At 46.3% G+C, this 288,358-nt stretch overlaps 2 protein-coding genes across 4 annotated transcripts; both read right to left on the minus strand.

Moving 5' to 3' along the window:
- Positions 1-934: 934 nt before the first annotated feature.
- On the minus strand, positions 935-100,173 carry LOC137525643 (parvalbumin beta-like). Of its 3 annotated transcripts, none has more exons than XM_068246797.1 (6): positions 99,634-100,173; positions 84,568-84,647; positions 7,060-7,134; positions 5,442-5,574; positions 2,734-2,843; positions 935-1,386 (listed from the first exon to the last, which is right to left on the minus strand). In XM_068246797.1, the coding sequence occupies exons 3-6, from the start codon at positions 7,118-7,120 to the stop codon at positions 1,361-1,363; spliced, it is 330 nt and encodes a 109-aa protein (XP_068102898.1). In that variant the 5' UTR covers positions 7,121-7,134; positions 84,568-84,647; positions 99,634-100,173; the 3' UTR covers positions 935-1,360. The 3 variants fall into 3 exon arrangements, with proteins under 3 accessions (XP_068102898.1, XP_068102897.1, XP_068102896.1); XM_068246796.1 differs by having other exon boundaries at positions 84,561-84,647; XM_068246795.1 differs by lacking the exons at positions 84,568-84,647; positions 99,634-100,173 and adding an exon at positions 8,039-8,118.
- Positions 100,174-165,911: 65,738 nt separating this feature from the next.
- LOC137524564 (parvalbumin beta-like) lies at positions 165,912-170,141 on the minus strand. The gene is made up of 5 exons (XM_068244570.1): positions 170,037-170,141; positions 169,488-169,555; positions 168,409-168,541; positions 167,734-167,843; positions 165,912-166,240 (listed from the first exon to the last, which is right to left on the minus strand). Exons 2-5 carry the CDS (start codon positions 169,546-169,548, stop codon positions 166,215-166,217), a joined length of 330 nt encoding a protein of 109 aa, XP_068100671.1. The 5' UTR covers positions 169,549-169,555; positions 170,037-170,141; the 3' UTR covers positions 165,912-166,214.
- Positions 170,142-288,358: the final 118,217 nt, after the last annotated feature.

Genomic DNA, 288,358 nt, shown 5'->3' on the forward strand with positions numbered 1-288,358 from the left:
TTTACAAAAATGGGATGGGAATGATAATAGCAGGCTATTAAAGGGGCACTACAGCAAAAAACTGTAAAATGTAAAATATGTGTAAACATATACAAATAAGTAGTACATTTTTTTCCAGAGTAAAGTGAGCCAAAAAATTACTTTTCTCCTATAATGCTGTCACTTACAGTAGGCAGTAGAAATCGGACAGAAGTGACAGGCTTTGGACTAGTCCATCTCTTCATAGGGGATTCTCAGCAAGGCTTTTATTCTTTATAAAGATATTCCCGAAAAAGGATTTAAACAATGAGGCTGGCCAGCTTCCCTGATCCCACAGTTTTTTGGCAGTTGGACAGAGCAACTGCCATTCACTAAGTGCTTTTGAAAATAAATATATCTCTGAGAATTCCCTATAAAGAGATGGACTATTCCAAAACCTGTCGCTTCTGTCAGATTTCTACTACATACTGTAAGTGACAGTGACATAGGAGAAAATTAATTTATGGCCCATTTTACTGTGGAAAAAATTTGAATCTTATTTGTATATGTTTGCACATATTTTGAATTTTACAGTTTTTCGCTGTAGTGCCCCTTTAAATAATACAATTGTTAGTTGCTAAAGGACAACAGTCTATCATAGATAAAAATTAAATATTCTATTATACAGATAGACTGATTAAGAAAAATTAGGAACTGTACCAGTGTTCCTGTGTACCATTGCTCAAGTCACAGTTGAAGGCCATAGAATGAAAACTAAAAAAAAATGAATGGCTACTAGACAACAGTGAATACCATCAACACATTTTTCAGTAAACATTAATTACGTATTTGGAAAAGTGTCAGAGAGTTACACTAAAAGGAACCTGTACACCATATGTGGGGCAACCATGTCAATTAGAATGCACCTTGTAGGTCATGTAATTGTTAACGCCACGAAGTGAAACATGACACAGACTGGTTCCAAAACATTGTTTTAATAGATAGCACTGTGTTTACACCATCTTTGCTGCTTTATAGAATTTCTTGAAGACATCAAGAGTAAACATCATGAATGTCGCTTTACAAAAGGTGCGATCATTTAAACAGCCGGCAATGCTATATCTATGTAAAAAACATATAAATAAATAGACTGAGGCAACATTGTAACTCTGAGTTAACAGCTGGTTGTAGGAGCTCAGTATCCAGTTGGTGATGGTTGAACAGATCGTATCACATCTGTCCAACGAGAGGAGATGATCAAGAATTTTGAACGAAGGTGATGGCGCAGAATCTGATCCCCTTCAACGGGGCTAATTTTTATCTCTGTTAACCAGGTTCCTCATACGTATCCATTTAACAAAAAAGGGGATGTAACTTCTTCTGACAATCCAGCAAAACTTGTTTAAGCTTTCACCAAGGCTTGAAATTCTGAAAGAATAGAAAAAAAAACACATAATATACCTCTTATTAGTATAAAGATTATATTGCATACAATTACATCAAATATTATATAAACATATAAATTAAAAATACACTATAAAGACAGAACTAAATAGATGAGAACAACCATAGACAGACTTACATATACCGGTAAAACTCGAAAAACGTGAATATTGTGCAAAAAAATCAATTTATTTAAGTAAATCAACTTAAAAGGTGAAACTAATATATGAAATAGGAACCCTTTGCGGGTGTTTTGGATGAATTAGCTGATTAGAGTCTGGCATTTTTAGTCTAGAATATTGAACCTTTTCACAATATTCTAATGATCTGAGGTTTTGATTTTCGGGGTCTCAGAAGCTATAAACCATAATCATTAAAATTATAACAAATGACGGCTTGAAATATCTCACTTTGTATGTAATGAGTTTATTTCATATATCAGTTTCACCTTTTAAGTTGGATTACTGAAATAAATGGATTTTTGCATGATATTCAAATTTTTCAAGTTTCACCTGTATAGTTAGATTGGTAGAACATGATCACTGAATCAGGAGATCAGTTTGTACTTTACTGATTGGCTGTTTACAACTAGCAGTAAACAAACGTGAGACATGATCACCTGATTGTGACCAGTCAATCGCACAAGCCCAAATGAATCACCTGTTAAACTGATCATGTGCTCCTCCATCACCTCCCCTTGCAGAAGATATAGAGATATAAATGGAGAGACCCAAAGACCTGGTTTCCTAAGGTCCTCCTGGGCTGTAGATTGAGGGAAAACATAAATGATCCTGCAAACCTGGCCTGCACGTATGAAAAAACTTGGTGGGGGTGGAACAGCATTTTCTGCAATCCTTGATACGCTCCAACATGATCCAGGCAAGTACTATAAACCCTTTACCACCTACCAGTAGATAATTAGCAATAAAAATAAATCCAGTCTAGGTCTGCAGGATTACTTATGTCACCCTGCCATCCTCCGCACTGGAGGGACTTAGTAAATCAGGCTGAGAGAGAGTCATTTGAGAGGCTAATGTGTTAATCTGTACGCTCTTGACCTGAGGTCACTCCTAGATTTGAGAAGGCAGCTGGATATGCAGACATGATCTGACCACTCGCAGGCTAAATATTCTGCACCAGGTTTCAAAAATCTGTATGCTCAGCCAGACGTACACATCTATTTCAACATTGCAAGTGGGAGTGCAGGATCTTTTGGGTGCTAGCTCATAGATCTTCGTCAGACCCAGCAGGGAAAGTCTTTGGTTTCCATATGCTGTAATCTGTGCTAGTGTTTTCTCTTGAAGAAGATGAAAGAATTTTTCTCATTCTTACCTTCAACTCCAATTTTGCCGTCACCATCAGAGTCACCAGCTGACAGAAATGCCTTGGTTTCACCATCAGTCAGGTCCCTGGCATCAGGTCTGAAGTTCTTCAGAAACTTTCTGAAAATGAAAGGAAATATACATGGTTAACATTGCTATGGAGGGAGCTATAGAGGATTACTGTCATGTATCAGTTTTTCATGGCAGGCTTCACAACCTCTGAAAAATGTCCCATATATAGTCAAGATTTTAAATTGGACCTGAACTTTTGCACAGGACAGAAGGAAAACAGAGATAAATGCGCCCTGTATGTATTTAGAGAGTTTAGCCTGTTTCATTCCCCCTCATCTGTGACTAATCACCACTGTGATTTGATCTCTCAGGTGGATCAGCTCAGGAAAATCCACTGCCACAGCAGAGCAGCTTATTTGTAAACACAGGATGTTAAAAATGTCATAAAAGCAGAAAGTAGACACACTGCAGATTTTTTCAGGATTTCTATAAGCTGCAACAAAGAAATGTTTTAGTTTAAAGGGGATTATGCTGTTGCTTAGCTTTTAGAGCAGAGAGGAAGTTCTGAGTTCTAGTCTGCTTTAGATAATATTGAAAGGAACCCACACATAAGTTATCACACTGACTATAAAACAAAAGTTGCCCATTAATGATATAATCTTTATTGTACAATCACACTAAATCTTTGTAATATGAAGGACTGCCTAAAATATCAATTCAAAGTATACTCACTTAGTTTACCCTTCTTCTACTACATCGATTTGGTAAGATTGTACAATCAAGATTGTGTCATCATAAAATCCAGTATATACATTTGGGCATATGGGGTTATGTGTTGTGTCCTCTAAGCAGTGCTGCATAACATAATTCTTTTAAAAACTGTCAGCTGGGTAATATCAGATCACAGAGATGATTGCAAAGAAGTGAAATTGTAGTCATGCAACTGTAGCCACATACAGCACCTGCGCTACAAGAATTTTTATGATCCATCCACTACAAAAAGTTTCCTGAGCGGGTGTATACTTTTTACTGAAATTGCTCCATTTCAGTTAATTCTTACTATGATCTAATATGACACAAGTGAGGATAGCAAACTATTGCCACCTAATAATAATAATAATAATAATAATAATAGATACAGTAGACCTTTTAAGAATTCAGATAATTGCTCTAACCTTCAGAAATCATAGTAGCACTGCCTCTTTCTAAGACAATTTAAGGTCTATACTCCCTAACTAGTATGGTGTCTTTGGTATTAATTTCTACTTTGCCACTGTTTGAAGCCAATATGAATTTCAATTACACCTTCTGTGAAATAATCATATAAATATACACTTGGTTTTCCACATGTTTCAGCCTTCCAAGAGGGTGTATTGCTAATGAGAAATCAGCACACTTTACAGTCTTTTAAAAATGCATGTGACTGTATATTTAACAAGAACACAGATTCAAGTGACTTTAGCAAGTGAATCCCCAATGATCAGTAGGCATTATATGAATTTGGTAAACCTGCATCCATGTTCTAACATTGAAGATCTTTCATCAATATATTTATGTCATGTCTTATGTGTGCCTGTGCAGCATCTCATATTTATGACAGGTAAGCAAGAACTGGCTTTTGTGGCTATTAAAAGAGTGTTAGTAATTACTACATATAGCCTTGTGCGCTACAAGCATATGTCCTGTGATGCCCTTGCTGACACATAAGAGACACCGTGATATATTAGGTTGAAGATGGTGAGTACTACTCAGCAAACAGGAAAATAAACACATGGACAAATAGACAATTTGCTGACTAGCTTTTCTCTTTCTTTCCCAAATAGGAGTGTTTATCTACATGTATATTAAGACTTACTTTTTCAATTTTTTTTTCAAAATAAGATTATCACTTTTATAAAAGGCTAATCATAGTTTGGTCACTGGGAATCGATACTTGATTGCCAGTCATGTAAGTCACCTACATTGGTACTTTAGCCTTGCAGTGCTGTGTCCCTGACTCAAATTCCAGCCAGGGGCAGGGCACAATCTGCAAGCAGTTTGTAGGTTCACCGCCTGTCTGTGTGGGTTTTCTCCAGGCACTCTTGTTTCCTCCCAAATCCCAAAAACATACAGATAAGTTAACTGGCTTGCCCCTAATTTGGCCTTAGACTATGATGGACATGTGACTATGGTAGGAATTAGATTGTGACCCACTATGAGGGACAGTTAGTGACAAGACTATATACTCTGTAAAGCACAGCGGAAGATGTCAACACTATATAAATACTAAATAATAATCATTCACTTGAATTAAGGACTTACCTCTCGCTAGAAGAAGTGGGGTATGTGGCTCATTTATATGCATTGCAAAGGGACTCACCCAATTACATTGCTACAATGGAACTGGGGAGCACTATTTGGAAATCTATAAAGTATCTATTGTGTTGATTGCTACCTATAAATATGGCAACTGGCAATTCTTGACAACAATTATCAGCTATAAGGGCAATCATGAGAAACCGGTAACCATATATATATTTATCAATGTGTCAATTATTTAAGCAAATTGCCTGTTGTAACTATAACTACAATTGTTGATTTTCTTGCAGAAATGCAGCTTTGCACATATCTCCTGATCACCTGTTGACCACTATTATAAAAAGACCCTCCCCCCACCTACCCATGTGTCCATTATCACATTTTTGCACATTTTGTGCTGCTCTTTACCTGAGCTCTTCCTCCTCAATGTAGCCACTGCAGTCCTGATCAAGGATAGCAAAGACTTTCTTGAGCTCATCTGCAGACTTTTTGCTCAGGCCAATCTTGGCAAAGAAAGCTTTGTAGTTGAAAGAGTCATTGGCTAAAGAAAAAAAAGGGGGAAAATCAGATGTAAACATAAGAGCACAACTACTTAAAGCAAGTGATTTAAATTCCAAACTCACAAGTTAATTGCAACCATGTCTACAAATGAGGCAGAAAACAATCAGGGTGTTTGGGGGGGAGGGTTGTTCTGAAGAATTGCATTGCTAGTGCTGCTGCTATTCAGATCATTAGTTGTGGTAACATTTACAGACAGAAAAGAAGATTTCGCTTGCACAGGGTCTCATCCTAGCTTCTCAGCTTTGCTTCATTCCTTTCTAGGACTGTCATGTAAATGCCACCTTTTTTTAGTATGACAGAAAGAGCACTTTGGTACATAAGATAGTCATTGCCCAGTCTGGTCATTTATGTACCTCTTGGTAATGATCTTTTGTTTGTCGGAGATGTCCTGACTCTGGATTTTTTTTTTTAGGCAAACTCTAGTAATTTCCTCTGAGATAAAGTAGCGCCATAAATGGGCCATTGCTTGCGGCAGTTCCTTATGACAGAGGAGGTTGCCAGTAGTTCCAGCACACAATAAAGCAAATGTTGTTTTCAGGGGTACGTTATGGTAATTTTGGATTATTGTGGGCATAGTATAACTGCTAGATTAGGTGTAAGGAATAATAATCTAAAGGTAGAGGTTAAGCTTGTCATGAGGGTTCGTTTTTTAGTTGAGGCTGTCTTTTGTAATAAGAGTCCAACGCTGTATTATTTCTTCCACCAAAATCTTTGTACTGAGAGCTATTAGCAGCATTGGACAGCCAGCACCAGTAGCATAGCTCCTGTTCTGAAAAAGGCTAACGCTTCAACTCTACAAATTACTGGGGATCAAGAGCAAACATCATTTCACTCTGCTTGTATGTGAAAAGGTAAAAACATGTATGTTAGATAGGTTTCATAACAGAGAATGTGATCTGTTGGGTACAGGATTGCTACTAGTCAGTGAGTTAGTGTGGAAAAGGAGCAAGAAGCTCCTAATCTTTGCAGTACATTACTCATGTAGGAGGTGCGATGATTCTAGGCAGTCTGTACTCCAAAGTTTAGAAATGTATAGTCAGTTTGGGAATTTATAGCTGGCTGCAAATTGAACAGAACACGTTATTTTTAATAACATAAAACTGCGAAAAAAAAGTCTTATGGGACACTAATATATGCTTGTAGCAATTTTCAGTAAATGCGTAGTGTCACTTTGCATAGTAGTTGCAGAAAAGACTGACAGACTAAAGATGAATCATGCTTTGCAAGTCCACCTTCCATCTAATGTCTGTATCAGCTTTGGCAATAGAAGCAGATATCTAACATTTAAAATGAACTGTTGGTGTTGCAGGTTTGCAGTTTCTGCTTTCTCCACAAGGAGGCACTGTTATTACTATTGGACCATAACCCCCTGACATGATGCACTCCTAAAAGTCACATGACTTTAAAAAAATAAATTAATTAATTAACATAGTGATGTAGTGAAAAGTTGTGAATGGTGCAGTACCTTCTGTGCTCTTCAGGGCAGCAGTGATGTCAGCGTCACTCAGGATACCAGAAAAGGCCATTTTTAGGGTTAGTTCTAGCAAGACATAAACAGAAATGTATAGATTAACCTTTTTGCCTGAGTAAATAAAGAACAGTAAAGTTGTAGCAGAATACATGTTGTCAACTTCCGCAGCCACTTTAAAATATCAAACATCATTTAAAGGCAAGACTTAAGTCTTTCTCAAACAGATGCCAGGGTTTAAGTGTTGTTATAGTGTATACAACATCTAAATAATAAAATGAACACTCTAGTAGCCAAGGTTAATAAAAGATTAACAGTAGTTACTAGATGATAAAACAAAGAACTAAACAATTGCATATTGTAATATAATACGCAGTCAATTGTTCTGTAGCCAGTTTTTAGTTCATATTCAGGTTTATCTAAACAATCAGCATCCAGGGTAACCAATCAGACCTCATTTTCCAGTTGAGTGGAGTCAGTGGAATACAAGACAATTTGTGATTGGTTAGGATGGAATGCTCAGCTACATGCATCATTTTATGGCATCTTAATTTAAAAAAAAAGCATTTTCTGAAGAACAATTATGTTCTCTGCAATACCCACAATTACTGATAACATAACATAACATTTTGACATTTCAGTTGGTTTAGTTTGCAATCAAATGTGTCAAATTAAATTCCTGGATCCTTGTTATGGTAAAAAAAAAAAACGAGGAAAAGATGATAAGTTCAGCTGCTGTCGATGGATGAAAATGAAATAGTAAAATGGAGTCTTTTGAATCATCAGTCCAGAAAAAAATAATTCCTTTTCCAAAGACTGTAGTCCAGATAAAACTGTAGATCTGGATCCAGGCTGGTGTGTTTCCTTTGGTCAGTAGCAAAGAAAAATGTCCTGTTGCTTTAAGTTGTTTCTATCTTCCAAGATGGAGCAAGTTACAATCCCAAAGACAGAGGAGAGCGGAGCGCACATCACTCACCTTAGCACACTTTCCAATGGAGTAAACCTATGAGTTGTGCCTCAGCTCGAAAGGAGACCTTCTTATATACTTTCCAATCACCACCTCCAGACCATATACAGTAGCAAAGGGGACCCTGTCACAGAGCAATTCTTCCTAAGCAGGGCTGTCAAACTTGCTGGCTAATGAGTAGGTTATTTATACTCGACAAGGAATTTAAATGAGGGCTTTGTCAACAATCTTATATCAGAATCACCGAGGCTGCTGGACCACTCTTGCTGCTCAGCGCTAGCTTAATACAGCCTTATATGATCTGTTACATTTTGCAAAATTTGTGTGTGATAAAACTCAGAAATGTGCCTAGCAGCATACTGTAAAGCAGCTGACTGCCTAACCTGTAACATGTCAGGTGAATGTCATGACGTTGTATGATTGTTCACAGCAAGTGGGTTACACCACACAAAAACTGATAGTTTACTTTTAGATAGGTGTTGGAGCTTTGATAAAAAATGCTATGAACACAGGTTAGTGCTATGCAGGTATTTTTTTTAACTTATTGTTATTAAAAAACGATCTTTATAAATTAAAATATAGTCACGTCCAAGTAGAATAAGGTTGAAAAACCGTATGTGGCTTAGAAAACAAGCAAAGGGTAATATGATTCCATTACACAAGTACACAGTGGTGCTTCTAAACTTTTTGCTGCCTGAGACAAACTTGAAAGTGACCCTATAGTCAGAGGAACATGGATGCTTCAGTGATTATTTTCTTTCAGGCTGCTTTCACAGTTAGACGTTACAGGCGCATGTTAGTGTAGCCTGTAAGTGAACGCAGCCCACCGCACATCAATGAAAAATCAATGGGCTGTTCACAGTGCCCACGTTGCGTTACATTGTAACGCAGCACGTTTAAACAAAGTGCTGCATGCTGTGTGTTATACGAGGCTAAGCCACGTTAGACTGTTTGCACAGGCTCAGTAATGTTGGAGGAGGAGGTCTCCCCTCCTCCTCCGCGGCCAGCCACATGGCTAATTAATATTCACTGCACTCAGTGACGTGCAGTGTTTACTTCCTGGAGCGGCCGCTCTGTGCGGCGATTGGTGGCGTGATCCGCATCACGTGGGCTCCGCATCGCATGGCACAAAAAAGGCGCACCAAGAGCTGCATAACGCGCCTCTTGGTAGCATCCTCCTACAACACCACCAGGCGTTGCGTTAGGGGCTTGTTATGCGACCTATAACGTCCCCTAAAATGCAACGTCCTGGTGGGAAAGAAGCCTCGGTCAGTGCCAATAATCTGGTAGCCCTGCTGATCATCTGCCTCCAATTCTTTAACCAACTGATATAGAATACAGATTCGGTGATCTGACTTAAGGTTGCCAAACACCATACAATTAAAAGATCCAATTTTTAACCAATTCGATAAATATGATCAGTTGTCCCAAAAAATGTAAAGCTTTTTTTGTAACGATCGGTGTAATACAGAGAGGGTCTGATTATTGGTGATCTGCAGTATCACCAAAAATACAGATATATACCTGATTATTGATGATCTGCAGTATCACCGATAATCAGATATATTACTAACCTCTGAACACCTGAGTAATATCAGTGTTTGGTGCAACAGTAATACTTTGAGAACAATATCTGGAGGACAGGTACAAAGGCAGTAAGGAATACTGCACTAGAGAATGAGTACCTTTCAGCAGCCTGAGAATCTCCCGCAGGGAGAAGTCAGATTGGGAGAAGAAAGGACCAGAGCGTGAGTGACACCAATAGGAGGATGTCACTGACTGATCTGTGAACTATCTCTAAACTGAGGAGATAGTTCTCAAGGTCGGGCAAGCCAGGTCAGCAACACACGGACATACAAAGTACAAAGACAGGAGGCTGATTCGGTAATCCTAAGGCACGCAGGGTTTGGCAACAGAGTATCAGATATAGCGAAGTACTGAATCAGTGAACAGAAGAGTGGTCAGGAAAGTAGTTAGTCATACCAGATAATAAACAATGCCTAGTCTTGGGTGTGAGCTCCGTGATCATCAACACCCTGGAACTAGTCTGACATATAACAGAATGGTAACACAAGTCCCTAATCTTGGGTGTGAGGTCCTTGATCATCAACACCCTGGAACTAGTCTGAAGTATAACAGAATGGTAACACAAGTCCCTAATCTTGGGTGTGAGGTCCTTGATCATCAACACCCTGGAACTAGTCTGAAGTATAACAGAATGGTAACACAAGTCCCTAATCTTGGGTGTGAGGTCCTTGATCATCAACACCCTGGAACTAGTCTGAAGTATAACAGAATGGTAACACAAGTCCCTAATCTTGGGTGTGAGGTCCTTGATCATCAACACCCTGGAACTAGTCTGAAGTATAACAGAATGGTAACACAAGTCCCTAATCTTGGGTGTGAGGTCCTTGATCATCAACACCCTGGAACTAGTCTGAAGTATAACAGAATGATAACACAAGTCCCTAATCTTGGGTGTGAGGTCCTTGATCATCAACACCCTGGAACTAGTCTGAAGTATAACAGAATGATAACACAGATTCTGACAATAAGGTCTGAGTGCTTCCACGTAGTGATCGCAACAGCAGACAACCAGCGAATGACCAGCACCCGGTATATATAGCACAGCGCTCTCCAGCGCCTCCCCTAAGTGCTGGACCAATGGGAACTGGTTGAATAGTCAGCTGACCGGCTTGGTCAGCTGACTCCCTTCTGGCTGTCATAAAAGTTCTGCCTCTCAGCACGCACGCGTGTCCTTCTGAACCCGTGTGGACTATCAGTCCCAGCCACACCAGACATGTGTTGCGTACCACCCGCCGTGCTGGACGCGGAACCAGCCGCACCGCTATCAGGGCATGCGGCGGTTTCTCCGCGTTCAGCCATACTGGCCGATGTAGGCCTACGCGTGCAAACCGCCGCGTTGGATGCGGAATCAGCCGCCTTGTTCTGAGCACACGCGGCGGCTTTTCCGCGTTTTCTCACAGTACACCCCCCCTGAGGAGTGGACTCCGGACAGCTCCTACCCGGATTCTCAGGATGTAGGGCGTGGAACTCCCTCTTTAATTCATCCGCATGCATGCGGCAATCAGGTACCCATGTTCTTTCCTCAATGCCATAACCCTTCCAGTGAACCAAATACTGTACTGAGTTCTGTACAATACGCGAGTCTAAAATCTTTTCCACTTCATACTCAGGTTGGTCATCCACCATCACAGGGGGAGGAGGAGTGGAATCTACATGCACTGCTGGCTTAAGCAGGGATACACGGAATGATCTCACACCCTGCATACTGGCAGGAAGATCAATGGCATAAGTAACATTGTTGATTTTCCTGGGAAAGGACCCACGAATCTGGGTCCTAGCTTGGGTGAAGGCTGTTTTAGAGCCAAATGACGAGTGGACACCCAGACCAAGTCTCCTGGTCGGAACTTCCACTCTATGGAACGTTTCTTGTCAGCTTGTCCTTTCTGACTCTGAAAAGCCTTCTCTAGATTCTTTTTCACAATTCCCCAAATGTTTTTAAATGACTTTTGCCAAGCCTCCAGAGCTGGAAATGGAGTAGAAGCTACTGGCAATGGGGAGAACCTAGGCAACCTTCCTGTTACCACCTGGAATAGAGAGAATCCAGAAGAAGAGCTTTTCAAATTATTGTGTGCAAATTCTGCAAACGGCAAGAACTTGACCCAATCAGTCTGTGCATCCGCAACATAACACCTTAGAAACTGTTCCAGAGATTGATTAATTCTCTCGGTCTGACCATTGGTCTGTGGGTGGTAGCCCGACGAAAACGAAAGTTCCATGCCCAGCTGATGACAGAATGCTGTCCAAAATTTAGAAACAAATTGGACTCCCCGATCTGACACTATATTTTCCGGAATACCATGTAGCCGGAAGATATGCAGGATGAAGAGATCGGCCAACTCCTGGGCCGAGGGGAGTCCTTTCAGGGGCACGAAATGGGCCATTTTACTGAATCTGTCGACTACCACCCAAATGACCGACATGCCCTCAGACTTCGGGAGTTCGCCCACAAAACCCATGGACAAATTGGTCCATGGTTCACTCGGGGTGGGTAAAGGCTGCAATGTTCCCACAGGTGCCTGATGGGAGGGTTTACTTCTTGCACACACTGCACATTCTCTCACATACTCCTTGCAGTCAGTTGCCAATGAAGGCCACCATGCACACCTAGCAACAAGGTCCTGTGTTCTGGTGGCACCAGGATGTCCAGCATTTTTGTGGGAGTGGAACATCTGCAATATCTGGAGGCAGAATGGCAATGGTACAAACATGATCCCTTCAGGCTTTCCTTCAGGGACATCCTGCTGGAAGGGACTTAAAGTTTCAGTCCAGTTCCTCCAGGTCTCTGTGGCTGCCAACACCACTTTCTGTGGGAGAATAGTCTCTGGGTCTGAGGGCTGTGCTGTCTCTGGCTCAAAACATCTGGATAAAGCGTCTGCTTTAATGTTTTTACTACCCGGGGTATACGTAATTATAAATCTGAATTTCGAGAAAAACAGTGACCACCGAGCCTGTCGGGGACTCAATCTCTTAGCCCCCTCGATGTATTCAAAATTTTTGTGATCAGTGTAAACTGTAATCGTATGTTCTGCTCCCTCTAGCCAATGACGCCATTCTTCAAAGGCCAATTTAATGGCTAGGAGCTCCCTGTTGCCTATATCGTAGTTTTTCTCTGCGGGTGAAAGTCTACGAGAGAAATAGGCACGCGGGTGTAACCTTCCCTGCAACCCAGAACGCTGAGACAGCACAGCCCCTACCCCAACCTCTGAGGCATCTACCTCCACAATAAAGGGATAGGAGATGTCGACGTGTCTTAAAATGGGTGCAGTACAAAACAATTCCTTCAGGGTGGAGAAAGCTGCAAGAGCTTCGGAGGACCAGTGGTTAGTATCTGCCCCTTTCTTTGTGAGGCTGGTGAGGGGTGCGATGACTGTGGAGTACCCCTTTATGAACCTTCTATAGTAGTTAGCGAACCCCAAGAATCTCTGGAGAGCCTTCAGTCCCACCGGCTGAGGCCACTCCAGAACAGCAGAGACCTTGGCAGGGTCCATAGAAAGGCCCGAGGTAGAAATTATGTACCCCAGAAAGGTGACAGATGTTACCTCAAAAATGCATTTCTCCAACTTGGCATATAACATGTTTTGTCTTAGCTTGCGCAACACAAATCTGACATGATCCCTATGCTCTGAGAGGTTGGCTGAGGAGATTAGTATATCATCCAAATATACCAGGTTAAATTTGCCTAAAACCTCTCTGAACACCTCATTGATGAGCTCCTGAAAGACGGCCGGGGCGTTACACAACCCGAAGGGCATCACCAGGTACTCGTAATGCCCATCGGGTGTGTTAAAGGCCGTCTTCCATTCATCGCCCTCTCTGATCCTTACCAGGTTGTATGCACCCCACAAATCCAACTTTGAGAAAATCTTAGCATTGGTGACCTGAGTAAATAAATCGTCTATCAAAGGCAATGGATAGCGATTTTTTACTGTGATTTTATTCAGGCCCCGATAATCAATGCACGGCCGAAGGCCTCCGTCTTTTTTCTTTACAAAAAAGAAACCTGCTCCAGCAGGCGACCGGGAAGGGCGAATGAACCCTTTAACTACGTTTTCACGGATATATTCCTGCATGGCCAACTTTTCGGGCCCAGATAAATTGTAGAGATGACCTCTAGGGGGCATACAACCAGACCGGAGATCAATAGGACAATCGAAAGGGCGGTGTGGAGGAAGTTTATCGGCTGATTTAGGACAAAACATGTCTGCAAACTCAGAATACTGATCTGGCAATCCTTCCACGTGAATCTTGGTCTCACCCAAGGTTACCTTCGCTAAACAATGATGAAAACAATGGGAAGACCAGCTCGTTAGCTGACCAGTGGCCCAGTTAATCTGAGGTGAGTGAAGTTGTAACCAAGGCATGCCAAGAATGATCGTGGAGGTTGTCATTCGTAACACAAAAAAAAACAAATTTTCTCTATGCAACACCCCGATAGTGACTCCCACTTCTGGAGTCTGTGACAGAGGACTGTTACCCTGCAGAGGGGAATCATCTACTGCAGTAACCTGCATCTGTGGTTTTACCGGGGTGCCCGGAATACCCAACTTTTTTGCAAATTCAAAATCCATAAAATTAGCCACTGAGCCCGAGTCAATGAAGGCTTCAGTGACTTCAGACCTATCTTCCCACGAAATAGTACAGGGAAGAAGCAAACGTTTATCATCTAGGGGTAAAAATTGCATGCCTAGGGTATTAACCCCGACTACACCTAGGCAGTAGCGTTTCCTGACTTCTTAGGGCAATTCTGCACTCTATGACCCTCCTCTGCACAATAAAGACAGGGATGCTCTGATATTCTGCGTTTCCGCTCCACTTGAGACAACTTTGACCGACCAATCTGCATTGGCTCCGGTGGAGGTGAAGCGGTTGGAGGTGGAGTCACTGTGGGTGCAGCGTGGGACACCATTCTCACATGGTTTTTACCCCGGGTCTGCCTCTGATAGCGCAGTCGGCGATCTATCCTGATGGCCGATGAAATGGCCTCATCGATGGACTTAGGTTCCGGCTGACTTAACATAAGATCAGAGACCTCGTCTGACAACCCTGATAAAAAACAATCTAAAAGGGCAAATGTGTCCCACCTGGCCGATACTGACCATCTCCTAAATTCAGCAGCATAATCTTCAACCGGACTCTTGCCTTGACGTAAAAGTTTGAGCTTCCGCTCAGAAGTCGAGGCAATGTCCGGATCGTCGTAAATTATAGCCATAGCTTTAAAAAATTCCTCTACAGAGGTTAGGGCCTGGTGACTGATGGGAAGGCTATACGCCCAGGTCTGAGAATCGCCAGATAACAAGGTTTTAATAAAGGTAACCCTTTGGGCCATAGTTCCTGAAAAATTAGGTCTTAACTCAAAGTATGATAACACTCTACTTCTAAAATTTCGGAAGTCAGATCTGTGACCAGAAAATTTTTCAGGTACAGGCATAAGTATGTCTGGAGGGTTTGTATAGATCCAGACAAAGCGTCCATTAACGTCTGGTGGCTGCCCAGCACAATATTGATGTATTTTCCACAGAAGTGGTAAGTGTGCCCAGACGACTGGTGAGTGCGTCCATTTGCATTTGGTCTGCCGTTCTGTAACGATCGGTGTAACACAGAGAGGGTCTGATTATTGGTGATCTGCAGTATCACCAAAAATACAGATATATACCTGATTATTGATGATCTGCAGTATCACCGATAATCAGATATATTACTAACCTCTGGACACCTGAGTAATATCAGTGTTTGGTGCAACAGTAATACTTTGAGAACAATATCTGGAGGACAGGTACAAAGGCAGTAAGGAATACTGCACTAGAGAATGAGTACCTTTCAGCAGCCTGAGAATCCCCCGCAGGGAGAAGTCAGACTGGGAGAAGAAAGGACCAGAGTGTGAGTGACACCAATAGGAGGATGTCACTGACTGATCTGTGAACTATCTCTAAACTGAGGAGATAGTTCTCAAGGTCGGGCAAGCCAGGTCGGCAACACACGGACATACAAAGTACAAACACAGGAGGCTGATTCGGTAATCCTAAGGCACGCAGGGTTTGGCAACAGAGTATAAGATATAGCGAAGTACCGAATCAGTGAAGAGAAGAGTGGTCAGGAAAGCAGTAAGTCATAACAGATAATAAACAATGCCTAGTCTTGGGTGTGAGCTCCGTGATCATCAACACCATGGAACTAGTCTGACATATAACAGAATGGTAACACAAGTCCCTAATCTTGGGTGTGAGGTCCTTGATCATCAACACCCTGGAACTAGTCTGAAGTATAACAGAATGGTAACACAAGTCCCTAATCTTGGGTGTGAGGTCCTTGATCATCAACACCCTGGAACTAGTCTGAAGTATAACAGAATGATAACACAAGTCCCTAATCTTGGGTGTGAGGTCCTTGATCATCAACACCCTGGAACTAGTCTGAAGTATAACAGAATGATAACACAGATTCTGACAATAAGGTCTGAGTGCTTCCACGTAGTGATCGCAACAGCAGACAACCAGCGAATGACCAGCACCCGGTATATATAGCACAGCGCTCTCCAGCGCCTCCCCTAAGTGCTGGACCAATGGGAACTGGTTGAATCGTCAGCTGACCGGCTTGGTCAACTGACTCCCTTCTGGCTGTCATAAAAGTTCTGCCTCTCAGCACGCACGCGCGTCCTTCTGAACCTGTGTGGACTATCAGTCCCAGCCACACCAGACATGTGTTGCGTACCACCCGCCGCGCTGGACGCGGAACCAGCCGCACCGCTTTCAGGGCATGCGGCGGTTTTCTCCGCGTTCAGCCATACTGGCCGATGTAGGCCTACGCGTGCAAACCGCCGTGTTGGATGCAGAATCAGCCGCCTTGTTCTGAGCACACGTGGCGGCTTTTCCGCGTTTTCTCACATTTTCGTTTTCGATTGAGAAATCTGATCGAATTTCCTTTTTTTTCAATTTTTTTGAGATTGGACATTTTGGAAAATTCAGACCAATTTTATCAAAAATTGTATGGTGTGTAATGGATTGTGAAATTGTATTCAACCAGATAAAATTAAATGTAATTATTCACTACATCTTTCTTTTTTTTTGGGGGGGGGGGGGGGGGGGGGTGGGGGGGGGGGAGTTTACAATCTTTTATCCCAAAATTGCAGAAATCTCAAAAATACATGTGTGGTACCTCAAATATTCTGATCAAAACTTCTGATCAATCAGAAAATTGCATAGGAATGCTCGAATCAAATTAAAATAAAAATTTGTATGGTGTGTGGCCACCACAATGCACGCTTGTTTCAGATGTGTGATTCAGACTCTGTTTAAGCCAAAAGATCAGTAGAAGAGCTCCGGAGAGCCCCAATGAGTTCTGGTTCACCAAGAGCTTGCTGGGTAGTCTGTAACTCTGGATGTTTCAAGTCCTACTCCATAGAGCCACATTAATCCATGACATGCACTGATGAGGATCAACCAATCCAAAACAGTCTGTATGCATGTTGGATTAGTGTGGCTCTGTACAATTAACAAGCTGACACATCATTGCATTCCAGCGATTCTGGAGGTGTGTTTAGCTCACAGGGACAACAATGGTTAATTTGCATATATTCAGCTGTGATGCACTGGGAGAAATCTCTGAGATCACTCCAACCTGAATTATCGCAAATACTTTTTATTTTAAGGACAAGTGTAACGAGAGGGATGTAGAGGCTGCCATATTTATTTTCTTTTAAACAATACTAGTTGCCTGGCAGTCTTACTGATCCTTTGCCTTTAATGCTTTTCGGCTTAGACCCTGAACAAGCATGTAGCAGATCAGGGGCTTGATTTACTAAGCGGTGCTAACCTACTTAGCACGTCTAAAGTCTTTAGGCGTGTTAACCAGGGTGCTAAGTAGGTTTGCACCGGTTTTCTCAATCAGATCGCGCGCTAAGTACCACGCGCAAAGTTTTGCGCACGCAAAGTCCTATGCGCGCGCTAAGTCCCATAGGCTTTAGTGGGCACTTCGCGCGGAGCGCCCTGCGCTCTGTGCAGTGCGCACACAAAACTTTGCGCGCTGTACTTTGCGTACGATCACTACTTCTCACATTTCAACTGAGTTTAGACGTGCTAAGGGCCAGTGCTAAAGTTAGCACCGTTTTGTAAATCAAGCCCCAGGTGTTTCTGACATTATTGTCAGACCCGACTGGATTCTCTGCATGCTTGTTACTGGTGTGATTCAGACACTACTTCAGCCAAATAGACCAGCAGAGCTGCCAGGTAACTGGCATTTTTTAAAAGCAAATCAATATGGCAGCCTTCATATTCTTCTTACTTCAGTTGTCCTTTAAGAAAGCCAACTTTTTGGTCCATTTTATCCCCTTACACACTCCAATGAGTTCTGGTTCACCATGAGCTTGCTAGGTAGGAGAGCCCTGCACATAGTATTGTTTAACAGGAAATAGAACATCACCCTTAATCCCCCCCCCCCCCCCCCCCACACACACACACACACACACCAACACACACCATAATGGAATATGGAAACTGTCTCACTCAAAAATTAACATACTGATCGCATTAACTATTAATATTTGAATTAAATAATATGTTGAAATCGATTAATGTGTAAAATTGGATATCTCTGTCACCTAGTATTTGCTCACACTAAACCCAATAAAAGAACAGAGAGCCAGCTGATCTGGCAGATCATAATATTCCAAATTTGTGTACACCGAACATGTGTAAAATGAGACACCCTTATTTAGAACATATCTGAGATTTAAAAAATCTAAGTACGTTTTTTTCAGTAAAAATCACAATTCTGTGCTCAAGTGAAGCTAAAAGAAACTAAAACCGTGAGGCCTGGGACCCACTACCAAGTGCAAAGCGCTATCGCAATTGCTAGCGATTTGTGATTGCGCTTTGCAAGCGATTTTGGGAGCAATTGCCTTGCTTCTTACAATACATCATAATGGAAATGCTCCCAAAATGCTGCATGTCGTGCGATTGTGATTTGCCTAATCGTAATCACTCCAGTGGAATCTGTCCCATCCATTTACATTGGCAGAGCATTTAGGGAAAGCGATCACTAAACGCTCAAAAAAATGCCCTAGTGTGTTCCAGGCCAGCCCTGAATAAGGTATTCCACTTGCAGGTGGGTTTTTCCCTGCGATTCCCAGGTCTGCATCGCAGTGTGATCACATTTGCAATCAAGTTTTCCATCCACGATTTTTTGCGTTCGTTTTTTTGATTTTTCTGATGCATTGCAATTGCGAATGGACGAGTTTTCAGGGAAAACAGTAGAAAGCTGTGTGATTTAAAAACACGTGAAAAAATCCAACCACAAACAAACGATATAACGACATGTGTTCCATGAGTGTGTTGACTTCAATGGCCAGTGCAGCTGTGTGTGTTTTGCCATCCACGGCAAAAGCCTGAGAGTTGTCCTATTTCTTTGGCTGGACTATCAGGGCTCATGTCCACTATGTGTGTTTTTTTTCATTTTCCACATGAAAAAATTAGTTCTGAAAGCCCATTTTAAATCAATGGTAATGCGTTTTTTTCACAAGCAGAAACAACACCCAATAGCGTGTTGCTTATTTTTATACACTATGCACATTTCCTGTATAACTTAAATTGTTCTACTGTGGAAAACCAAATGTGATTTTGTGGGAAAGCACTCAAGGCATCCAGGGGCTGCTGCAGGAGGTGCTACCGTGGTTATCTGAAAGCGATTTTTCTGCTGTCATCAGAGGCGGGACAAGGTCCTTCAGCACCCAAGGCTGAGTCACCAAAGTGCGCCCTCCCATCCCTCCCACCCCAGCCTTCACACACTGATTGCTATTAGACTAATAGGTGCCCCAAGACCCCCAACCTCCCCAACACCTTAATCTCTAGTTATCTGGCTTGCAGTCACTGTCATGTATCCCCTTTTCTTATTTATTTCTGCTTCATACACAATTGGGAATGACAGCTGAATGAATTGTGCGCCCCCTCCTACACTGCGCCCTGAGGCTGGAGCTGGAGCCTCTCCAGCCTATGCCTCTGCCCGGCCCTGGCTGTCATAAGAGCCCAGGATGTGAGTGTTTTTACTGTTTTTATGCCTTATTTTGGAAATAAAAATATCTGATTTTACATTCCACTGAGCATCTGCATTTATCATTTGGTGGCGGTCACCACATATGGGTTGTTGGGCACTGGGTGACTCCAGGAAGACAATTTTGATCGCTTGGAATTTTTCACTAAGGATTTAACTAGAAAGTGATTGATGTAGCAGTGCCAAAGGATGGCAACATTAGTCCTTCACTCCTTCATAATGAACCGCAGCATCTGGAAAATAAAAAAAGATTGTATTATTATTAAAAACTCATACAAACTTTTTTTAAAAAAAAATCCATGTTATAGCCCTTCTCAGTGAAGGGCTAAACAAGTGTAAGCCACCAGGAGCAACGTATGGTGTTTCAGAGCCTTTTCTGCCACACCAGAGAGCTTAACCACTTGCCGACCGCCCAAAGTGGTGCGCAGAATGACCGCAATACGCCCATCGGCGGCGGGTCATTCTGCACTCTGTTGCCGGGGATCGTGCTCTCGTTGCGCGCGCATCCACTGGCAATAGGCTCCGCCCACCCGCGACGTCAACCCACCGGCAGTTCGGAAGCGCCAGCGGGTTGTTAACCCCTGATCTGCCGGATATAAAGCGTATAATACGCTTTGTATTGTATACAAAGCGTATTATACAGGCTGCCTCCTGCCCTGGTGGTCCCAGTGATTAAGGGACCACCAGGGAAGGCTGCAGCCTTCCCTGTGTGCACCCAATCACACTGATCTGCCCCCCCCCTGCCCTGTGATCGCCCACAGCACTCCTCAGACCCCCCCCCCCTGCCCACCCCCCAGACCCATGTTTGCACCCAATCACCCCCCTAATCACCCATCAATCACTCCCTGTCACTATCTGTCAACGCAATTTTTTTAGGTTAGGTCCTAACTGCCCCTGGGCACTCCTGATCACCCCCACACCCTCAGATCCTCCCCAGACCCCCCCCCCCCCCGTGTACTGTATACATCTATTCTTCCCTGTAATCACGCACTGATCACCTGTCAATCACCTGTCAATCACCCATCAATCCCCCCCTGTCACCACCTGTCACTAACACCCATCAGATCAGACCCTAACCTGCCCCTTGCGGGCACCTGACCCGCACCCTCAGATCGCCCGCAGACCGCCCTCAGATCGCCTCCGAAGTGCATTGTTTACATCTGTTCTTCCCTCTAATCACCCACTAAACGTCCATCAATCACCCATCAATCAGCCTGTCACCACCTGTCACTGCTACCCATCAGATTAGGCCCTAATCTGCCCCTGGCGGGCACCCAATCACCCACCCACACCCTCAGAACGCCCTCAGACCCCAGCCCTGATCACCTCGCCAGTGCATTTCTTGCATCTATTCTCCCCTCTAATCACACCCTGATCACCTATCAATCACCCCGTCACCCCCTGTCACCACCTGTCACTGCTACCCATCAGATCAGACGCTAAACTGCCCCTTGCGAGCACCCAAACACCCGCCCACACCCTCAGATCACCCTCAGACCCTGCCTGAACACCTTTCCAGTGCATTATTTACATATGTTCTCCCCTCTAATCACCCATCAATAACCCCCTGTCACTGCTATCCATCATACCCATCAGATCAGACCCTCATCTGCCCCTTTGCGGCCACCCAATCACCGCCCAAACCCTCGGATCGCCATCAGACCCCCCCCCCCCGATCACCTCGCCAGTGCATTGCTTGCATCTATTCCCCCCTCTAATCACACCTTGATACACCCATCAATCACCTCCTGTCACCACCTGTCACCCCCTAGCACACCTACCCATCAGATCAGGCCCTAATTTTCCCCGTGTGGGCTCCTGATCACTCGGCCAAACCCTCAGATCCCCCTCAGACCCCCTTCCGATCACCTCCCCAGTGCATTGATTGCATCTATTCTCCCTCTAATCACCCCCTGAGACACCCATCAATCACCTCCTGTCACCCCCTAGCACTCCTATCCATCAGATCAGGCCCTAATCTGCCCCCTTCTGATCACCCGGCCAAACCCTCAACCGCCCCACCGCAGTGACAGAATTTTTTTTTCTGATCACTGCTGGTATCTACAACTTAATTGTTGCTGAGACCAACCGCCACACAATACGCAACCGCCAATCCACGAAGCTACCATGCCCAGCCTTTTCGGTGGAAACCACTCCAAGTTTCCGAACGTAACATTTTTTGGGGCCTTCTCCTTAACATGGGTCTAGTCAAAAATAATGTATTGTGGTCTTATTGGTCTACGCACCCAATACATCACATGCCCATGTTCTCTGCTGCCATGTCCAGGTCACGATTTGAGAACATCCTGCGCTTCCTGAACGTCAGTGCCAATACAACCTGTCATCTAAGAGGCCACCCTGCTTATGACCGGTTCCACACAATTCGGCCTCTCATACACCACCTGTGATCAAAATTTGCAGATGCTTATACCCCTGAACAGGCATTTAGAGGCATTTGGTTTCCAGACTACTCCTAACGGTTTAGGGCCCCTAAAATGCCAGGGCAGTATAGGAACCCCACAAGTGACCCCATTTTAGAAAGAAGACACCCCAATGTATTCCGTTAGGTGTATGATGAGTTCATAGAAGATTTTATTTTTTTGTCACAAGTTAGTGGAAAATGACACTATGTGGAAAAAAAATAAAAAATAAAAATCAATTTCCGCTAACTTGTGGCAAAAAATAAAATCTTCTATGAACTCACCATACTCTAACGGAATACCTTGGGGTGTCTTCTTTCTAAAATGGGGTCACTTGTGGGGTTCCTATACTGCCCTGGCATTTTAGGGGCCCTAAACCATGAGGAGTAGTCTAGAAACCAAATGCCTCAAAATGACCTGTGAATAGGACGTTGGGCCCCTTAGCGCACCTAGGTAGTGATGGGCCGAACCTCCGATTTTAGGTTCGCGAACCGGGTTCGCGAACTTCCGCGGAAGGTTCGGTTCGCGGAAAAGTTCGCGAACCGCAATAGACTTCAATGGGGAGGCGAACTTTGAAAAATAGAAAAAATTATGCTGACCACAAAAGTGATGGAAAAGATGTTTCAAGGGGTCTAACACCTGGAGGGGGGCATGGCGGAGTGGGATACACGCCAAAAGTCCCGGGGAAAAATCTGGATGTGACGCAAAACAGCGTTTTAAGGGCAGAAATCACATTGAATGCTAAATTGCAGGCCTAACGTGCTTTAAAACATCTTGCATGTGTATACATCAATCAGGTAGTGTAATTAGAGTACTGCTTCACACTGACACACCAAACTAACTGTGTAACGCACCGCAAGTTACCAGCTGTTTGTGTAGTGACGGCCATGCTGAACTACTGCGCAACATGGCGAGATTGCTCTTCCTCACTCAGTGATGTCAGATAATGTGTGACTGCCTTCTCAACTTTCCATGGCATTGTTAAAAAGCTTACGTTTTGTTTTTAAATTACATTTTCTACTTGCTGTGTACTTGTTCAGTACCGCTACAATGAGAATCCTATGGAGGCGGGCAAGTCTGGCATTGTGACCCCGGGTAATGGCCGGGGAAGGAGGGTTTGAATCCGGTGTGGAGCCTGAGCAACGGCTACCACTACACATCCAAGGAGGGCAGCAGGCAGACATGCACGCCCGCCCCGAGGTAGTGACCGAAAATAACAATACAGGAGGACTATCGAGGGCTTGCTGTATTTGAAATGAATGTACTTTAAATCCTTTAATGAGAACCAGTTATGGCAGGCAAAGATGACACCACATTCCTTTCACGAGAATCATATGGAGGCGGGCAAGTCTGCCATTTGTGACCCTTGGTAATGGCTGGGGAAAGAGGGTTTGAATCCGGTGTGGAGCCTGAGCAACGGCTACCACTACACATCCAAGGAGGGCAGCAGGCAGGCATGCACGCCCGCCCCGAGGTAGTGACCAAAAATAACAATACAGGAGGAGGCCTTTCGAGGCCCTGCTGTGTATTTGAAATGAATGTACTTTAAATCCTTTAACGAGAACCAGTTATGGCGGGCAAAGATGACACCACATTCCTTTCACGAGAATCATATGGAGGCGGGCAAGTCTGCCATTTGTGACCCCGGGTAATGGCCGGGGAATGAGGGTTTGAATCCGGTGTGGAGCCTGAGCAACGGCTACCACTACACATCTAAGGAGGGCATCAGGCAGGCATGCACGCCCGCCCTGAGGTAGTGACCAAAAATAACAATACAGGACTCAGGAGGACTTTTGAGGCCCTAATTGTAATGAATCAACTTTAAATCCTTTAACGGGAATCCGTTATGGAGGGCAAGTCTGCCATTGTCACCACGGGTAATGGGCGGGGAATGAAGGTTGGATTCCGGCCCGAAGTGGGAGCCTGCTGGATGAGACCCATGCTGTAGCTGCCCTGACCATGCTTTGCAGACCAGGCATCTGTGATCAGATGGACCCTTGACCCAGCGGAAGACAAACCAAGTCTAAAGCATTTGCCAAGAATGTTTTACGGAGGGCAAGTTTTTTGCCATTTTTTTCAATTGTTTGAAACTGTAGATGGTTGTATTCTTCAATTGTTTGAAACTGTAAATGGTTGTATTTTTCAATTGTTTGAAACTGTGGATGGTTGTATTTTTAAATTGTTTTAAAATGTAGATGGTTGTATTTTTAAATTGTTTGAAACTGTAGATGGTTGTATTGCGTTCCGGAGTTGGAGCCTAAGAAACGGCTACCACCACACATCCAGGCAAGGAGGGCAGCAGGCAGGCATGCACGCTCGCCCCGAGGTAGTGACCAAAAATAACAATACAGGACTCAGGAGGCCTTTTGAGGCCCTAATTGTAATGAATCAACTTTAAATCCTTTAACAGGAATCCGTTATGGAGGGCAAGTCTGCCATCCATTCAAGTGCAAGTTCTGCACTGACTGCCAGGTATAATACAATGTGCAGTCACAGATGCAGTGAAAGGTATGCACTGAATGAAAACAGCCGTTTGTGTAGTGACGGCCGTGCTGGACTGGTGCGCACCATGACGAGAGTGCAGGTGATGGTGGCTTTTCAGCCCATATGGTCGCCCGGCTGATGTAGCTGAATGACAGAACAGTGACTGTCCAGCTGATCAAATTTGGTCTGACCACAATGAAACAATGACCTTATTATCTTTGGTGTGCCACCCCCACCCGAGACACTTATATAGCCGGCGGTCATTGCTTCATTGTGATATGCAAGCCCCTTCACCGCGGCAAGGTAATGATCACGAAGGGGGATGGGCACATGTACATGCATTTTGTTTTTTTGTTGCAGCCGCCTGCAGTTCAGCCAGAAAAATTAGGCAGGCATGTGCACGCCCCAGAAAAATTAGTATAGCGGCCGCTGCTAGCAGCGGCCTTAAAAATTCTGGAATTCGCCTACAGTCCTGGACCCTGGTGGTGGTGGCAGAGAAGGCAGTCAAGCGGCCTGCAGGCAGAGATGCTGTGTGTGGGGACTGACATAGTCTTCGGTCGTGCAATAGCCCTCAGGGATCCATGCCTCATTCATTTTGATAAAGGTCAGGTACTGAACACTGTCATGACTTAGGCGACTTCTGTTCTCAGTGACAATGCCTTTAGCTGCACTGAAGGTCCTTTCTGACAGGACGCTTGCGGCAGGGCTGGAGAGAAGTTGTATGGCAAATTGGGACAGCTCTGGCCACAGGTCAAGCATGCACAACCAGTAGAGCAAAGGTTCATCCTCGCTGCTCGCAGTTGCAGTGTGTACATCCACACTTAAGGCCAGGTAGTCGGCTACCTGCCGGTCCAGGCGTTGGTGGAGGGTGGATCCCAAAGGGCTACTGCGAGGCGTTGGACTAAAGAATGTCCGCATGTCCGACATCACCCCGAGATCGCTGGAGCGTCCTGTCCTTGCCTGCGTGGAATGGTGAGGAGGAGGAGGATTACTGCCAGTGGTACCTTTATTGCATTGTACTGTCACATCACCCTTAAATGCATTGTAAAGCATCATTGACAGCTTGTTCTGCAAGTGCTGCATCCTTTCCGCCTTGTTTTGAGTTGGTAACAGGTCTGCCACTTTGTGCCTGTACCGAGGGTCTAGTAGCGTGGCCACCCAGTACAGGTCATTCCCCTTGAGTTTTTTGATACGGAGGTCCCTCAACAGGCTGGACAACATGAAAGAGGCAATCTGCACAAAGTCGTATCCAGACGTACTCTCCATCTCCTCTTGCTCTTCCACAGTGACGTCACGCAACTCCTCTTCCTCCCCCCAGCCACGAACAATACCACAGGAACGTGGAGCAGCAGAAGCCCCCTGTGATGGCTGCTGCGGTTGTTCTTCTGCCTCTTCCTCCTCCACAGAAACACCTTCCTCATAATCGTCATCCGAGTCTGACTCCTCTCCTTCCCCACACGACTCCTCTTCTTCCTCCTCCTCCCCCCTCTGTGGTGCCGCAGGTGTTGAGGAAACATGTGGTTCGGATGTAAATCGCTCCCACGAATCCTCCTGCCGTAGCTGTTCTTGTTCCCGCTCCTCCACAGCTTCATCCACCACTCTACGCACGGCACGCTCCAGGAAGTAAGCGTAGGGGATGAAGTCGCTGATGGTGACTTCAGCACGACTCCCCAGGTTGGTCACCTCCTCAACGGCCGCATGGTCCTGCATGCATTTCGCATCAGTGTCCAGCTGTTGGGCCACAACATCCCCATCTTCCCAGATTGTGTCCTTCTACTGTAGTTGTACAAGTACTGGGTGATGGCTTTCTCCTGGTCTAGCAGGCGAGAGAACATGAGCAGGGTGGAATTCCAGTGAGTTGGGCTATCGCATATCAAGCATCTCACCAACAAGTTGTTTTTCCGCTGAATGTCGGAAAAGTGTGCCATGGCCGTATAAGACCGCCTGAAATGCCCATACAACTTCCTGGTCTGCTTCAGGACGTCCTCTAAGCCTGGGTACTTTGAGACAAATCTTTGCACGACCAGATTCAGCACATGTGCCATGCAGGGTACATGTGTCAGCTTTCCCAAATTCAAAGCGGAAAGGAGATTGCTGCCGTTGTCACACACCACGTTGCCGATCTCCAGCTGGTGCGGGGTCAGCCATTGCTCCACCTGTTTGTTAAGAGCAGCCAGGAGAGCTGCTCCAGTGTGACTCTCCGCTTTGAGGCAAGACATGTCTAGAATTGCGTGACACCGTCGTACCTGGCATGCAGCGTAGGCTCTGGGGAGATGGGGCTGTGTAGCTGGAGAGGAAGAGGAGATGGCAGCACCGCTAGAGTTCAACTGACACTCAGCCAAGGAGGAGGAGGAGGTTGACAGCGAAGAGGATGTAGCTGGAGGAGAAGGAGAGGAGGTGGCAGGAGGCCATGCAAGCCATGGAGGTGTGACAAGTCGGTTCGCTGCGCAGCCACGTACTCCCTGCTTGCTGCCATCGGTCACCAGGTTGACCCAATGGGCTGTGTACGTAATGTAGCGGCCCTGCCCGTGCTTGGCAGACTAGGCATCCGTGGTCAGGTGGACCCTTGACCCAACGCTCTTCGCAATAGATAACACCACTTGCCTCTGAACTGCACGGTACAGTTTGGGTATGGCCTTTCGTGAAAAATAAGTGCGGCCTGGTATCTTCCACTGCGGTGTCCCAATGGCCACAAATTTACGGAAAGCCTCTGACTCCACCAGCTTGTATGGTAATAGCTGGCGAGCTAATAGTTCCGCCACACAAGCTGTCAGACGCCAGGCAAGAGGGTGAATGGCCAAAATTGGCTTCTTCCGCTCAAAGACTTCCTTCACGGACACCTGGCTACTGCTGTGGGCAGAGGAGCAGTAACCGCTCAAGGGCAGAGGCGGTGTGAAGGAGGGTGGCTGTGAAGGTTCAAGGGAGAAAGCGGATGAAGACGATGCACCTGAAGGAGGAAGAGGAGAAGGAGGGTGGCTTGTCTTTTGAGGGGTGCTGCTTTTCCTCAGGTGTTCTTCCCATAGCTGTTTGTGCCTTTTCTCCAGGTGCCTTCGTAAGGCACTTGTCCCTACGTTAGTGTTGGCCTTTGCACGGCTCAATTTTTGGAGGCAGAGAGAACAGATGGCTTTGCTCCTATCTGAGGCACACACGTTAAAATATTTCCAAACCGCTGAGCCCCCATGGGGTGATGGCACTACGGTGGCATCAACAGCTGACCTTGAAGGGCATGTTGGCTGGCTGGCCATAGCTGGCGATACCTGGCGCCAGACACTGCCCCCAGCTGTTTCTGAGGATGAGCTCCCTCTGCTTGTATCATGGAGTCGTCTCCTCCTACTCCTCTCTGGCTCCCCCTCTGAACTGTCCCCCTGGTCATCTCCTCTATTGGGAACATATGTGACATCCGTATAATCGTCATCATAATCCTCCTGCCCAGCTTCGCTTTCCTCAGACAACTCCACAACTGCACCAACTTCAAGTGGTTCATCATGCCCCTCCTCACACGTTACATCCATACTATCGCCACCTAACTCAGACGTATGAGGTGGTGTACCTGCGCCTTCTTCTTGTTGTTGCAGTAGTGGCTGTGAATCAGTGATTTCACCACCACCACCACCAAATAACTCCTGCGAAGTGTCAAATGCAGCGGATGTGGTGCTTGTTGTAGCTCTGGAGGCTGCAGGAGATGAGGTGTTCTGTGTTGAATACTTAAGCATGTCCTCACAATTTTGGGAAGTGATGGCACATGCCTTCTTCTGAGCACTGTACTTTGGGCCAGGTCCGCACGAAATCACAACAACACCCGCCAGTGCCAGGTGGCCTTCCTCTGGGTCTGCCTCTACCTCTTCCTCTACCTGGTTTGTCCATTTTGTCCATCTCGGGGGAAAGCTAGGTATATACAGTTAGGTGAGTTCACTCAACAGAAAAGGTAGATATGCAGTGAGGTGAGTTCACTCAACCCAAAGGTAGTTATATATGCAGTGAGGTGAGTTCACTGAACACAACAGGTAGTTAGATGCAGTCAGCTGAGTTCACTCAACACAAAGGTAGTTATATGCAGTGAGGTGAGTTCACTCAACAGAAAAGGTAGATATGCAGTGAGGTGAGTTCACTCAACCCAAAGGTAGTTAAATATGCAGTGAGGTGAGTTCACTGAACACAACAGGTAGCTATGTGCAGTGAGGTGAGTTCACTCAACCCAAAGGTAGTTATATATGCAGTGAGGTGAGTTCACTGAACACAACAGGTAGTTAGATGCAGTCAGCTGAGTTCACTCAACACAAAGGTAGTTATATGCAGTGAGGTGAGTTCACTCTACAGAAAAGGTAGATATGCAGTGAGGTGAGTTCACTCAACACAAAAGGTAGTTATGTGCAGCGAGGTGGGTTCACTCAACACAAATGTAGGTGTATGCAGTGATGAGGTGGGTTAACTAAACACAACAGGTACTAGTAGTAGGTGAATGAAGTACTGGGTGGGTAGTACAATGTGTAGCTCCCTGTCACACACACAGGTAGTCACTGAATGTGCTGCTGAATGCTGGTGGGCTGCTGGCAGTGGGACACACACATTATGAATTAGCAATGCTGTCTAAGCAACACAAGTGTCTCACACACACAGGTAGTCACTGAATGTGCTGCTGCTGCTGCTGGCAGTGGGACACACAGTATGAATTAGCAATGCTGTCTAACCAACACAAGTGTCATTTTCAAACACAGAAAAAAAAAAATTGATCACACGAGCAGGATGAGCTCTGAAAAGAGCTGTTCTGGGGCGCTATTATAGCAATAAGATTCAGCTAGGAGCAAGCTAAGAAGGCAAGTGCCTGACTAATCTGTCCCTAGGAGAACAAGTCTGTAGCAGTTGTCCCTAGTCTGTCTCTAGCAGGCACAGCCTGCCTTATATAAGGGGGGGGGGGGCTCCAGGGCTTAGTATAGCCGGATTGGCTACAATGCGCCTGCTGACTGTGATGCAGAGGGTCAAAGTTGACCCTCATAGAGCATTATGGGGCGAATCGAACTTCCGGGAACCGTTCGCCGGCGAACCGTTCGGCCCACCTCTACACCTAGGCTGCAAAAAAGTGTCACACATGTGGTATCGCTGTACTCAGGAGAAGTAGTATAATGTGTTTTGGGGTGTATGTTTACACATACCCATGCTGGGTGGGAGAAATATCTCTTTAAATGACAATGTTTTGATTTTTTTTTTACACACAATTGTCATTTACAGAGATGCATCAGGTGTGCAGCAGGGGTGCGACTGAAGGCAGATCACTGAGGTCGATAGCAGGCAAATGGAGGCACCTGGGAGGAGGGTGAGGGAGGCAACGGTGGTCATGGGGATAAAGGAAGCCCCAGGTAAATGTAAATTATTTTACCCTCCTCATCTTAGGTTTTCTTTAAGCCTCTGGTAGGGGATTTCAGTGGACGATTACACACCCTGTAGGAGTGAGAAGGATTTTCTTTTAATATATCGGGCTGGATATTCCCCAAGGCAGGGGTGTGTCTAGAGTAGAGATGGGCCGAACGGTTCGCTGGCGAACGGTTCCAGGCGAACTTCGGTGGTTCGCGTTCGCCTGGACTAGGCGAACTTTTGCAGAAGTTTGATTCGCCCCATAATGCACTATGAGGGTCAACTTTGACCCTCTGCATCACAGTCAGCAGGCACATTGTAGCCATTCAGGCTACACTAAGCCCTGGAGCCCCACCCCCCCCCCCCCCTTATATAAGGCAGGCTTGCTGACCATTACACTCACTCGTGTGCCTGCTAGAGACAGACTAGGGACAGCTGCTGCAGACTTGTTCTCCTAGGGAAAGATTAGTTAGGCTCTTAGCTTGCTCCTGGCTGATTATTATTGCTAAAATAGCACCCCTCAACAGCTCTTTTGAGAGCTAATGTTTTCCAGATGTGTTTTTTTGTGTGTTGCTCACTGACATTATACAGCCCTATCTGTTGCAGCTGGACCTTAGTAATTGTTATTACTGTGCCAGCCAGGCCCTGCCTAACTATCTATACTGGGACACCTACCTATGCCTACCTAACTACTGGGGCACCTACTTACCTATACGAGGACACCTACCTACCTACCTACATATACTAGGGGACCTACCTATGCCTACCTACCTATACTTGGTCTCCTACCTATGCCTAGCTAACTACTGGGTCTCCTACCTATGTCTAGCTAACTACTGAGGCACCTACCTATGCCTACCTACCTATACTGGGACTTCTACCTATGCCTACCTACCTATACTGGGGCTCCTACCTATGCCTACCTACCTATACTGGGTCTCCTACCTATGCCTAGCTAACTACTGAGGCACCTACCTATGCCTACCTACCTATACTGGGACTCCTACCTATGCCTAGCTAACTACTGAGGCACCTACCTATGCCTACCTACCTATACTGGGACTTCTACCTATGCCTACCTACCTATACTGGGACTCCTACCTATGCCTACCTACCTATACTGGGTCTCCTACCTATGCCTAGCTAACTACTGGGACACCTACCTATGCCTACTTACCTATACTTGGACTCCTACCTATGCCTACCTACCTATACTGGGACTCCTACCTATGCCTACCTACATACAAGATGATAATAAGGTCGTTGCTTCATTGTGGACAGACCAAATTTGATCAGCTGGACAGTCACTGTTGTTCTATCATTGATCTACCACAGCCCGGCGACCATATGGGCTGGAAAACTGCCACGGCCTGCACTCTAGCCATGTTGCGCATCAGTCCAACACGGCCGTCACTACGCAAACAGCTGTTTGCGGTGCGCTACACAGTAAGTTTGGTGTGTCAGTGTGAAGCAGAACTCTAATTACACTCCCTGATTGATGTATACACATGCAAGATGTTTTAAAGCACTTTAGGCCTGCAATTTATCATTCAATGTGATTTCTGCCCTTAAAACGCTGCTTTGCATCACATCCAGATATTTCCCCGGGACTTTGGGCATGTATCCCACTCCGCCATGCCCCCCTACAGGTGTTAGACCCCTTGAAACATATTTTCCATCACTTTTGGGGCCAGCATAATTTTTTCTATTTTTCAAAGTTCGCCTCCCCATTGAAGTCTATTGCGGTTCGCAAACTTTTCCGCGAACCGAACCTTCCGCGAAGGTTCGTGAATGGGTTTCGCTAACCAAAAATCGGTGGTTCGGCCCATCCTTAGTCAAGAGTAGGCTGACGTCCAAAGGCAGCCAAATTTGCCCAGCTCTTGTTCTTTAAGCTTCTTATTACCTGAGCAGAGTGGCATAGGTAATACTTTATTAGGAGTTAGTAATTGCTAGTTGCCATCTACTTTGCTCTACTTCTGTTCCTAGCTAATTCTGTTCACTCTGACTTTCCGCATGTCCACCACTAGATCACAAATGGAAAGGGACTGGTAGCCACATGAAGGTTAGAGGATCGGCTGGTGATGAGCTGATAATAATACCTTATGAAAGCATTCCCTCTGCCACTAGACACATAAAGATGGCTAAAGATATGGGCCCTTATTCAATTCACTTTTTCTCTTAAGTTTTCTGCTATGTGATATTTTAACACCTCATCAATGAAATGTCTTTAAAGGGAAACTTAAAGAGGAACTGTAACCTCCTTCACTACTCACTGGCTGTGATTAAAGGGGAACTGAAGAGAGAGGTATATGGAGGCTGTCATGTTTATTTCCTTTTAGACAATACCAGTTGCCTGGCAGCCCTGCTGATCCTCTGCCTCTAATACTATTAGCCATAGCCCCTGAACAAGCATGCAGCAGATCAGGTGTTTCAGTGGTTCAACTTCAGACTTATAAGTCTGATCTGACAAGACTAGCTGCATGCTTGTTTCTGGTTTTAATCAGATACTACTGCAGAGAAATAGACCAGCAGGGCTGCCAGGCAACTGGTATTGATTAAAAGGAAATAAACAGGACAGCCTCCATATACCTCTCTCTTCAGTTCCCCTTTAAATCATGTCCACTTTATAGGTGAAAACGTAGTATTTCCTCTCATTGAAGTAAGATTTAAGAGTTTTTTTCACTTTAAGGCTGAGGCCCCGCCCACCAGGTCACTCCCATCCGACGATGTATATTAATTAGCCCTACTCTGCAGTGCCTTATGGGTAGTGACGTTCAGAAACGTCTCAAGAAGCTAGTGGTGTTTTGTTTTTTTTGTAACTGACAGCTGTGCAGCCTTGACTGCAGGAGCTGGTCACACACACTGATCCTCTCTGTGAGGCTTTGAACAGGGGCACCGCCAGGTACCCAGCAGGACAAGCTTCTGCTTTGGGCCTCACTTAGAGAAGGGCCTCTGGTCCTCCCTGACCTCACATACTGTCACAGTGACTGGCTGTGGCCTGGGGGAACTGCTGCTTGCTTACACATCAGGGCTGGTGGGGCAGCAGGCAGCATCACTAATCTTTACAGCTGGCTTGGCCCCGGTGTGCTCAAAGTCCCTGCAGGTGGCCGCTGGATCCTCGGCTAAGCCCCGCCCCCAGCAGTGTGCAGTAGCATACTCGTTGTTTCTTCACTAATGCCAGAGTCCCCGGCATTGTGAGAGAGTTCCTGATCCTCCCACCTGCAGGCTGGTCCTGACTGGCTGCTGTTCATCCCTGGAGTTCTCTGAATGGAGTCCTCCACAGCCCTCAGCCCTGGCTGCACTTTCAGAGCCAAGGAAAAGAGGCAGCCAGGCAAGAGGAGGAGAAGTAGTACTGTGAGAGTGTGTGTGAGTGAATCAATGTGTGTCTGCAGTGGATGTATATGTGTGTGTGTGTACTGGCAGGTGCAGAGAGCCCAGTTAGCACCCTCCTAATTTAATCCTAAAAATTGCAGAAAAAGCCCCGCCCACCACCCGCAGGAAGCTCCGCCCATTTCCTGGACCACTTAGGAAGTAGAGAGGTTCCCATCAGGAATTCTAAAGTACCCTGACAAGACAAACCTCCAGACTCAGGGTCACCTGTCCCATGCTCAAATTTGTCCCAGGAGACGTCCTGGCCTCCGGACTACTCGGCTCAATGGTGCCACTTTTGCTGGGATACGTCCTGGATTCGGGGTCCCCGTCCTGGGTTGACTAGCGTCCTGGGTCATTGTCTACGTGCCCCAGCCTCCTCCACCCTGCCCCCGTCTCTTCCACCCTCCGATCAGCCCTCCTCCACCTCCCAATCCACTCTCCAGCTCAGGATACAACACAACATCCCACATACCTGTTTGACAGCCCTCCATGCTGTTTGATTGTGTGTCACGCTGACTAGGTTAGCAGCAGCCAGGCCATGAGGGGACGGAGCCATTGGGATAGAGAAGAAAATGCTGGGGTGCTCTCCCAGCAAGCCAGGCCAAGAAGCGAGACAAAGAGGAAGGTGAGAACCCCATACCCAGTGTCACCCTCCCCACTAAATGTTACTCTCTTGCCACCCAGTGTTACCCTCCCCACTCAGCGTCTTCTTCCCTCTTCACACAATGTCACCCTCCCTACTCGGTGTCACCCTCTTCCCCACCCAGTGTCCCTCTCCCCAGAGTGTCATCCTCCCCACCCAGTGTTACCCAGCTACTCACTTAGTGTCACCCTCCCCCCCACACAGTGTCACCCTCCGTACTCAGTGTTACCCTCTTCCCCACTAAGTGTTACCCTCCTCCCTACCCATTGTCCTCTTCACCCACCCAGTGTTACCTTCTTCACCCACCCAGTGTTCTCCTCCCCCCACCCAGCGTCACCCTCCCCACTCAGTGTCATCCTCCCCCTATTCTGTGTTTACCCTCCTCCTCACCCAGTGTCACCCTGGGGGGAGCATTTAATGCATTTGTCCTAGGTAATATTTTCTGCATTTAAAATATGTGGGGTAATGTACAGTTTTTTGTATTCCACATGTGTCTGAAATACCATTTGCAACATTTCATGTTTGCTGCATTTCAGGTTTGGGAGGCAACATTTACTGCATTTTAACATGTGGGAGGTAATGTTTATCGCCATTCCTGTTGCTACATTTAATGTGCTGGCGGTAACGGTGGTTGTATTTCAAGTGTCAGAGGTAACAGTGGTTGCACTTCAAGTGTTGTAGGTAACGTTGGTTGCATTTCAAGTGTCGGAAGGCAATGGTGGTTGCATTTAAAGTGTCGGAAGGTAATAGTGGTTGCATTTCAAGTGTTGGAAGGTAACAGTGGTTGCATTTCAAGTGTTGAAAGGTAACAATGGTTGCATTTCAAGTGTTGGAAGGTAACGATGGTTGCATTTTAAGTGTCTGATCTAACGGTTGTTAAATTTCAAGTGTCGGAAAGGTAACAGTGGTTGCATTTCAAGTGTTGAAGGTAATGGTTGTTGAATTCAGACCACTCGTGGCGATTATCGTCTTCCTCCCAGGCATCGTCGCATCGGTAATAGCTCCCCCTGTGACTGATGACGTAGCCGCATGTCATCACCGGGGGCACTATTATTAACGCATGCTGCCTTGGAGGAAGAAGATAGTCGCCGCATGTGGGCTGAAGGCAGGCAAGTTGTTACTGACCGCTCTCTCCCACCACTGCAGCTCTACTGGAGACACCTATTCATATACTGGAGGCACCTATACCTATACTAGAGGCACCTACTTGGCTAGCCATTTAGTATTTATATAGTGTCAACATCTTCTGCAGCGCTGTACAGAGTATATTGTCTTGTCACTTAACTGTCCCTCAGAGGGGCTCACAATATAATCCCTACTATAGCCATATCTTTATGCATGTATTGTGTAATTTAGGGGAAGCCAATTAACTATCTGTATGTTTTTGGAATGTGGGAGGAAACTGGATTGCCTGGAGGAGGCCCACGCAGGGGGAGAACATAAAAATGTGTAGATAGTGCCCTAGCTGGGATTCGAACCGGGGACCCAGCGCTGCAAGGCAAGAGAGCTAACTATTACGCAACAATGCTGTCCTAACCTATACTGGGGGCACCTATAGTTGTCTACCTATATTGGGGGGCACCTATAGCTAGCTACCTATACTGGGGGCACCAGTAGCTGGCCAGTTTTGGTGTTGGTCGCCAGATCTCAAAGTGGCCAGATTTAAGTTTCTGGCCGAACTTGAAAAGGACCGTAGAGTTCGGATTTGGCACATTTTCACAGACTGGACAAGAAAAGTGTCCAGTGAAGGCCTTTGAGAACCAACACTGTCCGATCTCACTAGGCTAGTCGCAGCATCCGCGTAGCCCATTTCGCCCGGAACCCGTCGCCACCTTGATGTCATACTTGCTTGTCCTGCCACCCGTCGCCACCGCTCGGTCCCTGCAAAACAGACCGTAGGCCAGGGGATTTCCATTGCACTGCAAAAGACCAATGGGAATGGGAATTCTCAGCAACAGGGAGAATTCTCATTGGTTCAGCCTTCGGGCTGTTGAAGGGACTGAGCAGTGACGGCGAGACAGGTGAGTCGCGATGGGTATGGGCCGACGTGATAGATGCTGCAGACATGGAATGGGCAGCGGTATTTGTTGCATGCGGATGCGCCTCGTGGATGTGCTTACCGTTTCCGTTCTGCTTCCGCTCCAATGTGAACTGAGCCTTACTCCTCTATTCCCTTTCGGGGTCCGTTAAAAATGGCGCCAGTTATCGTAGTTAAAAAACGGCGCCCCATAGAGAACCACTATCGCTAGTTATTTTTCGTTTTTGACAGCTAAAAAATTGTATATTTATCGTTTATATTTCTATTTGTATTGCTCCCAAACGATATTTATCGTTTTAACCCTTGCTTTGCTGCCGTTTGGAAAATATCTGCCCGCCGGCTTTAATGTTTAATAGCAAAGCCCCCTTAAAAGCTAAAAACACCAAATTTGCAGGGAATGTTAAGAAGAAAATTGTGAACAAGAGGAAAACATTTTTTTTCAAAAAGACCTTATAGTTTTTGAGAAAATCGATTTTGAATATTCTTCTTCTGACCGTGGGAAAATTAAACGCCCGCCGACTTTAGCGGTTAATAGCAAAGCCCCTTTAAATGCCAGAAACACCAAATGTGTAGGGAATGTTAAGAAGAATAGTGGGAACACGAAGAAAAAAAAATTGTTCAAAAAGACCTTATAGTTTTTGAGAAAATCGATTTTAAATCTTCAAAGAGGAAATGTATCTATTTAAGTCGCGTACTGACATTTCCGTGGAAACTTTTTCCGCCGACTTTAGCAGTTAATAGCAAAGTCCCCTTAAATCCTAGCAACACCAAATTTGCAGGATATGTTAAAAAGATACTGGGAAACAATAGCTCAGGGTGCGAAGCCCCAGTCGGCCGGGGCTCCGCATTCTGGCTATCCTAGCCTGCATGGGAGACAAGGGGTTACAGAGGCTCGGGAGGGGGGACCCCACGTCGTTTTTTTTTAAATTTATTTCCCACACTCAGAACATTAAAAAAAAAAAAATTGATCGCAAATGTAAAAAAAAAATGAAAAATACTAAGTATATCTAAGAGCAGTGCGGCGGATGCGGCGTGTGTGGCGTCGGGGCGGCGGAGATCTTCAATCAAGATGTAACAGAAGGTCGCAAGATAGAGGATACTGTCGTGGGACCTAATTGCCGTGGGATTTTTTTCTTAAAGGTACAGGTAAGTATTTGTGGTTAATTTAGAACATTAAAGGACTTTTCTCGTTGTTGTGTTTTTATTTCATTTAACCCTTTGTGGAAATGGGTAAGGGGTACAAAGTGGACTTAAAGGGGACTCCCAGATGCCACCATGAACCCCCCCCCCAGGGAGTCGTCGCCCCCACCTCCTCCTGGGGCACCGGAGGTGGGGAAGAGCCCCTTGTCTATGGATTGGACAAGGGCTCCGGGGGGGAGGGGAAGGCTTGGCCGCCTCTCCCCCCCAAAGCCCCCCCCATACCATGGACCATGCGGGCTGGTATAGCTCAGGGTGTGAAGCCCCAGTCGGCCGGGGCTCCGCATTCTGGCTACCCCAGCCTGCATGGGAGACAAGGGGTTACAGAGGCTCGGGAGGGGGACCCCACGTCATTTTTTTCTAAAAATTTCCCACACTCTGAACATAACCCACAAATTTTAATTAAAAATTTTTTTTTTTTTTAAATACTGTTTCCCATTATCTTTTAACATATCCTGCAAATTTGGTGTTGCTAGGATGTAAGGGGACTTTGCTATTAACTGCTAAAGTCGGCGGAAAAATTTCCACGGAAATGTCAGTACGCGATTTAAATAGATACATTTCCTCTTTGAAGATTTAAAATCGATTTTCCCAAAAATATAAGGTCTTTTTGAACAATTTTTTCTCTTCGTGTTCCCACTATTCTTCTTAACATTCCCTATACATTTGGTGTTTCTGGCATTTAAAGGGGCTTTGCTATTAACCGCTAAAGTCGGCGGGCGTTTAATTTTCCCACGGTCAGAAGAAGAATATTCAAAATCGATTTTCTCAAAAACTATAAGGTCTTTTTGAACAATTTTTTCTCTTCGTGTTTCCACTATTCTTCTTAACATTCCCTACACATTTGGTGTTTCTGGCATTTAAAGGGGCTTTGCTATTAACCGCTAAAGTCGGCGGGCGTTTAATTTCCCCACGGTCAGAAGAAGAATATTCAAAATCGATTTTCCCAAAAAACTATAAGGTCTTTTTGCAAAAAAAAAAATTCCTCTTGTTCACAATTTTCTTCTTAACATTCCCTGCAAATTTGGTGTTTTTAGCTTCTAAGGGGGCTTTGCTATTAAACATTAAAGCCGGCGGGCAGATATTTTCCAAACGGCAGCAAAGCAAGGATTATAACGATAAATATCGTTCAGGCAGGACAAAAAAAAAAGTTTTAAAACGATAAATTTCATTCAAAAGGTCTGCACTATTTTAACCTTTAAAACGATAAATATCGTTTTAAACATATATCGGGCAGAAGGGGGCGCCATTTTTTTGCCGGCGCCATTTTTAACTAGGCGCACCCTTTCATCATAATAAAACCTCCATTTTCATTTAAAATGAAATTTTCTCTTACCTGGGGCTCCCTCCAGCCCAGCGTAGGCCGCAAAGTCCCCCGGCGTCCTCCTGGCTCCTCTCCCAGTCCCGACTAGCTGCTCAGTTATTGTACAACTTCTGCCTGAAGTCGTCAGGGTTGCTTCCTGCTTTGCCTATACGCGTCATCACGCCGGCCGGCATTAGAGTCCTGCACATGCACAGTTCTCTTATATTGAACCGCGTATGAAAAGGGACAGGCATAAACTGCCCCTGCATGGTATTGCCGCCCCAGCCCTGGAAGGGTTAAGCGCTGTGCTGGCTGTCTCTTTTGTAATTACAGGTGCTGCGACAGGTGTGCTCCCCGGAGCAGCTGGGTGAAGAAGCCGTGTGGAGCAGCTGATTGGCCAGGGGGCTCGGCGGGCGGTCGCAGCAGCCAACCCCTGACCGAGGAGGAGTATTTAAGCCGGGCTGGAAACTGCGTCACAAGCCCGTGAAACAAAGGAGAAGATTTGCCATGGAGCTCGTAGCGGCGGTATTACGCAGGGCCAGGGCGGAAGATGGCGAAGAATGGATAAAGAGCCTGCTGTCCCCCCCGGATAGCGAGATGGCAGCGGTGGCCTTACCGGGAGTGGAGGGAGAAGCCTTGCTCAGCGCTGCACCGGTGACCGAGGAGGCGGAAGGCAGCATGGACGGCGGAGACTCACCTCGTGGTGTGGCGAGGGGGAGGAGTTCCAGCCGGGAGACTGAGGAAGGCAGTGTCAGGAGGACATGGGCCAATGAGAGGGCGACTGAGGAGGTTACTGGCAACATGGAGGAAGGAGCGGGCGGAGCAGGAGCGGCTAAGGGGCTAGGCAAACGCCCCAGGAAGACCAGAAGGCGTTTCTCCCCGCCTCCTCCTCCTTCTAAGCCTAAGAAAAGACTCCTAAAAGGAAAGAACAGCAGGGGTCAGCGGCGCCTGCCCCAGGCATCCACGGTGCAAGTCCCCCAGGATGATGGTGAACAAGCTGGCCCTAGCTGGCAGGTGTCTCCGGAGGAGCGTGATATCGAAAGAGAACCTGTCAAGTCGGGTGAGTTGTCAGCGGATTTCATTGCTTTAGATGCAAAACTGTCTGCTTTGTCTAGAGTTTAGCTGATGTGGTAGTAGTGAAGGATTTGAATGTGTTAAAAGGAAATGTTAACACGCAAAGTGTAAAAAGTGTAGCGCAGCCAGAGGCATCCCCGGTGGAGGCATGGGTCCCGGATAACAGGGGCTCAGGTGTAGCGGACTCAGTACATCAGCCGGTGGTTAGGGCTGGGATAGCGGAGACGCATTATAAGGAGGTTTTCCCGTGTAAGGTATCTCCGTTGGGTTTTCATCTGTCCGCTGCTCTGAAAGAAAAGATTTGGAATGGCGATTATTTCGACATTCTAACCTTACTGCCAGTTAATAAGGAATCAGGGGTCAGGGAGAAGAAGGAAGGCGAGGAGGATAAAAGACGCCCTGCTAGGTCATTTTCAAATTGGATGCAAGCATTTTGCATTTATGCAGCAGTGTTAGGCGAAAGAAAGCCGGAACTTTGTTCTGGGTTATTTCAACACTTAGACATGGTGGGAGACGCTTATAGGCAGTTTGGTGGTCTGGCGTGGTACCACTATGATGACGCCTTCCGACAGAAATTGGCTATACATCCTTCACTATCATGGGGAGAGAAAGATTTAGGAATTTGGATAAACTTTATGTTGCCGCAGAAGGCTTTATCGGCAAGGGCGAATGCGCCGCCAGCAGCGGGATCTTTTAAAAAAGGTCTCTGTTTTGCGTTTAACGAAAGTCAATGCAGATTTCAGAATAACTGTAAATACAAGCATGAGTGTGACTTTTGTGGCGGTGTGCATTCCTCCTCCCGGTGCTTTAAGAAAGCGGGTTTGACAAGCCAGGGGTCAGCAAAGGAGTTTTTTCGCAAAGGCGGAGACTCCGGTGAAACTGGAAAAAATGCTCCCCTGGTTAAAAGTGTACCCAAAACGTCAGAGCAGTCAGTTAATAACTGAGGGATTTGCAACTGGTTTTAACATCCCTGCATATGTTGGTAAGGGGTGTTTGGTAGTGCCAAATTTGAAGTCAGTGAATCGTTTTTCGTTTGTTGCGGAAAAAAAAATAAAAAAGGAAGTGGAATTGGGAAGGGTTTCGGGTCCTTTTGACGTACCGCCGTTTGAAAACTTTCGCATTTCGCCATTGGGTGTCGTCCCAAAGAAGGCGCCCAACGAATTCCGTTTGATACATCATCTTTCGTTTCCAAAAGATGATTCATTAAACGATAACTTGGATAAAACGTTGGCGTCGGTTTCGTACGTTACGTTTGATCAAACGTTAGAGATTATTCGTAATTACGGCAGCGAAGCTTTCCTTGCAAAAACTGACATTCAGTCGGCATTTAGGTTGCTACCAATTACCCCGGAGGGATTTAATTCACTTGGTTTTTGTTTTAAGGATAAGTTTTATTTTGACAGATGTTTACCTATGGGTTGTTCTCTTTCATGTTTTTATTTCGAGACATTTTCAACATTCCTGGAGTGGGTAGTCTCTCAGAAGGTAAAGTCGGGTGCTTTAGTACACTATTTAGATGACTTTTTGTTTATAGGTCCAAAGAATTCTCAAGTTTGTCAGAATTTGTTGGACACCTTTAAGGACACAATGGAAGAATTTGGTGTCCCCCTGGCCGGGGAGAAAACGGTTTCCCCTACTACGTGCATTGAGTTTTTAGGGATCACAATTGACACTGAAGGAATGCAATTTAGGTTGTCATGGGAAAAAATGTTCAATTTGAAGGACTTGTTGGCAAAGTTGATGAGGAGGGATAAGGCAACAGTAAAGGAGGTTCAATCGTTGCTGGGGCACTTGTCCTTTGCTTCTCGAATTATGCCAATGGGCAGAGTCTTCTCTAGAAGACTAGCGCAACTCATTGCAGGTTTGAAATCTCCTACCTTGCACGTGAGGCTAGTTAAGGAAGTTAAGGATGATATGGCTATTTGGTTAGAGTTCCTGGCTTGCTACAACGGCCGGTCCATGTGGCAGAGAGAGTTTGTCCTAGATAGTGACATGGAATTCTTTACCGATGCGGCGGGTTCGATAGGCTACGGAGCTTATTGGCAAGGCAGGTGGTCAGCGGAAAGGTGGCCTGAGGTTTGGACCAGAGAAGGAGTTAACAAAAATATACTGCTGCTGGAATTATTTCCGGTAGTGGTTGCTCTGTCATTATGGGGCCAGGAGTTTGCGGACAGACGAATTCATTTGCAAACGGATAATAAAGGTGTAATGTTTGCAGTGAACTGTTTGTCAGCAAAATCAGTTGGTGTAGTGAGACTTCTTAGGCGATTAGTACTTTTATGTTTAAAGTTTAACATATGGATTAAGGCCTCATATCTACCAGGCAAATGTAATGTGTTAGCAGATTCCTTGTCTCGCCAACAGTGGGATACATTCAGGGCTTTAGCCCCAAAGGCCAGATTGGAGGGAGAAGGTTGCCCGGAGCATCTTTGGAGCCTTATCTGGGCCTAATTAATGAGATGGTGCGAAGATCGGTCTCAGAAAACACATGGAAGGACTACGAAGCATCATGGAGGAAATGGTGTGAATTTTCAGCAGTTTATAATTTAACCCCATGGGCTGATTCGGGTGATTTATTTTTGGCCTTTATTTGCCAGGAAGTCGAAAAGGGGTCATCTCGCACTAAGATTGCGAAGATGTTGGCAGGAGTTTCATTTTTCAGGCGCTTAGCGAATTCACCTCCCAGTTGTTCCTATCCGGTCATCAAGCAGTTTATGAAAGGGTTGAGCAGACAGACGAATAAACCTGATAATAGGCGACCTATTTCGTTCAAGCTGTTGCAAGATATTGCTATAGCCTTGGACGGGGTGTGTTCGGATTCATATGAATGCTTGTTATTTAAAACCTCCTTTGTTATGGCATTTTTTGGTGCATTTAGAATTTCGGAATTGGTAGCCCCTAATAAGAAATCCGAATCCCCCCTTAAAGCAGAGGACGTTCGGATAATTAATGATAGCTTAGAAATTCTGGTCAGAAAATCAAAAACAGATCAGCTAGCCAAAGGGGCGGTGGTAAAGTTGGGTCCAATTTCTTCCGGGCGCTGCTGCCCGGTTAAGTTGGTGCAGCAGTTTTCAGCTGTCAGGCATCCTTCAGTGTCTTTTTTGGTTCATTCCTCGGGTTCTCCTTTGACAACCTTTCAATTTAGAGCGGTTTTGCGAAAATGCCTGGGCAGTTTGGGCTTGAGCAATTATAAGTTTACTTCCCACTCGTTCCGAATTGGAGCTGCTTCGGAGGCGGCTAGATTTGGTATTAGTGGAGAAGCTCTGCAGCGCATTGGGCGCTGGGAATCCCGCAGATCCCAGTTGTATGTCCGGCCTAACCTATATGTTTATTGAATTTTGTTTCAGGTCAAAAGAAAATTGTGTGGATAATAGGCCATTCATTTGTTTTCTGGGCACAAAAGAGAGCCAGACTCAGGCCGTACACAGAAAATTTATTCTTGAGCTCCGAAGCCTATCAAGTTGTTTGGATAGGTAGGAGGGGCCTCCGTTGGGACGGCCTTTTTTCTTTGATTTTAGAACAATTGAAGAGTTGTCCAGCTCCTGATTTTCTACTGATACATGTTGGTGGAAATGATGTGGGAAAATGGAGGACAATTGATCTCATGATCCGAATGAGGTCCGACATGCAGAGCATAGCGAATCAACTGTCAAGGGCTAAGATCATTTTCTCGGAAATGATATCCAGACGTTTGTGGATGAGACCGGAGTTGAAATTTATGGACAGAATTCGGAAAAGAGTGAATAGATTTATGGTGAGGGTTTTGAAGGAGGTTAATGGTACTACAGTGAGGCACATTGAATTGGAAGAAAGAGAGGTGGGCCTTTTCAGAAGAGATGGAGTTCATTTGTCCTCCATCGGACTCGATATTTTCAATACTAACATGCATGATGGTATAATAAGGGCCGCGGTCTTGGGGGGCCAGCCCAGTTCAGCTGGCCTGGCCGGTTGGTAATGTCACCCGGAGGGCGGACATTGGTTTGGTGATCAGTGAATATTGAGTCATCATTATTATTATGGTTTAATTGGTTTTAAGTGTTCATTAATAAAATTTGATTTGTTTGGTTTACCCCAATAAACGGCCGCGGCCTTTCTCCAGTTGGTGTGTCTAATTATTTAATAGATCTGTTAAGTGGGAATGGGGCGTGCAATACCATGAAAAGGGACAGGCATAAACTGCCCCTGCATGGTATTGCCGCCCCAGCCCTGGAAGGGTTAAGCGCTGTGCTGGCTGTCTCTTTTGTAATTACAGGTGCTGCGACAGGTGTGCTCCCCGGAGCAGCTGGGTGAAGAAGCCGTGTGGAGCAGCTGATTGGCCAGGGGGCTCGGCGGGCGGTCGCAGCAGCCAACCCCTGACCGAGGAGGAGTATTTAAGCCGGGCTGGAAACTGCGTCACAAGCCCGTGAAACAAAGGAGAAGATTTGCCCCCCCCCCCCCCCTTCCCCTTTTGTCGTGGCCAAGTATTGGGGTTAATTTGGGTAATGTCACCCGGAGGGCGGACATTGGTTTGGTGATCAGTGAATATTGAGTCATCATTATTATTATGGTTTAATTGGTTTTAAGTGTTCATTAATAAAATTTGATTTGTTTGGTTTACCCCAATAAACGGCCGCGGCCTTTCTCCAGTTGGTGTGTCTAATTATTTAATAGATCTGTTAAGTGGGAATGGGGCGTGCAATACCATGCGCAGGACTCTCACGCCGGCCAGTGTGGTGACGCCTCGTCGGCCAGCGTCATGACACGTATAGGCAAAGCGGCCCTGACAACTTCAGGCCAAAGTCGTACAATAACAGAGCCAGGACCGGGAAAGGAGCCAGGAGGATGTTGGGGTACCTGGCGGCCTACGGTGGGCTGGAGGAAGCCCCAGGTAAGTCACAATATAATTTATAATGACTGTTCAGGGTCCCTTTAATTTATCCTGCAACCCTTACTGAAATTGTTACACCCACCCATCCATTGCTTTACATATATAAACAATATCAGATTAGCCATCGACATCAATTTCACATGCACTACACTTTTCATACTATCCTATCACTTCTACCTTCTTTCTCCTACTCTATTCAGCTACAACATTTCTATTCACTACTCAGCATCTACAGCTTATCCCTGTTTGCTTTTCTTTACACATGTGCATATTACACTTCCTGGGCTTCTGCAAATGTCAGTTAGAAGGAAAAAAAAAAAAAAAAGGTTGGGAGAGGAGGGTGTAACAACCTTCATTGTGGGTGTGTTTTCAACTGCCGAGGTGAAGAGAAAAAAAACTTGCTAATCTTGCCAGAAGTAAACAGGGATCCTCCCACACTGCCTATGGCATTTTTACAGCACCTGACTGTCAAGGTTTCGGAGATTCATTGGTCACTTCTTCTTATCTATACACCTAGATCACTCTAATATACTGCTTTTAAGGAATCTTTTTTTCTTCTTACAGTTCCTCTTTAGGTCAGTTTAAAGCTATCATTAAGCTAGAAAATACTCAGAATATGTTATTTACATGAGGGGCAAAATGATTGCTGCACATACTGTGTAACGGTTGCACACACATGGGATCATAATGAAGGCAGCACTTATATGAGGGGACAAAACAAACACTGTACTTATTATGATGGTTGCACTTACATAATGGACATAATGATGACAATGTTATTATGGGGCTTATTTTTGCGTTACTCGTAATATTGGGGATATAATCATGGCAGCAATTATATGGGGACATAATAATGACTGCACTTGTTAAGAACTGGTTGAAATAACTGCTGTACTTGGTATAGCGGGGGAATGATAACAGCCCCTATTATGAGGAGACACTTTATGTGGGGATATTATGGCTGCAAGTGTTACAGGGAAGACACAAGATGGCTGCACGTTATACAACTGGCATCTTTGATCCGAATCTATTTTGTGAGTCGAATCATCCGTATCATCAAAATGAGTGATTCGGATCGCAAAAGGGGCGGGGCCAGGAGCGACACGCCCCCTCTCAGCGGGCAGCGGGGTCCTGGAAGCAGAGCTGAGATGGATCGCTCTGTTGGATGGGAGCCAGCCTTGCAGGGAGACAGGTAGATGAGAGAGAGGGGACATGGGTGCCACTGCCAGATATGTGTAGAGCACACATACTGGCTTTAACGTGCTGCTGATTATAGGCTGTCTGTTCCGTAGTTGTGCACAGTGAACACATGGGAAGCTTTTGGCTCAGCACAGCTCAGTAACTTTGCAGGCACTGTGATTGCAGCGCAATATGATCCTCCTAAACAGCTGCACTTTACTTCTGGGAATGCTTTGGGGAATGCTTTCTTTCACTGTGCGACGTTTGCATGCAAAGTACACAGATGAGCATATAGGTGAAATACATGTAAAGCATATGATTGCAGCATGTGGGTATTGTGTGCAAGCAAACATTTCTGCTCTCTGCTCGTCCCTCCTCTGTCCACTCCCTGCCCTCTGTCCATCTTCTCCCCTTCTCTGTGTGTCCACCCCCCTCCCCTTCTCCTGTCCACAGCAGGGAAAGACCTGTCCTGCTATTCATTTCACCCCCGAATGCTTCGGTAGTAAAATGATCCGAGATTCGGATCAAAGATCCGGATCTTTTCAATGATCCGATTTGAATCATCCAGATCATTGAAAAGATCCGAACTTCCCATCTCTAATGTCTGCATTCGTTATATGAAGCACATGTAACAGCTACATCTGTGGAGCACTATATATTGGCTGTAAGTGTAACAACTTTTCTATAGCACTGTTAATTCCCCTTTTTCAAAGTACATTTATTTCAGCATACTACAAATAAAAATAGGGATGGCATATATTTAGATATTATTATAACTTTCTTTGAGGTTTATTATTTATTTCTTTGCAAAATACACACTTATAAAGCAGCATTATCTGCCATTTTCGAGTGACCAATAAAGGCACCCCTTAAAAGGAACCCGAAGTGTGAAAACTATGGATGCTGCCATATTTATTTCCTTTTAAGCAATACCAGTTGCCTGGCTGTCCTGCTGATCTTTCTGGTCGGGTAGGGTTTAGATCACACACCTGAAACAAGCATGCAGCTAATCTTGCCAGATTTGCCATAGACTTCTGATCTAATTGCTTGTTCAGGGTCTATGGCTTAAAGTATTAGAGGCAGAGGATCAGCAGAACAGCCAGGCACAATGTGCATTATTTAAAAGGAAATAAACATGTCAGCCTCCATATTTCTCTGACCTCGAGATCTCGTTGAGGAATATCAACCAAAAACAATGATTAAGTACTCTTTCACACTGGAGCGTTGTGGTGCGGTAAATTTAATTTACCACACCACACCCCGGGCAATGAAAGTCTATGGGGAAATTCACACTCCCCACATTGCGGTACGCTGCACCAGAAGGGCCCTAAGGAGAGCACATACATACGTTACCGTGCAGCTCGTGCTGCTACCTGCGGCAATCTGTGTCAGAACAGAAGTCATGTAAGTCTGATGCCAAACTGCAGTGTAAAGCCAGCCTCAAGGATAAGCAGTGTTGTGTTGCAGACAAAAATGACTGAAATAAAAAAATTGCACCATTCCAAATCTCTATCATAATAAGGAACCTTAATGAAAAGCAAAATTCGTATGAAGATTATCTGCGTTTCAAAATGGGTATTTGAGGTGCCTGCAGTGGTCCACAGCACTGTCACAAACAATAGCTGAAAGTTGCAACCTTCATCCCAGCTTGTAGCGCAAACACTAAAATACAGTTGCAACAGGTTGTCTATTTAATTTTTGTTAATTATGGTAACTAATGAGTTCTCCATTGCCCTGTACTTATGCAATAATATGTAGTAATGTGCGCAGAAAAGGGAGTAGACGATTTGTCTCAGAAGCACACAGGAAGCTGCATTCTCAGGAATGCTGATTGGCCAGAGCTTTTAGCAAATCAGGGGGATGGATTCTCAAATGAATTTCTCTTTAAGATTAGTCTCCTGTAACAGAAATGAGATTGTTCAGCTTTCGTTATGGCTAGGCTGAAATCCAGTAGCCTGTAATAACATTTACGTATTTAAATTAGAACCTGCAATTGTTTGTATTGTGTAGTGTGGTGAAAGACCCCATGGTAGTGCTCTGAAACCAAAATACAGCTTTTGTATCTTCTGGAGAAAGGTGAGGAAAAGATAAAAAAGATACTATAGTCTGAAGGGTAATAATTGCTTTGTACAAGGGTTGTTGCATACAGCATTTGAAGGGACATTGATAGTGTATGGTCATGTAGTAAACTACTCATCATCCTCATTAGTTATATGGTACTACTAGATATTGTATATATGAGAAGCATAATTTCTTACCTTCTTGGAAATTACCGAATGTGAGCGCCAGAAAATCTTTTCAGGCACTCACATTCATGACCAATAGCTCTACAGGCACATATATTGACCTGAAGAAGCGGGCCAAGACCCCGTGAAACGTGTTGTCTACCGTGCATGAATAAACATTAGTTTTTCCATTAAATAATGGTTTATCTTAGAAGGTAAGACATTATGCTTCTTATATATGTATTATCTAGTAGTATCATATCATCAAGAGTGCCTCCACCAATGTTTTTCAGTTATAAAGGCAGTTTGTGTTTTATTTTCTGTCTCACCAAATGTCTGTCTCAGCAAGTTAGTGTTAAGCTGGCCACTAACGGTCCAATTTCTAGCGAAAAATCGTTCGAGCGATCAGAAATTCTGATCGGATTGGTTGTAAATAATCTCCATTGGTGGACACAATCGATTATGAACGAGTGAAAAAAATGTCGCCCGAATGAATTTTCGTCGAACGAAAATTTGGATTTTCTTGGTGGTCGTGATAGATAGGAAGCAATGATTGGTTAGTTGATGGTGTAGTGAACGATTTTTCGTCCGATCAGAATTTCTGATCGCTCGAACGATTTTTCGCTAGAAATTGGACCGTTAGTGGCCAGCTTTAGTAACCCCCAAAAAATTGTACCTACATTTATTATCAGAGACTGGACTACTAGAGGGGTTGGTTAATTATTTTCAGTATCACTTACCAAAAGTAAGTGTTACCATAGGAAAATTAAGGTAAGTACTAATTTTACCATGCATGCATTTCTGAACACACAAGCAAACCCGTTTTAAATGGGGGTTGTCATTTATTCTAGTTACTGTTACTGTAAAGTGGAACTGTAGCCATATGGGGGAAAGATAAATAAATAAATACACTGCAATAAACTTACTGAGATGTTAAAAAACAGAAGATCAAGATCAAAAAATGATTGATATTCGCCATGTCATTTGCTCATATTGTTTGTTCCACAATCAGCCTGCACGTAATCATCTTTACTACTGGCAGACAAGAAAAAAATATCTATAACCATACCCTCTAACAATGCAATAGGCTAAAAGGTTTTTTTTTTTTTATAGATACATATGCACAGAGGGCGATATTGCTTACTTTGTGTGAGAGAACGCGGAAAAGCCAGCGCGTGTGCTGATGAGGAGGTGGCTGAGTCCGCGTCCAATGCGGCGGTTTGCACGCGGAAGCGTGCATCTGGTAACAGGGCAAAATGTGGAAAAGCCGCCACATGTAACAACAGTAAGGCGGCTGGTTCCGTGTCCAGCGCGGCGGTTTGCACGCGGCAGCATGTGTCTGGTGTGGCTGAGTCTGTTAGTGCACACAGGCTTAGGAATACGGGCGCGCTGAGAGGCAGAACTCTTATACTGGGCAAGGAGAGATCAGCTGATCACGCCGATCAGCTGACTCCAGAGCAGGTAACTATTGGTTGATCAATTAGGGGTGGTGCCGGAGAGCACTACTCCATATATAGTTACTGCTGGCCAGTCTCAAGTTGCCTGCCGTTGCGAACACTACGTGGAAGCACTCAGACCTCAGTCAGATCCAACAGTGTGTTTGAACCAGGTGGACCTGGGAATTCACACTGAGCCAGATTACTTATACTGTTATTCTGTTTATGCTTAGGCTAGTTCCATGGTGTAGAGACCACGGACCTCACACTCAGACTAGGGAACTTGTGTTATTTATCTGTTATACTTCAGACTAGTTCCAGGGTGTAGAGACCACGGACCTCACACTCAGACTAGGGAACTTGTGTTATTTATCTGTTATACTTCAGACTAGTTCCAGGGTGTAGAGACCACGGACCTCACACCCAGACTAGGGAACTTGTTTTATCAATCTGTTATACTTCAGACTAGTTCCAGGGTGTAGAGACCACGCACCTCACACCCAGACTAGGGAACTTGTGTTATCAATCTGTTATACTTCAGACTAGTTCCAGGGTTTAGAGACCACGGACCTCACACCCAGACTAGGGAACTTGTGTTATCAATCTGTTATACTTCAGACTAGTTCCAGGGTGTAGAGACCAAGGACCTCACACCCAGACTAGGCATTGTTGATATCTGTTATGACTTACTGCTTTCCTGACTATCCCTCTGATCTCTGATTCGGTACCTCGCATATCTGATATTCAGATGCCAGACCCTGCTTGCCTTGGATACCGAATCAGCTTTCTGTCTTTGTACTTTATCTGTCCGTGTGTTGCCAACCAGGCGTGCCCGACCTCGAGAGCTATCTCCCCTCTTAAGAGATAGTCTCCAGATCAGATAGTGACATCCACCTTCAGGTGTCACTCACTCTCTGGTCCTTCCTATCTCCAGCCTGACTCCACCCCTTGGAGAGTCTCAGGCTGCTGGAAGGTTCCTGTGCCCTCAAGAGCAGTATTCCTTTACTGCCTTTGATCACCTGCTTAGCAGGTGCATTACTCAAAGTACTACTGTCACACCAAACACTCACATACCTATAGGTGTCCAGAGGTTAGCACTGTAACCCGCTGGCCGTTCGGAAGCGCCGGCGGGTTACTAGCACCCAGATCGCCTCTGCCCCTATGTATAATAGGCTTTGTAATGTATACAAAGCCTATTATACAGGCTGCCTCCTGCCCTGGTGATCCCAGTGTCCGAGGGACCACCAGGGTAGGCTGCAGCCACCCTAGTCTGCACCCAAGCACACTGATTTCCCCCCCCCTGCCCCCTGATCGCCCACAGCACCCCTCAGAGCCCCCCTGCCCACCCCCCATACCACTGTTTGCACCCAGTCACCCCCCTAATCACCCATCAATCACTCCCTGTCACTATCTGTCAACGCTATTTTTTTTAACCCTAAACTGCCCCCTGCTCCCTCCTGATCACCCCCCCACCCCTCAGATTCTCCCCAGATCCCCCCCCCCCCCTGTGTACTGTATGCCTCTATTACCCCTGTAATAACCCACTGATCACCTGTCAATCACCCCCTGTCACTGCCACCCATCAATCAGCCCAAAACCTGCCCCTTGCGGGCAATCTGATAACCCACCCACACCAATAGATCGCCTGCAGATCCGACATCAGACCACCTCCCAAGTGCAGTGTTTACATCTGTTCTCTACCCTAAACACCCACTAATTACCCATCAATCACCCATCCATCACCCCCTATCACCACCTGTCACTGTTACCCATCAGATTAGACCCTATTCTGCCCCTTGTGGGCACCCAATCACCCGCCCACACGCTCAGATTGCCCTCAGACCCCCCCCCTTATCAATTCGCCAGTGCATTATTTACATCTGTTCTTCCCTGTAATAACCCACTGATCACCTGTCAATCACCTATCAATCACCCATCAATCATCCCCTGTCACTGCCACCCATCAATCACCCCCTGTCACTGCCACCCATCAATCAGCCCCTAACCTGCCCCTTGCGGGCAATCTGATCACCCACCCACACCAATAGATCGCCCGCAGATCCAACATCAGATCACCTCCCAAGTGCAGTGTTTACATCTGTTCTCTCCTCTAAACACCCACTAATTACCCATCAATCACCCATCAATCACCCCCTATCACCACCTGTCACTGTTACCCATTAGATTAGACCCTAATCTGTCCCGAGGGCACCCAATCACCCGCCCACACCCTCAGAACGCCCTCAGACCCCAGCCCTGATCAGAATGGATGCAAGCAATGCCAGTGCATTGCTTGCATCTATTTCCCCCCTCTAATCACACCTAGAGACACCCATCAATCACCTCCTGTCACCACCTGTCACCCCCTAGCACACCTACCCATCAGATCAGGCCCTAATTTGCCCCGTGTGGGCTCCTGATCACTCGGCCAAACCCTCAGATCCCCCTCAGACCCCCTTCCGATCACCTCCCCAGTGCATTGATTGCATCTATTTTCTCCTCTAACCACCCCCTGAGACACCCATCAATTACCTCCTGTCACCCCCCTAGCACTCCTATCCATCAGATCAGGCCCAATACAACCTGTCATCTAAGAGGCCACCCTGCTTATGACCGGTTCCACAAAATTTGCCCCCTCATAGACCACCTGTCATCAAAATTTGCAGATGCTTATACCCCTGAACAGTCATTTTGATAAATTTGGTTTCCAGACTACTCATGGTTTTGGGCCCGTAAAATGCCAGGGCAGTATAGGAACCCCAAACACTGGTCCACATGACAGCCCAGGGGCCCCAGGTCTCTCTCACTCGCTGGGGCCCCCAAACCACCATGCGATACCTAGAGGGAAGTGTGGGCAAGCCCTGGACCACTCACCTCCAGGGAACTCACCCCACCACCTCTAAACTGAATGACATCTGCAACAAACACAATTGCTAACTTCCAGCTAGAGCATTATCCTGCCTCTATCTGGCCAGCAGACGCCAGTCAGCCAATCAGGTGTACTGTCATACACCCTTTGCCTGCTGTACCAAATCTAGCAGGAATTACATAAATAAGCATTCAGGTAGGAGGCTTCGGTTGAACGCAATCGTGAATTGCATCGTTTACAGGGACGCCCCATGTAGGCACATCTCCCACACAGTCCCCTCCCTAACCACTCACCTGTCAACCGCATCCTAGAAGCTGCAAAAAAAAAATTTAAATCACAAACACTGGTCCACATGACAGTCCGGGGGCCCCAGGTCTCTCTCACTCGCTGGGGCCCCCAAACCACCATGCGATACCTAGAAGGAAGTGTGGGCAAGCCCTGGACCTCTCACCTCCAGGGAACTCACCCCACCACCTCTAAACTGAATGCCAACTGCAACAAACACAATTGCTAACTTCCAGCTAGAGCAATATCCTGCCTCTATCTGGCGAGCAGACGCCAGTCAGCCAATCAGGTGTACTGTCATACACCCTTTGCCTGCTGTACCAAATCTAGCAGGAATTACATAAATAAGCATTCAGGTGGGAGGCTTCGGTTGGACGCAATCGTGAATTGCATCGTTTACAGGGACGCCCCGTGTAGGCACATCTCCCACACGGTCCTCTCCCTAACCACTCACCTGTCAACCGCATCCTAGAAGCTGCAAAAATTTTTTTTTAAATCACAAACACTGGTCCACATGACAGCCCGGGGGCCCCAGGTCTCTCTCACTCGCTGGGGCCCCCAAACCACTATGCGATACCTAGAGGGAAGTGTGGGGAAGCCCTGGACCTCTCACCTCCAGGGAACTCACCCCACCACCTCTAAACTGAATGCCAACTGCAACAAACACAATTGTGTTTGTTGCAGTATAGGAACCCCACAAGTGACCCCATTTTAGAAAAAAAGACACCCCAAGGTATTCTGTTAGGTGTATGATGAGTTCATAGAAGATTTTATTTTTTTGTCAAAAGTTAGCGGAAATTGATTTTTATTTTTTTTTCACAAAGTGTCATTTTTCACTAAATTGTGACAAAAAATAAAATCTTCTATGAACTCACCATACACCTAACAGAATACCTTGGGTGGGGTGTCTTCTTTCTAAAATGGGGTCACTTGTGGGGTTCCTATACTGCCCTGGCATTTTAGGGGCCCTAAACCGTGAGGAGTAGTCTAAAAAACAAATGCCTCAAAATGACCTGGGAATAGGACGTTGGGCCCCTTAGCGCACCTAGGCTGCAAAAAAGTGTCACACATGTGGTATCGCCATACTCAGGAGAAGTAGTATAATGTGTTTTGTGGTGTATTTTTACACATACCCATGCTGGGTGGGAGAAATCTCTCTGTAAATGGACAATTGTGTGTAAAAAAAATCAAAAATGTGTCATTTACAGAGATATTTCTCACACCCAGCATGGTTATATGTAAAAATACACCACAAAACACATTATACTACTTCTCCTGAGTACGGCGATACCACATGTGTGACACTTTTTTGCAGCCTAACTGTGCTAAGGGGCCCAAAGTCCAATGAGTACCTTTAGGAATTCACAGGTCATTTTGAGACATTTGGGTTCAAGACTACTCCTCACGGTTTAGGGCCCCTAAAATGCCAGGGCAGTATAGGAACCCCACAAGTGACCCCATTTTAGAAAGAAGACACCCCAAGGTATTCTGTTAGGTGTATGATGAGTTCATAGAAGATTTTATTTTTTGTCACAAGCCGTAAACCGTGAGGAGTAGTCTAGAATCCAAATGCCTCAAAATGACCTGTGAAAAGGACGTTAGGCCCCTTAGCGCACCTAGGTTGCAAAAAAGTGTCACACATGTGGTATCGCCGTACTCAGAAGAAGTAGTATAATGTGTTTTGGGGTGTATTTTTATACATACCCATGCTGGGTGGGAGAAATCTCTCTGTACATGGACAATTGTGTGTAAACAAAATCAAATAATTGTCATTTACAGAGATATTTCTCCCACCCAGCATCTGTATGTGTAAAAATACACCACAAAACACATTATACTACTTCTCCTGAGTACGGCGGTACCACGTGTGTGGCACTTTTTTGCACCCTAAGTGCGCTAAGGGACCCAAAGTCCAATGAGTTTTTTTAGGATTTCACAGGTCATTTTGCGACATTTGGTTTCAAGACTACTCCTCACGGTTTAGGACCCCTAAAATGCCAGGGCAGTATAGGAACCCCACAAATGACCCGATTTTAGAAAGAAGACACAAAAAGGTATTCCGTTAGGAGTATGGTGAGTTCATAGAAGATTTTATTTTTTTATTTTTGTCACAAGTTAGCGGAAAATGACACTTTGTGAAAAAAAAACAATTAAAATCAATTTCCGCTAACTTGTGACAAAAAAAAAATCTTCTATGAACTCTCCATATACCTTGGGGTGTCTTCTTTCTAAAATGGAGTCATTAGTAGGGTTCCTATACTGCCCTGGCATTTTAGGGGCCCTAAACCAGTGATGCTCATCTGAGCTAGGATATCCGAGTTACTCGGATATCCTAGCTCTTTTTTCACTATTCGAGCTCGAATACCGAGCTCGAATAGTATTAGCTATCCGGGCGCACTCGGATAGCAAGCAGCTATCCGGAGATATCCTAGCTATCCGAGCTCGGATAGCGTCACGAGCTCGGATAGCGTCACGCCAGACGTCACCTCGAGTCCTCACAAGCGAATCAGAGGGCTCCAAGCCCTCTGACTGTAGCCAATCACAGAGGGGGAGCCTGGCCAAGCCCCCCTCTATAAATAGCGGACGCCATCTTGCCTCACTCGTCCTGCTTGCGACTTACTGACTGATTGTACTGAGAGAACTGCTCCAGTGCTTTTTGTCTGTGTGCAAGTGCATTGCTATTGTTCTAAACCTAGCGTTTTTACACTCCAACACTTGATCTTCAACTGTATTGCTTTGTATTGTAGATAGATTGTATTTTAGGCAGTTTAGTTTGGGTGATTACTAGGGGGACTAGGGAGGGAGAGAGACTGTCACTGGTGCTGCTGTAGGCCTGCAGCCAGCAGCTAGGCCCTGTGCCTAGACAAGGCAGCCTGCCCTGCTCTGTGCTCTAGTCTCTAGTTACCTTACCTGTGCTATCACGGGTTTGATTCACAAAGCGGTGCTAACCTACTTAGCACGTCTAAAGTCTTTAGACGCGCTAACCAGGGTGCTAAGTAGGTTAGCACCGTATTTCTTAATCAGATCGCACACTAACTTTGTGCACGCAAAGTTTTACGCGCGCTAAGTCCCATAGGCTTTAGTGGGCACTTCGCGCGGTGCGCCCAGCGCTCTGTGCAGTACGCGCATAAAGTTTTGCGCGCGTAAAGTTTTATGCGCGAAAAGCTTGTTTAGACGTGCTAAGGGGGTTTTCACAGGCGTGCTAACAGTTCGCACCGCTTTGTGAATCAAGCCCCACCTGTCCTACTCTACTCCTGTACTACTACTACTTCTGTGTTAGATAGATTTGTACTATTTTGTACTTAGCAAGGCCCAGCTTTACTGCTATACCTGTCCTGCTGGATCTGCTCTCTGTAATCTAGTCACACCTGTTGTATTATTTAGCTAGATTCTTCTATTGTTTAGTTAGTAGTACTGTAGTGTACTGTACTCTAGTCTGTGTATAGGTACCATCCGTCACCGCGTTACCTAGGGTCTTTGTGTGCGCAGTGCACATCTGCGCTGTCCGCGCCCTCTCGTTAGTGCTACACCCGTCCTATTGTTTATATATTACTTCTATTGTGTATTCGCTGACTTGTACTGTAGTCTGTGTATAGGGACACCGTCAGTCAGCGTCAGCTAGGGTCTTTGTGTGCGCAGTGCACATCTGCGCTGTCCGCCGCACCCTCTCGTTAGTGCTACACCCGTCCTATTTTTTCTATTACTTCTATTGTGTATTTGCTGACTTGTACTGTAGTCTGTGTATAGGGACACCGTCAGTCAGCGTCAGCTAGGGTCAGCTAGGGTCTTTGTGTGCGCAGTGCGCACTCTCTCGTTAGAGTTACACCGATCTCTGCTGTAGAGTACACCTGTCCGTCACCTCACACACCCACCACCACCAGTCCCACCCCATTAAAGTACCCCACTTGTCCCACCCGCCTTTACATACATAAGTTTTTTTTTCATTTGTATAATATTAAAAATATACAATGTCTGGCACTGGCAGCCGCGGTCTGGGCAGGGGCAGCAAGGGCAGCAAGGGCATCGCCAAGAGAGGAGGTCGTGGGCGTGGCAGCCGCGCCACCACCACCATGCGCAGTTCTGTGTTTGCACCAGTGGCTATTCCGCCATTAGCCACTGGCCGTGGACGCTTTGGCCGCCCAACAGCTGGGAGTCACGCTGCAGAGACACAGCAGCAGCAGCAGCGTGTGGCCCAGATGTTCCTCCCACCGCCAGGTCGTAGCCGTCCTATTGAGGAGAAGGATGCAGACGCTGTGGTGGAACTGATGGTGGATGAGCAGGCCACCATTAGCTCTGGAACCGAGTCCTCCACCCCCGCCACCACTCCTGTTCGCAAGAGCAACAGCAGCTGCCCAGCACTGCCTGGGGAGCAGGAGGAGGAGGAGTGCAGTTCTCCAGCCCCAGCGGGCGACATCAGCACCCTGTCACTCAGCACCTTCTTATCCCCAAGCACAGTGGGGTTATGGAATGCTGTTGCGGAAGAATTGGCGGAGGAAGGAATGCTCATGGGCACTTTGGGGGATGATGCTTTGGACAGTCAGACAGTGGTGACTGTCCATCCGCCCATGCATGCAGAAGGGGAGTTTGGGGGATCCCAGCAGGACATGTTTGCGGAGGGGGAGGATGATGATGACACTGTGAAGGACAAAGACTGGTTGCCAGGTCCTGGGAGTGGGGATGTCATCAGCTCTGAGGAGGAGGAGGAGGATGCGTCTGCGGGCCTTGCTAGAAGGATCAGCATCACAGGCATGGGCAGGATCACAAGTGGGCGTGGTATGCAGGCCACACAGCGTGCTGATCAGGAGACGAGTTCTGCCAGTGCCACCACCAGCCGCACCAAGAACCCCCCCCCCCCCCCCAACCACCACAGGGAGACCAGCGGCAGCAGCACCTTCCAGCCGAAGGGGCAACTTCACCCCCCCAATATGGAATTTTTTCACCCTTCCATATTTGGAGTGCAAGTATGCCACCTGCAACCAGTGCCGCAAGCAGCTCAGCAGAGGGAAGGAGCCCTCTGCGTTTGGCACCACCTCGCTGGTCAACCATCTTTCAGGGAAACATTTTCACGAGCATGAGGAGTTCGTGAAGTTGAAGGAAGCTGGCAGTGGCAGTGGCAGACCCGCCACCACTGCGAAGCCGTCGGCAGCAGGAGTGCGTCAGCAACGCACTGCTCCTCCTCCCTCTGCAACTCCTGCCTTCGACACTGAGGCCTGCTCTGGCAGCCAGTCCTCAGTGGCCTCCTCTGCTCCCTCCACTGCTTCCCGTGCCAGCAAAAGGCCTCGCCAGACCCTGCTCAGCGACACCTTCCAGGGGGTGGTCAGGGTTCTGCCTCCCAGCAGCCGTCGCATGCGTCAGCTGAACGGCTTGCTGGCACGGGCCATGTGCTCCCAACTCCTGCCTTATTCCCTTGTGCAGGAGGGGAGCGACATGCGTGCGCTCCAGATGTGTGCAGCCCCCGATTGGCCAATCCCCAGCCGACATTATTTCGCACTCACGGCCATCCCTGCACTTCACCGCTCTGTGATGGCCAATGTCGGGAGAGGGCTGGAGCACGCGGTGGGTCAACGGGTCCACGTCACCATGGACTCGTGGAGCAGCCGGTTTGGGACAGGCCGCTTTCTGTCCTTCACCGCGCATTGGGTCAGCTTGGTGGAAGGGGGTGAGGATGGGGGAGCAGCATCGGGCACTGTCAGAGCAGCAGCAGCACCAACAATGCAGTGGGTGGTGCCACCATGCAGGGTCAGCGGAACAGCAGCAGGTTCCTCTGATCCGCTTCTATCCTCCGGCACACCAGCCCAAACCCCCCGCCTCAGCAGCAGCGTGAAGCCCCGCCACTGCCAAGCGCTACTGGAATTGGTCAGCCTGGGGAAGACCAAACTGATGGCGAACCACGTCCTGGCCAAACTCCGAGAGCAGGAGAGGAATTGGCTGACCCCCAGAGGCCTCAGAGTCGGAGAGGTGGTGTCCGACAATGGGGCAAACCTGGTTTCTGCCATCAGCAGGAGAGACCTGACCCACATCCACTGCCTGGCGCACGTCCTGAACCTGGTAGTCCAAAAGTTCCTGCGGACCTACCAGGGGATGGACCGACTCCTTGAGGCGGCAAGGAAGGTTGTGCGTCACTTCCGGCACTCGCCTGCAGCCGTGGCGAGCCTGGAAGAGGTGCAGAAGGAACTGCACCTGCCACAGCACCGGCTCATGCTCGATGTTCCAACTCGCTGGAACACTACCCTGGCTATGTTGGAGCGTCCGGTTGAACAGAGGCAGGCTGTCAGCCAGTACGTTGCACGAGCAACAGTTGCCTCCCTCACTGCAACTGGGCGTGCCGCCACCAACCTCCCGTCCATCATCTCCACGGAGGACTGGGGGCACATGCAGCAGGTGTGCTCAGTCCTGGCACCCTTCCTGCAGGCCACCAACATGGTGAGCAGGGACCATGCAATGGTGTGCGAGTGGGTGCCCATGGTGTGTGTGCTGGACAGGGCCCTGTATGCACTGCTGGAAGAGGGAGCGTCAGCCTTGGACCAGCAGGAGCTGCAGGCAGCTTCACAGGCCACCTCTGAGGAGGAGGGCTCGGAGTTGGTCGAGGTCCCTGACCTTGCTGCTGATGAGGGGGAGCAGCAGAGCGCAGCTGGACTGGTGCAGGGGTGGAGAGAGGATGAGGTGGAGGGGGCAGAGGAAGAGGAGGACAGCACTCTCGGCTCTGGGGATGCCGATGATGTGCCAACAGACGTGGCCAGACTCTTCCCAATGGCAGCGCACATGCTGAGGTGCCTGCGCAAGGACCCAAGGGTGATCCAGATGAAGCAGAGGGAGGACATCTGGATCTGCATGATGCTGGACCCACGTCTGAAGGGGAAGCTCAGCCAGTTCCTGCCTGCAGGAGGAGACCGTGCGCAACAAATGAGGGATTTGCAGCTGTCCCTTGTTGAGCGCTTGGAGGAAGCCTTCCCTCAGACATCCACCCCCATTGTCCAGCCAGCACAGAGGCAGCAGCAGGTGCCTGCATCCACCAGCAGCAAGTGCACGTGCACCACAGACCTGCTGTCTCTGACCCAAGAGCTCTACATGAGTGTAGAGCTGCCAAGGACTAGAGAGGAGGTGCCTGCAGCAGCATCCTTCACCAGTCACAGGCAGCGCTTGACCCGCATGGTGGCTGACTACATGGGGTCCTTCAGCGGGCTTGACAGCGTGGCCCCTGTTGATCCCATGGAGTATTGGGTCAAGCACCTGCAGATCTGGAGCGAGCTTGCGCAGTACGCCCTGGAAGTGCTCTCCTGCCCCCCTTCCAGCGTACTGTCAGAGTGTTGCTTCAGTGCAGCCGGTGGAGTCGTCACTGAGAAGCAATCTCGTCTGTCTCACAAGTCTGTGGACAGACTGACATTTCTCAAAATGAACCAGGCTTGGGTGGAAGGCGAATTCATGGCCCCTGTTGTCGGCGAGAGGGGGACATGAAGTGACGACTGGCACACACACATACACCTGCTGCTGCTGCTGCTGTTGTATTTTATCCTGCTGTCTGTGTCTCCACTGCCAGGGAACACATTACAAGGTGCTGCTGCCCATGCCCCACCAGCTATTACGCTCAACAATAGCTGCATTAATTTGGAAAAAAAAAAATTGTAATTATTTAAGAGGTGTCCGGGTTGAAAACTGTGCTGTATTGGACACAATGTGGGCTTCACGACCGCTGTCTGGAACCTCATGGTGTGTATTTAAGGCCCTGGAACCACCGCTAGGAACCAGGGCCTATTATGTCTCGCTGCCTGCCCTCCTGCCTGCTGCCAGTCTGCCACACACTCAACCTCCTCACGCTGCCTGCTGCTGTATTTCCTCCTGCTGTCTGTGTCTCCACTGCCAGGGAACACATTACAAGGTGCTGCTGCCCATGGGCCAACAGCTATTACGCTCAAAAATAGCTGCATCCATTTGAAAAAATTTTTTTTAATTAATTTAGAGGTGTCTGGGTTGAAAACTGTGCTGTCCCAATTGTGTATTGGACACAATGTGGGCTTCACGACCGTTGTCTGGAACCTCATGCTGTGTATTTAAGGCCCTGGAACCACCGCTAGGACCCAGGGCCTATTATGTCTCGCTGCCTGCCCTCCTGCCTGCTGCCAGTCTGCCACACACTCAACCTCCTCATGCTGCCTGCTGCTGTATTTCCTCCTGCTGTCTGTGTGTTTCCACTGCCAGGGAACACATTACAAGGTACTGCTGCCCATTCGCCAACAGCTATTACGCTCAAAAATAGCTGCATCCATTTGAAAAAAAAAATTGTAATTAATTTAGAGGTGTCCGGGTTGAAAACTGTGCTGTCCCAATTGTGTATTGGACACAATGTGGGCTTCACGAACGCTGTCTGGAACCTCATGCTGTTTATTTAAGGCCCTGGAACCACCGCTAGGACCCAGGGCCTACTATGTCTCGCTGCCTGCCCTCCTGCCTGCTGCCAAATGCCAGTCTGCCACACACTTATCCTCCTCACGCTGCCTGCTGTTATATTTCCTCCTGCTGTCTGTGTGTTTCCACTGCCAGGGAACACATTACAAGGTGCTGCTGCCCATGCCCCACCAGCTATTACGCTCAACAATAGCTGCAATAATTTAAAAACACACAAAAAAATTGTAATTAATTTAGAGGTGTCCGGGTTGAAAACTGTGCTGTCCCAATTGTGTATTGGACACAATGTGGGCTTCACGAACGCTGTCTGGAACCTCATGCTGTGTATTTAATGCCCTGGAACCACTGCTAGGACCCAGGGTCTACTATGTCTCGCTGCCTGCCCTCCTGCCTGCTGCCAATTGCCAGTCTGCCACACACTTATCCTCCTCACGCTGCCTGCTGTTATATTTCCTCCTGCTGTCTGTGTGTTTCCACTGCCAGGGAACACATTACAAGGTGCTGCTGCCCATGCACCACCAGCTATTACGCTCAACAATAGCTGCAATAATTGAAAAACACCCAATTTTTTTTTTATTTAATTTAGAGGTGTCCGGGTTGAAAACTGTGCTGTCCCAATTGTGTATTGGACACAATGTGGGCTTCACGACCGCTGTCTGGAACCTCATGCTGTGTATTTACGGCCCTGGAACCACCGCTAGGACCCAGGGCCTACTATGTCTCGCTGCCTGCCCTCCTGCCTGCTGCCAAATGCCAGTCTGCCACACACTTATCCTCCTCACGCTGCCTGCTGTTATATTTCCTCCTGCTGTCTGTGTGTTTCCACTGCAAGGGAACACATTACAAGGTGCTGCCGCCCATGCACCACCAGCTATTACGCTCAACAATAGCTGCAATAATTTAAAAAAAAAAAAAAATTGTAATTAATTTAGAGGTGTCCAGGTTGAAAACTGTGCTGTCCCAATTGTGTATTGGACACAATGTGGGCTTCATGACCGCTGTCTGGAACCTCATGATGTTCATTTACGGCCCTGGTGGTACCACCGCTAGGAACCAGGGCCTATTATGTCAGTCACATCACACTGCCTGACACACATTACTCCTCCTCCTGTAGCTGCATTGAGCTTCTGCTGTCTGTGTGCTGCTACCACTGCCAGGGAGAACAGAAGAAGAACTATTTTCTGCTGCCACCTGCCCACCCACTCTCCTACCGAGTAACGACTGACTATTACCACACACTACAAATAGCTGCAAGCCTGCAACTACTTCCTCCTCCTGCTGATGTCTGTGTTTTACCACCGCCAGGGTACACAGAAAAAGGCGCTGTGGCTTGCAATGTTCCACTACCTACCTATTATGCCATCAACACAAATATAACTATGGTGTTATTAAAATAAAATATTTCCACAAATGAAGTAAAAAAAAATATTACAAAAGAAAGGAAAACCAAGACACGTAGTATAATGATAGAGAAGAAGAGGAAGAAATAGAATAAATGAAGAAGAACAAGATATAGAAGAAGAAGATGAAGATATAGAAGAAGAAGATGAAGAAGATGAAGAAGATATAGAAGAAGAAGATATAGAAGAAGAAGAAGATATAGAAGAAGAAGATATAGAAGAAGAAGATATAGAAGAAGATGAAGAAGAAGATATAGAAGAAGATGAAGAAGAAGAAGATATAGAAGAAGATGAAGAAGAAGAAGATATAGAAGGAGATGAAGAAGATATAGAAGAAGAAGATATAGAAGAAGATGAAGAAGAAAATATAGAAGAAGAAGAAGAAGATATAGAAGAAGAGGATATAGAAGAAGAAGAAGAAGAAGATGAAGAAGAAGAAGATATAGAAGAAGAAAAAGAAGAAGAAGATATAGAAGAAGAAGAAGAAGAGGAAGAAGAAGAAGAAGAAGATATAGAAGAAGAAGAAGAAGAAGATATAGGAGAAGAAGATGAAGATGACGTAAACGAAGACTGTTACAACAACCATTTTGGACACACCTTCTCATGCAAACACTTTTCATGAAGTTAATTTACTATTTCTGATACCTTTTTTATAACTACTACATCACCACATAATCACTTGATGTTTTTCTTCATAAAAAAGGTGGTTTCATGCATCATTGACCTCCAATACAAGTTTTACAAGCTATTTAAGGCCAGCTCAAATATTTTACTCGGATACAGACTCAGATAGTGACGTCGGATATCCGAGGTCGAATCGGATATTCAATTACATCGGATATTGAACTTCGAGTGAATTCGGATAGTTTACTATCCGAATTCGACCAAACTCGAATAGGATAATGAGGTATCCGAGCAACACTACCCTAAACCGTGAGGAGTAGTCTTGAAACCAAATGTTGCAAACTGACCTGTGAAATCTTAAAGGTACTCATTGGGCTTTGGGCCCCTTAGCGCAGTTAGGGTGCAAAAAAGTGCCACACATGTGGTATCGCCGTACTCAGGAGAAGTAGTATAATGTGTTTTGGGGTGTATTTTTACACATACCCATGCTGAGTGGGAGAAATATCTCTGTAAATAGACAATGGTGTGTAAAAAAAATAAAAAAAATTGTCATTTACGGAGATATTTCTCCCACCCATCATGGGTATGTGTAAAAATACACCCCAAAACACATTATACTACTTCTTCTGAGTACGGCGATACCACATGTGTGGCACTTTTTTGCAGCCTAACTGCACTAAGGGGCGCAAAGTCCAATGAGCATCTTTAGGATTTACAGGGGTGCTTACAATTTAGCACCCCCCAAAATGTCAGGACAGTGAACACACCCCACAAATGACCCCATTTTGGAAAGTAGACACTTCAAGGTATTCAGAGAGGAGCATAGTGAGTCCGTGGCAGATTTCATTTTTTTTTTTTGTCGCAAGTTAGAAGAAATGAAAACTCTTTTTTTTTTTTGTCACAAAGTATCATTTTCCGCTAACTTGTGACAAAAAATAAAATCTTCTATGAACTCACCATGCCTCTCACTGAATACTTTGGGATGTCTTCTTTCCAAAATTGGGTCATTTCGGGGGTATTTATACTATCCTGGAATTTTAGCACCTCAAGAAACATGACAGGTGGTCAGAAAAGTCAGAGATGCTTCCAAATGGGAAAATTCACTTTTGGCACAATAGTTTGTAAACGCTATAACTTTTACCCAATCCAATAAATATACACTGAATGGTTGTTTTTTTTATCAAAGACATGTAGCAGAATAACTTTCGTGCTCAAATGTATAGGAAATTTTACTTTATTTGAAAAACTTCAGCACAGAATGTTAAAAAAGTCATTTTTTTGACAAAATTCATGTCTTTTTTGATGAATATAATAAAAAATAAAACTCGCAGCAGCAATCAAATAGCACCAAAAGAAAGCTGTATTAGTGACAAGAAAAGGAGGTAAAATTAATTTAGGTGGTAGGTTGTATGACCGAGCAATAAACCGTGAAAGCTGCAGTGGTCTGAATGGGAAAAAAGGCTCTGGTCCTTAAGGGGTGAAAAGACTGTGGTCCTCAAGTGGTTAAAATAGAGGATGGAGAAATTCATTGATCACAGTGGACAAATGGGACGCAGGAGAGGAGAAAGAGATTGAGGAGTAGACTACACAGGAGGTAAGTATGACCTGTGTATGGTTATTTTGACTTATAATTTTCAGTTCAGGTTTTCTTTATAAATGTATGCAAAGGTGACTTATTGTAACAAGTCACTGAAAGTAAGTGACAGATACTTTATAACTTGGTGGACTCTGTATGCACACTTTGATGGGTAAAAGTGTGCATACAGAGTCCACCAAGTTATAAAGTATCTGTCACTTACTTTCAGTGACTTGTCACAATAAGTCACCTTTGCATACATTTATAAAGAAAGCCTAAACTGAAAATAAAAAGGTCAAAAAACCATACACAGGTCATGCTTACCTCCTGTGTAGTCTACTCCTCAATCTCTTTCTCCTCTCCTACATCCCATTTGTCCACTGTGATCAATGAATTTCTCCATCCTCTATTTTAAAGTGGATCCGAGATGAACTTTCACTCATTGGATAATTGTGTTCCTTTCCTATTGTTTATAGGGCATTCCTCAAGCCAAATACTTTTTTGTTTTTGTTTTACTACTATAATTCCCTATAAACTAAGCAAGCCACGCCCACAGGTATTCAGAGAGCCAAGGCACTTTCAGACAGTAGCAAGGGCTCATGGGAGCTCAGTCTGGGCAGGAGGATAGGGAGGTATTACTAGCCATAGATTTCAGAGGCAGATAGGAGGAGGGAGGAGGAAGGGGATTAGTTTTCTTTGCTCAAGATGCAGATAAGCCTGCCTCTGTGTACTGTTTACAAACAACATGGCTGCTGTCATTGTATCACTATCTAAACTTTAGATACGATATACTGTATATACAAGTTACTTGTTATAGTTAGTTTTTCATCTCGGATCCGCTTTAACAATGGCCATTACCCCCTAACAAGCTTCCTGGTCAGCACACTGTTAAACTGTAATATCACCCACTTGAGCCATAGGGAAACATGGACATTACCTTACACATTCAGTTGTAACTGACAGCAACTGGTATATGTCAGTTCTGACAAAATATTGTCAGAATTGGAAGGGATCACTGTAATAAGAAAATGATGAGCTTCTGAGAGGAACTGACGGTGAGGTTAGTATGTAATATTCATTTGCAGTTACGTCATGTGTTTATTTTAAATAATTTCCCTCGCTTCAGGTTCCCTATAACCATTCAGGATATTCATTTGTAACGTGGGATTGTCATTTTTTCCTGTGTCGTTTACAAGTTTCTGCTGCTGTTGGAACAAAAAAAAATGATATTTCTAATACAGTAACCACGTAAGACCTGCAGGACTTTTTCAGGCAGAAGAAATGTAAGGCACAGCAGCAATGAGTGTATGGGTGTTGAGGAAAATATTAAATTGGATCATTAGCTTCAGCACAGCTAAGAGAGTGCCTGATGGAGACCATTCCTTGCAACCATAACAGAACGACAATGTGGTAGATTGGATAATTCATTTATGGATCAACTCAAACCACTTTCTCTTCCTCTTTGTCGCAGGCACAAAGCAGTCAGTTTTTATTCAGTAATGAACATATTTTCTCAGTTTCCTCCCATACCAGATCCCCCAACACTCTGAAGCAGTATACAATGACAAGTCTGAAGAGCTGTATCATCATTCCCTGTTGGGAATGTTGGAGGAAGACTGAATACAACCAGAAGGAGAGGAATAAGACATGCCATGCAGTGAACTCAACCCTTATTTTACTCTGAAGTGGAAAAGGAGGTCAACAGCAGAGTCGGTCAGTGTCTGCGGTGAACAGGCCATGTCTAAAGATGAGGACAACAGGCATACAGTAAGGGTTGTACCATCCACAAGCTGTGAGTCTCAGCAGGAGCAGAAAGAGATGTTAGGTGACAAGATGTGCGACTTAACATAGCGTGGACTAGCAGAGCAACAGGCATGGGGAGGAAAAGACAGACTCGGGAGCAAATTGGGTAATTGCCCAGGGCCCCAGAGACAGCTGACATCCCCCCCTCCGCTCTCCTCCCAAGTTAATAGTGGTCCTCCTGGACCCTTGCAAAGTACTAGCGGTTGAATAGACTCACCTGTCAGAGCCAATGCGCTCCATCCCATGTTCCTTCTGTCCCCATCTCACTTGCACCTCTTCATCGTGACCTGAATGCATGTTCATATTCCAACTCAGGGTGAGGAAGGAAACAATGTGCTCTGCTGTTGCCATTGCTTAAAGGGACACTTAAGTCAAACAAAAAAAAAATGAGTTTTACTCACCTAGGGCTTCCAATAGCCCCCTGCAGCTCTCCGGTGCCCTCGCCATCTCCCTCCGATCCTCCTGGCCCCGCCGGCTGCCACTTCCTGTTTCGGTGACAGGAGCTGACAGGCTGGGGACGCGAGTGATTCTTCGTGTTTCCAGACACATTAGCGCCCTCTATGCTGCTATATGGTATATGATATATGCTATAGCAGCATAGATGGCACTATTGTGGCCAGGAATGCGAAGAATCACTCGCGTCCCTAGCCTGTCAGCTCCTGTCACCGAAACAGGAAGTGGCTGCCGGCGGGGCCAGGAGGATCGGAGGGAGACGGCGAGGGCACCGGACAGCTGCAGGGGGCTATTGGAAGCCCCAGGTGAGTAAAACTCATTTTTTTTGTTTGACTTAAGTGTCCCTTTAAAGATCCAGTGGCCCAAAATAGTTGCCTCATCCGAGTTTAGTCCAGGATGTGTACGAGGCTTTGGATGAAGAGTGCAGACAACACCATATTTGTTTGTGTTTCTGAATAGGTGTGTTTAGGAGGCATGGCAGAGCTTGTCAGACTTCACAGGTAAGTGTCTGGGGACTTAAATACTGTAATGGAACTGGGTCACTCTAATGAGACTTGGTTCCTGTGACATCAAAAACTTTTATAATGGATAAGGAGAACAGATCCAGTGCCTGAAAATCAATCTATGATTTATAACTTACTATGAAAAGTTTTTTTAAGAAAATATTCAACACCCACATCCAAATTATTTTGCAAAGACAAGAGGCTATAGGAAAATACACAAAAGAGTATGCACATTTATAATGTATTACAAAATACATATACTATGTATTACATTACATACTGTATTACAAAAAGTGACATGTACAAAATAATATATATAATAATAATAATAGAAAAAATAATAAAACTGCTGTATATTTCTTTATATAGGAGAGATATTATTAAAGATACTTGCAGAAATTGCAAAAATGTACCTTTGTGTGTAGATATCAATACCTAATTAAGGAAGTATAAAACATAAAAATCACCTCATTACAGGGATGTCAAACTCTGGTCCTTAAGGGCCGAATTCCTTGCACATTTTTGGTACTGCTTAAATAAATTGATGGGCAGGGACAGATTTACCATAAGGCACTGTAGGCACATGCTTAAAGGCATCTGATGATCACGCCACTCCTTGAGTGCCTCCCTGCTTCATGTCCCAAGTGCAGCATAAATGAGAGGTTATTCACCCATCTCTCTGCATTCCAGTGACAAGATCTCCCTTCAGTCAGGGGGCACCTCTAGCTACCTAATACCTGAGGGAACCTATAGCCAGGGGCGTAGCAATAAGCATAGCAACCATAGCGGTTGATATGGGGCCCTGCGGCAGCCCTACGCCACAGGGGCCAGTACATGAAGTGGACTTTTTTTTTTTAATTTCTTTATTTTATTTTTTTTTACTTGATGCCGTCCGCCCCCCCCCCCCGCCCCGCCCGTGATAGTCAGTGGGCCCCCCAGGCCTCCCTCCCAGCCCCCCTCCTCAGATAAGGTGGCTGGTGAGGAGGGGGACGGACTACGTGGCGGGCGGCACATTGATACTCCCTGGCGGCCGGGACCCGATAAGTAATCTATAGTTCCGGCTTCCGGGCCCGGCCAGCCAGGGAGGAGCGACGTGCGTGCGACGAGGGAGCGACCGGCTGCAGACTCTTGCGCGACTGTCTGGACTGGAGCCTGGAGGGGAGCCAAGCGAGCTGAAGGCCGGAGCGGTGAAGAGGAGCTGCCCTGGCTGGAGCTGCCCTCGAGTGGAGCAACCCGACCCCACTTGCTGGCTGCTGTGGACGGAGGTAGGTGGGTGGGGCCCCCCCTGGCTACATATACTGGGCATCCCCCCTGGCTACATATACTGGGCATATATACCTCTGGCTACATAAACTGGGCATATATACCTCTGGCTACATATACTGGGCATATATACCTCTGGCTACATATACTGGGCATATATACCTCTGGCTACATATACTGGGCATATATACCTCTGGCTACATATACTGGGCATATATACCCCTGGCTACATATACTGGGCATATATACCTCTGGCTACATATACTGGGCATATATACCTCTGGCTACATATACTGGGCATATATACCTCTGGCTACATATACTGGGCATATATACCTCTGGCTCCATATACTGGGCACATATACCTCTGGCTCCATATACTGGGCATATATACCTCTGGCTACATATACTGGGCATATATACCTCTGGCTACATATACTGGGCATATATACCTCTGGCTACATATACTGGGCATATATACCTCTGGCTACATATACTGGGCATATATACCCCTGGCTACATATACTGGGCATATATACCTCTGGCTACATATACTGGGCATATATACCTCTGGCTACATATACTGGGCATATATACCTCTGGCTACATATACTGGGCCTATATACCTCTGGCTATATATACTGGGCATATATACCTCTGGCTACATATACTGGGCATGTATACCCCTGGCTACATATACTGGGCATGTATACCCCTGGCTACATATACTGGGTATGTATACCTCTGGCTACATATACTGGGCCTATATACCTCTGGCTACATATACTGGGCATATATACCCCTGGCTACATATACTGGGCATGTATACCTCTGGCTACATATACTGGGCACGTATACCTCTGGCTACATATACTGGGCACGTATACCTCTGGCTACATATACTGGGCACGTATACCTCTGGCTACGTATACTGGGCACGTATACCTCTGGCTACATGTACTGGGCACATATACCTCTGGCTACATGTACTGGGCACATATACCTCTGGCTACATGTACTGGGCACATATACCTCTGGCTACATGTACTGGGCACATATACCGCTGACTACATATACTGGGGACACTGGCTGTTTGTCATTATGTGCATTTACTGGTGAAAAGCTGTCTCTAATTATGTGCATGTACTGGTGAAAAGCTGTCTTTAATTATGTGCATTTACTGGTGAAAAGCTGTCTCTTATTATGTGCATTTACTGGTGAAAATCTCTCTCTTATTATGTGCACTTACTGGTGAAAAGCTGTCTCTAATTATGTGCATTTACTGGTGAAAAGCTGTCTCTTATTATGTGCATTTACTGGTGAAAATCTGTCTCTTATTATGTGCATTTACTGGTGAAAAGCTGTCTCTAATTATGTGCATTTACTGGTGAAAAGCTGTCTCTTATTATGTGCACTTACTGGTGAAAAGCTGTCTTATGTGAATTTAGTGGGGAAACGCTGTCTCTCATTACATGCATTTACTGGGGAAATGCTGTCTGTCATTATGTGCATTTACTTCATATTTTTTTTTTTTATGTAAGTACATTAGCTAGTATAACTTACATTAGTTAGCCCCACCCACATGACATCATGGCCATGCCCATTTTTAAAATTTCCTCGAACATGTTGCCCCCTACCCATTTTTGACTGCCCCCTCATATGTGCCAGTCTAGAACCGGCCCTGTACCCCTGCCTACATATACTGGGAACATATGCCCCTGGCTACCTGTTCTGGGGACATCTCTACCCCTGGCTACCTGTTCTGGGGACATCTCTACCCCTGGCTACCTGTTCTGGGGACATCTCTACCCCTGGTCACTTATTCTGAAGACACCTATAGACCTGGCTACTTATACTGGGTGTGGGAATGTTGGGGTGGAGGGTCGTGGAGGAATGTTTGGGCGGGAGGCTCGAGGTCCGTGGGGTTGGAAGGTCGTGGGGGGGAGAGGGGGGCCCATTAAAATTTTTTGCTATGGGGCCCAGTCATTTCTAGCTACGCCCCTGCCTATAGCTACCTAATATTAGGTAGCTAGAGGTACACTCAGTATTAAGGGACACTCGTGGCTATCTACCCTGGGCAGGGGAAATGAGGGAGAAGCATCAGCAGGGCCAGACAGCACACTTTTGTTGCAGTTCAGCGAGGGTTTGTAGGTTCATGGAGGGCAAAGTGTAGGGTGCCAGAACATCTGCCCTGCTATGTAAATCCTGGCCTGTGATGGGTCTGAAACAGGAAAGGTGTTGTTCATCAAGTAGAACACATTTCTCCATTTCTCGGTCCATTCTAAACACTGATATTGATATAGCCTTCAAAGACTGGAGTCACCTTTGCCCTATTACAGGCTCAGCTCACTACACAAACTAATTCACCCATCCTCTTCCAACCAAATAATACAATGACAACATTTGCTTGCTGTGAAGTTCCAGGCAGTTTCTGCTCTAAATATGTAACCCACTCATGAAAATGGCTTGTTTGTGATTGTTTGTCTGGTGGCAACTACATGTTCCTCAAATGTCAAAGTAGAGTAGGTCTCAACCAGACATAGGAATGTGTCTTCCGTGATCCAAATTATGTTTTCAGTTCTATATACTCTGTGTTATAAGCATTGTCAGCTGAGAGGAGGTAATGAAATGGCTGGACATAGATACAAGTTGGAGCTTTCAGCTGGAGAACGCTGGAGATCACAAGTGATCAAGCATCTCAACTGGATTAAAAACTAAACCGTAATAGTCAAAGCATATGTGGTATGATGCGTATAAATCAGGATACTTGATCCTTAACCACCCTGGCGTTCTGATTATATCGCCAGGGTGGCTGCGGGAGGGTTTTTTTTGAATAAAAAAAAAACTATTTCATGCAGCCAACTGAAAGTTGGCTGCATGAAAGCCCACTAGAGGGCGCTCCGGAGGCGATCTTCCGATCGCCTCCGGCGCCCAGAATAAACAAGGAAGGCCGCAATAAGCGGCCTTCCTTGTTTTGCTTATATCGTCGCCATAGCGACGAGCGGAGTGACGTCATCGACGTCAGCCGACGTCCTGACGTCAGCCGCCTCCGATCCAGCCCTTAGCGCTGGCCGGAACTTTTTGTTCCGGCTACGCTGGGCTCAGGCGGCTGGGGGGACCCTCTTTCGCCGCTGCTCGCGGCGAATCGCCGCAGAGCGGCGGCGATCAGGCAGCACACGCGGCTGGCAAAGTGCCGGCTGCGTGTGCTGCTTTTTATTTGATTAAAATCGGCCCAGCAGGGCCTGAGCGGCGACCTCCGGCGGTGTTGGACGAGCTCAGCTCGTCCAGACCGCTCAGGTGGTTAATGAACTCCTGCTCCTTTATCCTGAGAACTATCTCACGTGAAAACACTGATGCTCCATACCCAAAACAACTAACTGTTCAGGCTTTATAACTCAGTTATCAGCAGGAGCTCTCCTAGGTCCTGAATTGAACAGCTGTGTTTTGACTTGTAAAAACAAATACACTGCTGTGCTCAGATTTAACATTTAAATAAAGTATTAAATCAAAAGGGTTAGGTGTGGTAGAGCGTCACTATCCTCACTATCCAGGCATATGGACTAGTGAAGAGCAGAAGGAGAACCAGAATGTGTGAAGGTATTCTTCTGTTTCCACCATCAGCACACCTTACCCTTCAGGATTATGGGTTGCACTTCAAGGTGGGTTGTAAATACTACCACCCCTCACACAACACTTAACCCAGAGTTAATAAGAAGGGCAGGGGAAGATGAATTTGGTGACTAGAGATTTATGTGCCATCTGTCTGCTCTTGTCACTTTTGCTTGGCATATTAAAGTAGTTGCCTTGAACATTACAGGGGAACTTTAAGCAAGTTGCTGTGATATTTTAGATGCTTGCCTGCAACACCAGGCATCCCTTCTCACCTCAGTGGGTTTTTTTTCTTCAGTTTTGCGTATATATTTGCACCTGCTTCACCACTCCTCTGGAATGCCCTTCCACAACACATCCTTCTCTCTGCAACCTTTGATATCTTTACACGCTCCCTCAAAGCTCATGTTTCCTGACAAGCATACATTCCACCTCAGGCCACTTCCCCTTTGTCCTAAAGCCAAGTTGCACTCCTACTAGATATCCTGAAAACACATTGCCTTTAGGTATGATTATTGTATACTACCCCACCTCTTGTTTCCCCCCATTCCTTGTAAGCTCGCAAGGGCAGGGCTCTCTCACCCTTTTGTGTCTTGGAATTTGTTATACCTTTTATTCAACATGTTACTTTTGTCATTGTAATTGTAGTGTTGGGCCGAACAGTTTGCCTGGCGAACCTCTCTGGGCCTCTTACTACTTCCGGGTCGCAATGATCCGGAGTAGTACGCCTGCGCTGCCCGGCGGAGCGCGTCCTAGATCGCGCTCCCGTTGCCGGGCACTCTCTGCACATGAGCGTCACGCACATGCGCAGAGAGTGCCCGGCAACGGGAGCACGATCTAGGACGCGCTCCGCCGGGCAGCGGCGGCGTACTACTCCGGGTCATTGCGACCCGGAAGTAGTAAGAGGCCCATGGATTTAGAGATGTTCGCCGGCGAATGGTTCGGGAATCGTTCGCCACATATCTATGTAATTGCCAGTTCTGTATTTTGTACCAATTCTGTAGTTTGTATATTGGTGTATATCATTGTCTGTATTATTATGTATTATATTACATACATGTATTATACCCCCTTCCTTATAAACTCCTTCTCTCCCATTCTGGCTGGTATTGCCACAATGGCTGAGACACATAACGTGGCGCCCAAGGACCTGAAGAAAACAAGATCTGCAACCATGCTGGCAATGACAATAAAATTGAATCGTTTACTGAAAATTTGTGGAAATCAGGAGAAAACAACTGACAGAGTTCAGACACGAAATAGTCATAGTTGCTGCAAAGAAACAGAACAGAATTAACAATGAAAGATATATGCAAAATGTTCTACCCTAGGGACCTCCCATATTCCAGATAAAATGTAAGAGGCGGGATGGAAAACCAGGCATGCTGCATTGTGATAAACAAAACGATACCTGTAATAAAACAAACAGCAAGATCCCATCTAGCATTGAACCCATGCAGAAAATAATATAGGCGCTGGAAAGGCCAAAACACCTCATATAAGTTTAAAGTGCAATGTAACCCCTCTCGGGTAGGACAACTAGACCTTTCAATACCTAAGAAAGAGAAAAACGCCATATTCCCTCTATGTAGATGTAATAAAGGTTTAGTAATCTAGAGGTGTCAGAAGACCATAGAAAACCCCTAAAATGTTTCATGGGCCCCACAGTGCAGCTCATATACTGGACACTGGATATGGTGCAGACAATCAATTTAATTACATGTATTGTACATGTATTGCAGTTTATAAACTGGACATGGGAAGAACATTCCCATCCCCCATAGACATAGCTTGCCTACCCATATTGTGCACAGTGGCAGCACAATAGTGGCAGGTAGATTCAAACATTTGAATGATCCCATGGGGGTAACCAGGATCTAATTGAGGAAATGAGGCATAAAGAGGGAGGCCTCCTGGAGGAAAAATCTGCCACCAGTGCTTAAAATACATTGTATTTTGTCATAAGAATGATATGCAGTATTAGAAGATATTTCTTCATAATATTCACAATAATGTTATAATGTTAACAATTTCATTGTATCCCAAGCTGTAGGTAGCAGCAAAAAGTAGGAAGATTACATGGAAGATAACTTACAGCAACCATTTAGTGTCATAAAGAATGTGTATCTCTCGATGTAACAATATGTGTTGCTTTTTCGATTGACCAAATGGGATAGCCTCTTTCTTAAAGGAGTTGTAATGGTCAGTGGTATATCTGATAATCAGAACCAGCTCTATCAGCACAGTAGTCAGTATTTTATTCAGAGTGTGATCACATGTGTTATTAGTGCACAGTAGTATCAGGAGTACTCCTTGAGTGATAGCCCTTGGTGGCTGGGGCTATCACTTTAAACAGAGAGTGGTCGTACAAGCGAGGTCGGGAACAGGTCGGTCAGCAGCAGTACAAAATCGTCAGGCAAATTCATAGTCAATAAACAGGCCAAGGTCGGCAGCAGATCAGATGGGCAAAGGTACAGAAACAGAAGGCTAAATCAGAGTAAGGTCGGGCCGAGGTCGGCAGCAGATCATATTGGCAAAGTACAGAATCAAGAGGCAGAGAGAGTAATCAGAGGTGCAGGCAAAAGGTCATACACAATAACAATAATACAATGATATGTTTTTTTCCTAAGCTAAGTGTGAATGCCCGGGGTCCTGCCGGATCAAGCACACACGGATCTGACTAAGGTCTGAGAGCTTTCATTGCAAAGTTTCAGCAACAGCAGACAATGAGCCACTGTCAGCACAGTGCTTAAATACAGACAGGCAATTCCAAATAATCCGCCCAGCAAACCCCGGCCGGCCAATCAGCGGCGAGAGTTAGACCACCGCTGTCAGCTGACCTGGCAGGTCAGCTGACCCGCCTTCTCAGTGCATAAAGGTCCTGTCTCCTGGTGCGCGCGTGCGCTACTCTGCTCTGATGCAGCCTGGAGAGGCCTGCTCTGCCGGAAGGGGATGACTGAGAGGACGCGGCAAGATCCACGGTGACGTCAGACGCGGGAGCGGCGGCTGCACCGCTCCCCGCTGCAGAGGTAATTATATCACTCCTAACAGGAGTACTGTAGGGGGGTAGAGGGAAAAAGAGTTGAACTTACCTGGGTATTCTAATGGTCCCCCGCAGATGACCTTTGCCCGCGCAGCCACTCACCGATGCTCTGGACCCCGCTGCTGGTTAACTTCTTTAAAGTCGGAAAACCACTGTGCCTGCGCGACTGTGGCCTTGGTCTCGCTGCCGTCACCCGGAGCATACTGCGCAGGCGCAGACCACACTGGGCCTGTACAATACACTCCTGGTGATGTCAGCAGGAGCGAGGGCGCAGTTGTGTAGGCGCAGTGGTTTTCTGACTTTAAAGTCAGAAATTCCAGAAGTGAACCAGCGGCGTGAACCGAAGGTGGGGACCGGAGCATCGGTGAGTGTCTGTGTAAGCACAGGACGTCTGCGGGGGACCATTAGAAGCCCCGGGTAAGTTAAACTCTGTTTCCCCCTACCCCCCTACAGTACTCCTTTAAAGCCTGTTGTTAAGAGTATGAAACTCTCTGCTAAAGGTTCCTCAGTGCAGCAGTTTTACCCAGCCCTAATGTATCCACATTCTGGGACACTATGAATCGTGTGACTAGGGTGACAGCTAGTGGCTCTAAGAATAATTTCCAGCCCAAGGCTTGCTGTGAGTATAACAGTAGATATGGACATCGTTAACAGGATCTGCCAAGGTGATGTCCAAAAAATTGATCTCAGTGAGTGAAAGCTAGACATGAAAACTTAATGATAAAGACAGTCATTCAAGTAAGTTACAAAATTCAACATGGAATGCAGAAAGTCGGATCAAATAATAAGTAAATTATCAATATATGTGCAATACTATACAATGTGACAGGAGAAGACCTTCAGATCTCCAAGAATGTGAATCTCCTAGCAATAACCCACGTACAGATTGGAGAGCAGTGGTGCTCACCGCCAGGTCGTGATCACGCTTACGCGTGGATTCACAACCATTTTGACGCATTCCGCCTCGGACACGCTAAGCCGTGAATAGATTTTCAACCACGAAAATCTACTTCGGCTTCGCGTGAATGCGGACAGAAATCCGCATTCACGCTCGTGAAACCCGGTGCTGAAGTCGTGGTTTGCGGAAATGCGTCAAACTATGCGGAAGTGACACACTGCAGGCCAATCGGAGTGCCCCAGATAGGCCCTAGCAACCAATCACAGGAGGGGAGCTATGCCCTCCCCTCCTGAATATAAAGCGGCGGCCATGATGGAAAAGCTCTGTCCTTGCTAAACTGTGGTGCTGAGAGGATTATCTCCAGGCCATTGTTGTTTGAGCAAGTGCATTTATTGTGTTAAAAACAAAGCGTTTTTTTTGCTAACACTGCTCTTATACTGTACACTGCTGTGCCCACTGCATCCTTCAGTGACCTTGTACTGTGCCCACTGCATCCTTCAGTGACCTAGTTGTATATCCAGTGCCCACTGCTGTGCCCACTGCATCCTTCAGTGACCTCGTACTGTGCCCACTGCATCCTTCAGTGACCTAGTTGTATATCCAGTGCCCACTGCTGTGCCCACTGCATCCTTCAGTGACCTTGTACTGTGCCCACTGCATCCTTCAGTGACCTAGTTGTATATCCAGTGCCCACTGCTGTGCCCACTGCATCCTTCAGTGACCTTGTACTGTGCCCACTGCATCCTTCAGTGCCGTTGTACTGTGCCTGGTGCATCCTTCAGTGACCTTGTACTGTGCCCACTGCATCCAGTGATTCATTACTAGCAACATGTCTGGCAGGGTTTCGCGGGGTGAGAGGAAAGGGAGTTCAATTGCCTCAGCCACTTCTGGGACTGCTCCACGTCCAGGGAGAGGACGCCCAGCTGTACGTGGTCGTGATGCAGCAGAAAGGGGGGCAGCAAAGCCTGGGCCGAGTCAGCGGGCGCCATTGTCCAAATATTTTAAAGTTTCTGGTCCCCGTGTGGTGGTTGAGCAAATGGAACCTGACGTACTCATGGACATCATGACTTCCTCCCAGACCTCTACTGTGAGCACCACTCCAAGCAGCAGCAGCAGCCAACGTCCCACGCTTGTTGTGACATCCACCCCAGCACCCACTGGTCAGCAGCCCTCCCAGGATGACAGCGTTCTGTCCCTCAGTCCGGCTTCTGGGAACCTGCTGATGCAAGAAGCTCAGGACTTACTGGGGACTGATGTGGCAGAGATTGAGATCGCGCCACAATCACAAGCGTTGTTGAGTTCTGGTGATGAAGAAGAGGGGTCTGTGTCTGGGGATGTAGGGACAGAAGAGGAGGCGGGGGAGTCAGAGGAAGAGCTGGATTATGATGATGCTGCTGATGATGACGACGTTGTGGACCCTAACTATGTGCAGCCTGCTGAGTCCGTGGAAGAATGGTCAGAGGCAGAGCAGGATGACGAGTCACCTCGGCCTAGGCAAGGATATCACCATATGTCAGGCAGGGGCAGGGGCATCGGCAGCAGTGGACGTGGAGGAAGTAGACAGGACACTGCTTCAGCCGGCACCACCACCATGCAACCCCCGGCAACTACTACCACACATTGTTCCGCTGCACCCTCTGCTAGTGGGGGCCGCAGTAAATTAAAGTCACCAGTGTGGGATTGCTTTGAGGAATGTACTGATGACAAAAGGTATGCGGTGTGCAGGTTATGCAGCAAAAGATTGAGCCGTGGGAAAAGTCTGAGCAAGATGGGTACCTCATCCCTCCAGGGCCACCTGAGAAGCCGCCACTGCCGCGAGTATGCGGACTTTAAGAGGAAGCAGGCACTGCTGGCAGGGGTTCCTGAGAGCAGAAGGCCCACCAGCGCAGCAGCATCATCCCTTCCTCAGGGTCGTGAATCCCCCACAGCAGCAGCAGTAGTAGCACGCAAGCGCTCTTCCACCTCGGCTACTCAGGACACAGACATTGAGGCTGGCAGCCAGTGTTCGTCTCTCTCCTCTGTCTCCCCTGCATCCCAGCGTCGTCAGACCCTGCTGAGCGACACCTTTCACGGTCTGACCAAGCCTCTGCCTCCAAGCCACAGGCGGATCCGCAAACTAAATGGCTTGCTGGCCCGGGCCATGGCATCACAGCTGCTTCCCTACTCCCTGGTGCAGGAGGGGAGCGCCATGCGGACGCTGCTCCAATTTGGCATCCCCGAGTAGCAAGTCCCCAGTCGCCACTATTTCAGCAGAAGCGTGATCCCAGCATTCCACAAGTTTGCGGTGGAAAACGTGGCCCGTTCCCTGGACTACTCTGTGGGCAAGCGGGTCCACGTGACCATGGACTCGTGGAGTAGCAGATTTGGGACAGGTCGCTACCTGTCCTTTACGGCCCACTGGGTGACACTGATGGAAGGGAGGGAGGACAAGAGCGCATCAGCCCAGCTAGTGGTGCCACCACGCGGGATCAGGGGGGATGCAGAAGGGTCCTGTCACGACACTCCCTCTGCACCCGGAAAGCAAGCCCGCCTCGGCAGCAGCAGCGCCAAGCCTCGGCACTGCCAAGCCCTTTTAAAATTGGTGACCCTGGGGAAGGAGAGGCTTACGGCCACCAACGTCCTGGCCGCCCTCAGGAAGCAGGAGCGGAGGTGGCTGACCACCAGAGGCCTGGAAGTGGGGTATGTGGCAGCCGATAACGGGGCCAACCTGGTGGCAGCAGTGCAGCAGGGAAACCTCCAGCACATCCCCTGCTTGGCCCACGTGCTCAATCTTGTGGTGCAGCGCTTCTTGCGCACCTACCAGGGCATGAGCGAGCTGCTGCAGGATGCCGGGGCGGTGGTACGCTTTTTCCGCCTGTCAGCCACTGCCTCTGCACTCTTGTCCACCTTACAGCAGCAGTATGGAAGGCCACAACACCGGATGATCATCGACATGCCAGTTCGCTGGAATTCGACTCTGGCCATGTTGGAGCGGCTGTGTCAGCACAGGCTGGCTCTTAGGGCCTACATGCTAGACCCAAGTGTCCCCAGCAACCAGCAAGTCCCCATGATTACTGCCACTCAGTGGACACTGATGCAGCAAGTATGCCTGGTGCTGAGTCCCTTCCTGGAGGCAACCAAGATGGTCAGTGAGGAGCGGGCCTCTGTGTGCCAGTGGGTGCCCTTGGTTTGTCTACTGGAGCAGGCAATGGACAATTTAATTGAGCGTGGGGATGAAGCCCTGAGGCAGTTGGAAGAACAGGAGCAGATGGCAGCACAGTCCAGCTCAGAGGAGGGCTCACAGCAGGTAGTGGAAGAGTTGGAGGTCCCTAACCTGAATGAGGAGGAGGAGGAGGAGCAGAGTGCAGCAGGTGTTGTACGTGGATGGCGTTTTGAGGAGGACAACGACATGGCACAGGAAGAGGACAGGCATGCGTTATGGGACAATGGCGAGGACGAGGAAGATCTTGCTGGCAGGGCCCACTTGTTTCCCATGGCTGTGCACATGTAGCGCTGCCTTCGCAGGGACCCCCGGGTGATCCAGATGCGTTCAAGAGAGGACATCTGGATTACCTTGATGCTTGATCCCCGTCTGAAGGGGAAGCTGGGAGACTTAATGACGCCATCCACCACCGAGCAACGCACAAGGGAGTTGAAGGAGGCCCTTGTGCGCAGACTACTGGAAGCATTCCCCCAGCCTTCCACCCCCACTGTAACTGCTCTGCCAAGCCAGCAAGAGGTGCCTGCCATTGCCACTAGCAGCACAACAACAACCACCAGCAGCAGCAGCAGCAACTGGCGCCCCGGAGACCTGAAGAGCCTAAGCAAGAGCCTGTATGCAGTGCAGCAGCCCAGAACAGAGGTGCCCGCCACAGCATCCACCACCAACCAGCACAAGCAACGACTGACCACCATGGTGTCTGACTATATGGGGTCATCCAGCGGGCTCAATGACACCGACAGCCCCGTGGACCCCTTGGAGTACTGGGTCAAGAGACTGGACATCTGGAGCGAGCTTTCCCAGTACGCCCTGGAACTCCTATCCTGCCCTCCTTCCAGTGTCCTCTCAGAGAGATGCTTTAGTGCGGCCGGTGGCGTGGTCACAGAGAAGCGCTCTCGGCTCTCCCACGCCTCTGTGGACAAACTCACCTTCCTGAAAATCAACCAGGCTTGGGTGGAAGGTGAGTTCCTGGCCCCTATTGTTGGACACAGGGGGACATGAAGTGGCTGCTGCATGTGCTGTTGTTAACTATGCCTGCCTTTATAAAGACAGTTACTACCTGCCTAGTGCCTACCTTGGTTAATTTTTTGGTGTTATGGTACTACTACCAGTAAGTTGCCATGGTCCTCCTTCTGAGCTGCTGAACTGACCGCCTGCTTTGTCCTCCTGACTCAGTCGCTACTACACTCTGCTTTCACACTGCCCGGGTCACTGGGTGCATTTAATTTTTTGGCCAGCACTATGACGCTGTGCTACTACTACTACCACCAGTATGTTGCCATGGTCCTTCTGTGCTGCTGAACTGACCGCCCGCATTGTCCTCCTCCTCCTGACTCAGTCGCTTCCACCAATGTACTCTGTCTGCCGTATCACTGCCCGGGTCACCGGGTGCATTTCATTTTTTGGCCAGCACTATGACGCTGTGCTGCTACTACTACCACCAGTATGTTGCCATGGTCCTTCTGTGCTGCTGCTGCTGCTGAACTGAACGCCCGCTTTGTCCTCCTCCTCCTCCTGACTCAGTCGCTACCACGGTACCACCAATGCACTCTGTCTGCGTTATCACGGCCCGGGTCACCGGGTGCATTTAATTTTTTGGCCAGCACTATGACACTGTGCTACTACTACTACCACCAGTATGTTGCCATGGTCCTTCTGTGCTGCTGCTGCTGAACTGACCGCCCGCATTGTCCTCCTCCTCCTGACTCAGTCGCTTCCACCAATGTACTCTGTCTGCGTTCACACTGTATGTTGCCGTGGTCCTTCTGTGCTGCTGAACTGACCGCCCGCATAGTCCTTCTCCTGACTCAGTCGCTACCACCACTGCACTCTGCGTTCACACTGCCCGTGTCCACTGACAACTCTGCTGCGATGTCATTGCTAATTGCTGTAAAAAAAACAAAAAAAAAATTACAAAAACCTCTCTGGGGCCTTTTTGGCATCAGCCACTCATCCTCCTCCAGCGGTACCTTCGCCGCCAAGTGCCATTGGAACTCGCCTTCACCTCTTTGACTGCTTAACGCGTATATCCCTTTTTAAAACCACTTATTACCAATTAATAGCCCCATTTAAAGTGTTGATTTCACTTTAAAATCCATTTTCTCTAGAAAAAAAAATGTTTGGGAATTTTTTATGTTGAAGTTATGTTGCCCCTTATCACCTCGATAATACATGCAATTTGGGGGATTGTAGCATGTATGGGGGCTTTGTTATTAACGTTAAAAGAAAATCCGCCTCCTGGCGGGAATCCACGCGTGATTACGCCATTCACGGCAGAAAATCCGCGTGGTTGCGTGGACGCGGACGAAAATCCGCATGCGGCGGGGCCGAATGCAGATTTTTTTTTGCAACCACGCGGATTGCCGAATTCGTGGATGAGGCACATCCGAGCATCCCTGTTGGAGAGTGATGGTAAAAAATCACCTCCATTATAGCCGTGCAATTTTAGAAGTAGAACCCCTCAATGAAAAGAGAAAAAAAATGTTAAAGTGTATCCAAGGCAATATGTGATGATGAGATATGACATGATGAGATAAACATTCTTTGCAGTACAAAACATATTAATAGTCAGTTTTACTTGTTTTATTTTGCTGACTGAAAGAGTTAATTTCTAGGAATGAAAGTGACAGCTTCTTTCTTGTCGGTACCTTGTCGATAAGCAAATTACAACAATAATGGTTTACCTGATGAATATAACTTCTGAGGGCAGGGAGAGAAAAAAAACATGAGCTATTGAGCTTTTTCTAACTCTGGGACACTTAATAGGCTGCCACTGATTAGAGACAGTAAAACATTCAGCCTACTATGTAGATGTTTAAATATAAAATAAAAACATTAGATATCTTATAAAGTAATTTTTAGGAGTAGGAGGATAAATATAATTGTTTATCTCATAATTTTATTTTCACCTCGGGTTCACATTAAGGGAAATCAGAATTCTACATGAATGAAACTTGTCATAAATAAGATTACACTGATTTATTTATTTATTTATTTATTTATTTATTTATTTTGAGGTGATGGGGTAAAATGCATTTGTATGACTATGGACCTGAAAAGGATTTTGATGTACCATGTTTTCTCAGTTTCAATAGTTTTATTAATGAAAAGTTTTGAAATAAAACAAAATTCAGTGAAATACAACACTTGTGCACAAACAAGCTGTAAAAGACAAGCTTCAAAATAGTAACATAAAACATACAATGGCAATATGATTGCTGGGGGGAAATGAAAACACTAATGGGGACAGATGCCAGGTGGGACCTTGGGTGAGCCACGGGTATTACCCTTCTTGAAATGACCGTGGGTTTAACTGTACCATGTTCTCTAAGGAAGCAAATAAAATAGTTATATGAAGCACAAACTTTACTGATGTCCCTCACAAAATTTCTTTAACTTTTCATACACTGGAGCAGATCCAGATCTCTTTTTCTCCTAAGTTTTCTCCAAGGGGACATTTTCACATTATAAATAAAACATTATAAATAAAATGCATTTTAAGCCACCAGCAAGCAAGAAAATACTTAGAATAATGTTGACAGTAGCTTTTCACCTGCTGTTTGGTACTTTTTCAATTGCAAAAGTGCAAACGTTATTTTAAACAAAAGATGAAAAACGATCTCCTACGAGAAAAATTTGCAAAAAAAAAATAAAAAAGTGATTAATGTATTTCTCCATTAGATTCAAGAAGCCAGTTTACAGTGAGAAAATAATTTTTTAAATATAAACTGAGCAAGGTACCATTTTTTTTACTGTATTATATGGGGCAGATCTGTCAAGACAGGTGCACAATAACCAGGCCAAAAAGCATCTGCTGCCTACGGCAACCAATCGAGAATCAGCTGTTAAAACAAAGAAACCTTTAAATATTGTGCACTGGGTGGCTGCTTCCCTTTGCCTCTAAAGGTTTTTTTTGGTGCCTGCATAAATAAATCCACCTCTGTTGGTTTAGCTTTGCATGTTGCGTAAGAAATGTGATAAAGGAAAAGAGTAATTAAATTACTTTGAGCTGGATACAAACATTTAATTATATGAGATTTTTTTGTGCATGATTGTATGTTGGACACGGACATGAGTTCACATTAAACCACTTAACTTCTCTTTGACTAGTGAATGGCTCTAGGTATTCTACAACGCAATGCAATTCACTTTTTCATCTGTGTTAAATAATACTTTTTCATCTTCTATTTAAAACAATTTTCAGCACTTTGCAGTTGAATAAGTACCAAAAAATAGGTGAAAAGGTACTATCAAATTTATTTTGAGCATTTTTTTTTTTTGCTTGCTGATGGTTTCAAAGACATTCTATTGCAAATTTGAAAATATCACCTAGGAGAAAACTCAGGTGAAAAAGGGAATTGCATATGGGCCATGGTGTAATATGCTGCTGCAATATAAATTGAGAAAATCAATAGATAAAAACATGTATATCACATCAAAACTATTAAAGTGTACCTGAAATGACATTTGACACGATGAGATAGACATGGGTACATAATGTACAAGTAATTACCAATAACTTTCCTAAGGTTCCATTCTGTTTTAATTGCATTAATAAACCAGTGTTTTTATGTATGCACGTAAAGCAGTTCAAAAGAAGTGAAATTGAGCCATGGCTCTCCTGAATAAAGTATTAGCTTAGGAAGCAATGATGATAACAATACAGGACGTAAAAGTTAAACCAGGTATTTTTTTTCGTTTTGCAGCTGAATGAAGCAGATTTTACATCACACTGAAATGGCTGCTGTTTAGAATTCAGTCTTGGAAATTCAGTCCTTAAAGTGAGAATAGGAATTTGAGATTCTAGGAAAGTTCTATTTACCAGTAGTACTACACATACAATTAATTAATATGTTTAATTTCAGTTCGGGTTTGCTTTAAAGGACCACTATTGCATAAAATTGTAAAGTTTAAAATACATACATAGAAATAATTAATTTATCCTGAAGTAAAATGCATTATAAATTACTTTTTTCCCTATGTTACTGCAACTTAAAAGAAAGTAGGTAATATTTATCTGAAAAATCTGACTTTTGGTCTATATCTTTACAGGGAGATTTTTGGGAGTTTCCTTTATTTACAAACTTAGTGAATGGCAGTTTCTGAGTCCTTCTATCAAAATAGTGTGCAATAATTAGTGAGGGACAGTATATTTGTATACCTTATATCCTGTCCAAGGAGAGTTTTTGTAAAGAAAAAAGAAAATACTGAGACTTTTTCCATGAGGAGATGGACTATTTCAAAACCTGCCAGATTTGTCAGATTTTACTACCTACTGTAAGTGGCAGTAAGATAAAAAAAAGAAGTAATTTAGAGTTCGTGTTCAGGTGTGTTTTAAATTTTATGATCGTGCTCCTTCAAATCCACTAAGAATGGCTGTGCATTTACCTATTACCTGTAGGTGGTGGTGTTGGAAAACTTTTCAGTTGGAAGGTGCACTGGACACTGAAACATGGGTGTGAAGAATTCTTTGTTCTGCAAGAAATAAAATCTGTTTTAAAGTCATATATCAATGTATCACTTTTGATTTTCAAAGCCTTTTTTTATTATTTGATATCATTACTGGATTATATATATATATGTGTGTGCGTGTGTATTCATTTATTTAAGACAATTTGGTCCATATGCAATTACATTTTTCCCCTGACTTTTCTCATAGGTGATATTTTCACACCTTGGCCCATATGCAATTAACTTTTTCTCCTGAATTATCGCTTGGGAGATAATCGTATTATTCTCTTGCTCTCTTTTAAGCATTTTACAATTGAAAAAATTGTTGAAAGGGTAGTATCAAAATTATTTTGAGTATTTTCTTGCATGCTGTTGGTTTAAAAGGCATTTTATGATAAGGTTTATAACCTAGGAGAAAATATAACCTAGGAGAAAACTCAGGAGAAAAAATTAATTGCTTATGAGCCCTGGGTCCATATGCAATTCACTTTTTCTCCAAGTTTTCTCCTAGGTGATATTTTTTATCATCTCTTTAAAATAACTTTTCAGCATTTTGCAATTGAGAAAGTAGCAAAAGTAGTAGAAAAAGTACTGTCAAAATTATTTTCTTGCTGGGGTATAAAAGGCATTTTATTGACAAGGGCCCATATGCAATTCACTTTTTCACTTGAGTTTTCTCCCAGATGATATTTTCACAACTTGTAAATAAAATGCCTTTTACACCTTCAGCAAGCAACAAATACTCAAACTAATTCTGGCTGTACATTGTCACCTTATTTTTGGTACTTTTTGCATCGCAAAGTGCTAAAAATGTATTTTAAATCAAAGATAAAAAATGATCTCCTACGAGAAAACTCTCAAGTGAAAAAGTGAATTGCATATGGCCCAAGGTGTGCAAATATCAACTTGGAGAAAGCTAAGGAGAAAAAGTGAACTGCATATGGGCCTCTGCAATTGAAAAAGCACCAAAGAGTAGGTGAGAAAGTACCATCAAAATTATTCTGAGTATTTTTTTGATTGAGGTGGCTTAACCACTTTGTCCTCCTTGACGTATAAAAACGTCAAGGAGGACAGGCGCGCTCCCGCCGCGGAGTCGGTAGCCACGGAATCAATGTATCGGGCTGGGGAGCCCGATCATTGATTCCTCTCCCCCGCTGAAAAAGCGACAGCTTCTCTCGGAAGCTTCGCTCTTTCTGAAGCTGTGTCCCTCTAAGCGTACATTGTACGCTTAGAGTGACGTCATGTAAAAAAAATCGAGATTGCCATCTTGTGGCCAAAATGTAAAACTACATGTAAATGCCCAAAAACATTACAATACACCAATATTTCCCCAAATAAAACACCTTTAAAACCCACCCTCCCAAAAATGCCCACATAAAATGTTTAATAAAAAAAAACAAAAAAAACATTACTATAAAAAAAACAAAAACACATAAATATTTACCTAAGGGTCTAAACTTTTTAAATATCTATGTAAAGATGAAATATTTCTCTCTATTTTTTTTTTATAAGCTTGTAAATAGTGATGTATGCAAAACGGAAAAAATGCTCTTTTATTTCCAAATAAAATATTGTCGCGATACATTGTGATAGGGACATAATTTAAATGGTGAAATAACCGTGACAAATGGGCAATAACAATACGTGGGTTTTAATTATGGAGGCATGTATTATTTTAAAACTATAATGGCCGAAAACTGACAAATAATGATTTTTTTCATTTTTTTTCTTATTCTTCCTGTTAAAATGCATTTACAGTAAAGTGGCTCCTAGCAAAATGTACCCCCCAAAGAAAGCCTAATTGGTGGCGGAAAAAACAAGATATAGATCAGTTCATTGTGATAAGTAGTGATAAAGTTATAGGCTAATGAATGGGAGGTGAACATTGCTCGGATGCATAAGCTGAAAACGACTGAGATGTTAAGTGGTTAAAAGTAGTGTTATTTAAGTTGTAAAAATATTACCTAGGAGAAAACTCAGGTGAAAAATGTAATTGCATATGGGTCATTGTCATAAAACGTTTATGTACATTTTTCTATTGTAAAATGCTTAAAAGTTATTTTAAAGAGAATATGAAAATAATCTCCTGGGAAATAACTCAGGAGAGAAATGTAATTGCATTTGGGCCTTTGGGCCTGATCCAATTCACCTTTTCTCCAAAGTTTTAACCTAGTTGATATTTTACATCTTATCAACATACAGTAAACTACCAGCAATCAAGAGAATACTTGAATACTGAATAATTCTGACAGTACTTTTTCATCTACATTTTTGTACTTATTTAATTGCAAAGAACTGAAAAGTTATTTTAAACTGAAGATAAAAATGATCTCCTAGGAGAAGACCTAAAAGAAAAAGTGTATTGGTTCAGGCCCTTTTTGTGACAATTTATAAAAGACAGAGCTTTATTTGAATTTTTTATATTTGCTTGAATACCTACATTCTTTGTACCCCTGTTAAAGCTATGTGTTAATACTGGTCCTTTTCTAGGTTTCTAACAAGCTGCTATATAATTTAGGGTTCTTAATTTCTATTCTTAAATCCACAAATGAGCAGGAAAATATAAGACATTTAAAGAGAGAACCCGAGGTGGCATACTGAAATCCTAATAGGAGCGAGAGGCATGTCATGTGCAGAAAGTCACTGTATCGCCGATGCCATCAGCCTCCCCCCCACCCCCCCAATGCCGCGCTGCACCCCCTTAAAAGATCGCCTGACTAGCGGCAATCTGCTTGTCGCTAGTCTGCTTTATTTATGTGAGGTTTGTCAATCAGCCTCATAGCACCTCCCCCTCAATAACGCGCTCCTCCCCGCCGCTCTCCACCTCTGTTCGCTTCCTCCTATAGGAAGCCAAGCCACAACCCAGGAAGTTTTTGCTGTTATTGTTTTTGCTCAATGACACATTCATTGAAGTACGCCAGAGCCAAAATCTATGAACTATTGAGCCTTTTTATCTCTTTCCTGCTCTCAGAAGCCATTTTCTGCTAGGAAAGAGTTTTATAGTTGTAATTTCTTATCAGTGATTGTCACATTGTAGTCTGACCCAGTCCTGACTCAGACAGAATCTGCCACTTACATACCTGATGTTTAACTGTAATGATCCGCTCAGCTGGCTGCACAAGCAGCCAGCTGTTTGACCATTCCTTATGTCCGAGAGATGCAGGTCTCTGGAAAAGAGACCTGTCTTCATCTTGCAACTTTCAGAGTTGCTTTGCTGAGGGATTTGCATACATGCAAATTGCTCAGCTGGCTCCTTTGAGGGCTGGCACTATAAAGAGATGCTGCTGACCAGTAGGCTTCGCTGGTCATAAGGGTTTGTCCTGTAAAACACTCCTGGAGTGTCAGCCATGCTTATTGTTTGAAGATTAGCTTAAAGTAATTCCTGAGACTGCGCTAGGCATCCTTGCTAGAGCAGTCAGGATTGTATTATTTGTATTGCCTGTTCTGTCTCTCTTGCTGTACTTGGATCGCACTTGCTCTGGCGGAAAGAGCCGTGGATCCAGCTCGCTCTGTTTCTATACTTGGATCACACTCACTCTGGCGGAAAGAGCAGTGGATCCTGCTAAGCTCTCTTGCTATACTTGGATCGCACTTGCTCTGGCGGAAAGAGCCGTGGATCCAGCTCGCTCTGTTTCTATACTTGGATCACACTCACTCTGGCGGAAAGAGCAGTGGATCCTGCTAAGCTCTGTTGCTATACTTGGATCGCACTTGCTCTGGCGGAAAGAGCAGGGGATCCTGCTGGCTCTGTTGCCTTACTTGGATTGCACTCGCTCTGGCGGAAAGAGCAGTGGATCGTATTTCCCACTTATTCCTGTTTTCGTGTATCTGTCTGGTCTGATACGAACGCTTGCTGGAGGCTCGGTGTGGTAACCGTTAAGCAAGCACTCGCGTCCTCTGTTTCATGATTGCGTTCCTACTTCTTTTCTGCTGTTGTGTGTGCACCGTCGCGTGTTGGCGACTAGATTGGGGCACATACATACATTCTATCCCTGTGGTCATTCTCTTTCACAATCGCTTCTCTTGCGATTGCGTTCTCACTTGGTTTCCTCTGTTATGTGTCCGCCGTCGCAAGTTGGCGGCTAGATTGGTGGACATACATACATTCCTCATCTGTGCTTATTCGGTCTTGTGTGGCTGTTAGCAATCGCCATCTCTGGCGATTGCCTTCTCACCTTATCTTCATGGTTGTGTGTTCATCGTCGCAGGGTGGCGACTAGATTGGTGGACACACATACCCTCTGTCGCTTTGATCTCTCTCTTTCAGGGCTATCTTGCCCTGTGTTTCTTCCCTTTGTGCAATTCCTGTCTGGCGTCTGTGGCAGGGCAGAGGAGCTGTTCCTCTGCACTCCACAGCTCCACCTGCCGACAGGAATTTCCCTCTACAGGTGCATTGCACCTTTTGCTGGGTTCCCTCAAATTATACGCTTGTGGAGGATTTCCGCAGTGTCAGCGCACGTCCTGTGCGCTGATCACGGAGAGAATTCCACAATTGTTACAGTATGACCAGCCAGACCGAAATTCCCAGTGTAGAGGGAATTTCCGATTTGTACGATTTGGTCGAATATGGGTCCTGTGTCTTTAAGAGGTTTAAGATACTGGACTCTGAAACCAGAGATGAGTTCATATCAGAATGTTCCAGATTCTTGGCAAATCCTGAATTTCAGGCCACCAATATTTCCATTTGGAGTGGTCAGATTGCTTACAATCTTTTCCAAAGGGATCTGTTTGTGTGGGCTGATGAGTATGCCAGACACAAGAATCTGAGACATAACCCTCGCAGGTTTCTGGCTCATGTGTTTTCTCGTAAACTTGGAACTTGCATGCCAAGTTATTTCTATGAGTTTTTTCCTGCAGTGCAAGATGCTGATCAGATTAGTTTATGCAACACCTCTCTATCATTACCATATGTTAATGAGTTGGTGCTTGCAGGCCAAGCTGCTGATTCGGCTTTTCAGCCAAGAAATTTGTTGCCCCTAGCAACTACACATAAGGAGGTTATTTCTGTCAAGTCTGAAATGTGCAAAACCATTCAGTATGACAATCAGTTCAATGTTTCTGCTCCAGGTTTTAAGCAGACAACTGTTTTGAAACCTCTCTTGCCTTTAAACAGCAGACATGCAAAGTTGCTGAAAAGGTAAAAACTAAAGCTTTTGTGGATCCTTTAATAGGCAGAATTATTTTCTATATTAAAGGAGTAAGAAAGTCTATACATGTTCCTGACCCCAACCCGTATGAGAGCTACTTAGATACCGGGTTGTTTGAGCCCCCATTTGCTCCCTGGGTTATTGGAGCTTTGGCTGAGGAATTCGAGATGGATTGGAAAGCGTTTTGTGATTTCTATATCGCAGAAAGCGCAGAGACGCTAGACGCTTGTATAAATTCCGTTTACACTTTGATAGATTCTGATGAGTGTGACAGGTGTTTTGTGGATCCCGTGATGTGTGTGTGGCAGACAATTTTGGATGAGTTGCACACACACCAGACAATTGATTCCAATAAAGAGACATCCTTCTCGGATGATTGTTCCTGCCTTTCTGGGGTAAAGCATGTGAGTCTTGACTTTGTGCGATCTGAGATGAATGGGTGTGCCACTGTGGTTGATTCCTGCGCGAGTCCTGAAAGATTCTCTCCTGACTGTGTGCAGTTTGAATCTATGCGATCTGAAGCCTGTTTCTCAGATGTTCCTGCAGATTGTGATCAGCATGAATGTGCCAGTTTGCTCAAGGATGTGTGGGATCCCTTGTCATTTAGAAACAGATCTTTAAGATCTTCCATCTGTGACCCTGCTATGGGGAAAATTTCTAGACTATGCAACGTCAAAAGTAAAATTAATATGTCTAATAAAATTTCTCCTGTTGTTGTCACTATTTCTTCTGTTAATGAGTCTTTGAACCACCCTGTTCACACCTGTAAGGGCCCGTTGCCTAGTGACAGTTGCTCCAGTGTTTCTGTCTTGAACGCCTTACAGTTTGCTCCGCAGATCGCGGAGGTTTGCGCTATGGAAGCGTCAGTTTCACAACCTAAAGCGATTTTGGATTCGCAAGTTTTGCGTTCTGACTCCTCGGATTCGACATTGTTAGCCGAATCTAAGAGTGAGACAGCGCTTCGGTTTTGCGAATCTGATGCTGAAGCTTTTTTTGCCTTGTCCAGAGAAGCTTTCTCTGAGCCTACCCTGTACCATGAATAAAAACATAATTTCCACTCTCGCTGACATTTGTGAGTCCCTTTCTTGTTCTGAGGAAAGTTCTGATTCTGCACCCTGTACTCTGGATGAGTCAATGTGGCCTTGCTTAGAATCCCCTGCAGTGTCCCTAGAGGCTCGTCTAGGTATTGCTACTATACTCACCTGTTTTTCTGCAGTTTTGGAGTTGCAAGCTAGTTTGACTGCTACACAGAATTCTGGGTGCAGTGAGATTGAAGTTAAGGAGTCAGTGTGTGTCCCAGTAAATATTCCTGTACATCCGGTTCATGAAGAGAAAATTCAGTCTCAGCGGATTGCAGAACCATCCCTGGGACATTTGCTCTGTAACCTGGATAGTTCAGAATCCTTCTTAGAAAGCTTGGAAATTGACACTTCTGAGGTCTTGTTAAATGTTTTGGAAGTTTCCAAGTCCTTCCTAAAGGTTGCAGAACTTCTAGGAGATGCCTCCTGCCCCCCAGATCCGTCTGAGGTTTGGCCCACTTCAGTGGGCATTGCTGTTGTGCTGACTACCTTTGCAGCTCTTGTGGAGCTTCACTCATGTGTAGTCAATGATGATATTACAGTCACAGAAATTTCTGAATTTAAGTCTGAGTCTTCTTTCGAAAGACCAGTACCTGTGACCTCTACTCGTGATGGTTTTCTGCCCGGTCCTGGTTTTGGTCTTGTCGTGTCGGACTCTGAGGTTGGCAGTTCCCCGACATGTCCTGAGGTTTCTCCTGTACTGGTGTACCCCATTGTGCTCTGTGACCCAGAAAGCCCAAGTGTGCCTCGGTTACCAGCATGCTCAGATGCTTCCTCGGTGGAGACATGTTCTGATATGGCCTGCCTGCTTGCATGCCCAGAAGTGGTCCCTGATAGTCCTGATCTTGATGGGTGTCCTGCTAGTTCTGAATCCGGAATAATCATAGGTTCCATAGGGGTTCTTGATAGTTCCCCATGTGAGCCTGGTGAGCGTTCGGGGCCTCTTGGGATCTCTGCGGAGCTTCAAAGGGTTCTGGGAGATCCCGGGAGAAATTTTGCTTGATACCCTGGATAGGATCAAAAGTGGCTTTTGTTTTGAAAGAGACACTTCGAACAGGTATTGTGGCAGGTTTGGTGTTTTCGGACGCTCCCTGGAGGGTGGTGGGTATTGTCTGGAGGGGGTCGATGGCTTCTTCTCTGGCATTTACAGTTTTGATGGGTGTTACGCTGAGACTTGTAGTGCTGATGGGCATGTTTCGGTGGCTTCTGCTTCCGATGAGGTCGGTTTCAGGTGGACTGACTCTGGAATTGGGCCTTGTCGGGCTGTCCCGACCTTTATGAGTCTTCAGTTAGAATTTTGTGGAAATACCAGTTTTGAGGGACGTCTGGAATACATCCCTAGAGGGGGGGGGGGGGGTACTGTAATGATCCGCTCAGCTGTTTGACCATTCCTTATGTCTGAGAGATGCAGGTCTCTGGAAAAGAGACCTGGCTTCATCTTGCAACTTTCAGAGTTGCTTTGCTGAGGGATTTGCATACATGCAAATTGCTCAGCTGGCTCCTTTAAGAACTGGCACTATAAAGAGCTGCTGCTGACCAGTAGGCTTCGCTGGTCATAAGGGTTTGTCCTGTGAAACACTCCTGGAGTGTCAGCCATGCTTATTGTTTGAAGATTAGCTTAGAGTAATTCCTGGGACTGCGCTAGGCATCCTTGCTAGAGCAGTCAGGATTGTATTATTTGTATTGCCTGTTGCTGTACTTGGATCGCACTTGCTCTGGCGGAAAGAGCCGTGGATCCAGCTCGCTCTGTTTCTATACTTGGATCACACTCGCTCTTGCGGAAAGAGCAGTGAATCCTGCTAAGCTCTCTTGCTATACTTGGATCGCACTTGCTGTGGCGGAAAGAGCCGTGGATCCAGCTCGCTCTGTTTCTATACTTGGATCGCACTTGCTCTGGCGGAAAGAGCAGGGGATCCTGCTAGCTCTGCTGCCTTACTTGGATCGCACTCGCTCTGGCGGAAAGAGCAGTGGATTGTATCTCTCACTTATTCCTGTTTTCGTGTATCTGTCTGGTCTGATACGAACACTTGCTGGAGGCTCGGTGTGGTAACCGGTAAGCAAGCGCTCGCATCCTCTGTTTCATGTTTGTCTGTCGGTGGTTAGTTAGGCGTGCTTGTCTCTGTTGTGCTTAACATGCGGAGACCGCGCAGTAAACGCGTTTGCTGTTGCGAATGAGTGCGGTGTTCGCGTTTAGTTAGCGTTTGTTATTTTCCTTATCTTCTCATTGTATGATTGCTGTGCCTTTGATACTCTCATGCCCTGTCTTGCTTAAGCCTTGTGTCACCTCTGGCAATCACCTCTCTTGCGATTGCGTTCCTACTTCGTTTCTGCTGTTGTGTGTGCACCGTCGCGTGTTGGCGACTAGATTGGGGCACATACATACATTCTATCCCTGTGCTCATTCTCTTTTGCAATCGCTTCTCTTGTGATTGCGTTCTCACTTGGTTTCCTCTGTTGTGTGTCCGCCGTCGCAGGTTGGCGGCTAGATTGGTGGACATACATACATTCCTCATCTGTGCTTATTCGGTCTTGTGTCGCTGTCAGCAATCGCCATCTCTGGCGATTGCCTTCTTACCTTATCTTCATGGTTGTGTGTTCATCGTCGCAGGTGGCGACTAGATTGGTGGGCACACATACCCTCTGTCGCTTTGATCTCTCTCTTTCAGGGCTATCTTGCCCTGCGTTTCTTCCCTTCGTGCAATTCCTGTCTGGCGTCTGTGGCAGGGCAGAGGAGCTGTTCCTCTGCACTCCACAGCTCCACCTGCCGACAGGAATTTCCCTCTACAGGTGCATTGCACCTTTTGCTGGGTTCCCTCAAATTATACGCTTGTGGAGGATTTCCGCAGTGTCAGCGCACGTCCTGTGCGCTGATCACGGAGAGATTTCCACAATCGTTACATTAACTCTTTCAGGCAGAGAAAGAAAAAAAGGAACACAGCATAGTTATTTGTGTGCTAAGCACTGTACATACACATGTTTATCTCATCATGTCACATGTCACCTCGTGTATCCTTTAAAGGACAACTGAAGTGAGAAGAAGATGGAGGCTGCCATTTTTCTTTCCTGTTAAACAATACCAGTTGCCTGGCTGCCCTGCTGATCTGTTTGACTGCAGGAGTGTCTGAGTTACACCAGAAACAAGCATGCAGCTAATCTCGTCAGATCTGACAATAAGGACAGAAGGAAAAAATGCACTCTGTATGTATTTAGAGAGTTTAGCCTCTCTAATTTCCCTCCATGTGTGACTAGGAAACAGAGGGAGGTTTAGTTCCCGAGGAGGGATTATCCCTCCAAAATGGTGTGGTGAGAGCTATGACTGATGACTGAGGTGTGCCAGGTCCAGCCTAACATCAGCAATGCTGCGTAACAGCCATATCATGCCTGGGATTACATGCTAGGAAAACGTAGTTGAACAGATAGCTAGATGTAACGATTGTGGAATTATTTCCGTGGTCAGCGCACAAGATGCGTGCCAACACTGTGGAAATCCTCCACAAAGGTCTGAATAACAGAACCCAGCTGCGGTGCAATGCACCTGTAGAGGGGAATTCCTGCCGGCAGATGGAGCAGAGGAGCAACCCCTCTGTACTGCCACAGATGCTAGATAGGAATTGTACGAGGGGAAGCAATACAGGGCAAGATAGGCCCTAGTGAAAGAGAGCGAGCACAGAGACAGAATGTATGTATGTCCACCAATCTAGTCACCACCTGGCGATGGTGAACAAACAACAGTGAAGACCAAGTGAGAAAGCAATCGCAAGAGATGGCGATTGCTAACAGCAACACAAGACTGAATAAGCACAGAGATAGAATTTATGTATGTCCACCAATCTAGTCGCCACCTGGCGACGGTGAACACACAACTGCGGAAACCAAGTGGGAACGCAATCGCAAGAGTGGCGATTGCCAACAGTGACACAAGACCGAGTAAGACAGAGCACAAGTGTAACAAGAAAGACACAGCAAACAACAACGATCAGAACACCAAGGAAAATAACAAACGCACTAGCTAAGTGCGGACGCCGCACGAAAAGCGCAACAGCGACAAAGCACGCTAATGGCGCGGTCTCCGCACCAAAAGCGCAACAGAGACAAAACACGCCAACCCTAACTAACCAATGAACCACGAAGACGAATAGAGAACACGAACGCTTGCTAAACGGTTACCTCACCGAGCCTACAGCAAGCATTCGTTCCAGACAAGACAGATAGAAGGAGTAACCAGTAGCAACCGCGGCTCTGGCCTACACTCCCAGACTGAGTACAGAAGGAACCACCGCCACTACCGCCAGGGCAGATGCGATCCAGACAGACAGACAGATGGAGCAACCAGTAGCAACCGCTGCTCTGGCTTGCACCCCTAAGACAGAGTACAGAAGGAACCACCGCCACTACCGCTAGGGCGAATGCGATCCAGACAGACAGACAGATGGAGCAACCAGTAGCAACCGCTGCTCTGGCTTGCACCCCTAAGACAGAGTACAGAAGGAACCACCGCCACTACCGCTAGGGCGAATGCGATCCAGACAGACAGACAGATGGAGCAACCAGTAGGAACCGCTGCTCTGGCTTGCACCCCTAAGACAGAGTACAGAAGGAATCACCACCACTACCGCTAGGGCGAATGCGATCCTAACAGACAGAACGATTTCCTGTCGACCGCCGCTGGCGACAAGACAATCGCAACAGATAGACAATACAAGGCGATACAGATAATACAACCTAACTACGCTAGAAGGAATGCTAGTGCAGTCCCAAGGAATTACTCTAAAATAATCTTAGCAAACAATAGCAAAGGCTGAGACTCCAGGTAAGTTAGCAGGAACAAACCATCATGACCAGCAGGAAATTTTGTGAAGAAATGGTATTTATACTGCAAGCCATTAAAGGAAGCAGCTAAGCAATTTGCATGACAAGTGGATGCAAATTCCTCACCAGCAGAGCAACTGTGAAACTTATGCTGCATACACATTTGAGATAAAAGTTTCTGGAAAAGGCAAGATCACAGACCAATTTTACCCCATTCCATGTAGTATGAGAGCCATACTCCACACAGTCTATTCTATGGAGCTGCACTCCCCATCAGATAAAATCTTTGCAAGATGCTGCACACAAAGATGCCCGTACACATTCAAAAGATCATTATCTGCAAAAGATCTCTTCCTGCAATAGATCCATTCCTGCAAAATGCATTCATAGTCTATGAGATCTGCAGATCCTCATACACACCTTGTTTAATAGACTTCATCTGCATATCTGGCAATCATCTGCAGATCTGAAAATCCATCCTGGTGGATCTGATCTGCAGATGATTGCCTGTTAAACAAGGTGTGTATGATGATCTGCAGATCTCATAGACTATGAATGCATTTTGCAGGAATGGATCTATTGCAGGAAGAGATCTTTTGCAGATAATGATCTTTTGAATGTGTACGGGCATCTTTGTGTGCAGCATCTTGCAAAGATTTTATCTGATGGGGAGTGCAGCTCCATAGAATAGACTGTGTAGAGTATGGCTCTCATACTACATGGAAGGGGGTAAAATTGGTCTGTGATCTTGCCTTTTCCAGAGACTTTTATCTCAAGTGTGTATGCAGCATTACAGAGTGAAGACAGGTCTCTTTTCCAGAGCCCTTCAGCACTCAGACCTAAAAAATGGTCAAACAGCTGTCTGCCTGTGCAGACAGCAGCGCAGATCATTACACTAGACCTATTTCTGCATCTTTCTTGATGAATTATGTCTTCTGTCTAGAGTTCTCTTTTAAGACACATTTGCAAATGGTTGGATTCTAAATGCAGGACTGGGACTTTCTGAGTGCCATGTACATTTATAGTGAAGGCATGTGTGATCTTTTCATAAAACCAGCACATTCAGCACTATAAAGAGTTAAGGGGTGCTAGATGAGTCATTTGTGGCTAATTCACTTTTAAGCTTACATAGGATATCTGATTTGCCGCACAAGCACAGTCTAGGGTTGTCCTCTTCTCAGTAACAAGAGTTTTTTTTCTACTTTTGGCATTTCATCACAGCTGACCTGACATCTGCTGAGGGATTTCCTTGAAGAAGCACTTGGTATAAATACCCTTTGCTTGCCAACATGTTTCACACCACCTTTTACAGCTTGTTCCAGCCTTATAAATATCACGCAAGTCTTTTGTCATTCAGTGGCCTCCAGGATGGCATTGTGTGCATAGGTGGGTTCACCTGGCCCATTCGTGCAAATGATTTGTGTATGTTTATCAGATTGTCTAATCTCAGCACTGAAAACTAGAGGTGCCCATAGGTGAGACGAAGTATGGGCAGATCGACCAAGAGACAGATCTCTATCTGATCGAATCTGATCTGAGAGAGATTCATTGCCTTCCCATACACCACAGGCCGATTCCCGTTCGATTGCAGCATGAAATATCTCAGAAATCGGCCTTGTGATGCTGCATCCGCTGTTCCCCCTAATGAAAATGCCCCCCCCCCCCCCCTCACCCTTCCCCCAGTGTCCAGTGCAGTATACTTTACCTGTCCGTGTCCGACGCTGGCGCTGAGCTCCGTCCGCATACACATCTGGTTGCCGTTGTATATATTGGCGCGTGTGTGACATCACTCACCCGCCCACGTTATGCCAGCTAGGGCAGTTTCTAGGCTAAATTGCCCCCAGGGAGAGGATGTTAAAATTGTGCCAACAACCCCCCCCCCCCCCCCCCACCCCCCCACCCCCCATGGATGCTGATTAGCAGGAGAGTGTATACGTGGCAATGCAGAGGAGAGCACTGGCGAGTTAACGGCGATTGGAGCCGGACGGAGGTGAGTTGTTCAATACGAGGCTTCCCTGCGCTTACTCTGTAGCGGAGGGGGAAGCACGGAGGGCGGCCCCGGGCAGAGGGAGTGAGAAGTTGGGGCCACCCTCCCCATGAGGCCGCAGCTGCCCTCTCAATCACGGGGGCCTTCTCCCTCACAGCTCTCAGGGTAGTCGAACACCTGGCACGCCCCTAGAAACAGGGCTGACTTAGGCAACCACATGAAGTACATGTATTAAGACAGAGCCAGCGGTAGGACAGGTAAAGTATACTGCACCAGGCACAGGGGGAATATTTTACATTAGGGGAGTCAGCTCTGGGGGTTCTGTTGTGTTTGTCGTTCATCCCTATATCGCATGCCGTTACCGCCATGCACCCGTTTGAGCAAGTCGGCCATACATCTTGCAGCATGTCTGGTTGATACATGCAACCAATTTTGGCCCACAATTGGTCACATCGTCAATCGGGCATGCTCTTGGCAGCATCGATTTTATCCAATTTGATAATTATTGAATTGGATGGTCAATCAGCTGCCAAGTTGGCTGATGTATGGCCACCTTAAAGGTTCCCATACATTGCTCAATTTTCTTGTTTAATTGACTGTTCCCCTGGATCATTTTATCAGATCGGCGCAGAATCAATTATGTTTATTCTGCTTGATTGAAGAAAATTAGCGGATATCTGCCCGAATCGACAAATTTAATTGATCGCGCAGGATAGAAAATATTGGTCGATCCTGAAGGAATTGACTAATGTTCAAGTCAATTTTATCGACACAGAATCAGTTTTTGTTTTCAGAGCACGGCAGCACAACATCGTTCAGATAGATTAGTGAGGAAGAATTGCCAGGATCTCGATTGCAGTGTGTGGGCCACTAGTCGATTTACTCTCAATCAACCACACTGTTTTCGAAAATAAAATACTTTGCTTAATCTGTCAATGGAAAATTGAGTAATGTATGGGATCCTTAATTCTTGGTTTTTGTACTGATGTCAAAGTTGTGAGGTTCACAAAGTGAATATTTCTCCTAACATGCGCATTTCCCATCAGATAGATGGGTAAAATCGATTATTTATGACAGGTCCAATCTGATTTGCAATAGTTTTTCTGATCAAATTTGTATTGAAGTGATTAGAAAATAAATCAGAGAAACTATCAGAAATCAGATCGGACCTGTCAGAAAGGAAACTGCTGGCAGTTGGTTAATTAGTACCTAAAGGTTTTGATTGGCTGAATTTATTTCAATCCCTGCTGCAGTAGAGATTGTCATCATGTAGGGAGAATGTTATCTCACTACTAGTTTCCAACTCTCTAGCAGGGCTGGTGTGCAAGTAAATTTTGACATTGTGGACATGGCAGATTTGCCAGACAAACGGTCAAGAAGATCAGCAGGTTCATACACAAGGCAACCGAGGCAGATGCCTGGGGCCTAGTGAGTGTCAATGGGCCTAACTGCCAGCTTCTCTGATCAGGCCCCCATCTCAGTTTACTAAAAGCACAACATAGGGCAGCGTCCACCCAGAGGTACTATGATGCTGAGTTGGGTCATTTACAAAGGAGAATACCTAAGACAACAGATTGTCACTATAAGTCATCATTCTGGGCAACAGGCATGAAACATTTGTGTAAGGCTTATGGGGGCTCCCGATGGCTATGTACACACTAACCAATGTGCAGAAAACTTTTTCTGATAAAGAAATTGATGTTTGATCAAATGCCACATACATGTTGCAACATGTGCAGGACTGGTCAATATTTACCAGCATTTCCATGACTTAACAGTGAAGTTTTGTCCTATTACTGCATGTGCTGTATATATAGAGCGTAGTAACAACACTAGAAACCAATAGATAAGACAATATGAATTTCTCTCTGGACAGACTGAAACCAAGCACTTTATTCTGATTATTAGAAATAGTTTTCATTATATCTTGAAACTTTCATCTGCAAATTACTTTACTATATGAGTGTCCTCTTTCTAGAAATGACTACCTCGCATTGGTTCATTCAAACTGATCTGTTCGGTCTGTTCTGCCACATGGAACACAAGTTTGGATCTGCAGAGATTTTTCCGTATTGATGGATGCATCACATTCAGGGGCGTATCTACAGGGGTGCACATAGGACACCTGCCATGGGCGCCCCTCCCCCTCACCTGGGGGGGGGCGCATCCCCATTAATCATTACATCACCCCTTTAAGTATGTTTCTTGCGCCGAGTGCTGCTGGCATGATGGATGTGGTCATGCGCCCTCCCAAATAGCTGGGCTGGCTCACCGCCAGCGCTGTTTTGTATATTGTGCCGCCCGCCCGGCGCCCACAGAAGGAGAGAGGCGAGCGAGCGGGACTGTTTCAGTGTGGGCTTTCCTTTACTTCCGCCGGTCTGATCCTCCCCGCTGCGCTGCCGGCCCGCCCCCAGCATCTGGTTGCCATAGTAATGTCGGCACCTGGGCACCACATGGAGTCTACTTGCTGCGGCTGCCAGAGTCCAGACAGTGCCAGTCGCAATCCTCCTCCTCCATGCGCTGTGGCTGCAAAGCTGCTCAAGCCTCCAGACCAGATCCTCTGTCCCTGCTGGCTGCCTGCTGCTCTTCTTCCCAGCGTGATGGTCGCCATAGCAACAGCGGCCAGGCTAGTGCCAATGACTTGCTGCATCTGTCTGTCATCCCCTGCGAGTGCGATCCCCCTCCTGATTGGCTGCCATACCGCTGGGGCTGATGGGGTGGCTGGGAGAGGAGGAGGAGAGACAGACAGTGCGTGTATGTAGCACTGCAGTGCAGCAGGCGGTCAGGTGACGCAGACAGCGAGTGCACATAGTGCACACCACTGACTGTCTGTGTGTGTGTGTGTGTGTGTGTGTGTGTGTGTGTGTGAAGAGCAGCTAGGTGGCCAGCCCAGCCCAGCCCAGCCCAGCCCATCACTACAGAGAGCGATCTGGCTGCACAGTGAAAATAAGTTATATAAGGTAACATTACATATATTAAGTGATTAATCAATCATTCACCCACTACTGTCCAACTAGTAAAGTTCCCTTAAAGGAAGATAGTTTTTTAGATACCATTTGCAGAAGGTTAAATAGGCAGGCATATGTTGTGGGTAGTGTGAGGTTAGATAAGTTAATACCACTTTCCGTTCCCCTCTGTCACTCGCTGTTCTCATGCAGTAATTGATGTTCTTTTGGCTGACCCAAGTGACTCGCATAATAACCTGCAAGGACCCAGACATATTGCGCTGTGTATGCGCAGTACGTCCTTTCTTCTCCCCATACCCACGCTAAATGATGGGGGGGGGGGGGCGCAATTTCAGTGTTTGCCATGGGCGCAATTTTGCCTAGATACGCCACTGATCACATTGACTGTGCACAAATGGAATGGAGGGTTCCTTAAACGGATCCGTTCCACAAATCAGTTTATACATGGATCAGCTTTCCAGCCGTGCCATTGTGAACCAGCCCTTATTCTGGTACCTTGGGGCACACAGCTACTTAAGTCTTATATTTGGGTAACACATTGGCTTAATTTTGGTATCTGGGCTCACACAGCTGTCTCTGATAAGACGGCCTCTGTGGCAATAAAATGTACTGCACTCATTACCCACTGGTCCGCACTCACCCATCACCCACTGGTCTGAGATTTTCCAACATGCTTGAGCACCCTTTCAACCAATAAACTTAAAAGGCAAGTGGGGGGGGGGGGGGGGGGTCGGGCGGTTGCATATTCACTGCTCTGCCAGGGGCCCTGTACGGTTATCGTCCTACATGAAGTTTCTGATTAGCTAAGTCTTGGTGATATCTTGAATTTGTGGGTTTGAGCAACACAGTAAATGTTATTATACTATAACCAGTGACCTTAGCCCATTTAAAAACGGGCTAGGTGTGTCATTGCGCATGCGCCCACCACACACGCACATTTCTGCAGCGCGCGCACATGCCGCACCCGCCCGCGTGCAATACGCGCCCCCCCACCCGCGCACACTCACCAGCCCGTCCGCCCAATCATCGCTCTCACTCTCCCTCAATGTCTCTGCGTCCCTGCACATGCGCAGAGCGCATGTGGGACACACACAGGGACACGGGATGCAGAGACATTAGGGTTTTATTATAGTGGATAAGAAAACATCTTCAAACCTAGCTTCTCCATTGCCTGCTGGTGAATAATGTAATATGAGAAATACTTGAACAATGATCTGTTGCTTTTTCTCCACAACTCCAAGTCCACCTGCCTCAGTCCAGCTGACACTGTTTAACTTTCAGCATCTTAATATTGGCTTGGCTGTTGTGGTCATGGCTGGTTTTACATCACAGATTCCATTACATGAATATTTGGCACCAGTAGTACAAATTAGTGTGTTTGCTTTCATCACCGATGGATATGTGTGCGCTAACAACCATAGTACATGTGATATCTCAGCAACACACCCCAAAAATATCTCATGTATCAGAGCTGTAACACTAATATCAAGTAAGTTATTTATATTTAACCTACTACACCTGACCCATAACCCTAAACCTAAGAGCAAACCCTAAACATAAAGTTTAACCTCAGCCTTATCCCTAACACTTAAATCAATATAACCCTAAACAACAAACATATCCTCAACCTAACCACAAAAACAAACCTTTAACCTCTAAATTTAAATCTAAACAAACTATTAACATATGCTAACCTAATCCCTAAATCTAGGCTTTGCCTTAGCCTAGTCCCTAGCACTTCATCTTAACATGTGAACCTAACCACATCTAATCTTTACACCACACCACATAACTTAGTAAGAAATCAGAGATGACCCCCTTTACCTACTTACCTAACTAAGGAGGGGTAGATATTTGATTTTCCCATGTTCAGGTGGTGAACAGACAGCAACATAAGCTCCATCATTTTATTACCTCCCCTCACCCATCCTTTTAAAGCCCATGCACACGCCTGACTAAGGCGGCTCAAAAAGACTGCCTATGTGTACAGCGGCTGCTGACCCCCGACCCCAACCTGTGAACGTTGCATCAAATCACCCCGCGATGGCCAATCTCATTGTCTGCGCTGCTCCCCCACCTGCCATGTGGCGTCACGCACGTGCCATTCCATCATCCCTCTGCCCCCTGCATAGCAACAGAACGCATCATCAGCTACATAACTGACACATGTCTGTACAAGCCAGCCCTAACTAAGGGATAGGATCCCAGTCCCCGACAGGCAACATAAAGTCACATGGTGTGTATGTATCTTCAGGGGCACACAAATACAGAGGAAAGTTCTTTGCCACCCCGCAGTGGGACATGGGGCTTTACAGGGGAAATGGAGAGATGTGCCCACTTTTACCGGCCAACCAATACCAGGAATATCACCTGTAGGGATCAGGACTCGATCACCCAAGCAACAGTTCAAGCCTCAGTGCTGTACAGATCTATTGCTAGAAAGACTATCCGCCAGGCTGATTGCTCACCGATGCATCAAACAGGATTCAGGACCGCTGTACACACACAAGATTGTCAGCAGAGGCAACCCCAACCATGTAAAAAGTTTAACCTGCATAGTTGATTAATAGAGAGATGGCCCGAATGGTTCGCCGGTGAACTTTCAGTTTGATTCGGCCCCATAGTGCATCATTGGGGTCAACTTTAACCCTCTACATCACAGTCAGCAGGCACATTGTAGCCAATCAGGCAACACTCCCTCCTGGAGCCCCCCCCCCCCTTATAAAAGGCAGGCAGCATCAGGCTTTTCACTCACTCGTGTGCCTGCAGCAATTAGAGAAGGGAGAGCTGCTGCAGACTCTTATAGGGAAAGCTTAGTTAGGCTCATGTAGGCTTGTTAGCTTGCTCCTTGCTGATCCTTATTGCTGAAAAAAGCACCCTTCAGCAGCTCTTTTGAGAGCTAATCTTGTACTTGTGATCTATTTTTTTTTTCTGTGTGGCCCACTTGCATCATATACAGCCCTGTCAGTCAGTCGCAGCTGGCCTTTGGCCCCTTGGTGGTATAATTACTACTGTGCCAGGTGCAGATTTGTAATACCCATCACTGCATATACCTACCTGTTGTTCACTTCAGTGCACCCACCTACCTACGTGAGCGCACGCAGTGTGATATTTAATACCACCAGTCACTGTATCTGTTCACTGCACGTGTGTGTGACAGGTGCACATTGTAATACCCATGACTGCATATAACTACCTGTTGTTCACAGTGCACCCACATACCTACGTGAGTGCACGCATTGTCAATGTGCCTGTCCGGTACCGGTCTGTGTGTGACATGTGCACATTGTAATACCCATCACTGCATATACCTACCTGTTGTTGACTTCAGTGCACCCACCTACCTACGTGAGTGCTCGCAGTGTCACTGTGCCTGTCTGGTACCTGTCTGTGTGTGACAGGTGCACATTGTAATACCCATCACTGCAGCATATACCTACCTGTTGTTCACTTCAGTGCACCCAAGCAAAATAGATTACCTTATTACTTCAACCCAGATGAATACTTCAGACCAGGGAGTCGACCAGTCACACCCGTATCCACAGCAGTCCAAGTAAAATACACGACTGGGTCTCGACCTGGATTTTAGGCCTAATTGGCCAATTTTATTGTATGTACCACAGTGCAAAATAGCACAACGTTTCGACCAGAGGGTCTTTATCAAGTGCTTCAACACTTGATAAAGACCCTCTGGTCGAAACGTTGTGCTATTTTGCACTGTGGTACATACAATAAAATTGGCCAATTAGGCCTAAAATCCAGGTCGAGACCCAGTCGTGTATTTTACTTGGACCACTTCAGTGCACCCACCTATCCACGTGAGCGCACACAGTGTGATATTTAATACCACCAGTCACTGTATCTGTTCACTGCACGTGTGTGTGACAGGTGCACATTTGTAATACCCATCACTGCATATACCTACCTGTTGTGTTCAGTGCACCCACCTACCTACGTGAGTGCACGCAGTGTGATATACCACTCTGTGAATACCTGTTAACTGCACCTGTGTGACTGTACATTTGTAATGGATTGCGGAGATGCCGCCGCGTGGTCTGGCAGTGGGGCGGCTGTCTCCGCGTTCAGACCGGCGGTTTCCGCACAGCAGCATGCGTCTGGTTTGCCTGGGCCTTCTAGTGCATACAGATGGAGAGCTACGCGCGCGTGCTAGAAGGCAAGCCCTTTATGCCAGTAGGAGAGCGATCAGCTGATCATGTCGATCAGCTGATCCCAGCGCGCTTACTGATTGGCTGAGTGGCGCAGGGCGACGCAGAGGAGCGCTGCAGTATATATGGATCTTGCTGGTCAGTCTCTGGTTGTCTGCCGTTGCGAATACTTACGTGTGAGCACTCAGACCTCAGTCAGATCCCACAGTGTGTTAGAACCAGGTGGACCTGGGAATTCACACTTAGCCAGATTGCTGCTGTGTTATACTTTAGAGCAGTTCCGCGGTGTTGAGACCAAGGACATCACACCCAAGCTTAGGATCACTGTGTCATTGCTGTGTTATACTTTAGACCAGTTCCGGGGTGTTGAGACCAAGGACCTCACACCCAAGCTTAGGATTACTGTGTCATTGCTGTGTTATACTTTAGACCAGTTCCGGGGTGTTGAGACCAAGGACCTCACACCCAAGCTTAGGATCACTGTGTCATTACTGTGTTATACTTTAGACCAGTTCCGGGGTGTTGAGACCAAGGACCTCACACCCAAGCTTAGGATTACTTTGTCATTGCTGAGTTATTCTCTAGACCATTTCCTGGGTGTCGAGACCAAGGACCTCACACCTCAGACTAGAACTGTGCTTTATATCTGTTATGACTATTTGCTCTGTCAACCTCTCTCTTGCTTTCTGATTCGGTACCTCTGCATATCTTCCTATCCAGGCACGTGCAGAGGAGGGTGCTCTGGGTGCCCAGGCACCCCCCCCCCCCTTTAAAATCTTCAAAAAAGGCCCATCTTGCCGCGCAAAATAAGCTCCGCCCCCGACCACGATAAGCCCCGCCCACCCACGGGAAGCTCCGCCCCCGCCTGGGACACTTTCAAGTGAAGAGGCCCAGACAGGAATCCAAGTGTGGCATACTGACCTCTCCCTCCACCTAGGACCCATACTGACCTCTACCTCCCCCAGCACCCATAGCAACCTCTCCCTCCACCTAGTACCCACAGTGACCACTCCCTCCCCTAGCACCCACAGTGACCTCTCAATCCACCTAGCACCCACAGTGACCTCTCCCTCCCCTAGCACCCACAGTGACCTCTCCATCCACCTAGCACCCACAGTGACCTCTCCCTCCCTTAGCACCCACAGTGACCTCTCTCTCCACCTAGTACCCACAGTGACCACTCCCTCCCCTAGCACCCACAGTGACCTTTCCATCCACCTAGCACCCACAGTGACCTCTCCCTCCCCTAGCACCCACAGTGACCTCTCCCTTTACCTAGCACCCACAGTGACCTCTCTCTCCCCAGCTCTAGCAGTGATCCTGCCTACCCCAGCACCCACACTAACCTACCCCTCCCACAGTGACCACTCCCATCACCTAGCACCCACAGTGACCTCTCCCTCCACCTAGCACCCACAGTGACCTCTCCCTCCATCTAGCACCCACAGTGACCTCTCCCTCCACCTAGGACCCATACTGATCTCTCCCCCCCCCCCAGTACCCACAGTGATATCTCCCATCACCTAGCACCCACAGTGACCTTTCCCTCCCCCAGTGGCTACCCTCCTGTTCCCTGCAGCACCCACAGGGACCTCCCATCCCAAAAGCAGCACCTACAGTGATCTCTCCCATTGCCAGTGCCCACAATGGCCTCTCCCAACACCCAGCATCCACTCCCTCCTCCAGTAACTACACTGACTATCCCAGCACCCATAGTCACCTCCTCTTCCTCCAGCACCCATACTGATCTCTTCCTTCCACAGCGCCTACAGTGAATTACCCTTCCCCCAGCACCCACCTTAGCAGCAACTATGCCATTCACAGCAGCACCCATAGTGACCTCCCCTTCCTCCAGCACCCACAATGACCTCTACCTCCCCCAAGACCCACAGTGACTTCCCCCAAAGGACCCACAGTGACCTCCCTTTCCTCCAGCACTCATACTGACCTCTACCTTCCACAGCACCCGCAGTTACTCCCCCCAGCACCCACAGTGACCTACCTTTCCCCCAGCACCCACACTGAGCTCTACCTCCCCCAGAAACCACATTAACCTCTACCTCCCCTAGCATTAACTATGCCATTCATAGCAGTACCCACAGTGATCTCCCACCCCCTGCACCCACAACAATCCCACCAATATTCAGCACCCAATTCAGCACAGTACATGCACCCAGATCTTACATGGCACTAAGTACTTGCAATCAACACCCGCATGACACTCGATACCCAACCATAGCCAGCACCCACATGACACTCTGTACTCACACCCAGAACCCACATGGCATCCAGCATCTGCATTCAGCACCCACATGACCACCAATACCCCCCTAGCCAGAAACAAGGAGGGGGGGCATGTGGGGGAAGACGTTGCCAGGCCCCTTTTTGAAATTTGAGCACCCCCCACTTAAGGACCCTTTGCACGGCCCTGTTCCTATCTGTTGCCAAACCCTGCCTGTACCCGGTTACCGAATCAGCCTTCTGTCTCTGTACCTTATCTGCTCGTGTGTTGCCGACCTGGCCTGCCCAACCCTCCAGGCTGTCACTCATTCCGTGAGTGCTCAGTCTATCTGTACTAGCTGTGACACTATTCCACCAAGTGTCAGTTAGCTGTTAGGGCTCCTGTTCCTCAGAGAGTCCGGCCTGCTAGCAGCCAGTGGCCTCTACTCCTCTGGAGTCCCCAGGCTGCAGTACAGTCTATATCTGATCACCAAGTATCACTGGTTGCCAGGTTCTCTCTATTCCCTCTCTCAAGGAGATAGTCCCTGTACAGCCGAGGGCCACCTGCCTCTCAGGTGGTTCCTGGCTGAGCTGCCTGTGTCTCCCGCCTCACGTGAGATAGCCTTCAGTTACACCAAACACTTACACTTCATTAGGTGTCCAGAGGTTAATCATACTTGTATTATTGGTGATTCTGCAGATCATCCATAATCAAGTATACATCTGTATTGCTGATGATTCTGCAGATCATCAAAAATCAGATTCTCTCTGTGTGCTGACACCAATCGTTACAGAACAACAAAATGGACGCACTCAACAGCCATCTTGATGGACTAACCACCTCGGTGGAGAATTTCATCAGGGTGTTGGATGGCCAACAGACCCTGATACTGCTTTGTCTGGGTCCATACAAGTCCTTCAATCGGCTGTAAATGCAGTGTGATCTTCTCCAGTTACAGACTTGCGTGTGTTTGTACCCAAAAGGTTTTCTGGTCATAGATCTGACTTTCAGAACTTTAGAAATCGAGTATTGTCTTATTTTGGGGTGAGACCCAATTTATTGGGAACTGAGGCACAGAGAATTACGTTTATTAAGACCCTTTTGTCAGGGGACTCAAAAAAAATGGGCATATAGCGTCCAGGCAGGGCATGATGCTTTGTCATCAGTTGAGGAATTTTTTAAGGCTATGGCCATAATTTACGAGGATCCGGACATCGCTTCTACCGCTGAGCGGAAGCTTAAGACTTTACTTCAGGGTAAGGATCCGGTAGAAGTCTATGCAGCTGAGTTCAGGAAGTGGGCTGTGTCAGCTAGGTGGGGAACATTTGCTTTGTTAGACTGCTTCCTATCAGGGTTATCAGACGCAGTCTCTGATTTGATGCTGGGACACCCTGAACCAAAATCGATTGATGAGGCAATTTCTTTAGCAGTACAGGTTGATCGCCGTTTGCTCTATCGAATACAAACCCGGGGAAGGAATACTGTAAGATATGTCTCCTACGCCTCTCCTCCACCCGTTTCACCTCCGTCAGAGCCAATGCAAATTGGACAATCTAAATTGACACGGGTGGAAAAGAATCGCAGGAAAACAGAATAACTCTGTTTATACTGTGCAGAGGAGGGTCATAAGGTACAGAATTGTCCCAAAAAGTCGGGAACCGCTGCCGCCTAGGTGTAGTCAGAGGTAATACCCTAGGCGCACAGTTATTACCTCTAAACAATAATCGTCTGCTCCTTCCCTGTTCTGTCACATGGGAGGGTCAGACCCACTGAAGCTTTTCTAGACTCTGGTTCAGCGGCTAACTTTATAGATTACAGGTTTGCAAAGAATTTGGGGATTCCCCTACTCCCGTTAGACCAACAACTTTTGGTCACTGCGGTAGATGACTCTCCTCTGCAAAGTAGACACCCCCTTTCTCGGACCCCTGAGTTGATGTTCAGTGTTGGGGTGCTACACAAAGAGAGTCTGCAGTTTCTGGTCCTGCATATGGCCACCTCCACCATTATTCTTGGCATGCCATGGTTACAACTTCACTCCCCTCAGATAGACTGGGCTTCAGGTCAGCTAATGAGCTGGTCTATTCATTGTCATCATCACTGTTTAGCGAAAGTAACCGTAGGAAACACCAAGGTTCAGGTTAAAGGTGTGCCAACTCAGTACGCAGAGTTTGCTGATGTATTCTATCCCAAATCAGCAGATAAACTTCCCCCTCATCGTACCTTCGACTGTCCCATCGATCTAAGATCTGGTTGTATGCCTCCTAGGGGTCACCTCTATAATCTATCTGGCCCTGAGAAACTGGCAATGCAGGAATATATCAAAGAGAACTTGGCCAAGGGTTTCATCCGTCCCTCTCGTTCACCAGCAGGGGCGGGATTCTTTTTTGTAAAAAAGAAAGATGGAGGCCTTCGTCCCTGCATTGATTATCGAAGGCTTGAACAAGATTACAGTGAAAAATCGTTACCCACTATCCTTAAATTGATGATTTATTCACTCAGGTTACCAACGCCAAGATTTTCTCTAAAATGGATTTGAGAGGTGCATACAACCTAGTTCGAATTAGGGATGGTGACGAATGGAAGACGGCATTTAACACACCCGACGGGCACTACGAGTACCTGGTGATTCCCTTCGGGTTGTGTAACGCCCCGGGCGTCTTCCAGGAGTTGATTAATGAGGTATTCAGGGAGGTGTTGGGGAAGTTCGTCTTAGTATATCTGGACGATATACTGATCTTCTCGTCCAATCTCTTGGAACATCCAAAACATGTTAAGTTTGTCCTAGGGAAGTTAAGACAGAATTTGCTTTATGCTAAATTAGAGAAATGTCTTTTCGAAGTAACCTCTGTTGCCTTCTTGGGGTACATTATCTCTACGTCTGGCCTCTCCATGGGTCCTGGAAAGGTTTCTGCTGTCTTGGAGTGGCCTCAGCCTGTAGGACTAAAAGCGCTCCAAAGATTTTTGGGCTTTGCCAACTAATACAGGAGGTTTATAAAGGGGTACTCTTCAGTGGTCTCGCCTCTCACCAGTCTCACCAAGAAGGGGGTTGATACTTACCACTGGTCAGCAGAGGCACATTCTGCCTTCTCTACACTGAAAAAGCTGTTCTGTTCTGCACCCATATTAAGACATGTGGATGTCACCTTCCCCTTTATCGTGGAGGTTGATGCCTCAGAGGTGGGAGTGGGGACTGTATTGTCTCAGCGGTCGGGTTTGCAGGGCAAACTCTACCCATGCGCCTACTTCTCTCGTAGGTTTTCACCCACAGAGAAAAACTACGATATAGGCAACCGGGAGCTTTTAGCTATCAAGTTAGCTTTTGAGGAACGGCGACATTGGCTAGAAGGTGCAGAACATACTATCACAGTTTATACAGATCATAAAAATCTGGAGTACATAGAGGGCGCCAAGAGACTTAGCCCTCGTCAGGCCCGGTGGTCTTTGTTCTTTTCAAGATTCAGATTTGCAATTACGTATACCCCTGGTAGTAAAGACATCAAGGCCGACGCCTTGTCCAGGTGTTTCGAGCCCGGACAGTACAGCCCTCAGCCCCTGAGACCATTCTACCTCAGAAGGTAGTTTTGGCAGCCACTGAGACCTGGAAGGATTGGACAGTCACTCTGAGTCCCTACCAACATCCTGTTCCAGAGGGGAAGCCCGATGGGGTTATGTTTGTACCACTGCCTTTTCGTCTGCAACTCCTACATCTGTTTCATTCCCACAAAAATGCTGGTCATCCCGGGGCCACTAGAACTCAGGATTTACTGGCCAGATGTGCTTGGTGGCCTACGTTGGCAACAGATTGTAAGGAGTTTGTAAGAGAATGTGCAGTGTGTGCTAGGAGTAAACCTTCTCGCCAGGCTCCTGCTGGTATTTTACAATCCCTACCAGTGTCAAGTGAACCATGGACTCATTTGTCCATGGATTTTGTAGTAAAACTCCCCAGGTCTGAGGGCAAGATGGTCATTTGGGTGGTAGTAGACAGATTCAGTAAGATGGCTCATTTTGTTCCATTGAAAGGACTCCCCTCGGCTCAGGAATTGGCTGATCTCTTCATCCAGCACGTTTTCCGGCTGCATGGCATTCCGGAAAATGTAGTGTCAGATCGGGGAGTCCAATTTGTATCTAAGTTTTGGAAAGCTTTTTGCCATCAGCTGGATATGGACCTTGCATTCTCATCAGGCTACCACCCACAGACCAATGGCCAGACCGAGAGAGTTAACCAGTCTCTAGAACAATTTCTCAGATGTTATGTTGCAGATGCTCAGTCCAATTGGGTAAAATTTTTGCCGTTTGCGGAATTTGCGCACAACAACCTGAAAAGTTCCTCCTCAGGATTTTCCCCATTCCAGGTAGTGTCAGGAAGATCACCCACGTTTGCCCCGTTGCCTGTGGCGTCTACACCATTCCCAGCCTTGGAGGATTGGCAGAGGGCTTTGAAGCAGATTTGGGGAATGGTTAAGAGGAACCTGGGGAAAGCTTTCCAGACCCAGAAAAAACAGGCAGACAAGAGGCGGTCCGTAGAGTAGAGTTGGGCCGAACCTCCGATTTTAGGTTCGCGAACCGGGTTCGCGAACTTTCGCGGAAGGTTCGGTTCGCGTTAAAGTTCGCGAACCGCAATAGACTTCAATGGGGATGCGAACTTTGAAAAAAAAAAAAAATTATGCTGGCCACAAAAGTGATGGAAAAGATGTTTCAAGGGGTCTAACACCTGGAGGGGGGCATGGCGGAGTGGGATACACGCCAAAAGTCACCGGGAAAAATCTGGATTTGACGCAAAGCAGCGTTTTAAGGGCAGAAATCACATTGAATGCTAAATGACAGGCCTAAAGTGCTTTAAAACATCTTGCATGTGTATACATCAATCAGGGAGTGTAATTAAGGTACTGCTTCACACTGACACACCAAACTCCACTGAACAGAACAGGTATGCAGTGGCGGGTTCACTGAACAGAACAGGTATGCAGTGGCGGGTCCACTGAACAGGTATACAGTGGCGGGTCCACTGAACAGAACAGGTATGCAGTGGCGGGTTCACTAAACAGGTATACAGTGGCGGGTCCACTGAACAGAACAGGTATGCAGTGGTGGGTTCACAGAACAGGTATGCAGTGGCAGGATCAATGAACAGGTATGCAGTGGCAGGATCACTGAACAGGTATGCAGTGGCAGGATCAATGAACAGGTATGCAGTGGCAGGATCAATGAACAGGTATGCAGTGGCAGGATCAATGAACAGGTATGCAGTGGCAGGATCAATGAACAGGTATGCAGTGGCAGGATCAATGAACAGGTATGCAGTGGCAGGATCAATGAACAGGTATGCAGTGGCAGGATCACTGAACAGGTATGCAGTGGCAGGATCAATGAACAGGTATGCAGTGGCAGGATCAATGAACAGGTATGCAGTGGCAGGATCAATGAACAGGTATGCAGTGGCAGGATCAATGAACAGGTATGCAGCCAGGGACAAGCTAAGGCTAACTAATCTTTCCCTATGAGAGACTGCAGTAGCTCGCCCTACTCTAACTAATGCAGGCACACGAGTGGCCACGGCCGCCGCTGCCTGCCTATATAAGGGGGGATGGGGCTCCAGGGGCTAGTGTAGCCTAATTGGCTACACTGGGCCTGCTGACTGTGATGTAGAGGGTCAAAGTTGACCCTCAGTGCATTATGGGGCGAACCGCAATGGGGCGAACTTTTCCGCAATAAAGTTCGCGTGCGGTACCCGCACGCGAACCACCTAGGTTCGCGCGAACCAGGTTCGCCGGCGAACCGTTCGGCCCAACTCTACCGTAGAGTGGAAATTTTCTCCAGGAGACTTGGTGTGGGTGTCCACTCGGCATTTGGCCCTGAAGCAACTGTCACCCAAACTGGGTGCTAGATTCATTGGACCATTCCCAGTGACCAGAAAAATTAATAATGTCACTTATGCAATTGCTCTCCCTGCCAGCATGCGAGGTGTGAGATCATTCCATGTGTCTCTGTTGAAGCCGGCAGTACAAGTACTGTAATGGATTGCGGAGATGCCGCCGCGTGGTCTGGCAGTGGGGCGGCTGTCTCCGCGTTCAGACTGGCGGTTTCCGCACAGCAGCATGCGTCTGGTTTGCCTGGGCCTTCTAGTGCACACAGATGGAGAGCTACGCGCGCGCGCTAGAAGGCAAGCCCTTTATGCCAGTAGGAGAGCGATCAGCTGATCCCAGCGCGCTTACTGATTGGCTCAGTGGCGCAGGGCGGCGCGGAGGAGCGCTGCAGTATATATAGATCTTGCTGGTCAGTCTCTGGTTGTCTGCTGTTGCGAATACTTACGTGTGAGCACTCAGACCTCAGTCAGATCCCACAGTGTGTTAGAACCAGGTGGACCTGGGAATTCACACTTAGCCAGATTACTGCTGTGTTATACTTTAGACCAGTTCCGTGGTGTTGAGACCAAGGACCTCACACCCAAGCTTAGGATCACTGTGTCATTGCTGTGTTATACTTTAGACCAGTTCCGGGGTGTTGAGACCAAGGACCTCACACCCAAGCTTAGGATCACTGTGTCATTGCTGTGTTATACTTTAGACCAGTTCCGGGGTGTTGAGACCAAGGACCTCACACCCAAGCTTAGGATTACTGTGTCATTGCTGAGTTATTCTCTAGACTAGTTCCTGGGTGTCGAGACCAAGGACCTCACACCTCAGACTAGGACTGTGCTTTATATCTGTTATGACTATTTGCTCTGTCGACCTCTCACTTGCTTTCTGATTCGGTACCTCTGCATATCTGCCTATCTGTTGCCAAACCCTGCCTGTAGCCGGTTACCGAATCAGCCTTCTGTCTCTGTACCTTATCTGCTCGTGTGTTGCCGACCTGGCCTGCCCGACTCTCCAGGCTGTCACTCATTCCTTGAGTGCTCAGTCTATCTGTACTAGCTGTGACACTATTCCACCAAGTGTCAGTTAGCTGTTAGGACTCCTGCTCCTCAGAGAGTCCGGCCTGCTAGCAGCCAGTGGCCTCTACTCCTCTGGAGTCCCCTGGCTGCAGTACAGTCTATATCTGATCACCAAGTATCACTGGTTGCCAGGTTCTCTCTATTCCCTCTCTCAAGGAGATAGTCCCTGCACAGCCGAGGGCCACCTGCCCCTCAGGTAGTTCCTGGCCGAGCTGCCTGTGTCTCCCGCCTCACGGGAGATAGCCTAAAGTTACACCAAACACTTACACTTCATTAGGTGTCCAGAGGTTAGTCATACTTGTATTATTGGTGATTCTGCAGATCATCCATAATCAAGTATACATCTGTATTGTTGATGATTCTGCAGATCATCAATAATCAGATTCTCTCTGTGTGCTGACACCAATCGTTACAACATTGTATTAGTCAAGTCAGTGCATACCTTTCACTTCAGCCCCCCGATATGGACAAAACGGACAAAACAAGTAGAGGCAGAGGTAGAGGCAGACCCAGAGGAAGGCCACCCAGCAGGTCTGTGCGAGGTCATGCTGATGTGATTTTGTGTGGCCCTGGACCAAAGTACAGCGCTCAGAAGAAGGCACGTCCCATCAACTCCCAAGATTGTCAGGACATGGTTGACTATTTAACACAGAACATCTCATCTTCCGCAGCCACCAGCGCTACTACAAGCACCACATCCGCTGCATTTGACACTTCGCAGGAGTTATTTGGTGGGGAAATCACTGATGCACAGCCATTATTGTTACAGCAAGATGAAGGCGCTAAGCAAGTTACTAGAGTTGGGCCGAACGGTTCGCCTGCGAACGGTTCCATGCGAACTTCAGTGGTTCGCATTCGCGCCCCGCGGGCGAACTTTTGCGGAAGTTCGGTTCGCCCCATAATGCACCATGAGGGTCAACTTTGACCCTCTGCATCACAGTCAGCAGGCCCAGTGTAGCCAATTAGGCTACACTAGCCCCTGGAGCCACTCCCCCTCTAATAAAAGGCAGGCAGCGGCGGCCATTACGCTCACTCGTGTGCCTGCGTTAGTGAGAGTAGGGCGAGCTGCTGCAGACTGTCTCTCATAGGGAAAGATTAGTTAGGCTTAGCTTGTTCCTGATTGCATAACTGTTCTGTTCAGTGAGCCCACCATACCTGTTCTGTTCAGTGAGCCCACTGGATACCTGCATACCTGTTCAGTGAACCTGCCACTGCATACCTGTTCTGTGAACCCACCACTGCATACCTGTACTGTGAACCCACCACTGCATACCTGTTCAGTGAACCCACCACTGCATACCTGTTCAGTGAACCTGCCACTGCATACCTGTACTGTGAACCCACCACTGCATACCTGTTCAGTGAACCCACCACTGCATACCTGTTCAGTGAACCCACCACTGCATACCTGTTCAGTGAACCCACCACTGCATACCTGTACTGTGAACCCACCACTGCATACCTGTTCAGTGAACCTGCCACTGCATACCTGTTCTGTGAACCCACCACTGCATACCTGTTCTGTGAATCCACAACTGCATACCTGTTCAGTGAACCCACCACTGCATACCTGTTCAGTGAACCTACCACTGCATACCTGTACTGTGAACCCACCACTGCATACCTGTTCAGTGAACCTGCCACTGCATACCTGTTCTGTGAACCCACCACTGCATACCTGTTCTGTTGAACCCACAACTGCATACCTGTTCAGTGAACCCACCACTGCATACCTGTTCAGCGAACCTGCCACTGCATACCTGTTCTGTTCAGTGAACCCGCCACTGCATACCTGTTCTGTTCAGTGAACCCGCCACTATATACCTGTTCTGTTCAGTGAAACCGCCACTGTATACCTGTTCTGTTCAGTGAACCCGCCACTGTATACCTGTTCTGTTCAGTGAACCCGCCACTGTATACCTGTTCTGTTCAGTGAACCCGCCACTGTATACCTGTTCAGTGAACCTGCCACTGCATACCTGTTCTGTTCAGTGAACCCGCCACTGTATACCTTTTCTGTTCAGTGAACCCGCCACTGTATACCTGTTCTGTTCAGTGAACCCGCCACTGTATACCTGTTCAGTGAACCTGCCACTGCATACCTGTTCTGTGAACCCGCCACTGTATACCTGTTCTGTTCAGTGAACCCGCCACTGTATTCCTGTTCAGTGAACCCGCCACTGCATACCTGTTGTGTTCAGTGAACCCGCCGTGGTGAAGGGGCTTGTGTATCACAATGAAGCAATGACCGGCACCTAGATGAGTGTCTCGGGGGGCACACCCACGATAATAAGGTCGTTGCCTCATTGTGGTCAGACCAAATTTGATCAGCTGGACAGTCACTGTTCTGTCATTCAGCTACATCAGCCAGGCGACCATATGGGCTGTAAAGCCACCAAAACCTGCACTCTCGCCATGGTGCGCACCAGTCCAGCACGGCCGTCACTACACAAACAGCTGTTTGCGGTGCGTTACACGGTGAGTTTGGTGTGTCAGTGTGAAGCAGTACCTTAATTACACTACCTGATTGATGTATACACATGCAAGATGTTTTAAAGCACTTTAGGCCTGTCATTTAGCATTCAATGGGATTTCTGCCCTTAAAACGCTGCTTTGCGTCAAATCCAGATTTTTCCCGGGGACTTTTGGCATGTATCCCACTCCTCCACCTGGGGGTCCAGGTGTTAGACCCCTTGAAACATCTTTTCCATCACTTTTGTGGCCAGCATAATTTTTTTTTTTCAAAGTTCGCATCCCCATTGAAGTCTATTGCGGTTCGCAAACTTTTACGTGAACCGAACCTTACGCGGAAGTTCGCGAACCCGGTTCGCGAACCTAAAATCGGAGGTTCGGCCCCACTCTACAAGTTACACCACCTCATATGTCTTAGTTAGGCAACACTACGGACGTGCAAGGAGAAGGAGGATGAAGTACCTGCTGTTGGTGCAGTTTTGGAGGTGTCTGAGGCAAGTGAAGCTGGGCAGGATGATTATGATGATGACGATGATACGGATGCCACATGGGATCCTAAGAGACAAGATGACCAAGGGGACAGTTCAGAGGGGGAGTCAGAGAGGAATAGGAGGAGACGAGTTCCTGAAAGAAGCAGGGGGAGCTCATCGTCAGAAACAGCTGGTGGCAGTGTCCGGCGTCATGTATCGCCACCTATGGACAGCCAGCCAACATGCCCTTCAACGTCAGCTGCTGATGCCACCATAGTGCCATCACCCCAGGGGGTTCAGCGGTTTGGAAATGTTTTAATGTGTCTGCCTCAGATCAGAGCAATGCCATCTGTTCTCTCTGCCTCCAAAACTGCTTACGAAGGCACATGCAGAAAAGGCACAAACTGCAATGGGAAGAGCACCAGCACCACAGCAGCCAGGTGTCTGTGAAGGAAATCTTTGAGCGGAAGAAGCCAATTTCTGCCAGTCACCACTTGCCCGGTGTCTGACAGCTGGCTTGGCGGAACTGTTAGCTTGCCAGCTGGTACCATACCAGCTGGTGGACTCTGAAGCCTTCCGTAAATTTGTGGCCATTGGGACACCGCAGTGGAAGATACCAGGCCGCAATGATTTCTCTAAAAAGGCGATACCTAGGTGTGTGAGCATTTCAGGCGGTCTTACAGGGCCATGGCACACTTTGCCGATATTCAGCAGAGAAACAAGTTGCCGGTGAAATGCCTGATTTGCGATAGCCCGACTCGCTGGAATTCGACCCTCCTTATGTTCTCTCGCCTGCTAGAACAGCAGAAAGCCGTCACCCAGTATCTCTACAACTACAGTAGAAGGACACGCTCTGGGGAGATGGGGATGTTCTGGCCCAACAACTGGACACTCATGCAAAAAGCATGCAGGCTCATGCAGCCATTTGAGGAGGTGACCAACCTGGTGAGTCGCAGTGAAGGCACCATCAGAGACTTGATCCCGTACGCTTACTTCCTGGAGCGTGCCGTGCGTAGAGTGGTGGATCAAGCTGTGGAGGAGCGTGAACAGGAACAGTTACAGGAGGAAGCGTTGTTGGATAAATTATCATCAGAACCAGATGTTCCCTCAACACCTGCGGCAGCACAGAGGGGGAGAAGGAGGAAGAGTCGTGTGGGGAAGAGGAGTCAGACTCAGATGATGAGGAAGGTGTTTCTATGGAGGAGGAGGCGACAGAAGAAAAACCACAGCAGGTGTCGCAGGGGGCTTTTGCTGCTCAATGTTCCCGTGGTATTGTTCATGGCTAGGGGGAGGACTTACATGACATCACTGAGGAAGAGCAAGAGGAGATGGATAGTACGTCTGGATCCAACTTTGTGCAGATGGCGTCTTTCATGCTGTCCAGCCTGTTAAGGGACCCGTATAAAAAATCTCAAGGGGAATGAGCTGTACTGGGTGGCCACGCTACTAGACCCTCGGTATAGGCACAAAGTGGTGGAGATGTTTCCAAATCACCCGAAGGCAGAAAGGATGCAGCACTTACAGAACAAGCTGGCAACTATGCTTTACAATGCGTTTAAGGGTGATGTCACAGCACAACGCAATAAAGGTACCACTGCCAGTAATCCTTCTCCCATGTCCACACAGGCAAGGACAGGACACTCCAGCGATATCATGGTGATGTCGGACATGCGGACATTCTTTAGTCCATGCCTTGCCTTAGCCCTTCACTAACGCCTGGACCGGCAGGTAGCCGACTACCTGGCCTTAAGTGTGGATGTAGACACTGTGAGCAGCGATGAACCCTTGGACTACTGGGTGCGCAGGCTTAACCTGTGTCCAGAGCTGTCCCAATTTGCCATCCAACTTCTGTCTTGCCCTGCCTCAAGCGTCCTGTCAGAAAGGACCTTAAGCGCAGCTGGAGGCATTGCCACTGAGAAGAGAAGTCGCCTAAGTCACAAAGGTGTTCAGTACCTCACCTTTATCAAAATGAATGAGGCATGGATCTGGGAGGGCTACTGCCCCCCCGAAGACTAAGTCAGTCCCCACACACAGCATCTATGCCTGCACGCCGTGTGACTGCCTTCTCCGCCACCACCAACACCCTGATTCCTGAATTTTTAAGGCCGCTGCTAGCAGCGTCCGCTATACTACTTTTCTGGTGCGTGTACATGCCTGCCTAATTTTTCTGGCTGCACTGCAGCTGCAGCAACAAAACAAAAGGCATGTACATGTGCCAATTCCCCTTTGTGATCATTACCTTGCTGCAGTGAAGGGGCTTGCGTATCACAATGAAGCAATGACCAATGGTGATATGAGTGTCTGGAGGGGGCACACCCAAGATAATAAGGTTGTTGCTTCATTGTGGACAAACCAAAATTGATCAGCTGGACAGGCACTGTTGTTCTATCATTGAGCTACCACAGCCCGGTGACCATATGGGCTTGAAAACCGCCACGGCCTGCACTCTGGCCATGGTGCGCACCAGTCCAGCACTGCCGTCACTACACAAGCAGCTGTTTGCGGTGCGTTACACTGTGAGTTTGGTGTGTCAGTGTGAAGCAGTACTCTAATTGCACTCCCTGAGTGATGTATACACATGCAAGATGTTTTAAAGCACTTTAGGCTTCCAATTTAGCATGCAATGTGATTTTCTGCCCTAAAAACGCTGCTTTGGGTTAAATCCAGATTTTTCCCTGGGACTTTTGGCGTGGGATCCCACTCATCCATGCAAAAACTCAGATGTTAGACCCCTTAAAACATCTTTTCCATCACTTTTGTGGCCAGCATAAGTGTTTCTAGTTTTCAAAGTTCGCCTCCCCATTGAAGTCTATTGCGGTTCGCAAAAGTGCGCGCGAACCAAACTTTTGCGGAAGTTCGCTTTCGTGGTTTGCAAACCGAAAATCGGAGGTTCGGGCAATCTCTATTGATTAAGGTGTCAAGTCTTTTGAGCATGAGCTACACTGTTTTTATGCTTTACATCTTTACACGCTGTGCATGCACACCTGCACAATTCTGCAAATTTTAAAAAAGTGTTTGCCAGGCCTTTCCGTGTGTGGCTGTCGCATATCTACAGTATTGCATGAATAGTTTGGGCTGTCTGCAGCTGAGGCAGTGCAATGCCTGATGATGAATGAGGAAACTTGCACTCATACACTTAACCTATTCAGTGAAACAAATGGAAGCTATTGTGTCTCCTGATTATGGTTGCATCAATTTACTAAGCCAATAGATAGCAATTTGCAGTCCTTCTGTTTACTAATTTCAGACCCTATGTACTAGTACCGCTCAGGGCCAGATTTCTGCAGAGGCCACCCAGACCAGGGCCTTGGGCGACTGCAGCCCAATCGGCACATGCTCATGAAAAAGATGTTGTTATATATGAAGGAGGAGGTTGCAAATGTTTGTCAAATGGGAGCCACGGCAGAAGGCTGGCCAAGACAGCTATTTCATTGTGCTTGGGCTTTTCATGAAATTTTGCAAGCAGTGCAAAATGGCCCTCTTGACCAGCCTTCTGCCGTGGTTCCCACTAGAAATCATGGGGCCTCATGGCAAGATCTTGATGGAGCCTGCAAACCTATAAACTCCCCATGGATATAAGTGAACTTGAAATGTAAACTACAATTTACAGTGCATTCAGGGCATGGGCACAAAAGGTGTAATATTTAGAGATGGCCCGAACCTCCGATTTTAGGTTTGCAAACCTCCGCAAACGTTCGCGAACTTGCGAACTTTCGCGAACCGCAATAGACTATAATGGGGAGGCAAACTTTGAAAACTAGTAACATTTATGCTGGCCACAAAAGTGATGGAAAAGATGTTTCAAGGGGTCTAACATCTGACTTTTTGCATGGATGAGTGGGATACATGCCAAAAGTCCCGGGGAAAAATCTGGATTTGACACAAAGCAGCATTTTAAGGGAAGAGATCACATTGATTTCACAGTGCTTTAAAACATCCTGCATGTATCACTCAGTGAGTGTAATTAGAGTACTGCTTCACACTGACACACCAAACTCACTGTGTAACGCACCGCAAAAAGCTGTTTGTGTTGTGATGGCCGTGCTGGACTGGTGCGCACCATGGCGAGAGTGCAGGCGATAGCGGTTTTCAAGCCCATATGGTCGCCAGGCTGAGGTAGCTCAATGACAGAACAACAGTGATTGTCCAGCTGATCAAATTTGGTCTGTCCACAATGAAGCAACGACCTTATTATCTTTGGTGTGCCAACCCCGGAGACACTCATATAGCCGGCGGTCATTGCTTCATTGTGATACGCAAGCCCCTTCACCGCGGCAAGGTAACGATCACGAAGGGGAATTGATACATGTACATGCCTTTTGTTTTGTTGTTGCAGCCACAGTGCAGCCAGAAAAATTAGGCAGGCATGTACACGCACCAGAAAAATTATTATAGCGGCTGCTGCTATCCACCTGGAGTCCTGGACCCTGTTGGTGGTGGCGGAGAAGGCAGTCAAGTGGCCTGCAGGCAGAGATGCTGTGTGGGGACTGACTTAGTCATGGGGCAGGCAGTCACACGGCATGCAGGCAGAGATGCTGTGTGCGGGGACTGACTTAGTCTTCGGGCGGGCAGTAGCCCTCATGGATCCATGCCTCATTCATTTTGATAAAGGTGAGGTACTGAACACTTTTGTGACTTAGGCGACTTCTCTTCTCAGTGACAAGTGAGGCAGGGCAAGACAGAAGTTGGAAGGCAAATTGGGACAGCTCTGGCCACAGGTTAAGCCTGCGCACCCAGTAGTCCAAGGGTTCATCGCTGCTCACAGTGTCTACATCCACACTTAAAGAGAATCTGTACTCTAATATTCTTACACTAAAAAGCATACCATTCTATTCCTTATTTTCTCCTGTTCCCCTCTGTGCTGTTTCAGCCACTCTCTGCTGCAATCCTGGCTTGTAATTGCCAGTTTTAGGCAGTGTTTACAAACAAACTAACCAGCTTGTTATAGGCTCACATAAACAGAGTGTGTGAGTCATACAGAGTGTGCAGGGGGCCTGCAGAGGGTGTGTATCGCTTCTATCCAATCACAAGCAGCCCTGCACATTCCACACATTCAAGCCTTAGCCCGACAGACACGACAGAGGAAAGGAGATAAGATTTATTACAGAGGCAGTGAAATTAGGAAAGGCTGCAGTAAGCCAGAACACATTAGAACAGGCATAGGAACTTATAGGATAGAAGAACTAAGGCTGAAACATTTGTTACAGAGTCTCTTTAAGGCCAGGTAGTCGGCTACCTGGCGGTCGAGGCTTTGGTGGAGGGTGGATCCGGAAGCGCTAAGGCGAGGCGTTGGACTAAAGAATGTCCACATGTCCGACATCACCATGAGATCGCTAGAGCATCCTGTCCTTGCTTGCATGGACATGGGAGAAGGATTACTGGCAGTGGTACCTTTATTGCATTGTGCTGTGACATCACCCTTAAATGCATTGTAAAGCATAGTTCCCAACTTGTTCTGCAAGTGCTGCATCCTTTCTGCCTTCTGGTGATTTGGAAACATCTCCACCACTTTGTGCCTATACCGAGGGTCTAGTAGCGTGGTCACCCAGTACAGCTCATTCCCCTTGAGTTTTTTTATACAGAGGTCCCTCAACAGGCTGGACAGCTTGAAAGACGCCATCTGCACAAAGTTGGATACAGATGTACTATCCATTTCCTCTTGCTCTTCCTCAGTGATGTCAGCTAAGTTCTCCTCTTCCCCCAGCCACAAACAATTCCACGGGAAAATTGAGCAGCACAAGCCCCCTGCGACACCTGCTGCGGTGGTTCTTCCACCTCATCTTCCTCCTCCAAAACAACACCTTCCTCATCATCTGACTCCTCTTCCCCAAACGACTCTTCCTCCTCCTCCTCCTCCCCCCTCTGTGTTGCCGCTGGTGTTGAGGAATCATCTGCATCTGCTTAGAATTGATCCCACAATGCTATCATATAGCCATGCTGCTATTTTTGATGTCTTGAAATGATATGATATGATTGTATATATTTGCACCTTAGCACGTTTTGCACTCAGCACTTATGTATATGTCCCTTGAAAAAGCTTCCCTCGGGAAGTGAAACATGTCGGGTTTTTGGTGGGGGTAGTGTTTTATGTACTGTCAGTTTTGCTAGGAGGACCTGAGATTTCCAAATCAGATTTCTCTGTAATAATTTATCTTCACAACAGTTCCCTCCAGCATTTCCTACTTCAGACATCGTTTTATCCTTGTAGCATTTACGTTTTAATGGATTAATAAAAGTTAAATTTTAGTCCCAGTCAGGGATATCTTATGTTTATAATTGATCCCACAACTCTTCCTCCCGTTCCTGTTCCTGTTCATGCTCTTCCACAGCTTGATTCATCACTGTACGCACGGCACGCTCCAGGAAGAACACATATGGGATCAAGTCGCTGATGGAGCTGTCACTGCGACTCACCAGGTTTGTCTCCTTCTCAAATGGCCGCATGAGCCTGCAGGCATTTCGCATCAGTGTCCAGTACTTCGGCCAGAACATCCCCATCTCCCCAGACTGTCCTTTGACTGTAGTTGTAGAGATACTGTTTGACGGCTTTCTCCTGTTGTAGCAGGAGCGTCGAATTTGAGCGAGTGGGCTATTGCAAATCAAGCATCTCACCGGCAAGTTGTTTCTCCGCTGAATATTGGCAAAGCGTGCCATGGCCGTGTAAGACTGCCTAAAATGCCCACACACCTTCCTGGACTGCTTTAGGATGTCCTGTAAGCCTGGGTACTTAGACACAAATCTCTGAATTACGAGATTGAGCACATGTGCCATGCAGGGTACATGTGTCAACTTTCCCAAATACAAAGCGGAAATGAGATTGCTGCCATTGTCACACACCATGTTGCCGATCTCCAGTTGGTGCGGGGTCAGCCACTGATCCACCTGTTTGTTAAGAGCAGCCAGGAGAGCTGCTCCAGTGTGACTCTCTACTTTGATGCAAGACATGTCTAAGATGGCGTGACACCGTCGTACCTGGCATGTAGCATAGGCCCTGGGGAGCTGGGGCTGTGTAGCTGGAGGGGAGATTGCAGCACCAGTAGAGTTGCACTGCCACTCAGCCAAGGAGGAGGAGGACGATGACAGCGAAGAGGATGGAGGTGGCAGCAGGCCTGCCTGCAAGCCGTGGAGGTGTCATCACAAGTAGGTCGGCTGCACAGCCACGTACTCCCTGCTTGTCAGCGGTCACCAGGTTGACCCAATGGGCTAGGCAAGTAATGTAGTGGTCCTGACCGTGCTTGGCAGACCAGGTATCCGTGGTCAGATGGACCCTTGACCCAACGCTGTGTGCCAGAGATGACACCACTTGCCTCTCAACTTCATGGTACAGTTTGGGTATCGCCATTTTAGAGAAATAATTGCGGCCTGGTATCTTCCACTGCGGTGTCCCAATAGCCACAAATTTACGGAAGGCCTCAGAGTCCACCAGCTGGCATGGTAACAGCTGGCGAGCTAACAGTTCCGCCAAGCCAGCTGTCAGACACCGGGCAAGGGGTGACTGGCAGAAATTGACACCTGGCTGCTGTGGTGTTGGTGCTCTTCCCATTGCAGTTTGTGCCTTTTCTGCATGTGCCTTCGTAAGGCAGTTTTGGAGGCAGAGAGAACAGATGGCATTGCTCTGATCTGAGGCAGACACATTAAAAAATTTCCAAACCGCTGAACCCCCTGGGGTGATGGCACTATGGTGGCATCAGCAGCTGACGTTGAAGGGCATGTTGGCTGGCTGTCCATAGGTGGCGATACATGACGCCGGACACTGCCACCAGCTGTTTCTGATGAGCTGTCAGACGCCGGGCAAGGGGGTGACTGGCAGAAATTAGCTTCTTCCGCTTAAAGATTTCCCTCACGGACACCTGACTGCTGCTGTGGGCAGAGGAGCAGGAACCGCTCAAGGTGAGAGGCGGAGTGGAGGAGGGTGGCTGTGATTGTGAAGGTGCAAGGGAGAAAGCGGCTGAAGATGCTGCACCTAAAGGAGGAAGAGGAGAAGGAGGGTGTCTTTTCTTTTGTGTGCTGCTTTTCCTCTGGTGCTCTTCCCATTGCAGTTTGTCCCTTTTCTGCAAGGCAGTTCCTTCGTAAGGCAGTTGTCCCTAAGTGGGTGTTGGCCTTACCACGGCTAAATTTTTGGAGGCAGAGAGAACAGATGGCATTGCTCTGATCTAAGGCAGACACACTAAAAAATGTCTAAACCGCTGAGCCCCCCTGGGGTGATGGCACTATTGTGGCATCAGCAGCTGGCTGGCCATAGGTGGCGATACATGGCGCTGGACACTGCCACCAGCTGTTTCTGACGATGAGCTCCCTCTGCTTCTTTCAGGAACTTGTCTCCTCCTACTCCTCTCTGACTCCTCCTCTGAACTGTCCTCTTGGTCATTTTGTCTCTTAGGATCCCATGTGACATCCATATCATCGTCATAATCATCCTGCCCAACTTCGCTTGCCTCAGACACCTCATAAACTGCACCAACAGCAGGTACTTCATCATCCTCTTCCTCACACCTTACGTCCATAGTGTCGCCTAACTCAGACATATGAGGTGGTGTAACTTGCTTAGCGCCTTCATCTTGTTTTAACAGTAGTTGCTGTGAATCCGTTATTTCCCCACCAAATAACTTCTGCGAAGTGTCAAATGGAACGGATGTGGTGCCAGTAGTAGTGCTGGTGGCTGCGGAAGATGAGGTGTTCTGTGTTAAATACTCAACCACGTCCTGACAATCTTGGGAGTTGATGGGACATGCCTTCTTCTGAGCACTGTACTTTGGTCCAGGGCCGCACAAAATCACATCAGCACGACCTCGAATAGACCTGCTGGGTGGCCTTCCTCTGGGTCTTCCTTAGCCTCTGCCTCTACCTGTTTTGTCCATATCGGAGGGATGAAGTGAAAGGTATGCACTGACTTGACTAATACAATGTGCAGTCACACGGGGCAGTTAACAGGTATGCACGGAGTGGTATATCACACTGCGTGCGCTCATGTAGGTAGGTGGGTGCACTGAACAACAGGTAGGTATATGCAGTGATGGGTATTACAAATGTGCACCTGTCACACACGTACCGTGAACAGGTACAGTGACTGGTGGTATTAAATAGCACACTACGTGCGCTTACGTAGGTAGGTGGGTGCACTGAACAACAAGTAGGTATATGTAGTTCTGCTGGGTATAACAAATGTGCACCTGTCACACACACGTACCGTGAACAGGTACACAGTGACTGGTGGTATTAAATATCACACTGCGTGTGCACACGTGGGTAGGTGGGTGCACTGAACAACAGGTAGGTAGGTATATGCAGTGCTGCTGGGTATTACAAATGTGCACCTGTCACACACACACACACACACACACACACACACACACACACACACACACACACACACACACACACACACACACACACACATACCATGAACAGGTGCAATGACAGGTGGTATTAACAATGCATGCACTCACGTAGGTAGGTAGGTAGGTGGACTAAACAGTGAACAGGTGCAGTGATTGGGATTACAAATGTGCAGCTGCCTGTCACACACACAGGTAGTCACTGAATTTGCTGGGCCTGGCAATGGCACAGTAGGAATTAAGGGGCCAAAGGCCAGCTGTGACTGACTGACGGGGCTGTATATAAATATAATGCAAGTGGGCCACACACACACAAAAAAATAGATCACAAGAACAAGATTAGCTCTCAAAAGAGCTGTTGAGGGGTGCTTTTTTAGCAATAAGAATCAGCAAGGAGCAAGCTAACAAGCCTACAAGAGCCTAACTAAGCTTTCCCTATGAGAGTCTGCAGCAGCTCTCCCTTCTCTAATTACTGCAGGCACATGAGTGAGTCCAATGCCTGATGCTGCCTGCATTTTATAAGGGGGGAGGGCCTCCAGGAGGGAGTGTAGCCTGATTGGCTACAATGTGCCTGCTGACTGTGATGTAGAGGGTCAAAGTTGACCCCAATGATGTATTATGGGGAGAATCAAAATTCCGGAAAAATTTGCGGTTCTCCACGGTCGCGAACCCCAGAAGTTCGCCGGGAACCCTTCGCCGGCGAATCGTTCGGGCCATCTCTAGTAATATTCCCTTACAGGCTTGGAACCTGTGAGTACACACTGCCTAAAACATACATTAAAAACATCCCTTCCCCATTTTTTATCATTTAATTTGAATACAAGAGGGTGGGGGTTTACAGGGGGATACTATAGAACAATGAAAATAGTGGTGAACAGATCTTGGCCCTTCTTGCTTCTGGGCCCCATAGTAGCTGCTATGGCTACTGATATGAGCCTGAATATGTTTAAAAAATAGTAAATTATGCAATTCAATTACAGATTTGGGGCTTTTCCAGTTTGTCTGGAAAGAGATTTTCTTTACTTTTCACCTTATCTTCAAAAAATCCTTTATTACTTTATTTTTTAGTACTTTTTGATTATTGAGGTGTTTTTTTTATAGATGAGATGAGTATGGATTTTATTTACAAAATATCTCATTAACCAATTTAGCCTTCAGGACGTAGCTCCTACATCCAGATATGCATGCTGAACGTAGGAGCTACGTCCATGATAAAACGGAGCCACCGGGTTCGCAGCACCTATCCTGGTGGCAACTAAATGGGCTACCCTATACTATATAAGCCGCTGTGAGCTACAGGAAGGTTAGAAGACTGTGCTGGAGGCTCGGTGAGTATTTTACACCCCCCCCCCCCAAACAAAAACAAAGCACATTTCCCGTTATCCGCTCAGGCATGCTGGGTAGTTGAGATTACCGGTTTTGCCTGATTTCTGGATAACGGGGACTTTGTTGTATCTAGTTTTTTCACCTTAGAGTTGCCTCGAGTGTACTTTAACACATCATTTATTTATCATCTCTTTATCTATTTATTATGAACTAACTCTCCTTATAGATAAGGTGAAAAATAAGTGAGGCAAGATCATTGTAGAAAAAAGCCTTGTGGATCCCCAATTTGGAATAGCTGTTTTGGATACTCCTAAGTAGTTACAGACTACCCAGCAAGCTCATGGCAAACCAGAATTCATAGGAGTGTGTAAAGGTCTACAAAGGACCAAAAAGCCCTCTTACTAAAATGAAAACAAAAGTTTGCCTTGTTAAAACAGAAGGTATTTGAGATTATTCAGGTTGGAGTGAGCATATGATGTCTCCCACGATGCATCACTACTAAATATGCAAATCATCCTTTGTTGTCCCTGTAAGCTAACCACACCTCCAGGACCGCTGGAATGCAATGATGTGTCAGCTTGTTAATTGTACAGAGCGAAAATAATCCAACATGCATGCAGACTGTTTCGGAGTGGTTGATCCTCATCAGTGCATGGCATGGATTAATGTTGCTCTATGGGGTAGGACTTGAAATACCCAGAGTTACAGAGTACCAAGCAAGCTCATGGTGAACCAGAACTCCTAGGAGTGTGTAAGGGGCTACAAAGGACCAAAAAGCCCTCTTATTAAAACGCTATGCAAAACAAAAGTAGGGAAGTTGAAATAACCTTTGCCTGGCAAAGCTGAAATGGAGGGACTCAGGGCTGGTGCACACCAAGGGCTTGATTCACTAAACAGTGATAACTCAAATTTCACACCTTATCAAAGCTATCACACCTTATCAAAGATATCACACCTTATCAAAGATATCACACCTTATCAAAGTGAACACGTCTTATCAGAGTAGCATAGCGAGCGCTACAAACTTATGCCTGCTATTTGGAAATGGCACCCGTCCTGCCCCGAGCCCCTGCGGGTTCGTAGCACTCACTGTGCTACTCTGATAAGGCGGGATAACTTTGATAAGGTGTGATATCTTTGATAAGGTGTGATATTTGAGTTATCACAGTTTAGTGAATCAAGCCCCAAGAGCGCTTCTGAACGCTTTTAAAAACGCTAGCGCTTTGAAAAGCAACTGGCTAATGTATTTGAATGGGATGGATCACACCAGAGCGATGTGATTTTCTCCCAAACGCAAACGCGGGTCCTGCAGCATTTCTGCTGATTTCTGAGGCGATTCAGCCTCAATGTCTAGCTCAAAGCGGTAAATCAGAGCGATTTTCCAAGTGTTTTTGTTACAAAAGCTGTTCAGTTCCAGCTCTACTGTAACAAAAAATAAAAAGCGATACACCAAAAACGCTCCAAACATCACTAGGCACATGCCTATAATCGCTCTGAAAAATCACTTCAAAAAGCGATGAGCGCTTTACGTTTACGCTAGCTCTTTTTGGTGTGCAGTGGCCTTCACTTCCCAACAAGACTGCAGTTTTGCTTGAACTCATTTGCAAGCTTACTTTATAAGCAGGGTTTTTAATCTATAATGACTCCAGCAGGGGGCGTGTGACACCGTTTCTATTGAAATTATTTCTGACCATGGCTGGGGGAGAGAGGAGGAGGTTCATTTGTGCAAACATATTTTTTTTTACATGAAGTTAAACAGAAGCTACAGAGAAATACTACTAATAAAATTTGCCTAGTAATAATTACACAGCATCTGTTGCCATTTGGAAATCACAGTATTTTATGCTCCAGCAAGTCTTCTTGCAGCCATTTCCTTTGATTAGCCCCAGAATTACGCGCTTCTTCTGTCAACAACTTGATTGATGACATTCCTAACAATTTGTCTATGAACAGCTGAATATTACAGCCGTGCAAGATTTACTACAGCTCCGTGCCAGCGCGCATTCCGCTAATGAGAAAATAGCCATTTCTCATGGTGTAATTTTCAGATTTTATGCTACTGTACTGTGAAAAGCGGCCGGCTGACACATTTTCTGGGCTTGCACTACAAGGGTCTGAGCATTATGCAAATGGTACTAAAATAATTTTACAGTCATAAGAAGGAGTCACAGAAATGAAGTACTGTGCTGTATATTTTTGTGTTAAACCTGAGATGTGTAAAACAGAAGCATTTATACTTACGTAACGTTCCTCCAGCCCCATGCAGGCCGTGGGCTCCATCATGGTCCTCCCCAGCTGCTCTGATGTCCCGTGATCAGCTCCAGTAAATTGGCCAGGTGCGCTCCACTGCGAAAGTGCAGCTAAGCCGCGTGCGGGCCCCTGTGAGCTCCCGAGGCCAGGAGCGTTCTGCATCTGCACAGTAGTACTCGTTGCCATGGGCGTGTGATATGAATGAGCATGCGGGTGGGCCAAGCATGCATGACTGAGCACAAACTGGAAAATTTATCGGAGCTGACCTTGGGACAAAAAAGCAGCCCAGGAGAATGATGAAGGAGCCCGTGGCCTGGAAAAATATTTATTCAAAAAATTGACAATGCGTTTAGTGGGTCATGACCTGCTTCCTGTGGTCAATACAAAAAAATGCCTTAGCAGCATAAGGAATAGAGTGTAGGTGCCATTTATAGAGGCACCTACACTCTACACATTATGTTTTAAACTTTTAAAGTTTTAACACACACATATTTTGGGCACCACCACCCCACCCTTCTATGTTTACAGTGTGAAAGGGGACTAATATTTTAAATTAAAGGAGCACACAGGGGGACAAACGGAGGACTCAGGGGTACACAAAAGAGCATAGAGGAGAACACAAGGAAAACATATGTGGACACATGGACACAGGAAGACAAAAGGGGGACAGATGAGGACACAGCGAGACATAAGAGGTACAAAGGGGGCATAATCCACCAGCCTGTCAGGCTTGTCTGGTCAATGACTATAGGTCAGGCTGTATGCCCATATGACTGACCTATAGCCCAGCCCTTAAAACCTGCACAAACTCCTACCTAGTACAAAACTATAATAACCCTGCAGGTATATGTCGCATACAGAATGACAGACAGTATCCACCAAACAGAACCAATAGCAATAATACAAAGCACAGTATCACAATGATATAGTCACATGAGGCCCGACGGATGAGGGAATCCAGATGAGAGTCAGATGACTGCTAGCAGGAGTAAAGGGGCCCATACACTCAGCCGATTTTCTGGCCGACCGATCGATCCCGATCAATCGATCGATTGATCGTTTGCAAATCGATTGGCCAATCGACCGATCGATGGCCGATTTCGATCGATTTCAATGGATTTCCATCGAACTGGCAGGGTGGAAAATTTGGGTCGATCTGATGTAATTGCTTATCAGTTTGCATTGGCCTTAATGGAAATCTGATGGCAAAAAAAATGCCATCAGATCGAATTTCAATACATTTCAAACTGAAATCTATTGGAATTCTATCCTGCTAAAAAATGTTCTAAAAACGCATCAGATAGATCATCAGATGCATTTCTTATCTATCTGCTGCCAATCTGACGACTGTATGGGCACCTTAATGGTATGCGGATCAGGTGCTTAGAGATAGCGTGGTCAGTACTAGCCAGATGTCAGGACAGGCAGCGTTCATGCAAGTCCTTATCCAGTAAGAGGTTGATCCAGGCAGCAATCAAACAGAGTCCAGGTACAATAGCAGAGTCGGTAACAGGTGATCCAATAGAGCATGGTCAGGAAACAAGCAGAGTCGGCAATGGGTAATCCATTCTAAAGTAGGCGTGGTCAAGATACAAGGCAAAATCGGCAACAGGAGTCAAAAGGTTTTTGTGAGCTGCAGAGGGAGTACACAATGGCTCCATATCTGGAGAGGCTAAACTACCACAAAGACTGTCTGTGTGACCCTCAGCCTGTATCGTCTGAGTGCCCACAGCCTGGAGATAGAGACAGGGTGGCACAGACAGACATGGAAGTCCCGGGAGGAGAGCAGAAAATGTGACCAGGGGGTCTTGGAGGATGAGGCCCACTTCCTGCTACACTGCAGCAAATACGTGCCGATCGCGGCTAGCAGGCTGAAATCCCCTTTGTTTACATGCGTACAGCGCTGCAGTCTCCGGCAGCACTGTACGAGATCGGCGATCCCCGGCCTTTGATTGGCCTCTGATTGGCTGATGTCTATGAGAGGCGGAACAGGACGGATCGCTGTCCAGTTAAAATTCAGTGAACGGAGGGGAGGAGGGAAGGTGAGGGAGCAGGGACGGAGGGTGAAACAGCCCATACAGGTTGAAAAAAAAAACACTGCTGCCACAGCGATCGGATACCTCCGGCGGCACGTCCCCTAAGAGACAAAAAAAGGAGGGGAGTCCGATCGCTGGGCTCCATAGCTGGGCTGTGCAGGAGGCTGAAAAGCCTGCACAGCCCAGCACAACAAAACATTTTGCTATGGGGCCCCAATGGTTTCCCCTCCACCAAACTTCACACTTAGCACAATGCAGTCAGGCAAGTACTATTCTTCTGGCATCCATCTAACCCAAACTTAAGTAAACTTATTCTAAATGCCCTTTGTTTTCCCATATTACTACTACAATGGTCCCCAGTATCTATTCTCTTCCTGTCTGACTGCATACAGAAGAACCAGAGGCTTACAGCTTGCATTAGATGGCACACTTTATTCACAGACTAGCTGATGGTCCCCTCAGCAGTTCCATCTGCAGCAAAAGAGGTATTGAGTAGCCCATTCATGTGACCATTCTGTGCACTGCCACCTAGGAGTCAAAACACAGCAGAAAAGTTTGTTAACAGAACCCACAGTAGTGTCCGGGACTTGGAGGAGTAGGGCTGTAGCCTAAAGTGTTAGTAATGGAAGAGATGCTCACCTTTTGCCAGATGATCCGGACCAGTGCCGCCAAGGACTAGAGATGGGCCAAACCTCTAATTTTTGGTTCGTGAACCGGGTTTGCAAGCATCCGTGGAAGGTTCGGTTCGCGCAATAGACTTCAATGGGGAGGCAAACTTTGAAAATTAGAAACACTTATGCTGGCCACAAAAGTGATGGAAAAGATGTTTCAAGGGGTCTAACATCTGGAGGGGGGCATGGCGGAGTGGGATACATGCCAAAAGTCCCGGGGAAAAATCTGGATTTGACGCAAAGCAGCGTTTTAAGGGCAGAAATCACATTGAATGCTAAATTGCAGGCCTAAAGTGCTTTAAAACATCTTGCAAGTGTATACATCAATCAGGGGGTGTAATTAGTGTACTGCTTCACACTGTCAGACCAAACTTACTGTGTAACACACCGCAAACAGCTGATTGTGCAGTGACGGCCGTGCAGGACTGGTGCGTAACATGGCGAGATTGCTCTTCCTCAGTGAAATCAGGTAATGTCTGACTGCCTTATCAACTTTCGATAGTTCTTTTTCTACCATTGCTAAACCTTAGCTTACATCTATTTTTACATCTATTTTTTTTTTAAATTACATTTTCTACTTGCTGTTCAGTACCTGAAACGAGAAACTGTTATGGAGGGCAAGTCTGCCATTGTCACCACGGGTGATGGCCGGGGAATCAAGGTTCGATTCCGGTCCGAAGTGGGAGCCTGAGACCCATGCTGTACCTGCCCTGACCGTGCTTTGAAGACCAGGCATCCGTGGTCAGGTGGACCCTTGACCCAACGCTGTTCGCCAGAGATGACACCACTTGCCTCTGAACTTCATGGTACAGTTTGGGTATGGCCTTTGTAGAAAAATAAGTGCGGCCTGGTATCTTCCACTGCGGTGTCCCAATAGCCACAAATTTACGGAAAGCCTCAGAGTCCACCAGCTTGTATGGTAATAGCTGGCGAGCTAATAGTTTCGCCACGCCAGCTGTCGGACAGCGGGCAAGGGGGTGACTGGCAGAAATTGTCTTCTTCCGCTCAAACATTTCCTTCACGGACACCTGGCTGCTGTGGGCAGAGGAGCAGGAAGCGCTCAAGGGCAGAGGCGGAGTGGAGGAGGGTGGCTGTGAAGGTGCAAGGAGAAAGCGACTGAAGATGCTGCACCTGAAGGAGGAAGAGGAGAAGGAGGGTGGCTTTTCTTTTGTGTGGTTTTGCTCAGGTTTTCTTCCCATTGCTGTTTGTGCCTTTTCTCCAGGTGCCTTCGTAAGGCAGTTGTCCCTACGTGAGTGTTGGCCTTTCCATGGCTCAATTTTTGGAGACAGAGAGAACAGATGGCTTTACTCCCATCTAAGGCAGACACATCAAAAAATTTCCACACCGCTGAGCCACCCTGGGGTGATGGCACTATGATGGCCTCAGAGTCAGCAGCTGACGTTGAAGGGCATGTTGGCTGGCTGTCCACAGCTGGCGATACATGGCGCCAGACAATGCCACCAGCTGTTTCTGAGGACGAGCTCCCCCTGCTTCTTTCAGGAAGTCGTCTCCTCCTACTCCTCTCTGACTCCCCCTCCGAACTGTCCCCCTGTTCATCTCTTCTATTGGGAACATATGTGGCATCTGTATAATCGTCATCATAATCATCCTGCCCAGCTTCGCTTTCCTCAGACACCTCATAAACTGCACCAACAGCAGGTACTTCATCATCATCATTCTCCTCCATTACGTCCATATTGTCGCCTAACTCAAACATATGAGGTGGTGTAACTTGCTTAGCGCCTTCATAATGTTGTAGCAGTAGTGGGTGTGAATCAGTGATTTCACCACCAAATAACTCCTGCGAAGTGTCAAATGCAGCAGATGTGGTGCTTGTAGTAGCACTGGTGGCTGTGGGAGATGAGGTGTTCTGTGTTAAATAGTCAACCACGTCGTGACAATTTTGGGAATTGATGGAGGGTGTCTTCTTCTGAGCACTGTACTTTGGGCCAGGGCCGCACGAAATCACATCAACGCGACCACGCACACACCTGCCAGGTGGCCTTCCTCTGGGTCTGCCGCTACCTCTTCCGCGACCTGGTTTGTCCGTTTTGTCCATATTGGGGGGGGGGGGGGTGATGAAGTGAAAGGTATGCACTGATTTGATTAATACAATGTGCAGTCACACAGGTGCAGCAGTTAACAGGTATGCACGGAGTGGTATATCACACTGCGTGCACTCACGTAGGTAGGTGGGTTCACTGAACCCAACTGCTAGGTTGGTATATGCAGTAATGGGTATTACAATGTGCAGCTGCCTATCACACACACAGGTACAGTAGTCACTGAATGTGCTGGGCCTGGGCTGACAGTGGCACTGCACACAGTATGAATTACAAAAGCTGTCACCGCAACACAAGTGCAGTAATGGGTATTACACAATGTGCAGCTGACTGACACAGGTAGTCACTGGCTGTCTGAATGTGCTGGGCCTGGCTGGCAGTGGCACTGCACACAGTATGAATTACAAAAGCTGTCGCCGCAACACAAGTGCAGTAATAATGGGTATTACACAATGTGCAGCTGATACAGTTAGTCACTGAATGTGGTGGGCCTGGCTGGCAGTGGCACTGCACACAGTATGAATTACAAAAGCTGTCGCTGCAACACAAGTGCAGTAATAATGGGTTTTACACAATGTGCAGCTGATACAGTTAGTCACTGAATGTGGTGGGCCTGGCTGCCTGGCAGTGACACTGCCAGAGCCGTCTCTGTCATTAGGCAACTCTAAATTTTGGTCTAGAGCGCCGTGGGTGGAAGTGGGCGCTTTTTCGCCGCAGTGTGTGTGTGTTTATTTTATTTTTTTTCACTATCAGGTCGGCGCCGGCTGTGACAGGCAGCTCAGCCTGTGCCTGGTGCCGTCTACTGGTCCTCCCCCTTCCTCTCCCTTCAGAGCGAGCAGCCGGCTGTGACAAGCAGCTCAGCCTGTGCCTGGTGCCGCCTTCTGGTCCGCCCCCTCTCCCTCTCTGTGCAGAGCGAACGGCCGCACGCCAGTTCGTCTATACGTGTGGCATCGCCCCTAACTCCGCCCTCCGCCTGTCACGCGTGCTTGAAGGCACCGTGTGATGCACCAGGGACCAGTGCCACTGCGCCGGCTGGCTACAGGAGTCTTCTGCAGGTGAGTAAATGCTGCCCACATTAGCATAATTTTCTGGTGACCGCTGGCCACAATACGATTATTTCCTGGTGAACGCTGGCCGCATTACGATTATTTCCTGGTGAACGCTGGCCGCATTACGATTATTTCCTGGTGAACGCTGGCCGCATTACGAAAATTTACTGGTGAATTGCTGGCCGCATTACGATTATCTCCTGGTGAACGCTGGCCGCATTACGATTATTTCCTGGTGAACGCTGGCCGAATTACGATTATTTCCTGGTGAACGCTGGCCGCATTACGATTATTTCCTGGTGAACGCTGGCTGCATTACGATTATCTCCTAGTGAACGCTGGCCGCATTACGATTATTTCCTGGTGAACACTGGCCGCATTACGATTATTTCCTGGTGAACGCTGGCCGCATTACGATTATTTCCTGGTGAACGCTGGCCGCATTACGATTATTTCCTGGTGAACGCTGGCTGCACTACGATTATTTTCTGGTGAACGCTGGCCGCATTACGATTGGCCGCATTACGATTATTTTCTGGTGAACGCTGGCCACATTACAATAATTTTCTGGTGAACGCTGGCCACATTACGATTATTTTCTGGTGAACGCTGGACACATTACAATTATTTTCTAGTGAACGCTGGCCACATTACAATTATTTTCTGGTGAACGCTGGCCACATTACGGTTATTTTCTGGTGAACGCTGGACACATTACGATTATTTTCTAGTGAACGCTGGCCACATTACAATTATTTTCTGGTGAACGCTAGCCACATTACGGTTATTTTCTGGTGAACGTTGTCCACATTACGATCATTTTCTGGGGAACGTTGGCCACATTACGATCATTTCCTGGGAAACGTTGGCCACATTATGATTATTTCCTGGGGAACGCTGGCCACATTACGATTATTTTCTGGGGAACGCTGGCCACATTACGATTATTTCCTGGGGAACGCTGGCCACATTACGATTATTTCCTGGGGAACGTTGGCCACATTACGATTATTTCCTGGGGAACGCTGGCCACATTACGATTATTTCCTGGGGAACGCTGTCCACATTGCAATCATTTCCTGGTGAACGCTGGCCACATTGCGATTATTTTATGGTGAATCATTGTTGCATTACAATTTTATGGTAAATCATTGCTGCGTTATGGTTATTTTCTGGGGAAAGATTGCCGCAAATACTTTTAACTTATGGTGAAACTTTGCTTCGTTTGCGATTATTTTCAGCAGGGGGGCACCACACGGGGGGGGGGGGGGGGGCACAGGCTTTCTCGCCTGGAGTGACAAAATGGCTAGAGACGCCCCTGGACACTGCACACAATATGAATTACAAAAGCTGTGCAGTAATAATGGGTATTACACAATGTGCAGCTGATACAGTTAGTCACTGAATGTAGTGGGCCTGGCTGCCTGGCAGTGACACTGCACACAGTATGAATTACAAAAGCTGTCGCCGCAACACAAGTGCAGTAATAATGGGTATTACACAATGTGCAGCTGACTGACACAGTTAGTCAGTGTCACTAGTCACTGACTCACTGTCTGGTTGTGCTGGGCCTGGGCTGGCACAAACACAGTATGAATTATTAAGGCTGTCTATAATGCAACACAAGTGTCAGTGGCACACAGAAAAAAAAAAATCACAAAAACAGGATTAGCTCTCAAAAGAGCTGTTGTGGGGTGCTATTATAGCAATAAGAATCAGCCAGGAGCAAGCTAACAAGCCAAGAGCCTAACTAATCTTTCCCTAGGAGAAACAGTCTGCAGCACCTCGCCCTACTCTCACTATAGCAGGCACACGAGTGAGTGTAATGGCCGGCGGAGCCTGCCTTATATACAGGGGGGAGTGGCTCCAGGACTGAGTGTAGCCTGATTGGCTACTACAATGTGCCTGCTGACTGTGATGTAGAGGGTCAAAGTTGACCCTAATGGAGAATTATGGGGCGAATCGAACTTCCGGGAAAGTTCGCCCCCCCTCTCCTCCCCCAGAACTTGTCAGCAACTCTTACATGGCACTCAGAACTTTTCACTAACAGCTATTTGGCACCAGGTACTTGTTACCTACTGTTACTTGGTGCCCAGTACTTACCAGCCAGTTCTACGTGTCACCGACTACTACCTATCAGCCATTATTTGTCATTCCCAACTATCTGATAACTACTACTTGTATGTCACTCAATGTTTGTTACCTACTAAACATAACTTGTTACCCACTACTTATTCTAGAAGCAGGGGGAACTACAGGGGAGCTAGAAGCAGGGGGAACTACAGGGGAGCTAGAAGCAGGGGGAACTACAGAGGAGTTAGAAGCAGGGGGCATTATAGGGGAGCTAGAAGCAGGGGGAATTACAGGGGAGCTAGAAGCAGGGACACTACAGAGGAGTTAGAAGCAGGGGGCATTACAGGGGAGCTAGATGCAGGGGAACTACAGGGGAGCTAGAAGCAGGGGGAACTACAGGGGAGCTAGAAGCAGGGACAAAACAGGGGAGCTAGAAGCAGGGGGCATTACAGGAGAGCTAGAAGCAGGGAGCATTACAGGGGAGCTAGAAGCAGGGACACTACAGAGGAGTTAGAAGCAGGGGGCATTACAGGGAAGCTAGAAGCAGGGGAACTACAAGGGAGCTAGATGCAGGGGAACTACAGGGTAGCTTCTAGCAGGGGGAACTACAGGGGAGCTAGAAGCAGGGGGAAAACAGGGGAGCTAGAAGCAGGGGGCATTACAGGGGAACTACAGGGGAGCTAGAAGCAGGGGGAACTACAGGAGAGCTAGAAGAAGGGGGCAATACAGGGGAGCGAGAAGCAGGGGGGACTACACAGAGAGCTAGAAGCAGGGGACACTACAGGAGAACTAGAAGCAGGGGGCACTACAGGAGAGCTAGATGCAGGGGCACTACAGGGGAGCTAGAAGCAGGGGGCATTATAGTCTAGGGGAGCAGGGGGAACTACAGGGGAGCTAGAAGCAGGGGGCATTATAGTCTAGGGGAGCAGGGGGAACTACAGGGGAGCTAGAAGCAGGGGGCATTACAGGAGAGCTAGAAGCAGAGGGAACTACAGGGGAGCTAGAAGCAGGGGGCATTATAGTCGAGCTAGAAGCAGGGGGTATTACAGGGGAGCTAGAAGCAGGGGGCATTACAGAGGAGATAGAAGCAGAGGCACTACAGAGGAGCTAGAAGCAGAGGGAACTACACGGGAGCTAGAAGCAGGGGGAATTACAGGAGAGCTAGAAGCAGGAGGAATTACAGGGGAGCTAGAAGCAGAGGGCATTACAGAGGAGCTAGAAGCAGGGGCACTACAGAGGAGCTAGAAGCAGGGGGAACTACACAGGAGCTAGAAGCAGGGGGCATTACAGGGTAGCTAGAAGCAGAGGTCGTTACAGGGGAGCTAGAAGCAGGAACACTACAGGAGAGCTAGAAGCAGGGGGCACTACAGGAGAGATAGAAGCAGGGGGCACTACAGGGGAGCTAGAAGCAGGGGGAACTACAGGGGAGCTAGAAGCAGGGGGCATGATAGTCGAGCTAGAAGCAGGGGGCATTATAGTCGAGCTAGAAGCAGGGGGTATTACAGGGGAGCTAGAAGCAGGGGGCATTACAGAGGAGCTAGAAGCAGGGCGAACTACACGGGAGCTAGAAGCAGGGGGAATTACAGGGGAGCTAGAAGCAGGGGGAATTACAGGGGAGCTAGAAGCAGGGGGCATTACAGGAGAGCTAGAAGCAGGGGGCACTACAGAGGAGCTAGAAGCAGGGGGAACTGCATGGGAGCTAGAAGCAGGGGGCATTATCGGGGAGCTAGAAGCAGGGGGAACTTCACGGGAGCTAGAAGCAGGGGGAACTACACGGGAGCTAGAAGCAGGGGGAATTACAGGGGAGCTAGAAGCAGGGGGAATTACAGGGGAGCTAGAAGCAGGGGTCATTACAGGGGAGTAAGAAGCAGGAGGCATTATTATCAAGGCCGGACTTATACTTTTTGTGCCCCTAGGCCAAGTGAGGGCCGGTGCACACCTAGAAGCACTAGTGTAATTGCTTGTAAACGCTCAGCGCTTTTAGAAGGGATTTTTCAAGGCGATGCTAGGCACGTGCCTAGCAATTTTCTATTTATACCTAGTGATTTTTGGAGCGTTTTTGTGTCGTTTTTTGTTTTTTTTTTTCTTTAGATACAGTACAGCTGCTAGTGTACTGGTTACCTAACAAAAACACTTGGAAAATCGCTCTGATCTAGCAGTTTTTAGAGCGATTTTCCACTTTTACTATACTTAATATTGAGACTGAATCGCCTGAGAAATGCTGCAGGACCCGCGTTTGCATTTTGGGAAAAATCTCATCGCTCTGGTGTGATCCATCCCATAGAGAAACATTAGCCAAGCGCTTTTGAAAGTGCTCAGAAGTGCTCTAGGTGTGCACCAGCCCTATGTTATGGCTCTGCTCCCTTGGGCATCTGTTTCCCTTTTTTATGTGTTGCTCCCCATTTCAGCTTCCTCTATCATATTTAGCAGTCCTGCTTTCATTGTCAGGTGCCCCCTTGGGCTGCAGCCACCCAAGGCCTAGACCTTGGTGGCTTTTCCAGAAATCTGGCCCTGACTATTATAATGAATTTAGGAAGCACTGACATCTTCTGCAGCATTTTGCAGAGTACATCTCACAACCTAATCCCTGCCATAGTCATATCATAATGTCCTACCATATTATTATGTATTTATCTTCTGCAGCACGGAATACATAGTTATGTCACTAACTGTTCTCAGAGGAGCTCACAATCTAATCCATACCATAGTCGTAATCAAAGGCCGCCATGTCACCAGCATTTGTTCCGTAACATGCAAACAACCATTAACCCTCTGCACTCACAACAAGCTGGAAATTGCTTGCTGATTGGTCAAAGTTGACCCTAATCAAGAATTATGGTGGCGAATCGAACTTCCGGGAAAGTTCGCCTTCGCTTGCGGAGGCGAACCACCCAAAGTTCAACTGGAACCGTTCGCCGGCGAACCGTTCGGCCCATCTCTACCAAGGACAAGAGCCTGCCTGACTTTCACCCTTTGCTACTTGCTATGCAGTATTTGTCACACACTGTACTTAGCACACAGTCCTTGTTATCCACTGTTACTTTGCACCTAATACATTTTGAGCAGTGGATTGCTGGCCGCATTACGATTATCTCCTGGTGAACGCTGGCCGCATTACGATTATTTCCTGGTGAACGCCGGCCGAATTACGATTGTTTCCTGGTGAACGCTGGCCGCATTACGATTATCTCCTGGTTAACGCTGGCCGCATTACGATTATTTCCTGGTGAACACTGGCCGCATTACGATTATTTCCTGGTGAACGCTGGCCGCATTACGATTATTTCCTGGTGAACGCTGGCCGCATTACGATTATTTCCTGGTGAACGCTGGCTGCACTACTATTATTTTCTGGTGAACGCTGGCCGCATTACGATTATTTTCTGGTGAACGCTGGCCACATTACAATTATTTTCTGGTGAACGCTGGCCACATTACAATAATTTTCTGGTAAACGCTGGCCACATTACCATTATTTTCTGGTGAACGCTGGACACATTACGATTATTTTCTAGTGAACGCTGGCCACATTACAATTATTTTCTGGTGAACGCTGGCCACATTACGGTTATTTTCTGGTGAACGTTGTCCACATTACGATTATTTCCTGGGGAACGTTGGCCACATTATGATTATTTCCTGGGGAACGCTGGCCACATTACGATTATTTTCTGGGGAGCGCTGGCCGCATTACGATTATTTCCTGGGGAACGTTGGCCACAATACGATTATTTCCTGTGGAACGCTGGCCACATTGCAATCATTTCCTGGTGAACGCTGGCCACATTGCGATTATTTTATGGTGAATCATTGTTGCATTACAATTTTATGGTAAATCATTGCTGCGTTATGGTTATTTTCTGGGGAAAGATTGCCGCAAATACTTTTAACTTATGGTGAAACTTTGCTTCGTTACGATTATTTTCAGCAGGGGGGCACCACACGGGGGGGGGGGCACAGGCTTTCTCGCCTGGAGTGACAAAATGGCTAGAGACGACCCTGGACACTGCACACAATATGAATTACAAAAGCTGTGCAGTAATAATGGGTATTACACAATGTGCAGCTGATACAGTTAGTCACTGAATGTAGTGGGCCTGGCTGCCTGGCAGTGACACTGCACACAGTATGAATTACAAAAGCTGTCGCCGCAACACAAGTGCAGTAATAATGGGTATTACACAATGTGCAGCTGACTGACACAGTTAGTCAGTGTCACTAGTCACTGACTCACTGTCTGGTTGTGCTAGGCCTGGGCTGGCACAAAGACAGTATGAATTATTAAGGCTGTCTATAATGCAACACAAGTGTCAGTGGCACACAGAAAAAAAAAATCACAAAAACAGGATTAGCTCTCAAAAGAGCTGTTGTGGGGTGCTATTATAGCAATAAGAATCAGCCAGGAGCAAGCTAACAAGCCAAGAGCCTAACTAATCTTTCCCTAGGAGAAACAGTCTGCAGCACCTCGCCCTACTCTCACTATAGCAGGCACACGAGTGAGTGTAATGGCCGGCGGAGCCTGCCTTATATACAGGGGGGAGTGGCTCCAGGCCTGATTGGCTACTACAATGTGCCTGCTGACTGTGATGTAGATGGTCAAAGTTGACCCTAATGGAGAATTATGGGGCGAATCGAACTTCCGGGAAAGTTCGCCCCCCCCCCCTCTCCTCCCCCAGAACTTGTCAGCAACTCTTACATGGCACTCAGAACTTTTCACTAACAGCTATTTGGCACCAGGTACTTGTTACCTACTGTTACTTGGTGCCCAGTACTTACCAGCCAGTTCTACGTGTCACCGACTACTACCTATCAGCCATTATTTGTCATTCCCAACTATCTGATAACTACTACTTGTATGTCACTCAATGTTTGTTACCTACTAAACATAACTTGTTACCCACTACTTATTCTAGAAGCAGTGGACACTACAGGGGAGCTAGAAGCAGGGGGAACTACAGAGGAGCTAGAAGCAGGGGGAACTACAGAGGAGCTAGAAGCAGGGGGCATTATAGGGGAGCTAGAAGCAGGGGGCATTACAGGGGAGCTAGAAGCAGTGGACACTACAGGGGAGCTAGAAGCAGGGGGAACTACAGGGGAGCTAGAAGCAGGGGGAACTACAGAGGAGCTAGAAGCAGGGGGCATTATAGGGGAGCTAGAAGCAGGGGGCATTACAGGGGAGCTAGAAGCAGGGACACTACAGAGGAGTTAGAAGCAGGGGGCATTACAGGGGAGCTAGAAGCAGGGGAACTACAGGGGAGCTAGATGCAGGGGAACTACAGGGGAGCTAGAAGCAGGGGTAACTACAGGGGAGCTAGAAGCAGGGACAAAACAGGGGAGCTAGAAGCAGGGGGCATTACAGGAGAGCTAGAAGCAGGGAGCATTACAGGGGAGCTAGAAGCAGGGACACTACAGAGGAGTTAGAAGCAGGGGGCATTACAGGGAAGCTAGAAGCAGGGGAACTACAAGGGAGCTAGACGCAGGGGAACTACAGGGGAGCTTCTAGCACAGGGAACTACAGGGAAGCTAGAAGCAGGGGGAAAACAGGGGAGCTAGAAGCAGGGGGCATTACGGGGGAACTACAGGGGAGCTAGAGGCAGGGGGAACTACAGGAGAGCTAGAAGAAGGGAGCAATACAGGGGAGCTAGAAGCAGGGGACACTACAAGAGAGCTAGAAGCAGGGGACACTACAGGAGAACTAGAAGCAGGGGGCACTACAGGAGAGCTAGACGCAGGGGGCACTACAGGGGAGCTAGAAGCAGGGGGCATTATAGTCTAGGGGAGCAGGGGGAACTACAGGGGAGCTAGAAGCAGGGGGCATTATAGTCTAGGGGAGCAGGGGGGACTACAGGGGAGCTAGAAGCAGGGGGCATTACAGGAGAGCTAGAAGCAGGGGGAACTACAGGGGAGCTAGAAGCAGGGGGCATTATAGTCGAGCTAGAAGCAGGGGGTATTACAGGGGAGCTAGAAGCAGGGGGCATTACAGAGGAGATAGAAGCAGGGGCACTACAGAGGAGCTAGAAGCAGGGGGAACTACACGGGAGCTAGAAGCAGGGGGAATTACAGGGGAGCTAGAAGCAGGAGGAATTACATGGGAGCTAGAAGCAGGGGGCATTACAGAGGAGCTAGAAGCAGGGGCACTACAGAGGAGCTAGAAGCAGGGGGAACTACACAGGAGCTAGAAGCAGGGGGCATTACAGGGGAGCTAGAAGCAGGGGTCATTACAGGGGAGCTAGAAGCAGGGACACTACAGGAGAGCTAGAAGCAGGGGGCACTACAGGAGAGATAGAAGTAGGGGGCACTACAGGGGAGCTAGAAGCAGGGGGAACTACAGGAGAGCTAGAAGCAGGGCGCATTACAGGGGAGCTAGAAGCAGGGACACTACAGAGGAGTTAGAAGCAGGGGGCATTACAGGGAAGCTAGAAGCAGGGGAACTACAAGGGAGCTAGACGCAGGGGAACTACAGGGGAGCTTCTAGCACAGGGAACTACAGGGAAGCTAGAAGCAGGGGGAAAACAGGGGAGCTAGAAGCAGGGGGCATTACGGGGGAACTACAGGGGAGCTAGAGGCAGGGGGAACTACAGGAGAGCTAGAAGAAGGGAGCAATACAGGGGAGCTAGAAGCAGGGGACACTACAAGAGAGCTAGAAGCAGGGGACACTACAGGAGAACTAGAAGCAGGGGGCACTACAGGAGAGCTAGACGCAGGGGGCACTACAGGGGAGCTAGAAGCAGGGGGCATTATAGTCTAGGGGAGCAGGGGGAACTACAGGGGAGCTAGAAGCAGGGGGCATTATAGTCTAGGGGAGCAGGGGGGACTACAGGGGAGCTAGAAGCAGGGGGCATTACAGGAGAGCTAGAAGCAGGGGGAACTACAGGGGAGCTAGAAGCAGGGGGCATTATAGTCGAGCTAGAAGCAGGGGGTATTACAGGGGAGCTAGAAGCAGGGGGCATTACAGAGGAGATAGAAGCAGGGGCACTACAGAGGAGCTAGAAGCAGGGGGAACTACACGGGAGCTAGAAGCAGGGGGAATTACAGGGGAGCTAGAAGCAGGAGGAATTACATGGGAGCTAGAAGCAGGGGGCATTACAGAGGAGCTAGAAGCAGGGGCACTACAGAGGAGCTAGAAGCAGGGGGAACTACACAGGAGCTAGAAGCAGGGGGCATTACAGGGGAGCTAGAAGCAGGGGTCATTACAGGGGAGCTAGAAGCAGGGACACTACAGGAGAGCTAGAAGCAGGGGGCACTACAGGAGAGATAGAAGTAGGGGGCACTACAGGGGAGCTAGAAGCAGGGGGAACTACAGGAGAGCTAGAAGCAGGGCGCATGATAGTCGAGCTAGAAGCAGGGGGCATTATAGTCGAGCTAGAAGCAGGGGGCATTACAGGGGAGCTAGAAGCAGGGGGCATTACAGAGGAGCTAGAAGCAGGGCGAACTACACGGGAGCTAGAAGCAGGGGGAATTACAGGGGAGCTAGAAGTAGTGTTGGGCGAACAGTGTTCGCCACTGTTCGGGTTCTGCAGAACATCACCCTGTTCGGGTGATGTTCGAGTTCGGCCGAACACCTGATGGTGTTCGGCCAAACCGTTCGACCACATGGCCGAACTAAGGGCGCATGGCCGAACGTTCCCCGAACGTTCGGCTAGCGCTGTGATTGGCCGAACGGGTCACGTGGTTTTGACCTGAACGCGCTCTGATTGGCCGAACTGTCACGTGGTTCGGGTAAATAAATACCCGAACCACGTCATATTTCCGCCATTTGTCTGTGGGTTTAGCTTTGGGTAGGCAGGCAGGGTAGTTCGCGCTCCAGCCACGCTAGCCAGGGTCTCCCCAGTCATTGTGTCGCTGCTGGGAATAGTAGTACACCGCTCGCTCAGCATTCTGTTTACTGCCACTCTGTGTACCTCGCTCAGCCACACTATATAGCATTCTGTTTACTGTTTTGTGTCTGCTGGGAATAGTAGTACACCGCTCGCTCAGCCACACTATATAGCATTCTGTTTACTGCCACTCTGTGTACCTCGCTCAGCCACACTATATAGCATTCTGTTTACTGTTCTGTGTCTGCTGGGAATAGTAGTACACCGCTCGCTCAGCCACACTATATAGCATTCTGTTTACTGCCACCCTGTGTACCTCGCTCAGCCACACTATATAGCATTCTGTTTACTGCCACTCTGTGTCTGCTGGGAATAGTAGTACACCGCTCACCCGCCACTGTATAGCATTGTGCTCTGTGTCGCTGCTGGGAATAGTGGTACACCGCTCACCCACCACTGTATAGCATTGTGCTCTGTGTCGCTGCTGGGAATAGTGGTACACCGCTCACCCGCCACTGTATAGCATTGTGCTCTGTGTCGCTGCTGGGAATAGTGGTACACCACTCACCCGCCACTGTATAGCATTGTGCTCTGTGTCGCTGCTGGGAATAGTGGTACACCGCTCACCCGCCACTGTATAGCATTGTGCTCTGTGTCACTGCTGGGAATAGTGGTACACCGCTCAGCCACACTATATAGCATTCTGTTTACTGTTCTGTGTCTGCTGGGAATAGTAGTACACCGCTCGCTCAGCCACACTATATAGCATTCTGTTTACTGCCACTCTGTGTACCTCGCTCAGCCACACTATATAGCATTCTGTTTACTGCCACTCTGTGTCTGCTGGGAATAGTAGTACACCGCTCACCCGCCACTGTATAGCATTGTGCTCTGTGTCGCTGCTGGGAATAGTGGTACACCGCTCACCCGCCACTGTATAGCATTGTGCTCTGTGTCGCTGCTGGGAATAGTGGTACACCGCTCACCCGCCACTGTATAGCATTTCTGTACTGCCACTGTACTGCTGCCAGTCAGCGTGTACTTTAAGGATAAGTGAAATGAGGAAGAAATCCGGTGAAAGAAGGAGGGGCAAGGGAAGAGGTGTTTTCCCTGACGGTTCACGTACAGGCCACAGGGGAGCACCCAAGAAAACCCACTCAATACCGCCCATGTTGTCCAGGACAACAACCCTCACAAATCCAAAAGAACAGGACCAGATAATTACTTGGATGACCTCTCAAGCGTCCAGCAGTGGGTTAAGCAGCACCAGCACATCACGCACGAGGTCCGAGTCCTCAGCCAGTTACAAGGAGCCAGTGGGCACAAAGCTGACACAACCGGCAGCGACACCACGCACACAACTACCAGATAACCAGTCCGATGAATTACCTCAGGACACAATGGGGTATTCGCAGGAGCTATTCCCAGCCCAACAAACTTCCACCTTTCAAAGGTCAATGGAGGAACAGCCAGAAATGTTGTGCCCGGATTCACAACCATTAACTGTGGGAAATGCACCGCGCACTGAAATACAAGGCGAGTCCGAGGAGGACTCGGAAACCCAAATCCCAGAGCAAGTTGGGCAGGAGGGGTTGCAATTGCAGGAGGTCGGCCGACAAGATCTGGAAGACGACGTTGGAGTGAGCTGCGCAGAGGTTGTTCTGGGGAGCTCTACTCCACGGCGGCGGCCCCCCACAATGACATATGACGAGTTTCAGGAGATGGAAGAGGAGGGTATGGACAATGTGGACAGAGACCCAGATTTTGTTTGTGAACGAGAACATCGCCGTCGTAGCAGCAGCACAGATGAGTCTGTTGAAGAACCCACTGCTGCACGAGTTCGCCTTGTGCCACAAGGTAGGCGGCGCGCAATTTCAGGCTCCACAAGCGTGGAAGTTCAAGTGAGAGGCAAAAGAGGAGCAAACAGAAATCGCCAGCAAGGCAGGTGCTCCAAAGTCTGGGCTTTCTTTGAAGACTGCACTGAGGATGTTACCATGGTGATTTGCAAGGTGTGCAAGACCCGCCTGAGCAGGGGGAAAAGTATTAACAACCTCTCCACCACCAGCATGAGCCGCCACATGCTATCCAAACATCCCACTCTGTGGGCAAACGCGGCAGGACAGGGTACCAGCAACACTGCCTCCCTTGGGTTCACCAGACTCACTACCAGACCCGCCTCAGCAGCAGCAGTAGCCCAGCCATTGCGTGGTTCACAACATTCACAAACATCAGACGACGCTGACACTGTCACTTTCCGGAGTAGTGCTCTTGAGGTCTCCCAGTGTTCATCAAACACAACAACCAACAGCCCTTCCGTGTGCAGCGCTACGCTTCAGTTGTCTGTGTTGGAGATGTTTGAGCGCAAGAGGAAATTGCCAGCAAATGACCCCCGGGCCGTGGCAGTAACAGCCAGCATAGCCAAGCTTCTGGCCTGCGAAATGCTGCCATATCGAGTGGTGGAGACAAACAGCTTCAAGGGCATGATGTCAGTGGCCATCCAACGTTACGTGGTTCCCAGCCGCTACCACTTTGCGCGCTCTGCAGTGCCTGAGTTGCATGAGCACGTGGTCAGCAAAATAACCCGAAGCTTGAAGAATGCTGTTGCCTGCAAGGTTCACCTCACCACTGACACCTGGACGAGTGCGTTCGGCCAGGGTCGATACATCTCCCTTACCGCGCACTGGGTGAACCTTGTGGAGCCTGGCAGCGATTCCTCACCTGCTACGGCGCGGGTGTTGCCCACGCCGCAAACAGCTGCACCGCCGTCCCTCCCACTGGATAACAACAGCAGCACCTACCTCTCTGACTCCTTCTCCTCCAACGCATCTCAAAGCTGTACCTCATCCGGAAACGCTAACCCAACAGCAGTAGGATCGTGGAAGCAGTGCAGCACAGCTGTTGGCATGCGTCAGCAAGCGTTGCTGAAGCTGATCTGCCTTGGGGATAAGCAGCACACAGGGGAGGAAATTTGGAGGGGAATAAAGGAACAGACGGATTTGTGGCTGGCACCGCTGGACCTGAAACCGGGCATGGTTGTGTGTGATAATGGGAGTAATCTCATTCGCGCTTTAATGTTGGCTAAGCTGACACACATCCCTTGCCTGGCGCACGTGATGAACCTAGTAGTTCAGCGGTTCCTGAGGACATACCCAGGCGTGGCCGATCTTCTGTTGAAGGTGCGACGAGTGGCCAAACATTGCAGAAATTCCAGTACTGCTTCGGGGGCACTCGCCAAGATGCAGGAGCGCTTCAATCTCCCCCACCATCGCTTGCTGTGTGATGTCCCTACGCGCTGGAATTCTACGCTGCACATGCTAGCCCGCTTTTGCGAGCAGAAGAGTGCAGTGGTCCAGTACATGATGGCGCAGTACCGAGGCGCATCCGGACAGCTGCCAAGCTTCTGTGGATCCGATTGGGCCAACATGTTGGACCTCTGCCAAGTCCTCCAAAATTTTGAGCAATCCACGTTGCTTGTGAGCAGTGACAACTCTTCAGTCAGCATTACCATACCACTGCTGTGTTTACTGAAGAGGTCGATGTTGAAAATCAAGGAAACAGCTGTCATGATGCAACTGGGGGAATCTGAGGGAGAAAACGATCAGCGTGATGGTACCAACATCAGGCCATCCGCCTCAGGAAACGCTGGCCCCAGAAGCTATGACGAAGAAGAGGAGGAGGAACAGCTGGAGTTGGAGCAGGAATTTCCTGCCACCACTGACGAGGGCCAGAGCGGTGCACGTTGGACTTCCACAATTCAGCGCGAATGGTCAGCAGAAGCAGACCAGGAAGAAGGTGACGACTATGATGCATCACAACAACTATCACAACGCTCACAAGAGGATGATGAGGATTCTGGCAGGACTCTGGCACACATGGCTCAATTCATGCTAGACTGCATTGAACGCGACCAACGCATTGTGCGCATTCTGGACAACACCAATTACTGGGTTTATACCCTTCTGGATCCACGGTACAAACACAATGTTCCAAAACTGCTTGAAGAAAGAGTCAGACAGGTCAAAATGGAAAACTACCAGCAGGCCCTTGTGGAGACTTTAGAGAGGAGATTGACATCCTCCCCCTCCTCTAGCCAGTTGTACGCCGACAGACTGACTTCCGCAAACCCAGGACGACCAGGAGGGCAGCAAACAACACAAGCCGCAGCTAGTGCCCAAAAGGGAATGGTATCGGCAGTGTCCTTGGAGTGGGAAAATTTTATGACACCCATGCAGCAGCAGCCCACAGAACAGCAAGCGTGCAGATCCACCTCCAACACCGATCGCCTGGAGAAGATGGTCAAGGACTACATGTCAGATGGCGTAGCTGTGTTGAACAATCCATCTGCACCCTTCAACTATTGGGTATCGAAGCTAGACACCTGGCACGAACTGGCAATGTACGCAATAGAGGTGCTGGCTTGCCCGGCAGCCAGCGTTATGTCGGAACGCTGTTTCAGTGCTGCCGGAGGCATCGTCACAGATCGGCGTATCCGCCTCTCCACAGAAAATGCAGACCGTCTGACTCAAATTAAAATGAATCAATCCTGGATTGGAAACGACTACGCAACACTCCTGGACCCCTGTTTATTGAACCTCTCATCTTTATTACATTTATGACTGCATGGCGGCAAAATGCATTGCTATATCCGCACGCTATTTGTCCTCATGCAAGGCCTGGGATGTTGTGTCTCAAAAAGCGTGGCCTTCTCCTCCTGCGGCCCCTCCTGTTCCCTCACGTGTGCTGCTGCTGCTGCTGGGTTCGCGTTTCCGGTCCCTGTTTATTGAACCTCTCATCTTTATTACATTTATGACTGCATGGCGGCAAAAAGCATTGCTATATCCGCACGCTATTTGTCCTCATGCAAGGCCTGGGATGTTGTGTCTCAAAAAGCGTGGCCTTCTCCTCCTGCGGCTCCTCCTGTTTACTCACGTGTGCTGCTGCTGCTGCTGGGTTAGCGTTTCCGGTCCCTTTTCCTGGAACCTCTTCTCTGTATTACATTTATGACTGCATGGCGACAAAAAGCATGTTACCTGTGCAAAGAAACATGACATTTTCCACATTTAAAAGACAGTTTTTCCTTTGAAACTTTACAATCAATTTTCTCAAAAACTATAAGCTCTTTTTCAAATATTTTTTTCCTCTTGTACCCACTCCCAAGGTGAACATACCCTGCAAATTTGGGGTATGTAGCATGTAAGGAAGCTTTAAAAAGCACGAAAGTTCGGGTCCCCGTTGACTTCCATTATGTTCGGAGTTCGGCGCGAACACCCGAACATCGCGGCGATGTTCGGCGAACGTTCGCGAACCCGAAAATCTAGGTGTTCGCCCAACACTAGCTAGAAGCAGGGGGAATTACAGGGGAGCTAGAAGCAGGGGGCATTACAGGAGAGCTAGAAGCAGGGGGCACTACAGAGGAGCTAGAAGCAGGGGGAACTGCATGGGAGCTAGAAGCAGGGGGCATTATAGGGGAGCTCGAAGCAGGGGGAATTACAGGGGAGCTAGAAGCAGGGGGAATTACAGGGGATCTAGAAGCAGGGGGAACTTCACGGGAGCTAGAAGCAGGGGGAACTACACGGGAGCTAGAAGCAGAGGGAATTACAGGGGAGCTAGAAGCAGGGGGAATTACAGGGGAGCTAGAAGCAGGGGTCATTACAGGGGAGCTAGAAGCAGGGGTCATTACAGGGGAGTAAGAAGCAGGAGGCATTATTATCAAGGCCGGACTTATACTTTTTGTGCCCTAGGCCAAGTGAGGGCCGGTGCACACCTAGAAGCACTAGTGTAATGGCTTGTAAATGCTCAGCGCTTTTAGAAGGGATTTTTCAAGGCGATGCTAGGCACGTGCCTAGCAATTTTCTATTTATACCTAGTGATTTTTGGAGCGTTTTTGTGTCGTTTTTTTTTTTTTTTGTAGATACAGTAGAGCTGCTAGTGTACTGGTTACGTAACAAAAACACTTGGAAAATCGCTCTGATCTAGCGGTTTTTAGAGCGATTTTCCACTTTTACTATACTTAATATTGAGACTGAATCGCCTGAGAAATGCTGCAGGACCCGCGTTTGCATTTTGGGAAAAATCTCATCGCTCTGGTGTGATCCATCCCATAGAGAAACATTAGCCAAGCACTTTTGAAAGTGCTCAGAAGCGCTCTAGGTGTGCACCAGCCCTATGTTATGGCTCTGCTTCCTTGGGCATCTGTTTCCCTTTTTTATGTGTTGCTCCCCATTTCAGCTTCCTCTATCATATTTAGCAGTCCTGCTTTCATTGTCAGGTGCCCCCTTGGGCTGCAGCCACCCAAGGCCTAGACCTTGGTGGCCTTTCCAGAAATCCGGCCCTGACTATTATAATGTATTTAGGAAGCACTGACATCTTCTGCAACATTTTGCAGAGTACATCTCACAACCTAATCCCTGCCATAGTCATATCATAATGTCCTACCATATTATTATGTATTTATCTTCTGCAGCACGGAATACATAGTTATGTCAATTTCCTGGTGAATTGCTGGCCGCATTACGATTATCTCCTGGTGAACGCTGGCCGCATTACGATTATTTCCTGGTGAACGCTGGCCGAATTACGATTATTTCCTGGTGAACGCTGGCCGCATTACGATTATTTCCTGGTGAACGCTGGCCGCATTACGATTATCTCCTGGTGAACGCTGGCCGCATTACGATTATTTCCTGGTGAACACTGGCCGCATTACGATTATTTCCTGGTGAACGCTGGCCGCATTACGATTATTTCCTGGTGAACGCTGGCCGCATTACGATTATTTCCTGGTGAACGCTGGCTGCACTACGATTATTTTCTGGTGAACGCTGGCCGCATTACGATTGGCCGCATTACGATTATTTTCTGGTGAACGCTGGCCACATTACAATTATTTTCTGGTGAACGCTGGCAACATTACAATAATTTGCTGGTGAACGCTGGCCACATTACGATTATTTTCTGGTGAACGCTGGACACATTACGATTATTTTCTAGTGAACGCTGGCCACATTACAATTATTTTCTGGTGAACGCTGGCCACATTACGGTTATTTTCTGGTGAACGTTGTCCACATTACGATCATTTTCTGGGGAACGTTGGCCACATTACGATCATTTCCTGGGGAACGTTGGCCACATTATGATTATTTCCTGGGGAACGCTGGCCACATTACGATTATTTTCTGGGGAGCGCTGGCCGCATTACGATTATTTTCTGGGGAACGCTGGCCACATTACGATTATTTCCTGGGGAACGCTGGCCACATTACAATTATTTCCTGGGGAACGCTGGCCACATTGCAATCATTTCCTGGTGAACGCTGGCCACATTGCGATTATTTTCTGGGGAGCGCTGGCCGCATTACGATTATTTTCTGGGGAACGCTGGCCACATTACGATTATTTCCTGGGGAACGTTGACCACAATACGATTATTTCCTGGGGAACGCTGGCCACATTGCAATCATTTCCTGGTGAACGCTGGCCACATTGCGATTATTTTCTGGGGAGCGCTGGCTGCATTACGATTATTTTCTGGGGAGCACTGGCCGCATTACGATTATTTCCTGGGGAACGCTGGCCACATTACGATTATTTCCTGGGGAACGTTGGCCACATTATGATTATTTCCTGGGGAACGCTGGCCGCATTACGATTATTTTCTGGGGAACGCTGGCCACATTACGATTATTTCCTGGGGAACGTTGGCCACAATACGATTATTTCCTGGGGAACGCTGGCCACATTGCAATCATTTCCTGGTGAACGCTGGCCACATTGCGATTATTTTATGGTGAATCATTGTTGCATTACAATTTTATGGTAAATCATTGCTGCGTTATGGTTATTTTCTGGGGAAAGATTGCTGCAAATACTTTTAACTTATGGTGAAACTTTGCTTCGTTACGATTATTTTCAGCAGGGGGGCACCACACGGGGGGGGGGGGGGGGGCACAGGCTTTCTCGCCTGGAGTGACAAAATGGCTAGAGACTGGACACTGCACACAATATGAATTACAAAAGCTGTGCAGTAATAATGGGTATTACACAATGTGCAGCTGATACAGTTAGTCACTGAATGTAGTGGGCCTGGCTGCCTGGCAGTGACACTCAGGGCCGGGCCGAGGCAAAGGCTGGAGAGGCTCCAGCCTCAGGGCGCAGTGTAGGAGGGGGGCGCAGAATTCATTCAGCTGTCATTCCTAATTGTGTTTGAAGCAGAGAGAAATAAGAAAAAGGGATACATGGCAGTGACTGCAAGCCAGATAACTAGATATTAAGGTGTTGGGGAGGTTGTGGGCCCTGTGGCGCCTCTTAGTCTAATAGCAATCAGTGTGTGACAGCTGGGGTGGGGGGGATGGGGGGCGCACTTTGGTGTCTCAGCCTTGGGTGCTGGAGGACCTTGTCCCGGCTCTGGTGACACTGCACACAGTATGAATTACAAAAGCTGTCGCCGCAACACAAGTGCAGTATTAATGGGTATTACACAATGTGCAGCTGACTGACACAGGTAGTCAGTGTCACTAGTCACTGACTCACTGTCTGGTTGTGCTGGGCCTGGGCTGGCACAAACACAGTATGAATTATTAAGGCTGTCTATAATGCAACACAAGTGTCAGTGGCACACAGAAAAAAAACATCACAAAAACAGGATTAGCTCTCAAAAGAGCTGTTGTGGGGTGCTATTATAGCAATAAGAATCAGCCAGGAGCAAGCTAACAAGCCAAGAGCCTAACTAATCTTTCCCTAGGAGAAACAGTCTGCAGCACCTCGCCCTACTCTCACTATAGCAGGCACACGAGTGAGTGTAATGGCCGGCGGAGCCTGCCTTATATACAGGGGGGAGTGGCTCCAGGACTGAGTGTAGCCTGATTGGCTACTACAATGTGCCTGCTGACTGTGATGTAGATGGTCAAAGTTGACCCTAATGGAGAATTATGGGGCGAATCGAACTTCCGGGAAACTTCGCCCCCCCTCTCCTCCCCCAGAACTTGTCAGCAACTCTTACATGGCACTCAGAACTTTTCACTAACAGCTATTTGGCACCAGGTACTTGTTACCTACTGTTACTTGGTGCCCAGTACTTACCAGCCAGTTCTACGTGTCACCGACTACTACCTATCAGCCATTATTTGTTATTCCCAACTATCTGATAACTACTACTTGTATGTCACTCAATGTTTGTTACCTACTAAACATAACTTGTTACCCACTACTTATTCTAGAAGCAGGGGGAACTACAGGGGAGCTAGAAGCAGGGGGAACTACAGGGGAGCTAGAAGCAGGGGGAACTACAGAGGAGCTAGAAGCAGGGGGCATTATAGGGGAGCTAGAAGCAGGGGGAATTACAGGGGAGCTAGAAGCAGGGACACTACAGAGGAGTTAGAAGTAGGGGGCATTACAGGGGAGCTAGATGCAGGGGAACTACAGGGGAGCTAGAAGCAGGGGGAACTACAGAGGAGCTAGAAGCAGGGGGCATTATAGGGGAGCAGGGGCGTCTCACCCACCAGGCAAGTATAGGCGGTTGCCTGGGGCGCCATGAGGTGGTGAGCCGCCATGAGGTGGTGAGGCGCATTCCCCCGCCTCTGCTACCGTGACCATGTTTTTTTTTTTTTTTTTATATTATATTACCTCCCGACTCAGTCCCCGGTGCTCGGCATGCTACCATGTGCTCAGCAGTGTCTCCACCTCCACTTCTCCCCAGCCAATAGAGCAATCAATACTGCTCTTCTCTGCCAGGCTCCTTCTTTAAAGCCGTGCCCCTTCTTCTCAGTAGCCACACAGGTAAAGTGTTTACCTCGTGTGGCCCAGCCTTTAACTCCGCCCCACGCCAGTCAAACCAGGAGCCAGCGGCCAGCCAGCTTATGCCCCCGACAGTCTGACCCCCCACCTGTGTCACTGGCTGCACACAGACACTGGAGCGAGACAGCCATGGGATATATGCAGTCACAGAGAGAAGAATGTGATGTGTCCGTGTTGGAGCCCCGCCCCCGCACAAGACAGCAACACAGCCCGGGAGAAGGGAAGTTTCTGCTCCAGAGTAGTGATGGGAATTCCAGCTCTTTTCAGAGAATCGGCTCTTCTGAATCGGCTCCCATTAAAGAGCCGGCTCTTACGGCTCTGAATTGGCTCTTCATTAAATATCACTAAACACCACTCAGAATCGGAGTAAAAGCCCCGCCCCCGTCTCCATGACAATTCCAGACTGCTTCTCTGACTGGGGCAATCAATCCTTCTACTGCTCTGCTCCGCCCCATACACTCCTACAAGCTGCAAGAGGAGGACTACATCTCCCAAAATGCCTCAGCGCCCTTTATTGCAGAGCAAAGCCGAGCTCTGTGGGGCGGCTGAGGCATCGGCTCTTTCAAAACTGAGAACCGGCTCTTGTCGTTCGCAGCAAAGAGCCGGCTCTTAGAGCCGGCTCGTTCGCGAACGACCCATCACTACTTCAGAGATGATAAGCTGCATGCACAGGCAAAAGAGAAGGTATGCAGGCAGGCTGCTAAGAACACTTCCTGTCCTGTGTGCAGACTCCCAGTACTGTTATAACTGCTAAAATGTGCCCTGCTCTTTTGATACTAGAGTTTTCTTTGAAAGCTGGTTAGGCTGTAGGCTGGTAAAGCTGTAAACCTGTGCTTTAGTGCTGTGCTGTCTCTCCCTCTCCCCTCTCTGTTCCTCTGCCCCTTCTTCCATCTTATGCTGTCTCTACCCCTCTCTGTTCCTCTGCACTCTCTTCCATCTTATGCTGTCTCTCCCTCTCCCCTCTGTTTCTCTGCACCCTCTTCCATCTTATGCTGTCTATCCCTCCCCCTCTCTGTTCCTCTACCCCCCTCTTACATCTTATGCTGCCTCTCCCTCTCTACTCTTTCCGTCTGCTCGGATTACGTGTATTTTCTGGTGAAACGCTGCCCCATTACGATTATTTTCTGGTGAAAAGCTGCTACCCTATGATTAATTTCTGGTGAAATGCTGCTGCAATAAGTGTATTTTCTGGTGAAACGCTGCCACCTTACGAATATTTTCCGGTGAACTACTGCTGCTGCAATAAGTGTATTTTCTGGTGAAACACTGCCACATTACGATTATTTTCTGGTGAATTACGATTCTGAATTACGATAATTACTATTATTTTCTGATGAAACACTGCCGCATTATGATTATTTTCTGGTGAAACGATGCTGCATTACGATTATTTTCCTGGGGGGAGGGGCTTGGGGGGGGGGGGGGCGCCACAGATTTTCTCGCCTGGAGTGACAAAATGACTAGAGGCACCCCTGTAGGGGAGCTAGAAGAAGGGGGAATTACAGGGGAGCTAGAAGCAGGGACACTACAGAGGAGTTAGAAGCAGGGGGCATTACAGGGGAGCTAGATGCAGGGGAACTACAGGGGAGCTAGAAGCAGGGGGAACTACAGGGGAGCTAGAAGCAGGGACAAAACAGGGGAGCTAGAAGCAGGGACACTACAGGGGCAGGCATGGTCGGAATAGCCGATTTCCGTTTCCGGCACAATTCCGCATTCCGTCATATAGAAATTCCGTTACTGTTCCATTCCGACGGTATACCGGGGCAGTTCCTCGGAATTCCGACTTATACGGAATTCCGTCAGAAAAATCTCTCTCTCTTCCTCCTCCTCCTCCTCCATCCATATCATGCAGTAGGGAATTGCAGATTTTCAAAACAGCTTATATACCATAGCTGGGATTTGAACCCAGGACCTAGTGTGTAGTAGGTACCTGTCTTAACCTCTAGACCATGACCCACACTACATGCTAAAGCTGGCGGTAGCATAAACCATACTTCCATTATGATCAATTCGATAGAAAAAGTAGCATGATTAAGGATTTGTACTTTTTGAAAAGCATGCTTATATACCATAGCTGGGATTTGAACCCAGGACCTAGTGTGTAGTAGGTATCTGTCTTACCCTCTAGACCATGAACCACACTGCATGGTAGTAGGTATCTGTCTTACCCACTAGTAAGGCTGAGGCTGGAGAGGCTGCAGCCTCAGGGCACAGTGTAGGAGGGGGTGCACAATTCATTCAGCTGTCATTCCCAATTGTGTTTGAAGCAGAAAGAAATAAGAAAAGGTGATACATGGCAGCGACTGCAAGCCAGATAAGTAGAGATTAAGGTGTTGGGGGTGGGGTGGGGGGGGTGGGGGCCCTGGGGCACCTCTTAGTGTAATAGCAATCAGTGTGTGACAGCTGGGGTGGGAGGGATGGGGGGGCGCACTTTGCTGTCTCAGCCTTGGGTGCTGAAGGACCTTGTCCCACCTCTGACCACACTACATGCTAAAGCCTGGCCCTGAGTGTGGTTGGTGGTCTAGAACAGTGGTCCTGAAACTAAGGCCCGCGGGCCGAATGTGGCCCCCTAAGGCTTTCTTACCGGCCCCCCACACAGAAAATGTATTGCTTATAAATGCAGTCAGCTACATCTTTAAATATTGGTGGTCCACATATGGAATAGCAGTGCAGCACCCCCCATCCACATGGAAGCCAGAAAGCAGAAATTTTGCTGGTTTCCAATCAAATTCCACATCAGGTGACACTGCTGTCCAATTGGCTTGCAGATTGTCACCTGGGTATGCTTCACTGTCTGGTCCGCAAAGACTTCTACATTATTTTATGTTTACTCCGGCCCACCAGCGGTCTGAAGTATGTTGACCCGGCCCCCAACCCAAAACGTTTGGGGACCCCTGGTCTAGAGGGTAAGACAGATACCTACTACACACTAGGTCATGGGTTCAAATCCCAGCTATGGTATATAAGCATGCTTTTCAAAAAGTACAAATCCTTAATCATGCTACTTTTTCTATCGAATTGATCATAATGGAACTATGGTTTATGCTACCGCCAGCCTTAGCATGTAGTGTGGGTCATGGTCTAGAGGTTAAGACAGATACCTACTACACGCTAGGTCCTGGGTTCAAATCCCAGCTATGGTATATAAGCATGCTTTTCAAAAAGTACAAATCCTTAATCATGCTACTTTTTCTATCGAATTGATCATAATAGAAGTATGGTTTATGCTACCGCCAGCTTTAGCATGTAGTGTGGGTCATGGTCTAGAGGGTAAGACAGATACCTACTACACACTAGGTCCTGGGTTCAAATCCCAGCTATGGTATATAAGCATGCTTTTCAAAAAGTACAAATCCTTAACCATGCTACTTTTTCTATCGAATTGATCATAATGGAAGTATGGTTTATGCTACCGCCAGCTTTAGCATGCAGTGTGGGTCATGGTCTAGAGGGTAAGACAGATACCTACTACACACTAGGTCCTGGGTTCAAATCCCAGCTATGGTATATAAGCATGCTTTTCAAAAAGTACAAATCCTTAATCATGCTACTTTTTCTATCGAATTGATCATAATGGAAGTATGGTTTATGCTACCGCCAGCTTTAGCATGTAGTGTGGGTCATGGTCTAGAGGTTAAGACAGATACCTACTACACACTAGGTTCTGGGTTCAAATCCCAGCTATGGTATATAAGCATGCTTTTCAAAAAGTACAAATCCTTAATCATGCTACTTTTTCTATCGAATTGATCATAATAGAAGTATGGTTTATGCTACCGCCAGCTTTAGCATGTAGTGTGGGTCATGGTCTAGAGGGTAAGACAGATACCTACTACACACTAGGTCCTGGGTTCAAATCCCAGCTATGGTATATAAGCATGCTTTTCAAAAAGTACAAATCCTTAATCATGCTACTTTTTCTATCGAATTGATCATAATAGAAGTATGGTTTATGCTACCGCCAGCTTTAGCATGTAGTGTGGGTCATGGTCTAGAGGGTAAGACAGATACCTACTACACACTAGGTCCTGGGTTCAAATCCCAGCTATGGTATATAAGCATGCTTTTCAAAAAGTACAAATCCTCAACCATGCTACTTTTTCTATCGAATTGATCATAATGGAAGTATGGTTTATGCTACCGCCAGCTTTAGCATGCAGTGTGGGTCATGGTCTAGAGGGTAAGACAGATACCTACTACACACTAGGTCCTGGGTTCAAATCCCAGCTATGGTATATAAGCATGCTTTTCAAAAAGTTCAAATCCTTAATCATGCTACTTTTTCTATCGAATTGATCATAATGGAAGTATGGTTTATGCTACCGCCAGCTTTAGCATGTAGTGTGGGTCATGGTCTAGAGGTTAAGACAGATACCTACTACACACTAGGTTCTGGGTTCAAATCCCAGCTATGGTATATAAGCATGCTTTTCAAAAAGTACAAATCCTTAATCATGCTACTTTTTCTATCGAATTGATCATAATAGAAGTATGGTTTATGCTACCGCCAGCTTTAGCATGTAGTGTGGGTCATGGTCTAGAGGGTAAGACAGATACCTACTACACACTAGGTCCTGGGTTCAAATCCCAGCTATGGTATATAAGCATGCTTTTCAAAAAGTACAAATCCTTAACCATGCTACATTTTCTATCGAATTGATCATAATGGAAGTATGGTTTATGCTACCGCCAGCTTTAGCATGCAGTGTGGGTCATGGTCTAGAGGTTAAGACAGATACCTACTACACACTAGGTCCTGGGTTCAAATCCCAGCTATGGTATATAAGCATGCTTTTCAAAAAGTACAAATCCTTAATCATGCTACTTTTTCTATCGAATTGATCATAATAGAAGTATGGTTTATGCTACCGCCAGCTTTAGCATGTAGTGTGGGTCATGGTCTAGAGGGTAAGACAGATACCTACTACACGCTAGGTCCTGGGTTCAAATCCCAGCTATGGTATATAAGCATGCTTTTCAAAAAGTACAAATCCTTAACCATGCTACTTTTTCTATCGAATTGATCATAATGGAAGTATGGTTTATGCTACCGCCAGCTTTAGCATGCAGTGTGGGTCATGGTCTAGAGGGTAAGACAGATACCTACTACACACTAGGTCCTGGGTTCAAATCCCAGCTATGGTATATAAGCATGCTTTTCAAAAAGTACAAATCCTTAATCATGCTACTTTTTCTATCGAATTGATCATAATGGAAGTATGGTTTATGCTACCGCCAGCTTTAGCATGTAGTGTGGGTCATGGTCTAGAGGTTAAGACAGATACCTACTACACACTAGGTTCTGGGTTCAAATCCCAGCTATGGTATATAAGCATGCTTTTCAAAAAGTACAAATCCTTAATCATGCTACTTTTTCTATCGAATTGATCATAATAGAAGTATGGTTTATGCTACCGCCAGCTTTAGCATGTAGTGTGGGTCATGGTCTAGAGGGTAAGACAGATACCTACTACACACTAGGTCCTGGGTTCAAATCCCAGCTATGGTATATAAGCATGCTTTTCAAAAAGTACAAATCCTTAATCATGCTACTTTTTCTATCGAATTGATCATAATGGAAGTATGGTTTATGCTACCGCCAGCTTTAGCATGCAGTGTGGGTCATGGTCTAGAGGGTAAGACAGATACCTACTACACACTAGGTCCTGGGTTCAAATCCCAGCTATGGTATATAAGCATGCTTTTCAAAAAGTTCAAATCCTTAATCATGCTACTTTTTCTATCGAATTGATCATAATGGAAGTATGGTTTATGCTACCGCCAGCTTTAGCATGTAGTGTGGGTCATGGTCTAGAGGTTAAGACAGATACCTACTACACACTAGGTTCTGGGTTCAAATCCCAGCTATGGTATATAAGCATGCTTTTCAAAAAGTACAAATCCTTAATCATGCTACTTTTTCTATCGAATTGATCATAATGGAAGTATGGTTTATGCTACCGCCAGCTTTAGCATGCAGTATGGGTCATGGTCTAGAGGGTAAGACAGATACCTACTACACACTAGGTCCTGGGTTCAAATCCCAGCTATGGTATATAAGCTGTTTTGAAAATCTGCAATTCCCTACTGCATTGGATGGATGGAGGAGGAGGATTTTATATATGCATTATGGTGATACACATCACCTTTTAATACTGTGTTGTGTATACCTTTAAGTACAAGGCCCACACCTCTAGGGGTGTGGCCTAATGCACTATATAACCTGTGAACACATTTATGTTAACATGCTATGATTAAGGAGCCATTCTATGCTCCGATACGCGTGAGCTAATTTATTGCAACACTGATGATGGATTAGAGTATCAATAAAGGATTTTTCTACTTTCACCCGACCAACTGGTGCAGCGGGATTTTTTCTGATTATATGTGGATCTTGGCAATCGATTTCCATGCTCCCCTTTGGTCATACACGTGAGTGCAGCGGTCTCTCCTCTTCTCCTTCTTTACAATGACAGCAGCCATGTTGTTTGTAAACATTACACAGAGACAGGCTTATCTGCATTTTCAGCACTCAGCCTGTGAAAAAAACCGAATCCCCCCTCCTCCTCCCCCCTCCCCTCTGCCTCTGAAATCTCTGGCTAGTAATACCTCCCCCTCCTCCTGCCCATACTGAGCTCCCATGAGCCCTTGCTACTGCCAAGGCTCTCTGAAAAACTGTGGGCGAGGCTTGTTTAATTTATAGGGAATTAGAGTATTAAAACAAAAACAAAAAAATATTTGGCTTGAGGAATGCCCTATAAACAATAGGAAAGGTACACAATTATGCAATGAGTAAAAGTTCATCTCGGATCCACTTTAAGTTCTTTTATATAGTCCATTGTATGCTGCACAATGGAGGCTCCATTTAGATTTGGGAATGGTAGTTTTTGTATGTAAAAAATGATGCATTCAAACTGCAGAATAGGGCCATGGCTCTGCTGTATGTGTTTTATAAGGACAACTGATGAAGTAGGGGCTTAGTAGTGTGCAAGCTTCTTATCACCTAACATTGCTCAGGATGTATGCCAGTTTCACCTAAGTGATGTCTGAGCAAGGGCAGTCTTGCTCAGGCAAATAATAGCCATTCACCTGAGCATTGCTCGTAACTGCAGGGGATAGGAAGACAGGTTTTGTGCTGTGGTGCTGATATTCAGTACCAGGGCACTGCTACCTCACTCCTGCAAGATCAGCTGCACCGGTCGCACTCGCCGCTACCTTGCCGCCGGGCACCCAGCACACTCCTGATGTCCATTGGTCCACTAAGCTGTCCAATGAGAATCCTAATAATCCAGGAATTAGGCAATGGTCCCGTCTCCTAATTTTATAACTTGCCAAGTTGCCAGAAATTGCATGGGCTGCAAAAGCATTCATTTAGCAAATACGTAATATTTTCTCACACCATGGGGATGATTTTGTTAGGCAAGTACAAAAAATAGAGCAATAATGGAACACCTGTAGTTCTCCACAGGAACCAGTAGAAAAATGTTCTGCTTCTCACACAGTAATTGAAATCTACACCATTTGTGACCTGTTATCCCTGCCAGGGCATAGATTTCAATTACCACACCACATGCTACCGCCAGTCACGCCTCCCTCCCGTCGCTGCAGCCTGCTCGCTCTGCTGTCTGTATGACAGCAGAGTTCTGTGAGCTGGTCAGGAGCCGATTTCATTGGCTCCTGATCCTGTGATCGCTGTGATTGGCTCACAGTGCTCACAGGGTCAGGAGCCAATGAAATTGTCTCCAAACTGGCTTACGGAGCTAGGCTGTCGTACCGACAGAAGAGCGAGTGGGCTGCAGCGATGGGAGAGCAGCACAAACGGCGAGAGACAGGTTTGACCGACACGACGTCAGAGAGACCCATTTTTTTAAACCTAGAAGTCTCTGGGCCAGAGACTTCTGGTACACAAGTGGTTAATTGGTAAGTGCGTGCAGGCAACTATTTCACTTTTGCTCCAGTTTTCTGTGCACCTGTCTTGATGAATCAGCCCCTGGAGGGAACTGGGAGCACAGTGTATGAACTTAGCTTTACCTTATGTTCCCACTAGATATGCAAGCGACAAATCAGCGCTGTCTGAAATTGCCTTGGATTTATTCTATTACTCCTTGCATTTTCCTTAAGCATTAAACAGGAGTTTTGACCCGACATCCCTGCATGCTAACTCTCTGGTATGTCAGCCTGGCACAGCGTAATATTTCATCCAGATTTCTAACATTGCAGTCCCAGGCTCCATATGCCAAACAAGTCAGCAGCATGCCAGGACTGTAACTGAAACATAACCTACAACTTAACATAGGCTCAGAGTTCACAGAGCACTGAGCAATGCAAGATTCAGCAGCCTTCTTCTTCACTGCAACCAGAGCCCTGGAATAAGCCCTGCTCATTATTTTATGTAGCTCTCTAAAAACGTTACACAAGCCTATGTCATTTTGTACATTATAAACATACTCTGCTACGCGAGATTAAATAAGCCCCATTTCCAATATAATGATGCATGCACTGAATGTTTAAAGCTAAATTATTAATTTGTAGAAGTAAAAAATAACTAATGACCATACACAGTTCAAGTTTAACTCCCTTTTTTAATGCCCATACCCACTAAGCGATTTTTTTGTGATCAATTTTGCGCAACAAACATCTTTTGGGGGAGACATTGCGCAATATAGTCTAAAGAAAATTTGTTAAACGATATTTAAGGATGCACACCACAGTAGCGTTCAATCATTTGTCAATGACCGATATGTCCATTTAAGTCGTTGAGGATCATCACGATCCTCATTGACTTGCACAAGTTTTGCTGCACTCATGTAAATGATCGTTTACACAATTGTTTGTTTCTGACTACGCTAGCAGATGCAAACAAGTGGATCAGGGAACGATTGTTCATTGGAGGAGATCCCTGATCCATCTGACCCTGGTCTGCCTGTGGGTACTCAGATTAAGATGGCTTCACAGGCTACTTGAGATATGGGTCTTGTACTTTAACCAGATTCAAGTACATAAATTCATTACTACAATTAAAAAAAGACTAGTGTAAAGGGAAGGGCAGTTCTCCAGTATCTTGACCCAAACCTCGATCCGTATGTGAAATAACTAGTATGGCTGCAGCCATTATATTGAATTTCATCTCAGAGCCAGCGTTCAATAGTCAAAGGAGCTGAACAAAATGTGAAGATTGCTGCTGGCTTTCTATGCTGTGTTCATGTTATGTGATAGCTTGTAGTAACTAAAGGCAGTGTTAGATCATGAGGTCAGTTCTATTTCAGACAGGCCTCTTAAGGGGTAGCCGGGTTTACATGCATATTTTAATGAAGAACACCATTAAAAATTAAAAATATAAAATGCATTTGATAGATGTACATTCATGGGCTTGATTTATAAACAGCCTGTCTTTGCCGCAGAGAGAGGCTTGCCAATGTCATTGGAATATGTGGGACCTATAAACAGATCCAAGCATCAGGAACTTCATAGGGTGGGGCTCTCCTTGTGCGTGACTTGGGCCAACAGGGCACTTGAGAGTTGTGAGTTATAACAGCCAGTGGAGAATGAACTACATTGCACTGCTGGCTGTAGGAACCATGGGTAATCAAGCAAGAAACCTTTTCTGTTACAGGTAATTGCATTAGTGCAGTTGATTAGGGAATATAAGCTGTGAATGGTGGAGAAATGCAAAAAGCATTGCCTTGTTGAATGCATCCCACTGCAATGGTGTGATATTACACCTTATGAACTCAAGTCCAGCATCCATCCATCCATCCCTCCATAAATCCCCCTCCCTTCCTCCCTCCTTCCATCCCTCCCTTCATCCCCCTATCCATTCATCCATCCATCCCTCCATAAATCCCCCACCCCTTCCTCCCTCCTTCCATCCCTCCCTCCATCCCCCTATCCATCCATCCATCCATCCATCCATCCATAAATCCCCCACTCCCTTCCTCCCTCTTTCCATCCCTCCCTCCCTCCCTCAATCCCTCTATCCATCCCTCCCTCCCTCCCTCAATCCCTCTATCCATCCATCCATCCATCCATTATGGGTAGGAAGTTGTAGAAACTTAAGTACTAATATTGATGTGGTTGGACTTATTACCAGGATAGAGCATTGACTCTTGTGAGTTTTTTTTATAGGGGTGGAAGTTCTTTCAGCTCTCCACTGATCAGTGGTTTCCATTTTTCTGACCAATGAGGCTATTGTCATTTTTCAGATATAACCTTTTAGCTATTTATTAGTTATATGTAGTAGTTGTTATTTCATAGCAGTTGTAGTAGTAGCTGTAATAGTGGTACTGGCATGGTAGATTGTGTTTGTAGATAGTGACTGTAGAACTATTAGTAGTAACTTGTGATTAACACTCAGTAATAAATTAGGCATGATTAAATGTACCATAAAGAGTGAAACTTTATTGAAAGAATATTAGTAGTCATAATAGTAGTAAGAATAGTTGCAGTAGCAGCAGATAGATAAAGATGAGACTATGTACGTCACCACCACTCTTGTAGCTAAAACTAATAAACACCTTTTGTATAAATTATGAAATGTAACTCATTTAAACCTCGCCCCCGTAAACAAATGAGTACCAGTGAGTATTTTTGTAAATAAAAACATGAAAGAAATATCCAGCCAATTATTTTATTTAAAGAGTCTTTATTTTTGTTTTTCCATCTTCCAGCCACAACTTCAACATTGTGATTGGTCAAGATCACTAAGCGCCATCCAAAAACACTTAAGACGTAACATCGAGTGAGCAGAATACCTGTACATTCGTAGATAGTTCAATAGTCCCAAAAAGAGTTAACATACAGGCATTTTACCAATGCCATGAGACAGTATAAAAATGCACAAATAAGTGCTAGCCATGGATGAGGTGAGGTGTCTGTTGGGTGAAAACTGAGGGTTCAGTCCGGGAAGTCTTTTGGTCTTGGCCAGTTTATGCCTTTACCAGAGCCTGGAATTCTGGAAACGAAACAAAAATAGTAATTAATAAATAATTAATAACAATAATTTAAGTTGTTATCATATGACAATCTCAAATCCCAACTAAAGCCTGGTACAATCTTCAATTTTAATTGAACAATGATTGGCCAATTTTACCACCTCCATGTAGTACGAGAGTCAACAGATTATGAATACTATGAGCAGATTGTGTAGGTTACAGCTATGCTCTTTTACTGCATATAGGTGGTAAAATTGGTCAGTGATTGGCCAATCATAAATGAAAGAGTGTACCAGGCTTAACACTATATATTTTTTTATTTAAATAATTGTTTGTTACATTTAAATTCATAAACTTTTTTCTTTGAACATTTGGGAGAAATTCTTCATTAGCCCAGCTGTGCTGTTTTTTCCTAAATCCCCAATCTAAATGGAAATCTGATTTTGTAAAATGAAAAGTATTAAAACTCAGTGTAAACATTTTATAACTGTTTTCATACATTTTTAAAAATCTCAACTAACATAAATATGGAGGATGACATTGCTGATTGCCCTTATTTCAGAGTCACTGGCCCAGTTGCCCAAGAGGTGTTCTGACATCATTGGGACGTCAATGGGTACATGCTGATTCAGTAACTAAAAATACTAAAGCCAAAAGTGTAGGTTGATGCATAGGCAGGTAACATTCTTAAACATGTAGTAGTAATAATACCCATATCCAAATTTCTCCCCCCAAAAAAGGGCTTTTAAGATTCTTTTTGGTTGTTAATCGCTCTTCTTTAATGTTAATCCACGTTTTTAACAGTTTGATTTAAAATAGAATTCTACAAAATAAACTAAAACCATTAGTCTATTCCAAGTAGTAATTAAACTAAAGAGAAAGAAAGGTCTAAAAACTTTCTGTTAGGCACCAACATGAGAAGCATCAACAAGTAATCTAGATGTTTTAATAATGTTTGTGGGTTAATTAGCTTTAATTGTGTGTGCAACTCTTCCTTATCCAGCTAAAGGTTACAGGATGCTTCTCAACATCTTCAACAACTAATACTTATTAAAGCCATGCTTGGTAGTCACCCAGGCCTGCCCTTATGATAACCATATTTGGCAAAGAAGTCCCACCCCTCTCAAGATTGCCTTGCTAAAATAAGGACGACTCAGAGACAGATGTAAAAGCTCTATGCCAGAGCTTTTCATGACAGTGACGACAAGTACTCAGGCAGCATTCACAAGCCCCAGGCATGGTCTATGTCAATGTATGCTGTATATATGCTGCAATATCAACCTCAAAGCTAAAGCACAGTGGACAGACTATAAATTATGCTTACTTTTATTACGGCTTTAATAAAAAAAAAAGTTCAGCAATGTTGATATTTTTTTCTAATGTTCTTGAACATTGCATTGTTCTAGGGTTCTAGTAGGTTGGACATTTTAGCAATAACCTCCAGTATTATATCAGCCCTTTTTATAATGAAATTATTTCATCATGTAAAAGGAAGAGTTGGAAAAATGCTTACCTTCTAATCCAATCATGCCATCTCCATCAGAGTCACCAGCCTTCAGGAAAGCTGAGGTCTCAGCAGCATTCAGAGCTCTGGCTGAAGAGGAGAAGTTCTGCAGGAAAAGGCTGACATTGGACATAAGAGAGAGAGATTAGCTGTCATGTTTCGTAACAAGATCTATAGGAGTAAACATTTGCTACTTCAGTACCTGAACTCACCAAAATTCTTAGGCCTATCAAAGGTAATTTTTATATCTTGATATCTATATGTAGGGTGACCCACCCCCCAGCTTCCCGTTTTCCCAAATAACCCAAGGTCTCCACTCTAAATATGATGTACACCGGTAATGGGTATTTAGTAGGCTTTTATTTTAGGTTAAATAATTATTCTTATCCATTATATGGGGGTGAAGTTGTAGTGGCATGATTAAGACTCTGTGAAAAATGACTAAGTCTCTGTGGAAAAGGGTGTATTTGGGAGCTGCAAGAGAAGGATCCCACCTCTGGACTCCCCAAGTAATATAAGATGCTGTGGATAGGGTTGTCCCTACAACTGAAATTATTTTGTGTGCTTTCTTGGCCTTTAAGACTATGTGGTCTATTTCCTCTAATGTTATTCATTTCAAGGTGACCATCTATATCCCTAGCAATGTCTGTTTTCCATAAATAAAGAGTTAAAATGTGGCCTTACGAAAGTTCTTCCTCCTCAATGAATCCACTCCTGTCTCTGTCAAGGATTTCAAAGACCTTCTTGGCATCACCTGCGCTCTTGCCGGCTAAACCAACCTTCTGGAAGAAGCTTTTGTGGTCAAATGATCCTGCAGCTGTACAAAAGAAACAGAAAGAAATATAAACAGAGTGTCTCTATCTCTAAAAGGTAGTTCAAAATGGAGCTTGCCAAACCTAAAATTATAGAATATTTAGCCCTACTTTATCTGTATTCTCCTCCTCAAATTTGTGAAAACACTGCCCATTTGAAGCCAGAGCTTGCCAAAATTCCCCAGGTGCTAATCTCCTTATCTTTAGTATGCTTTGGGGTGGGGGTATTTATTACTAAACCCCAAAGTTGTTCCTGTTGTTTTTTATTTTTTTTTTACAATCAAAATATGACTGCAGGTCTTTTTATATTATGTGTTATCTGCTAGAATAATAATTAATGTGACATATTTCATCTAACAAGTATCTATAGCCCTAGAACCTTCAAGAAGCACCCTGGTTATATGCATTTCCTCAGCAGATTCTTTATAGATGCACTTTATCAGGTCAGAAAAAAATAATAACTAGTAGACTATATATATTAACTATCCAAATTTTGGTTTAAATAATAGTTTGGGGCTTGTTAAACTGTATTAGTAGGTGTTGCGTTTTTTGTTGCATGCCTGTTCAGTGAGCCATGCTTTAAAGTCATCCGTCACAAATTACTAAGGTATATATGTGCAAGTGTGATTTTGTAATAGATCCTGTACTGATATGTGTCAAGCTATGCTATGCATATTCTACTTATAGCCATTGTAGGCTATATATGGATTTTTATGGGCTTCTTCAGTAATGAATTGCAAAGAGCACCGATGACCTGCAAAGGTCAGTAACCTGTAGCAACCACTCAGGTTTCAGCTATCCTGTGCTTAGCTCAGGTTGCTATGGTGAGTACTTTTACTCTGTCTATTTGAGCAGACATTTGCTGCAGCTGCAATAGCCTGTAAACTCTTAGCAATAAAGCTTTGAGGGTTTGATTTTGTGGGTGCTTTAGATGAGTAAATGGTAACTTACCCTTTACACTTTCCAGTGCGGCATCAATGTTCTTCTGGGACAGAATGTCAGTGATAGACATGTTTGTTCTGCAAATAAAAAAAATGAAAGACTTGATTTAAAGTGACCACTAAGAAAAGACAGCTGCCTAAATCTCCCTCCACATTTTGTGTCTTGTCAGCAGTGCAGATTGCATTAATAGACCACGATCTACAGCCATTACCATTTAAAGTCTAGATTATTTTTTACTCCACTCCAATTAAAATATAAAGCAAACAAAATATTGTTTTAAGAGTGAAGACATTTTTTTTAAATTATATTTGAAGTGAATTATATTTATATTTTACTTTCTCAAATAAGTTAAGTCATAAGTATTTAAATGATGTTGTAGATCAACTAGTATTTAGAAAGTGTCTTCTTCTTCCTTGTATTCTTGCAATGCCTTTGCTCCTGTATATTGCTCTTCTCAGTTTAATATCCCTTAATTCCTGTGACCATGTCTTCCTTCTCTTGTGCTGCTGTAGTTCCTTGGTCTGCTATGTCCAATGTGCCTGCTTCTTAGCAGCTTACCTTGTGGTGTGGGCTGGGCAGAGAGGAGACTTGCTTGGCAATGGAGTGCTCGCTGAGTGTCTCACTGCGGGCTAACCCCATTTATATATACTTTAAGTTGCATACCATATACAGATCTTGGGTCCCAGCGTCACGGATAGGGAATGGTGTCAAGTGAACTTGCCTAACTAATCATCTAGCACTATTTTTATCTCGAGAGAATACATATGATATTTGCAAACGCAACAAGATAAGTGTCTAGATATATTAAAAAAAAATGCCTTGTGAGTGTAAGATTTCTGCATGCAGAAGAGAGGAACATTGCTGTTTACCATCAAGAAAAAATACATTTGAGAAAACTTTCCCAGAGCAATTAAGGGGTGATGGAATTTTAAGAGGTTTACAGTTTAACGACTTGAGCACAACATCAAGGCTTATTTAATAAGAGAGTGCAAAGAGCAGGCATGTGCAGTCACCAGCAGCAAACAGATTTTAGCTTTTATTAGTGAGAAATAAAGAAATGTATTTTCTGGTTAATAGTTAGCAGTGCAATTTGACCTGTGTTAAATGGGATAATTTTGTAGGGTAGCACAAAAGCCACTGAAAATGTTCGTAGTGCAGTAACCAATAGCAACAGTTAAGTTACTTGAAAAAAAAATGAGCCAAACATGCACTTTAGTGTCAACAATGATTGGATGCAGTTTAATGTGGAACCTGAGAAAAACTCCATTTTAACCATTTCAGCCCGCAAGGATTTTCACCTCCCATTCATTCGCTAATAACTTCATCACTACTTATCACAATTTATTGATCTACATCTTGTTTTTTCCGCCACTATTTAGGCTTTCTTTGGGTGGTAAATTTTGCTAAGAATTATTTTTTATAAATGCATTTTAACAGGATTAATAAGAAATTTTTTTTTTATTATTTCTCAGTTTTCGGCCATTATAGCTTTAAAATAATCCACGCTACCATAATTAAAACCTATGTATTTTATTTGCCCGTTTGTCTCAGTTATCATACCATTTAAATTTTGTCCCTATCACAATGTATGGCGCCAATATTTTTTTGGGAAATAAAGGTGCATTGTTTCCGTTTTGCGTCCATCACTATTTACAAGCTTATAATTTAAAAAATGTTTGTAGTATACCTCCTTCAAATGCATATTTAAAAAGTTCAGACCCTTAGGTAACTATTTATGTCTTTTTTTTTTTAATTGTAATTTTTTTTTCTATTAAAATTGTATTTGGGTAATATTTTGGTGTGGGACATAAACAGTTAATTTTTAATGTTGTTATATGTGTAAATTGTAATGTAAAAAATATGTAGATGTAGTTTTACTATTTGGCCACAAGATGGCCACCTTCATTTTTGTTTTCCCTCCTTGTGCTTCTCGCTAAGCGGACGTACAAGGGGGATGCGGAAATTTTTCTGGGCAGAAAAACTGAAGCCACTTGTGAGAGCGCTTTGGTTTTTCTGCGGGGGACACGGATCGGTGATCGGGAACCATTCACTGATCCCAGGGCTGCCGGGGGACACCACGGGGGCATGCCCGCGAACACTCGCAGGAGCGCGCCACAGCGCGGCACAGCAGCAGAGCAGCCGCCCGGACGTGAGCTTCCCGTCCGGGGGGCAGAAACGGTTAAAGTGGATCCGAGATGAACTTTTACTCATTGTATAATTGTGTTCCTTTCCTATTGTTTATAGGGCATTCCTCAAGCCAAATACTTTTTTGTTTTTGTTTTAATACTCTAATTCCCTATAAACTAAGCAAGCCACGCCCACAGGTTTTCAGAGAGCCAAGGCACTTTCAGACAGTAGCAAGGGCTCATGGGAGCTCAGTCTGGGCAGGAGGAGGGGGAGGTATTACTAGCCAGAGATTTCAGAGGCAGAGGGGAGGAGGAGGGGGGGGATTAGGTTTCTTTGCTCAAGATACAGATAAGCCTGCCTCTGTGTAATGATTACAAACAAATCTGCAACATGTTGTTTGTAATCATTACACAGAGGCAGGCTTATCTGTATCTTGAGCAAATGCTGTCATTGTATCACAGGAAGAAATAATCATATTCTATTAAAGCTGTTTGAAGCTAGATTTGCTGTGTAAACTATCTAACCTTATCTAAACTTTAGATAAGATATATAGACAAGTTACTTGTTATAGTTAGTTTTTCATCTCGGATCCGCTTTTAAGTGGACTTGAACCCTTGAACAGGACAGAGGAAAAACAGAGAGAAATGAAAAGACAAAGACAAATACTTATATAGCGCTTTTCTCCTGGCGGACTCAAAGCGCCAGAGCTGCAGCCACTAGGGCGTGCTCTATAGGCAGTAGCAGTGTTAGGATACTTGCCTAAGGTCTCCTGCTGAATAGGTGCTGGCTTACTGAACAGGCAGAGCCGAGATTTGAACCCTGGTATCCCATGTCAGAGGCAGAGCCCTTAACCATTACACTATCCAGCCACTAATAGTAAATAGTGTGGCACCCTTCCTTCGCTTCCAAATGGATGTGTCTCGGTCAATCATCCGCCAGCACTGCAGATGTATCCGACTTGAATGAAGATGACCGGCACCATCCGTAGTTAGAATGCTCTTTTTATTGATCAAGATATCATGTAGCCATCAAACAGCGACGTTTCGGAGTTTACCTCCTTTATCAAGCAAGGCTAAACATGCACTGACATATCTATTCAATGTAACACATTTATATACATTCATGGATAGTAGACAGCCAATCCTGGACCAAAATACAAACTGTCCAATCAGACAGATCTATCTTGTATACCGACCTGATGGGGAACTGATCTGCTGTCTAGCTATTGGTCGCTGATCTCTCTCACCTCCTCTCCCCCTCACGTCACAGTGCTCACGGCCTCCCCACCGCCTGGACCTGCGCATAGACAAACTCCCGCAGCGTCACCAGGCCCCGCCCTCGGCGGACCTGATGGGAAACTGCGGCGAGTGACGTGGAGTGCGGGCGACGTCACCGCCGCCCGCACATCCACACGCTATGCGACTGTGGGAGAGAGGCGGAATTCCGGGCGCCGCCCTAACTCAAAACCAAACTCAAGAACATGACCTCAGCAGAGACATATGCACAGTTTGAAGATGAGCTGGTGACCTATCTGGATGTACATCAGAGGAATGTGGAGGCAATCAAACGTGATAAGTACCAGCGTGATGAGCTTGACTATACATCTGGTTATGTATACACCTGGCAAAGACCGGGTGGCAGACCACGAATACCTCGTAAACCTAGAGGAGGAAAAAATCCCATTGTAGGGCAAGATGACTCACAACCCGAGTCTACAGATTTTTTGACCAGTTCCTCACAGGAAGGTCTGTCAGACATACCAGGAAACGCAGGGGAGGGCGCAGGAGGAGGCACCATCAAGTTCAGACTAAGGCCTCGGCAACCATGCCCCTACCAGAGGAGAATGTAGTGGTCAATATATCATCTGTTGAGCTGACATCAACACAACAGGCTGCTTTGAATTATGGTCTATCTTTTTCACCAACCAACTGGCCTGATCCCCTCGAAGTAGACATAGAGCTCCAACGTTTTTTCAGGAACATTAAGTTGAAATACTATTTTTCTACACCTAGAGATCATGTGATGACAGCACCCACACAGAAAGAGGAGGAGTCACTCACCTTAAAAGATACGGGACTTAGATCAAAATCCACATTTCAACCCCCCTCCTGTCAGATTATAGATTTATTTATAAAAAAAAGTACAGGGAGAGATAGATACAATGTTACGCAGAACAGATAGGATAGGCATGTTAGCCTCCAATAATCTTAAGGGAGATGCAAAGAAGGCTTTACAGGAGTTGATAGATAACCCACTATTGACTATAAAACCAGCAGATAAAGGGGGTGTTGTCGTCATTATGGACACTGTGTCTTATAAAAATGAGATCAGAAGACAGCTTGCAGATTTGGGGACTTATCGACAGTTGTGTGGTGATCCTCTCATAGAAATAAAACAGAAAATTCAAGTCCTGATATCAGATGCTTTGCAAAGCCAAGTGATTGATCTGAAACTTGCCGATTATTTGATCCAAAGAGAACCAATTACTCCAGTTCTATATACGTGTCCAAAAATCCATAAGACATTAGTTAACCCACCAGGCCGCCCAATAGTGGCCGGGGTGGATTCGGTTTTTTCCCCGATTGCCAAAAGTTTAGACAAAATATTAAGACCATATGTGGCAGGACAGAAGTCATACCTAAGGGACACTCAGATGTTTCTGAATATGATTAGGAATTTGGAGCCCTTGGACAGGGACTATTTGTTAGTAACCATGGATGTTGAGAGCCTCTACACCTCCATCTCACATGATGGGGGTGTAGAGGCTGTCCGGTTTATGCTGGAGACGGCTTCTGATTTCAATTTGGCACAAGTAACGTTTTTATGTGAAATGTTAGATTTGGTTCTGAGGAACAATTATTTTCGATTTGAGGATGATTTTTTCTTACAGGTGAAAGGCACGGCGATAGGGTTGAACGTGGCCCCCACCTATGCAAATATATATATGGGTGTATACGAAGATATGTATATATATACTAATTCCCTGTTTCAGAAGCACGGCCTACAGTGGTTTAGATATATTGATGATGTATTTTGCATGTGGGCGGGGCCACGTTCGACCCTAGATGCCTTTGTGGCTGAGCTTGGGTCCTGCAATAGAGATATCAGGTTTACTATTCATAGTTCTGAGAGGCAGATACCTTTTTTGGATATAATGATAGTCAAGGAAGGAGATGTGTTAAGAACCGACCTCTATACTAAGCCGACGGATGTGAACTCCCTGCTCCATTTTGGGAGTTTTCATCCGCCGGCGACTAAGAGGTTGATTCCATTAAGCCAATTTAAAAGAGTACACTCTATTGTGTCTGATCAGCAACAGAGAGCTGTTAGGATGGGAGAAATGAGAAATAAGTTCTTACAGAGAGGTTATCCAGATAAAATTGTAGAAGGGGCGATGGCCAGAATGGAAGATGTCACTGGGCACAGACATCGCAAAAATCTCTACGACAGATTGCCCTTTGTGTCTAAATTTAATAAAGCTAGTGATAATATAGCAAAAACCATAAAACGACACTGGCATTTACTCTCTGAGAGCTTTCCACACATTAATGAATTTCAGAATATCCCTATGTTCTCGTATAAAAAAGCACCGTCCCTGAGGGACAGATTGGTACATGCAGACATTAGCAAAGGTTAGACGGGCCGGCGTGGACTGACCCGCAGGGGCACTTTCCCATGTCTCAACTGCGTGCATTGCAGTTCTGTTATGAAAGTTGATGTTATCACACACCCCCATAGGGGCATTAATTTAAAATCAAAGGTTGTCACACTTGTGACTCGATGTTTGTGGTTTATGCGTTGAAGTGCTTAGTCTACGTCGGTCAGACTACGCAAAAGATGAAGGTTAGACTTTCGTCTCACAAACATGCAATTAGGGAAAAACTTATTGAGCAAGCAGTACCATTTCATTTTAACCAGGCATCTCATACAGTTAGCCAACTAAAATATATGATTTTGGAACAAGTGCGCCACCCCCCTAGAAGAGGGGGAGACAGGGTTAAAAAATTATTATATAGAGAGGCATACTGGATAAAAAAATTGGACTCCATGGAGCCTAGAGGCTTAAATAGGGAATTGGATCTGACCCCGTTTATGTAATCGATGTGTCTGTGCCTATTGACATCTTGGTTTATTTTATTTTAATTTTATTTTTTAGTTTACACATCATATTTTCAGTAAGAGAATCCTCCTGAGTCCTCCCACAGAGTATGCAGTAAGGTAGGAGACTTAACCTGCATATGATAAGATGGGTTGACTGTGATAGTGGGGGTTTCCACAGTGCGCGCGGCGCCTTGTTGTCTGTTACCATAGCAACAACCTGTGGGAGGGGACGGACCTGCGCGCGGCCTTAGGGTGGCGCCCGGAATTCCGCCTCTCTCCCACAGTTGCATAGCGTGTGGATGTGCGGGCGGCGGTGATGTCGCCCGCACTCCACGTAACTCGCCGCAGTTTTCCATCAGGTCCGCCGAGGGCAGGGCCTGGTGACGCTGCGGGAGTTTGTCTATGCGCAGGTCCAGGCGGTGGGGAGGCCGTGAGCACTGTGACGTGAGGGGGAGAGGAGGTGAGAGAGATCAGTGACCAATAGCTAGACAGCAGATCAGTTCCCCATCAGGTCGGTATATAAGATAGACTTGTCTGATTGGACATTTTGTATTTTGGTCCAGGATTGGCTGTCTACTATCCATGAATGTATATAAATGTGTTACATTGAATAGATATGTCAGTGCATGTTTAGCCTTGCTTGATAAAGGAGGTAAACTCCGAAACGTCGCTGTTTGATGGCTACATGATATCTTGATCAATAAAAGAGCATTATAACTACGGATGGTGCCGGTCATCTTCATTCAACTATCCAGCCACTACAAATATTTAGAGACTATAGCCTCTCTAATTCCCCCGATCTGTGACTAATCATAAGTTGTAATTTGATCTTGCAGCTGTGTCAGCTGGCTGCCACGGCAGAGCAGCTAATTGGTAAACACAGGATGTTAACAATTTGTCTGCTTCCATAAAAGCAAGAAGTAGACAAGCTACTGCAGGTGACTGCGCAACTCTGACAGGTCATAGATTTCACCTTCTCCACCGCGTGCTCCCGCTGATCTGTAATTCACTCTTCCTGTGATCTATAAGATGGTAGAGCTCTTTGAGCAGGTCAGGAGCCGCTTTCATTGGCTCCTGACCACGTGATCACTGTGAGCCAATCACATTGGCTTACATTCATAGACAGCGTCAGGAACCAACGAAAGTGTCTCCTGATCATCTGACAGCACTCTGCCGTCATAGAGACGGCAGAGAGAAGGGCCTGTGCTGATGGGAGAGCATCGTGACTGGGTAAAGTGGTGGGTATGGGCGGCGATTCATCGGGAAGCGCCTTTTTCTGGTGCTAGTGGTCTCTGGTCCTTAGGTGGCCAGAGACTGCTGGTAAACAAAGAGTTAAAGTTTAGTATGTTGTTGCGTATCTTTTAGAGCAGAGAAGAAGTTCTAAGTTCAGGTCCACTTTCAGTTTTAGACAGGGTAAGGGCCCGTTCACACTTAAAACCGCAGAACGCCGGCGATTACCGCCGGCGTTCTGTGGGAGTGATTTTCCCGCGATTAGCGCGGAAAAATCACTGGACACTGCGGCGGGTTTGGAGCGATCGCGATTAGCGTGCTATGCACACTAATCACAATCGCAAATCGCAGAACGCTCGTCGCCGGCAAACCGCTGCATGCAGCGCGGTTGCGGTTATCGCTAACCGCAACCGCGGCAGTGAGAACACTGCCACTCGCTACATTGTGTAGCGGTTCTTGCAGAACCGCTAGCGGTTTGCCGTGAGCGGGAATCGTGCGATTCCCGCTCAGGTGTGAATGGGCCCTAAGGAAGAGTTATAACCTTTACAAAGTTTTATTCCTGTGTGAGTGCACAGTGGAAGAATTTACATGTATATTCCCTAAAAAGGAGGTAATTTCATCCTCCCATGCAGGAAGTAAGGCAAACAGTCCTCCACAGGGATACAGACGGGGATAAAAACCTTATAAAATTATATTCCCTTTACAATCTTACTACAAAGCATGTTTTTTTGTACTGTCTGTGTGCCCACTAAAAAGACTGTCATAGCACAACCTCAGTCATCAGCAGCATAGTAAGACATTAAAAACTGCTTAGCAGGGGCAAAGACAGATGTAATAAACCTAACATTATAAATTAGGATTGTTCCACATCACCTGTGCTGGTATGTTACATAACAGCAACACAGGAAAGAAAAGGGGGGAAAGAAAGGCCCATGACAATCATTGCTCAACATTGATTCTAGCCTGTAGGTTAGGGAATAGGGATTCGATTACTGTACTACTGCTTACTATTACTAGTGTTATTGTGTAGTTAGTTGTTAGGGGATCAGTGAGTGAATAATGGCGCACAGTGCCTATGCATAGAAATGGCGCCGCATTAAAAAGATACGCTTATCGCTATTTATCGTTAGTACTGCATAATAATGGCGCACAGGGAAAAAAAAGAAGAAAAACGGCACACAGTAACGTTATTTATCAATAGTGGCACACACTAACGTTATTTATCAATAGTGGCACACACTAACGTTATTTATCAATAGTGGCACACACTAACGTTATTTATCAATAGCGCCCTACATAAGCCAAACTGCAGAAGTTATTTAACTGCAAAACGATGAATGGATTTAATGTAACACTGTCAAGGTTAGGGTTAGGCACCACCAGGGGGGTGGTTAGGGTTAGGCACCACCAGGGGGGTGGTTAGGGTTAGGCACCACCAGGGGGGTGGTTAGGGTTAGGCACCACCAGGGGGGTGGTTAGGGTTAGGCACCACCAGGGGGGTGGTTAGGGTTAGGCACCACCAGGGGGTTGGTTAGGGTTAGGCACCACCAGGGGGTGATTAGGGTTAGGCACCATCAGGGGGGTGGTTAGGGTTAGGCACCACCAGGGGGGGTCTTAGGGTTAGGCACCACCAGGGGGTGGTTAGGGTTAGGCACCACCAGGGGGGTCTTAGGGTTAGGCACCACCAGGGGGGTCTTAGGGTTAGGCACCACCAGGGGGGTGGTTAGGGTTAGGCACCACCAGGGGGGTGGTTAGGGTTAGGCACCACTGGGGGGTCTTAGGGTTAGGCACCACCGGGGGGTCTTAGGGTTAGGCACCACCAGGGGGTCTTAGGGTTAGGCACCACCAGGGGGGTGGTTAGGGTTAGGCACCACCAGGGGGGTGGTTAGGGTTAGGCACCACCAGGGGGGTGGTTAGGGTTAGGCACCACCGGGGGGTTTAGGGGTTAGGGATAGGTACAGAGAGGGTTCTGTGTGTTAACGCTAAATAACAATAAGGCTTTAACGCTAAATAACAATAAGGCTCTTTAACGTTAAATAGCGATAAGCGGCAAACGGATTAGCGGCAACACTGTGCGCCATTATTCACAGGCGCCATTTTCAGATGGAAGCAGTTGTTAGAGTACTACTACTGTGTTAGCTTGATTTATTACAGATAGTTACTGCAGTGCTGCTGTTAGACAGAGAGACAGACAGTAAGTGTGTCAGTGACTGTCTGCTACTCTGTCTGCTGTCACTCCATTACTTGAAAAAGTACTATTACTATCTACTACTACTACTACTACTACTACTACTACTTACATAATTATTTGAATAACGTACAAATACCCCACTTCACTTGTCCCCCCTTTACATAATTTTAGTTTGTTTCAAATTTCAATAAAGCTGTACTGTCTGCTGACACTGTCAGCCGGGGGAGGGGCAACATGAAAAGCAAGGGCAAGAAGCGAGGGAGGAGTATTCCCGCCACTGTCAACAGGTCTCCGTCAGTGTCGATTCTGCCGCTAGCCACTAGCCGCATGGGGCGTCCAGCTCTTAGGGGGAGTCACGCTGCAAAGGCGCAGCAGCATGTAGTGGCCATTTTTCATCAGGGTCGTCGGCGCACATTGGAGGAGAAAGACGCTGAACCTGTGATGGTGCTGATGGTGGATGAGCAGGCCACCACCAGCTCTACAAGAGAGACCTCCACCCCCACCAGCACTCCTGTTCACAGAAGCAGCAGCAGCCGCCCAGCAGTGCCTGGGGAGGTCATGTCGACCCCAGCAGGCAGCCTGCCCTCAGTGAGCTCACTATTCAGCCCAAACACAGTGGGCGCCATCAGGTCTGTTACGGGTAATTTTGAAGAGGATATTTTGAGAATGGGCAAATTGGGAGATGAGGAGGAGGAGGAGTTAGAGGTGGAGACGGTGATTGTTGGGGATTTGGAGGATGTGGGAGTAGAAGAGGATTTTGGGGGTCATCATCCCAGCAGTTGTTTGAGGAGTGGGAGGACGATGATGAAGAGATGAAGGACCGTGACTCTACGATCCATAGGATGGGGATGTCAACTCTGAGGAGGAGGATGCATAGGTGGGTCTGGCATGGAGGATCAGCATTGCAGACATTGGCAGGAGCAGCAGTGGGCATGTAATGCGGGACCCACAGCCTGCTGCTTCATCTTCTGCCACTACCACCAGCCGCACTACTCAACCACCAACCACCACAGGGAGAAAACCAGCAGCAGCAGCAGCATCCCATTCAGGCCGTAGGGGAATGTTCACATCCGCAATCTGGCAGTTCTTCACTCTGCCCACAGTGGACAGCAAGTTTGCCATCTGCAATGTGTGCAAACTGTGGCTGTGCAGAGGTTGTGACCCCTCCAAGTTTGGCACCTCCAGTTTCCTCAACCATTTGGCAAAAAAACATGTGCACCAGCATGAGGAGTTTAAGAGGCTGAAGGAAGGTGGCGCTGGCAGTGCTCATCATCTGCAGAGCAGCACCATAACCCCCTCTGCCACTCCTGCCGACACTGAGGCCTGTTCAGGCAGCCAGTCCTCAGTGGCCTCCTCTGCTCCCTCCTCCGCTTCCTGTGCAAGCAAAAGACGCAACCAGACCTTGCTGAGCGAGTCCTTCCTCGTCAGGGCTCAGCCTCCTGGCAGCCATCGCATCCGCCAGCTGAACGGCTTGCTTGCACGGGCCATGTCCTCCCAGCTCCTGCCGTACTCCTTTGTGCAGGAGGGGAGCGACATGCGTGCGCTCCTGCAGTGTGCAGCATCGGATTGGCCAATCCCCAGCCACCACTATTTTTCAGGCACAGCCACCCCAGCACTGCACCAGTTTGTGATGGCCAAAGTGGGACGTGGGCTGGATCATGCGGTGGGTGAGTGGGTCCATGTGACCATGTACTCATGGAGAAGCCGGTTCGGGACAGGCCGCTACCTGTCCTTCGCGGCTCATTGGGTCAGTTTGGTGGAAGGGGGTGAGGAGGAGACAGCAGCATCGGGCACAGCAGCAGCAGCACCAACAACCCAGTGGGTGGTGCCACCCTGCAGCAGGGTCAGGGAAGTGCAGCAGGTTCCTCTGATCTGGTTCCATCCTCCGGCACACCCGCCATCAAACACCCCCACCTCAGCAGCAGCGTGAAGTGCCACCACTGCCAAGCGCTGCTGGAGATGGTCAGCCTGGGGAAGGCCAAGCTGATGGCAGCCCATGTCCTGGCCACACTCTGAGAGCAGGAGAGGAGTTGGCTGACCCCCAGAGGCCTCAGAGTCGGAGAGGTAATGTCCAACAATGGGGCCAACCTGGTTGCCGCCATCGGCAGGGGAAACCTCACCCACATCGCCTGTCTGGCCCACCTCCTGAACCTGGTGGCGGCAAGGCGAACCGTGGGTCATTTCCGCCGCTCGGCGGAATTAATAGAGGAGGGGAACTTACAATTGACCCCCTTAAATACTCTTTCTCATAATTTGATTCACCTGTGTATGTAGGTCAGGGGTCACTGAGCTTACCAAGCCAATTTGAGTTCAAATAATTCGTTCTAAAGGTTTTGTAATCAATAAAATGATAACGGTGCCCAAATGTATGCACCTGCCTAATTTTATTTAAACAATCATTGGGCACTTTCTGTAAATCCAATAAACTTAATTTCACTTCTCAAATATCACTGTGTGTGTCTTCTATATGATATATTTAACTGACATTTTTTATCCTAACAACCAACGATTTATATAGGAAAATCATGATGATTAACAAGGTTGCCCAAACTTTTGCATCCCACTGTATGTATGTACCTAATAATTTGGGATCTCTAGTCTATGACTATGCCTGTATCTATACGCACCTAGGTGTTGAGAGGCACATTGCTGGCAAAACACGAGCTCAGGGGAAAACCAAAGATGCTTACCCCAAAGGCCTGCAAAGGCCTAATGTGTATTGTGGTAGTTTACCACTTCATCAGAGGCCATGTGATCTGGGATGTTTCGACGTACTTTGTTCTCTCTGTGAAAGCTGATGATCCTCTCCCAAGCACATAGTAACACGTGCAAACAAACCATTGCGGGTTGAATATGCTGACTTTCTGTGTTAAGCTATATTGTCTGGATAGGTGTGGGATAGCATTTTAGTGTCTGCCCTTCCCAATAAATCATCATAATACAATACGGAAATTTTGGATTTTTGTTTTTGAAATCGCATGTGAAACAAAATGATGTTGTTTTACATTTGGCTGGCTCCCTAAAGGACAGGGACGTAATTACAGGGGTCCTAGAGCTGTAAGGGGGCACCAATTACTATTTCACTCCCTCCGGTAGAGGGGTTGTTCCTTCATATCTGGTGTTTTTGTGGCTACTCTTGCTATGGGTGTGAAGATTATGAAGTTTACACTTGTTTTATGACCCTTGCAAGATGGGCCCCCAGGTTGTGATAGTCACCATGGTTAGTCAAGGGAAAAGATGTAAATATTGGGGGGCCTTCAAAGTTTTGCTGGGGCCCCCCAATATGTGCAGTTATGCCCCTGCTAGAGGATGTTGAATTACTGTGAGCACAGTTGGGTGCTGGAACATGGGAGAAGTGTACCCCCTTGGATCTTGGTGGTGGATCCCACTTACTTTGAAGCATACATGTGGCTGAGGTACAACCCTTTGAATTGGACTACATTGAGCATGTTCTGATCATTCTATAACCTAGTGTTTGAAATTAGCAGTGTGAACCCCAGAGAGGAACTGTAGACCAGTCGGATAGAAATGTTGAAGTGAACCCTGTGCATGCACTCATTTTGTTTGCTGAGACTAGGTTGAACAGTATCATGCTAAATGAATGATATGATAATAACCCTGATTCAAAACTTCCTGTCTGTAAAATACAAGCTCTCGTCTCACGCAATGCTTAGCTACTAAGATAAGGAATTACACACACAGTGTTTCTCTCCCTCCAGCCTCTTCCCCCTCCCCTTGCTTGTAAAGTTGTAAGACACAGGCTGGGGGCTTGAATGATTTGTCTGTGATCTGTCTACAAAGGAGCAGCTTGCTAGACACAGGAAGGATTAAAGCATGCCACTAAACTGGCCAACTACATCTGTAGGTAACTTTTCTTTAATAATAGACCCATCATTTGGACAATCTACTCTGCTCAAAAGTTCTATTTGTGATGTTTACCTTTGGTTTCTATCATTGCTGAATTAATTAACCATAATTGTATCACTTGAGTTAGGCAAGGAATATCTAAAGCTTGCTTTACAAACATCGATCTTGATCCCCCAAATGGGCCCCACCAGCCAGCCATCCTGTCCCGTCTGTGTCCCCCCCCAAAAAAAATTTGAAGCTGGAGCCAACACTGGATATGGGTCCAACTGAACCCCTTTGGGATGAATGGGAAAGTTGACTGTGAGTCTTGCCTCATCATCCAGAATGAGCACCAGACCTCCTTTATGCTCCTTAGTCTGAATAGGAGTGCATGCAAAGCATTCCCAAACCAGTGTGGGTAGCACCATAAGGGGTCTTTCTCCATATTCATAGCCATAGTCTTGTAACTAAATTCAGTAAGTACATATGAGTGTGATGTTTGTGCATCCTCTTTCATTTTACAAGCAGTACCAGCACATTGCACGAGCACCAGCTTTTTTTGATAGCAGATGTCTACTCTACATACTGCTAGCTAATGGGGTACAGTTTTTATGTGTGTGTATGTGTATCTGTGTATCAATAAGATTCTAATTATTAGGGCCTGATTCACAAAGCGGTGCTAACAGTTAGCACGCTAGTGAAAAGCCCTTTATCACGCCTAAACTCTGTTTAGGCATGATAAGTTTAGGTGTGATAAGTTTAGGCATGATAAGTTTAGGTGTGATACGTTTTTAGGCGTGATAAGTTTAAGCACCAACTGGGTTAGCACCGCAGTGCACAGCTGATCAAAAGTTTTGCGCTAGCAAAGTCTGGTACACTTCGCATAGAGTTTAATGGCGCTGCTTTGCATGCGGGACTTTGCGCGCGATATAAACTTATCTAAACTTATCATGCCTAAACTTATCATGCCTAAACTGAGTTTAGGCATGATAAAAATGGTTATCACGCCTAAAGTCTCTAACTGGGTTAGCACCACTTTGTGAATCGAGCCCTTAGAGTTTATGGCAGATAATATTATATACAAATGCATCGCTAGCCTGTTGCTATTTAGGGAGGTGGAGATATGATGGGCTCGATTCACAAAGCGGTGCTAACCCAGTTAGCATGCCTAAAAGACTTTAGGCATGATAACCATTGCACCATGCTGGTGAAAAGCCAGTTTAGGCGTGATAAGTTTAGGTGTGATAAGTTTAGGTGTGATAAGTTTAGGCATGCTAAGTTTAGATAAGTTTAGATCGCTTGCAAAGTCCCGCACGCAAAGCAGCGCCATTAAACTTTATACAAAGTGCACCAGTCTTTGCTAGCGTAAAACTTTTGATCAGCTGTGCACTGCGGTGCTAACGCAGTTGGCGCTTAAACTTAGCATGCCTAAACTTATCACACCTAAACTTATCATGCCTAAACTTATCACACCTAAACTTATCACACCTAAACTTATCATGCCTAAACTGAGTTTAGGCATGATAAAGGGCTTTTCACCAGCGTGCTAACTGTTAGCACCGCTTTGTGAATCAGGCCCGATGAGTCGTACATGACGGTTTTGTTTCTAACAGCCGGAGGGAGTGGTGAGAACAATGCAATTCGGTGCTGATTGGGAGTAGCAAGTTTCTATGGTTCTAGCATGGGGTGAAGGGGACAGCTGAACACTAAGGGAAGCCTCAGTAGGATCCTGAGGCTTCCCTCTCTTTAGGTAAATATCTCTTTTTGTATCCAAGCTTAGGCTCAGGTACACTTTAACACTCCATGATGCGCATTCTGTCTGTTGGGAACGCATGCAAAAAATCACGTTTGTACATGCATTATGTTGTGTGAATGAGCCCTTATACTTCTTGTACACTCTCATATGGTAGCTCTCTCTCTCTCTATTCTGGGGTGCTCTCTTACTACTATGGGGGGCTTGCTGGCTACCTATACTATATGGGGGGGGGCTTATTTAACTATACTGGTGTCACTCCCTGGCAACCTATACTGGGAGGAGGGACTACCTATCCTGGGGCTACACTGGCTACCTATACTGAGGGCGGAGGGGGGGTGTTTACTTATCCTAAGGGCTAGCTATGCTGAGAGAAGGGGGGGGGCTAAATATGTAAGGGGCTACATTGGCTACATATACTGAGTAGAGGGGGCTACCTATCCACTGGGCTACATTGGCTACCTATACTGAGGGGAGAAGGGGGCAATTTCAGTGTTTGCCATAGGCGCTCTTATACAAGATATCACCATCCAATGCAGCCCTCATTCATTACATTTGATGCTAAATATCTCACCAACCATGACACCTTCAAACCCCTAATTTAGAGGGTAGGGAAAGGAATTTCGGACTTCAAGAGCTGTTTGTTCCAGAAACACAAACCTGTCACAGGAATCAGCATGGCTAGAAGTCTGAAATTTAGTGTTGGGGAGGAGGGGGGCTTCTCCTTGCCCTCTAAATTTTGAGTCTGTAAGAGCCATGGTTGCAAATATCTGGTGCAGGGACAAGCAGAGGCTCCTCAGGGAGGCAGTGCTAAATTTAAAAAAGGGTCCTTTAAAGTGATTGGACCCTCAGGAGCTCAGGGCAGGACGAGTGTAGCTCTCGTCATAGTCAATTAGCAAGCATAAGTTTGTAGCACTCAGTGTGCTACTCTGCTAAGGTGGGTTAACTCTGATAAGGCATGTCAACTTTGATAAGGCACGCTATTTGTTATAGCGAATCAACCCCAATGGGTTTCACACTGACATATGACACGTGTCACAATTTTGCGAGCGCCAATGAAAATGCACACAAAATATGACCTGGAGTACCCCTTTAAATCCATTAGCCTGTGTTGAGAAGACAGTGTTCCTTGCAAACACCAGAACCTGCATGTGTTCTGTGCTAAGCATTTTTCCCATACATGCTTGATTGAACATTGTGGAGTTCCTCTCCTGCAGGAAATTATATCAATGGTCTGTAGGGTTATCAGTATTTCAAAAATCTGTTTGGGGTACACACCATTTATTACAGCGTTTCTTCGGGTTCCACATTTGTGCATATGCAGAGGGGTGTAACTAATTATACATTTCTGGGTCCAAACATTTGGGCTGATCCAATTCAGTTTTCTCCTAGGTGATATTCAATAAAATGTCTTTTAAGCCACCAAAAAGCAAGACAATACTTGACAGTACTTTTTCACTTACTTTTTGGTACAAGTTATTTTAAACAGGATGAAAAATTATCTCCTAGGAGAAAATTTAGTTGAAAAAGTGAATTGGATGGGGCCCTCTGAATCTTGTACTTGACTGTAAGCTGTTAGGTGCACTCATATTCATGGTTTAGGGCAGGGCTGTCCAACTCCAGTCCTTAAGGGCTAAGGTCATAAGCAAGAATGACCCCCCCCCCCACGAACCAAGGCCAGTGCCGTGTCTGGGGACAGGCACAAGTTAAGACACCGGAATGTCTGCAGGTATTCTGCAGCTCACATCACTGCCCCCTTTCTTTCCAGGCTACAGTTGACTTTGGATGTAGCAGCAGCGTGAGTACAGAGCATGGAGCAGCAGTGTGAGTACAGAGCATGGAGCAGCATGGTGTGTACAGAGTATGGAGCAGCAGTGTGTGTACAGAGCATGGAGCAGCTCTGGGGAACTTAAAGAGACTCTGAAGCGAGAATAAATCTCGCTTCAGACCTCATAGTTAGCAGCTAAAACGCTGCTATCCCGCGGCTAAACGGGGGTCCCTTACCCCCCGAAATCCCCTCCGTGCAGCTGGGGATCTCTTCCTGGTTGAGGCAGGGCTAACCACCGCAGCCCTGCCCCACGCGCGTCTGTCAGCGCGTATCTCCGCCTCTCCCCCGCCCCTCTCAGTCTTCCTTCACTGAGAGGGGCGGGGGAGAGGCGGCGATGCGCCGCTGATAGACAGCGCTGAGAGGCAGGGCTGAAGCCGTTAGCCCTGCCTGAAGAGCAGCAAAATCTACGACCAATTTGGTCGTTGATTTTGCGGGGGGGGTTTGGGGGTGAAGGGACCCCCGTTTAGCCGCGGGATATCGTCGTTTTAGCAGGGGCTAACTATGAGCTCTGAAGCGAGAATTATTCTCGCTTCAGTGTCTCTTTAACAGTGTCAGCTATGAGCACAGCCCTGTGCCCCTGCTGGGTGAATGATTCACTTTCCCCTTCATTAGCAATGTCGGCTGTCCTCATGATTATCTGTATCCAAACTGCTCCTGATCGATCCCATTGTCGATCGGGAGTAGATCGGACATTTAGGAACTAATTCTCATAATTCTCAGATCCTGACGGTCGGACGGGAAATTGCATTATGTGCACCCAGCATGATGGCCTACCATATTATTATACTGTATTGTGTGTGGCTGAGGGAGACCTTTTTGCCCCTGAAGTTCTTCTCTTCACACATTTTTGGAACTGCTCAATTTAGTTGTTGGGACTGAATCAGGAAAGACGTAGTTCATCAATCTCTCAGCCCATCTTAAACATTGGCATGAATATAAGAAACTGAGGGGAAAAAAACAAAGACAACGGGAACCCAAATGGTGCAGTATGTCTCAAATGAATGTATATGTGAGAAGGTGTTTAACAAGTGAATACTCACAAAGGTGGGTTGCACAAAGGGGGCAACCGACCACTTCAGGCAAATGGAGTGTATTTAACTTGACTCCACTCAGGTATGCCAGCAGTCCTGGAGGCGGTCGCTCTCTAGAAAAATCTCCACACTCTACCTATGCGAGGTGACTCAAATCCACCTCAGGTTAGCTGTGTGACACTAAAAAGCGGGGGGAGTAACGGCAGCACGGAGGGTGAAGAGGCTCCCAGTGGATATAAAACACTTTAAAAACACTACAAATAAAAAGGACGAGGTGGCTTACCTCACAGACGACAATCACTTACGATATACATTTATTAGAGATAATAAGCACAGGCAACGCGTTTCGTGGGATCTAGCCCACTTCCTCAGGCCAAGTAAAGTGCCGCTGTATATAACAAGTCGCATGTGGGGCGCCTCTGTGAGGTAAGCCACCTCATCCTTTTTATTTTTAGTGTTTTTAAAGTGTTTTATATCCACTGGGCGCCTCTTCACCCTCAGAACTGGCATGAATATGGCCCTCAAGGAATGGAGTTGATCAGCCCTGGTTTAGGGAAAAGGTGGACTGCTCCAGGGTTAAAGGCCCCATGCAAATGTTTTGCTATGACGCTGCATGGCTTGTAATTAAACCTCTGACACACTTATTGCAATAGTTCTTCTCAAGTTGTTTATGCAGTGTCTAAATTATATTTCTCAAATGCACTGCAACTAATAGGTATTAGAGATTTACAGCAATGTTTGAAAGTCTGTGAATCCTTTGCCCATTACCTTCTGCTTTACAGTAGACTGGTGGAGTTCCAATTCTTTAGAAAATCACTTAGTAACCTTCAGCCTGGTGATGAGCTTCAATAATTGTTTTTGGAGTTCCTCTGAAATCTTTCCTAATGCCACAACTCATACAAACCTGTGCTGTGAAGACCAAACTTATATAGTGAAGGCAGGGTCCTGTTCTTAAAGGGGAACTGAAGTAAGAGGTATATGGAGGCTGCCATATTTAGTTCATTTTAATCAATGCCAGTTGCCTGGCAGCCCTGCTGGTCTATTTCTCTGCAGTAGTATCTGAATAACACCAGAAACAAGCATGCAGCAAGTCTTGTCAGCTCTGACTTTAAAGTCTGAAACACCTGATCTGCTGCATGCTTGTTCAGGGGCTATGGCTAATAGTATTGGAGGCAGTGGATCAGCAGGGCTGCCAGGCAACTGGTATTGCTTAAAAGGAAATAAACATGGCAGCCTCCATATACCTCTCTCTTCAGTTTCCCCTTAAGCCCCTTATGACTGAGAATATTTCATACTTTGGTAAGAAAATCACAATTTGTCATTTTGTAGTTTTTACATACAACTGAAAATCACCAACCATTTTGTGCTTGGGGGCAGACAAGACTTTATTTCAGTAAAGGAGCCCATCAGTGGCGTAGCTAAAGAGCTGTGGGCCCCAATGCAAGTTTTACATGGGGCCCCTCCAAGCACTCTATACATAACAATTGATACGGCGCACCAAAACCTGCCAAGGACAACCCCAGTGTCAGAGGTGCAAGAAGGGGATGGGGAACAGTGTGTTAAGGATTACTAGTTTACTACTATTCAAAGTAAGAAGTGATTATTACCAGCACAGGACCAATAGAGAGCTAATACTGTGATAGAGGGTGGACCCTTCGGGGCCCCTCTGGCCCAAGGGCCCCGATGCGGTCGCTACCTCTGCACCCCCTATTGCTACGCCCCTGGTGCCCATTAACGGTACAATTTCTTCACCAAATGCATTCTTTCGATGCAATTTGAATGATCGAATAGTATAGAAATTTTGCCGCTCATGAAGGCAATCGATAAGAAACAATTATTTGGTTGATTGCTTAAAGAGACTCTGAAGTGAGTTTAAATTCCTGTTTTTATCTTTTATTTATGTTCGGCATTATAGTGAGTGCTAAAACGCCCCATCCCTGTGGCAGAACGAGGGTTTTTTTACCCCCCAAATACCAGGGCAAAAATCTAAGACTTTCAAAGTCGTGGATTTTGCTGCCCGGGGAGGCAGAGCTTTGAGCAGCAGCTCTGCCTCCATTCGCGTAAATCCTCAAGGATCTTCACGTCTCCCCTGCCTCTCTCTGTGAAAGGAGACTGAAAGGGGCGGGGAGAGGTGGCGATCAGCAGGGATTGACGCTAGTAAAGGCAGAGCTACAGCACAAAGTTCTGCCTCTATGAGGAAGAGCTCCCCGATTTTAGTCCTGGGGATTTGGGGGGTATAAAACCCTCATTCTGCCAGAAGGATGCAGCATTTCAGCACTCACTATCAGGGTTGCTCATCCGGATTCCGGATACTCGAATTACCTGGATATCCGAAAGTTTTTTTCTGGTATCTGACTTCGGATACGGATTCCGGATAGCTGGCTAAATCTGGAATGCACTATCCAAACGAAATTGGATACGCATTACGGAACCCGGAAATCCGACCAAATACCTAGTTCGAGTACTCGATCCGGATAGCATAACCACTGAGATGACGTCCATGCAGGGCCGGTCCGCCCATGAGGTGGGGTGAAACTTTTGCCTCAGGCGGCACTTCGGGGGGACGGCACCCGCCCGTTCGTGGGTGTGGGGGGCCGCCCAAGCTGGAGGGGATAGTGGGCAGGACGGGGGTATTGGGCCTAGCGGCGGGGAGGGAGGTCCCCCCTCCCTCACCTGGGTCCCCCGTTCTCCGCTCCCCTCCAGCTTTAAAAAGTTAAGTTGCCGCAGCTATTGTAAGAGGAACGGTCGGGGATCACTCACCTCTTCCGCGTTCCAGCGTGCGCTCCACTGACGTCACTTCCTGCTACGCCGCCCACTGTATTGTAAGTGGACGACGTTACAGGAAGTGACGTCAGTGGAGCGCACGTTGGAACGCGGAAAAGGTTAGTGATCCCCGCCCGTGCCTCTTACAATAGCTGCAGCAACTTAACTTTTTAAAGCTGGAGGGGAGCGGAGGACGGGGGACCCAGGCGAGGGGGGGGGGTCCGACCCCCTCCCTGCCGCTAGGCCCAATACCCCCTTCCTGCCCGCTATCCCCTCCAGCTCGGCGGCCCCTTACACCCACAGCTTGGGGGGGGGGGGCAGCGATTTCTTTAAAGTTTGCCTCAGGCGGCAAAAAGTCTAGGGCCGGGCCTGCGTCCATGACGTCATTGAGCTAATCAGAAGGCTCCCAGATGAAGCCCTAGCAACCAATCACAGAGGAGAACCCTGGCCAGTCCCTCCTGTATATAAGGCAGGCGCCATGATGACAATCTCGTCCTTGCTTGTGACTGCTCACTGAAAGACATCTCCAGTGGTGTTGGCTAAGCAAGTGCTGTATTACTGTAATAAACCTAGCGTTTTTGCATATAAACACCTGTACCACACCAGTATTTTATTGCTTTTTACTTAGCTAGCTTGTATTTTGATTTTAGTTAGTGTGACAGTGCTGCAAAAAACAGAAAACAAAAGGAGCGCTTCTCTGGTGTGACACCTTCTTTAATCCACTTCAGTATTGAAATTAAATTGCATTTACTAGATCGCCAATGGAACTCCAAAGGAAAACGAAGAGCGGCATCTGTGAAGGGATGAGACCGGTCACTGCGGGCGCCTATTGCGTGATGACGCAGTAGGCGCACACAGTGACCGGTCTCATCCCTTCACAGACGCCACCGCTCTTTTTCCCCCTGTCCCGTGCTACTGGCCATAGTGCGGAGGAGGCGGAGGCAGATTGAACTGATGGAGAGTGGCGATCTTAACCTAGCACTTGGTAGTGCGATATAACTTACATACATTTGGATCTAGTAAGTGCAATTTTATTTCAATAGTGAAGTGGATTAAAGAAGGTGTCACACCAGAGAAGCGCTCCTTTTGTTTTCTGTTTTTTAGTGCTATTCACTTGGTTCCCACAAGTGCTTTGGAGCAGCACAATCTGATAACACCATGGAAATTCAAGGGGGGTCAATCTGATAGAGCGCTGTCTGAATTTGAGACTAAAGGTTCGTATACACGTCCGATAAAGATCGTTCGTTACGAACGATTCGTGACGTTTACACGATATTCAAATTAGACCGAAAAGATCGTTCTTAATGAACGATTGTGTACACACATGAACGATATAAGTATAAAGTACTGAACGACGAACGATAAAAAAATGCGTGCGCAAACGGAAGTGACGTTATGACAGGCAATAAGAACATGCGTACTACTCCACAGATAATCATTATCAGACGATCTTTGTACACACTGCAACGATTGAACGATTATCTTTAGAAAAAATCCGCCGGGTTGGATCGGTCGGATTGAACGATAACGGTCGTTATCGTCCAAAAAAACGATCGTTGGAAAATTTGGAACGCACGATTATCGGTCCGATTGTCGTTATCGTTCGTTTTCGAACGATCGTTATCGTACGTGTGTACTCAGCTTAAGTGCTGCAGCTGCTAAGCTAGGTTAGAGCCTGCTGTGTGCACAGGCTAGCCTGTAGGTTAGGGAATAGGGATTAGATAACTGTGTTATTGTGTAGTTAGTACTACTAGTTAGTTGTTAGAGTACTACTGTGTTAGCTTTATTATTTACTAATTATTACTGCATTGCTGCTGTGCTGAGTCAGTGTGAAAGATAGACAGTTAAGCTACGTACACACATGCGACAACGATCGTTCGTTGTGACCGACTAACACATTTTTAATTGACGAAAGAACGACTCAAGTAAAGTTAGTTTTAAAAGGTGTGTAACGATCAGATTGTTAGAACGAACGTTACATCACTTAAAGCAACTATTGCGCATGCGCATAAAAATGAAAAGTTCCATGGAGAAATAGTGAAATGCGCATGTCAAGCCTAGTATGAACGACCGTTTCCAATGATGTACTACTTTTGCAAACGATCGTCGTTGGAAAAAATCCGTCAAGCTAGATCGTTAGTTTTTAACGATCTAGCTCGTCCGTCCTTAGACTTAATGGTCGTTGGCTGCTTTTTTTTAAACGATCCTCGTTTGAAACGATCGGGGAACGATCGTTTCAAACGACTATAGTCGCATGTATGTAAGCACCTTTAGTGTGCAGTGTCTGCTATTCTGCTGTCTCTCCGTTAGGTCAAGTTCTACTACTGCTACTATCTACTACTGATTTTGAATAAAGTACAAGTACTCCACTTCATCTGTTCACATATAAAAGTTGTACTATGTCTGGCACTGGCAGCCGGGGGAAGGGCAGCATGAAAAGCAAGGGCAACAGGAAAGGGAGCAGCATTGCCTCCACTGTCGGCAGTTCTGCCGCGTCAGTGTCCATTCTGCCACTAGGCTAGCCACTGCCCGTGGACGCACTGGGCGCCCAGCTGTTATGGGGAGTCACGCTACAGAGGCGAAGCAGCATGTAGCGTCCATTCTCCAGCAGGGTCGTCGGTGCAAATTGGAGGAGAAAGACGCCGAGCCTGTGATGCAGCTGATGGTGGATGAGCAGGCCACTACCAGCTCTACAAAAGAGACCTCCATCCCCACCAGCACTCCAGGAGCAGCCGTCCAGCAGTGCCTGGGGACTCGGTCATCATGTCCCCCCCCCCACCCCCCCCCCCCCCCCCCCCGCTGGCAGCCTCAGTGAGCGCGCTTTTCACTCCAGGCACTGCGAGAGCAATCTACCTGCATCTACCTCCTCCTCCTCCTCCTGCTGCTGTCTGTGTCACCCACTGCCAGGGTCCACACACACAACTATATCTTCTGCTGACAGTCTGCCACCAGCTATTACACCACTACAATAGCTGCATCTACCACCTCCTCCTACTGCTGTTTGTGTTTCTCACTGCCAGGGTCCACACACACACAACTATATCTTCTGCTGTTTTTTGTTGAAAAATGTCCCAGTTGCGTATTGGACACAATGTGGGCTTCACGACCGCTGTCTTGAACCTCCTGATGTTAATTAACAGCCATTTCTTTTTTTTTATTATACCTCCCCACATAAACATTTGCTGTTTTTCTTTAAAAAAAAAACATGATGCTTCATGCATCATTCACTATAAAAGACGTTTTGGAAGCAATTTAAAGGCCAGTTCCGGATTTCAGTTCGGATTCCCGGATAATGGGTTTGGATATCCGGATCGACTCGGATTTCCGAGCGGTTCGAATTTGAATATTCGGATTTATCCTGATTTTTTGCTATCCGGATCCGGACCAACCCGGATTTCAAAAAGAGGTATCTGAGCAACCCTGCTCACTATAATGCTGAACATAAATAAAAGATAAAAACAGGAATTTAACCTATTTTGGTTCCTGGACGTAGAAACTACGTCCAGGAACCATGCGCGCTCCCGCGCGCTCCCGCGGCCGATCGCGCGCGTGCATGCGCGCTCCCGGCCCGCGGTTCGTTAGCCAGGCAATCAGTGAATCGGGCTACGGTGCCCGATCACTGATTCCTCTCCCCCGCTGAAAAAGCGACAGCTTCTCTCGGAAGCTGTGCCTTTTCTGGCTGTTCCCTCCCCGATGCGTCACTCTAAGCGTGTTTTACGCTTAGAGTGACGTCATGTAAACAAACCCATGGCCGCCATCTTGTGGCCAAAAAGTAAAACTACAACAAAAAGTAAAAAACATTTAAATCAACACACAATTACAATAAAAAAAATATGGTTTACATCCCACCCTCCCAAAAATACCCAAATAAAAAAAAAACAAAAAAACATTACAATAAAAAAAAAAACATGTAAATATTTACCTAAGGGTCTAAACTTTTTAAATATCAATGTAAAGATGAAATATTTTTATATTTTTTTTATTTTAAAGTTGTAAGTAGTGATAGATGCAAAACGGAAAAAATGCACCTTTATTTCCAAATAAAATATTGTCGCCATACATTGTGATAGGGACATAATTTTAACGGTGTAATATCCGGGACATATGGGCAAATACAAAACGTGAGTTTTAATTATGGAGGCATGTATTATTTTAAAACTATAATGGCTGAAAACTGAGAAATAATGATTTTTTTCAGTTTTTTCTTATTCTTCCTGTTAAAATGCATTTACAGTAAAGTGGCTCTTAGCAAAATGTACCCTCCAAAGAAAGCCTAATTGGTGGCGGAAAAAACAAGATATAGATCAGTTCATTGTGATAAGTAGTGATAAAGTTATAGGCTAATGAATGGGAGGTGGACATTGCTCAAGTGAAAACGACGGAACGCGAATGGGTTAAACTCGCTTCAGACTCTCTTTAATAGGGAAAATCGATCTGAGAATTGGATTTTATTTTGGAATTTGCAGAAAAGAATCATTCAGTAAATGTGAACAATCAATAATTACCTTCAGATTAGTTTCGATCATTCAGATCACATTGAAAGATCACATTTAGTGAAAATTCTACCGTTAACAGGCACCTGTTAACCTCCTTGCCGGTTATCCCGAGCTCAGCTCGGGATAACCTGCCGCGGAGGATTCCTTAGGCCCTGCTGGGCCGATTTGCATAATTTTTTTTTTATACACGCAGCTAGCACTTTGCTAGCTGCGTGTCACTTACGATCGCCGCTGCTCCGCGCCGATTCGCCGCTACCCGTCGCATCAGAGGGTGCCCCCCCCCCCCGAGACCCGTGCGCTGCCTGGCCAATCAGTGCCAGGCAGCGCTGAGGGGTGGATCGGGACTCCCTCTGACGTCATGACATCGGTGACGTCATTCCGCCCGTCGCCATGGCGACGGGGGAAGCCCTCATGGAAATCCCGTTCAGAACAGGATTTCCGGATGGGCATATGCGCCGGCGGCGACCAGCGCATACGGGGGACACCGCAGGGAGGGGGGAAGCATGTAGCTAGCGCTAGGCTAGCTACATGCTAAAAAAAAAAAAAAAAAAACACCCTCCCTGCCATGCGCAGCAAATATTTAGAACGGCAGGGAGGTTAATGGGCACCTTAATAGCTTTTAGAAATTACTGTTCTAATTTACACTAAAGTCAATTCATAAAAATATTCATAATGAAAATTCAGGAAGAACATTATGGGAACCTGGGAGGCCATTAATCTAATACATGGCATCACAAATGGATAAAAACGGCAGGACCTACCATAGTGACACCTGATTATTATATCATTATTTGAGACACCGGACTCCCCTTCAACTGAACTGATGATACTTGTGGTTCATATTTTTTTTTTCTAAACACTGATAAGTGACTTTGGATCATTTTCTTCAACTAATAAATGAACAAGGATAATGTATGGGACTCATTTGTTTACTTAAATAGGTACTTTAGTCACATATAGTAGAATGCAGTCAATTATTCAGTATACCCACTTCTACAATAATTTTGGTGGTATCAGTAGATCGCTGTATATTGGTATGCTGCCACGCCCTTCCAGAGATATGTTTAGTCTAGGCTACTTGGTTATGTGGAATTCTCCTCCCAGAGCATTCTGGGAAACCAGGAATATTTTGTACTGGCTTTGGAACACTAAGTTAACAAACATTCTGCAGATATTACCTGAAAGAACTGAAGATGTCACCATCTGTGATACATTTCAGAATGTAAATCAGGGTAAGGAAAGATTTATTATAGGCAAACCACTGACTACATATTTTAAAAATGAATATTGTAAAAAAAAAAAAAGCTATTCTATTCATTGTTATTTTTAACTACAGTTCCCCTTTAAGTCCTTTTCATCCAACTCGAGGGCTTGGGTGAAAAATAGATCACCTTTAGGTTGTTTTATGATTAAATAATGATTTGACGCAAATATACTTTCCATTGGCTGTATGCACTTTTATATGCTGTGTAGTGTACTGGTTATAAGTGTTGCTTTTGATGCAGGGTTTGAGCCTTTGACCAGGGTTCAAATCCTAACTCAAGCAAGTACGTAAAACAGTAAGGGGTCTTTGGGCAAAGCTTCCTAATGCTCCTGGTAACCCGTGGAGAACGCCCAAAGTGTCTGCAATTTTGAAGTGCTTTGAGACCGCTAGGAGAAAAGTGTGATATAAATATTATGCATCTAGTCATGTCTACATAAAGTATGCAGCCCTTTGATGGGACTTCTGTGTTATTATTAAAAAAAAAACCATATCCTATTTAAAACCTATACCTTTCTTGGTTGGTAGGAACCTCATAAATCTCTCTTGCATTGAACACTTTTCACACATAGTCCAGTATACACTCCAGAACTGCATATATTAATTTAAAAGTGAGTCTTGTGAAGAAAGGCTAAGGAATCATGTATGTTACATTTTAATTGGCCTTTTTGGATGTATTATTTTGTTGAAGCTAATTTAGTAATACCTTCAGATGTTGCATCAGTTTGAAAGCCTTGAACTGCTTGAGCCTACAGAAGGGTGAAAGGGGTTAAGGAGTTCCTGACAGGGACAGAAGGATGGATGCCAAGCAACTGAATGTGCTGTCTTCAGCCTCCACTCAGAAATCTTGTGTTACATGGACTCAGTCATTCCCTTTCACAAGCTACAGGATATATCCAGACTAGTGCAAAGCAGCTTGTTTCCCCAGAAGAAACAGATCCAAACTGCACATTCTACCCAATATCCACCACTTTTTTTCATGCTGGACTGTTGCCTTTATAAATGAGACATTTCCTTTACTTTTGTATTATTATTTATTACTTAGTCTTCAGCTAAGCTTACAGTGAATCCAGACTGGCATAAATACTGTGGTGACGTCTACAGCAGACCCACATTTACAATGTTGATCCTCATTAACCACTTCACCCCCAAGGGCTCCTGCTATTTATTCGCCAATAACGATATTACTACTTATTACAACAAAATTATCTATATCTTTTTTTCCAACAATAATTAGGCTTTCTTTTAGTGGTACATTTTTGCTAAGAATTATTTTATTCTAAATGCATTTTAACGGAAACAATACAATTTTATTTTTTAAATAATACATGCTACCCTAACTAAAGCCCACATATTTTATTTGCCTATTTGTTCTGGTTATTACACAGTTTAAAGTATGTCCCTGTCACAATGCATGGCTACAATATTTTATTTGGAAATATAGGTATAATTTTTCTTTTTTTTGTTTTTTTAGTGTGTCTGGCCCATAATTACAAGCCCTTACATAGTTAAATAACAGTAATATACCCTTATGACATACATATAAAAAAAAGAGTCCTTAAGGCAACGATTTATGTATTTTTTGTAACCTTTTTTTTCACAAGTGTTGGGGAGGGGAGGGATTAATTATATTAATTTTTAATGATAAATGTATGGTGTGTGTGTGTGTGTGTATTTTTACTTTGTCGCCACTAGATGGCGCTGCAAACACTATCCTGGTTTACCAGGAAGTGTTCACTTTTTTTCTTACATTTAACAGGCATTTACTACTTCCAATATAAGAATGGACATGGCCCCTGATCAGGGTTATGTCTATTCATTCCATGCATTGCGATTGGTAAGAGGAACACCTTCCTCACTTATGGATCTCCATGTCCTGATGGGTACAAGCTCAGGCAGGTGTGAGGGTGTGCATGGCGGTGGGGTCGAGCGATGCATTCAAACATCCTGGAGCCGTTAAGAGGCTCCAGAAGGAAGTTTTAATGAGGCGGCTTGCCGCTAAGTGTTTAAACAGTAAGGGGGCCAATAAGAAGAAGTGTTAAAAATCTGCATAAAAGTATCTGTCTGAGGTAGTTAGATGTCAATAAGCTAAATTACTTTAGAATTAAAGGCAGTGGTATAGTAACAGGGGTTGCAGAGGTTGTGACCACAGTTAGGCCACTAGACCAGAGGGGTCCACTTGGGGCCTTTGTTCAACCACTGTATAATCTCTCTCCATTGGTGCTATTATGGTAATGATCACCTCTATATGTGCTTTGAATGACAAGCAGATATTATAAACAATAGGAGCATTCCAATCAATACCAATGACAGGCAGATGACAAATAATCCATGTTTACTCAACTCAATAGTATCAGGCAGATACTTACCTCAGTGGCAGGATTATTCCACACACTGTCTCCCTCAGTGTCAGGCAGTTTTTCTACTCGTATTCTCTTCAGTGTAAGGTGTATTTCCCTTTACCTCCATTGTGCAGTAAAAGCCCCATTCCGGTCCCATGGTCTGTGTGGTCAACGCCCTTTGACCTGGACATACTGTGGTGCAAATGCGCAGTATGCCAGGTTGGCAGACTTGTGACCACGCTCCATGCGGGATCGCAAACACACATAAAAGGAGACGAGCGGGGAGTCTGGTCACAAAGCTGTCAACTTCACATACTGTGCATAAGGCCTCTTGCACACTACATGCGTTTCCGATTCCAATTTGCGACTTTGACCCGATTTTACATGTGATTCTGATTTTTAATCGATTCTGATTTTTAATCTGTCCAGCATGCTGCGTTTTCTCTGCGTTTTTCTTCTTGTGTTGATAGCATCCAGGGAAAATCTGGATCGCAAATCGGAACCGCAAATGATTTGCAGTGTGCAAGAGGCCTAATATGTCCGGGTAAAAGGGTGCCAACCACGCCAACCACAGTATTAAAAAGGTCCTTTTGCTGTTTAAAAAAGAGGTGGACATTGGCACATAGGAGATGCGTAAACGCTTCTGCACACATATAAAAAAAGACAGGAATGTGTAGGATGCAATGTGCTAAAAGGAAATTCAAATGCAGAAAAATGTATATTATATGAAAATATCACACAAACATATATTCCCATGCACCATGCCAACAACCTGAAAATGAGTAAAAATAGCAACAAAATTGGCTCTTAGGTGCATGAGAATACCGAACTTTAAGTAATTTTCCATAAATATTAGTATAATAACATTCAAAAGACAATGCGAATCACAACACAGAGTTAAAACGCTGTGTTACTATACAACCACATAAGCAACTGGGGCTGCAGTCTCCGTATCTAACTGGCAAGTTCAGGCCCTGCTAAAGAGTCTCGGTAGAAAACAAAGCACCTCATAGGCAGTATGGAAGGTCATAGAATCCTCATTGATCCTGGATTGATGCTGGATTGATCGTAGGATTATAGTTATTACGCCAGTAAGTGAATGAATTCCCGGGACTATAACGCCATCACTGATCCCATTTTTTTTACTCATTCTTAAGTATCTGTACACCTCCCCACACACACATAAAGTCCATTTTTCTGTAACCGTTTAGGGTATCCTTTTACAAAATGACTAACTTATACAAAAAGAGATCTGTGGTGCTGAAGACAGCTCCCCTCCCAGCATCTCCTCCTTTAAAAGCTGTCTAGTATCTAGGAAACTCCAGGTTAACTAAAAAATAAAATATAAATCATACAATGAGAAATTACTTATTTAGTTTACCTATCCTGTTGTTTTAGTGTTCACTATGATATTTAGGAGAAATGTTATATGAAAAAAGAAAATAATAATTCTGCTGGTTTCCATCTTTTTTGTTTTTCTGTGATGTCAAAAATGGCATCACTTCTGCTGTTTGTTTTTTTTGTTGTTGTTTTTTTGTTCAACCCAGCTCAGTGTTACTTCTCCCTTCTTAAAGGGATCCGAGATGAAAAACTAACTAGAACAAGTAACTTCTATATATTTTATCTAAAGTTTAGATTGTTTACCCAGCAAATCTAGCTGCGAACAGCTTTAATAGAATATGATTATTTCTTCCTGTGATGCAATGACAGTAGCCATGTTGTTTGTCAACATTACACAGAGGCAGGCTTATCTGCATCTTGAGCAAAAAAACCTAATCCCCCCTCCTCTTCCCTCCTCCCCACTGCCTCTGAAATATCTGGCTAGTAATACTTCCCCCTCCTCCTGCCCAGACTGAGCTCCCATGAGCCCTTGCTACTGTCTGAAAGTGCCTTGGCTCTCTGAAAACCTGTTGGCGTGGCTTAGTTTACTTTATAGGGAATTAGAGTATTAAAACAAAAACAAAAAAATATTTTTGGCTTGAGGAATGCCCTATAAACAATAGGAAAGGAACACAATTATGCAATGAGTAAAAGTTCATCTCGGATCGACTTTAACTCCCTAAAGACCACCCCACGCCAATGGGCATGGACGCGGTGGCTCCCCAGGACCGCCTAACGCCAATTGGCGTCAGGTCCTGGAGCCGGCTACTGAAGGAGATCGCGAGCAGGCTGCGTGCGCATCTCCTTCTCGGGGGCGGAGCTCCGCCTCGCCTTCAGTCTCCGAGCGGCAAGGAGAGACTGTTAGACGGCGCAATCGCCGTCTATTTACATGTACAGCGCTGCGATCGTCAGCAGCTGTACTGGGGACAGCCATGTGACACAGCTGTCCCCTCCATAGGCTGGACAGTGATTGGCTGTTATAGGCTGAAGCCTATGACAGCTGATCACCCTGATTGGCTGGGGGGGAAGGGAGGGAGGGAGCAGGGGGATACAAATAAAAAAAATGCTATTTTTATAAAAAAAACAATAGAAATAAATATTTATATTAAAAAAATAAACAACTTTGGAGCGATCAGACCCCACCAACAGAGAGCTCTGTTGGTGGGGAGAAAAGGGGGGGTCACTCGTGTGCTGTGTTTTGCAGCCCTGCAGCTTGGCCTTAAAGCTGCAGTGGCCAATTAGGGAAAAAACAGGCTGGTCTTTAGGGGGGTTTAACACTGCGGTCCTCAAGTGGTTAAGGCGCGTACACATGCCAGACTTTTTCAAACTATGGGTCATCAGACCCGCCCGTGGGGCGGTCATTCTGACGACAGTTGCACGTGAGTACAAGCTGTCGTCAGAATGATAAGATTGGTTTTGATTGATCCGTCAAAACCAGTCTTATCAGTCTGATGACAGCTTGTACTCACGTGCAACTGTCGTCAGAGCCATAGTTTGAAAAAGTCTGGCGTGTGTATGCGCCTTTACTGCCACAGCTTACTGTCCTCCTCTCTTAGCAAACATCACCTAGATAACAGGCTTATGTCATTGTGTAAACTCTTCAAAGGGTTAGAGGGGATTCAATTATCTTCTTCTGGCCATAGTGTCCATATCTGATATGTAGAAAGCTTTCTGTTATTTGCATGGTTAGATAAGTGTGATACTGTAGCTAAGAAAGAAAACGCCCCACAATTCCACTGTACAGTTCCTCAAATTTAGACAAAAGCACTCAGACCAGGTAAAAAGAAAAAAATATATTTTTTGACATTTTTTTTTATTTTTGGATGTTACTAAGGCTGAATTTACCATAAGGCACTGTAGGCACATGCCTACAAGCACCTGATGATGGAAAGGCGTCTCACTCCCATCCCCGAGTGCCTCTCCCCCTCCTTCCCTATTCAGAGTCCTGAGCAGAGCATAAATGAGAGGTTACTCACCCTGCTTTCGGAATTACAATGATGAGATCCTCCCTTCAGTTTGGAGCATCTCTAGCTACTTAATACTGAGGTTTTTCTGGCTACCTAATGCTGAGAGACACCTGTAGCTACCTATGACAGGCAAGGGAAGTAAGGGAGCAGTCACGGCTGGGCCAGCCATCACATTTGCAGTGCAGTTTGGTGGGTTTGTAGGTTTATGGAGGGCACAGTCTACGGTGCCAAGACTTCTGTGCCTATAGGCTCCTGTGATGTAAATCTGGGAGTGGACATTACAACTCCCTTTAAAGTCCCCCTGAAATGCTTGAGACAATTAGTTCAACATGGCATGCAAAGTTAGCCTTGCACACGCATTGGGAGTGTTAAATTAAAAACTGTATTCCATGCTAACTTGTGTGCTCTGCTGGGGAGATAAAAAACTTGGGTGCAATGATATTAGTGGATGAAGGCCTCAAAAATAATAAAATAATTAAAAACAGTTTAAAAAGGATAGGTCATAGATATAGTTGGCTTACTTCTGAAGATCTAAAAAAAAAAAAAAAAGCCATTAAGACTTTGCATTCTTTCAAAAGTTCCAAGGAAATGGGAAACACCTGCGACATGAGTTGTCATCTCACCTAACTGTGTGCAGTAAACTTTTGAAAGAATACAGTCATATTGGCTGTTTGTAAGATCTTTACGAGAGGTAAGCCAGCTATACCTCTCCTCTATAAACTTAATTATTTTATTATTTTGGGCGCCTCCACCCACCAATATCTTTGCTTAAACCACTGTAAAGAAGGTTGTATTGTTTTTAGATTACAGTAGTTCTTTTTTATGTCTGGACCTACCTAATTACCAGGAGTGCGACCTTCTGAGGATCTTTGTAAACCTGTACAGGGACAGGAAATCCTCTGCAAGCCCTATTGGTGGTTGCATAATTGCTGCAACCTAAAATTTGTAAGTTCATCTCTTATTTCTTACATATTGTGGTGTTTTGACTTATTGCACTATTAACTCCTGGTTTGTATCTCCCTTGTGTTTTCTCAGTCCACAGCTTCTCTGATTCCTTGGCTCACCCTCGTCCAGTATTGGGTGCAGTGAGGCTTTTATCTCCTGGAATTATATCAGGTCTCTGATCTAAATTTTTACTCAGGGTAAGAGCATTATATCAGGTCTCTGATCTAAATTTATACTCAGGGTAAGAGCATTAAGCATTAGGGTGAAAGGATCACCACCACAACTAGGCAATTGGTATCTTTCTTCTTAAGTTGGCCATATATCCGGTGACTTGGCGGCCAATGTGGCTGCGGAAGATGAGGTGTTCTGTGTTAAATAGTCGACCACGTCTTGAGAATCTTGGGAGTTGATGGGACGTGCCTTCTTCTGAGCACTACACTTTGGTCCAGGGCCCCACAAAATCACGTCAGCACGACTTCGAACAGACCTGCCGGGTGGCCTGCCTCTAGGTCTGCCTCTGCCTGTTGTTTTGTCCATATCGGGGGAGATGAAGTGAAAGGTATGCACTGACTTGACTAATACAATGTGCAGTCACACAGGTGCAGTGAAAGGTATGCAGTGACTGGTATTACAATACAATGTGCAGCTGTCACACAGGTGCAGTTAACAGGTATGCACGGACTGGTATATTAAACAGCGTGCAGTCACACAGGTACTGTGAACAATTATACAATGACTAGTATTACAAATGTGCAGCTGTCACACACACAGGTACCATGAACAGGTGCAATGACTGGTATATAATATAACACTGCGTGCGCTCACATAGGCAGGTGCACTGAACAGGTAGGTATGCAGTGATTGGTATTACAAATGTTCAGCTGTCAAACACACAGGTAGTAACTGAATGTGCTTGGCCTGGCAGTGGCACAGTAGGAATTACCAAGGGGCCAAGGGCCAGTTGCGACTGACTGACAGGGCTGTATATGCAACACAAGTGTCTGTGGGACACACTCACACACACACACAAAAATAGATCACAAGAACAACATTAGCTCTCAAAAGAGCTGTTGAGGGGTACTTTTTAGCAATAAGTATCAGCAAGCTAACAAGCCTATCAAGAGCCTAACTAAGCTTTCCCTATGTCTACAGCAGGTTCTCTCCCTTCTCTAATTACTGCAGCCACACGAATGAGTGAAAAGGCTGACGCTGCCTGCCTTTTATAAGGGGGGGGGGGCTCCAGGAGGGAGCGTAGCCTGATTGGCTACCCTGTGTCTGCTGACTGTGATGTAGAGGGTCAAAGTTGACCCTAATGATGTAGTATAGGGGGCGGGTCAAACTCGCATATAGTTTGCAGTTCACCGCGAACGCGAACCACTGAAGTTAACTCAGCCTGCCAGCTCCGATCGCAGCTGGCAGGCTGATCACGGATTCCTCTGTTGTTGTGCAGGGAACGCGCAAGCGCACATTCTTTGCTAATCCCGCTCACCGCACTTTGATGCCAATCAGCGTTAGGCGGTCCCCAGACAGCCAAGCTCACACCACCCATTGGTGTAAGGCAGTTGGGAGGTAGTTAACCATTCAATGGGTTGTCTTCTCATATAAAGTTATAACTACCTGCCATGTGTTTTTTGTTTCTGAATCACTCCTCGTGTCCAGCGTCTTTGGGTGCGTAGGCCCGCCCCTTTGCAGAAAAGGGCCATGACACTTCCCTATGTGTAGATAGATAAAGCACAATGGCTACGTGCTGGAAGGCTATGGACACAGGGTTCCAGGAGTGATTCAGTAGAAAAGGAATTGGGGGAAGGAGGGGATTATAATTTTGTATGAGAAGACAATCCATTGAATGTTTAATTTACACTGAGGAGCCATTTTTTAATATTGTACTGCTATAACTGGGGATGTGATAGCGCACTATTTTTTGTGATAAATTAGCTACACCAAAGCCAACTGTCTGTGCCATTTTTATCTCAACTAAAACGAATGTACCGATTAATTACTTACTTCCTCTCTCAGCAGGCTGTTACCTAAGTCACTGCATTGCTGTGTTCTATAAGTAGAAAGGGCTTCAAGTGGCTCTGGGAGAAAAGTGCTATGTGGCGGAAGCTATATCGGTATCACAAGATGCTGAGGCACAGTGAGCACTAGATTGCTAATATTCACACTGGGAATATTGTGCTACAAGTCTACATGTTATGTGATAGCATTGTGCAGCGTGGCATGGATGGCTGTGTGGCATGTTTCATTATAATAAGGGATTATCTCATTCAGTTAATGACCCTGTGTGTTCATTCAAAACATCTCTGCATTCTGCAATAATGATCTACTTCAAAGTAACTGGAATGTTAAAATATATACTGTGAAATATAAGTATATTAGAAGTTTAAACAAGAGTGCAAATCAGCTCTAGCCATATTTGCTGGGCACAAGGCCGGATTTATAATTTTTCCACCCCTAGGCCAACTTTCTTGCAGCTCCCTTCCATGTGCTGCAACCCCCTCCTATTCCTTGTGCAGCCCCCTCTTCCATGCCTAACATTCATGTACAGCAGCCTCTATACAGGTCCAGCAGCTCCCTATTTCCATGCATTGTTAATTTGTATCTTGTATATTCCATTTGCAGCCTTTTTTTCCATATGCAGCAAACCCTCTTCCATATGCAGCAAACCCTCTTGGCCAGCATGTGGTCTTATGATTGTTTTATATCTTGCTTCAAGGTCATTTAAATTGCTCTAAAATGGCATTTTCCATCTGGATGCATACTGTATATATATGGAATTACTTGGTCAGAAATCATCTCCACCCCTTCCTTCCTCACTAAGCTGCTCCCATTGGCCAGCTGTCATCACCTTCAGTCAGATGTTATAGCTGATAGGATGTGGGCACTGGTCATTATTTAACCCTTTCCAACACAATTTAGCGATCATCCACTCACTTATTTCTGCTGTGCGTGGGGAAAGCTTTATTCTACGTAGTGGGACGCTGTGCCAGACTAAATCTGACAATGGCGCCCCTAGTGACAGCGCTCATTGCACGCTGGTGGAGAATGAGGTCAGCAACAATCAAAGCGTTGGACTTTAGTCCAAAACCTTAATCTAAAGGGGATAATGATTTGTTGGATTTTATCCGGCAGCTGCTCCCCTAGCGGAAGCCATATTTTCCTGTGTCAGACTATGTCTGAAATTGCTATAAAAGGCCAATATGGTAGTCCGACACAGAATTGGAAAGTGTTAACCTAGTACAGCTTTTCCAGTAAGGCTGGATTCCCACTGTGTGCTTTGCATAAGACATGTGTTATAATGTGTGGGAACTACAACAGACACTGCCTTCTTTATACCATACATGTTAATCCAAAGCCTGCATGCAGGGAGTTCGAATAACGTCATCAATTACAACACAAAAGTGTAAACAGACCATAGTATTGTATGGGCAGTGAGTTGACATGCAGAATTATTCTGCATTGCAACAGATACAGCAAGAAAGGAGCCAAATAGAGCTAATCCTAGAGCTCAGAGCCTCAAGTGTGGCAAGTGTTTTGTTTGTGTTCCATAGAAACCAATCATATTTCTTCTTTCAGTTGCAAATCAGCTACACTGCGCAAATGTGGCAGTTGGAAGTAGGGCAAATATTACAGTGGAATCAACAAACTATCTCAAGTAGTCTGTTTAACCACTTTACCCCCCGCGGTACGAATTTCTCCGTCCCTTTTTTCTCCCCTAGGGACGGAGAAATCCGTACCTTCCGCGCTACCGCCACTGTCCGTGCTCCCGCCGCTCGTGCACGCCGCCACCCGCTCGTCCGGAGATCAATGAACGGGAAAATCCATTCCTGTTCGTTGATCTAAGCCCCCGCAATGATCTGCTGCTTCATTGAAAAACAGCGAGATCATTGTGATCTTCCCAGCCTCGTAGTGCTTCCTGTAACCGTGCCTAGGCACGGAAGTGAGAGAGTGACCATACCTTGGCAGGTGTGGGCATACGGAATGGCGTCCTGACCGGGCAGACGTGACCGCAGCGCGCACGGACACAACTCTTAGCACGGCAGGGGATACACGACGGCAGCCGGGGCCCAGCATAACGGGGGAGAGCCCGTCCCAAAAACTCTATGCTACTAGTTTCGCCTTCAGATTGTAAGTGCAACTGATTTTTATACTTTTAATAAACTGTACGATTTTACACTATGTGGAGTCTTTTCCTTTGAGGAACTCTATTGCTATGCATGGTGGCAAGCTCAAGGCTACTGATTTGTGAGCAAGTGGGCTACCCAGAGGCGGTGAGGGACGGCCCTAAGTGTCCCAATGTGCAACTTGGCCTAGCATAGGCCCTACCATCTGGTGAGTCCGGAACCTTGCGGTGTGGTGGTGGTGATACTTTATTGACAAGATTATCAAATATCTACATGTTTTGAAACCCATATCCACTATACTGAACTGTACCTTCTGCATTGCTTCACAACCATTGCATGGACGTTTTTTAGTTGTGCAGACGCTACCTTCTAGTGAGAGATTGTTTTGTATATAGAAGGAGCTGCTCCAACAATCATTTTTAGCTTTTAGGGTGCTATTTATGCATATGAACTCAACTTAGGGGCTTTGGTGTAGCGCTATCTCTAAAGATATTTTATTTTTAAACATTATCGTGCCCTGAAGTGAGGGTGACTATAAAAGATGATCGATGCTATGCAAATACTTCCAAGTTGATGCAAATTCATGCACTTTTGTATGCAAATATGTGCAGCTTGAAATTGGTCCAATCAATTGAAACCTGGGTATTTTGAAGAAGTTTACCCCCAAAAAGAACGTGAGTTTCAGCTCTCCTGACAACTCAGGGTCTCAGTCTGACGCTTCAGATACATCAGACATGCATCGCCAAAATTTGCAATCTGTTTTTCCTAACTCCACTAATCTACCTGGGGCCCCTCCGGTGCTTCAAACCTCTGGGGTCCCCATTCCCCAAATTTCATATTACAGGAAAGAAAATTCCCCAAAATGAAAAAACGGAAAAACAAAAGAAACGCACAAGACGAGAGGGGCGGATACATCGCAAATCATCAAAACAGCCGGTAGCTGGGTCGGCTTCTCCACCCCAAAACATCTTTAATCTCTCAGATTGTCCTCTTTCTACAGATCAGATCAACTTATTGTCTAGGGGCTTATCCTTTGCTCCCTCTAGCCATTTTGATCTTTTTCGTACCATCTTGGATCTTAACAAGTTTGTGAGAAACCTGGTGGTCAAAAAACATTTTTTTGAGGATGATACTGAACCCTCTGATTCCTGTACTCTACGTCCATTGTCCTTGAAGTCCATAGAGAATGTTCCCTCTTTTCAGGACATTAGGGCGATTCAGACATTGCAGATTTTGGCGGATGTGGAACCTTTAAAAGTGACTTTAGAACAAGTTGTCCCTGTTTCAATTTCTAATCCCTCTTTTTATCCAGTTAACTTCTTGCCGACCGCGTCACGCCAGTAGGCGTGGCCGCGGCGGCAGCCCCAGGACCGCCTAACGCCAATTGGCGTAAAGTCCTGGGGCTCTGTTTTGCAGGAGATCGCGCGCAGGCTGCGCGCGCATCTCCTGCTTGGGGGGCGGAGCTCCGCCCCGCCTTCAGTCTCCGATCGGCTATTGCCGCTCGGGAGACCGGTAGACGGCGTGATCGCCGTCTATTTACTTTGTGCAGCGCTGCGATCAGCAGCAGCGCTGCACTGGGGACAGCCGTGTCATGGGGGACAAGAGAGCGATCGGCTCTCATAGGCAGAAGCCTATGACAGCCGATCGCCATATTTGGCCGGCTGTGGGGAGGGAGGGAGGGAGGGAGGGAGGGAAGGGAGTTAAAGAAACAGGGTTTTTTTAAAAAAAAAAAAAAAACAATAATATTTATTAAAAAAAAAATAAACATGGGGGGAGCGATCAGACCCCACCAACAGAGAGCTCTGTTGGTGGGGAGAAAAGGGGGGGGGAATCACTTGTGTGCTGAGTTATGCGGCCCTGCAGCTTGGCCTTAAAGCTGCAGTGGCCATTTTAGCTAAAAAATGCCTGGTCACTAGGGGGGTTTAGCCCTGCAGTCCTCAAGAGGTTAATGCTAGGTCCCCTGAGTTAGACACTTTCCAGGATCTTGTAGAGAGGGATTTGACAGAGCTGTCTCGTATGGCTAGGGCACCGTCTGACCTCTCTGCCTCCGAGCGACAAGCTTTGATTTCTTTACAGACTAACACTAATATTGTCATACGCTCGGCAGACAAGGGGGGTTCGGTCGTTGTCCTCAATGCGTCCGATTATCGGGCTGAGGCTCTTAGACAGTTGGGGGATGTGGATGTGTATCGGCCCCTCCTTCGAGATCCCACTCAGACTTTTTTGTGTGATCTTCGGGGGCTTTTGGAATTCGGGCACAGATCTGGAGTCCTTACCAAACGGTTATCTGAATTTTTGTGTCCATTACATCCTATTGTGCCCGTTTTCCATCATCTTCCCAAGATCCACAAACCGGACGCTCCCCCCCGGGGCCGGCCAATTGTGGCCGGGATTGGCTCCGTGGGTGAGCGTCTGGGTGAGTGGGTCGATGCGCATCTCCATCCCCTGGTCGCTAGACTCCCGGGCTATCTGCAGGACACACGACATGTTCTATCCAGTTTTGTCAGTTTTGTGTGGAAGCCAGAGTATTTATGGATTACTATGGATGTTACATCCTTGTACTCGTCCATTCCACATACTCTGGCCCTAGAGGCTCTAGATTTTCATCTCAGTAAATATTCTTCGTTCGACGTTCCCCTGCGGGTTATCCTTGGGAGAGCTGTTGAGTACCTCCTCACACACAACTATTTTATGTTTGATTCGGGGTTTTATCTCCAGAGATGCGGAGCTTCTATGGGGGCCAAATTTTCCCCCTCCCTAGCGAACCTATACATGGGTTGGTGGGAGTTGCTCCGCATCTTTGGAGATGATAACCCCTATGCCTGCCATATCATTTGGTATGGCAGATTTATTGACGTCTTGCTTTTGGTGTGGAGGGGTCTTCCGGCCCTACTGGGGGACTTTCTGACATATGCCAATGAAAATGATCTAAATTTGAGATTTACTATGAACTCTGATTTCCTTAAAATTGATTATTTGGATCTGACTTTAACTGCAGATTCTATTTCCCATAGGGTCTCAACACGAACGTATCGTAAACCGACAGCAGGTAACTCCATTTTACTTGCAAATTCATGTCACCCCAGGCATACTATCAATGCCATTCCCACCGGAGAATTTACAAGGGCAGTCAGAAATTGCTCAAACATAGATGAGCTTAACCAGGAATGTTTATTAGTTGAGGAAAGGCTAAGGTGTAGGGGGTACAATAAACGACAACTGGCTGTGGGACGCTCTAGGGGTACTAGAAGACCACGCTCTGATTTGCTAAAATGCGCCAATCGGAATAATGTTGGAGTGGGTAAACCGACTTTTGTCACCGCCTATAGCCTTGAGTTTGACAAGATTACGAAAATTGTAAAACAATATATCCCTGTACTATATTCAGATTCCAGGCTTAGAGAGATCGTCAACGATGGTTGTCGTTTTTCTGCCAGAAAGGCCCGTACTTTAGGATCAATCCTTTCCCCCAGCCGTTTTCGATCCCCCTCGTCCATGCGAACACCTACCTGGCTTACCACGGTGGGCTCATATCCCTGTGGGTTTTCGACCTGCCATTATTACCATTGTCATAGGCAAGGCACCACGATTTTTTCATTTTCAGGTAATAAAGATTTTCCAATTAAGCAATATGTAAATTGTAATACTAAATACACTGTTTATGTGATCTCATGTGTTGCGTGTCGCATTCAATATGTAGGCTGTACTACCCATAGAGCCCGAATAGCGGAACACTATTGCGGAACAAACTGGAATACTTTTCGGAAATCTTCTGTTTCGAAACATTTCGAAACAGTCCACAAGGGCGATCTTTCGTCCTTTAGTTTCCAAGGGGTGGAGCGTGTTGTTGGTCCGACCAGAGGAGGGGATATCTATGGTTTACTTCTTAGGAGAGAAGCTTATTGGATCCATCGAATGGGCACTCGTGTGCCAGATGGTTTAAATAAGCGTTGGGATCTGAGTCTAGTGTACACGCATTAATATCTGTATGTAACTTTTTGTACTTATACATTTTTGCTATGATCTTATTTCCCATGCTGATGGTGGCTTTCCCTCCTTCCCCTTTATGTAGTATATATAATTTATATAGTATATATTATTATATGCATTTTTTCATATATTGTATTTACATACATGTAGTGGTAACTTTTTTACATTTTCTTAAACTTTATACTATTGTTATTAAGTATGCTCGTAACATGTTTTTTGTACATATGGATGTATTGCACCTTTAAGATCTGGGCTCTTTGGTGGGTGGGTGGGGACTCTCTTTCCCCCCACCTGCATATAAGCCCTGTTCTAGGCAGATGTACCTTAGCTATGATTAAGGGCAGATTGTAGGCCCGATACGCGTTAGCTTATTCTGTCTCTCTTTTATTGCACTGTTTGTGGAATTTTTCAAATAAAATTTGTCAGCTTTTTTCATCTACCTGGTCTGGCCTGCAGATCCTTCTTTGCTTGAAACCTGGGTAGACATGATTGGTCCATTTTTAAAGGGTACCGGAACTGAGTAAAATGACTTTGGTCGTAAAATACATAATAGCATCAATTCAGCGTTACATATTGTTAGGACTCCAGTCTTTCCTCTGATGAGCTGTGGCCAGCGACGTGGTGGAAAAGTGGAGTACATCAGACCTGATGAAGACATAGTGATGCCAAAACACGTAACGATGCTGACAGCATGTTCCCAATAGATTTGTGATCCTGTAAGGAAACTTCACAGAGTGGAGCACTTCATTTTTCCACCATGCTGTTGGCCATGGCTCAACGTAGGAAACACCGGAGGCGGAACCTCAAGAAAGATTTAGGTTACATGCCTTTGTCTTTTAGACATCTTGTAAGTGTAACTTAATTTGTGCAGCTACTTACTCATGTGGGAAGGGGAATATAAACTGGGCTGTCCATACTGAAAACCATTTATCAGAGGGAGTAAAGAAGTCGTTTGGGCTCCCTTACAGCTCTGGGCACCCCAGCAACTGCATGTACTGCTCCCCTTTTGTTATGCCCTCACCTTGAGTATGCCCTCACCTTGAGAATATACAGTAGACTAGCCCAAAATCTGTCACATTTTTCAGTTCTTTCCTACCTACTGTAGGTAAAAGCAACAAATAATTTATAGCGCAAATTACTCTGGGGCAAATTTACATCTTCTATGTATGCATTTTAAATGTCACCACTTTTCACGATAGTGGTCCTTTAAGGCTAGGCCTTAATACTGAAGTGTTATGTAAGCTGTGGTATCACCCAGCACTGTCAGACGTGGACGTCTTTACCCGATGCGTGCCCTTTGAGTCCTTTGTTATGGATTAGCACTGTCAGTTATCATCTCTCATTCCCTATTGCGTGATAAAACAGTGAAAGGCAATAACACCGGTACAAAAATACTACAAGCGTTTCATCAATGAAAGCTTCTGTCTGGACAAGACACATTATATCTGTCAGTACATTTTTCAAAGAACACCATTACATTTATAATACTAAGTGATATGTCAACACGAGCAGGCCAGCTCAGCAATGTCCTCTCCTCTGATAAGTGTTTTGTGCGTTATGAAGCATACAGATTTATATTGTATGCTACACTGATTCCTCCCCACAATCCAATTATATTCTGCTATTTTTAAACTGAAATTGAAGGACTTTTAACAATGATTTGACATGAAAAAGAGCCCAGATGTTTCCCCTGCTCCTTCTGCCCAAAACAAAGCCAGATTTTTTGGACATTTTAAGGTTAGGCGTTTGGGAAGAGGGGGGTGGTCAGGGTTATAATTTGGGGGGGGGGGGGTGTTTAGGGTTAGCCATCGGGAGCAGGGGTTGTTAGGATTAGGCATCAGAGGTGGAGTGGTTATGGTTAGGCATAGGTAGAGGGAGGGCTCGGTGTGAGAATAGGGTTAGCTTTAGCTGTAGAAAATATCGAAATTGGCACTGCACAATAGTAGAATATCAGTACATTTTCAATAGTCTACTTTTTTCCGGTGCCCACATTTCTAGGCACCTTCTTTGCATGTACAGGACATGTACAAGACATTTTACAGTAAAAAATTCTAATCATATTCCATATTTGTTGAATACATAGAGTGGCCTCAATGTTTGACAAGTGTACCTATAGGAAGGTGAAAGTCTCAATACTCAATGCCAAGACTTAAGATCATTATGTGCTGACATTCAACGCTTCCTCCAATCCCAGCTCTCTCTAATGTTAGTTCTGCCTATACCACCTGTCTATACAATCACCGATGATCATCATTACCTCTAATATCATTCAGCCCTACCGTCACTTACCAGTGCTGCCTCCTGTCCTATTCCCTACTTTTTTGCTGATCACGTCCTGCACCTGTATCATGCACCATCCCTGCACCTGCAAATATTTCCCTCCATGCAAAGTGACCAACCCTGCTCTCTTACTGTCATACTCACCGGCCTGGATCTCTCCAGCGTCTTCGCGGCCCGTCCTTACACGCGCGCGCGCACGCTGTGATTTGTGGTCCCTGTAGACTGTCATGGCGCGCACAGTGCCGCACGATGCGCGCGCAGATCTGTGCGCTTGCGCTGTGCGCGCATCGGGTTGCGCGCATGCGCGTGCAGGGTCGTGCTCACGCGCACTCCATGCTGCGTGCTGCGCGCATGCGTTAATTTTGGCGCCCATTGCTCTATTTAAACAGGCCTGCCCTTCAGTCCAGTGCTGTTTGTTCATACAGTGTGCGCCCAGTGAACCTGTTATAGTCTTGATTGTTTTTCTGGTATTGACCCTTGGCTTGTGACCCCGACTTCTCCTGTCTGCTGCCCATCTCGACCCCTGGCTTGTATCTCCGCTATTGACCGTCTGCTGCCTGACTCGATCTCCGGCCTGTCCTCGACCATTCTGATCTCCGCCTGCCCTGACCTTGGCTTGTCCTCAACCTCGAGTACGCCTGTACCTGGCTCCAGAGCAGGGACAAGGTCCTCCAGCACCCAAGGCTGAGACACCAAAGTGCGCCCCCCCATCCCTGCCACCCCAGCTGTCACACACTGATCGCTATTAGACTAAGAGGCTCTACAGGGCCCACAGCCTCCCCAACACCTTAATATCTAGTTATCTGGCTTGCAGTCACTGCTATGTATCCCCTTTTCTTATTTCTTTCTGCTTCATACACAATTAGGAATGACAGCTGAATGAATTGTGCGCCCCCTCCTACACTGCGCCCTGAGGCTGGAGCCTCTCCAGCCTATGCCTCGGCCCGGCCCTGCCTGGCTCTCCACACTGAGACGTCACCTGTTCTCCAACCCACTGTGGGATTATCTTAAGCGCAACTTGGTGGGCACTAGGCAGCGAAGTTCCACTTCCCCCTCCTGGGGTTGTGGTCCTGCTTCCCCTTCAAGGGGTCGTGGGTGAAGACCCGTGGTCACTTAGATTTTGCGCTTGGGTGGTCCGTATCATAGTGGGGCGGTCAACAGCTCTTCCCGCAACCTTAAAGAGACTCCGTAACAAAAATTGCATCCTGTTTTTTATCATCCTACAAGTTCCAAAAGCTATTCTAATGTGTTCTGGCTTACTGCAGCACTTTGTACTATCACAGTCTCTGTAATAAATCAATGTATCTTTCCCTTGTCAGACTTGTCAGCCTGTGTCTGGAAGGCTGCCAAGTTCTTCAGTGTTGTGGTTCTGCTATGCACTCCCCCCTCAGGGGGGAAAGAAACACACAAATGATCTCTTGAGATTCAAAAGGAATGCTGTATACAGCCTGCATACAGCCTGCTTGTGTATGGATGTATTTTCTATGTGTGGACATACTGTACATCAACCTACTTCCTGTTTTGGTGGCCATTTTGTTTGTTTATAAACAAACTTTTTAAAACTGTTTTTAACCACTTTTAATGCGGCGGGGAGCGGCGAAATTGTGACAGAGGGTAATAGGAGATGTCCCCTAACGCACTGGTATGTTTACTTTTGTGCGATTTTAACAATACAGATTCTCTTTAACACTTACTTATCCTATTTCCCCTTCACTAATCCACACTGTTCTCTGACCTACCCCATTACACTTTCACTGATCCACACTTCCCTCTGACAAAGTCCCCTCAACTTTTACAGATTAAATGGTTTGTGATTTTCACCACAGTTCATCTGACAGCAAAGTGCATCTGAAACAGTGACCAGGACTATCTATCAATAGATATCAATGTTAATAAATTTAAAGAACATCACAGAAAGTTAGGGACAAGGATTATTTATTGGAGTTTAATTTTTTCTAGGATGCTCCATGATTTTTCGCCTCTTGCATTGACCTATCATGTATGGCTTGATTGGAGTTGGAGTTAATGGATTTCCCACTTGTATAAAGGATCAAAATAACTTACGGTATTATATCTAAGTGTAGTCTACAGCTGCAACATAGAGCTGCAACAGAGACTTTTGCTATGCCACATGAGACAATGTCATAATCCTAAGGACTACCATCTTACAGAAAACATTCATTACAGCTAAAAGTTATTTTCTCAAATACGTTTATGGTATAAAACATTGCCTCTGAGGTCGCCATGGTCATACAATGGTCATAGAAACTGCTATGTTTCCAAAAGAGGTTGTCATATTGACAGAGAATGATGTTCTAGATTCTTGAAGACACAATATATCGCTCATTGTAAATTAATCTAAATTACCCTTTTTTGGTAACCAACATGTAGAACCACTTATTTCCAGTTCAGAATACATTCTGCATGCCTTCCCCAGCTTCTGGTTGGCTGCTGTCATCTGCCATTCAGTTGGAAATGCGGATGGGCTGCTGGAAGGTGAAACGTGTGACTCATTCCATACATTTAATCTTGGATCTACAAGCTCAGTCTCAGCAATGAAAGCAGTCCTAACTTAGAACTGTTTCCATTATAGCCTTCAAGTTATCTCCCACCCAACTGAGAAAAGGCCCGTTTCTAGGGCCATTCAGCCGTGCGGCCGCTGTGTCCAAGGGGAGAGCATAGAGGGCTACCTGGGGAGAGGAATGGAGGTCGGGCTGCCCTCCCCACAGCTGCTGCTCCCCTTTCCATTATGGGGGGCACCTAGACACCTTACCTATACTGGGGGACAGCTACCTATCTAACCTATACTGGGGGGCAGCTACCTATCTAACCTATACTGGGGGGCAGCTACCTATCTAGCCTATACTGGGGGGGGGGGGCAGCTACCTAATGTAACCTATGCTGGGGGGCACCTACCAAATCTAACCTATACTGGGGGGAAGCTACCTATTTAACCTATACTGGGGGGCAGCTACCAATCTAACCTGTACTGGGGGGCAGCTACCTATCTAACCTATACTAGGGGCACTTACTTATCTAACCTGTATTGTGGGCACCTACCTACCTAGCTAGCCTATACAGGTTTCAACTATACTGGCTACCTATATAGGAGGCACCTACCTAACTAACCTATACTGGGGGCACCTACATATCTATCCTATGCTGTGGGCAACTATTCTGGCTACCTATATTAGAGGCACCCACCTAGCTAACCTGTACTGGGGCACCAACCTATCTAACTTATACCGGGGGCGCCTGCCTATCTAACCTATACTAGGGCCAACTATACTGGCTACCTATACTGGAGGCACCTACCTGGCTAAACTATACTGGGGGCAACTATACTGGCTCACCTATGCCTGGCTACCTATACTGGGGGGTCCTATAGCTGCCTACCTATAATGGGGTACCTATTCCTGGCTACCTATACTGGGGGACCTATACTGAGTGCAACTAGACCTGGCTAACCTATACTGTGGGCACCTATACCTGGCTCCGCGGGGGGGGGGGGGGCAATTTTTACACCCTCGCCCTGGTTGCATTTTAGCCTAGAAACTGCACTGACTGAGAAAATGTATTCCTCTCCACAGCTATCTTCCAATGTTTCTTGGTAGTTAAGAGACAAAGTGCCCCCTGCATACTACAGAAAAATCCCAAGGTCCACCCCACCCTATGCCCATGGATCAAGGACTTCCTCGCTAACAAGTCCTAAGTCATCAAGCTGGGTGCTATCTCCTCACAACCAAGGGCTTTCAACACGAGTGTCCCACACGGCTGCATCCTGCCACCAATCCTGTTCTCCCTCTGTATTATACGACTGCAGATCCATGGCAAACTCTGCCAAGGGCACCAGATTTGTTGATGACACCACAGTTGTTGGGTTTGTTACCAAGAATGACAAGCAGGCCTACCCTCAGCAGGTTGACAGAACTGTTACTATTCTAGCTTTCAAGGCATCCCCCACCCAACTGAGAAAATAAATCATTGTGTTGTTATGTAACCTGTACATATGACTTTTGTGACTTTTCAACAGCTTTGGGTCTTTCAGTTACCCCTCTCCACAGCTATCTTCTAATGTTTCCCGGTAGTTAAGAGACAAAGCGTAACCAGCCTCCAAGGATGTATAACTTCTAATCAAAGAACAGCTGAGCGGAGATGGTTTAATTTTAAAGTTGTAAAATGCAATACGATATCTCAACTTCACGGTTATTTGTCTATAAATATCAAGAATGTGTAATTGATGGATATAAAGAGAATTTACCATGGTGCATAAGGAGTGGATTGATGACATCCCTCTTAGAAAACCTTTTCCTGTCTTTCTCAAAACAAAATACATTGCTGTGTATAATTAAAACAATATTATAAGTCCGGCATGTTCTTATGCCAGGGAAAAACAGATGTTTATGTAATGTATTATATGGTTTAATTTCCAATTAACATAATTCTTTGAAATAGATTATTGTAAGCCTATGGTCCTCAACTGGTTAAAATGGAACTGAACACAAAGATCGCTAGGTAATGCAACATAAGGTGAAAACGGCTAATTTCACTTAACATACAGACATGACACAGAACATTTATATTTCATTTTTCTCCTGGTGGACACAAAGTGCCAGAGCTGCAGCCAGCCACCAGTAGTCAGTAGCAGTGTTAGGGAGTCTTGCCCAAGGTCTCCTTTACTGAATAGGTGCTGGCTCACTGAACAGGAAGAGCTGAGATTTGCACCCTGCATTCACTATGCATGACTGTCGTATCCAAATACTGAAACTTGAAGAAGCAGAAAACAGCTGTAAGGCCAGGAAAGCCCATCCCTTTCCTCTGGCTTCAGCACTATAGGAGGGGGTAAGTGGCAGTTATGACCATGCACTTGTGTCACGCTTGGAGGTGTATTCTCCACGGTCAGCACGCGATGCATAAGCTGACGTGAAGGGGGTACACACACCAGCACAAGGAATCAGGATATCCCCAGTTTAGTGGAGGAGAGGACTGACTCCAATAGGAGATTGTGGCGCACAGAGCCGGTGCAGATCCGAACAGCCACAAACAATACTTTCGTGATAACGTCTCAGCGCAAAGTAGCGCTGAGCGCATAAACCAGAACTGAGGAGATCAGGACAGGTAGACAGAATGAACGCTTGCTTAACTAGCCACTACTTAGTGACAGCAAGCGTCCACAACATGACAGACTGGAATGAGGCAGCCAATGCGTTAGCAGCGATGGCGTGCCTCACAAAGACAGGACAGGATAGTCAGGAAATAGCAGGATCAAGATAGATGAACGTAACACAGACAAATATACAATAAGTATGTTTTCCTAGCATATTACAATTACAGCTATCAATGAAACTATTTGTAACGTCTGACTAACATATGTATATATCGGCAATGAACCGATATATGACATAAGCAGGAACACTGACTAGCACTGGAGCAAAACAGGGAACAGGACTCAGAAGGATTCGCTATCTCTTCGCAGAGATGAACGCAATCCACAAACGGTAACAGGACAGGATTCAGAAGGATTTGTTTTTTCCTCGCAGAGATGAACGCAATCCACAAACAGGACCAGGAGCAGGATACTAACTCAGCACGGGTGATCACGATACGCCCAAACTACCAAAACGTGCTGGAAAACTGACTAACTGAACACAGGATATAAACAGTTCGTGTACGCATATATCAGCGTCACTGATGTATCAACGTAACACGAATACAAGGAAAATAATAAACGTGCTGGTATGCATATATATTGGCAATGAACCAATATATGATGCAAGACCAGCAAAGTATCTTTAGAACAAGAAACACGGTCTGGGGCTGAGCAACAGCAAGACTAGCTTACACTGAAACTATGATAGCCCAAGGAAACCCTGCAGGAAGCAGATCTTTATACTGAGGTCATCCAATGGGAGCAGACATGCAGATTCCCACACAGGTGAATGATAATCAGTCACAAGCTGACAGCAGGGAAAGGCAGACAAAGCTATGCAGCTTGCATGGAAAGAGATCAGAACTGCCTGAGCAGCAGCACTACTACTGCCAGCAATCCCTGCTGCAGCAGCGATCATAATAGTACCCCCCCTTAAAAGTGGATTCCAGACGCTTTTCAAAACTGAAATTCCCAACAAAACAGTCTGACTGATAATTCATGATGACCGGGACAGCCTGGCAAGACCAAATTCCAGAATCATTCCCCACAAGACTGGACCCATCAGACCCAGAACCTACAGAACCATGCCCATCAGTACTACAAGCCCCAGTGTGACACCCATCAGAACCATGATTTCCAGAAGAAAGCCCTCCGAAACTCCCTGAGCGATACCCACCGCCTTCCAGGAACCGTTCAAAAACGCCAAAGCCTTTGCAATGCCCATCGGAACTGTCCTTACAAACACAAAACCCACTGTTGAACCAGTCCAAGGCACCAGGACAAGTTTCCTCAGAGATCTCCCAGAACACCTTGAAGCTCCAAAGAGATCCCCATAGGTCAGAACGCCCCTTAGGCTCACATGGAGAACTATCCAGAACCCCTATGGAACCCAGGGCAACTCCCAAGTCAGGGCCACAAGGACAAACATCAAGATCAGGGCTTTCAGGGACCAGAACCATCTCTGGGCATGCAGGCAGACTGGCAACATCAGAACATGTTCCCACTAAGGAAGCATCAGAGCACGCCATCACCTTAGACACACTTGGGCATTCTGGCACACAAAGAACATCTGGGCACACCGGCACAAGAGAAACCTCTGGGCATGTCAAGGAACTGTGAGCCTCAGGGTCAGCCAAGACAGGACCAAAACCAGGACTGGCCAAAAAAAAATCATCATGACTAGACTTCGCAACTACTGGACTTTCACACAAAAATGCAGGATCAGACTTAGATATCGCTGATTCCAGCAAAGTCAGTAACAAATCAGGTTCAGGGGCACTAACAAGACAGGACAAATCTTCTGATGTATGCACTGAACCAGATAGGGATTCCACCACTACCTCTGGACTGGACAGAGACTCATCTAATACACTGGATTGGAGCTCATGAGAGGCTGCAGAACAAGTCAGTATAGCAGCAGCCCCCACTGGACTAGGCAAAACTGAGGAATTCCCTGGACAGGAAGGGGACTCTGAAACCTCTGCCACAGCGGCCAGAGAACCAGAATCTTTCAGGATACAGGGCTGGGTTTCAGGAACACTCATCAGACCGGACTGAAATTCTGAGATTTCTATTATTTTGACCAGAGAATCAGAATTATCCATGTTACAGGGCAAGACTTCTGAAACATTCAGAGGACAGGGCTGGAGTTCCTCGGCTGTTACAACACTGGAGAGGGACTCAACAACATTGGTTAAATCAGACTGTGTACAGGGCAAGGTATCTAACACACTTGCTGACGAGGACAATATTTCAATGGCTTCTGCTTCACTGGGCAGAAATTCATCAAGTTTTATTAGAGCAGACTGTAATTCCAAAACAGCTGCTAAACAAGTGAATATTACTGCAACACCAACTGAGGTAAGCAGTGCCTCAGACTCCTCTGCTAGAGGGTTTGAAGTATCCAAAGTACTGGGTGAAGCATAAGACTCTGCGACCACAGCTTCACTGGACAGGATCACTGAACAGTCCATATTGCAGGGCAAAACCATGGAAGCACCTGCTGGACAGCATAATGATTCTGTGACCTGAGTTTCATTGGAGAGATCTACTGCACAATTCATGGTACAGGGCAAATTTACTGGAACATTTTCTGAACACGGTAATAATTCTGCGATTTCGGATTCACATAGCAGACGCTCTGAGTTATTCACGAAACTAGAGTGAGGTGTAGAAACAGGAAGATCAAAACACAATGTTTGCGCATCTGAATCACCATTCAATTGGAAAATTGGAAAATTCAGATGCTGGGGTTCTGAGGTTTCTGGACAGGATTGCTGGGACTCGGAAACTGATGTAGTGCATCTATTGGCATCTGCTGGATCAGACAGGAGTTGAACGTTATCAACACAGGTAATTTCTGCAGAAGTGTTTGCAGAGACAGGCAAGATTTTTCTGGTGTCTGTTTCACTGAACAAAGACTCATGAGTACTGGCTAGGCTGGACTCAGAAGTCAACAGGACCTCTGGATTCTCTGCTGAGAAATTTGTGCAGGGCAAAGTTAAGAAAGTATCAGTGGCTTCTGTTTTACTGGGAAGTAACACTGAGTTATCCATGGTACAGGGTGGAGTTACAGGAACATTCACAAGACATGGCAGGGACTCAGTAACTGGAGAAGTGGGACAGTCTCCAATTGACAGTGTGTCTTCCCTGGTATCAACTGATTGAATCGCATAAAAATCGTCCAAAATCATTTTCCACACATCGATCAATGGAGCCACAAGGTCATACCCACACACACCAGTTTTTATTAGGTTATAGGCAGACTTAATGCATGCATTCAATACTAATTCACTTTTAGCACTGTAAAATTGACAAAATGAACTTGAATCATTCTTCCATTCATAGACCAGGGCTTCCATTTCTCCCTTCTCAAATGGAGGATCCCATGCATACTTAACAGGCTGATCACAGTTTGCAGATATGATTGTGGCAGGGACATGTATTGGGTTATTTAGCAGGCGATTGGCAGATTTCTTATTCCTAAGAATCTCCAATACCTGTAGCAAGTGTTGGACTGTAGTGTATGCAAATTTTCCTTGCTGCACGAATAGATTGATTTGTTCAATACTCTGTAATATATCCTCAAAATCATACTCAGATAATTCTTTTAAACAAAAATCTTTATTTTCCCTAGCCAGTGATGAAAGTTCATTAGTAGTTTCGTAAGTCCATTTAACTCCCCTGAAAGACAATTGCATTTCATTATCTGTTAATGGCAGAATCTCATTGCAGGTCTGATGCGCAGTCGCTAAAGATAACGACTCTGCAGATTGGACACGTTTCTTAGAACGTTTGCGTTTTGCCTTAGACCCTGCTGTTTTTGGTGATTTATTCAAAGCTGCAGGAAAATTATCAGTAACACTCTCTGCTTGCTGATCATTTTTGCAAGCAATTGAAGGAGCAGCTGATTGGCCTGCTGCCAGGAGTTCATTGAGAGGAAAAGGCAATGGATCTATGCGCAACCAATTGTGAATTACAAAAGCTATAAATTGCAAAGGACTTTGTCTAAACTGAGTGTGATCTAAGACATCGATTGCCCAATCAAAAAGTTTGCCCTTAAAAAGAGCACAAACGATCCAATCAGACCAGGTAGAAATTGCAGAAGCCCGAAAGTCGGGATTGGCCAGAACTTAAACCAATTCTGATATAAATTTGTCTGTAACTTCAGGACCAAGCTTTTCAAATTTTTTAAAGGAGCAGGACCCCTGACAAACAGTGTCATAATTTCTGGAAATCCCCCCCACAATGGGGATTGGTAATGGGGCTATCATAATGTCACGCTTGAAGGTGTATTCTCCACGGTCAGCACGCGATGCATAAGCTGACGTGAAGGGGGTACACACACCAGCACAAGGAATCAGGATATCCCCAGTTTAGTGGAGGAGAGGACTGACTCCAATAGGAGATTGTGGCGCACAGAGCCGGTGCAGATCCGAACAGCCACAAACAATACTTTCGTGATAACGTCTCAGCGCAAAGTAGCGCTGAGCGCATAAACCAGAACTGAGGAGATCAGGACAGGTAGACAGAATGAACGCTTGCTTAACTAGCCACTACTTAGTGACAGCAAGCGTCCACAACAAGACAGACTGGAATGAGGCAGCCAATGCGTTTGCAGCGATGGCGTGCCTCACAAAGACAGGACAGGATAGTCAGGAAATAGCAGGATCAAGATAGATGAACGTAACACAGACAAATATACAATAAGTATGTTTTCCTAGCGTATTACAATTACAGCTATCAATGAAACTATTTGTAACGTCTGACTAACATATGTATATATCGGCAATGAACCGATATATGACATAAGCAGGAACACTGACTAGCACTGGAGCAATACAGGGAACAGGACTCAGAAGGATTCGCTATCTCTTCGCAGAGATGAACGCAATCCACAAACGGTAACAGGACAGGATTCAGAAGGATTCGTTATCTCCTCGCAGAGATGAACGCAATCCACAAACAGGACCAGGAGCAGGATACTAACTCAGCACGAGTGATCACGATACGCGCAAACTACCAAAACGTGCTGGAAAACTGACTAACTGAACACAGGATATAAACAGTTCGTGTACGTATATATCAGCGTCACTGATGTATCAACGTAACACGAATACAAGGAAAATAATAGACGTGCTGGTATGCATATATATTGGCAATGAACCAATATATGATGCAAGACCAGCAAAGTATCTTTAGAACAAGAAACACGGTCTGGGGCTGAGCAACAGTAAGACTAGCTTACATTGAAACTATGATAGCCCAAGGAAACCCTGCAGGAAGCAGATCTTTATACTGAGGTCATCCAATGGGAGCAGACATGCAGATTCCCACACAGGTGAATGATAATCAGTCACAAGCTGACAGCAGGGAAAGGCAGACAAAGCTATGCAGCTTGCATGGAAAGAGATCAGAACTGCCTGAGCAGCAGCACTACTACTGCCAGCAATCCCTGCTGCAGCAGCGATCATAACAACTTGCCTAAGACCAAAGCAGGCATCTGCATTAATGATCTGAGATGCAGATCCCTGCTTCCAGATGGTAGAGTGTAGGAATAGTCTTCCAGACATCATGATACCATTAAGTGAAGACAGCAACTACTATTATGCATCCTAGCAATGGGATGTTGAGGTGTTGATGATGTCAGGACAGTGTAATAGGTTAGTGGGCAACATAGCATTTGAGGGACATTATTACCATATAGAAGGCCCAACTTGAAAGCTAAAGCTAAAATCATCTGCAACATGCATAGTACTCCCATGCTAGAAGGGTAAGTGCCCTTACAGCCAAGGATCTGAAAGTCTCTACAAAAAAAGTCTCTACAGGAGGGCAAAGTCCACGCCTGCTTCAAGAGGTCCACCGCCATCCCTGTCCCTAAAAAGCATTGTGTCTCTGACCTCAACAACTTTAGGTCAGTGGACTTAGCATCCGTCATCATGAAGACCTTTGAAAGAGTGGTTCTGTCTCTCCTTAAGTTCTCTACTTTGGCCCTACTGGACCCGTTCCAGTTTGAGTATAGAACAAACTGGTCCACCAATGATACCATCAATATTTGCCTGGAGCTCATCTGCAATCACTTGGATAGACCGGACTTGTATGCCAGGTTTCTCCTTCTGGACATTAGCTCGGCTTTTAATACCATCTACCCCACATACTACAGACAAATCTTGCAGAACTCGAGTTCCATCCCACCCTACATCTATGGATATCAGACTCCATCACCAACAGGTCCCAAGTCTTCAAGCTGGGTGCTATTTCCTCACAACCGAGCGCTACTAACACGGATGACCCACAAGGCTGTCACCAATCCTGTTCTCCCTCTATCCGAATAACTGGCAGATCCATGGCACACTCTGTCAAAGGCATCAAACTTGCTGATAACACCACTATTATTGGCCTGGTTACAAAAACTGAGGAGCAGGCCTACTGTCAGCAGGTTGATAGAGTATGCCACTGGTGTAGGGGGAACAGGCTAGTCCTCAACATAGCCAGAACCGTTGAAATGATCATCGACTTCAGAAAGCATGCCCCCACCTCAAATGTACATTGACGGCAATGAGAGAGTACCCTGCCTGCGCACAACAATCTCCAGTGACCTGAGCTGGAAGGCAGACCCTCGCCTCTACTCATAGGAAAGTCCAGCAAAGACTATTCTTACCTCACCAACTGAAGAAGTTCAATATGGCCCATGAGCTTCTGACAAGCTTCTACTCCTCCACTAATGAGTCCATCCTCTATTCTTTCATCCTGGTCTGGTACACTGGGTCCTCCGCCAGCAACAGAAACAAACTCTAGATAGTTATCAGATCAACAGAAATGATCATTGGGGAACCCCTCCCCCCACATGATCTCCTCTACAACTCCAGACTGTGCTCCAGAGCATTGAGGATTGCAAATGGCAATCTTACCATTGCTACCACCGACAACATAGTGCACTTTGCCTTAATAGCATAACCTGCATTTCCTAATCTCCATGCTAATTAGGCAACCCTGTCGACGGTAGTAACAGTACAATTGCCGTGTGCTGCCAGGGCACGGCAATCTTACCGTAGGTTATTGAATCAGGACCATTATCTGTTTATGTCATTATTAATCTCTCCTGATATGTTCATCCTATGCATATGCTCTTCTTATAGTTGAGGTAAAAAATAAACAAGATGAAATAATTCAAGAGAAACGGTTTGAAAATCAACCCAGGAGAGAGAAAGTACAAAGTGTTACAGAGAGCTCAGGCCCGTAAAGGGAGAGAGTGTAACACAAGTGGCCAAAGTGGGTAAGTGTTCATAAAGAGAAAGAGAAACAGTATAAGTAGAGAGTAATATAGGTGACATATAGACAGAGGAAAGAGAAAATTAGAGTGGTGCTGTGGATGTGCATCATAGTAAATCCGTACCTTCCTTAGTGATGACTGATGATTTACTGAAGTTGGAGAAAAGAGTGTTCAAGCTAACCTGGAATAGATTTTTTTAACCTCTTCCTGCAAAATGGACGTGCACCCGAGAGAGGAGGGCACACGTTCACGCCTATGGGTGGTTGAGAAGTGGATAAAAAAGCATGTGCTGAGAAAATGTTCAATCCTCACTTGGCTTTTATCTGAATTTAGAGATGGTCGAGGAGATGCAAATAATTATGAGTTGATGCAGAATTATGGAAAATTTGTATGCAAATATTGCAGCTTGAAAATACACCAATCGCAATGCAGCCCACCTTATCTTAATTTGATAGGTATATTTTCAAGGTGCATATATTTGCATAACAATGTACATAGTTTTGCATTAACTCGGAATTATTTGTACTCATTGGGCTCGATTCACAAAGCGGTGCTAACCCAGTTAGAGACTTTAGGCGTGATAACCATTGCACCACGCTGGTGAAAAGACAGTTTAGGTGTGATAAGTTTAGGCATGATAAGTTTAGGCGTGATAAGTTTAGGCATGCTAAGTTTAGATACGTTTAGATCGCGCACAAAGGGCTCGATTCACCAAGCGGTGCTAACCCAGTTATCACGCCTAAAGGACTTTAGGCGTGATGACCTCTTCACCACTGAGTTAGCACCGTTTTTGCCTGCACTTCGCGCGAAGTTATCGCGCGTAAAGTTTTGCGCGCGCACCCGCACAGGCGCGCGCGCAAAGTCCCATAGGGTTTAATGGGCGCATCGCGCGAAGTGCGGGGCGCTTCGCGCGCACGCACGCGGGAGCGTGCGCAAAACTTTACGCGCGGAAACTTCGCGCGAAGCCCTTCTTATCATGCCTAAAGTGACTTTAGGCGTGAAGAGGGCCTTTTCACCACGGTGCTAACACTTTGCACCGCTTAGTAAATCGAGCCCCAAGTCCCGCACGCAACGCAGTGCCATTAAACTCTATGCGAAGTGCATCAGACTTTGCTAGCGCAAAACTTTTGATCAGCTGTGCACTGCGGTGCTAACGCAGTTGGTGCTTAAACTTATCACGCCTAAACTTATCACACCTAAACTTATCATGCCTAAACTTATCACACCTAAACTTATCACACCTAAACTTATCATGCCTAAACTGAGTTTATGCATGATAAAGGGCTTTTCACCAGCGTGCTAACTGTTAGCACCGCTTTGTGAATCAGGCCCATTGACTATCCTTATCAGTATAGTGTGAGAATTGCTGAAAGTTTAGTGGGTTTTTGTTTGCCTTATTGCAGTCATTTGTATTTACCTCATGCAGGAACTTCTTATTAATACATTTAGAACAGTCAGGCAAGGACATAACTACTTCTCAAGGCCCCCCCCCCCCCCTGCATAACTTTTATGGGGCCCCATTCCTACATTCAGTTCAAAACATTTCCCCTGGTGTGGAGGAGGGGCCATGACTTCTTCCTCCTCCACCAAGGCCTCCCGCCTTTGCTCTTCCGGCTGTGTCATGCCCACACATCAGTGAAGTAGTGAAAGGGCTTGCCTCTTCCACTGTTGGGTCTATCCTGTGTTCTCATTGCAGCCATTAGGTGGTGTCTGGTCTCTGCTTTCCTCTCGGTCTCAGTTCCACTGTTTGCCGCATGCAACACTCTGATGAATGACAGGAAGGCAGAAACCAGTGGCCACCTAATGGTTGCAGTGGGAGCACTGGGGGGACCCAACGGTGGAAGAGAAAGCCCTGCCATGCCACCACACTCATCTGTTGGTCTGACACAGCCAGGGGAGCACAGGGGGGGGGGGGGGGGAGGGGGGGCTAGTGGAGGAGGAGGAAGGAAGATGCCCTGTCGGGCCCTCCTGCGGCGGCAGGGTCTGCTAAACTGTAGTTATGCCACTGTCATAGCCAGCCTGTGACCTGAGCGACCGGAGCGGTCGCTGAGCGGGCCGGCTTCCAAGGGGGCACCTATAGCTGGCTAATTATACTGAGGGCACCTACACCTGACTTCCTGTACTTGGGGCACCTATAGCTGGCTACGTATACTGAGGGCACCTACACCTGACTTCCTATACTGGGGGCACCTATAGCTGGCTACCTATACTGAGGGAGGGCACCTACTCCTGGCTACCTATACTGGAGGCACCTACACCTGGCTTCCTATGGGGGAGACCTACAACTGACTTCCTATACTGGGGGCACCTATAGCTGGCTACCTTTACTGAGGGAGGGCACCTACTCCTGGCTACCTATGTGGGAGACCTACAACTGACTTCCTATACTGGGGGCACCTATGCTTGGCTACATATATTGAGGGCACCTACACATGAGATCCTATACTGGGGGCACTTATACCTGGCTACCTACCTATACTGAGTCTGAGGGCATTTTTTGGGGGGGGTGGGGGAGCCGCAAAATGGCTATAACGCGTGGTGAAAATTGTCGGTGCTATGCTATCATTCCAAATTGGGGTGGGGCCTAACTGTCCCACTGATTGTTTTGATTAATATTCCTGAGAGGTTCTAGCCTTCATTCTTAAGTTTATTCAGGCTAATGCACTCTTTTCATCCATTTTGTGGTTATTAATAGTATTTTTCTATTATACATATTTGATGTGTCATGGAGATCTGAGCATTTGGCATGATGTGCCACGATTCCTAAAAGGTTGAAAACCAGTGTCTTATGAGGTAACTCAGGAAAAAAGGTGAATTCTTTATGGGTGTGGTGTGTGTGTGTTTTGTGCACGAAGAGGGTGAAAGGGTGGGGGCACAAATAACAGGTTTCGTTCAGGGCGCTGTGAAACCTAAGGCTGGCCCTGGCCACTGTAGTCAGGATTGATTTGAAAAATTGAGAGGTACAGACTAACCAGCAAGCTCATGGTGAACCAGAACTCTTCGGAGTGTGTGAGGGGCTACAATGGTCCTAAAAGCCCCCTTACTAAAATGCTAAGATAAACAAAAGTTTGCTTTCTTAAAACAGAAAGAATTTGCAATAATTCAGATTGGAGTGAGCTTGAGATGTCTCCCAGTGCATCACTGCTGAATATAAGCAAATTAACCATTGTTGCCCTTAGAAGCTAAACACACCTCCAAAACTGCTGGAATGCAATGATGTGCCAGCTTGTTAATTTGTACAGAGCCATAATAATCCAACATGCATACAGACTGTTTCGGATTGTTTGATCCTCATCAGTGCATGGCATGGATAGAGCCAAATTAATCCACGCCATGCACTGATGAGGATCAAACAATCCGAAACAGTCTGTATGCATGTTGGATTATTATGGCTCTGTTGAAATTAGCAAGAGGACACATCATTGCATTCCAGCAGTTCTGGAGGTGTGTTTAGCTTCTAAGGGTAACAATGGTAAATTTGCATATATTCAGCAGTGATGCACTGGGAGACATCTCAAAACTCACTCCAACCTGAATTATCACAAATTCTTTCTGTTTTAAGAAAGCAAACTTTTGTTTTTGAAAAATTGCAGTCTCATCATAGCCATTAAGTTGCTAACCTTATTGCATCCCCATTATGTGTTGATATAATCTAGGAGATCATCTAAAAAAAATCCACCTCAGATTTGCTGAGCAAATTTTGTTCTCCAACGTTTTTCCAACCCCAGTACATCAGCTCCCTTCCTGAGCTTTCCTAATTGTTCTTACATGTGTGTAAGAAATTAGAACCTTACAGTATACAGCAGAGGCCTGCACAAGCACCCTCGCCTGCAGGAACACAGAAACTTAATACCAGCCAGCTGTAAGAGGGCCGCAGCCATTACAGTACTACATGTACTCTCTGGAAAAGTCTTCAACTTACACTATGCAGACCAGGCTTATGTAAAATACTTCTGAAAACATTTGTAATGAACAAGAAAGCTCTTTAACACTCCAAAGTCAAAAAAGAAGGTGGTTGTGTGGAGTAGGGATTCTTGTGCGGAGGGATTAAGCCCAGAAAGGTCAAGTGTGAAGTAGCCCCCTCTCTGTGAGGTGATTTGTTTTTCTCCTGTCACTGTGAGCCACGTTACACTAGCCCGGCATGGTGCTTGGGCAGATTACACTGCTGCGCTAGCTTTCCTCACAGGGCTATACATAGGATGGATCTTTAAGCTGTACTGAACGATCTGTGACAATACTTTGCAATCTGATTTACAACTCATCTGCGAGGCTGGATTTCATGGCACACTAACAAAACATATAAGAGCTACATGTCATGACTGAGCCTTATCTTATTTCAAAATAGTTGTAAAATCATTGTCACTGGAAGTCCGGTCCTTATTTCATGACACAGAACAGGAGTGTGGGAACAGGCTTTAGCCACTGGATTCAATGACTAGATTCACACTTCTGCTTCTGTTTTCAGGGGAGATTCCATTATGGTTTCAAAGATGACTTTATGATAACTTTTGAAACGAAGAGATGAAAAGCAAATAGGTTTTACATAGGAACTCCACAGTACAGGTCTTGTTTTACACATGTTTAAATTATACAAATTTTAAAAACGATGATGTCTGACAGGACTGGGCCAGGGGGATGGGAGGCATTTTCCATCTGGGCCACTCTCTTTCCACTATAAAAGGCTATTTGGTCTGCATATGCTATTAGGGCCATACTAATCCAAGCAATGCTCCTGTGTGGCTTGCTCCCTGCTAAAAAGTAGGGATGGTCAATAAGATGCAAATAATACTGAGTTGATGCAATTTGTTTTACTGTACTAAAAAGCTAAGGACATACTATGAGGTAAACTAGAAATTTGAAACAGATTTTTATTTGCAATTAAATACTTCTCAGGATAGTAAAATTAAGTACATAAAAATGTAAATCTAATTCTGGTAATCAATATGTTCATAAGTACACATTAAATAACAATACTAATAATTAGAGTATTGTTTAAAGTATTGTGGTATAAAACCTGAGGTGACAGTGAAAGTTACTGTATTTTTAGGCGATTCATACAATCAGTGGCGTAGCTATGGAGCTATTGGCCCCGGTGCAAGTTTTACATTGCCCCCCCCCCCCCCCCCCCCCTCCCCAGCACTCTATACATAACACTTGATACGGCACAACAAAACCACAGTATTAGAGTTGCAAGAATGGGATGTAAAACAGTTTGTTAATGATTCCTACTATTCAAAGCATCTATAGACGTGATTATTACCATAACAGAACCAATAAATAGCTAATACTTTGGTTGAGGAAGGTACTGAAAGGTGAAGAGAAATGATAAGACAAAAGGTGGGGAAAAAAGTATTATATCTTAAAGTATTGTTTACCATATGAATTCAATGCTGGGCTGTATTTAAAAAAACGTTCAGAGATATGGTTCTCTACTGTGCACAAGTTTTTAAAATGTTTATTTAACCACTTCGCACTCACCACTTGTATGGCACATTATTTCTCAGTTTTACCAAATCTGGCTTAAAAATAAAAAGCACTACTGTAAAAAGAAACACACACATTTTGTTTGGCTATTTCTACCGTTTATCACAAAACTTAGATTATGTTCCTGTCACAATTTATGGTGGAAGATATTTGATTCTGAAAAAATGCTACAGTGTGTGTTTTTCACTATGAACTGAGAAAATAAAAGTATTTTAATAGTAAAAATCAATCATATTGGTTCAGGGAATATATATTCCCTTTCCCCAATTAGTGCTGCAGATAGCAGCACAGATAGTGTTGGAGGTGTGCACAGGAACAAGCCCAATCCTGCACAGCTGTGCTTCAGCTACAAGATGTATATGTACGTCCTCGTGGCTTAGATGAAGTCGCAGAGTACGTAGATATACTGTAGTGGGGAAAAAGTGGTAAAACCAAGCAAACACTATGAGGCATTTTAATGAAGATCTGTTAAAACTAGGACATTTCTGATCAATATTTCAATAATATTTGATTTATCCTGCGGTCAGATGTGTCACGCAAAGCAGAAGTATAAAGATTGAAGAGGGCATCTGGTTTGCGTCATGCCTGGTGAGTTTGAAATATATGCAATTAATTGAGAAGAATCCTAACCTGGCTTTCCTAGGCCTTACCTTCTGTGCAGTATGTAGGTGATCAAGAACTTTTTGGTGCTTGCACATTCGAAAGGCACCTTCTAATAGGTAATTTTACTCCTCTAGTGCAGCTTTAATGTAAGTGATGACAAAGGTCCTCAGCTTCAAATCCCTACCATCGAATCAGAGGCGTCTAATCTAATGTGGGAGTGTAAAATCTGGGTAGTGGGTACATTAACTTGGAGGCTTAAAAGGGCTTATTTTTTAAGAAATTCAAGAGCATATGGAGAAGCTTCAGGATAGCAGTACTTGACATAATTTTAGTGAGTGATATGGTTGGTTTAATCTTGGTTCTTGGAAAGTGTTTAATACATTTTCAGTAAAATTTTGAAGATCCTGCAGTTTACAGTATTTCTTTCTCCCTGGAAGGTGTAGACCAGTTAAGGATTGCTAAAACTTCACTGAAGTCCAGTAGGCTACAGCCAGACCATCGGTGGAAATGTTTAGTTCCAAAAATTGGACAGAGTGCACTTTGAAAATAATTTTGGCATACAATTCATGGTCGGTGATCTTCATATTCAGTAGCGTAGCAATAGGGGTTGCAGAGGTACGACCGCTTCAGGGCCCTTGGGCCAGAGGGGCCCCATGGGGCTCTTCCTCAACCAAAGTATTAGCTATTTATTGGTTTTGTTCTGGTAATAATCACTTCTATAGATGCTTTGAATTGAAGGAATCATTAACAAACTGTTCCCCATCCCCTTCTTGCACCTCTGACACTGTGTTGTCCTTGGCAGGTTTTGTTGCGCCATCTCAAGTGTTACATATAGAGTGCTTGGGGGGCCCCATGTAAAACTCGCACTGGGGCCCATAGCTCCATAGCTACGCGACTGTTCATATGTGCCTGAAGAAAATGAAGGGCACAGGAATACTAGAATGTCATTCAGACACACAATGACAAACTCATCCAGAAAGTTGTGATAACATCATTGACAAAATATTGAATTGTCTAGAGAGAAAAAGTTAATTGCATATGGGCTAATGGTCTTCTTATAGGTGATACTTTTACACCTTATCAATAAAATGCATTTAATGTGTACCAGAGCTGAGTTTAACTAAAAGTTTTATATATAACTGGGGCTTACTCCAGCCCCATGAGCACAGATCGCTCCCACGGCGTCATCCTCAGTCTTCTTCCTATTCGGTACTGCCGGGGTCCTGTAACTTCAGCCAGTTGCAGGAAGTCTTCACAAAAGAAGTGCACCCTCTTTTTGTTACTTGTTTAATAGTAAAATGCTGAAAACTTTAAACGGAAGATGAAAAGTTATCTTACCTCCAAGGAGAAAACTCAGGAGAAAAAGTTAATTGCATATGGGTCAATGCCATGGAGACTCTGCAAAGCTTCAGACACTATTCAATATTTTGATTATCCATTTGTCTCCTTTTCTGATGCAGTCCAAGTTAGGAGAAACTCTGAGATCAAGTTTGGACAACAAATTAGTTCAATGGAGTCTTTAAAACCATTCTAAAATAAGAGGAATAGTATCAATGTGTAATCAAGATCAGGGACGTTACCACAGGGGAGTAGCCCCTGCAATCCCAATGGGGTCCCCGAGCTATTGGAGGCCCCAACTACTAACCTCCTATTCCTCCCATATAGGAACTATACTTTAGATCAGGTGTTTTTGTGGCTACCCGTGTCATGGGTGTGAAAGTCATGATGGCCACACTTGTTTTATGACCCTTGTGAGATGGGCCCCAAGGCTGTGAAGGTCATCAAGGGAAGGGGTGTAAAAATGGAGGGGGCCCCATCAAAGTTTCCCTGGGGGGCCCAATGAATTGTAGTTATGCCACTGATCAGGGACCCCCTCCCCCATCAACTTGCAAATCAATGTTGTTTATCTCAACTCCCCCATCAACCTATCTGCTGCATCACTCAACCTCAGCAACACTGTCCCTGTTAGTTACCCTGTTCTGGCAAATTTGAAACCCCAGTGCAGATCCAAAGTGCAAGTCAACATAATATAATCTATTATGATAATATAATATATTAAGTGCAAGTAAACAGTATATAATAATTGCTGTTTATGCTCTTATATTGCCATACTGTGTAACCAGACTTTTCATAGCACAGATCCATCTTTAGAATTACGGGGCCACTGATTGTAGCTTGCATTGCAACTGTTTTGGGCCTTCCGGCCGTCATCAGTGCAAGGCATGTAACTGAATGATTATGTGCATTAAGGCCTGGGGGAGAAATGACATGGAAAATTCTGAGGGTATGAAAAATGTTGTGATGGACAAAAAGGAATCAACGAGATCTTTATTGAAACTGCTATGTGTTCACACATTTGTGAGCAATGTCTATTCTAAGAACTTTACTTCAGCAGAGCCTGTACTGGGGAACGAAGGGACTGGGGAGGGTTCCCAGAAGTTTTGTAGAACAAATTCTGGGATACGATCCTTTATATTGTGGAGGATCAAAGAACACAGTCCTTTTTGGGGCAATCCACCTTGCCCTCAGATACTCGTTTATACCTTTAAAAAGGACTAAATCTACTGAAATGCAATCTCAAACAGACAAAAAAGTCTCTGAAAAAACTTTATTAACACACGTACAAAAAATAGAAAAAATGGTTCTTCAGTATCACAATAGTGGGTCTTAAAAACACATTGGTTGGTTTGAAGCAACAATTGGTTGTAGCTTTGTGGGCATTTGAACTTCAAGGCAACGACACATGTTCGTTTCGGGCTTTTGTATAAAATTATATGTGCCCTTCGTCAGGCCGTAATACCCAATTCTGCGTAGCTCAACCAGAGAAAAGGGTCTTTTCTCTGGTTGAGCTACGCAGAATTGGGTATTACGGCCTGACGAAGGGCACATATAATTTTATACAAAAGCCCGAAACGAACATGTGTCGTTGCCTTGAAGTTCAAATGCCCACAAAGCTACAACCAATTGTTGCTTCAAACCAACCAATGTGTTTTTAAGACCCACTATTGTGATACTGAAGAACCATTTTTTCTATTTTTTGTACGTGTGTTAATAAAGTTTTTTCAGAGACTTTTTTGCCTGTTTGAGATTGCATTTCAGTAGATTTAGTCCTTTTTAAAGGTATAAACGAGGGTTCCCAGAAGGGCAGGAGTTAACTGGAGGCAAGCTGGGAAGGGGATAGAAACCAATGGGAAGTCGGGAAGAGGGCTGGATCAAACTGGGGGGTTATATAGGAGGCGGAGCACCACTTTCCCTCAGGATCTTTCGAGAAGGAAGTTCCCTCCCTCCCTTACGTTATGGTTTTTTGTTGTCTGTTTTCTTTTCTTGTCATTGCAGCCGGAGGGGAAGGGTGTCTGGTGGCCAGAAAATGTGAGAGGAGGTTTTCTCCTCGGTGTGAATATCCCCTTTGAAGGTCAGCATCTTCAATGAGTGCTTTGCTGTTGGCATGCAGCTGTCCCTCAGCCGGTGGTTGCAGCTGGGGGCCGTTCCGTTAGCTGTTTGCCTATTACATAAGTGGACCTCCGGATCCTTCTCTTTAAAGTATTTTTTGCACTATTGTTAAAGTGTTTAATTAATAAAGGAAAAAGGCTGCTTTAGCCTTTTTTACACCAACGTAAATTGTTATCCAGTGTCTTTTTCAAGGGGTGGTGGGTTGATGGTTCAAATGGCAGAATGGTTTTGGTTGGATGGCTGGTGAGGTCTATGGGAAGCTAATAGGCTTTGCCCTTTTCATGTACTTTGTAGGGTTTTAGGTAGAGTTTTGTGGTCCCTTTTTGTCCACAGAAGAAAAATCCTGATGTTTCTCTATAGTCTAACTTGGTACCTTGTGTTGCAACTGAAGAAGATGAAATATAATTTGAATATACAGTATTTTAGAAAGATCCCCATCTAAAATAATTTGGTAAGATCGCCCAAAGTTTGAAACCTTTCTGTTGCAACACCAATAAGAAAGCAATTGTTCCTCAACAATTCACCTGTAAACCTGTAGGCTGACCATACACATGGCAAGCTAACTGAGAATTCGTAGGGCAATCTTACATAAGAATGTGCAGCATAAGTAAATCCAGGGGTGCTGGTTGGCCCAGGCTAACCAAGAAGCCACTTGGGGCCTCACCCACAGAAAGGGCCATGCTGCCAGGGCCCCCCAGTCACTCACAAACCGATCTCAGCTCAGCAGCAATGTGGACAGAAAAAAAGTGCAGCGCAGTGATCACAGAGTACACTTCAGATGGGGAAGTGAGGTAATTGGTCACTTCCTGCATTCTAAGTGTGCTACACAGTTAATGTGTGCTGCTCTCATCTCTTCGGGTTGCTGCTGATCTGCATGCTTGTGAAGGCTGGGAAGGCTGCAGGAAGCTACATACCCCCACTGACACCAATTCTCCATATGAGGAGGGGGGGGGGAACCTTTGGCTACCTATACGGAGGATAGCTATCCTCTTCTGGTGTGGAAGAGGAGGGAGAACCTTTGGCTACCTGTTATTATGGGAGAAGAGGCCTGTGACTGGAGGGCCACAAATGATGTGCTGCTTGGGGCAACAAAAACCTTAGCAGCACCGTTGAGTAAACAGATTATCTATGTAATGATAAAGACAAAAGAAATACCGAGATATAGTGTAGTATGCAAAACAAGGAGTTGGAAATGAGTACACTGTAAAGACAGATACAGATAGCGTGTCCTTAGACCAATGTATAGGTGTGCTGATGATTTTTGGTGTATAGTTCCGTTAACGTGAATAATGGGCACACAATGCTGTATTTAGAGGTATATTGGGAGAGGGGGTGAGGGGCTGTGCGGGGATTTTTATAAGAGTAAAAATCGTAGTAAAAAAGGGGGGGGAAGGGGGGAGGGGGACTGTTAGGTGGGTTTAGGGAGAAAATAAGGGTGGAAAAACACAAAGCAATCAAATGTAGTAAAATGCAGTAAAAACAGACTCACCAGTATAGTCTCAAGGCCACGAATAGCGCCTCTGTACCGGTGAGTCTGGAGATCAAGGTTTATACACCTAAGAGTATATGGGTGGACCAATTGTTTGGTTCGTAAGGGGTGGGGGCTGTGTGATGGGCAGGTAATGTGTTTCTATGGGTGGGGAGGAGGCAAGCTGGGGGGGCATGTTTGTGGGCCAATAGGAGCAAGGGACAGGTTATGTAACCTATGTTGGGCCAATAGCAAGAGGGGATGTGGTTGCATAACTTCGGAGAACAGAAAGTAGACAAATGTGTACAAAAGTGTATCTATTCAGTGGCTGAATTGAGTACTGGTCAAGGGCACCACCTTTGACATGGGAGACCAGGGTTCGAATCCTGACTAGGGTCAGTACCTATTCAGTAAGGAGTTCAAGGCAAGACTCCCTAACACTGCAGTGTGGCCTCCTGAGCGCGGTTATTTTTTAGACTGCTTGGGAAAAGAAAGTATACATAACAAATATCATTCATTCTAACAGACATAAAGTGCATATTGGTGCATCTTTGCACCCTAAAAGACTGTAGGCATAAAGGACATAATTAATCGTTGACATACAAAGATATAATAAAAGTCTATTTATAAAAAAATATAAATAGTATAGTATAATATAGGACATATGAAATCGTTGTAAAAGTATGTACAAGTATATAAAGAAAATTATATATAAAAAAATGTATAAGATGAAGTTTAATTTAAAAGAGAGGACCATTAAAAGAAGCTAGTATTGGATGAGTATTAATTAATTTTTTCCAGTTGTTCGTTGAGACCTTCTGGAGCTAGGGTTCTCAACATCTGTATCCAGGAACATTTCATGTTTTTTTAGCAGGTCAAAGGAATTCAAACAGTTTTGTGGTATGGTTTCAGTGAGGGTTATCCGGAATAGGTCTGGATTGCTATTGTGTATCGTGGGGAAGTGTCGTGATACGCTGTGCAGTGGGTATTTATTGAGGATGTTGCATTTATGTTGACCGATTCTGCATCTTGCCAATTGGGTGGTTCTGCCCACATACTGAAGTTGGCAGGGGCAGGAGATGATGTAAATGACATTTTCGATTCACAGGTGATGGTGTTCTTTATTGGATAGGTTAATTCCGTAATTTTAGATCGAAAAGTGTTGATAGGGGTAATAAACTTGCAGGCTTGGCTATGTAAGCCCTCACACTAAAATGTTGGTAAGATTTGTGTCGCTTAATTATATTGTGTGTAACCAGTTTATCTTCACCCATTATTGTTTATTTATAGTTATTTGTATAGCCCTTGTATTATTCAGCAGCATTTTACCTACAGAGCATTGAATCATTTATATCACTGCTTGTGTTTCCTTGTTGTTTACATTCAGTGGTCCTTTTAATACCCGGTAGGAAAAGAGCAGCGAGAACGTGTCCAGTCCAGTGAATGTGGTAATTCAATATTCCAAACCTAGAGCCAAAAAACACTGGATCATGGAATAATAAAACTGAATCATATTTTAATTTATATGCTTCCGAGACTGACGCTTAGTCTAAGTCAGCATATTGCCAACTTTGTGACCTGCTGGGACCGGTAACAATCCAGTAGCTTATGTGAAACATTTGATGAAATGAAAGACTAACAGCACAGGAGGAGAGTGTCTTGGCCAGAGATGTTTGGATGTCCCAGTGAGGGTTTCCCCGGAGGCTATTCTGGACCACGCTGGCTGTTAAAGCTGCAAGAGCACCAGCAAGATTTTTTTTAAGAATTTATGTTTAATCAAACTATATGTACACTGACTGTCATTTGTATTATACCAAAAAAACAGACTTATCCTACAATATCTGCTACAATATAGGGGCGTAAAAATTGACCCTGCAAGGGATGCAGCTGCAGGGGGGCCCAGAAGCCACAGGGGGCCCCATGGAGAGAGAAGTTTTTCCTGTCCTTAAAGACTGACAACTAAGGGCAACTAAGGGCATGGAGAGAAAAAAATCTTTCTATTCTCTGCACAATTGTTCAAATGACTGCATCTGCTCAGCCACTGATAACAAATCATATATAGTTTTGTAGACAAAGATTTGTAGAAAGTCCCTATTCAGTGTGCAGCAGGGTCTTGTGTACAAAACCCAGTCCCCCAAATCTCTGTCCCTCCCCAAGTGCTGTGTACTGTAGAGAGGTGGAGAAGGCTGCAAGGCCAGTTCTGCTCCATCAGAGATGGACAGAGTGAGTGTAATGAGCTGAGGCTGGGAGCACACTCGTCGGCTGGATTTCTGTATGTGTTTTCTGCACACCATGGCCTTGATTCACTAAACCGTGATAACTCAAATATCACACCTTATCAAAGCTAACATGCCTTGTCAGAGTAGCATAGCGAGCGCTACGAAATTATGCCTGCTAATTGGCAATGGCACTCATCCTGCCCTGAGCCCCTGCAGGTTCGCAGCGCTCGCTATGCTACTCTTATAAGGCCTGTTAACTTTGATAAGGTGTGATATCTTTGATAAGGTGTGATATTTGAGTTATCACGGTTTCAGTGGATCAAGCCCATAGTGTGTCTGTAGGTGTAAAAACATGCACGCATCACAGAAGCTAATGTAATTGATAGAGAAAATGCATGCAGTGTTTCCCTGCTGTCTGTTTATATCTGCATGGGGAAAACACATTCAAGTGTGCACTAGCCAGTTGAATAACATTGGTTCTCAAACTATCTGTGCAGAAAGTGTGTTTGTGTTTGTGTGTGTGGGGGGGGGGGGGGGGGCATCCAAAGTCATTTGAGTAAAGGTTACCAGAACTGAAAGGCTCTGGTAAAAATAGTAGATGCAGTGGGTAGGGGTAAAAAGTACATACTGGCCGCTCCTCCTGGTTGGAGATGGCCCGAACGGTTCCCGGGGATCGCCGGGCGATCGCAGAGAACCGCGAAATTTTCCGGAAGTTCAATTCGGCCCCATAGTGCATCATGGGGCTCTACCCCACAGTCAGCAGGCACATTGTAGCCAGTCAGGCTACACTCCCTCCTGGAGCCCCCCCCCCCCCCCCCTTATAAAAGGCAGGCAGCGTCAGGCTTTTTACTCACTCGTGTGCCTGCAGTAATTAGAGAAGGGAAAGCTGCTGCAGACACTCATAGGGAAAGATTAGTTAGGCTCTTGTAGGCTTCTTAGCTTGCTCCTTGCTGATTCTTATTGCTAAAAAAGCACCCCTCAACAGCTCTTTTGAGAGCTAATCTTGTTCTTGTGATCTATTTTTTCTTTGTGTGTGTGTGTCCCACTGTTGCATAGACAACCTTGGTAATTTCTACTGTGTGTGCCACTGCCAGGCCCAGCACATTCAGTGACTACCTGTGTGTGTGTGACAGGTGCATATTGTAATACCCACTGCATATACCTACCTACCTGTTGTTCACAGTGCACCCACCCACCTACGTGAGCGCACGCAGTGTCACTGTGCCTGTCCGGTACCTGTCTGTGTGTGACAGGTGCACATTGTAATACCCACTGCATATACCTACCTGTTGTTCACTGTACACCCACCCACCTATGTGAGCGCACACAGTGTCACTGTGCCTGTCTGGTACCTGTCTGTGTGTGACAGGTGCACATTGTAATACCCACTGCATATACATACCTGTTGTTCACAGTGCACCCACCCACCTGCGTGAGCGCATGCAGTGTCACTGTGCCTGTCTGGTACCTGTCTGTGCGTGACAGGTGCACATTGTAATACCCACTGCATATACCTACTTGTTGTTCACTGTGCACCCACCCACCTATGTGAGCGCACACAGTGTGATACACCACTCTGTGCATACCTGTTAACTGCACCTGTGTGACTGCACATTGTATTAGTCAAGTCAGTGCATATCTTTGGCTTCATCCCCTCCAATATGGACTCAACGGATAAAACAGGTAGAGGCAGAGGTAGAGGCAGACCCAGAGGAAGGCCATTCGGCAGGTCTGTGCCACCTCCACGGCAGTGGTGCTCAACAGAGCTCGAATATTCGAGTAGCTCGAATATTCGAGCTCTTTTTCAGCTATTCGAGCTCGGTATTCGAGCTCCGAATAGCTGGAGATATTCGAATGGGCTATTCGAGTAAACTCGAATAGCACATTCACTATTCGCGCTATTCGAGCTAACAGTGCTATTCGAGCTCGAATACCGAGCTCGAATAGCGTCATAGCCCAGATTGATATCCTCAGAGCTAATCAGAGGGCTCCCAGGCCCTCTGACGGCAGCCAATCACAGAGGGGGACCCTGGCCAGCCCCTACCCTATAAATAGCGGCCGCCATGTTAGGTTTTTCCGTCCTTGCCTGACTTTGTACAGAGAGAGATCTGCTCCTTTGTGCTTTGGCTTAGCAAGAGCTTTATTGTGGTCATTCACCTAGCGTTTTTGCTCACATACACCTCCTATATACACCTATATTGTTGTTAGTTAGATAGACATTGCATTTTAGTTAGTAGCTTGTGTGTTACTAGAGAGCCAGCTGCTGCAGGCAAGCTTACACAACTTTAGGCCTCAGGGCCTGCCTGTGTGGGCAGCTCAGCTGTTTTCTCCTGTCCTCTGTTAGTTTATTTCTCATCTATACCAGTATTTCTGCTGTCCTTTACTAGTACTGAGTGATTGTATTTTGTATTGTAGTTATATAACTGTACTAGGACACTCACTGTCACTGTTTGTTCATAGCTCCTGCGTGTGACCGTGTGTGTGTGTGTGCACTGTCTGTAGTGTACACACACTCTATTTCCTTCTGATTACTGATTATTGTAATTTCTAGTTGTACTTACTGTTACTACTTACTGTACTAGGGAGGGACACTCAGTCACTGTTCATAGGCTAGCTCCTGCGTGTGTGTGCGTGTGCACTGTCTGTAGTGTACACACACTCTATTTCCTTGTGATTACTACTGAATCTGATTATTGTAATTTCTAGTTGTACTTCCTGACTGTTACTACTTACTTACTGTACTAGGGTAGGGACACTCACTCAGTCACTGTTCATAGGCTAGCTCCTGCGCGTGTGTGCGCGTGCGTGCACTCACTGTCTGTAGTGTACACACACTCTATTTCCTTGTGATTACTACTGATTATTGTAATTTCTTTTTTTCGTTTCACTAATTTTTATTTTAGTATAAATCAAACAGATTCTTATACATGCAAGTATGAATGTAAAGACGAACAGTATGTAATTTGACAATTTTCATAAATAGGTGGTTTCATAGTATCGAAATTATATCATCTGGGCTTAGTCCTTTAGATGTGCTTATGATGCTCGAAATCATTCTTAAGTGGATATAGAGGGGTTGTAGGATATCAGTCCATAAAGTCCAGATTATACAATCATAAAGATATAGAAAATAGGTGGTAGTAGGCATATCATGGTCCTGTTGACTGAGCTGTTTTTTTTTTTTTTTTTAAAGCATGCAGAAGACATTCTAGTAATTGAATAGTGTTAGCAGTAAAATAGAGTAAAATGAAATTAATCAATTAAACATAGAGGTCATTGTATAGGGGGGGGGGGGGGGTCACAATGGTTCTGGCCAGATTAATTCAAAAATCTTCATATGGTTGAGAATAGGTGCAAGGGCTTATCCCTTCTCCTGACCATTTTTACATAAAATTGAGTTATTTGGAGTTGTTGAAAGGATACTTTACAGGTATTTACTTTTCATGGGGGGTTATAATCTGTAGTGGTATAGACCCATGAGTCCCAGACCCTATGGAAGTTGGTTTCTGTGTCTCTGAGCGAGGCAGTCATCCGCTCCATGGTTTTAGTCCATGATATTTTATTTTTAATTTCAGAGATAGTAGGTGGAGCTACGTTCTTCCATGCTGTGGCTATTGCTAGCCTTGTGGCTGTTAAAACATGGGTAATAAGCCTGGAAGTGTATCTGTTAACGTTTAGAGGGGGTTTACCTAGTAACATTAATAAGGGGTCTATAGGGATTAAGGTGCCTGTGGTAGATAGGATTAAGTCTTGGACTTGCTGCCATAGGGGTGAGACCAATGGGCAATACCAGAAAATGTGTTCTAGAGTTCCTTTCTCACCACACCCTCTCCAGCATAAGTCAGAGGTGCCCGGGTAGATTTTTGCGAGCCTAGAGGGAGTCAGGTACCATCTGTAGAGGATCTTATAAATATTTTCTTTAATTTGTAGACACATTGAGGATCGTTTCGCGTTCTCCCAGATGTCTTCCCAATCTTCTAGGGGGATAGATATGGATAAAGCTTTTTCCCATTTTTGCATATAGGGGTGGGAGGGAATTGCTGTACCTGATTTATTGTGAAGCGTATTATATATTTGTGATATAAGATTTTTTTGGTGTCCTCTATATAGACAGATAGTCTCAAAGGAAGTTTGTGAATAGTTACGCGTGTGTTTACAGTCCCTGGTCTGTTGCTGGAGATAGTGCGTGATCTGGTTGAATTCCAACAAGGTTTGAGCGTTAAATTGTATCTTATCCTCTAGTGCGGATCTAGTTAGTAGTTTATTAGTCTTCGGGTCTGTCCAATCCAAAAGATTGAAGTGGCCTAGGTTAAACCATTTTGTCATAAAGGTTTTTGAAGTACCTGGAGGGAAGGATGGATTTCCCAAGGTTGGGAGAAGTGGGGATGGGGTGGATTTTAAATGGGCTGTATGGGCAATGGACTTCCAGATGTGTATTGTGAAGGTAATGGTAGGTAAGAGTTCGGATTGGGTCAATTTAGGGGGGGCATCTGACCATATAAGGGAGGCCAGTGATAGGGGGAGTAAACTAGTAGCTTCTAGAAGGCCCCATTTAGTGAACACTTTAAAGTTGGTCCACTCCTTTATTTGTCTGAGGTGTGCAGCTAAATAATAGTATTTTATGTGTGGGAGACTAAGCCCACCCATCTCTCTTGGAGAGAGTAGAACTGATTTGAGAACCCTGGGACGTTGATGATTCCAAATAAATTTGAGGAATTCTGTTTGTAGCCTTTTTAATTGTGCCGAAGGTACCTGGACAGGTAAAGTTTCAAAGAGGTATAAAAGGTGTGGTAAGATATTCATTTTTAGTGAATATAGCCGGCCTAACCATGAAATCTTATATGCGGTCCACTTGTGGAGGTCTTGGAGAATTCTTTGAAAGAGGGAAGGAAAATTTTGCTTGTATAGTGTAGAGTATGAGGGGGTGATGTGTACACCTAGGTACTTGAGAGCTTGCGTTTTCCATTTGTAGGGATATGATGCTTTTAGAGCGGCCAATAGGTTCGGGGGGAACTTGATTGGTAAGGCTTCCGTCTTGTCACGGTTTAGTTTAAAGTTTGAGAGGGATTCAAATTCAGATATGGTGGCGTGTATGGCTGGGAGCGATGTTATGGGTTGCGTGATAGATAGAAGGATGTCATCTGCAAATAAGGAGATTTTATGTTCAAATTTATTTTGTTTAACTCCTTGGATGTTTGGGTTTAATCTAATTGCTGAGGCTAATGGTTCGATGCTGATAGCGAAGAGAAGGGGGGAGAGAGGGCAGCCCTGCCTTGTGCCATTATTTATAGGAAAAGGTGACGGGGAAGCAAAGGGGAGTTTAATTGTGGAGGTGGGGTAAGAATAAAGGAATCGAATTAGAGAAATAAATGGGCCTGTGTAAGCTTGGAAGTCCAATAATTTGAAAAGGAAGGGCCAGGAGAGTCTGTCGAAAGCCTTCTCTGCATCCAAACTTAGGAGCAGAGAGGGCTTTCCAGATTTATTCATTAGTGAGACGAGGTTTATGGCCTTCCTTGTGTTGTCACCCGCTTGGCGGCCTAAAATGAAGCCGACTTGGTCATTGTTAATGTGGGTGGTTAATATATGGTTGAGGCGATTAGCCATTGTTTTAGTAATGATTTTTAGATCTGAGTTTAACAGAGAGATTGGGCGGTAGCTCTGAGGTAATTGAGGATCCTTTCCCTCTTTGGGGATCATTGTAATAAGGGATGAAAGGATGGAAGTTGGGGGTCTCTCGCCTTGCATAATTTTATTTGCCAATGTAGTTAGGTAGGGTATGAGTGTCTCTTTACATTTCTTATAGTAGGAGTAAGGTAAGCCGTCAGGGCCTGGGCTTTTCATTGATGGGAGAGATTTTATTACCTCTTCTATCTCGGAGGATGAAAAATGGGCGTTAAGTTGAGAGCGTTGTTCCTCAGAGAGTTTAGGTAGATTAAGGGGAGTGAGAAAAGATTCTAATTTAAATAGAAATGAAGGATCAGAGTATTGGTCAGGTAAGTTATATAATTGTTTATAATATTCTGAGAATATCTGAGAAATTTTTTGGGGATCATAATGGATAGTTCCTTCGGAATCTTTCATAGAGTATATTGCTTGTTGAGATAATTTAGGATTTAATTTACGCGCCAATATTGTGTGAGGCTTATTGCCTCTTTCAAAGAAGAGTTGCCTAGACCATCTCAAGCTTTTCTCCAGTTGGGCTGTTTGGAGGGAACGAATCTCTTGTTTGAGGTGTTGGATATGGGAGAAGTGAGCTTGTGTGGATGAGGTTTTATATGTCAATTGTGCTTTGGCCAAGGAGGTTTGGAGTGTTAGGAGTTTTTGGGAGGCCCTCTGTTTCCGTCTGGTACCCTCGGCTATAAAAAGACCACGTATAAATGCTTTGTGTGATTCCCAAACCATTCCGTATGAGGTTATTGAGTTGATATTGGTGTTGAAGTATGATTGCAATTCTGTGGTAAGTTTAGAGATCAGGGATTTGTCTTGGAGCAGGGATTCATTTAGTCTCCAATGCATTGGTTTGTGCGGTCTATGTAGCCAATTAATATTTATCATGACACTTTGATGGTCTGACCACGCCATAGGTGAAATTTCTGAGGAGTCCAAAAGAGGTAGTAATGGGGTCTTAGCAAAAAAGTAGTCTAAGCGAGAGTGGGAGGCATGGGGGGGGGGGGGGGGGAACGTATATTCAATTGATCTAGGATTCGCTATTCTCCATAAATCTAGGAGGTTATATTTTCTCATCAGTGATCTGAATTTGCGGGAGTTACGATCATGTGTGGATTGTGATGAGCGGGATGTGGGATTGCTTCTATCTTTGATAGATGAAAATGCGAGATTAAAATCTCCTCCCAGTATGAGGGTGCCATGAGTGTTTTTGTGGAGTTTGGTTAGGAAAGAAGTGAGGAAAGGAATTTGTTGATTATTGGGAACATAAATATTAGCTAAAGTGATAGGTTTTCCGGTTAAGATGCCGTTTAATATGATGAAATGGCCTTTGGGGTCTTGGATTGTTTTGGAGATCTGTAAGGGTAGGTTAGTTTTATGGATAATTGCCACTCCAGCTCGCTTGGACAAACCCGAAGCAAGATATACCCCAGAATAGTGTCTGCCTCCTAGGCGTATGGTATCCTGTTGTCTGAGATGTGTCTCCTGAAGCATAGCTATATCAATATCCATGCGTCGGAGGTCTCTGAGGAGAGAGAATCTTTTCTGAGGGATATTGAGGCCCTTGGTATTAAGTGTTAAGAGTTTAACCATATTCAAAATTGTAAAGAGATTTGGGATGGGACTGGTTTAGCCATTGTGACAAGATGGTATGCAGGGAAGGGGAGATGAGTGACCTATTCTCAGGGGGTCCAGTAAACAGTGATAACATCAATGTTGAAACAAAACAACAAAGATAACAACACGAGCAAAAACAAAAACAGAGAGAAATGTCTGAACAGACAAACAGATTCAAAAACTGCGGTCTTATAGCTGAGTAATATAGTAAGCCACTGTGGGTATTGTGGCCACAAGGAGGGACAACTAAACCGTGTTGTCCTAGAGAAAGTGTTTCGGACGTGCCTGGTCCCCGAGGGGGCCAGGTAGATCCGAGAACCAAACTCCTGAGGGGCATGTGGTATCACCAAGAAGGGTAAGGCCCATGATCCAGAGGATCCAGCATCAAAAGTAATTTGTAACCGAGGCATATTTAAGCATATATGCGTAAATGGCAGCATAACATTTTAAGGTTTTAATATAGATTATGGGGAAGATCTCGGAGGTAATCATATAACAGAGTTATCAAGTGGATGGTAGTCATGGTAGAGACATATTCAGGTTGGGAGAGCTTCCATGTCTTCTGATTCGTGCATGTAAGTAAGGGCTCGGACTGGGTTCCTTGTTCCGTTTGAAACATGGCGGAACTTCCTGGGTGGTGAGGAGGTCGTGGGAGACCTCACATTTTGGAGTGAGATGGGAGGTGGTGGTCTGATTCCCATTTGTTTCAGGAACATAGGGGCATTGTCAATGTCCGTAAGTGTGAATAAAGCTCCTTGTCTCCTTAGCAGAAAGGGAATCCCCAGTTATAAGGAATGTTCGCATCCTTCAGAAGTTGGGTGATAGGTTTGAAGGCTCTGCGCTTAGCAAGTGTTATGAGGGAGAGGTCATTGTAAATGTGTAACTCGTCTCCTTTAAAAGTTATGGATGGCATTTTGCGGGTTGCTTGCAACAGGGCTTCTTTGGCCTCATAGTAATGTAACCTGATGATAACATCTTTGGGCTTTTGGGAGGCTGCTCTCTCCCCTAGTGATCTATGGGCTCTGTCCATTCGCCATAGTTCCTCTGCAACATCAGGTGCAAGTGATTGAAACAGTTCTAACAAGTGGGGTCTGATCTGGTCAGGTGTAATAGACATGGAAATTCCTTTTATCCGTAGGTTTTGCCTCCTTTCCCTATTTTCAAGGTCTTCATGTGAAACACGGAGGAATTTTATATCAGAGTGGAAAAGTTGGTGATCTTCCTCTATCTCAGCCTGTTTCTGCGTTATGGCTGTCATTTTGTCCTCTAAGCAGTGGTGCTCAAATACCCCTTTTTAAAATTCGAGTTTGGTCGAATTCGAATAGTAAATTATTCGAGGTCAGTCGAATATTCGAGTCGAATAATTTTTACTATTCGATTCGACCTCGGACTTCGAGCTGACTATTCGAGTCGGTATTCGAGCTCATTATTCGAGCTGACTATTCGAATTGGCCTTAAATAGCTTCCAACACTTGTTTTGAGGGTGAATGATGCAAGAAACATCTTTTTTTCCAAGTAACAACAGCAAGTGATTATGTGGGGATGTTCCTTTAAAAAAAAAAAAAGGTGGAAAGAGAAGTTGTGTCCAGAATTTTGTTCAGTACTGTATATACTTCTTCTTCTTTTTCTTCTTCTTCATCTTCTTCTTCTTCATCTTCTAATCTTCATCTTCTTCTTCTTCATCATCTTCTTCATCTTCTTCTTCTTCATCATCTTCTTCATCTTCATCTTCTTCTTCTTCTTCATCTTCTTCTTCTTCTTCATCTTCTTCTTCATCTTCTTCTTCTTCTTCTTCTTCATCTTCATCTTCTTCATCTTCTTCTTCTTCATCTTCTTCTTCTTCTTCCTCTTCTTCATCTTCTTCTTCTTCATCTTCTTCTTCTTCTTCCTCTTCTTCTTCTTCTTCATCTTCTTCATCTTCTTCATCTTCTTCATCTTCTTTATCTTCTTCTTCTTCTTCATCTTCTTCTTCTTCATCATCATCATCTTCTTCTTCATCTTCTTCTTCATCTTCTTCATCTTCTTCATCTTCTTCTTCTTCTTCTTCCTCTTCTTCTTCTTCTCCTTCTTTTTCTATATCGTCTTCTTCTTCTTCACTTATTTCTCTTTCCATTTTTTTTTTAAAGAAATGCAGCTATTTTTGAGCGTAACAAATAGCTGGTGGGCGAACGCATGTTGGAAGCGCCATTGTATGTGCTCCCTGGCAGTGGAAACACACAGACAGCAGGAGGTAAATTCAGCAGCAGGAGAAGGAGGATGAGTGTGTGGCAGCAGGCAGTCAATGAGGCAGGCAGCGTGACATAATAGCCCTGGTACCTAGCGTTGATACCAGGGCTGTAAATAAACACAACAGGAGGTCCCAGACAGCGGTCGTGCAGCCCACATCGTGTCCAATACACAACTGGGACAACACAGTTTTCAACCCGGGCACCTCAGAAAAATTAAACCTTTTTTTTTGTAATGGTTTTTTGGTTTTGGTTTTACAACCAATTACACAGATATAGCTATTTTTTGACGTAATAGCTGGTGGCAGAGTGGCAGCAGAAGGTAAATCTGTGTACCCTGGCAGTGGGAAACACAGACAGACAGCAGAAGGGCAGTACACAGCAGCCCACTGTAGGTGTAAAATGTGTGGCTGCAGGCGACGTAATAGTCAAAGTGAACCAGGCTGGCTTAGTGAGCAGGAGCCAGGAGGTGGTAAAGGGTGGTAAGGCACATTAACGATGGTTCTTAGCCAGTTCATGTCCCCCTCTCGCCGACAACAGGGGCCAGGAACTCGCCTTCCACCCACGCCTGGTTCATCTTCAGAAACGTCAGTCTGTCCACAGACTTGTGAGACAGACGTGAGCGTTTCTCGGTGACCACGCCACCAGCTGCACTGAAGCAGCGCTCGGACAGCACGCTGGAAGGGGGGCAGGACAGCACTTCCAGGGCGTACTGCGCCAGCTCGCTCCAGATCTCCAGGCGCTTGACCCAATACTCCATGGGATCAACAGGGGCATCGCTGTCAAGCCCGCTGTAGGACCCCATGTAGTCAGCCACCATGTGGGTCAGGCGCTGGCTGTGACCGGAGGAGGATGCTGCTGCATGCACCTCCTCTCTAGTCACTGCTGCCGGAGCCTCTACAGTCCTGTAGAGCTCGTGGCTGAGAGACAGCAGGTCTGTGGGGCGCTTGCTGCTGGATGCAGGCACCTGCTGCTGCCTCTGTGCTGGCTGCTGGACAGTGGGGGTGGAAGCCTGGGGGAAGGCTTCCTCCAAGTGCTCAACAAGGGCCTGCTGCAAGCTCCTTATTTGTTGCGCTGGGTCTCCTCCTGCAGGCGGCAGGAACTGGCTCAACTTCCCCTTGAGGCGTGGGTCCAACATCATGCTGATCCAGATGTCCTCCCTCTGCTTCATCTGGATCACCCTGGGGTCTCTGCGCAGGCACGTCAGCATGTGCGCTGCCATTGGGAAGAGGCGGGCCACGTCTGCTGGCACATCGACGGCAGTGCTGCTGTCCTCATCCTGCTCCTCTGCCTCGTCAGCCTCATCCTCTCTCCACCCCCGCACCAACTCAGCTGCACTGTGCTGCTCCCCCTCATCAGCAGCAAGGTCAGGGACCTCCACCAAGTCCTCCTCCTCCTCCCCCTCAGAGGTGGACTGTGCAGCTGCTTGCCACTCCTGCTGGTCCAAGGCTGCCGCTCCCTGTTCCAGCAAAGCATCGAGGGCCCTGTTCAGCAGACAAACCAGGGGCACCCACTCGCAGACCATAGCATGGTCCCTGCTCACCATGTTAGTGGCCTGCAGAAAGGAAACCAGCACTAAGCACACCTGCTGCATGTGCCTCCAGTCATCATCGGGGACGATGGACGGGATGTTGCTGGTCTTGTCCCTTCTCTGAGCGGCGGAAACAGTGGCCAGGGCAAGGTACTGTTTGACAGCGCGCTTCTGTTCAACCAGACGCTCCAACATCGCCAGGGTGGAGTTCCAGCGAGTCGGAACGTCAAGGATCAGCCGATGGCGTGGCAGATCCAGCTCCTTTTGCACGTCTTCCAGGCTCGCACAGGCTGCAGCCGAGCGCCGTTTCCTTGCCGTTTCCAGCAGTTCGCCCATCCCCTGGTAGGTGCGCAAGAACTTCTGCACCACCAGGTTCAGCACGTGGGCAAGACAGGGGATGTGGGTCAGGTTTCCCCTGTCTATTGCGGCAACCAGATTGGCCCCATTGTCGGCCACCACCTCTCCGACTCTGAGGCCTCTGGGGGTCAGCCAAATCCTCTCCTGCTCCTGGAGTTTGGCCAACACATGGGTTGCCGTCAGCTTGGTCTTCCCAAGGCTGACCAAGTGCAGCAGCGCTTGGCAGTGGCGGGCCTTCACGCTGCTGCTGAGGCGGGGGGTTTGGCCAGGTGTGCCGGAGGATGGCAGAGGATCGGAGGAACCTGCTGCAGTTCCCCTGACCCTGCGGGGTGGCACCACCCACTGTGTTGCTGCTGCTGCTGTGCCCGCTGCTGCTCTCCCATCCTCACCCCCTTCCACCAAGCTGACCCAGTGGACAGTGAAGGACAGGTAGCGGCCTGTCCCGAAGTGGCTGCTCCAGGAGTCCATGGTGACGTGGACCCTTTCACCAACCGCGTGCTCCAGCCCTCGCTCCACATTGGCCATCACAAAGCGGTGCAGTGCAGGAATGGCCTTGCGGGAGAAAAAGTGTCTGCTGGGGAGCTGCCAGTCTGGGGCTGCGCAAGCAAGCAGCGCACGAATGTCGCTCCCCTCCTGCACGAGCGTGTACGGCAGGAGTTGGGAGCACATGGCCCGTGCCAGCAAGCCGTTCAGCTGCCGCACGCGACGGCTGCTGGGAGGCAGAGCCCTAACCATCCCCTGGAAGGACTCGCTCAAAAGCTCTGGCGTGGCCTTTTGCTGGCACGGGAATCAGCAGACACAGCGGAGGAGGCCACTGAGGACTGGCTGCCAGAACAGGCCTCAGTGTCGGCGGCAGGAGTTGCAGAGGGGGGAGGAGCAGTGCGTTTCCGCACTCCTGCTGGTGCTGCTGGAGGAGCAGGAGGGCGGGTGGCTGCTGTTGCTGCTGCTGCTGCTGCTGAAGGCTGTGCAGTGATGGGTGTGGTGCCACTGCCAGCACCAGATGCCTTCAGCCTCTGGAACTCCTCATGCTGGTGGAAATGTTTCGCAGCAAGGTGGTTGATGAGTGAGCTGGTGCTGAACTTTAAGGGGTCTGCACCTCTGCTCAACTTCCGCTGACAGTGGTTGCAAGTGGCGTACTTGCTGTACGCAGTGGGCATGGTGAAATATCGCCAGATTGGTGACAGAAACATCCCCCTACGGCATGGAAGCGCTGCTGCCTGTCTCCCTGTGGTGGTTGGGGGGGGGCTTGGGTGCGGCTGGTGGTGGTACTGGCAGATGCTGCTGCTGCTGCTGCTGAGCCTGAGACACCAGCAGGCTGTGGGACCTGCCTACTGCTGCCAATGCTTGCAATGATGCGCCTCCTTGCAAGGCCCACAAGCGCATCCTCCTCCTCCTCCTCAGAGCTGCTGAGGACGACATCCCCTGGAGGTGGTGGCGCCCAGTCTCTGTCTGTCACCGGGTCATCATCATCCTCCCCCTCCTGAAACATGTCCTGCTGGGATGATGACCCCCCAAACTCCTCTCCTGATGCATGGATGGGCTGCTTGACTGTCGCCACAGTCTTGCTGTCCAATCCCTCATCCCCCAAAGTGCATATCAGCATCTCCTCCTCAAGATCGCCAACAACAGCAGACAATTTACTCATGATGCCTGGGGTCAAAAGACTGCTGAATGACAGGTCGGCGAGGGACGGTGAACTGGCCTCCTCCCCAGACCCTGCTGGGCGGCTGCTGCGAACAGGGGTGGTGGTGGTGGTGGTGAGGGTGGAGGCCTCGGATGCAGAGCTGATGGCGGGCTGCTCATCCTCCGTCATGAGTTGCACCACAGTGTCTGCATGCTTTTCCTCAATGGGACGTTTCCGACCCGGCTGGAGGAAAATCGGAGCAGGTGCTACACGCTGCTGCTGCTGTGTCTCTGCAGCGTGAGTTGCAGATGCTCCTGCTGGGCGGCGCCCAAGGCGTCCACGGCCAGTGGCTATGGGAGGAATGTTAGCCACTGACGCTGCTGCTGCTGCTGCGGAACTGTGCATGGTGGCTCCCTCTCCTCCTGATTCCCTTGCTGCCCTTCCCCTTGCCCAAACCGCGCTGGCTGCCACTTCCAGACATCTTCGATGTTTTGGGCGTATAGACAAAAGTTTTTTAAAAGGGCGGGTGAAAAGTGGGGTACTTTAATGGAGTGGGTTGGTGGGTGAGGTGACTGAGTGTCCCTAGTACAGTAAGTAAGTAGTAACAGTCAGGAAGTACAACTAGCAGTTACAATAATCAGTAGTAATCACAAGTAAATTTAGTGTGTGTACACTACAGACAGTGAGTGCACGCACGCGCAAACACGCGCAGGAGCTAGCCTATGAACAGTGACTGAGTGAGTGTCCCTAGTACAGTAAGTAAGTAAGTAGTAACAGTCAGTAAGTACAACTAACTAATTACAATAATCAATCAGTTATCAGAAGGAAATAGAGTGTGTGTAGTGTGTGTACACAGACAGTGAGTGCACACACGCAGGAGCTAGTAGCCTATGAACAGTGACTGAGTGTCCTAGACTCCTAGTACAGTAAGAGTAAGTAGTAACAGTAAGTACAACTAACTAATTACAATAATCAATCAGTTATCAGAAGGAAATAGAGTGTGTGACTGTGTGTAGTGTGTGTACACAGACAGTGAGTGCACACACGCAGGAGCTAGTAGCCTATGAACAGTGACTGAGTGTCCTAGACTCCTAGTACAGTAAGAGTAAGTAGTAACAGTAAGTACAAACAACTAACTAATTACAATAATCAATCAGTTATCAGAAGGAAATAGAGTGTGTGTAGTGTGTGTACACAGACAGTGAGTGCACACACGCAGGAGCTAGTAGCCTATGAACAGTGACTGAGTGTCCTAGACTCCTAGTACAGTAAGAGTAAGTAGTAACAGTAAATACAACTAACTAATTACAATAAGCAATCAGTAATCAGAAGGAAATAGAGTGTGTGTAGTGTGTGTACACAGACAGTGAGTGCACACACGCAGGAGCTAGTAGCCTATGAACAGTGACTGAGTGTCCTAGACTCCTAGTACAGTAAGAGTAAGTAGTAACAGTAAGTACAACTAACTAATTACAATAAGCAATCAGTTATCAGAAGTAAATAGAGTGTGTGTAGTGTGTGTACACAGACAGTGAGTGCACACACGCAGGAGCTAGTAGACTATGAACAGTGACTGAGTGTCCTAGACTCCTAGTACAGTAAGAGTAAGTAGTAACAGTAAGTACAACTAACTAATTACAATAAGCAATCAGTTATCAGAAGGAAATAGAGTGTGTGTAGTGTGTGTACACAGACAGTGAGTGCACACACGCAGGAGCTAGTAGCCTATGAACAGTGACTGAGTGTCCTAGACTCCTAGTACAGTAAGAGTAAGTAGTAACAGTAAGTACAAACAACTAACTAATTACAATAATCAATCAGTTATCAGAAGGAAATAGAGTGTGTGTAGTGTGTGTACACAGACAGTGAGTGCACACACGCAGGAGCTAGTAGCCTATGAACAGTGACTGAGTGTCCTAGACTCCTAGTACAGTAAGTAGTAACAGTAAGTACAACTAACTAATTACAATAATCAATCAGTTATCAGAAGGAAATAGAGTGTGTGTAGTGTGTACACAGACAGTGAGTGCACACACGCAGGAGCTAGTAGCCTATGAACAGTGACTGAGTGTCCTAGACTCCTAGTACAGTAAGTAGTAACAGTAAGTACAACTAACTAATTACAATAATCAATTACAATAATCAATCAGTTATCAGAAGGAAATAGAGTGTGTGTAGTGTGTACACAGAAAGTAAGTGCACACACGCAGGAGCAGCTAGTAGCCTATGAACAGTGACAGTGAGTGTCCTAGTACAGTTACAGTATATAACTACAATACTAATACAATCAGTAGTAAAGGACAGCAGAAATACTGGTATAGAATAGAGAGAAATAAACAGAGGACAGGAGGACAGCTGCCCACACAGGCAAGGCCCTGAGGCCTAAAGCTGTAAGCCTGCAGCAGCTGGCCTGTCTCTATGTAACACAAAAGCTACTAACTAAAATACAATGTCTAACTAACTAACAACAATATAGGTGTGTATAGGAGGTGTATGTGAGCAAAAACGCTAGGTAAATGACCACAATAGAGCTCTTGCTAAGCCAAAGCACAAAGGAGCAACTCTCTCTCTGTACAAGTCTCAGGCAAGCACGGAGAAACCTAACATGGCGGCCGCTATTTATAGGGTAGGGGCTGGCCAGGGTCCCCCTCTGTGATTGGCTGCCGTCAGAGGGCCTGGGAGCCCTCTGATTGGCTCTAAGGACATCAATCTGGGCTATGACGCTATTCGAGCTCGGTACCGAGCTCGAATAGCGCCGTTTTGCTCGAATAGCTCGAATAGTGAATGGGCTATTCGAGTGTACTCGAATAGCCCATTCGAATAGCTACAGCTATTCGGAGCTCGAATACCGAGCTCGAATAGCTGGAAAAGAGCTCGAATATTCGAGCTACTCGAATATTCGAGCTCTGCTGAGCACCACTGCCTCTAAGGCACATGTGCGTTCCCACAGCCCTGTAATTTCAGTTTTTAGCTCCCTCACTGCTGAAGTCAGAAGCTGCTGGAACAAGCTATTCATAGCTTGGAGCTGTCTTTCTAAGGACATCTCTAGAATGGCTGCAGTGATGGGGGGGAGTCAGAGGTAATACAAGCCTGTGGAGGTGGAAGCTCTGCTTGCTCCGGGTGTTCGGCGCCATCTTGGTTTTCGGCAGGGCGGAGGAAGCGATCGATTGTGCCCGTCTGCTGCGTCATCTTTGTGGCTCCTCTCTTGGACATCGGCTGCCAGGGGTTCTTGGGGAGCTGTCTCGGCAGAAACCGCGCGGTGAAGCTGCGTCTGGGAGCTTTAGGCGGCTCTGATAGCGGAGGGTAGGGCTGGAGCTCCGGGTCTAAGCCGCCATCTTGGTGACGTCGCGCATGCGCCCTGATTATTGTAATTTCTAGTTGTACTTCCTGACTGTTACTACTTACTTACTGTACTAGGGACTCTCACTCAGTCACTGTTCATAGGCTAGCTCCTGCGCGTGTGTGCGCGTGCGTGCACTCACTGTCTGTAGTGTACACACACTCTATTTCCTTGTGATTACTACTGATTATTGTAATTTCTAGTTGTACTTCCTGACTGTTACTACTTACTTACTGTACTAGGGACACTCACTCAGTCACTGTTCATAGGCTAGCTCCTGCGCGTGTGTGCGCGTGCGTGCGTGCACTCACTGTCTGTAGTGTACACACACTCTATTTCCTTCTACTGAATCTGAGTGATTACTACTGATTATTGTATTTTCTAGTTAGTGTACTAGGGGACACACTCACTGTTCACTGTTCACTGTTCACACTTACTGATTACCGATTATTGTATTTTGTATTTGTACTGTACTAATCAGTTAGCGATCTAATCACTTAGTGATTAGTGTCACCTCACCCACTCCATTAAAGTACCCCACTTTTCACCCGCCCTTTTTAAAAACTTTTGTGTTTACGCCCAAAACATCTAAGATGTCTGGAAGTGGCAGCCAGCGCGGTTTGGGCAAGGGGAAGGGCAGCAAGGGAATCAGGAGGAGAGGGAGCAGCATTGTGGCAAGCCGCGGCCGCGCCACCATGCACAGTTCCGCAGCAGCGTCAGTGGCTAACATTCCTCCTATAGCCACTGGCCGTGGACGCCTTGGGCGCCGCCCAGCAGGAGCATCTGCAACTCACGCTGCAGAGACACAGCAGCAGCAGCGTGTAGCACCTGCTCCGATTTTCCTCCAGCCGGGTCGGAAACATCCCATTGAGGAAAAGGATGCAGCCCCTGTGGTGCAACTGATGACGGAGGATGAGCAGCCCGCCATCAGCTCTGCATCCGAGGCCTCCACCCTCACCACCACCACCACCCCTGTTCGCAGCAGCCGCCCAGCAGGGCCTGGGGAGGAGGCCAGTTCACCGTCAGTCGCCGACCTGTCACTCAGCAGTCTTTTGACCCCAGGCACCATCAGGGTATTGTCTGCTGTTGTTGGCGATTTTGAGGAGGAGATGCTGATGGGCACTTTGGGGGAGGAGGGATTGGACAGCAAGACTGTGGCGACAGTCAAGCAGCCCATCCATGCATCAGGAGAGGAGTTTGGGGGGTCATCATCCCAGCAGGACATGTTTCAGGAGGGGGAGGATGATGATGACACGGTGACAGACAAAGACTGGGTGCCACCAGCTCCAGGGGATGTCGTCATCAGCAGCTCTGAGGAGGAGGAGGATGCGCTTGTGGGCCTTGCAAGGAGGTGCATCAATGCAAGCATTGGCAGTAGTAGGCAGGTCCTACAGCCTGCTGGTGTCTCAGGCTCAGCAGCAGCAGCAGCAGCAGCATCTGCCAGTACCACCACCAGCTGCACCCAAGCCCCCGCCCCAACCACCACAGGGAGACAGGCAGCAGCGGCTCCAGGCCGTAGGGGGTTGTTTTTGTCACCAATCTGGCGATTTTTCACCATGCCCACAGTGTACAGCAAGTACGCCACTTGCAACCACTGTCAGCGGAAGTTGAGCAGAGGTGCAGACCCCTTAAAGTTCAGCACCAGCTCGCTCATCAACCACCTTGCTGCGAAACATTTCCACCAGCATGAGGAGTTCCAGAGGCTGAAGGCATCTGGTGCTGGCAGTGGCACCACACCCATCACTGCACAGCCTTCAGCAGCAGCAGCAGCAGCAGCAACAGCAGCCACCCGCCCTCCTGCTCCTCCAGCAGCACCAGCAGGAGTGCGGAAACGCACTGCTCCTCCCCCCTCTGCAACTCCTGCCGCCGACACTGAGGCCTGTTCTGGCAGCCAGTCCTCAGTGGCCTCCTCTAGTGTTGGGCGAACACCTGGATGTTCGGGTTTGGGCCGAACAGGCCGAACATGGGCCAGATGTTCGGCATGTTCGGCCCGAACGCCGAACTCAATGGAAGTCAATGGGACCCCCGAACATGCCCATTTTTGGGGCCCTATGGGGTCGCAGGCATAAGGGGGGAGCATGCCCCGATAGCGGGGGGGTCGGAAATTCCCCCCACCCCCTCCGCTAGCGCTCCCCCCTCTGCCCGCTTCCCCATAAAAAAAGTTTAAGGCAAGTTAAATAGTACTTGGTGGCTGGCCTGGCACTGGCAGTGGAGTGAGGAGGAGTCCGAGTAGCAGAGTGACGCGTTGAGGCCGGGCAGCGGGCGGTTCAGCGGTAGTACCCTTGTGGTACTTCCGCCCTTTCTCTGACCTCACGTCCTCTGCATACGAGGGTACGCGTCACGCGTACCCTCGTATGCGTCATCACGTAGAGGACGTGAGGTCAGAGAAAGGGCGGAAGTACCACAAGGGTACTACCGCTGAACCGCCCGCTGCCCGGCCTCAACGCGTCACTCTGCTACTCGGACTCCTCCTCCTCACTCCACTGCCAGTGCCAGGCCAGCCACCAAGTACTATTTAACTTGCCTTAAACTTTTTTTATGGGGAAGCGGGCAGAGGGGGGAGCGCTAGCGGAGGGGGTGGGGGGAATTTCCGACCCCCCCCCCGCGATCGGGGCATGCTCCCCCCTTATGCCTGCGACCCCATAGGGGGGCCATATTGCGGCATGTTCGGGCGAACAGGGCCCTGTTCGGCCGAACAGGGGCCCTGTTTGGCCCTGTTCGGCGGCCATTCAGTAGTTCGGGGCGAACCCGAACTTAAAAGGCCGAACACCATCAGGTGTTCGGCCGAACTCGAACATCACCCGAACAGGGTGATGTTCTGCAGAACCCGAACAGTGGCGAATACTGTTCGCCCAACACTAGCCTCCTCTGCTGTGTCTGCTGATTCCCGTGCAAGCAAAAGGCCACGCCATAGCCTTTTGAGCGAGTCCTTCCAGGGGGTGGTTAGGGCTCTGCCTCCCAGCAGCCGTCGCGTGCGGCAGCTGAACGGCTTGCTGGCACGGGCCATGTGCTCCCAACTCCTGCCGTACACGCTCGTGCAGGAGGGGAGCGACATGCGTGCGCTGCTTGCTTGTGCAGCCCCAGACTGGCAGCTCCCCAGCAGACACTTCTTCGCCCGCAAGGCCAGTCCTGCACTGCACCGCTTTGTGATGGCCAATGTGGAGCGAGGGCTGGAGCACGCGGTTGGTGAAAGGGTCCACGTCACCATGGACTCCTGGAGCAGCCGCTTCGGGACAGACCGCTACCTGTCCTTCACTGTACACTGGGTCAGCTTGGTAGAAGGGGGTGAGGATGGGAGAGCAGCAGGCACAGCAGCAGCAGCAACACAGTGGGTGGTGCCACCCCGCAGGGTCAGGGGAACTGCAGCAGGTTCCTCCGATCCTCTGCCATCCTCCGGCACACCTGGCCAAACCCCCCGCCTCAGCAGCAGTGTGAAGGCCCGCCACTGCCAAGCGCTGCTGCACTTGGTCAGCCTTGGGAAGACCAAACTGACGGCAACCCATGTGTTGGCCAAACTCCAGGAGCAGGAGAGGATTTGGCTGACCCCCAGAGGCCTCAGAGTCGGAGAGGTGGTGGCCGACAATGGGGCCAATCTGGTTGCCGCAATAGACAGGGGAAACCTGACCCACATCCCCTGTCTTGCCCACGTGCTGAACCTGGTGGTGCAGAAGTTCTTGCGCACCTACCAGGGGATGGGCGAACTGCTGGAAACGGCAAGGAACGTTGTGCGTCACTTCCGGCGCTCGGCTGCAGCCTGTGCGAGCCTGGAAGACGTGCAAAAGGAGCTGGAGCTGCCACGCCATCGGCTGATCCTTGACTTTCCGACTCGCTGGAACTCCACCCTGGCGATGTTGGAGCGTCTGGTTGAACAGAAGTAGATGGTGGGGAGAGGCACACCTTTCCGTAGTATTCGGGTGCATAACCACGGATGTCAAGCCACATCCAATAAACAGTCCATTAGTAGAAAAGATCTTGGTTAGCACTCCAGCTTCTCAGTGAGCAAAAAGATTTTTTATTTTCCAGTTACATGTCAACACTTAAGTTAACAATTGTTTCGGGGCCATCAGGGGTCCCCTTCTTCAGAACAGTGCAGACAAGACTTTGTCTGCACTGTTCTGAAGAAGGGGACCCCTGATGGCCCCGAAACAATTGTTAACTTAAGTGTTGACATGTAACTGGAAAATAAAAAATCTTTTTGCTCACTGAGAAGCTGGAGTGCTAACCAAGATCTTTTCTACTAATGGTTGAACTGAAGCACGCTGTCAACCAGTACCTTGCCCTGGCCACTGTGTCCGCCGCTCAGAGAAGGGACAGGACCAGCAACATCCCGTCCATCGTCCCCGATGATGACTGGAGGCACATGCAGCAGGTGTGCTTAGTGCTGGCTCCCTTTCTGCAGGCCACTAACATGGTGAGCAGGGACCATGCTATGGTCTGCGAGTGGGTGCCCCTGGTTTGTCTGCTGAACAGGGCCCTCAATGCTTTGCTGGAACAGGGAGCGGCAGCCTTGGACCAGCAGGAGCGTCATGCAGCTGCACAGTCCACCTCTGAGGGGGAGGAGGAGGAGGACTTGGTGGAGGTCCCTGACCTTGCTGCTGATGAGGGGGATTAGCACAGCGCAGCTGAGTTGGTGCGGGGGTGGAGTGAGGATGAGGCTGAGGAGGCAGAGGAGGAGGATGAGGACAGCACTGCCGTCGATGTGCCAGCACACGTGGCCCGCCTCTTTCCAATGGCAGCGCACATGCTGAAGTGCCTGCGCAAGGACCCCAGGGTGATCCAGATGAAGCAGAGGGAGGACATCTGGATCAGCATGATGTTGGACCCACGCCTCAAGGGGAAGTTGAGCCAGTTCCTGCCGCCTGCAGGAGGAGACCCAGCGCAACAAATAAGGAGCTTGCAGCAGGCCCTTGTTGAGCGCTTGGAGGAAGCCTTCCCCCAGCCTTCCACCCCCACTGTCCAGCCAGCACAGAGGCAGCAGCAGGTGCCTGCATCCAGCAGCAAGTGCCCCACAGACCTGCTGTCTCTCAGCAACGAGCTCTACAGGACTGTAGAGGCTCCGGCAGCAGTGACTAGAGAGGAGGTGCATGCAGCAGCATCCTCCTCCGGTCACAGCCAGCGCCTGACCCGAATGGTGGCTGACTACATGGGGTCCTACAGCGGGCTTGACAGCGATGCCCCTGTTGATCCCACGGAGTATTGGGTCAAGCGCCTGGAGATCTGGAGCGAGCTGGCGCAGTACGCCCTGGAAGTGCTGTCCTGTCTCCCTTCCAGCGTGCTGTCCGAGCGCTGCTTCAGTGCAGCTGGTGGCGTGGTCACCGAGAAACGCTCACGTCTGTCTCACAAGTCTGTGGACAGACTGACGTTTCTCAAGATGAACCAGGCGTGGGTGGAAGGCGAGTTCCTGGCCCCTGTTGTCGGCGAGAGGGGGACATGAACTGGCTACCGGAAGAACCATCGTTAATGTGCCTTACCACCCTTTACCACCTCCTGGCTCCTGCTCACTAAGCTAGCCTGGTTCACTTTGACTATTACGTCGCCTGCAGCCACACATTTTACACCTACAGTGGGCTGCTGTGTACTGCCCTTCTGCTGGCTGTCTGTGTTTCCCACTGCCAGGGTACACAGATTTACCTTCTGCTGCCACTCTGCCACCAGCTGTTACGTCAAACAATAGCTATATCTGTCTGTGTAATTTTCTGTAAAAAAACAAAACAAATAAACCATAAAAAAAAAAAAGGTTTAATTTTTCTGAGGTGCCCGGGTTGAAAACTGTGTTGTCCCAGTTGTGTATTGGACACGATGTGGGCTGCACGACCGCTGTCTGGGACCTCCTGTTGTGTTTATTTACAGCCCTGGTATCACCGCTAGGTACCAGGGCTATTATGTCACGCTGCCTGCCTGGCCTGCTGCCACACTCACACTACTCCTCCATTCCTCCTGCTGCTGCTGCTGTATGTCTGTGTTTCCCACTGCCAGGGTACACAGAATTTCCTTCTGCTGCCACTCTGCCACCAGCTATTACGTCAAACAATAGTTGCTCACATTACTCCTCCATTCCTCCTGCTGCTGCTGCTGTCTGTCTGTGTTTCCCACTGCCAGGGTACACAGAATTACCTTCTGCTGCCACTCTGCCACCAGCTATTACGTCAAACAATAGCTATATCTGTCTGTGTAATTTGTTGTAAAAACAAAACAAATAAACCATAAAAAAAAAAAAAGGTTTAATTTTTCTGAGGTGCCCGGGTTGAAAACTGTGTTGTCCCAGTTGTGTATTGGACACGATGTGGGCTGCACGACCGCTGTCTGGGACCTCCTGCTGTGTTTATTTACAGCCCTGGTATCACCGCTAGGTACCAGGGCTATTATGTCACGCTGCCTGCCTGGCCTGCTGCCACACTCACACTACTCCTCCATTCCTCCTGCTGCTGCTGCTGTCTGTCTGTGTTTCCCACTGCCAGGGTACACAGAATTTCCTTCTGCTGCCACTCTGCCACCAGCTATTACGTCAAACAATAGTTGCTCACATTACTCCTCCATTCCTCCTGCTGCTGTCTGTCTGTGTTTCCCACTGCCAGGGTACACAGAATTTCCTTCTGCTGCCACTCTGCCACCAGCTATTACGTCAAACAATAGCTATATCTGTCTGTGTAATTTGTTGTAAAAACAAAACAAATAAACCATAAAAAAAAAATTAAAAGTTTAATTTTTCTGAGGTGCCCGGGTTGAAAACTGTGTTGTCCCAGTTGTGTATTGGACACGATTTGGGCTGCACGACCGCTGTCTGGGACCTCCTGCTGTGTTTATTTACAGCCCTGGTATCACCGCAAGGTACCAGGGCTATTATGTCACGCTGCCTGCCTGGCCTGCTGCCACACTTACACTACTCCTCCATTCCTCCTGCTGCTGCTGCTGTCTGTATGTGTTTCCCACTGCCAGGGTACACAGAATTTCCTTCTGCTGCCACTCTGCCACCAGCTATTACGTCAAACAATAGTTGCTCACATTACTCCTCCATTCCTCCTGCTGCTGTCTGTCTGTGTTTCCCACTGCCAGGGTACACAGAATTTCCTTCTGCTGCCACTCTGCCACCAGCTATTACGTCAAACAATAGTTGCTCACATTACTCCTCCATTCCTCCTGCTGCTGCTGCTGTCTGTCTGTGTTTCCCACTGCCAGGGTACACAGAATTACCTTCTGCTGCCACTCTGCCACCAGCTATTACGTCAAACAATAGCTATATCTGTCTGTGTAATTTGTTGTAAAAACAAAACAAATAAACCATAAAAAAAAAAAAAGGTTTAATTTTTCTGAGGTGCCCGGGTTGAAAACTGTGTTGTCCCAGTTGTGTATTGGACACGATGTGGGCTGCACGACCGCTGTCTGGGACCTCCTGCTGTGTTTATTTACAGCCCTGGTATCACCGCTAGGTACCAGGGCTATTATGTCACGCTGCCTGCCTGGCCTGCTGCCACACTCACACTACTCCTCCATTCCTCCTGCTGCTGCTGCTGTCTGTCTGTGTTTCCCACTGCCAGGGTACACAGAATTTCCTTCTGCTGCCACTCTGCCACCAGCTATTACGTCAAACAATAGTTGCTCACATTACTCCTCCATTCCTCCTGCTGCTGTCTGTCTGTGTTTCCCACTGCCAGGGTACACAGAATTTCCTTCTGCTGCCACTCTGCCACCAGCTATTACGTCAAACAATAGCTATATCTGTCTGTGTAATTTGTTGTAAAAACAAAACAAATAAACCATAAAAAAAAAATTAAAAGTTTAATTTTTCTGAGGTGCCCGGGTTGAAAACTGTGTTGTCCCAGTTGTGTATTGGACACGATTTGGGCTGCACGACCGCTGTCTGGGACCTCCTGCTGTGTTTATTTACAGCCCTGGTATCACCGCAAGGTACCAGGGCTATTATGTCACGCTGCCTGCCTGGCCTGCTGCCACACTTACACTACTCCTCCATTCCTCCTGCTGCTGCTGCTGTCTGTATGTGTTTCCCACTGCCAGGGTACACAGAATTTCCTTCTGCTGCCACTCTGCCACCAGCTATTACGTCAAACAATAGTTGCTCACATTACTCCTCCATTCCTCCTGCTGCTGTCTGTCTGTGTTTCCCACTGCCAGGGTACACAGAATTTCCTTCTGCTGCCACTCTGCCACCAGCTATTACGTCAAACAATAGCTATATCTGTCTGTGTAATTTGTTGTAAAAACAAAACAAATAAACCATAAAAAAAAAATTAAAAGTTTAATTTTTCTGAGGTGCCCGGGTTGAAAACTGTGTTGTCCCAGTTGTGTATTGGACACGATTTGGGCTGCACGACCGCTGTCTGGGACCTCCTGCTGTGTTTATTTACAGCCCTGGTATCACCGCAAGGTACCAGGGCTATTATGTCACGCTGCCTGCCTGGCCTGCTGCCACACTTACACTACTCCTCCATTCCTCCTGCTGCTGCTGCTGTCTGTCTGTGTTTCCCACTGCCAGGGTACACAGAATTTCCTTCTGCTGCCACTCTGCCACCAGCTATTACGTCAAACAATAGTTGCTCACATTACTCCTCCATTCCTCCTGCTGCTGCTGCTGTCTGTCTGTGTTTCCCACTGCCAGGGTACACAGAATTTCCTTCTGCTGCCACTCTGCCACCAGCTATTACGTCAAACAATAGCTATATCTGTCTGTGTAATTTGTTGTAAAAACAAAACAAATAAACCATAAAAAGAAATTAAAGGTTTAATTTTTCTGAGGTGCCCGGGTTGAAAACTTTGTTGTCCCAGTTGTGTATTGGACACAATGTGGGCTGCACGACCGCTGTCTGGGACCTCCTGCTGTGTTTATTTACAGCCCTGGTATCACCGCTAGGTACCAGGGCTATTATGTCACGCTGCCTGCCTCATTGACTGCCTGCTGCCACACACTCATCCTCCTCCTCCTGCTGCTGAATTTACCTCCTGCTGTCTGTGTGTTTCCACTGCCAGGGAGCACATACAATGGCGCTTCCAACATGCGTGCGCCACCAGCTATTTGTTACGCTCAAAAATAGCTGCATTTCTTTAAAAAAACCAAAAAATTATATATACTTTTTATTAATACTGTGTGATATTATTTTTAGAGGTGTCCGGGTTGAAAACTGTGTTGTCCCAGTTGTGTATTGGACATGATGTGGGCTTCACGACCGCTGTCTGGAACCTCATGCTGTGTATTTACGGCCTGGTACCACCGCTAGGTACCACAGCCTATTATGTCTCATCTCGCTGCCTGCCTCATTGACTGCCTGCTGCCACACAATCATCCTCCTCCTCCTGCTGTTGAATTTACCTCCTGCTGTCTGTGTGTTTCCACTGCCAGGGAGCACATACAATGGCGCTTCCAACATGCGTGCGCCACCAGCTATTTATTACGCTCAAAAATAGCTGCATTTCTTTAAAAAAAAAATATAAAAGAGAAATAAGTGAAGAAGAAGAAGACGATATAGAAAAAGAAGGAGAAGAAGAATAAGAAGAAGAAGGAGAAGAAGAAGGAGAAGAAGAAGAAGAAGATGAAGAAGAAGAAGATGAAGAAGATGAAGAAGATGAAGAAGAAGAAGATGAAGAAGAAGAAGATGAAGAAGATGAAGAAGAAGAAGATGAAGAAGATGAAGAAGATGAAGAAGATGAAGAAGAAGATGAAGAAGATGAAGAAGATGAAGAAGAAGAAGATGATGAAGAAGAAGAAGAAGATGAAGAAGAAGAAGATGAAGAAGATGAAGAAGAAGAAGATGAAGAAGATGAAGAAGAAGAAGATGATGAAGAAGAAGAAGAAGAAGAAGATGAAGAAGAAGATGATGATGAAGAAGATGAAGAAGAAGAAGAAGACGATATAGAAGAAGAAGAAGAAGATATAGAAGAAGAAGATATAGAAGAAGAAGAAGAAGATATAGAAGATAAAGAAGAAAAAGAAGTATATACAGTACCGAACAAAATTTTGGACACAACTTCTCTTTCCACCTTTTTTTTTTTAAAGGAACATCCCCACATAATCACTTGCTGTTGTTACTTGGAAAAAAATATGTTTTTTGCATCATTCACCCTCAAAACAAGTGTTGGAAGCTATTTAAGGCCAATTCGAATAGTCAGCTCGAATAATGAGCTCGAATACCGACTCGAATAGTGAGCTCGAAGTCCGAGGTCGAATCGAATAGTAAAAAAAATTCGATTCGAATATTCGACCGAACGCGAATAATTTACTATTCGAATTCGACCAAACTCGAATAAAAAAAGGGGTATCCGAGCATCACTACTCCACGGCTTGCAGGCAGGCCTCCTGCCACCTCCTCTACTTCTCCTCCTACTCCTCTTGCTACATCCTCTTCACTATCTACTCCTCCTCCTCCTTCTTTGCTGAGTGGCAGTTCAACTCTACTGGTGCTGCGATCTCCTCTCCAGCTACACAGCCCCATCTCCCCAGGGCCTATGCTGCATGCCAGGTACGATGGTGTCACGCCATCTTACACATGTCTTGCCTCAAAGTGGAGAGTCACACTGGACCAGCTCTTCTGGCTGCTCTTAACAAACAGGTGGATCAGTGGCTGACCCTGCACCAGCTGGAGATCGGCAGCGTGGTGTGTGACAACGGCAGCAATCTCACTTCCGCTTTGAATTTGGGAAAGCTGACACATGTACCCTGCATGGCACATGTGCTGAATCTAGTCATTCAAAGATTTGTGTCAAAGTACCCAGGCTTAGATGACGTCCTGAAGCAGGCCAGGAAGTTGTGTGGGCATTTCAGGTGGTCTTACACGGCCATGGCGCGCTTTACGGACATTCAGCGGAGAAACAACTTGCCGGTGAGACGTTTGATATGTGATAGCCCGACTCGCTGGAATTCGACCCTGGTCAAGTTCTCTCACCTGCTAGAACAGGAGAAAGCCATCACCCAGTACCTGTACATTTACAGTAGAAGGACACAATCTGGGGAGATGGGGATGTTGTGGCCCAACAACTGGATACTCATGCGAAATGCATGCAGACTCATGCGGCCGTTTGAGGAGGTGACAAACCTGGTGAGTCGCAGTGAAGGCACCAAGAGCGACTTGATCCTGTACGCTTACTTCCTGGAGCGCGCCATGCGTAGAGTGGTGGATCAAGCTGTGGAGGAGCGTGAACAGGAACAGTTATCGGAGGAACATTTGTGGGAGCATTTTTCATCAGAACCAGATGTTTCTTGTGGGGATGAGGAGTCAGACTCGGATGATAAGGAAGGTGTTTCTTTGGAGGAGGAGGAGGAGGAGGCGGCGGCAGAAGAACAACCGCAGCAGACGTCGCAGGGGGCTTGTGCTGCTCGACGTTCCCGTGGTATTGTTCGTGGCTGGGGGGAGGAGGAGGACTTACCTGATGTCACTGAGGAAGAGCAAGAGGAGATGGATAGTACGTCTGGATCCAACTTTGTGCAGATAGTGTCTTTCATGCTGTCCAGCCTGTTGAGAGTACCCCGTATAAAAAAAACTCAAGGGGAATGAGCTGTACTGGGTGGCCACGCTACTAGACCCTCGGTATAGGCACAAAGTGGCGGACATGTTACCAACTCACCTGAAGGCAGAAAGGATGCAGCACAAGTAGAACAAGCTGGCAACTATGCTTTACAAGAGTGATGTCACAGCACAACGGAATAAAGGTACCACTGCCAGTAATCCTCCTCCCATGTCCACGCAGGCAAGGACAGGACGCTCCAGCGATCTCATGGTGATGTCGGACATGCGGACATTCTTTAGTCCAACGCCTCGCCTTAGCCCTTCCGGATCCTCCCTCCACCAACGCCTCGACCGGCAGGTAGCTGACTACCTGGCCTTAAGTGTGGATGTAGACACTGTGAGCAGTGATGAACCCTTGGACTACTTACAATATATATACAAAAGGACTCGCACACCAGCATGAGTTTCATCAAAATGATATTGTAAACATGAAAGCTAATTATATACAAACAAGTGTAGTTAATGCACTATGCACAAATAACATAGTCAAACAATTGTGCAGCACTGAGCCAGGTGATACCCTCTGAGGAAGGGAACCCCCGAAACAGCCGCTGTCAGGGTATACCATTCATGTTGTAACTGCACAATTGTTTGACTGTATCCCTTGCTACCTTACCACTTGTATGTACTGCATTCATGTTTAAAACTGTGCTTGTGTTTTTTCATTGCTGCTCTTAAAGGGATACTGCTTGTGCAGCTATTTACTTCATGTTTTGCTGACATATACCATTATGCTGTATTTCTTTTGACCGGTTTGGTCTCTTGTTGCCAATACACTTATGTTATTTGTGCATAGTGCATTATCTGCACTTGTTTGTATATAATCAGCTTTCGTGTTTACAATATAATTTTGATGAAATTCATGCTGGTGTGCGAGTCCTTTTGTATATATATATTGTCTCTAGGGCTTTTTAGCCTAATTACAGACTCAGCACCCATTGCACCCAGTGCATTAATTAGCATACATAAGGGTGTGCAGTACCTTCTTGTAAATATTGAACCCTTGGACTAATGGGTGGGCAGGCTTGACCTGTGGCCATAGCTGTCCCAATTTGCCATCCACCTTCTGTCTTGCCCTGCCTCAAGCGTCCTGTCAGAAAGGACCTTCAGCGCAGCTGGAGGCATTGTCACTGAGAAGAAGAGAAGTTGCCTAAGTCACAAAAGTGTTCAGTACCTCACCTTTATCAAAATGAATGAGGCATGGATCACGGAGGGCTACTGTCCGCCCGAAGACTAAGTCAATCTCCACACACAGCATCTCTGCCTGCATGCCGTGTGACTGACTGCCTGCCCCATGACTAAGTCGCTCCCCACACAGCACCTCTGCCCGCAGGCTGCTTGACTGCCTTCTCCGCCACCACTAACAGGGTCCAGGACTCCAGGTGGATTCCTCAATTTTTAAGGCCTTTGCTAGCAGCTATCACACACCCAAGATAATAAGGTTGTTGCTTCATTGTGGACAGACCAAATTTGATCAGTTGGACAGTCACTGTTGTTCTATCATTGAGCTACCACAGCCCAGCGACCATATGGGCTTGAAAACCACCACAGCCTGCACTCTGGCCATGGTGCGAACCAGTCCAGCATAGCCGTCACTACACAAACAGCTGTTTGCGGTGCGTTACACAGTGAGTTTGGTGTGTCAGTGTGAAGCATTACTCTAATTACACTCCCTGATTGATGTATACACATGCAAGATATTTTAAAGCACTTTAGGCCTGCAATTTAGCATTCAATGTAATTTCTGCCTTTAAAACGCTGCTTTGCGTCAAATCCAGATTTTTCGCCGGAACTTTTGGCATCTATCCCACTCTGCCATGCCCCCCTCCAGGTGTTAGACCCCTTGAAATATCTTTTCCATCACTTTTGTGGCCAGCATAAATGTTTCTAGTTTTCAAAGTTCGCCTCCCCATTGAAGTCTATTGCGGTTCGCAAATCGAATGTTTGTCGAAGGTTTGCGAACCTAAAATCGGAGGTTCGGGCCATCTCTACTCCTGGTCCCCTCCGTCTGCCACCGTTCTTGCAGTATACATGCCGGTGTTCTGGCGACTTTGCTGACCTTTGCCTTGGACATACTGCGTCCTGTGTGCGCAGTATGTCCTCCCCTCTTCACTTCTGGACGGCACATAGTGACAGAAGCACGCTGACACCTTCGTCTCCTCCTTTCTGTGTGTGCGTTTCACTAAACCAAGCATTTAGTGGCCAATATTGAAAATAAATTCCCCGTGCAAAATCATGTTTCTAGTTTTCAAAGTTCGCCTCCCCATTGAAGTCTATTGCGGTTCGCAAATCGAATGTTTGTCGAAGGTTCGCGAACCTAAAATCGGAGGTTCGGGCCATCTCTACTCCTGGTCCCCTCCGTCTGCCGCCGTTCTTGCAGTATACATGCCGGTGTTCTGGCGACTTTGCTGACCTTTGCCTTGGACATACTGCGTCCTGTGTGCGCAGTATGTCCTCCCCTCTTCACTTCTGGATGGCACATAGTTACAGAAGCACGCTGACACCTTCGTCTCCTCCTTTCTGTGTGTGCGTTTCACTAAACCAAGCGTTTAGTGCCCAATATTGAAAATAAATTCCCCGTGCAAAATCATGTACCCCCCCCCCCCCCGAACTCACTCCAAGTGCTTCCATCCAGCGTGACTCCACTTAGCATGTGACGCTTGCTTTAGTGGAGCGCTCATGCATAACAGAGGAGACTGAGGTGTCAGCGTGCTTCTGAGCCTGTAACTATGTGCCGGCCAGAAGCGAAGAGGGGAGGACATACTGCGCACACAGGGTGCAGTATGTCCGTGGGCAAAGGTCAGCAAAGTCGCCGGGACACCGGCATGTATACTGCAAGAACGGCGGCAGATGGAGGGGACCAGGAGGAGAGGCTAGTATGTACTTTTTACCCCCTACCCAATGCATCTACTATTTTTACCAGAGCCTTTCGGTTCTGGTATGCTTTAAATGAGCCAATTGTCCAGATATCGACGGTTCATATTAACCAGTGCAGGGGAGGACTGGCCAGGGGGGAAGGGGGGAAATTTCCCCCCAGGCTGCCTCTCATTTAATGATTTAGGGCTGGCCGATCCACCAACCGCTTCAATCATTATTATTCAATCGGATGAAACAAGCATGCTCAATCAACAATTTGACTTATTTCGGGTGGAAAGTAGTTCAATCTAAGATGCTGGGAAATCTCGGGCCGATGTGGTCGTGAAGTGCGATAATAACAAATTATGAACGCAATGGAAACCATGGCCGTTGTCCCTCAAAATGTATTATGTGCCCCACGGTGACTGTGCATTTATACTTTACCTGTCATTTGGGCTGGGGCTGCCGTGCAACTGGGCCTCTAGTTTGTGTTTTCCCTCCAGGCCAAAAGGTCCCAGTCCTCCCCTGAACCAGTGTATGGCCAGCTAGGACTAAGAAGGCATTAGACTAGGACTACGGAAGGGATTGTATTGTGAACACCAGAGAGAGACAGCTAGTGACTTGAATTATTCAATGTACTCTCTGCAGAGAATGCCAATGCGGGGGACGGTTAGTGTTAGGTGTAAGGAAGTGTGTTGGAGTGGGAGGGAGGGTTGGTTATGGTTAGGCATCAGGAAGGGTGTTTGTGTGAGGGGGGGGGGGGACAGTTATGGTTAAGAGCCAGGAATTATGTTTGTGTGTATGTGTGTGTGTGGGGGGGGGTTTAAGGTGAGGTGTCAGAAAGGGTTATTGTGTAGGAGGACAGTTAGGGTCAGGCATCAGGGGGGAGGGTTCTGTGTGAGATTAGGCTTGGGTTTAGCTATAGTAAAATATCTGTATGTAATACCAATATTTTACTATCGGATTACTTCCCGCCAAAATTTCCGATGGCCTTTTTTTGATGTACACTTGTGAAGTCCCATAGAATTGTATGGGCAGTGTGTTGACATGCAGAACTATTCTGCAACGCAACTGAGCATTGTTAACTAACCCTTAAGGTTGTCACACACTGGCAGATGGCAACCAGATTGGACCAACAAACAGATCTCTCTATGATCGAAATCTGATCAGAGAGGGGTCTATTACTGCCACTGCCCCCCACTGCAAATAGGTTTTTAATAAATTTCCCTTAGAAATGTATTAAAAAATTCTAAGGAACCACCGCTGCCTCCGCCACAGCAATGCAGGGCTGACAGTCAAGCCCCCTAGGTCTGCCCCCACTGCTCCCCTAGATACGTGCAGAGTTTTAGCAGCAGAGCGCACTCTCCTGTCCGCTGGCGTGCTTCTCTTGTGTCCTCTATCCATCCCGGCGGGGACAGTTAAGGTCAGCCATGGGGGAGAAAGAGTTCAGGTTAGCTATGGGTGGGGGGTTTGCTGCGGCAAGGACGGTTAAGGTTAGCCGTGGGGGGAAGGGTTAAGGTTGGCCATGGGTGGAGGGGGGGAATGATGTGGCGGGAATGGTTAAAGTTAGCCATGGGTGGGGGGTTTTGCTGCGGTGGGGATGGTTAACGTTAACCATGGGGGGTGGTTAAGGTTAGGCATGCGTAGAGGGAGTGTGAGCATAGGCTTAGATTTAGCTATAGTAAAATATTGGTATTTAATACTGATATTTTACAATAGTTACACGTTAATAGAATAATATTGTTACATTTACAGATATTCGACTATCAGGATTACTGGGCACCCAAGTGCCCCGGCACCCTTTTTTTACGTACACCACTGCGTACCCAACTGCCCCCTTTCAACTGGAAATTGGTCAAAACTATCATTGGCTGGCCATGGTGGGGCATCAGTCTGACTGTGATTGAATCTTCTGGGGAAAACTTGCAAATGTATGGGCAGCTTAAAACAGAATAATATAATATTTTAGGTCCTCCTTATTTTGAACATTCAACAGTTCTTTCAAGCCTTGCTATAGATGTAGTGAATGATTGCAATACATTGGTTTAGAGCAATACATTGGTTTAGAGTCCCAGCAGCATCGTGGTAACATGGTAAGGGTATTTTGCCTAGGATGCCAATATGGTCCTGCCTCCATACCTCTCTGATAACAAGCTAACGCAAACCTTTTTTTTTTTTTTACATTTTGTTGTCTACAATAAATTGCCTTTCCTGACCTATGCTGGAGGAGGTCAGTCCACATCCCTTTCTCCTTATAAACTCACTTTAACCTAGCAGTATATTATTTTATATTAGATTTATCATCGAAGAACACTTCTAAAATTAGTGGGCTGGTGTTCAACACAAACCTGCTGTAGTAATAATGGGTCACCCATTACAGTGGATATCTTCACTGATTTTTTTGTTTTCTCTTTTTAGTTAAATTATATAAACTTTTTGGGAAATATATATTTAAAGGGCCAAAAAGGAAATGCATGCATAAGAAGAGAGAAGCCTCTGGGTCTTGTAGAGGCTTCCTATGGCATCCTCTGGTTCCCCGTTGCCGCTTTTGGACTTTCCAAAGATTTCCAACAAGGGCTTGTGGGAAATTTGATCAGGGCTGTGCTCCTCTTCAAGCACGAGTGAGGCTGTACTGCGCTTGTGTGAGTAGTCCTTGCACCGACGGTCCACAAGCCCTGCCTAAGCCTACGACGGAGCCTGGCACCGGCTGACCGTATGGAAGGCTCTATATAATGTTATTCATTACGGCAACACGTGTGCACACGTCCTCACCTCTCTTCATAGATACACCTGAGGGACTCCACTATTGCTGCTGACCACAGAAACAAGTAGCTGCATGGCAAGAGACCCTGGAACACAGCAACACACCTCCGCAGCAGCAGGATGCCTTATAGCCTTGGACTACAGTACTGAGCCATAAAGTGGATATACAGGTTTTGAGTATGAGGCAATACCTGCCAAAAGATCATGCTTAGGGAGAGCGAAGTCCTCAATCAGAGGATTGAGGACTTCGCTCTCCCTAAGCATGATCTTTTGGCAGTTAGCTATTTATGATCATAGCAGCATGATGATGGGATCCCAGGTGTGACTGGCGTGATTGTAGTGTGTTGTCTGTATGAGCCTAGCCGGCTGTGCACTTTTTCATCTCTTTGTGAGTGATTTTATGATTTTAAAGTGACATGCAAGTGACAATATAGTGCTTTCTACTTTTGAATAAAGCTTTTTTGGTGAATTTGAAGCAGTGCCTGATACCATTTGTTTTTTGTGTGAGTAGGGCCACACCTGCGCAGTAAGCCAGAGATGCTTGTGCATGCTCAACACTGTGCATGTGTGCAGCATAGCCAGGCTTGTGCTTGAAGAAGAGCCCGGCCTGGATCTTCTGGCGGGTCCTGGCAACCAGCAACAGGAGTGAGGAGGACCCGGGCAGTCTCTACAGGATCCAGAGGCTTCCCTCTTCTTAGGTTCATATTTTCTTTTTGACCCAAGCTTTGCCTCGGGTTCACTTTAAAAAGCAACTCTTTCTACTACAATTGTAATGGTCAGGTGCTTAAGAAGAAGGGATTCAGAATTTGCAACCTGCTTTAGAGGGCCCTTCTAGGGTCCTCTGCCAGCAGGCACTATACTACTTATTGGCATGATAATGAGGTAATCATTAGTGAACTGTCCCCAGTCCATGCTAACCTATTTCTCACCTACTGGAAGCAGGTGTTGGGGGTGAAATATGTGCAGTCCTGGGTGTCACCAGTGTAACATTCTGCTCAGGGGGACCTATAATAAAGTTTTACCAGGACCAAGAGCTCTATACACCGCTGGTATGGGCTCTCCATTTCCACAAAGAGTGATGTCACCATGTGTGTAGTTCAGCCTCAGCATTTGCACAGTGCTGAGACATTATTGGACTAAGTAACAGGCCCTCCATAAAGATCTCCTGTAAGAAGAAATACTTTACATGCCAAATATCTGCTTCTAAAAATAACTTAGCCTGACAGTGGCTTATGCGGCCTTTTACCCCACAGAGTTTTCTCTCTACATATTCCCATTCCTGACTGTACAAAGTTTGTGTGAAGTATACTTCAATGGAGTAGAACCCAGTGTCAGATCTTGTTGTTTTGGAGCAAGTTTAATTTAGTTTATATAACATCAATGGTATAAAACCCCGGTAAGGTATAAAAAAAATAAATATAGGAATCATTGATTTCAATATACTAAAAGAAGACCTATAGACAGTGGCAGCTCCAGCTTCAAATTTGGGAGGGGGCACAAAGGGGGCATGATGGCTGGCTGGTGGGGCCTATTTGGGTGATCAAAATCAATGTTTGTATGGAAAACAGGGAGTACCAGAGAGCACTGCATAAATAATACTATAATAAGGCAAATGTGTGTATCTAGAGTGAATACTAGAAGAAAAGATCTGACAACGCACCATCTTTGCCAAACGTATGAAAATTATAATTTTATTAATCCTTAGAGACACTTAAGTCAGAAAAAAAAATGAGTTTTACTCACCTGGGGCTTCTACCAGCCCCCTGCAGCAGTCCTGTGCTGTTGCAGCCACTCACTAATCTGGTCCCTGCTGCCAGCTAGTTTCGTTTTTGCCGACAGGCCCGTCAGAACTGGCCACGCGTAGCTTTTTCCGCATTCCCAACTGTAATTAGCGCTATTGCGGGCCGCAACATGTACAAAAATACGCGTTGCCGCATTACGAACACATAGATATGCGGCAACGCATATTTTTGTACGTGTTGCGGCCCGCAATAGCGCTAATTACAGTCGGGAATGCGGAAAAAGCTATGCGTGGCCAGTCCTGACGGGCCTGTCGGCAAAAACAAAACTAGCTGGCAGCGGGGGACCAGAGGATTAGTGAGTGGCTGCGAGGGCACAGGACTGCTGCAGGGGACTGGTAGAAGCCCCAGGTGAGTAAAACTCATTTTTTTTTCTGACTTAGGGTTCACTTTAATAGTACAAATAGAAAACTGCACAATATATCACCATAGATAACACAAAACAGGATAGACAAAACAGTAATAGAAACCCCATAATAAGGGTAGTGTGGCTGCGAAAATTAATGTTATCTATACACTGTCAATGTGGCAGCTGGGAGCAGGAATCAAAAAATAAATAAAGATATAATTCATATATCACAATAAAAAGAGGGCAGAAAAACTCAGTAATCCAAGTACAGCAAGTGATCTAGTGCAAATAATTATTAACACTGGCTTTGACAACCCAGAATCAGCAGTATTGCTTACCGCTGCTATCGCGCTGGCACTTATTTATGGTTGATCGTTGCACTTTGTATCTTGCACTATTTTGCACAACTAGTTTGTATATTATGGTTGTACACGCTGTAACAGTATTGTTATTCACATTTTCAGTTAGATTTATTGTGCATTCTGATGATACTTGTACTGCTGCTTACACTATTATGCTTTATACCAAATGATTCTGGGTTGTCAGAGCCAGTGTTAATAATTATTTGCACTAGATCACTTGTTGTACTTGAATTACTGAGCTTTTCTGCCCTCTTTTTATTGTGATATATGAATTATATCTTTATTTATTTTTTGATACCTGCTGCCACATTGCCAGTGTATTTATAATAACATTCATTTTCACAGCCACTCTACCCTTTTTATGGGGTGTTTTTATTACTGTTTTGTCTACCCTGTTTTGTGTTATCTATGGTGTTGTATTGTGCAGTTTTCTATATGTACTATTAAGGATTTAATAAAATTATAATTTTCATATGTTTGGCAAAGATGATGCGTTGTGAGATCTTTTCCCTGGTTTAGAATCCAAAATGAATGTGTGTATGGCGAGCTTTAGATATGTGTTGCCTAACTCTGTCATAAAATTGGCTACTTGGACAGCATGCTTTAATATTTACTTGCTAGCAAGCTGCTCCTGTGTGGACAGATCACAGACAAATCATTCCAGGGATCTTGCAAGGATTGTGGGGTATTTATGGCAAATAGATAAGACCCTTAGTTGACTTAATGCCTACATAGACTCTGGCTGACATGGGTAGATTTTTACAGACCCTATCCTCTTCACTGTACGCTGCTGGAGCCAGGAAATAGTTACCTGTATGTTACTTAGCAGGGTAGGCACTCGGGGGGGGGGGGTACAGTAAGTCTCAGGGAGGCCCCAGTGTAGCGTCACCCATGCTTATAGTGGATATGTATTGCCAGGTTGATAAAACAGATGTTACCATGTTCTGGCCTAAGACAAGAACTGACAGAACTTCAGACCACCCTGTACAGAACAACCTCACCTTGGCAAAAGGTCAAACACTAGTCTAAGGACAGGCAATATGAAAGTAAGTAGTTAACTAATTGTGGATCACATCACTGATAATGTGCAAAGGGAATCAATTTCTCAAATAAAGACAAGACAACTCTAGTAGGACAGTCAGCAAGCCTAGCCCATGAAAGAACTTTGTTTTGAGAATCTGTAATTATTATTATGATATGATAATATGATTCTATTGGATTTTACAGGGTGGGAGGGGGCTCTCTAGTGTGATGTAAACTACCACTTTGGTAATTTGGTAGAAAGGTTTTAAAGGACAATTGATGTGAGAGGGATATGGAGGCTGCCATATTTATTTCCTTTTAAACAATACTAATTGCCTGGCAGTCCTGCTGATCTATTTGGCTGCAGCTGTGTCTGAATAACACCAGAAAAAAAGCATGTAGCTAATCTTAGATATGACAGTAATGTCAGAAACATCTACTCTCCATATGCTTGTTCAGGGTCTATGGCTAAGGATCGGCCGGTTAGCCACGTAACTGGCATTGTTTAAAATGAAATAAATATGGCAGCCTCCATATCCTCTCGTTACAGTTGTCCTTTAAACCACTGGTATACCTATTCAGCTGTGTTTTCTCAATTTGATGTGTAATGGTGAGGAAGACTCCATCTGGTAGGTGACACATTAGAAATAGTCCCCATCCCCATATCTATAAGTAGTATCAAAGCATGTGCCTGGAAACCAGGAACATACTGAATAAAATGCTGGATGATGGAATAGTGAAGGAAAGAAAAAGCCCTGGTAGTGCTGATCAAGAGAAATTCAATATAGCTGCTGACCAAACACACATCAGTCTGATGAAATAATCTCTGTGCAATCTTATGTCATCTATGTGCTACAAGGGTCTAGCTAAACAATCTATCCAAGTTAGAAAATTTGCACGAAAACGGCCGTGCTAACACTTAGCACTCTTTTGTGAATCAAGCCCATAGTGTGATGTCACAACGGTGATGGTGTCACTAGCAACTAATCACAGCAACCAGTAACTGCGGATACACTATAATACATTTTAATGGAATTGCTAGCGGTGTCGAGGCAACTTGTTGCTATTAATAGCAACTAGTTGCAGTGACTTGTTGCTCTCAATTAAGTGCATAGCTCCCAACTGTCCCCAGGCCCGGTCCTCCCATGATGCCAAGTAAGGCGACTTCCTCAGGCGGCAGAAGTCTGGGTACAGCACCAGGCAGAAACAGGAAGTGAAGAGAGTGCCTAGCCAACCTATACTGGGGCAACTGTACCTGGCTAACCTATACTGGGGGCAACTGTACCAAGCTAACAACACTGGGTGCACCTATAACTGGCTAGCTACCTATACTGAGCAGGACCCAATTTACATCACAGGAGCCTATAGGCAGAGATGTCCTGGCACCCTAGACTTCACCCTCCATGAATCTACTATACAAACCCCCGCCGAACCTGGCTGCAAGTGTGCTGGCTGTCCCAGCTGTCACTTCACCCTTACTTCTCTTGTCCATCATAGCTACAGGTGTCCTGTAGCATTAGGTAGCCAAAGTTAACCTTAGTATTAAGTAGCTAATGGTGCCCCGACTGTAGTGACATCTCATCCAGGGCCGGCGCTACCATAGAGGCAAAGGAGGTAGCTGCCCCAGGGCCCCAGAGCTTGTACGGGCCCCCAGTGGCTACAAGAGGGAAAAAATTCAAATTGGCCTTATAGTTTTTGAGAAAATCGATTTTAAAGTTTCAAAGGAAAAAAATACACATTTAAAAACCTGCCGACTTTAATGGTTGATAGCAAATCCACCTTAAATGCTAGAAACCCTAAATTTGCAGGATATGTTAAGGAGATCATTAGGAATAAGAGAAAAAAAACAATTTTTCAAAAAGACCTTATAGTTTTTGAGAAAATCGATTTTAAAGTTTTGAAGGAAAAAAGTATACCTTTAAATGCGGTAAATGTCACTTTTAGTAGCAAACCTAACGGTAGTGTAATTTTACATGCATCAAACGAAAGCGCAATAAATTTCCTGATGTAGTTTCCAGGGGGTCTATACGCAGCCGCAGCTCTTTGGCCAGGGATCGCTATACAGCCGCAATATGGCTGTATGAAGATCCCTGGCATTTTTTCCTATTTTCCAAATTTTTTTTTTTTTTATGTTTAGAGTGTGGGATTTTTTTTTTTTAATTATGTGGGGTCCCCCATCCTGAAACTTTTTAACCCCTTGTCCCCCATGCAGGCTGGGATAGCTAGAATGTGGAGCTCCGACCGATTGGGACTTCACACCCTGACTATACCAGCTGCAACAAAAGGTCCCCTAATGTCAATTTTTGTTCTGGGGTATATGTTGGGGGGGGGGCCCCCAGGTTTATTTTGCTCTGGGGCCCCATTGTTGCTTAAACCGGCCCTGATCTCATCAGTAGAATGCTGAGACGTGGGTGAGTAACCTCTCATTTACACTCTCATCAGGACTCTGCATAGAGAAGGTGGGAGGTACTAGGGGAGTGAGCCGCCTTTCCATCATCAGGCGCCTGTATGCACGTGCCTACAGTGCCTTATGGTAAATCCGGCCCTGATACTGAGGGTGTATTTTGGGGGGGCTCACCGCAGCTGTAACGTGCGGAGCAAATTGTCTCGGGTGCTGTGCAATCATTCCAATGGGAGGGGGGGGGCATCCTCACAAGTTTGCCTCAGGCAGCAAAAAGTCTATAACTGGCCCTGACTGTCCCTCTTTTGGAGGGACAGTCCCTCTTTGGGGACCATGTCCCTCTTTCTTCCTCATCATTTGACCCTCTTGCAGGACGGATGTACAGATCTATGTAAATATACTGTATGTAGTTAATTTACTGAAAAATGTGTTTAATTGGCTCTAAACCGTATTCCCATGGTTTAAATTGATGTAGTTCTTGTAGTTCTAGGACCAGTGTGGTTTGAATTACAAAACAACATATTTTTCTTATGAAATCTTTATGGTATGCTTGACTAGGGGTGTGCTGGGGGCGTGATTATGGGTGTGTCAGAGGCAGGCTTAAGTGTCCCTCTTTCTTATCTTAAAAATTTGGGAGGGTTATCAGTGGCCCATGTGACATGCCCCCCTATTAAAAAGACTGAACAAAGTTTATATAGTTTATATGTTGTTTGGACAGTCAGCTTTTTTCAGGGGTTTGACTACTAGAACTGATATGCCTTTACTTTGGAATGACATATAGACTGAGGAGTTTTTAGCTGCGTTATATGTTTTCTGGACTTGACCAATACATACAGCTAAACAACATATACCAGAGTCTGTAGTGGAACTGTTCCACTTGAGCCAAATATTTTATACTTACATTTAGGGGTGTAATTTGACTTAATAGGACCCCCCTGAAAAAATGATAGCATGGGGCCCCCTTGGTCCTCGAACCGCACGAGGGTCATGTGATCGGGATCTGGTGAATGGCAGCAGAAAGTGTTCTGTGAAGCAGCGTTTGAAAGCAGGAAAACATTACACATACTCCTGCACATGGTTTTGTGAGTGAACGGGGAGGTTTTTTTGCTAATTGGCTGCACTTCCGGTTGGGGAGAGGGAGTAGGAGGAATCCCAAAAGCCTCTGGGACCCCCTGCGATAGCAGGGATGGCAGGGGTGATTGTTACGTCCATACTTACATTTCATAGAGCCAGTTTTAGGTCAAATGTGGCCCTGAGCATAAAATGAATGCTCACCCTGCACCCAACTCACCAGCCATGTTATAATACGTACACAAAAAGTGCCTTACATGGGTACTCACCTTAACAGAGGGAAGCTTCTGGATAATCCAGAGACTTCCTTCATCCTCCTCCACCGGAGGGGACAGTTCCAGTGCTGTCCCCTCCGCAAACCATCAACAAGAGGTTGTTGAGGGCTCGCATCCGCACGGTAGCATGGACCTGACTGGGCTTGGCTTTATCTGCCTAAGCCTGAGCTGGTCCGTGCTACTGCGCAGGTGCAGTGCGCTCATACTTCGGGGGCCTAGCCAGGGTCGGATTTCTCGTGAAGCAAGGTGAAACATTTGAATCAGACGCAGACATTACAGCATTTTTGAACTGTGCTACAGCATGCAGTCAGAGTAGGAGGAGAAGCGAGAGTACAGTAGAGCGAGTTGAAGAGGTCATCACTGGGGAAAAGAAGCTTGTTGTGCTGTGTGAGGAGTCTGACAGTGAGTGAGGATGGGGAAGGCAGGAGAGTAGCAATGTTTCATTTGACTTGTACAGCAGCAGAAGGAGGAGGTGGCACTGCTGTCCTGTATGAGGAGGAATGGAGTGGCTGAGGGTGAGCAGTTTGTTTGTCACGACTCACAGCCAGTCAGTGTGATATTGTGTTGAGCTGTAGCATGTCATGTGACATTAGATGAGTAAATTGTCAGGTGATGTGCGATCATTCCAAATGGGGGGGCATCCTCTCAATTTGCCTCAGGCAGCAAAAAAGTGTAGAACCAGCCCTGGACAGGGGCGTAGCAATAGGGGTTGCAGAGGTTGCAACCGCATCGGGTCCTTGGGCCAGAGGGGCCCCGAAGGGCCCTCCCTCAACTACAGTTTTAGCTCTCTATTGGTCCTGTGCTCATGCTCATAATAATCATTTCTATAGATACTTTGAATAGTGGTAATCATTAACAAACTGTTCCCCATCCCCTTCTTGCACCTTTGACACTGTAGTTGTCATTGGCAGGTTTTGGTGCGCCGTATCAATCGTTATGTATAGAGGGGGGGGGGCATTGTAAAACTTACATCGGGGCCCACAGCTCCTTAGCTACGCCACTGGCCCTGGTCTTAGCACTGGATTGGTGAAGTGGAGAGAGGCGAAGATTGTGGGGGATTCAAGCTGAGGTAAGTAACGGGTATCTATCATTTTTTCATTTGATAAGCTCACAGGTTTACTTTAAACTGAACTTGCACAGTTTTGTCTAATGCTTGTGTATAAATGTTGTGCCTGAATTTCTTAATCACTGTAACATCAAATGATAAACAGCTGCAAACCCAGAATAGCGATTCTTCACACTAAGAAATGTAAACAGTTAAAAATATAGACCTGGAATGCGCTACTGTATCAATAAACAGTGAAACAAAGTTCCAATACAATACATTTACTCCACAAAAGCAAACATCCACAATTATAAAAACATAATTTAAAGAACAACTAAAGTGAGAAGGATATGACAAGATTAGCTCCATGCTTGTTTCTGGTATGATTCAGACACTACTGCAGCCAAATAGATCAGCAGGGCTGCCAGGGAACTGGTATTGTTAAAAAAATATATAAATAAGTCATATTCTCACTTCAGTTGTCCTTTATGAATAAAAACAGTTAGGAGGATCCCACTAATGATTTTCCACATATGCTTACAAACACCTGCAGTGAGAGAAAAATATCTGTCAAAAGTGCACGTGCAGCCTTTGTCACCTGCAACCAGCATGCAGCCAGTGGAGTCAGAGCGGAGTGAGAGCATCGTATTTGCATGCTTATTCTGGGTCAGTGACTAACGGCTCGTTCACACTATACGCGCTGCTATGCGCTTTTCGGCAGCACGTATGGTATGCGATCAGCAAGAACATCAGAAGTGCATAGAGAGCACTGATGTTCATACTATGCGCGTTGCGCAGCAGTGGGATGCGATATCTCACTGCTGCACGCATTTTTGGTAAAATGCATTGCTGATTCCCTTCACTGTAATGAATGGGATCAGCAGCGTAGCTCATGGCAACGTGTATGGCGTGCGGTTGGGTGCGCTTGCGCCCCGAGCGCACGCCCATACGCATTGCCTAATGTGAACGAGGCCTTAATATGAAGTATTAGAGGCAGAGCATCAGCACAAAACTGGCATCGTTTATTAAAGAATGAAGATGGCCTCCTTATTCCTCTCATTTCAGGTTCCTTTTAAGATACTCATACTGGTTTAGAATTCTAATGCCTCTACACAATACACACATCCAATTTTGATTGGCCAATGAATGGCCACTTTTACCATTTTCCAGTAGTATGGGAGCTTACCTACACAATATGTTCATAGGATTTGAAATCTGTTGGCCCTCATACTACATGGAGGTGGTAAATTGGTCAGTGATTGTCCAATCAATCAAAATTGGATGTGTGTATGCACCCTAAAACACCCCAAGCTGTTAAGTTATCGTGTAGGATAACAAGCGTTATCAAGGCCAGAGCACAGTTTGTGTCCCAGCCTGGCATTTGATGGCTGATTGGGATCCAGAATTCAGAGCTGTTAATGAAACGCTCAAAAATGTAAACATTCAGAAGGTTTGCTTAAGGTGCGTACACACATCCAACTTTACGCTTGATTGTCGTTTAAACTAGTCGTTGGAACGACTTGAAGTCAGGCCTGGCCCTAGACTTTTTGCCGCCTGAGGCAAACTTTGAAAAAATCAGCCGCCCGAAGCCGTGGGTGTAAGGGGCCACCGAGCTGGAGGGGATAGCGGGCAGGAAGGGGGTATTGGTCTAGCGGCGGGGAGGGGGGTCGGACCCCCCCCCTCACCTGGGTCCTCTGTCCTCCGCTCCCCTCCATCTTTAAAAAGTTAAGTTGCCGTAGCTATTGTAAGAGGCACGGGCGGGGATCACTCACCTTTTCCGCATTCCAACGTGCGCTTCACTGACGTCATTTCCTGTAGCACCGTCCACTTACAATACAGTGGGCGGCGTAGCAGGAAGTGATGTCAGTGGAGCGCACACTGGTACGCGGAAAAGGTGAGTGATCCCCGCCCGTGCCTCTTACAATAGCGGCGGCAAATTAACTCTTCAAAGCTGGAGGGGAGCGGAGGACGGGGGACCCAGGTGAGGGAGGGGGGGGTCCGACCCCCCTCCCCGCCGCTAGGCCCAATACCCCCTTCCTGCCCGCTATCCCCTCCAGCTCGGGCGGCCCCCCACACCCACGGACGGGCGGGTGCTGCCCCCCCAGAAGTGCCGCCTGAGGCAAAAGTATCACCCCGCCTCATGAGCGGGCCGGCCCTGCTTGAAGTGCAAACAACAAGTCGTTCAAACGTCATGTATACACTGACCAACAAAGCGGCTGACATGCTAATTTGCATGTTGTTTAAGCAACTTGATAATGTACAATGGACTGGATAGAACAACACAACAGTATGATCGGCTGTCATAGGCTTCAGCCTATGACAGGTGATCTCTTTACACAGCTGTCACACAGCTTTCCCCAGTACAGCGCTGCCGTGGATCGCAGCACCGAACACAGTAAATAGGCGTCAGTTTCGCCGTCTAATAGTCTCCTAGCGACGATCACCGCTGGTAGATTGATGACGGAGTGGAGCTCTGTCATTCAAGCGGAGATGCATCGGCACGCACAATCTCCTTCAAATTCCCGCGCCAGGACTTTATGCCGATCGGCGTTAGGCGGTCCTGGGGCTGCTAGTAATTAAAACACGGTCGGCTAGTAATTAAAATGTGCTTATTGCCTGGCTGTTATACTGATCCTGACTATAACCCTTTCCATTTTCAGGCATTGGCCTTTTCCAGTGCTGCTGCCGAATAAAATTTGGCACAGCGTCTGCCCTTTTAGATCAGAGTGTTGGACTAAGTCTGACACTTTGATCACTGCTGGCCGCATCCTTTTCCCCCTGTGCTACATAATTTAGATAGGTGCGCCAATGTTGGATCTAGTCAGGAAGGTGTGTCATTCCAAAAACTGCTAAAGAATACAAACAATGGCATGACAGCCAGGCATCTGGGATTTTGAAAAGGGAACAATAATAGCAACCTCCTTATTTATTGTATTCAGATTTCCTTAGAGAACTACTACAACCAGGCCTCTTGCAAAGACCGGTCTGGAATTGCAGAGGTAAGTGTAATGATATATGCACTTACTCCTGCTTGGCCTGGACAAGAACTCAGCGCAGAATTTTTCTAATTGGCTGCAAATCAATGCTGCAGCTTTGGCATGCAATGTTGATTAACAAACATGGCTGCTGCAAGATGTTTGTGCCCTCCTAAGGGTTTTAAGCCTGGTACACACCTTCAATTTTGAATGGCCAATCACTGACTAATTTTACCATCTCCATGTACTATGAGTGTTTACCTACACAATATGCTCATAGTATTCAAACTCTGTTGAACCGCATACTACATGGAGGTGATTGAATTGGGCAATCAGAATTTAAGGCATGTGCCATATTTTATGCTAAAGCTACGACAATGGTTTCTGCACAGAATTTCATTATCAGGTTCTTGCAAAGGGCGTCACTCATCCTAACCCACCCAGCTTTTGGCAAAGGCTGTAGTTATGATGAGTGACCCAAGTTCTGTTACATGTATTTGCCCACAGCATTTGTAAGAGCCCTAGCTGGCGTTCTTCTTTAAAAAAATGAATGAGAATTGCTTATGAAGAGGAAAGGTGCATTGCACTGCAAACATAAATAAGGTCCTATGTTAACTGGTCAATTACAAAAAAGAAATTCATTACTTAATGTATGTCTGCAATAAAAAAAAACAGCAAGTGTCTGATAAAGCTGAGATCATATGCAGACTAAAAATCCCGTCTGCCTTAATTCTTGCTGATGGTTTTAGGATCTCATCAACAAAAATTCCTTTCTACTGATTAATTTGGGACTATTTTAAGATGACTAATGAATTTGACAATTCAGCTTGGCCTCTACCGTTTCATCCAGTAAGGAAATTCCAGTCTGGATCTGCTAGATCAGATATCCTCCACCTCAGCTGACCAAAAACCCCTGTTCCTGTCTAAGCCATTTGAGTACAGATGATCTCAGGCACTTGAGCACCCCCATCTCCCCTGGGTGAAGTGAGCGGGGTTTCCCTGTAGGGGGAACTACTTCTAATTCCAGAGATGTAGCTGCATTAGAATTGTTCTGTTGGGGAGGGAAAAGTAAACATTACACTAACTGAAGCTTTGCAAATATTTCAGGATACCTATTTAGCTTTCTTCTTTTATATTCAATTCATATGACATATGTTTTCAAATAAAGGAATTCCAGGATTTTTTTTTTTGATTTTTTTTTTTGCAATACAGTTCTCTGTGCATCATTGCAGCAGAAAATAGCAACATTAGTTAAGAAAAACAAATAGCTGTTATTTTCCTAAAGGACAATTGAACAGAGAGGGATATGGAGGCTGCCATATTTATTTCCTTTCAAACCAGCCAGTTGCCTGGTAGTGATGTTGCGAACATAAAATTTTCGGTTTGCGAACGTGAATCTTCTGCAAACGTTTGTGAACAGGAGAACCATTCAGGCTCGATTTTAGGCCCAAGTTCGCTGAGGGGGGAGGCTGTAATGGAGGGAGAGCTGCAGCTGCAGGGGGGGGGGGGTGGCCAACCTCTCCCTCCCTTCCTTTTCTGGTCCCCCCTCCATGCTCCCCCTTCCGCTGCAGAGTTAGCGCAGCAAGAAGCGCTGTAAACAGTCAGCAACTCACCTCCCTGCATTCCAATTGCCGATCACTTGCCGCTGGTCTCCTCCTCTGCATAGCCGCTTATACACACTCTACTTCCTGCTAAACAGTCAGGCCGCCCTCCCCTCTATTATGGGTGGGACCACCTACCTATCTAACCTGTATTGCGGGCACCTACCTATCTAACCTATACTGGGGGCAGCTACCTATCTAACCTATACTGGCGGCAGCTACCTATCTAACCTATATTGCGGGTAACTACTTATCTAAGCTATAGGGGGGGCTCCTACCTATCTAGCCTATACTGGGGTACCTACCTATCCAACTTATACTGGGGGCACCTACCTATCTAATTTGTACTGGGGACACCTACCTATCTAGCCTATACTAGGGGAACCTACCTATCTAACCTATACTGGGGGCACCTACCTATCTAATCTGTACTAGGGGCTCCTACCTATCTCGTCTATACGGGGGGCACCTACTTATCCAACTTATACTGGGGGCACCTACCTATCTAACCTGTACAGGGGGTACCTATCTATCTAGCCTATACTGGGGGCTCCTACCTATCTAACTTATACTGGGGGCCCCTGCCCATCTAACCTATACTGGGGGCACCTACCTATCTAACCTATACTGGGGGCACCTACTTATCTAACCTGTACTGGGGGCTCCTACCTATCTAGCCTATACTGGGGGCACCTACCTATCCAACTTATACTGGGGCACCTACCTATCTAACCTATACTGGGGGCACCTACCTATCTAACATATAATGTGGGCACCTACCTATCTAACCGATACTGGGGGCAACTATACTGGCTACCTATACTGGAGGCACCTACCTGGCTAACCTATACCGGGGGCAAGTATACTGGGGCACCTATGCCTGGCTACCTATACTGGGGGGATCTATAGATGGCTACCTATACTGAGTGAAACTAGACCTGGCTAACCTATACTGCGGGCACCTATACCTGGCTCCACGGCGGGGCGGTGGGAGGTGCAATTTTTACAACCTCGCCCTGGGTGCAATTTAACCTAGAAACTGCCCTGGAACCATGCAAACCACCATAGATTTCAATAGCCAGGCAAATTCTTAAACCTATAGGGGCTGTTTCTAGCTACAAAACAGATGTAAAAGTTGTTTAACCACTTGAGGACCGCAGTGTTAAACCCCCTAAAGACCAGGCCATTTTTCATTAAATTGGCCACTGCAGCTTTAAGGCCAAGCTGCAGGGCCACACAACACAGCACACAAGTGACCCCCCTCCTTTTCTCCACCCCAACAGAGCTCTCTGTTGGTGAGGTCTGATTGCCCCCAAGATGTTTGTTTGTTTATGTTTATTTGTCTATTTTTTTTAATAAAAATGTGATTTTTTTCTTTTACTATTATACGCCCCCCTTGCTACCTCCAACCACCAGCCAATCCCCTTCAGCCTATGACAGCCAATCACCTCTGTGCTTCTGGAGGGGACAGCCGTCCCAGTACAGCGCTGCACATCCTAATTAGATGGCGGTTTTCGCCGTCAAACAGCCTTCGAGCGTCTCCGCTCTGTCTACCAAGCAGGAGATGCGTGCGCAACCTGCGCGCAATCTCCTGCAAACTGAAGCCCCAGGACAGACTTTACGTTAGGCGGTCCTGGGGCTGCCGTCACGGCCACGACCATCGGGAAGTAGTTAAAAGGCCCTAACACCTGGACAGTGGTATGCTGGAGGGGGAACCATTGCAAAAGTTCCATGGAAAATTATGTAGTTGACGCAGAGTCATGTTTTAATCTCTAAAGGGCAGAAATTACAATGCATTTCTAAATTTGTGGAATAAAGTGCTTTACAACGTTTAGCCTGTGTACATGTCGATCAGGTAGTGTAAGGCTTAGGTTGATCAGGTAGTGTAAGGCTAAGGTCGATCAGGTAGTGTAAGGCTTAGGTCGATCAAGTAGTGTAAGGCTTAGGTCGATCAGGTAGTGTAAGGCTTAGGTCGATTAGGTAGTGTAAGGCTTAGGTCGATCAAGTAGTGTAAGGCTTAGGTCGATCAGGTAGTGTAAGGGTTGTGGTCTAAATAAGTGACACTTCACTTCACACAATGCTGGCAGCGCTCTGTACACCTGTCTCCTCTCCTACAACAGGTGAAGTGCTCTTGAGGACAGTGGACACGCAGCACAGCAATATAAAAAGCAAGAAAAACAATGAAGAAAAGGGCTATTGGGGAAGGTAATGTAGCGCTGGTGGCAGTGCTGTGTACACCTGTCTCCTCTCCTACAACAGATGAAGTGCTCTGGAAGATAGTGGACACACAGCACTGCAATATAAAAAGCAAGAAAACCAATGTACCAGCCCTTATAAGGTCTATTGGGGGATCAGGACACTGTAGTAGCAGCAAGAAACTGCACTGGAGACACAGAACACCGGCCAAGCTACCACTATCCCTATCAGCAGCACAGCTCTGTCCCTACACTGCTTCACACAGTACACAGGCAGACTTTAAATTGGCTGCCATGTTGGCGCTTTTATGGGGGGGTGATCCAGGTGGGAGGGATAGTTGATTGGCTGCCATGTGTCTGCTGACTCTGGGATGAGGGGTCAAATTGTGGCTCAATGATCATATATGGGGGGCGGGTGGAACACACCATGTGTTCACCTGCCAACGGGAACACACATTATTCGCCAGGAACTGTCCGCTGGCAAACAGTTCGGACCATCTCTATTGCCTAGCAGTCCTGCTAATCTCTTTGGCTGCAGTAGTATCTGGATCACACACCTGAAACAAGCATGTCAGAGTTCAGTCAGAAACATTTGATCTGCATGTTTGTTCGGGGCCTATGGCTTAAAATATTGGAGGCAGAGGATCAGCTCAGCTGGACAGTTAGAAAACTTAGAAAGGAAATAAAAATGGCAACCTCCATATTCATCTCAGTTCAGGTGTCCTTTAAGATGCTGAGCATGTGGCTACATGACACCGCCTCCCAGCCTCTCTCTACCAGATCAGCTATGGCCCCTCCCACTAGATAGTTGAAAGTTAGTCTTGCACGGAGTTACCCTCCCACATGAGCGCTGGAAATAGGAGGGGATAATGCATGTTATGTTACCATCAACAGCTTGGTACCATTGGCAGTGGGGGCTGTAAGTATGTCCTCAGAAGCATCCTCTCTCCTACCTCCTGATGTAATTCCCACTATATATATATATATATA

Source organism: Hyperolius riggenbachi, chromosome 7 (genome assembly GCF_040937935.1).
Source record: "Hyperolius riggenbachi isolate aHypRig1 chromosome 7, aHypRig1.pri, whole genome shotgun sequence".
Taxonomy (NCBI): domain Eukaryota; kingdom Metazoa; phylum Chordata; class Amphibia; order Anura; family Hyperoliidae; genus Hyperolius; species Hyperolius riggenbachi.

What these genes read in the sequence shown, in the direction of transcription:
- LOC137524564 (XM_068244570.1), bottom strand. Translation starts at nt 169,548, where the DNA reads ATGTCTATCACTGACATTCTGTCCCAGAAGAACATTGATGCCGCACTG. An exon ending in CGCACTGGAAAGTGTAAAGG is followed by an intron (nt 168,542 to 169,487) that starts GTAAGTTACCAT and finishes TCTTTTGTACAG; the next exon opens with CTGCAGGATCATTTGACCAC. An exon ending in TGGCATGATTGGATTAGAAG is followed by an intron (nt 166,241 to 167,733) that starts GTAAGCATTTTT and finishes TTTCGTTTCCAG; the next exon opens with AATTCCAGGCTCTGGTAAAG.
- LOC137525643 (XM_068246797.1), bottom strand. Translation starts at nt 7,120, where the DNA reads ATGGCCTTTTCTGGTATCCTGAGTGACGCTGACATCACTGCTGCCCTG. An exon ending in ATTGAGGAGGAAGAGCTCAG is followed by an intron (nt 2,844 to 5,441) that starts GTAAAGAGCAGC and finishes TTTCATTTTCAG; the next exon opens with AAAGTTTCTGAAGAACTTCA. An exon ending in CGGCAAAATTGGAGTTGAAG is followed by an intron (nt 1,387 to 2,733) that starts GTAAGAATGAGA and finishes CTATTCTTTCAG; the next exon opens with AATTTCAAGCCTTGGTGAAA.